The sequence below is a fragment of the Podarcis muralis genome, chromosome 18, assembly GCF_964188315.1.
Source record: "Podarcis muralis chromosome 18, rPodMur119.hap1.1, whole genome shotgun sequence".
NCBI classification, from domain to species: domain Eukaryota; kingdom Metazoa; phylum Chordata; class Lepidosauria; order Squamata; family Lacertidae; genus Podarcis; species Podarcis muralis.
In genome coordinates this window covers 782,951-1,036,527 of record NC_135672.1, presented here as the reverse complement: position 1 = coordinate 1,036,527, position 253,577 = coordinate 782,951, and the positions used below count along the sequence as shown (strand labels likewise).

Here is a 253,577-nt window from a genome sequence, read left to right as displayed (position 1 = left end):
GCCCACAAATTTCCCACAGAACAAAGGAATCTACTTCCCCAGCTCTGATTCCCTCCTACCCTGCTGACCTAGAGCAACAATTTTTTATTTTAAAAAAATTAAATTTGTATACCGCTCTTCATCCGCAGACCTCAGGGCGGTTTGCCACATAAAAATATTTCCACAGGAAAAGCACAAAACCCATTGTTGTTATCCTTGTTCACTGAACACACACAGTTGCAAAGAGTGACTCCAAATACAAATGTCCACTTTGGGCACCTTTTCCCTGTAGCTGCTTTGGAGTACAATTCCCATCAGCGTCCAGGCTCATGGAGAGCAGTGTGGTGTAGTGGTTAGGGTGTCAGACCTGAGAGACCGGGGTTTGAATCCCCAAAGCCACCTCAAAGCCCACTGGGTGACCTTCAGCCAGCCACTCCCTCTCACTGGCCTTCCGGCCTTCCTCCCCGCCCCCTCGAGTGATGCATCCTGACACAGCAGCTCAGTGGTGCTTCCAAGCAGCCCCTCGGGCGACCCAGAGTGCCTCATCCCTTCCAGGAACCTCTCCTGAGTCAGCCACACAACCGGCCAGATGCCCAGATGGCCCTCAGCCAGAGTCCCGGAGGAGTCAGCTGCCCGGAAGGCCCCTGGAGCCAGCCCAGAATTGCCTCCGGCTCCTGCTCTGAGCAAAGAGGAGAGAAGGGGACGGGGTGCCTGCTTCTTTTGCCCATTTAAGGCTCCAGCCAAATCAGCCTGAACCTGCACAGAATGAGGAAGCCTCTGGATCGGGGCCAGCAGGAGAGGAGGAAGAGCCAGAAGGCAGGCCTGGGCATCCAGCCAACACCAGGATTCAAGAGCCTCTGCTTTCCTTTAGGAGAAGAAAACAAGGTTCTAGACCTCATGGCTGCAGAGAATTTTGAAGTGGCTGCATTTGCTATTGCATGAGGCAAAGAAACGACACAACATCAGAGTCAGCCTGCAGCAGAATGGAAGTCCCTGGGATCCCCAAGTGGGGATAGTTGCTGTGGCTCGCAGGTCCTGCTTCCAAGCGGAGTCTCAGATTGGCCACTGGGAGGACTTGAGGCTGGCAGTGTTAAAAATCGCCCAGGCATCAGGTGTGCTTTGCAACTGGCGAGGGTCCAATGGTGACCACATGGAGATCTCTGGGCACCAGGTTGGAGACTCACATCTCCATCTGGCTAGTCCCTCCAGCTTCCTTAAGCAGGTCAGCAGAAAAGCTCATTTACTGCATTTATATCCCACTTTGGAGAAAAGAGTCCATGGTTCACCCTCTCCTCAGTTAATCCCTACAATGACCCTGCGAGGTAGGCTAGGAAGCTGGGACCGACTCAAAGGAACCCGTGAGCTTCATGATAAAGTGGGAATTTGAACCCTGATCTCCCAGATCCTAGTCTGACATTCTCAACACTACGCCACACTGCCTTCCTAGAGCACTTCTGCTATGGGGCAGCTCTATAAATTAAGCAGGTAAAAAAATATGAAGAAAGCAGAATGTCACCTAGGGAAGGATGTGAAATATTTTCCTTGAAGCTTGAATTTGTTTTGTTGTGGATTGTTTTATTTGATGGTCTAATGTGTTGTCAACCACTTTGAGATTATTTCTTTAAAATATAAAGCCATACAGAAATTAAATGAATAACAAGAATAATAATCCCCATCGCAAAAAAGGCGCTCAGGCATTCCATTGTGGCGACTGCAACTGAGGTTAATTTGGCAATTAACATATATCTAAGTTTCTCGCACTGCACTCTGGTCCTGCTTCCCATTGGGGGGGGTCTCTGGTTGTCCACTGGGGGGGGGGGACAGGAGGCTGTCTGCATGGGCTCCCTTTGGTCTGACCCTGCTGCACCCAGGTTCTTCTTACGTCCACATAGCTCTGAATTCAGAAAGACAGCCTTCACCAACACATTCTTCAGAGCAGAATTGAGCTGGGCACAACCCTGGCAAATGGAATGTTTCTCTCCATGGCCAGAGCTTCTCGGGGACCCCATCCCTGCGTGCGACCTGATGCGGAGCCTCTGAGGCAAGCAGCGCCTTTCGCCCCAGCAGCCAGCTGTGTCCCCAACAGGTGTGCTTGGCTCCCACCTCACAATGCACCTTGCGGAAGAGGCTGGGCCACACCCTTGAACAAAACGCAGGCCCTGCAGGTATGGCGAGGCAGAGCAGGAGCAATTAAGAGCAATTAGCTCTCAGAGGGCAATTAGGAGGAGAAGGGATTCTGCCAGGATCCTTCAAATGGCACTTGCCTCGCTGCCTGGGTTTCACTTGCCAACTGGAGCTCTGCCCCCCTGAACCCCAGGGCACAGCGACGCAGCCTCCATCGCAAAGACTCGAGTGACTCCAGTGACAAAGGCATGACACTTCTTCGGCTGGAACCCTCCAGCTGGGGGTGGGGGCTGATGGTCTTTTGGGGCAAAGGGGCAACATTCTGAATTTTTAGCTACTTACAAGGGCGGCACTGGTCCCAGAACCACTGCAGCCTCACACAACAGAGAGTGTGCAGTCGCAGTGAAGCTTTCCTCATCACTGGGTCATTGGTAGGAGGAATGGTGCCTAGATCCTCTGTGGCACCCTAATCTAGGTTTAAGGTGCCGTATGCTCCAGAGCAGAGGAAGAAGGCCAAACAGAGATAGGGAAGGCTCGCTCTGCCTTCTGGGCCAGGGGGTGGCCCGGAGGTCTGGTGCTTTTGAAGGGGGTGCCGCACACCCGGAACACCGATTTTAGAGCCATGTTCTCGTCCGTCCTCACTCTGCCACCTTCCCCACAGCTGACCACCCATTCCTGAACAGGCCTGACTCCCCGCAAGAGCCCTCCCCAGACCAAGCCACCCCACATGCTTCAGGTTCCTCTCCCCATTTCGCCCCCGCTCCTTCGCTCTCTTCCTGGCTCCCTCAACCAAGCCACAAATCAGCCCTGCTCCCTTTGCAAACACACACAGCTTCTTAGCCCCAAAAGTGCTATTTCTTAGGAGCCAAATATACACTCCTTTTTTTAAAAAAAGAGAAAACTGACAAAAGCTGCGCTCTCTCTCTCTCTCTCTCTGGGTTTTAACGCTCCTACAAAGCCCTCTGAGGTATTTAAATGCAAGCACAACTCATGCTCAAACATCTGTATGTTCTCCTTGCTGCATGGAATGAGCCCTGAATGGAAAGTGCTCAAATCAAAGGCTTTCAAAATGGAAGAAGCATCAACAGGGAGCAACATAACATTCACATGTGGCTGCGCACTCACATCTTATTTTTACTTGGAAGCAAGCTCTGCCAATCCCGAAGGGACCTACTCTCAAGCGTGAACACAAGAGGACAACCTTATTTTTTTACATGGGCAATATGGAAGAAGGCTCTTGAAAAACCAACAAGATGATACGGAAATTGTGGTAAGCCTGGATGGACAATTGCCTTCCTACATGAAATTACAGTGGTACCTCGGGTTACATACACTTCAGGTTACATACGCTTCAGGTTACAGACTCCGCTAACCCAGAAATAGTACCTCGGGTTAAGAACTTTGCTTCAGGATGAGAACAGAAATCGTGCTCTGGCGGTGTGGCGGCAGCAGGAGGTCCCATTAGCTAAAGTGGTGCTTCAGGTTAACAACAGTTTCAGGTTAAGAAGAGACCTCCAGAACGAATTAAGTACTTAACCTGAGGTACCACTGTATTTTAATTTTAAAACAAAAACACACACAACTTGCCAGTCTAGCCTGGCAAATCCCACATTCTGACAGCATATGATGAGTATACAATTAATTTCATTTTTGATTGCTGCAAGCCTCTTGCTTGGGAAAACTTTGCTACCTAACGTGAATTGGGGAGGAGGAGGTTGTTTTGTAAGCAAATAAAAATCCATCTCAAACAGAGAGAAAGAGGGAGAGCTTATGCACAAGACATAATAAAAATCTGAATAGAACGGCCTCCCGCTGCTCTTCTGTTTTATGTTTTCATCTTATCTTGCTTGTAGGTTTATAAAGGCAGAGCTCAGTAGCAGAGAGACTGCCTTGGAAGCAGGAGGGCCCACATTCAAGCCCCAGCGGCATCTGCAGGAATGGATGAGAAAGATCCCTGCCTGAATCCCTGGAGATCCAATGCTGCCAGTCAGTGCAGGCATTACTAATTTATGTGGACTAAGGGTATGACCAGAGAAATCAGCTCCCCATCTTCCTATATCTAGCCCTTTCTCCCTCCAAGGAGTGCAAGGTAATGGATATAGTTCTCACCCTACCCCTTTCACCCACACAACAACCCTGTGAGGTAGGTCAGGGTGAGAGATGGGGTGTCTGGGCCAAGGTCATCGTTTCAGGCTGAACAGATATTTGAACTGTGGTCTCCACATCCTGGTCCAGCACTCTGAAGTTACCACAGCCAGCAATGTTATAAACTCAGATATATAAACTAACCTCCAAAGGGCACCTGAAACAGAGGTTGCGGTTGCCGCAAGAGAATGCCCTAGGCACCATCTTTTTGCAATGGCAAAAATGGAAGGTCAGGGATCAAATCCCCACTCCATCCTGAAGCTCCCTGGGGGACCCTGGGTGGGTCACAGCCTCTTCACCTACCTAGAGGGTCGTTGTGGGGATTAATGGAGGAGGTATATGAACCATGCACTCCTTGCAGAAAAAGGTGGGAGACCAATGCAGTAGATAAGTTTTTCTGCTGACCTGCTTAAGAAAGCTGAAGCTGCCAGTCAGATTAAGAGGCCAGGATACAAATTCAATAAATACTTAACCAAACACTAAGTTGCATCCAACAAATCAGTCCTACTCAAATGGGCCAAGTCAGTGGCCTCCATTCTTCCCAGTGGGCCTCCTCTTCTCCCTCCTTCTCCCTGTATGGCTAACTTTAGATATACAACCCTTAATGTCAAAACGTTTCCAATGAGCGAGTGTCAGTGTTACGCTGAGAGGAGCGAGAATCATACTGGTATTATGATGGTCCAATATTGCTTTGCTTCCTGTATGTGCATATACTTCCCGAGACAGAAAATGTGCATTTGTAGAATACTATACCTATATACGTAGACCCCTATACACACACACACACACACACACACACACACACATAAATGCAAATACTACTAAACACACAAGTTGGGATACATAGCAGGAGGGAGACCCAGTTATCTGATGGGAAAAGGCGGGACACATATCGCCCCCCCCCCCTTGGCTTAGGGGAGAGACCCCCCTGCCGGCCCCCCCCCTCACCGTCTCGCACGGCCCTCAGGACCGCCGCGCGGAGCCCGCCTCGTCCGCCGCCGGCGCCGAAGACGACCACGAGGGAGAAGCGGGCCTCGGCGGGGGCCGCCAGGGGGGCTCCCCCTTCTCCTCCAACGGCCGCTGCTCCCGCCGCCATCTTGTGAGGCGCCCGCTGGCCCCGCCCCCCGACGCCCCACCCTCGGAGGCGCCTCCCGCGCACCAGCGCCCGCCAATGAGGGGAGCGCAGGGGCGGGGCCTGGAGGGAGGGGCGGGGCCGGCGGGGCATGCGCGGAAGGGTCACAGCTGCGCTGCGTGTGGGAAGGAGGGGCGCCTCCTGAGCATGGGCAGAGTGCTTTCTGAATGGCAAACGAGTGTTTTCTTTTTTCAAAGAAGGGGCCCTTGCGTAAAATGACATTGGTCATACTCCGAGTACAACCACTGAACTCAGCAGCTGACTCACTTCAATCCACTAATTTCTGACTGCAGCCCCCCGAGGAAGCCTGTTCTCCTAACGGCGTGCAGAGAACGGGCGCCCCTCAGCATGTGCAGAGGCCCCAACAATGGAGCATACGCAAAGTAGACCGAAGGAAAACTTCCCCGCCGGGCTGCGTGCGCCGCAGGATCAGGCCCTTTCTCCCGGCAGGAGACCCACCCAGACTCCCTCTCCAATCAGATTCCTCCTCGGGCTATTAAAATCCTCCCTCGGGACTAGCAGCCGAGAGGAGCATTTGGTTGTGTGTGAAGTCCCTCGGAAAATGCCTTTTTGGGCGCTGCTCCTCCTTTTGGGGGGGACCCTGGTCGGTCCCTCGGACGCCGCGGGGTCTTTTTGGGAAGTCACTTTGCCCACCTGCGACGAGCACAGCCTCGCTTTCCTCCTGCTGCCCCAACCGAAGGTCTCCTCATCTCTTATAAGGCTGCTGGGTGAGTAAAGGGGCGGGAATTCAGCTTTTTTTCAAAGAAAGAAGAATTTTAAACCCACTTTTGCAAGAATCCCACAAACTGGGGGCAGGGGCCTGGTTGGTCTGAGCTTCTTGCAAGGTCTGGACAACAGCAATGGTGTAAAAATGTATCTATTATTATATATTAATAGTTATAGAGCAGTGGCTCCCGAACCTTCTTGGAGACCCTCTGTCCCCTTAGTCCCCTAAACTTGCCCCCAGGGCCCTCCGCCCTTTGAAAAAGCATTATTCCAATAGTACTATGCGCCACAAAGTGCAAAACAGTGACCATTAACTCATAAATCCAACTGAAACTGCTTAGTCTAATTCACCAAAAATTAGGCCCTTAGCTGCGATTTCTGCGCTGCAGGAGGTTGGGATGGATGACCCTTGGGGTCATGGCTCTCCAACAATGTAATTTGGCACTGTGCCCTTTGCTTTTCCATCCTGCAAGGCTTTTGAAAGCCTCCTTAGGGACTAGCTCCAGAAATGAGTATTTGGGTGAGCAGCTTCACTGCAACTGGGGACAGACGGAGGCAATATTTGGCTTACTCAGAGGAGCCTCACTGGAACCAATGGTCCTAAATTGGTTGTGGCCGTTTTCAAAAGGGTCTACTACTACAAATATTTGAGGTCCTCTGTTCATTTGCATGCAGGAACGAATGTCTGTTAATTCCAGTGGGGTTACTCTTGAGTAGGGCTTGCTTTGCAGAGCAGCTGGGGGGGGGGGGGATAACTTGAATGTAATAAATAACAGCAATGCAGATAAAACACCAGGAGGGAAAGAGTCCCAGGTGTCTACTCAGAAGTAAATACTGCTAAGCTTAGTGGTGCTTACTTCCAAGTAAACTGGGTTTGCATCCTGACCATGAGAACCAGGACCCAGGAACCTATTTAATAGAAAAACAACTGCCCATTTGAACCTCCACTGAAGCATTTATTCTCTAAAGTAAATTATTTCTCATATTTAATTAATATGATGTCTATTAATGAGCGGACCACTCTCTTCCTCGCCAAGTGGGAGGGTCTGTATTTCTCCAGGGACGCCCCACCCCAAGAAATACAGACACACTCCCCCCACTCTGGGCAACAAAGCAAAGGAAGCACACACCCCCATTGGCTGCTAGGAAATCCCAAAATCCACTGATTTGTTATTCCCTATATTGGGGTATCTTAAAATAAGCTAGCAAGCTTCGGGGTTCTGCAGAGTTCATCAGGCTCGATTGTAAAGCAAACCTCTAGATTGTGGGCTGGGGTAATAATTTGTGGAACGACAACCTGTTTGGCAAAAGCTTCTTCTCTCCTCCCCCAAATAAGATCCCAAAGGTAACCCCCATCTTCTGAAGAACGACTCTACCTGTGGGACTTCTGCCTTCCCCAATCCGGATGGCTCTGTAGTGGTGAGGGTGGCCTTTGATGGGTGTTACACCAGAGCGCAGGTAAGGTCTCGGCTTGCACACCTGCCCCTGCCCCACCCTCCAACTAGTAACATATACATAACTCTCCCCCCCCCAACAACCCTGCGAAGTAGGACCACAAGTGTTGTGGTTGTCCTGTGAGCTTCGTGGCTGGGCAGGAGGAGTGCTTGATTAAGTAACCCTACGCCACTTAAAGCACATTCATCCCCCCCCCCCCTAAAATACTGGGAACTGTAGTTTGAGGGCACTGGGAACCGTAACTCTCCAGGGGTAAACTAAAGTTCCCAGGGCTCTTTTGGGCTGGAAAACAATACAGCCTGGTTCTTCCGCTTGAAGGTTGGTAAAGCGTGAGACTCTTAATCTCAGGGTTGTGGGTCCAAGGCCCACGTTGGGCAAGAGGTTCCTGGATGACCCTCCGGGGACCCCTTCGAGCTCTGATTCTAGAAAGCTAGAAAAATGAAATAATGACGCCAACATCCTCTCCCCACTAGGATTCCCGCTACCGGACGACCGTCCACATTGAAGGCCTGGCGGCGGATGGACGGATGACCTCCTACAAAGAGGAGCTGAGCTGCCCCGAACCTCTCCTAGGTACCCCGTGGAAGGGCTTTCCTTGGGGGTTTCTGGGGGCAGAGGCTTCCTGACCCTGCTGGGGTCACTCCCCTGCCTTCAGGCGCCACGCCCAGAAGAGCGTGCCACGGGTGTAAAGTATCACAGTGACCCCCAAAGAATCCTGGGAACTGTAGTTCAAGGGTGCTGAACATGGCCAGGACCTCTTCCCCACCCTGAGGGCTTCAGCAGTCAGGCCCTCTGTGCGGGGAGCTCTGGGAATGGTAGTTCTAGGAGGAGGCGAGAGGGCTCCTAACCAATCTCAGCGCCCTGAAGGAACTACAGCTCCCAGGATTATTTCAGGGAAGCCATTCCTGGCGACTATTCAGACAGGCCTGTGCCCCATGATTTTGGGGGGTATTTTGCTGGTGCTTCTGCTACTGCTTCTGTTGTCTTGTGTACACAACACAAAGTGCCACACTCTAATATTCAAAATAACCCACACAACCCTCACTCTGTTCTTCTCAAAGTGCAGCTTTCAAATATCCAGACAAACCAAATGGCTGGCTCCCCTTCCCCCTCAACCCTCTGGATGCTGTGCTACAACTCCCAGCACCCGCCCCCTGCCCCGGCTGTGGCTCCTCAGGCTCCTCCTCCGCCAAGCCCACCGTCCAGTCTACTGCGCCGCCAGTGGCCGATGGGCTTTGTAGTCCGCTGCCTCTGCAGTCTGCTGCCTGAGGCTGGGCTGAGCTCCTGTGGGGCAGGTGAGCTCATAAAGGGGGCCGGGGTTGCCGTGGGAGAAGCCTGCCCTGATTGGGGGCCAGGGGTGACTTGCCAGAGGAAAAGCCCCCGGCCCCATTTCTCCCTCGGGGTCTTGGCCAGGATGTTCCTCCTGGACCTCTTGGCGACTGTCCTGCTGGCCCAGGGGCCTTGCGGGGCTCTGGCCTTTGCTCCGAAGGTGGGCGACGTGGGCAAGCGGGGAAGTCTGGCTGACCCCCAGGTGCTGCTTTGGGGTAAGGCTTTACTCGCCAGGTGGCTCCCCGCAGAAACGCCCGGCTGCCAGATTGGCAAAAGCCGCCCATTGAAAAACTAGCTGGGGAGTTTTCAAGTTTCTAGTCCTTTGTGAGTGCAGGAGTGCCGCCACTTGCCTTGAAGGCGCCCCAAAAGAGCTGGAGAGAGGGACTTTGGGTTTGGCATGGGGTTGCCCCAAAAGCAACAAACCTCTCTCCTTGAAACGAGGCTCTGAATCTCCAGGTCACGGGTTCGAGTTGGGTGAAAGATTCCTGCATTGCAGGGGGTTGAATTGGATCACCCTCAGGGTCCCATCCAGCTCTACAATTCTGTAACAATGGGATAGTGCTGTAAATAGACCATCCTGTGCACCACCATAGCTTGGAGTTTAACTCCTTTTTGCTAATTATTTTTTATTGATTTTCCATAATTTTAAACAAATTATCACCAGATTAGTAAAAATTTAATACAAATTTAAGAGCTGACTGCTCCCCAGTTTTTTATTCTTTTCCCCTCCCTCTGTTGCTGCTCCAGATCCAATAGCTTTTCCAACTTCCATTTCAAAATCCACTCATCCCTTCTCCCTGCACATCGCCTGTAATGTGCCAGTTTTATCCATTATTATATCCTGGCCCTCAAAATAGTTGAGTAGAGTCAATCCTCTTTTATCTATCTGTAATAGTCATCAGGGGACGTGGGTGGCGCTGTGGGTAAAAGCCTCAGCACCTAGGGCTTGCCGATCGAAAGGTCGGCGGTTCGAATCCCCGTGGCGGGGTGCGCTCCCGTTGTTCGGTCCCAGCGCCTGCCAACCTAGCAGTTCGAAAGCACCCCCGGGTGCAAGTAGATAAATAGGGACCGCTTACTAGCGGGAAGGTAAATGGCGTTCCGTGTGCTGCTCTGGCTTGCCAGAGCAGCGATGTCACGCTGGCCACGTGACCCGGAAGTGTCTCCGGACAGCGCTGGCCCCCGGCCTCTTGAGTGAGATGGGCGCACAACCCTAGAGTCTGTCAAGACTGGCCCGTACGGGCAGGGGTACCTTTACCTTTAATAGTCATCAAGTCCATCTTAAATCATTTGCCTCCCAGACCTCTGTCAGGGGCAGCACTGCCTGAGAAAGACAGATCCTTCGGAGTTTAATGAAATATATCGAGTTTTGTGTTTTAGGTTCTGCCAAATGCATCCAGTAGGCTGGAGTGGGGGTGGAGGTGGGTCTTTCTCATTTTATTTTACTTTTTGCAAGAGAGACTCTGTGGGTCTTTGTGGATGCAATTGTAAGAGACAAATTCTGTTCGTCTCGCTGGCTTTGAGCTGCAAGACGCCCCGAGCTGGTGAAACCCAAACGGCTGCCAATTGCCGCTGGATCCTTGTGAAATGAGCAAGCTTTTTGAAAAGGGCGCCCAAGATCCAGGAAACGTAGCGTGGCTGCAGCGCCTGGTTAAGCCACCAGCCCCATGGGTAGGGGGCACACATTCTCCTCAAATGCCCTTTCAAAATATGTTGTCGAGGGGGGATTGTGCATTTGGTTCTTATCTTTTATTTATTATTAATCAATTAATTGAATTAGTATCGCACCCTGTACCTGCAGGTCTCCTTTTATGCATTTTACGCTTTTATCTTGTGATTTTATCTTATGAACCACCCGAGACCTGCAGGGATAGAGTAGTGTACAAATTTAATTAACAACAAGAACCAAACTAATCTTAAAAATAAAATAAACCTGGAAGGTTGACCTTTCACCTTAATGCCACCTGCCTCGACTTAGCTCCCTCTCTCCTTCCAGCTCTGGATACCCCGAGCGCCAGCCACTGCTCGTCTGTCCCGGCCCCCGACAGGCTCCCTTGCGGCCCCCACCAAGTGCAGCAGGCGGAGTGTGTGGGCCTGGGCTGCTGCTACAACCCGACAGAGAGGGGGGTGCCTTGCTATTACGCCAAAAAAGGTGCGTTGGGTTTGGGGGTCCTGCTGAGCCGGGAAAGATTTCCCCCCTCTCTTGCAACACTTGAACTTGCAGCTGTGCAACGAAGAGGAATTTCCTGGTGGCCATTGCGGCCTCCTGTGGCAGGGAGTTCCACAGTTCAACTGTGCTGCTTGAAGAAGTCCTTTCTTTTTCCTGTCCCAAATCTTCCTTGGATATCTCTGAACTCCACTCTTTGCTCCAAGGCCTTTCCCTCCTCCAGCAATTTCTCCAGCTGCTGGGGAGGGGAGAGTGCTGCTCTTACACGCTGCTCCTTCTTGCCCATTTTTCATCGGGGCATCAGGCTGACCCCTGTGGGGGCAGGAGGCAACACTAGATGGGCCCCCGTGGGCCTGATCCAGCAGGCTCTTCTGCTCTTGAGCTTGGCGACTATCGTTTCCTCCTGTGGCAGGGAGTTCCACAGTTTGCGTTGCTTGAAGAAGACCTTTGAATCTTCCAGCATCCGGCTTCCTTGTCTGGCCACGAGTTCTAGTGTTGCAAGAGAGAGGGGGGAAATCTATTCTCTGTCTGCTGCATAATTGTACTGTATAATGTTTTGTCCTTGTATAATCTTTGGAGTGGGCAGGGTATAAATAATGAAAATTGTATTGTTTATTATAATCCCTTTGCCTTTTCTCTCCACAAAGAAGCCCACAATGCTGCAACTGTTCCTCCATCGCGAAGAACCGAGCTTTTTGCAGGGATTAACTGGTGACGTCTCTTGTGATATGAGCCAGAGAGGACACCAGGGGTCATCTATCCCAACCCCCTGCCGTGCCATAATCTTGGGGATCTGTTCTGAATTTTAAAAAAGCAACCAAATTATCATTATCAATTTTACAAATTTGCACAATATTTTACCAAATACAAACCTTACCTTCATTATCAACTTCCCTTCCCCTTCCATTGATCATTTGACTAACCTTTTACCGCTGCATATTCTAATTATTCCATATTCTCTCTCTGTGTGTGTTTTACAACTGAAACAACTACCAGACTTTCAGAAGACATCTGAAGGCAGCCCTGTTTAGGGAAGCTTTTAATGTTTAATAGACTATTGTATTTTAATATTCTGTTGGAAGCCACCCAGAGTGGCTGGGGAAACCCAGCCAGATGGGCGGGGTATAAATAATATTATATTATTATTATTATTATTATTATTATTATTATTATTATTATTATTATTATCATCATCATCATCATCATCATTTATTTCTTTATAGCTTATAGTGCTGAATTTATCCTAATCCTTTTAACGTTTTAATATGTCTACAATGATTTTTCAAATATTCTGCATGACATTTCCAGTCTTCCTTGAGAATTCTTTCCTTGTATTCTACTAGCCACTTCTATATATTCTGTCAATTCCATCTGCTATTCCTCCTTTGTCGGTGTTGTGCCCTCCATTTATTCACGGGCACCATTTGTGCTGCCGTGGTTGCGTGCAGAAAGAGATTGATTCTGCTTGATTCTGAAGGTTACCTTCCTCTCTTCCCGCTCTGCCCGCCAGTGACTGCCCGCTGCACCCCGGACGGCCACTTCTCCATTGCGCTCTCCCGCCACGCCACGCGCCCCCCCCTCCGCTTGGGCTCTGTGCGCCTGGCCAGCGGTCAGGGGGAGCGCTGCGCCCCGGCCTCCAGGAACAATGGCTTCGTCTTCTTCCAGTTCCCGCTGTCCGCCTGCGGGACCACCTTCAAGGTAACGGGTGGGGAGACAGAATGACACTGCGCTTCTTGCTCTCTTCCGCTTCTCTCTGTGGGCAAAGATGCTTTGGGGAGCAGAGGCGGCCGGGTCTTTTTTGGCGGCTGGGGAAAGGGCTGTGTTTATATGGAGTCCCTCCCCTGCAGGGAGGGTTCCCCCCACCAATGGCCTTCCTTTCTCTGCCCAGGAATCCGGCAGCCGACACGTGTATGAGAATGAGCTGGTGGCAGACAGGCAGGTCTTGGCATCCCCGTCGGGCTCCATCACCCGCGACAGCGACTTCAGGTAGGAAGTGGGGAAGCCGGTGCGGCAGAACAATCGGGAGCCGAGGGCCGGAGCGCCTGCTTGGCATGCAGAAGGCTTGGTGCTCCTTATTCCTGCGTCCTCCCCTTGGAACAAGAAGGACTAGACTCTTCAATAATAATAATAATAATAATAATAATAATAATAATAATAATAATAAATAAAAATACAAAACCCCCAATGATTTCCTTGCTCTCTGGCAGGCTGACCGTCCGCTGCAGCTACTCTGCAGAGGATTCTCTCCCGGTCGGCGTCCAGATTGCCACTCCGCCTCCGCCAGCCGGGGTCGCCGAGCAAGGACCCCTAACGCTGGAGATGAGGCTGGCTCGAGGTGAGGGGCTGGTTTTGGGGGGCTGGAGTGGGGAGCCCCAATAAAGCACCATTGGCTCTCGTGGGGTCTCTGCTGCCCCTGTGCTGGGAGAGGGTCTTGGCTCAGGGATGTAGTGGCAAACTCAAAAGTTTTCCTCTTCCCTCCCTCTCCCTCTTTCCTTGTGTGCTGCACTTTGGGGGGGGGGGGAGATCATAAGCTTGCAAGTAGGGACTATCTTGATCTTATGGCATACCTGTTTCTATTTCTATGCCACCTTTCCACAGTTCAAACCATTCTCCAGGTGGCTTAGAATGTGAGACAAATAACTGCAGCAAAACAAAAGTAGTCATAATTGATAAATGCAGCATCAAATCATGCACAACCAAGCTGAACAATTTCTAGCAGCTCTGGGAGGCTTTTTGGCTGAAGAAGGAGGGGTGGATCCTTGAAATAAATATATTCAAAAGGGTCTTGCTTCCAAAAATGCACCACCTTCTAAGATTATACCAGATTCTTATAATTATGGAATCATCCAGCCAGTTTTTAAAGCCTCCAAACAGATACGCCCAATGCAATCTCAGATAAAATCTGTGAACTTTAAAATCAATTTCTCAAACCCAGGGGTCTCCCCCTGGTTGGCTGGGGAGCAGAGGGCCCTATCTGCCCCCTGCTGGTGGGACAGGATCCTTCCTCCCGGTCTTGAACGTAAACTGCACGTAAGAAGAGCTGGATCAGGCCCAAGGGGGCCCATCCTGTTCTCACAGGGGCCAAGTGCCCCAGAGAACTTGGGAGTTCTAGATAGACTGTCTCTGGAGCTGAAGGTTCCATTAGGGCATTGGAAGACCCTTGCAGCTGGGTTGGGCAAAGCGGGGCCCGTCTGGCCCGGCATCCTCTGCTCAAGCAGCCAATCAGATGCCCCAGTCAGAAGCCTGCAAGCAGGATCTGAGTGCGAGAGCAGCTCTCTCCTCTTGTAGTTCCCAGTAAATGGTATTCGGAAAAATGGAGGCCTCCAACTGCGAAGGCAGAGTAAGCCATCCTTGCTAGTAACCATCCATAGCCGCCGCCGCCTCCTCCATGAATCCACATTTTAAAACCATCCAGGTCATCCCTATCGTCTGTGGCAGGGAGTTCCACAGCTTAACTAAGAAGTCCTTCCTTTTATCTGTCCTGATAGCTTTCAGCTCCACTGGCTTGTCCACGAGTTCTAGTCTTGCAAGAGAGGGAGGGAAGCTTTCCTCGATCCACTTTCTGTGCCAAGCAGAATCATAGGATCGTGGAGACGGGCGGGACCCCGAGGCTCAAACCCACAACCCTGAGAGTCTCCTGCTCTCCCGACTGAACCATCACCACCTCCTGTGGCAGGGAGTTCCAAACTCTGCGCTGCAGGAAGGAGGACTTCCTGAAACTCCCAGCTTCCCTGGATGCCCATGAGTTCGGGTCTCTCCAGAGGTGGAGAAGGAAACCTTGTCTCCATCCAGTAATTTTTCCAACTTCTTTCCCTCCCCAGGTGCCACGTATTCCTCCTATTACTCCGGCCTGGACTACCCCGTGGTGAAGGTCCTGCGAGCCCCGGTCCATGTCGAAGTGCGTCTCCTTGCCAGGACGGATCCAGCCCTAGTCCTGGTCTTGCATGACTGCTGGGCCACCCCCAGCACAAACCCCTTGCAGAAACCACAGTGGCTGCTGCTGGAGGATGGGTCAGTGCTGGCTGGGCACAGGGGCGGAGACTTACCGGGTAACGAAAACGGGCGCATGGGTGTTTGTGGCGAGCCGGCTCGGTTTTCCAGAAAGACTCCAGCTTCTAGTTAAATAATAACATTTTATTATTTATACTCCTCCCATCCATCTGGGTTTCCCCAGCCACTCTGGGCAGCTCCCAAAAGATTAAAAACAGAATAAAACATCAAAACACTAAAAACCTCCCTAAACAGGGCTGCCTTCAGATGTCTTCTAAAAGTCAGATACTTCCTTATTTCCTTGACATCTGATGGGAGGGCGTTCCACAGGGCGGGCGCCACCACCGAGAAGGCCCTCTGCCTGGTTCCCTGCGACCTCATTTCTTGCAGTGAGGGAATCAGACGAAGACCCTCAGAGGAGGACCTCGGTGTCTGGGCTGAACAAAGGGGGTGGAGACGCTCCTTTTTAGAGCAAGCATAGGCAAACTCGGCCCTCCAGATGTTTTGGGACTACAACTCCCATCATCCCTGACCACTGGTCCTGTTAGCTAGGGATGCTGGGAGTTGTAGTCCCAAAACACCTGGAGGGCCGAGTTTGCCTCTGCCTGGGTTAGGGCTTTAAAGGTCATCACTAACACTAGTACTAGCTGCTCGGCTTCCTTTCCATGAAACCTCAGGCCAAAAGGGTCTCGGGTGGCTTTCTGGCTGCGCTGACTACCCAACCCTCTTGCTAAGTATAATTTTTATACTTACCCTTTTATTTTAGAATTGTTTGATTCCCACTGAAATGGAGAATGGCCGGTTGTGTGTTGCTGGAGGCTTTAACGTGGGGATTTTCCATGGGGCAATATTAAGGTCTCTGAGCTCCTAAGTGGGTTGATAATCAGCTTTGGTTGTTCTCTGCAGGCTAATCTGTGAGTCTTCAACCTTAGATCACAGGGGGGCTGTGGATCAGCGTTAGAAACTCAGATATATAAGCTAATCACCACACGGCACCTGAAACACAAGTTGTGGTCACCACAGCGGAATGTCTAGGCACCTTTTTTCCTGTGGAATTTATTATTATTTAGAAAACTTACTATTTATCTCTTTGCCCAGTTTTCTAGTCTTCTGGTGGTAGCGCCATATAGTGATGGCCTAGTTGTTCATACTGAATCCTCATATTACGTCTCCAGAACCCATTGTAGTGGATTACACAAGTTTGTAATCTATTATTCTTAATCCTGTTTTATATTTTAAAGAAGAAGAAATCTCAAAGCGATTTGCAGCACATTAGATCATCATATAAAACTATCCAGAATGAAACAAATTCAGGCTTCAAGGAAAGAATTTCAGATCCTTCTCTCAGGGATATTTTGCTTTCCCTATATTTATTTACTGGCTTAATTTATAGAACTTCCCCCTAGCAGAAGGACTCTAGGAAGCCAGTGGGGTGTAGTGGTTAGAGTGTTGGATGAGGACTTGGGAGATCAGGGTTCAAATCCCCACTCCGTCATGAAGCTTGCTGGGGGAACCTGGCGTCAGTCGCGGCCTCTTCACCTACCTCACAGGGTCGTTGTGGGGATTAACTGAGGAAGGGAGTGAACCATGGACTCTCTGGAGGGAAAAAGTGGGATATAAATGCAGTCAGTGAGCTCTTCTGTTGACCTGCTTAAGGAAGCCGGAGAGGCCAGTTGCCAACCTGGCGCCCAGAGATCTCCACAGGGTCGCAATTGGACCCACATCAGTTGCAAAACGCGCCTGGCACCTGGCGGATTTCTAGCACTGCTGGAAGGGCGGAGCCTGGAATCTCTCTCCCCCCCCCCCCGGCTGCAGCGAAGGTGAGACAAAGTTTTGACCTCAGTCCTGTTGAAATGCTGAGCCGATGTCTGGCGGAACTACAGTATTGCTAGGCACCTTTGGGGTTTCTGCTCAAAGTTTTGGGCGATGTCTGATGGGCCTTGATGCGAAAGGAGTCCGTTCTGATGTGCCCAATCTCAAGACTGCCAATCCCTCTTGCTCTGCCTCAGGTGCCCCTACAAGGGAGACAACTACCGGACGCAGCTGGTGCCCATCGGGGCCGACTCTGGGCTGCCCTTTCCAACGCACTACCAGCGCTTTGTGGTCAGCACTTTCACATTTGTGGATGGCGCTTCCCAGCAGGTGCTCTCTGGGCAGGTAAAGTCTTCTGCAGTGGCGCTGGGTTGCGGGGGTGGAGCTGACCGTCCCTGCAAGGAGAGATCTAGGGTTTGGGGGGGTGCGTGTGTGTGTGCGTCCACACACACACACACACACACACACACACACACACACGAGAAATCTGAGGCAATTTGCACTTAAAGCCCAGCCTGCTGACAGAATGCACCAGCCCAAACGTGGAGCCCTTCTGTTGAACTTTGGATCTCTGCAGATCCTGCAATGCACTTCTCTGGCCAAAGATGCCAAATTGGAAAAAGTAGGGGTAATGTGTGTTACCCCCAAATGGTTTCTCAAAGGGTGTGGAGGGCCCCCCTGGTGTGGCAGGAGAAGATGGCCAGTGCGGTGGGGAAAGGAGGAGGATAATACAGTGGTGCCTCGCAAGACGAAATTAATTCGTTCCGCGAGTTTTGTCGTCTTGCGATTTTTTCGTCTTGCGAAGCACGGTGTCGGGAAAGTTTTGGAAAAGCTTCAAAAACCTCAAAAAGCTTTAAAAACCTCAAAAAAGGCTACCACACCGCGTTCTATGAGTTGCTCCTCGAAGTCAAGTCGCAACTGTATTAACGGTGTTAAGAAAAAGGAAACAAACTTGCAAGACGTTTCCGTCTTGCGAAGCAAGCCCATAGGGAAAATCGTCTTGCGAAGCAGCTCAAAAAACCAAAAACCCTTTCGTCTTGCGAGTTTTTTGTCTTGCGAGGCATTCGTCTTGCCAGGTACCACTGTAATGGATTTCCTTTTCATTTTTATTCCGCCCACCTGACAGCTGCCCCAGCCACTCTGGGCAGCTCCCAACAATACATCAAAAAACACAGAGAAGCATTAAATAATTTAAGTATAATATCAAAAAATAAATGTATTTGCACAATATGAATAGATATCTTTTTGAAATGATGACAAGAGCAATCGAGATACCGAGAGCAATCCTGGCTGTGTTTCCTAATGCATTTCTTGTCGGCAAAAATAATGTGTAAATTTTTATTCTTAAAGAGTCGTCAGAGGAAAAACATTTGGGAACCGCTGCATTAAGGGGAAGCAGTTTGGCAAACCGGCGTCCATTAGGAGAATTTTTGCTTTATAAAATACTGTGTTTTAAGTTGTTGAAAGCTGCCCAAAATTATCATTATTAATATGCCCCAAAATGGAAATTTATTTTCCTATTGCTGGGGTGGGGGGGCTGCCCCTGCACCTCAGTGCTGAAGTGCTCAACAGAAAGCTTATTAGGCTTCTAAAAATGGGTGTGGGTCACACTTGGAGTGCACTTGCAGTTGCCCCATTTGCCAATGCAGCGCCTCCACAAAGAGGGTCTGTGGGGCAGAGGTGTGGGGTCTGCAGTGTTTTTGCAGGAGTCCTTCAGCTCTGCACACAACCTTCTGACCCCAACCAGGGGGCTGGGAGACTCGCTTTGAACTTGCCTCGGTTTCCCCCTGCGGCTGCTCCTAAACCATCACTCTCTCTGACCTAACCTGGGGAGAAAACAGCAAAGACCTGATGAAGAGAGCACAGCAGAGGTTATATTGTCTGAGAATCCTCTGGAAAAATAATCTCTCAAAGGACCTCTTGATGGCATTTTACCATTGTACCGTTGAGAGTGTATTAACTTGTGGTCTGTGTGTGTGGTTTGGGAGCAGCAGGATCAGGGAAAGAACAATGTTGTCCAGGGTTGTAAAGACTGCAGAGAGAGTAATTGGGTGCACTCTTCCCACCTTGGATCAAATCTATGTTTCCAGGTGCCATAAGAAAGCTGCAGAGATAGCGCAGGATAGTGCGCACCCCGGAAATGATCTTTTTCAGCTTCTGCTTTCTGGAAGAAGGTCCAGGGTTATAAAGACGAGGACTAGCCGCCTGAGAAACAGTTTCTATCCAAATGCGATTTTGGTTTTAAACACAGTCTAAGGAGTCTTTATTGGAGTGTATTGTATTTTGAAATTTGGGGTATCAGAGTTTTTAGGGGGCTATCCAGGTTGGGATAGCAGACTTGTTGGTTTTGAATGTCTGATGTAGATTTTTTCAATTTCATTGTTCTGCATGGGACAATGACAATAAAGACTATCATATCGTATCTCTCTCTCTCTGCCCCGCTTCACCAATCCAGGTCTACTTCCACTGCAGCGCTTCGGCCTGCGCCCCATCCGCCCTGGAGAGCTGCCGCATTTCCTGCAACACAAATCCTCTTGGCAGGAGTGAGTCCCCGTTTATTTCTGCAGCTGTGGGGGGATTTGGGGGCAGGGCCAGGCCAAGTAGTGGGGGATCGTTGCACGGCTGTCGTCCAGGTGTTTCCCCCCACCCTGAAACCCCCCCAATGTGTTTCTCCCACCTCCAGGTCGCAGAGCATCGTCTGGGCAGCGCCGTCTCCCTGAGAAGTGGCTGACCCTGGTGACATCCGACGGCCCTGTGAACTTCTTTCACAAGGACGCAGACACGGTCGTTCACGAAGGTAACGCGGGAGGCAGAATTTTGGGGGGAGCTTTGCACGTGCTCAGGAATTAAGTGGCATCCTCTTTGGGGCTAGATGCCCGATTCAGCCAGAAGAACAGGGCGTCTATCTGGAGATCTTCTATTTCTTTGTTATTAACTTTTTGACATGCTGCTTTTTATTATGAGTGTGTTTGGATTTTAGTGCTCAATATGTTAAAAAACCTCCAATAAACTTTTTATAGAGAAAGAGAGAAATCATTTGCTCAACGCATGAATCGAACCCACAACCCTGGGATTAAGAGCCTTGCATGCTACTACCAACTGAAGTTTTTAAGCTGCTGAATGTGTCTGCAGCCCGAATCTCTCTCTTAACCCTGCCTCTTTGGGGTTACTGTTAATTCTACATTTCTCTCTGTTTCTCTTAGTGTCCCCCAAATCCCTCTACCCTTCGACCTTGATGCAGTGGGACAACATCCTCTTCCTGGTGGCCGGCCTGGTGGCCGTTCTGGCCGTGGGGATGTTCTCAGTCGTCGCCCTGAAGAAGCACCAGGCGGCTGTGGGAGGCCAAAGCCTTCCTTATGCGTGAGAGGAAATAAAATTGAGAGAGAAAAGGCTTGGCTCCTGTCTTCCCTGGGCCGGCCAGCCTCCCTGCCTGTCCCACTTGACCCCACGGCGTCTGGGCAGGCTGTCCGCCTCTTCACCCTTTTTCCTCGGCTGGGAATACAGGCTATTTTGTCATAAGAATCATAGAGTTGGAAGGGACCCTCAGGGATCATCTAGTCCAACCCCCTGCAATGCAGGAATCTCAGCTGAAGTATCCCTGACAGGTGGCCGTCCAACCTCTGCTTCAAAGGAGAGTCCACAAGCTTTGTTTTTTGGCAGAACTCTCTCTGGCCTTTATAACTCTCACACCTTTAGATATCAGTCCTTTTTTGCCTTCCTCAAATGGGGACCCCCAAATTGTCTGCTCCCCCACCCCACCGACACAGACACAAATAAACCAGCACTGCCTGAAACTCTTTTTTTATTATTTTCTCGGGCTATTAAAAAACAACACCCCATTTTTGCCCTAAACTCAGCAGGTCACAATTGTGTTTGGAGGATGGGAAAATCTTTGGCTGCTCCCTGCTGGGGGGATTGGAGATGCTCCCCAAAATTTCCACCCCTTTGCCGGGGGGGGGGGGGAGCTTTTAATGCAGATAAATTGCTTTATCCCTGGAAGGGATGCATAAGGAGTCGGCCTCGTTTTTGCTGCCCTCTCTTGTTCGCATCTGAATCCGCAGCAGACTCTTCTTTCTGTGGCTCTGAGAGCAGAAGATTTTCAGGGGGAGCTGATCCCGGCAATTAGAAGTATTCCTAATTGGGACATTTGCTCATGGGGTTCAGTGTTGCCTGCACTGGCTGGCAGCAGCTCTCTGGTGTTGCAGGCAGGGGGGGCGGTCTTTTCCTGCCCTGCCTGGAGATGCTGCTCTTGGGCATTGAAGCTGGAAACCTTCTGCATGCAGAGCAGCTGTTCTTGCTCCTCAAATAAGTGAAATGGGATTCTAGTCCTCATGACGACAAAGGGATGATCTAAACAGGAGCTGAGGAAATGGCCTTATGGGCTGGATGACCCCTTCCAGCTCTGTGATTCTATTTAAGTGGCCCACCCTTCAGGGATGTTGTTGCTGTCTCTTCCTGCATGGAGCTTTATTTTTGAGGGAAAGGTTTCAGTCCAGCAGTCTTGCCTGCAGAAGGTCCCGGGTTCAACTCTCTACACTACAGCATCATCAGGTTAGACTCGCAGCACCCCTGAGGCTGAAACCCTGGAGAGCTGCTGCTGGTGTTGCTGCCAGTCAGTGTGGACAATAGCTAAATGGACTCCCCCAACGGCCTGTCTGTGTAATGAACCTTTCTGGCTTTGCAGGCTCCATTCCTGGGTCACATCAAGACTCGGGTGCTGCAGTTGCCCCAGCTGCTGGTTTGGCTTATGGGGTGGGGGCGGGGAGCAAAGGCTTCCTTTTGTCCAAAAACTTGTCGTCCCCCCCCCCCATCCGGTCCATTTCCTCTTCGTCACAAGCACTTCAGGATGTGCAGGTTGCACGATGTCCCCCAAGGGCAGCTGCACAGCCGGCCAATGCGCGCCCCTTTCCGGACGGCACAGGACTCCCCGGCATCACACTGCAAAGTGGGAGAGATACGATCGTCTTTATTGTCATTGTCCCATACACAACAATGAAATTGAAAAAATCTACATCAGACATTCAGAAACCAACAAGTCTGCTATCCCAGCCTGGTTAGCCCCCTAAAAACTCTGATATCCCATAATTAAATACAATATACTCCCACATAGACTACCTTACATTGCCTTTAAAACCAGAATCGCATTTGGATAGAAACTGTTTCTCAGGCAGCTAGTCCTAGTCTTTATAACCTTGTACCTTCTTCCAGAAGGCAGAAGCTGAAAGAGATCATTTCCGGGGTGCGCACTATCCTGCGCTATCTCTGCAGCTTTCTTATGGCACCTGGAAGCGTAGATTTGATCCAAGGTGGGAAGAGTGCACCCAATTACTCTCTCTGCAGTCTTTACAACCCTGGACAGCATTGTTTTTTCCCTGACCGTGCAGCTCCCAAACCACACACACAGACCATACGTTAATACACTCTCAACGGTACAATGGTAAAATGCCATCAACAGGTCCTTTGAGAGATTATTTTTCCAGAGGATTCTCAGACAATATAACCTCTGCTGTGCTCTCTTCATCAGGTCTTTGCTGTTTTCTCCCCAGGTTAGGTCATCTCTCAACTCCATTCCCAGAAATCGAAACACAGAGACCTGTTCCACACACTTCCTCTCAATAATAAGTGACTGAATTCAAGAGACGGAATCAGAGTTGCAAGGGATCCTGAGGTCCTCTAGTCCAACCCCCTGCAATGCAGGGATGTGCAGCTGTTCCTGGGAAAGTCTGGTGATGTTGGGGGGTAGGGTGGGGGTTGAGGCAAGAGGGGTGTCCCCCACCCGCTGCATCAGAGGCAGGTGGTCAACAGGGCTGGGGAATATCTGGTTTATTCTGGCATTGCAGGGGTTGGACTAGGTGACCTGCCAGCTCCCTTCCAACATCATCGTATATCACTGGCTGGTGGTGGCCCCGCAGAAAGGCTATTGGGAAATGATTTATAATGAGTTTTTTTAAATGTTTAAAGTGAAACCTGAGGCTTTTTTTGTTAGACCAGAGCTTCCAAAGGAATTATTTAATCTGTTTATGTATGTTACGATGGATACATGCAAAAATGGAAAGAAGAGGCAGTCCCAGTGAAAGAAAATTGGCTTATGAAGATGATGGACTAATCTCAGATGGCTAGACTAACTCTGAGAATTAAAGAATGAGGAAAAATTCCTTGAAGAATGGAAATATTTTGTAGAATATTTGGAAAAATCTGGTTATGTTAAAACATATGCAGGATTTAAAGTCTAGCAACAGATGAGAATTGGTAGTTAAATGATTTAGAATTAATGCATTTAAGGGGTAAAATAGAAGTACTGTAGTAAAGGAGCATAGAGCTTCTAAATTACATTTCACCCATCATATACCTTATAGAAAAGAGCACCATGGAGGGCTGGATGGGAGTCAGTGGACATGAGCACTATGTTCTGATGGCTGTTTAAAAGAATTAACAGAAACAACTCGGCTCAGTATTGCAATGTAGAAATCTATCACGGTGTCTGAAAGAAGCACTGGCTGGCTTCAGTTTTTCCCACTTGTGATTTTTACATAGCACATGGCACGTGATTCACAATATATTGCCAGGTCAAAAATTATGAAACCAATATCACAATATGGATTTGAAACCGGTTTTGGACGTTCTATCGCCCAGCCCTAATCAGTCAATGGAGAGCTGGGTGGAATTTGCCTGCTTGCACCCAGGGCCTTTCTGTAGAGTTGCCGTATTTCAAACAGTGAAAATTTGGACAGAAAAATTGTGGAGTTTTTCTTAGTTTTTATGGGAAAACGGCACTGCTGACATGGATTGCCATACATCCGTATTTTCCCGACATTTTTTCTGGTTTCTGCCTGAACACTGCTGCCGACCTCAGTATTCCATGTATGTCCGGGAAAATCCAAGTGTCTGGCAATTATCTATCCATTTCACCATTTTACCAATTCTCTAGCTGGCACATTCTCAGACTGTAGTTTGTGTGTGAAGAAATAATAATGACTGACAGATGCCAACAACATGCCAGCTCTGCCCTGTTCTGTCCAGTTCCTAGCCCAACTTTAGAGCAGGCCCATGGCAGTTACTGGGTGTCCCCTAATTCAACTAAAGCATCTACAGAGCAGAACTGGCATGTTGTTGGCATCTGTCAGTCATTCTCTCTCTCTCTCTCTCTCTCTCTCTCTCTCTCTCACACACACACACACACACACACACACACCTCTGCTCCTCAGACTGTTTGAGAATGTGTGAGCTAAAGAATTAGTAAAATAGTTAAATGGATAAATAAATGGTTAATTAGAGAGAGAGAGAGAGAGAGAGAGAGAGAGAGAGAGAGAGATCTCCATCTGTCTTGAGAGACAATGGAGTGTGCCTCTCAAGGGGTGAAGTCAAACCACTGTGTTAGCCCTGATGTGTCCTCCCCGTGCCAGGAGGAGGCGTGGAGGTGCCATCCAGCCGCCTTAGGGACTCCACTCTGGATTTGTGGAGGGTTCACTCCTGAGCCTTTTCTTCTCCCAAAGGCGTCCAGCAGGGCAGTGGAGGCATAATAATTCAGAACAATTCATAATGCAGGGGAAAGTATGCAAGTCTGAGAATACTTACGGAGGGCACCCAGCCCAGCTTTTTCTCAATGGACGGCAGCTGGTGGTTCTTCAGCTTTTCCAGAACCTCTTTCAGGGCTCCAATCTGCAGAGCAAAAGGGGGGCAGCATTGCTCAGAGAAGTGTAAAACAGGCCCCCAAGGAGCTGAAGGGGTGCAGAGGAGCTGAAGATTTGGACATCCAAAAATTGCAGAGTTGGAAGGGACTTTGAAGGATCATCCAGCCCAGCCCCCTGCCAGAATATTTTGCCTGACACGGGACTGGAACCCGCGACCCTGAGATTCAGAGTCTCTTGCTCTCCCAACTGATCCCCCTGCCCTGAGCAACTTGCTTACCCTCCCTCTTCCGCCCCACCAGCAAGGATCCTTTCCCAGCTTACCATCTCCTTTTCCTCCTGGCTCTCCTGGGCACCCACACCGGCCCCCCGGAGTCCCACCACCTCTTCTCTGGCCCCCAAAAGCAAGAGGACACACCCTATGCAGAGGATGGGGAGCTTGGAGCTGGCCATAGTGCTGAACCAGGACCCGACTGCCTTCTCCTCCTGGCCAGCAGAGAAGGTTTTATAACCCCGACTGAGATTTCCATCCCTCTTGCAAAAAAACCCATTGGCGTGTCTGGTTTTCTATCTCCCCCCCCCCCCATTTTTTAGGGGGGCTTGTCTTGGGAAGAGGTGTGGGTGGACCTTGCATTTTGGAGACAGACCTCAACGCCAACCCCATGTCACCCAATTTGCACCCGCAGGAGAATTGCCCCTTTGGGTGCCATGAATTTTTCAAGAAGCCGTGTTGACACAAAGGAGATAATTACAAAAGTTTCCCCCAGGAAGTTGGCAGGATGTAATTGAATGCCCAGAGGCCCCCTCTTCCTCCACCCCCAAAACACGCACACAATGGGGTCATTTCGAAGGGTTTCCAACTGCGTCACGGCCGGGTCACCCAATATTCTAAAGTAAATAAATGTCCCTCAAGGGGAATTAGAGTCCACAGAGAAATGGGATTGTGGCGAGGTTTTTTCCTCCACCCACCCCAAATGCAATAAATTAGATCATGCTGAGAGTTTGAAGGAGACCTAAACACCTCCAGCCTCACTCAGGGGCCAATCGATTTTAATTGCTCCAGCTATTTGTCCGCCACGGGACCACTGGGGCCTCTGGAGCAGGGCAGGAGAAACCCAACAGAGAAGTGTTAAAACTATAAAATCAGGAAGCACCATATAAATGTGCTAAAATTGTAAAATCAGGGAGCACCCTAGAATCATGGAATTGCAGAGTTGGAAGGAACCCCAAGAATCATCCAGCCCAACCCCCCGCAATGCAGGAATTGCAGCGGAAAAACCCCTGGCGGGTGGCCACCCAACCGCTGTAGAAAGATCTCCCTTGAAGGAGAGCCCAGCACCTTCTGGCTGCGTTCAGAGGCTCAGAACCCCCACCTACCTGACCTCTGAACCTTTGGAGGGTCTCTTTCAGTTGGCATCAGGGCAGGGCACTTTGCAGCTGCTGAAGGACATTTGTCAACATCCTTCTTAAACTGGGGTGCCCAGAACTGGACACTGTATTCCAGGTGTGGCCTCACCAGGGCAGAAGAGAGCGGCACTGTGACTTCTCTTGACCTGGACTTCTGTTCTGGGGTGTCTTTGGAAACAAAAAGGGCCAAACACAGGTGCTGGGTGTCTTTTTGCCAGGGGGGCAGTGTGACAGCCTCTGGGTTGCACAGAGCACTTCGAATGGCATTTTAAAGGCTCCCTCGAAAAACTGGAACTCGCAGCTATCCAGTGATGCAGACAGATAAGAGGAAGGATTTCTTCACCTAGTGCAGAGCTGAACTGTGGAACTCTCTCCCACAAGAGGCAGCAATGGCCACCAACCTGGATGGCTTTGGAAGAGGAGAGAGCTATCGAGGGCTCCTAGCCAGGATGGCTCCTCAGACAGAGGCACTGATGCTTCTGAATCCCAGTGTCTGGGAGTGTTGCTCTCGTGCTTTGGGGCATCTGCCTGGCCACGGAGAGAACAGGAAGACTGGCCTGATCCAAAAGCCAGGCTCTTCTCATGGAGCCTCCAGGTCCAGAGGCAGTCCACCTGGATTCCTAGGCCCTGGGAATCTTGATCCTTGGCCCCTGTGAGGACAGGGTGCTGGGCTAGAGGGGCCCCTCTTCTAAAACTGAAAAGCAGGCATGGATTGGGGCATTGCTGGCCAAGAGAGAGCATCTGCGGAGGCGGGTTCAATGTAAAAAGTTTTTAATGTGTGAGAAGTTTTTAATGTGTGACAGTTTAATGTATTTTTGATCTTTGTTGGAAGCCGCCCAGAGTGGCTGGGCAAGCCCAGCCAGATGGGTGGGCTACAAATAAATTTATCATCATCATCATCATCATCATCATCATCATTATTTATTTTTTAAAAAGTTTGTATGCAATCCTTCCTCAGTTGTGGGGGGAGGCAGGGACACTTGCTGAGTCCAAAATTTATGGGACTCACAACCGCATACCCTCCAACATTTCCCTGATGGAAATGGGGACATCCTATTCCACAACAATGATAATGTAATAATGTTCTTATTTATACCCTGCCCATCTGACTGGGTTTCCCCATCCACTCTGGGTGGCTTCCAACATATATAAAAACATAATAAAACATCAAACATTAAAAAACTTCCCTTTGCATAACTCCAGACCCTCCAATATTTCTCCAATGAAAATAGGGACGTCAGCCGCACGCTCTTGAATCCCAGGAATTGCAGGGGGTGGGATTAATGCCTCCTGAGCAGGTTATACCTTGAAGGGGCGGCTGAGAGTCTGAGCAGCCGGAAAGGAGGGAGGAGGAACAGTCACAGATTGCCTGGGCTTCGTGTTGCTTTTCTCCCTAAAGCGCCCTGGTCTTTGGAGATGCCTCGTGGGCCCAGGAGGCTGGGGGAGTGGGTCAGAAGCTGGATTTCTCTCCATTCGGAAGGCTTCATAGAATCACAAAATTGTAGAGTTGGAAGGGACCTCAAGGGTCATCCAGTCCAACCCCTTGCAATGCAGGAATCTCAGCTAAAGCATTCAGGGCAGATGGTCACCCAAGCTCTGCTTAAAAACCTCCAGGTAAGAAGAGCCCAGAACCTCCCTTCATCCTGGCTCAGGTTGTCGGGGCAGCGGCAGGATGGATGGCTGCCCACAGTGGTGTGTGCGAGTCCAGACTGAGGGCATGAGGCAAAAGGAAGGGCAGGCAGGTGACCGGTAGAGGGGGTGCTGCATGTATGAACATGAGCAGGGCTTGCTGGATCAGGTCCAAGGGGACCCATCTGGCCCAGCCGCCTGTTCTCACAGGGACCAAATGCCCCAAAGGACCAAGGAGTGTGGATAGATTGCCTCTGGACCTGGAGGCTCCATAAGGGCCTGGCTGCTGGCAGTGTGATGCTGCAGCAAAAAAGGTGAATACTGTGTGTCCAATTATGGCTGCCACAATTGAAGAAGGATGTTGGCAACCTGGAACATGTGAAGAGGAGGGTGACCTAGATGATCAAGGGTCTGGAAACCAGGCCTAAGAGGAACGGTTGAAGGAGCTGAGGAGAATGAAAGGTGGTACGGTAGCCATCTTCCAATATCTCAAAGGCTGCCACATGGAAGAGGAAGCAAGCTTGTTTTATCCTGCTCTGAAGGGTAGGACTCGAACCCATGGCTTCAAGGACAAGAAAGGAGATTCTGACATTCGAAAAAACTTTCTGAATTTATGAGCTGTTTGACAGTGGAATGGGCCCCTCGGGAGGCTGTGGGTTCTCCTTCCTTTCCTTGGAGGTTTCTGAGCAGAGGTTGGATAGACATCTGTCATGGATGCTTGAGCTGAGATTCCTGCATTGCAGGGGGTTGGACTGGATGACCCTCAGGGTCCCTTCTAGCTCTTCGATTCTACGGAAAACAGGACACTGAGATGGTGCATGCATGCACACACTGCACAGTCAAAGCAGACGCCGCCTCCCAAGAATCCCAGCAACTTATTACCACACCACAACCTTCTGCAAAGTCCCTGGAAATCTAGAGCCATAATATGCGCTCACCAAGACTTATGTCCACCTGAAGCCCAGTGTGGCAGAGAGAGGGTGATGGAGACTTGCTTTGATTTAAATTTTATGTTGATTTTTTATGGGGTGATGTCTCTCACGAAGACATGGATTCACTGTCGCCTTATTGCTAGACCAATAGATATATTTCCAGAAATAGGTGCAATTCCTGCATTGCATGGGGTTGGACTAGATGGCCCTTGGAGATCCCTTCCAACTCTACAATCCTAAGATTCTATGTTTTTTCAAATATGGATTTTTTTAAAAGCCATTGATGTCTTTACTCTGAAGTCACTTCAAGAGATCACACAGGAAGCAATTCACAAATGGAATCAGATTAACAGCGCTTCTTTTTTTTAAGAACGGCAACTTAAGCAATTTAAACTGATTTATTAATGAACAAACATGGGCTGTTCAAGGCTCATGCCTTACGTGAAAACACACCAGGCATATATTGTACATTTAAAATGGTTTGGCTGAAAGAGGCTAAGAGAGCAGGGTCGGGCCTCCCTTATTCAAATGCCAAGCGCAAACACTTTGCCAAGACATTTGTTTGGTTCTGTTTGAAGGAACTGACATCCTGCTTCTCGCAGAGAAAATCCTCAGAATTTCCCCTTTCCATATATATATGTGTGTGTAAAAACATTAACTCAAGGCAGTTACAGGTGCTGCTTTTTATTAAACTACAGCGATACAGCTGCATCTTCAGAGGGCACAGGACCTGGATCCTCCCCACGCCACAGGTGAGGATGCTGGGGCCGTTGCTGTGGCAACCAGCATCTTCACTCCACAGGGGAGCCTTGCCCTGTCTCTGGTTGCCATAGCAACCAGGGAGATGAGCATCATCTGAGCCATAACAGTGGCAGTGAAGGACAGAGAGGGCAACCGTTGCTTCTCTTTCTGGGAGGCGCCAGTAGCACTAGATCACAGTCTGTTCACAAGGGCAACCCAGGCCAGGAGCGGGGAAAGGGCTTTTGCGCTCAGATCCTGTTAGTGGCTTTCCCTGTGGGGCATCTGGGGCAGTGGCGTAGCGTGGGGGGTGCAGGGGGGGCCGGCCGCACCGGGCGCAACATCTGGGGTTAGGGCAAATCCACAGGTTAGGGGGCGCAAATCCACGGGTTAGGGGGCGCAAATTACTTGCCTTGTCCCGGGTGCTGACAACCCACGCTACGCCACTGATCTGGGGATCCTGGCCTGATGCAGCAGCCGAGCTCTTTCTTGTGTTCTTATGGAACCTCCAGGTCCAGAGGCAGTCTATCTGGACACCCTTGGTTTTCATTGATCTATGGGGGGGGGGGTTCTCTGTTTGGCTGGTTGGTTCTTTGGATTGCCCTGGCCAAGAGAAAGAAACTAGCTGGTTCAATTAACAACAACAACAACCACAGCAACTGCCTGGCTTTAATAATTATTTTGACTGTGTGTTGTATTTTATTCTGTCTCCTGCATTTCGTTTTTTCATAGAATCATAGAACGAGTTGGAAGGGACCCTGGTGGTCATCTAGTCCAACCCCCTGAAATGCAGGAACCTCAACTAAAGCATCCACTTGCACTCATGTTCGTTTGTATATCAAGTAGATTCTGTTTGAAATACATTGCAGGTTGCAAATGGGGCCACTATTATAGATGCATGTTAAATCTTGCTCCATCGGAGGAAACCGTTTGCTGCTAGAGAATCTCGTGAGCTTGTAATGCCAATTTTAGACAGCAAGGGGGCAGCAGCCGGCTATTTTTCCAGCCTTTGGGCACTTGGGAAGAATCTTCCCATGGAGATCTTGAAGGTTCCCTCAGTTCCCCAGTAATCAACCTTCAGCAAATCCGAGCATAAGGACGCACAAAGAACCTGGAGCAGCTGGGTCAGGTCAAGGGGGGTCCAGCTCCCTCTTCTCACAGGGGCCGGCAAATGCCAGAATGGCATCCAGAATTGCAGGCCGGACTGCTGTCTTGCCTCACAGACTGGATGAGAGCCAACAAACTGAAGCTCAATCCAGATAAGATGGAGGCGCTGTTAGTGCGGGGTTCCCTAGACCAGATGGGCAGGAGATTGCCTGCTCTGGATGGGGTTACACTTCCTCTGAAGGAGCAGGTTCGTAGCTTGGGGGTCCTCCTAGATCCTTTGCTGTCACTCGAGGCTCAGGTGGCCTCAGTGGCCCACAGTGCCTTCCATCAGCTTCGACTGGTGGCCCAGCTACACCCCTCTCTGGACAGAGAGAGCCTGCTGTTGTCTATTGTAATCAACGTAAATCTGCCCTTATTCCCTTATGGGGGACACAAGAGCCCTTATAGAGTCCTTTGTACGTTCTCCATCAGTCAGAGAAAATAACAGAGGCCAGCCAGAGAATACTGAGAAGCAAAGCAGCTTGTAAGCCTGATCTTTATGGAACTGTTGCAACAGGAAAGGAGGAGGACCCAGAACCAAGGTGTGCCCACCCTTATATAGACATTTTAAATTGCCCGCCTTGGAGTCCAAGACCACCCCCAGATACATCATACCTACGGTCTACAACAGTCTACAACAGAAATCTGAGTGCGTTGTTTACCTCCTGTCTGGCAGGTTACCTGTTAATGCTCACTTGATTGGATACCCTGGCCAGTCTTTTGTAATGACAAATACTTAGTTCCTGAGCAGGTCACAGGCTCACCCTAGTCATACACAGACATACTCTTCAGACAGGATTTGTGAATGAAAAGACAATGGGGAGGCTTTTCCATTTTCCTTGACCTTGCAGAGAAATCATTTGGTCAGTTTGTGTTTTTTTAAAAAAAATATTTTTATTGCTTTTTTCCAGATAGAGTATACAGTCAGCATAGAAAAATAACAGTAATAGAAAAAGAAAGAAGAAAAATAAAGAAAAACAAAAGAAAACCATCTTTCCAGAATGTTTTCTCATAACCAACTGGACTTCCCCACATCTCCCTCACCCTGCATTCTTTACAATAAAGATATCAGCAAATTATTACCTTGTTTCATGCATTCCTTTGTACTTTCAAATAGTTATACTTTATGTTTAAGATACTTATCTGATTACTTTATCTTAAAATAAATATGATGTTACTTTAAACATTAGTCCTTTCATAATTATAACTTAGTTTCCATATCACCGAATCTTGTTGCTGAAGCTAAATTTTCTAAATCATGCAAACTCTTAACATTCATATAACTTATAATATTTTTGTAGATAGTCTTTAAATTTTTTCCAATCCTCTTCAATTGTTTCTTCTCCCAAATCTCGGATTCTGCCAGTCATTTCGGCCAATTCCATGTAGTCCATCAACTGCGTCTGCCACTCTTCCAGTGTGGGCAAATCTTGTGTCTTCCAATATTTTGCAATTAGTATTCTTGCTGTTGTTGTTGCATACATATAAAAAGTTCTGTCCTTCTTTAGCACCTTCTGGCCGACAATGCCCAGGAGAAAGGCCTCTGGTTTCTTAGGAAAGGTGTATTTAAACACCTTTTTTAACTCATTGTGAATCATTTCCCAGAAGACCTTCACATTTGGGCAAGTCCACCAGAGGTGAAAGAATGTCCCTTCAGCCCCCTTACATTTCCAACATTTATTATCAGACAAATGATATATCTTAGCAAGTTTGACTGGGGTCATGTACCACCTGTATATCATTTTCATAATATTCTCTTTCAAGGCATTACATGCCGTGAATTTCATACCAGTGGTCCATAACCTTTCCCAGTCTTCAAACATAATGTTGTACCCAATGTCCTGAGCCCATTTTATCATTGCTGATTTGACTGTCTCATCCTGAGTGTTCCATTTAAGCAGCAAGTTATACATTCTCGAAAGTACTTTAGTCTTTGGTTCTAACAATTCTGTCTCTAGTTTCGATTTTTCCACCTGGAAGCCTGTTTTTTTATCCAACTTAAAAACCTCTTGTATTTGAGCATAATGGAACCAATTTTGCACCTTGTTCTTAAATTTTTCATAACTCTGCAGCCTCCAATTTTCTCCAACTTTTTCTATGATTTCCCCATATTTCGGCCAACCAACCTCCATATTGGGTTTTTTCCAGGCCTTGGCCTCTGCTGGTGAAAGCCACCTCGGGGTCTTACCTTCTAATAAGTCTTTGTATTTTGTCCAGACCATAAATATTGCTTTTCTGACAATATGGTTTTTGAACATTTTATGAACCTTTGCCTTGTCGTACCACAGATATGCATGCCAACCAAAAGCATTGTCAAACCCTTCCAGATCTAGGACATCAGTGTTCTCAAGGAGTAACCAATCCTTCATCCAGCAGAAGGCCGCAGCTTCATAATATAATCTCAGGTCCGGCAGGGCAAACCCCCCTCTTTCTTTCGAATCAGTTAGTATTTTAAACTTTATCCGGGGCTTTTTGCCCTGCCAAACAAACTTGGATATATCCTTCTGCCACTTTCCAAAACATTCCACTCTGTCCACAATCTGTAGGGCTTGAAACAGGAATAACATTTTTGGCAATACATTCATTTTTATAGCTGCAATTCGACCCAACAAGGAAAGTTTCAATCTTGACCAAATTTCCAAATCTTTTTTGATTTCCGACCAACATTTTTCATAATTGTCTTTAAATAAATTCAAATTTTTAGCAGACAAATGAACCCCAAGGTATTTCACTTTTTTTACCACACTTAGTTCTGTCTCCTTCTGAAACTCATCTGTTTCTGAAGATGTCAAGTTTTTTCCCAAAACCTTGGTTTTTTGCTTGTTCAACTTAAATCCCGCCACCCGACCAAACTCATGAATCAGTTCTAAAACTCTTTTTGTACTAGATTCTGGCTCTTGTAATGTTAAAACCAAGTCATCTGCAAAAGCTTTCAGTTTATATTGTTTCACTCCGACCTGTATTCCTTGTACCAACCGGTCCTCCCTAATCATGTTCAAAAGCACCTCCAGGACTGAGATAAATAAAAGAGGGGATAGGGGGCACCCCTGTCGTGTTCCTTTTTCAATTTTAAACTCTTCTGTCACCACATTGTTCACTATCAATTTAGCTTTTTGCTCTGAATAAATTGCTTCTATACCATTTTCAAACCCCCGTCCCACTCCCATCCCTTCCAAATTTTTCTTCATAAACTTCCAGGAAATATTGTCAAAGGCCTTCTCCGCATCAATGAAAATTAACACTGCTTTAGTTAGTATTAATGTTAGTTTGCAAAAGTTCCAAAATATCAATAATGTTCCTGGTATTATCAAACAAATGTCTACCTGGGAGAAAGCCTGCCTGGTCCTTGTGAATTACTTCGTTTAGCACTTTTTTAAATCTATTTGCCAAAATGTCTGCAAAGATTTTGTAATCCACATTTAGGAGTGAATCATTTGGTCAGTTTGGAAGTGAAAATAGTTTTAGGGAGGTCCTCCTGTGCTGCTCCAGACATGTGGTCCACACATCTATGTATGCGCTTGGTTGGTACGTTTATGAACATTTATTCTCATATATACACACACACACACACACACACACACACACACACACATATATATATACACACCTTACTTTTTTTATTTCAATATGCTCTGGCAACCTCAAGGTTAGACTACTGCAGTGCATTATACGTAGGGCTTCCTCTGAAGACGGTTCAGAAACTTCAGCTGGTGCAGAATTCAGCAGCCAGGTTGCTGACTGGAGCAAGATGGTTTGAGCATCTTACACCGATCCTGGTCTGACTGCACTGGCTGCAAATTAGTTTCCAGGCCCAGTTCAAAGTGTTGGTTTTGACCTCTGAAGCCTTAAAAGGTTCAAGAGCACAATACCTGAAGGACCATCTTTCCCTGTATAAACCGACGCAGACACTGAGATCATCTTCTGAGGCCCTTCTTCATGTGCCTCCTCCATGAGAGGTCCAGAGGGTGGCACATGAAAATGGGGCCTTTTCTATGGTGGCTCCCTGTTCGTGGAACACTCTCCCCAAGGCACCAGCTGAAATGATTCCTCCTCTTCCAGTTCTTTTGCTGATTAACATCCAGTGCCTTTTTAAAATGTGTAGGGGGGGGGAGGATTATTGGTTGTTCTTGTTTTTATTGTTTTTGTAGTTATTTTTTTTATCTTGTATTTTCATGTTGTGAGCCACCCTGAGATCTGCAGAGGGTGGTATACAAATTTAATAAATAATTATAATAATAGGTAAAGGTAAAGGACGCCTGACAGTTAAGTCCAGTCAGAAACGACTCTGGGGATGCACGCTCATCTCGCTCTATAGGCCATTTGTTCGCAGACAGCTTCCAGGTCATGTGGCTAGCATGACTAAGCCGCTTCTGGCGAACCAGAGCAGCGCACGGAAATACCGTTTACCTTCCTGCCGGAGCGGTACCTATTTATCTACTTGCACTTGACGTGCTTTTGAACTGCTAGGTTGGCAGGAGCTGAGACCGAGCAACAAGAGCTCACCCCGTCACGGGGATTCGAACCGCTGACCTTCTGATCGGCAATCCCTAGGCTCTGTGGTTTAACCCACATTGCCACCCGCGTCCCACAATTATATTATATATAATTATAATTTTATTATATATTGTGGCACAATTCCTGGCAGGAACCCAGCCTGGTCAGCATATAGCAGCTGCACTCAGAGATATGCACTGCTTGCCAATTTGCCAAGTTCAAGGCACGGTTAGTAACACCATAACAGTTGGTGACCCATCTGGCCATTAATTCAGTTCAGATTATTATTGTTATTAATATATGCATTTAGTTGTCTCAAATCAGATTGCAACTAGAAGTTTAAGAGAATAAAACATTATTTACTAAATGTGCTCATTATGCAGCATTATAACAAGGACAAAAGGCTTCCCCAAGCCTGGGAATCTCAAGCGTTCTCAAGAGACTAGTCCTTATTGACTAGGGAAGCCAAGATGATCCAGGGTCTGGAAACCAAGCCCTATGAGGAACAGTTGAAGGAGTTGTTTAGCCTGGAAAAGAGGAGACTGAGAGCCATCTTCCAACATCTCAAGGGCTGCCACGTGGAAAAGGGAACAAGCTTGTTCTCTCATGCTCTGGAGGGTAGGACTCGAACCCATGGCTTCAAGTGACAAGAAAGGAGATTCTGACTCAACATCAGGAAGTACTTTCTGACAGCAAGAGCTGATTGACAGTGGAATGGTCTCCCTGGGAAGGGTCAGGACTCTTCTTCCTTGGAGGTTTTTAAGCACAGGTTGGATGGCATCTGTCCTGGATGCTTTAGCTGAGATTCCTGCATCCCAGGAGGTGGGACTGGATGACCCACAATTCTCTCATTCTCTGCTGCTGGAAGAGGGTGGCAGAAGGAGGAATTATTAATTTGCCTCCTGGCAGTGGGTGCTGCTCCTGCACTTGGCCACCAGAGGGCGGGCTCGCTCCTCTGGCGTTTGCAGGGTGCTGGGTGCTTCCCTTCAGCCTAGGAGTGCACAGCAAAACTACCTTCTGGTCCCCATCATGTGCACGGCAAATTTGTTCAATTTAATATCATTTGCATGTCTAGTTAGCATCATTGCTGAGTCGGGGTTCCAACCACTTTGTCCTCCCAACCCCCCTGTGAGGAAGGTCAGGCGAGGAAATAATAACTGGTCATTCAATGAACAATGTGGCAGGAGGGATTTGAACCCAGAGCCCACTGCTAGGCTGTCACTCTAACCATACTGCTTCTCACTTGCCTTAATTTAATTTATTTTTAAGTTGCAATCTCAGATATGTAAATAGGTCATAAAATCTGTGAAAGAGATCAGAGAGATCAACTTCTCTATTTTGTGTGACCCTAGGACTTTGGGGGCGAGTTAGACAATCACGTGAAGCAGCAGCAGGTTGAAAGTGCACAATGTCTTTGGGCAGGCATAAATAATAACATTATCATTATTATTAATAATAAGCTGCCTACAACAAATGTATGGAACTCACTGCCACAAGATGTGTGGCTACCAGTCTTTAGGTGGCTTGACATCAGGGGGGCCTTAAGGCAAATTCATGGTGGGAGCGGGAGAATCCTGCCCCCAGGCTCAGGGAGAGTCAACAGAGCAGCGGCCTTTCAAAGGCTTGTGGGCTCCCTGGAGATGCCAGATGGTTCTTGGCCTGTTCTGTTCCTGGAGCAAGCCTTACTCTTTGAGCAATCCTCCAGCTCCAGGAGCAATCTACCTTGCCATGTTGACTGGAGAGGTTGTTTTCCTCTTGACCTTTGGAACTCCCTGCCTATTGACATCAGGCAGACTCATTCACGGGACTCTTTTTGGTGCCTGCTAAAAGCACCTTTGCCCACTGGTTCAGAAAGCTGATGCATGTTTTCCTCTTCTGTTGCTTTAACTTATAATTGCTGCCTTAATAAGTCTCTTTCCTTCAGTTTCTAGAATGGTAGTCGGAAGGGACCCTGACGGTCATCCAGTCCAACCCCCTGCAATGTGCAACATGAGGATCGAACCCCAAATCCTCAGACTGAGTCTCATGCTCTTTTGACTTTACTAATTCTTCTTATTAATAATTTTATGGTTTTGTCTTTCCTGTAAACTACTTTGAGGTATGTTTTTATTTTTTGCAGTGCATAAATTTCATGAAATAAAGAAATAGAGGTCTCTGGTGGGGGGGGGGTGTCGTCTGACCGTCCCCTGCTGGAGACAGGGAGGTGGGTTGGTTGGGTGGGTCTGATCCCGCCGGGTCCTGGTTCCTCCTTCTCCATCACATCTCCTCTTGCTCATAGACATAATTCACTCTCGAAAACAGCACTTTTTGTCCCCATCCGATCCGGGCTGGGTTTGCTGAGTCGGGGCTGAATCATCTCTCCTGCGCGGCGCGGTTGTAAAACCGGATCCTCTCTCTGGGTGCAAGCGGGGTCAAGCCGCGTGCCAGACCGATGGCTGACCCGTCACCCACTTCGGCAGGGGTCCGGCTCGCCGCGGACGGGCCCCGACCCTCCGCCAAACAAGGAGAGAAGAGCTCTGCGCCTTTATTTCCTGAGTCGGGGAGTTGCACAGATCCTGCGTCTCGCCAGCTCGGTCGGGCGCGCGTTTGCTCCGGAGCAAAACTGACACTGTGGGATTTTGCAATTAGTGAAACCAGTGAAATTAGTAGGGCGTTTGTCTGTTTTTAAGGGTGGTAGGGGAGGTCAGAGAGAGAGAGAGAGAGAGAATGGGGTTTTGAAGAAAAAGGTGCAATTTGCAAAGTGCAGGAATGGACTTCAGGCCTGGGGGGCGCGGGGTTGGGGGGGTTGTATTAGGGAGAGGTTTTTTGAGGGGTGGGTGGAGCTCGCAAGCTGCATGCGTGGCTTTTCTCCCCACACACCCGAGAAAAAATGTGCAAGCTCCAGCGAGTGAGTCAGAGGAGTGTGAAACCACGAGTGATATTTGCACAGCCCACGCCACGCGCCAACCCACGCCACGCGCCCGGCTGCTCCTCCTCCTCCTTGCATAGTGGGGGGGGGGGGCACAGCGCCCCAACTGCCCCACTACCCTCATCAAACCCCACTTTTATTTTCGCTCTCTGTTGCCTGCAAACGCCGTCTCTTTTATTTGAGCGCAACAGGCTTGCAATTTTCTTTTAAAAAATCCCAATGATTTTGAAGAAAGAAAAGCAACCCGAACGGTTTCGTAGGGAAAGCCTATCCGTGCATGCTGATCCAACCGCCTTGCGTAATTTATTTTTGCAATTACTATAAATTTGGCGCTGTGTGTTGCACTGCCTTGCATTGCTTCTTTTTACGCGATTGCTGCTGTTCTTATTAATTCCTATTTCGCCCTGGCTCCCTCCGATTGCAACGTTTCGGGGAAATTCTGCAAAACAGGGGCGCGCAGCCAGAAAGTGTGTAACCATTGTGCCCGGCCCTGTTTTCTGTGGAAATCTCCTAAGCAGGAACTGCTGCTGCTGGGAAAAATAAACCGAAACTCGCTTCTTCTTTTTTAAGGGGGGGGTGGAAAAGAAAAAACAGACACGCAATTCTTTGAAGCAGCAAAAAACAGCCGCGCGCGAGAGCACAAAGCGCCTCCGTCGGACTTTTCCGAGTTGCAACATTTCTCCTCCCCCACGTGGTGGCTCCTGCGCGCCTCCGCCAATCCGGGGGCTCCCGGAGCCGACCTTTGTGGCTCGAGGGCCAATCAGAAGGAGGAAAGGACCAATTCGAGCCCCGCCCCTGCTGGGGAGGTTATAAAAAGCGCCGTCAGCTGCTCCGGCCGAGTCAGAATCCGATCCGTCGCCGAAGCAGCGTCTGTGCTGGACTGGATCGTCATTTCTCTCTTTGTGCCTTGTTATTTTTCCTCCACCACTTTGGAAATCGCCTTGTCCTTCCGCTGGGATTTATTCGCAGGAACATCTGGATTTTCTGGCTTGTGGGGAAACGTCGCTTTGCTGGGAGGAACGAAGGAAAGGAAGAAAAAACCCACCAATTTTTCTGGCATTACCTGGACTGGTTTTCCCCCCCCTTTTGCGCCACTGTGGATTATAATTGCAACATGACTCTGGAAGAGCTGGTGTCTTGCGATAACACAGAAAACAAGTAAGTTTGTGTCTGGGGGAAAAAAGTGAAGTGGAAGTTTCTGCTCTGGGTTTTTTTGCTCCTGGTGCCAAAATCTCATTTCTTCTCTCCCTTCTTCTCCCCCAAAAGGATGAAGTCAGTAAGTGAAGCTGTGGAGCAGCTCCTTGTGGCCGCCCAGAGGCAGGGGGCCTTGACAGTTGGGGTCTACGAGTCTGCCAAACTCATGAATGTGTAAGTCATTTTTTTATTGCATTTTTTCTGGCTCCAGTAAGTGACTCTTGTGGTTTGTGTGTGTGTTTCAAAAGCAAGGCTTTGTCTGTGCCGCCAGTTTAGTTCAAATTCACAGGGCATGCGAATCATTGCTTTTTGAAACATACAAGCAACTATATTCATTTATTTTCAGAAACGGATAAATGACGTTGGAAGGGGGGGGGGAGGCAACTTTGATTTGCATCTAGGAAAACCAAACCTTGCAACAATAAAAAAGTAAAAAACAGAAAACAAAGTAACTTACTTACAATATGTAACTATAAAAATAGATGGAAACAGATAACTTTTAGTATATACACTTTTGTAACTAAAAATAAAGCATGTAGCTTTTTAATGGGCAACTAAAATGCACATCTTCTTAATAGGTAGCTAAGATCGTGTAGCTTTTTAATAAGTAGCTAAAATAAAATATGTAACATTTTAATATGTAGATAAAATAGAGTGTGTAAGTTTTTAATAGGGGGCTAAAATGAAGCCAGTGGGCTCAAGGGAGCGGTGGAAGCAGGGAACGGCCCTGGTTTGGGGCTTGGGCTGGAAGGAGCCGCCCTTAACTCTCCTGCCCCTTCCTCTCCCCAGGGACCCGGACAGCGTGGTCCTCTGCTTGCTCGCCATCGATGAAGAAGACGAGGATGACATTGCCCTGCAGATCCACTTCACGCTCATCCAGGCCTTTTGCTGTGACAACGACATCAACATCCTGCGCGTGTCCGGCATGGAGCGGCTGGCGGCCGTGCTGGGAGACGGCTCCCAGGACACCGCGGAGCCACAGGACCTGCATTGCATCCTGGTGACGGTGAGTTGAGCTGGCAGCGCCCACGTGGCCCTGGCATGCCCGAGGTTTCCTGGGACGGTGCCAGGAGAGGAGCCTCACCAGCTGCACATGGGGGACTCGCCTGGTCGGGAAATGGGGAGGGTGCAGGCCGGCCGGGCGCAAGGAGCATCGGGATCAATGGAGTGCCCCTCCGGGGGTGAAGCCAAACTGCTGTGTTAGCACCACCAAAGTGACCCTCTGGGGCACAAGCCTGGGCAGTGTTTCTGGGGGTCCACAAGTAGGGGGGAAATGCCCAGCCTGCAGGCCTTAGCCTTGCTTCAGCAGGGGAGAGATGGGTGCTTTCACGCTGCATCCTGCAGTTTAATAGTGTTTTGTTTCTTAAAAAGAGAAGTTCTGGAGGTGGACAAATGTGGGGGGCAGCTTTTGGGGAGGTCGGCCGTCATGTATGGCCCTTGGGAGGCCCTTCCTACTATGGGAAGGGGGCGCATCACCCCAACATGTCTCGGGGGGAAGGGAATAGTCTGTTGTCTCAGCGCCATTTGGGAAACTGACAAGCTCCCCTGACTGGCCCAGATCGGAATGTTCTTCCTCCTCCAGGGAGGGGAGGAATTCCTGAAATGTCATTTTTGCTCCTGTGTGTGTGTGTGTGTGTGTGTGTGTGTGTGAGAGAGAGAGAGAGAGAGAGAGAGAGAGGGAGAGAGCGCACATGCACAGTTTAGCCCAGCCAGATGTGAGCTGTGTAAACAGCACTTCCTGAGCTGCCTTCTGGATTGCAAGATGGGGGCAGAATGCTTTTCTGATTATCTATTTGCCATGTTTATATGCCCTCCAAGAAGATACAGGCCCCTCAAGGTGTCATATGCAGTTCTCCTCCACTCCCTCGCTCAGTCCCCACAACACCCCTGCGAGGTAGGCTAGGCAGAGAGGTTCATGGCCAAATGCAGGGATTTGAACCCTGGTCTCTCCTGGGTCCTTGTATTCTGACATTCTGGAAAGGATCTTGTTTTTGCAACTGGAGGTTTCATGTGTCTTCCCTCCCCCTCTCTCCCACAGAACCCGCACACGGATTCCTGGAAGACCCAGGGCCTGGCAGAGGTTGCCAGCTACTGCGAAGAGAGCCGCTGCAACAACGAGTGGGTGCCCTATGTCACCCTCCAGGCACGCTGAGCCGCCCCACGATGCCACCTTGCCAACTGGGAAAAATAAACCGAGAAGGGAAGAGAAAGCGTTCTCTTTTGTTGTTGTTGTTAAGAAAAAAACTAACCGAAACCACGACTGGCCGCCCCAGCAGAAGCAGAGTGGTGGGTGGTGAGTCAGAGAGACGAGGCGATGGAGATGATCTCTGAGGAGGAGGAGGAGGAGGAGGAGGAGGAGGAGGCTGCCTGGTGACCTGCTGACTTGCAAGCTCCTGCGTCAGCTGACTGCTCAGCAGGAAGAGGAAGAGGAGGGCCGCGCCTTCCTTTGTGCTGCCGGGAAAGGGATCTGCTGCCTTGGGGAGGATTGCACAGATGCCCTCTTGCCGAGAGAAAGGCAGACGGAAGCAGAATCCTTAGCGTCTGCGGGACAGCTTTACAAAAAAAAAGACAGTTTGCAAATGAACTCCTTTTTTAAAAAATTAAAAAATGAACTGGATGCAGAGAAGTTCTTATTTATCTATTTAAGAGAAAAAACACGCAAAATGACTTTTTTGCACTGAGAGAGAATCAAATACATCTATATATTCTTATATCTGATTTTAAAAGCTGCAATAAAAAATTTGTTACTTTCTGAAAGCGAATAATCATGACCTGTGTTTCTTGAATCTGCCATCTCGTTTGCCAACCTGGTGCTGTGCCCAGAGGCTTTGAGCTGCAGGGGGGGGGGTGTTTGCAGCCTTGGAGCACACCAGCTTTGCAAAGGCAGACTTTTTTCCATCGAGATGGGAGGGACCCCTGAGGGTCATCTTGCCCAACCCCCGGCAATGCAGTCCTCAACAGGGACGTGAGGTCATTGCCCTGCAAACAGCTGGTCACCTGAATTCTTTGTGGTTGAACAAAAGACTTCAAGGTAATTGATTGATTGATTGATTGATTGATGTTTGACTTATTATATTTTTTAATGCCACTTCTCATTCAAATGAGTTGCAGAGTGGCTTACGAACAATGAATAACAATGATAGAACATAATAGGAATACAGCATAAATCAAATGGAATCATATAGAATAATTAACAAATCTTCACTGAAACAATCACAATCTATAAAACATGGTTAACAAAGCAACAATGGAAAAATAAGCTATGCATCATAATTACTCATTTAGCATTGAGGAATAGACTCTGTAGGAACTGTCCAATTTCTCCAGCTGTTTATAGAAAGCCCTTTCTGGTGGGTTAAATACTTTGCAGCTCTAAAATGGTTTTGCCTGAGATCAAAACTTTTGACTCTTGGATCATACTTGATCTCACACCATTTGGAGGAATGTTATTTTTAAAATAGAAAATCTGGGAGTGATCTCTGCAAAACAAAATTCTAAGGATTGCTGGGCAAGGGAGTTGTAACCTGCTGAAGCAACTCACTTGTGTCAGGTGTTTGGAGTCGGTTAAAAATGGCCAAATAACGCAGCATCGCCTCTTCCTTAAAAAGATGGTAATACATGTTTCAGCTTCTTGCCTTAACCTGCCCCCAAATGCTGTGGTTTGCGGGGAGCAGAAGTCAAGAAGGGGAGCCCATGATGCCGGGAGAGCAAACTTATTAATAATTGCATTTATAGCCCAGCTTCTCTTTATTCCGGAGAGCTCATTTAATCCCACAACCCTGTGAAGGTAGGCCAGTCCAAGAGACAGTGAGCTGCCCCAAAGGTCAAGCTTCACAGCCAAACAGGAATTTGAACCCAAATCCTAGCCTGACCCTCTAACCACTACACGGCGCTGCCTTTCAAACTGCCTCACTGACTCCACCACAGTTGGTGCTTTCTGAAAAATCTGCCAGTGTCTCAATGGCCAAAGTCCAGGCTCATTCCTCGGTCACAAGTGTGCAAAATCCGCATTCTGAGCTGGTCACCCGGCCTGGGAGGGGGGTGACTGGACTTTATAAAAATTGCTCTGACTTCACAAGAGCCCTGTGACCATAATTCCTGTTTCACAGAAGAGCAACGGGGGTTTCCCAACCCTGTGACTTGCTGGTGGCAGGTGGTCTCTGACACCAAGTAACTGAGCAAAAATGCATAAATCTGAATCAGGTATCCACTGGAAATGGAAAGAAGTCAAAGGTACTTTTTACTATACGTGGTGGACATTTCGAGTGGCTAAGGGTTTGGGGGAGGTGGTTTACAGTGAGGTAAAGAAAATATTTAAGGCAACTCTTCAACAAAACCCCAGAAGTCCGTCCATTACGGATAACTGAGATGAATGTTCCAAAAAGGCGGACAAACTTATTTCTATGTGCAGCAACAGCAGTGAGGGCATTATGTATGCAAAAATGGCAAGAGGAGGCGACACCTTCCGAAGGAGAGGGGCAGATAAAATGGACAGAATATGGCGAACTATAAAAATTAGAGATCAAGAAGAGGCAGGTTTTAGGGAGGATTGGAAAGCTTTTGCTGAATATCTAAAGAATCATTGTAAACATGTAAAAACCCAAGTAGGATTTGAATGAAGGAACAGCAGTAAAATGTGTACAGTGGTACCTCAGGTTACATACGCTTCAGGTTACAGGCTCCGCTAACCCAGAAATAGTACCTCGGGTTAAGAACTTTGCTTCAGGATGAGAACAGAAATTGTGTGGCAGCAGTGGGAGGCCCCATTAGCTAAAGTGGTGCTTCAGGTTAACAACAGTTTCAGGTTAAGAACAGACCTCCAGAACGAATTAAGTTCTTAACCAGAGGTACTACTGTATTTGGGAACAATTGGAAAGGATAGGACATAGAATAATTATAATATGCAGCAATATTAGAAAAGAAGAGGAAACCATGGTGTCTTGCCGAATGCATGGCAATGAGATTAAGAAATAATACAGTCATACCTCGGGTTGAATATGCTTCATGTTGAGCGTGTTCGAGTTGCGCTCGTTACTTCTGGGTTTCGCTGCTTGCGCATGCGCAGACACGGCGAAAAGCGACACACACGTGTGCAGACGTGCCGTCACCGGTTACGTTTACTTCTGGATGCGAACGGGACTCCGGAACGGATCCCATTTGTATCCAGAGGTACCACTGTACAAAACACGAGTGAGAAGATTAAAGAGTTTATTCTAAACAGCAAGCAATATATAAATAGCCCATCAGCCTGCGCACGAGCTTCTCTAAAACTCTGCCCACAACCATCTGATTTATAGATAGCTAGCCTGTGTGGCTTGCCTCACTTTCTCAAAACAATGTCCAACATCGAAGAAGGTACCCAGCACTACCACATCCTTCCGATTAGGGCATTAAAGGTGTTCTGTCAAAGTCCTTAAGGAACAGAGGCAGGAAGAGTAACTAGGTCAGATCACTAACTCCTCAAAATACAATTTATCTTCCGGATAGATTGCCCAAATACACTGGGGGGAGGGGGAGTCAAATGGTGAATGAAAATCAATTGGAAAGTATTGTTTTGTATTAAATTTGTAAACTATTGAAATTTTTAAATATATATTTTTAAAGGACCTTGGCAAGAGAGATGGGGGCTGGAGGAGAACTCTCCATTGGCCTTGACCACTAGCCATGCTGGCTGCTGGGAGATTTGAGTTCAGGATGCTCTGGAAGGCCCTGGATATTCCCAGCCCCGGAGTTATAAAAAGGCAAGTGAGCAGCCAGGATTACAAGAACTGCAAGCTCAGAACCTTAGAATTGTATTTGATATTCTTTATTGAAAAATAAAAAGTACAAAAGTACAAGTGCACAGAGCAAGATAAGACACAGAAAAGAAGAAACTAGAGATAGTACCCATGAAGACAACTAAACAGAACAGAACAACAATATTGTGTACATTGCAAAAATAAAAAGCATTTTTATTGTAATTAACCAGACCTTAACCTAATATGGTATTTATAAAAATGATTGTCAAATTTGTCCATGACAAGTCTATGTTTGTGTCTGCAACTTGTTCATGTGTAGCAAGTTCGTACTACTACTACTACTACTACTATTACTACTACTACTACTAATTTTAATATTTATATGCTGCCCATCTGACTGGGTTGCCCAGGCAACTCTGGGAGGCTCCCAACAAAATATTAAAAGCACAATAAAACATCAACCATGAAAAACTTCCCTGAAGATATCCACTGCAGTTGTTAAAGGGAGTCGCGTTTGCCCTTACTGCAGCAAAAAGACAGATACTGATGACCTGGAAAAATAGAATCATAGACTTGTAGAGCTGAAAGGGACCCCCAAAGGTCATCTTGTCCAACCCCTGCAAGGCAGGAATGGCAGACACAGAATCCCTGCCGGATGCCCATTCCACCTCTGTTTAAAAACCTCCAGCGAAGGAGAGTCCACCCCCACCAGAAGGCTGTGTTTGCAACAAGATGCAGGAAACCTGCTTTGCAGGGGCTTTGGCAAGTTGACCCTCAGAGTCCCTTCCCACACTACAGTTCTGTGATTTTGTAACCCGTGAAATCCATGCCGGCCAGAGAACAGTCCTTATTGCTTTATGATGCTGCAAAGACTCTCTTGTTGCTGTTGCAGCAAAACATTTAACCAAGTGGTGGTGTTTTCCTTGTAAACTCTTTTCCACAAGCCACTAGCCCTCAAGAAGGAGAGGCCTGGCAGCATCTCAAGAGGCAGGAGTTCCCTCAAACCAGAGAGAAGTCTTAGCAATCAGCAAAGGCTTTTGCCCCTCCTTAAGAAACCACAGGAGAGAGGATTATGTAAAGAAGATGCACCCCAATATGCAAAAGAATGAAACATTTGCATACGTCTTCTTCCTCCATCCACTTCTCAGGCTCTCCTCTTTCAAGCTTGTCTCTGCAGACTCCAACACAGCAGAAAGTTTTTGCTGCAAGGTGGATTCCCCCCCCCCCCTTTTTCTGTCTTTCTCTTTCAAAACCCCCTTTTAAAAAATATATTCTATTAGATTATTTCAAATGCAAAGCAACAAAGTAAAATAACCCAGAAGCAATGCCAAATTTCCGAACCTTTCCTCAGGCTGTGAATTCTGGGGTGGGCTTGCTCAGTGTGCGCCCAAAAAAGGAGTCACCGAAACATGGGTCTTTCCAGACGCAGCACCCTTGGGTGCTCACCCAGGCCGGAGGGTGTTCCCGCTGATCACGCAGTTTCTGGCTTTTCAGCGTCAGTTGGGGGATTTCTTTTCCCCTTTGCAATGCTGTTGTAGGTGGAAAGAGAGCGATAAAAAGCCACCTTTCCTTTCCCCTGAGGTGTGACACACTCACAAACACACGCAGCCTCCTCAACCGCAGGCCCAGCTCTCTCTGGGGTGTTTTCCTGTAAGCTGCAGATGAGATCTGGGCCGGCAACCGACACGGCTCCCCACCCCCACCCCACTCACCACCCACTGGGCGCCCAGGGTGGGGAAGCCCCTGGTGCAGGGGGAGTTTCTGAACTTTGAAGTCTGTTTTTGTTTTGTTTTTACTTGTTCCACTACTTAGCAGAGAAAGCGCTGGCGCAAAAGGACAGGTGCAGTGGAGTGCTTGCTTAGCTCGCAAAAGAGGGTTGGGCTAGATGGTCCCTAGGGACCTCACTCAGCTCTACAATTCTAGGATGCAATGGGTTTTGGGGTTTGGGAGAGGGGAAGGGCAGGTTCTGGAGTGGATGGGGGGGGAATTAAGGGAAATGGTTGTCTAACTCTGCAAAAGGTGAACCTCAGTCAGGAAGGAGCCCCTGCAGAAAAGGCCCTTCCTCCTCAGATCAAGTTTACTCAGGAGTAAATCTCACTGGCTGAGGGTTGGGGGATCGTCTAGGCTGAAGCCAGCTTTTTGCAAAAGTTGGGAGCCTGTGAGCTGCTCCTGTTTGGCTCTGTACCACTAAGTGGTCCGACTTCACTGTCTGGTTGCTGTGTTAGAAGTGCAGGAGCACACAGGCTCCCTGGTCAGTAGGGAGCCTGCACTGCCTTGGGCAGCTCAAGTGACTTTGCATATTTCTCTCCCCCCCCCCCCCGCCCCCAGTTTCGGATTTTGCAAAGGGCTCCACCCAGAGACACACACACAGTTTCTACCCTTTGCAGAAAACTCAGAAGGCCACCTGGCTTCTGGTCCTGGCTGGCCTCCCTGCAGAAGTGGGAAACAGCCAGGGATTTCCCCCTGGAAGGAAGAGATTTCAAGCGCACAGAGGAAATAGGGCGAAGTTTAGAACATCAGAGAGGGAGAGGGAGCTATGCAAATACAGCCATCATGCCAAAAAAAGCAAAGCCCCGACCTTCAGAAAGGCTCCAGTTTCTGAGGAGGCTGTTTGTCATGGCCAGATGGAGCCTCCACACCCAAGGAAGTCTATCTCTAAATGCCAGGTGCCAGGGATGGAACACACACTTCTCAAATGTTTAGCTCCTGGCATGTCCTTGCTCTGTCTGTGCCTTTTGGGACTCAAAGTGAGAATACAATTAAAGCAGGGTGGCAGGTGAAAAACCCCTTCTCCTCCTCCTCCTCCTCCTTCCCCCTCTCTCTCTCTCTCTCTCTCTCTCTCTCTCTCTCTCTCTCTCTTTTTCTCTCACTCTCTCTCTTGTCTTAAATCTTCACTGTGTTACAGCTGGAAAGTTTACAATGCTTTGGACTTGCGAAATGAGCATGTGCTGCAGCTCAGCTCTTGCAAAGCACAGCTTAGACTCTCCACACTCAATTTCAGTTGTGTTCATAGGCAGACACTATGCAATATGAAAATGATCTCTAGGCAAGGCACCTTGGTCAATGGGAGCTCAGTTCTTGCACATCATGGCTTTGGCTTTGTGAGAGGGTGGTTTGATCCTTCCTAGTAATCTGTCCGTGGAAAATTATGCAATGCAAAGTTAACATGCAGTTTAGATGAGCTCTTGCAAAGCACCGGGTGGTGGGGGGTGGAGTGGCTCAGCTCTTGCAATGCATGACTTTGGCCAACATGTGTGTGTTTGCACACTCATTCTCAATTGTGTTAGAATCATAGAATTGTAGAGCTGGAAGGGACCACAAGGGTCATCTAGCCCAACCTCCGGCAATGCAGGAATCTTCTTGCCCAGTGTGGGGCTCGAACCCATGACCTTGAGATGATGATGGTTAACTAATTTTATTATTTATACACCAGCCATCTGACTGGGTTGCTCCAGCCACTCTGGGTGGTTCCCAACAAAATATTAAGAACACAATAAAACATTAAAAACTTCCCGCTACAGGGCTGTCTTCCAAAAATCAAAGAGTTGCTTATTTCCTGGACATCTGATGAGATGAAGAGTCTCATGCTCTCTCTAATAACATGCACCTGAGCTCTCAACTATGTTATAGCTGGAAAGTTTGCAACACTTTTTGACTTGCAAAATGAACATGGTCTGCAGCTCAGCTCTTGCAAAGCACGGCTTGGTGCAATGCACCAAGTGAAAGTGCCTGCACTTGGTCAATTTTAATTGTGCTGTGCAATACTGTATTAAAAATGCAGTGCGCCCCATATCTCTTGGCAACGAGCTTTGGTTGACGGGGAGCTCAGGTCTTCCACATCACGTAAGTAATAAATGGCTGTAAGTCACCACCAGTCTCCGTGGGGTGTGTGGAGTTTAACCTTAACATTAATCTGGCAGCAGTGCAAAATTAACAAGCACGGCACCCTGGTGCGATGGAGCAGCTCAGCTCTTGCACAGTGCAGCTTTGGCTGGGCTGAATCCCTAATCAGGCGCCCTCAGCGCCCCGTGCTGCCCTGACCTAGATGGCTCTTGCTCGGCGGCTCTGCCCTCCAGGAGGAAGACCAGCTTCTTCTCTCCTGGCCTCTTGACCAACCTCTCGCAAAGAGGCTGGTGACCTGGATCAGGTTTGCTCACACCCAGAGCTGGTTGCAATTACCTAAAGAGGCTTTTAGAGAAGAGGCAGCACCTCACCCTTTGATTGCTCGTGAGCTGCCTGCCATAGCGACTCCCCGCTTTTCCAGGGTGCTCCCCACTATCTTGAAAGGGGGTTGGACTAGATGGCCCTGGGGGGTCCCTTCCCATGTCACAATTATATGATTCTGCTTCTTTCCCCCTAAGAATCTTGGGAGCTGCAGTTTTTAAAGGTTCCGGGAACTGGAGCTCTCTGAGGGGCAAACTACAGTTCCCAGAATCCTTTGGAGGGAAGAATGTGCATTCAATGGCTTTAAATGTTTGGTGTGTCTCCTAGCAACAACAAAACCTGCTAGCACATTTTCAAAGCTCAGCAGGATCAGGTAGGGTCTCCAAATGGGTGGAAAACCAGAGGTTTTATTCCTGCATTGCAGGGGGTTGGACTAGATGACCCTCTGGGTTCCTTGCAACTCTGGGATTCTATAATTCCCTTTATCTGTACGCTGAATTTTCCTCTGGGGCCTCAGGAAGGTTTAGAACATAGGCTGTGTACATGCCATACATTTAAAGCACACAAACCTCCTCTGAAGATTCCTGGGAACTGCAGTTTGTCAAGGGTGCTGGGAACTGTGGTTCTGTGGTGAGCAAACTACAGTTCCCAGGGGTTTTTGGGGGGAAGCAATGCACTTTAATTGCATGTTGTGCACAGAACCTGTAATCAGCTTCCTTCCTTCCTCCTCAGCAGCTCATTATGTCTCCCTCACTTGAGGAACAATAATTTTGGGTGGCCTATGGCCACAGTCTACTCAAAAGTAGACCCACTGAAATTCAATGGGCCTGAGCTGGTTGTGCATGCTCATTTCAGCGGGATGTAGTCCATAATACTGTTATCGTGTGCAGCACAAGTAAGGTCTAGGAAAAAGTGTCTTTGCCCCAAGGTGCTTACAATCTAAAATTGGAGCGGGGACAGCAAGAGACAAGAGAGGAAGACAAGGGGGCATTTCCAGCTCTGTTCTACGCTTAACAGTTTTCTTTTCGTCTGGATAACTCGATCCAAAAACGTCTATGTGGCTCCATTTGTTTGTTTGTTTATCCTTTATTTATTTTCCAGAATAATATTTAGGTTCTAAATAACAAAAAGTCCAGGTATTTGTTGTTTTTGAGTCAGAAGCAGCGATTGCACAGCTCGACAAATGCAATGCCTCGAGCAACCATAGAACCAATAACTACGGACCCCCCGCATCGGTTTGGACGCTTTTAATTAAGATTTCCCGAGCGAGGACTGGTAGCCAATTAAAATAATCTTCATTGGGAACTGAGCTGGGGAAAAGCAAACAAGGACACTAATCAAAAGGAGGTTCATTCTTTGTCCATTTGAAGAGATAAGCTTGGCAAAAGTGAGATACGCTTGGCAGGAGGTCAGCTGCCAGGTGCTGGGCTTTGGAGAGAAGCCAGATGGCAAGCAGTTCTGGCTGCAAGGCAGGAATTATTTGTCCGCCTCTGAGTTCCTTCCAGCTCTACAATTCTATGGTCTTTTGTGCTGCCTTGGGGGAAACAGATAGATAGATAGACAGATACTGTTGATTTTTAAAAAAATACCTGGTTCATAAGAAGAGACTCCTTTCCCCTGTGGAACCTCCCGAGACTTGAGCTAGGGAAGCTGAAGTCTGCAGTGCTTCCTGTCTCCAGGATACCCCTGCCTCCTTCATCCCTGTTATTCAGCTCCATCGGGAGGCATGCAGGAAATCCAGTCTGGCTTCCGCTAACATACTTTCACCTCCATCCTCACAGCCTTGAGGACTGGCTCCTTGCTTTTGCATTATCCTTTTTAACAAGGCAATGAGTTTTGCCATGAGGGCCTCCAGTAGAGTCAAAGGTGGCCTTTTTTGCGTGGGGTGTGTGTATGTGTGTGTTATGTGTGTGTGTCAATGCAGAGACCTCCCATGACCCCTAAAAAAAGGGACCCCCCCCAGCCCCTGCACTCAGAGATGAAGCTACAAGATGCAACCATTCAGGGAGGGGGACCCCACAGATCTCCCAAGGAGATTCCAGACTCCCCTCCCAAAACTTTGACTTTTAAAAATAAAATATAAAAAGCTGTGTGTGTGTTCATAATTTTACAAGTGTCTGTCATTTCGCCTCTTCCTCGCCATTTAAAGCAGGGTTTATATGAGATCTGAATAGATCTGCCAAGGGGCAGCCCCACAGAAGGCGCATTGCAGTAGTCCAGCCTGGAAGACCCTGGAGTCCAGTATTAAGTGACATTATTCCCCTGCTGGATTTACAGGGTTTCTAACACACACACAGAGAGAGCCATAAGCCCATTATGGGTCAGGTATTCACTTCCAGAAATAGCCTATGCCTCTCCCCAGTGCAAGTGGGGCACAGCCCCATGACACACTCTTCGCACTCGGCTCCTGGCAACAACAGCAGCAAGCCTGCTTTAATGAGGCCCACTTCCTGGAGGGTGGAGGGAAAACTGAGGCAGGCAGGGAGAGCTGGATACCCCCCCCCCCCCCGCGCACGTGGCCAGCGCCAGGAGCAGGATCCTGGGAGAAGGAACCCAGGCGTCCTGCTGGAGCAGACACCTCCCTTTAATGAGCAGAGGTGAAAACAGAGCCTGCAAAACAGGAAAACAGGAAGAGCCTCTGGCAGTTGCAGAGGGAGGAGGTGGCAGGAGCAGAAAGGAGGAGGAGGGCAGGACAGCTGCTCTGCTTGCAGAAGTCACCCACAGTTGGGGGTTGCCCAGCTTCCAGAAGTCCTCAAGGTTTGCTGGCCGTCTCTGGGTTGGGAGGGACTGAATCTCCAGGAGGACAAGAGGCTGTTTATTCTGTATATGAAGAAGACTCTGCCTGCATCTTGCAAGAGTCAGCCTGGCAGAGGTTGGCTGCAAATTATTGCAGGGACTCTTCCCTTCTTCCAGCTTGCGATGTCGGCAGATGCCTCACTCCCAGTTCCATTTAGCTCAGTACTGAGTCCACTGTCTGGCAGCCACAGCTCTCCAGGGTCTCAGACTCAGGGCACTCTCCCAGGCCTACCTGGAGACACCCACATAACTTCTGTGCAAAGCAGGCGTTCTGCTGTGGAACTATAACCCACCCCTTTTAAATGAAGTTAAGAATCCAGTCCTCATGGTTCTGAATGGGAAATGCCTGCTGGGCACATTTATAGCACGTCCTTCCCCCCTGAAATAATCATTGCTGGGAACAGTAGCTCTGTTTCCCAGGACTCTTCGGTTGGGCAGGGAATGTGCTTTGGGTGCACTCAGGCCACATGAAGCTGTACCAGGAGCAGTGTTTTGAGGGACTGCGGATAAGCCATGAGGGCAGCCGAGGACACGGCCCACTTTGTCCCTCCATCATGTTCCTCCTTGCAGGCCTATTTATCAGCGTTGACTGTCTGGCCTCTTGGCAAGGCGCCTGACCTGCGCACGGTTCTTGGTGTTCCTGCCCTGGAACGGCCTCTCCTTCCTCCCCCCTCCCTGCAAAGGGACAATCCTCACCTTGTGCTCACCTGGGCCCTTGGGGAGAGGGCAGGTGAGGGGCAAAGGGGTGGTGCATTTGGGGGGACATGTAGCACACAGCAGGGACTAGCAACTTGCACCTTATCTGTGTCTTTAAATAAATGACCATTTATTTAACCTCTTTCCTTCCTCTTTCCCCAGACTGGCATTTTTTCCTCTCTCAGCTGCAAGAAGAGTCACATGAGCAATTCCTAGGAAAAGTTTGTTCTGTACAGCCGAGGAGGAGAAAGCAAAGTCACTCTTGGGCTTTTCCAAAACAAGTCCAGCTTGGATTGGGGCCAGGCTCCGAAAGATGTTGAAAGAGCAGCTCTGGGAAAACATGAGCAGCTCTTCGAGCTTCTAAACCAGAAACCTCAAATGTCAGGCAGTTCAGCGCTTGTTTTATTCCTGGTGCATTTAGGGAAGGCAGAATCCTGTTTTTCGGTGATTTTGGATGGTTGCATCCTGCTCAGAGTAGGTCCACTGAAACTGATGGATCTCAGTGAGTTATCTGCAGTCCTTCCAGCATGTCTACTCTGAGTAGGGCTAAGATTGGATGCAGCCCCTCTTTGCTCCCATTAAGGTTTGCAAGAGGAGGAGGATCCTCTGAGCAGTTTTTGTTTTGCAGGTCTCTGGCTGCCTCTCCTTCCAGGTATCCTCTGGCAGGACATAAGAGCTCAACCCTGTTTTGCTCCAATTAATGGGGCCAAATCTTTGCACAGGCAGGAGGTCTGGGTGGATGGGTCCCTCGTTGGCCTGGCTTAACAGCCACCTCCTTCTTCTGTCCTTGCAGACCCTCCAGCTCCAGGGGCAGTCTATCTCGATTCCTGGCTTCTCAGGGCAGTTTGGCCACTGTGAGAGCAGGCTAGATGGGTCTTTGGGGGGCCTGATCCAGCTGCAAGGCCACCCTGATGCCCTGGAAGTGACAGGCTCACCCCACACCTCCTGACCTGGCAGGTGGCAGGACCTTGGAAACTGATGGAATTGGTGGAATATGCCGAATTGGCAAGTTTAGCAAATAAAATCAGAAACCAAGATGAGGCAGGAGTCAAGGAGGATTGGAAAGTATTTGTAAATTATTTTTCAAAAACATTGTAACTTCAATGTTCATTGTAAATTCAAGTAACATTGTGGAAAAAGTATAGATAGAATGACTATAATATGCAGCACTAATTGGAAAATTGGGGAAAGCATGGAGGGATGGGGGGGTAGCCCAAGGTTAATTGATTGTAAACCAGAAAATGTTGTAAATTCTTTGAAAAATTTTATTATTATTATTATTATTATTATTATTATTATTATTATTATTATTATTTTAAAGGAATGTTTTGCTGACTTCCTGTAAGCCTGTCAAGAGATGCAGAGAGGAAGCTTGCTGCCGGGAGTCAGGTGTGCCTGCAGGTGAGCTGAGGATGAGCAGGTGGGGCAGGAAACACAAGTGAAGCCACACCACCTTCCTGGCCTGGGCACGGGCGGGTCTGGAGTGGCGGAAGACAGAGTCACCTGGAGTTGTTTTGCATCTGAACCTGCGTTGCAAACTATCACCTGCATTCACCTGCCCAGAGATGACCTCCAACTCCCAAGGATCCGGGGATCATAGAACCACAGAATTGGAAGGGTCCCCCAGGGGCCCTCCAGCCCAACCCCCTCTGCAATATTATCTCAGAAAACCAAATTGAAATAATAATGTGCAATGGTGCACCTGTGCATGCACAGAGTGCATTTTTCGCTTGCAACAAATGGTCTAAAATGCTTCCATTTCTGAGAGAGCGAGGGGAAATCCCACCCTGTGTCTAAATATAGCCCAAAGCATTTGAGGATATTTCCCTGGTTCCCCACCCCTCCTCTCTCTCCATCCTGCTCCTAAAGGAAGGCCTTTTTCTCCAGGCAGACTCCAAATCAACAAAGATTGACAGGCCCTAAAAGCCCCAGAGGCTCTTGGCGACTGTCTGGGGAGCAGCAAGATAAACCCCAAAAGGGCACAAATGTGGGGCCTCCGCAGCCACCAGGAATGTGCTCTGCAGGCCTTATCGCTGCCCTTCCAGGAAGTCCTTTTAGGCTCTTGAACAGGGCTAGTCTCTGCTTGATAGGGGGAAGGAGAATCTTCGCTGCAAAAACGAACATGCAAAAATTGCACCCGCCCTGTTCATGTGAATTTCGTGCCATTTGGTGGTGGGGGTAGTAATTATGAGGCTGAGACTTCAGCAGTTTCCAGTCCATTCCTGGTGGTCCCAATTCCAGGTGCTCACATGAGGGCTCAAAACCCAAAGTGACCCCCGCAGACCCCCTGGGTGTTAAGACGGGCAGAAGGGGTTCTGCAATGCAGGAATGGCGGCTCAAGAATCCTCAACAGGTGGCCACCCAACCTCTGCTTAAAAGCCTCTGATGAATCATAGATTTGTAGAATTGGATGGGACCCCCAAGGGTCATCCAGCCCAACCCCCTGCAATGCAGGAAAATTGCACTTCAAGAATCCCTGGCGGATGGCCAGCCTCTAGACCAGGCATCCCCAACCTGTGGCCCTCCAGATGTTTTGGCCTACAACTCCCATGATCCCTAGCTAACAGGACCAGTGGTCAGGGATGATGGGAATTGTAGACCAAAACATCTGGAGGGCCAAAGGTTGGGGATGCCTGCTCTAGACCCCCAGCAAGGCTTTCCTTATCATCTTTTTAAGAAGAGCTTCGCCAAACTCACAAAAGAGGAGAAGCCTTCTTGGCCATGACCACTAAAAATGGAGCCTCCACCTCAAAGAGCAGTCTACCTCTGAGCTATGGTTTCCCAGGTTGGGCAACTGGTTAACCAGCCCTGGAAACAGGATGTTATGCTGGACGGAGCCTTGCTGCCATGTGAATATATTTTTGCAAAGTATGCTCTCTCACACACCCCACAGCGTTAATTCATAATAATAATAACAACCTATTTCTGCTTGTGAAGGGAAAGTCTCTTCCTGAGATTCTTAGTCAGATGGGCAGCAGCAAAAACACCAGGCAGCTCCCATGCAAATGTCCCCAGAGGAAATTGGCACTGCGGCTCCGTCTCTCCACCCAGCACACATCCAGGATTTGTGCATGAGAGAGGGATCAGTTAGCTGGGAGGTTGTTGGTTCATTTGATCTGGACGGGTGCAAAGGAAGTTGTGTCCTTTGTGAGCAATTGTGGTCCACCAAGACCCCGAGATCCTTTTCACATGTCCTGCTAGTGAGCCAGGTGTTCCACGTCCTATATCTGGTTATTCCTGCCTAAGTGCAGGAACCTTACATTTGTTCCTATGGAAATTCATTTTGTTAGCTTGTGCCCAGGTCTCCAACCTATTTAAGATCATTCGGGGCAACCTTTTCACATTCTGCATTTGGAGGAGGAGGAGGAGTTTGGATTTGATATCCCGCTTTATCACTACCCGAAGGAGTCTCAAAGCGGCTAACATTCTCCTTTCCCTTCCTCCCCCCACAACAAACACCCTGTGAGGTGAGTGGGGTTGAGAGACTTCACAGAAGTGAGACTGGCCCAAGGTCACCCAGCAGCTGCATGTGGAAGAGTGGAGGCGCGAACCCGGTTCCCCAGATTACGAGACTACCACTCTTAACCACTACACCACACTGGCTCTTTGACCCTTCAAAGCAACAGAAAAGGAACTTGCAAAAGTCAAGGAATCATTTAATGTGTCTTATAGCGGGGTGGGGGTGGGGAGGTTGTCCTGTGCAACACAGATTAGCACACCCCCCCCCCGCTCCCTACCTATAAAGCAAACTTTGCCAACTGTAATGGGAGTTGTAATTCAAATAATGTGTCTGTCTGTCTGTCTATCTATCTGTCTATCTATCTGTCTATCTATCTGTCTATCATCTATCTATCTATCTATCTATCTATCTATCTATCTATCTATCATCTATCTATCATCTATCTATCTATCTATCTATCTATCTATCTATCTATCTAATCACCACTCTACTTTTGACTTTCTCCTCGAGCAGTCACAGAAGCAGAGCCGCAATGCAGCTTTGGGAGAGTTGCTGGCTTCCAGTTCAAAACAGCCACTACAACCTAAGCTGCTAGCCCTCATGCCACAGAGACTTGGAAGCGTGCAGACGGAAACGTGCCGTGACAGATCAGGAGCCAGGAGGGCGGCTGAGTAAGCAAAAGGTTTCTCCTTGCCATGAGTAACAAAAGGCAGAGGGAATTATGCAGGCCATATGCAAACCTGTTTGACTTGCCTGATGCCTAGAGCTTGCCAAATTATTATCATTAATTTAATAGTGTGTGGGTGGGTGGGTTGTGTTTTTTTTTTGGGGGGGGGGTCACAGAAAAGAAAGGCAGCAACAAAACAGGAGACAGAGGGCCCCAAATAGTTCATTTCTAAATTTCATTTCATACCCTTAAGGAAGTGCTTCCTGTGATTGCAGTGCAGGGGTTGGGCTGGATGACCCTTGGGAGTCCCTGCAATTCTACGGATCTATGAAAAAGGCCAAGTTTTAAAAGAACCACCTTGCATTTGGCAATACAGTTTGTTTACATGGTGTGTTTTTTTTAAAGTACAGCTGTACTTGTTGTTTAGGAAAAAAGAAAACAATATACATATACAGATGTAGTCAGGCCTGAAATGTCTCATTCCAGCGTGCTATAAATAAATCCCATTTTGCAAGGCGTTGCTCTGGGTGTGACGCTGCTCCCTGGTTTCTTGCAACATTTCGGTTTGGGTAAGAAGGGCACGCTCCGAATATGTTTACTCCGCAACCTCTGGAGGAACTGGGCATCTCAAGTCCCAGGCAAGCCATTGAGAAAATGACAAATCTGATGGCAGTTCATAAACAAGGAAGATAGCAGATGGCTGCATGCTGAGTCAGCTAAGTGTTCTCGGCTCTGACTGGCAGCGTGAAGGCTCTCTGGGGTGTCAGACTCAGGGTGCTGGACCACCGAGCTACAGCGCTTCGTGTAAAAGCGAGCCAAGGCTCCAAACGTCATGCTTCTGCACAAAAGAGTGCCGTCAATAGTCGCCACAGTGAGTTAGATGCTTGGTCCATGTAGCTCAGGGCTGCTCCACACTGACTGGCAGCAACAGTTCTCCAATGTTTCAGACCCGGGAGCCTCTCTTAGCCCTGCCTGGTGATGCTGCCAGCGGGGATGGAGCATGCCAAGCAGGCACTCTGCCAAGGAGATCTGCTCCTGCACAAGGAACATTTCAAAGCAGAGGTTGGGCAGCCATCTCTCGTGGATGCTTGAATTGAGAATACTGCCTTGCAGGGGGTTGGAGTAGAAGACCCTCGGGGTCCCTTCCATATATAATTCTATGATTCCTGCAATGCAAGCCATGGGGGGGGGGGAGTGTAAGACAGAAGAAAATAACTTATTAAAACCAGGGCCATTCCCCGAGAGGCGAGGTTCTCTTGCGGAGGCACCCAGACGCCTCAAGAACACATCTCAGGCCTTCTCCCTTCGGAGAGGAGCGATGGCACTGCCAAACCCTCCTCTGGTGAAAGGGCTGTGTGTGGAAATGCTGGGATTGGGGCCAAGAGGCCTGCTCACCTTCCCCTGCCAAGCCGGTTGGGCAGCCTGGTTCTCTCGGTGAGGGGGGGCAACAGCGGCTCTGCCGCACGGTACCGGATTTCCGCTTGGGTGTCGGCAAGGGTGACTTGCCGGTAGACGCGTGAGGTGCAGGGTGGGGCCCCAGAAAAACAAGCACAGTTTGGCAGCCGCAGGGAGGACTGGGCTGGCCCTTTGCCTCGGCTTTCTCCCTTCGTCGGCTGAGCAAAGGGTCAGACATCCTCGGGGCAGAAGGACTCAGTGCATCTTGCTGCGCATTAATGAAAATGCAAAGCTTGGGCACATGATGGGGTCCACTCTTCTTCTTTCGCAGGAGCATGAGGTCTGGAACCTTATTTATCTGTTGCTGTCCAACAAATGTTTGCATCTCACAAAGCCGAATGCCAGAAGATTCCTGCACCGCAGGGTGTTGGACTACAGGACCCCCGGGTTCCCTTCCAAGTCTACAATTCTACAGCTCTATGAAAGAAAGCAATTCTTCACATGGCATGTGGTTAACCTGTGGAACTCCCTCCCCCAGGAGACAGTTGATGGCCACTGACTTGGAAGGCTCAGAAAGGGGGTGAGATAAATTGATGGAGCATTGTGAGGTGATTGATGGCCACTAGCCAGGATAGATCTTCTCTGCCTCCACAGCTGGAAGGGGCGATGCTTCTGTGTAGCTCAGCTGGTGAGAGCCTGGTGCTGATAACGCCAAGCTTGCAGGTTTGATCCCTCACTGGGGCAGCTGCCTGTTCCTGCATTGCAGGGGGTTGGACTAGATGACCCCCAGGGTCCCTTCCGACTCCACCATTCTAGGATTTTAGGATTACCAGTTCCTGGAAACTGCAGGAGGGGAGAGTTGCTCTTGTACTGAAACCCTGCATGTGGGATTCCCATAATAAGCATCTGATCAGCCACTGTGAGAACAGGATGCTACACTGGATGGGCTCCCCACTTTGGGTCTGATGTGAAGCCAGGCTCTTCCCATGTTCCTATGGAACCTCTAGGTTCAGAGGCAGTCTATCTCGATTCCTAGATCCTTAGGACTCTTTGGCCGCTGTGAGGCAGGATGGCCGGCAACATGGGCCACTGTTTTTGTATGTGCTGGAAGCCATCCAGTGTGGTGGGGAAACTCAGCCGGATGTGCGGGGTATTATTATTATTATTATTATTATTATTATTATTATTATTATTATTAATCAATCCAGGAGAATCTTTTTCAGGGGCAGGAGAGGGGGTTATGCAATTATTAAGGGAACTTAAAAGCATGCTTAGGAAGCACCCCCCCCCCCGGGGGAGGCTTCTGAGATGTCAGGAACTGAGGGTTAGGAAGAACCTCAAAGCAGTAATGCAGACAGAAAGAGAGACATGATTAGCACTGGGACCCCAAAGACTAGACAAAGTCCATGCCTGCTTTGAAGATTCAGCTCTTTCTTATCAGCAGAGTCACCTTATCAGCTCAGAAGGCAGCCTGCAAAGGAGCCTCCTACCCAAGGGAGGACTAGACTGGTGGGGTTTCCCCTGCTGCCCCTCCCCACCCTGGGGTGTATTTTCTGCAACATGCAGTTGTTGCAACAGTAAGTGCATCGGTGGTGGATTTGCACCAGACCTCCCAAACTCCATGCAAGCGCTTGGGACCCTCAAGTCTTGTGTGCAGAGACCCCCCCCCCCCCAGGACTCAGGTTCAGGCCCTGAAATCTTAGGGTTTGGGATGCTGCTGGAAGTGGTGAGTTCTGCCCCTTGGAAGCATTTAAGCAGAACCTGGGAGGCCACCCGTCAAGAAGTCTTTCACTGCAATCCTCGCATTTCATGGGGTTGGGCTGAATGACCCCTGGAGGTCCCGCCCAACCCTACAATTCTATGACATGAGGCGATGCTGGACTCTCCTTCATCGGAGGCTTTCAAACAGATGACCATCCTTCAGGTCCCTTCCAACTCTACGATTCCTGTATCACAGGGGGTTCAGCTGGATGACCCCTGGGTACCCCCAACCCTACAATTCCATGACCAGGCAACCCTGGTGCATATTGCCTGCAAAGCATGGCTGCCTATATGCATTCAGTGAACGGCCCTGAGATTCTCGGATGAAGGGCAGGATAAGTAAATGAAAGAAAGAGAAATAAATGACGCTGGTTGCAAAGGGTCCTTGTGCACCCTCAAAAAGACGCCCCCCCCCGAAACTCAGCCGGAGCTGGGCTCTTTCCTTGGCTGGAGGGGGCAGCACCTGGAACTCCTTCCCCTTGCTCTGGGAACCAACTCTCTCTCTTCCCCAATTTTCTTCCTCAAGGCTGGTGCTGAGTCAACGCTTCCCAGACACAGAGAAAACGCTGAGCAACGTCTCCAGGAAAGGGGAGAGAGCCGGGAGCAGGTTCCCGCGGAGCCAGGCCTGGTCGGCAGCCAAGCAGCCTCTGCCCTGGCATGGCCCACTGCCCCCGGGCCTGATCCTGGGCGCACTGCCTCTCCAGATGCTGCTTCTCCCCAGCACTAGACATTCAGAGTCCTAAATAAAATGAATAAGGTTGGATGGCCACCTGGGATTCCTGCCTTGCAGCGGGCTGGGCTAGATGATCCTTGGGGTTCCCTTCCAACTCTATGATTCCATGGTGTGTGGTTTTTTTTAAAAGTTTGATGTTTTATTGTGTTTTTAATATTCTATTGGGAGCCTCCCAGAGTGACTGGAGCAGCCCAGTCAGATGGGCAGGTTGTTATGGGAACTTAGCCCCTGGGAAGAAGGCTGCTTTGGGCCCTGATCCTGCAGCCAGGCTCTTCTATCTTCAACCCTGAGATCCCACAAGGTGTCATGAGGGCCACCAACTTGAGTGGTTTTAAAAGAGGACGAGAGGAATTCATGGAGGGAGGCAGAGCTGTCAGCGGCTACCAGCCTCCTACTAGAAACAAGGTGCTACTCCTCATGTTTTTATGGAACTGCCAAGCTCTGCAGTTAAATCTGGTTGCCCTCTCCCCATTCCAGGATTCAGGTGCCTTGGGGTGCTCTTTGGCTCTGCTGCGCTGCCACCCATCCCAGACAGAGGAGCCATCCTGACTGGCCAGGGTGCCTGTTTACTGGTGGGGTGGGTGGCGAATGTGAGATGCCTGGAGGGAGAGAGGGAGGGCAGGAAGGGTGGGGCGGCTCCCTCTGGCAGCCAGGAAGTGCTCCAGCTGTGAAGGAGGGGGGCATCAAGTGGCAATGAGTTCTGAGGCTCTGGCTTCCTGGGAGAGGATCTGTGCAGCCATCGGGGGGGGGGGGAGAGATGCACTCAGGCCGCATGTGCGGAAGCACCTGAGTCAGGGGTGACGGGTTCTGACACGCAGCTGCGCAGGTGTGTTGCGGAGAGGTAAACAAGGCACCAAACGCTCCCCTCTGGCAGGGGCTCCTGTGCTGCTCAGCAGGCAGAAATGCAAGAGGCTTCTCCTGCACACAGACACAGTGGCAGAAGCTGCACCTGTTGGTTTTCCGCCTGCCGCAAGGCAAATCCCAGGCTGGGGATGGTTGGGAAAGCAATTGGAAATAAAACCAACAGAATCATAATTACATGACACAAATTGTACTTAATATTCCAGGATGCAAAAGAGCACCAGACTCTGAGTCTCAGGATTGTGGGTTCGAGCCTCACCTTGTGCAAAAGATTCCTGCATTGCAGGGGGCTGGACTAGATGACCGTCGGGGTCCCTTCCAACTCTGCTATTCTATGGAAAGGCCTGGCACATTTGCAAATCCAACCTGATGCTAGATTGTGGGAAGGGCTGTAAAGCTCAGTGGGTGGAACACCGATTTGGCATGCAGAAAGCTCCCAGTTCAGTCTCCAGGTATGACCGGGACCACCTACACCTGCTGCTGCCAGTCAGTGCAAGCAATGCTGAGCGAGATGCACTCGCTCTAAAGCCATCCTATCTCCATTAATGTGTGACCCCAAAATTTTGGATCACCCCAAACTGATGCCAACATTTTGGGCAAGCTTTGTACCGTTTTGTGCCTCCCCCAAACTGAGCAATTGACATTCAAACTGGGGTCACAACCTGGTTTCATTGGCTCCAGACTCACCAATGACTCACCAAGCGCTGTGCTGGTTTTGTGCCATTTTGTGTTGTGAACCCCACTTTCTGCATCACACACAAAACTGAGTCATTGACACTCACACCAGGGGCCACAGGGACACCCCAAAACCCAACCTTGTCCAATTGACTGCAAAGGGGGGGCATGAAACATGGGCTTCACGGCACAAAACTAGCACTAAACTTTGGCACCAGTTTGGGGGGATCTGAAATTCCAGGTGACCCATTACTAATGCTCTCCATCCTTTGCTCAAAATAGTGAGGACTAGCATCTTGGTTTATTTTAAGAAAGACAGTGGGCAGAAACTCCCAGTCAGTGTGGACAACCCTGGGCTTAAATGGCCACGCACGAGTTCCGCTCTTCCTCGCGGGGGGGGGGGGGGCTGCCAGTGTGAAACCAGCTTCCCCAGGGAGCTGTCCTGCAAGGGGTGGGGGAAAGCTGGCACAAACCCCCAAGGGACGGGGGGGGCAGGTGACCCCCCCCCAGGCTGCAAATCCACATTCCCATGCAAACAGCGCAGGCTGACGTCAATCTCCAAGGAGAGCAGATCCCACGTCAGGGCCGGCCGGCAGCCTCTCTGTCATGTGGGGCGGTCACGTCAACGCTGCCCCCCTCTCTGGGTCCAGAGGAGGCCTACGCTGGCCGCTGCTCATCTGCAAGACCCCCCCCCCCTTTGCCAATTATTCTTATTAGCTTGCCAAATTATTACAAATCAAGCTGAATGAATTCAATTTAATACAATTTCCCAAAACGGTCCCCTGCTCTCCTTCCAAGACCCCTTTGCTTGGGGGTCAGGGCTCCCTCCAGGACCCAGCAGCCACCGGCTTCCTTTCCCAGGGGAAAACAATCCCCCCACCTGAGACCCCCAGGCTGACCCACAACACCCCCCCCCCCCAATTCTTACTGGCTGGCTGTGGCATAAACATTGGTAGGCTCCTCTAAACTGCCTTGGCTCCCTCCTAGGGAAATCAGAGAAATCACAGAAGTCCATCCTCCTGCAATGCAGGAACAGGAAGCTGCCCCATGCAGGGATCGAACCTGCAACCCTGGCGTTATCAGCACCAGGCTCTCACCAAGGAGGGAGCTAGAGAAGGAGGGGGAGAGAAAGTACAGCCCTGAGCTGAGCTCTCTTTGCTGCCAAGGCATGGAGATGTGGGGAAGGGCCTCACAGAACAGTGGAGTTGGCAGGGGACCCCCAAAGGCCATCCAGCCCAACCCCCTGCAATGCAGGGATATTTTGCCCAATGTTGGAATCGAACCCACAACCCAGAGATCACTGAGGTAGGAAGTGCCTCCTGATCAGGCCAAACGGAGCACATCCAGCCCAGACTCCTGCCCTCACAGTGGCCAACCAGATGCCGTTATTGAAATCCTGGAATAGTAGAGTTGGAAGAGATCCCAAGGGTCATCTAGCCTAACCCCCTGAGATTCCTGCGTTGCAGGGGTTAGACTAGATGACCCTCAGGGGTCCCTCCCAACAATTCTACCGTTCTGTGATTCCATCTCCTCATGTGTGCTTGTGAGTCACAGCTCGAGGCAGAGTCAGCTCTCTAGGTTCCCAGGCTCAGTGGCCAATTTTATAAATAGCAGCCGGGGATTCCTGGAAGGCACTCATGGGTTTAATTGGGGAGGCAGGTGCTTCTCCCAGGCCTGTGAGGAACCGGGTGGAAAGAGACCCCGGGGGAAGTTGGCAAGGCGCCCGTTTCTCCCCTCTGCGCAGCCCCTCCCCAGGACCCCTGAAGCCATTAGCAGAGCCTCCATGTTCAAGAGCTGCCAGCTTGCAGGGGGCAGAGGAAAGGCGGTCTTGCTCGTGGGCTTCCTGCTGCTTTGGATCAGCCCCCGATCTGTGAAATGGGTACGAAAGTGGGGCAGCCCCGTAGAACAACAACAACAAAAAACACACACAACAAATTATTATTATTATTAGCCAAATATTGCCATTCCCTGCCCCTCTCAGGGTTTGGGGCAAGGTGTTCTCCAAATCACTGCCCTGCAACATTTGCCTTTGAATCTCCGATGCTGCACAGAATGCAGAATTGAAACAGCCTCGTTCCAACAGTCCATGTAGAGCAGTGCTGTCTGCACTGGCTGGCAGCATCGGCTATCTAGGGTTTCCGAATGGGGACAAATCCCAGTCCTGCCTGCAGTCCTACCAGGGATTGAACCTGAGGCCTTCTGCATGCCAAGCAGCTGCTCTGCAATGCTCCAGACCTCATGCTCCCAAACCATTTTTGATTTAAACAGAAACGCAAGAAGCTCAGAACATCTCTACACTGGCGGGCAGCAGCTCTTTGGTATTTCTGCCTTGGGGCAATTCCAAGCCTTGCTAGGGACTGAAGCAAATACATTCTGCATGCCAAGCAGGTGCTCTCCCCACTGGACCATGTGACTGTCTCTGCCCCAAAGAAAAGACAATCTGCCACTGCAGTTCCCACCATGTTACAGAGCCCAGTCAGGTGATTCACCGCAAGGGATTCTTCCTCGCCTTCTTTAGGGATCCCGTGCCCAGGAGATCTGGGAGCCTCAGGCTCCCTCCACAAAGTACGTAAGGCCCCAAGCGCACACACGCAAGCGGGGTGACGAAAGCCAGCTGGCATGAGTCCTGCTGGTGACTTGCCACAGAAGCTCTCAGCCCTGCAGCAGCAGCAAGGAGGAGGAAGGGATCGTGGGAAACTAGATCCAGTGCAGATCCTGGCCGTCCTGGCAGGGTTGAGTCAGGGTATGATCGCACATGCTCTGGACAGATGCCAGGACAAGGCACAGGCTGAGGACACCTCATTCCTTTGGAGCATGTCCAAAGCGCATTCTTTCTTTCTCTGCAAAGAATCCTGTGCACTGAGTGAACATCAGCAACAGCAACAACTCTTAGCAGCCTGATCTCCAAGAGGCCTAGCCCCCTGCAAGGCAGGAATCTGCAATACAGATCAAGTGAAGTCAAGTCAAGTCCTCATGCTTCTGATAAAGGGTGGATTTAAATGCAGCCAGCTGCTCATTGCCCCTTGTAGAACCATAGAATCCAGCATTGGAAGGGACCCCCAAGGGACATCTAGTCCAACCTCCTTCAGTGCAGGAATCTCAGCCAAAGCATCCAGCTCAGCAATCTCCCACCTTCAGCATTCCTTCAGGGTTGCAGGTGGGGGGTTCTTCCAAGCCCTGCCAGGAGGCGCCCCAAGGGATCAAACCTTCTGCATGCCAAACAGCTGCTCTGCTCTCCTCCACTGCCAGAGGATCAGCCGCTGCAACAGAGCATTTCTTGTGCCTAAGCAGAACCAGATGTGTGTTTTCCTCTCCGCTGGTTTCTCGTGAGACGCTTGGCGGGGAGGCATGGCTGTCTGGGCCTCTCGCCCACTGACCGCACAGCCTCCCAGCTCAGCCGCAGGACAGAGAGGCCGCAGAGCCCACGCAGGGGTCTCCCGAATCCACTGCCCCACCACGCCCCTGCTGCCTGAGTCAGGGCGTCTAGCCGGATGGGGATGTCCAGGTCTAGCTGTGGTCAGAGGAACGGATTCCCTGGCATGATAAGCTCAGACAAGAGTCATCCCCGCTGGGTGACTTTCTCTCAACTTCAATCAAATGACCAAAGGAAGTCCTTCTTCATTTTGCACAGAGCTAAACCCTGGAACTCCCTCCCACAGGAGGCAGGGAAGACTGCCAGCCTGGGTGGAGGAGGAGAGGGCTATTAGCCATTGTTGTTGTTGATGATGATATACTGCCCTCCATCAAACAATCTCAGGGAGGTTCACAATGGCTATGCTGTCACCTCCACAGTCTGAATCCTGGTTGCTGGAAACCACAGGAGGGAAGAGCTGCTCTTGTGCTCGGATCCTGCTCACGTGTTTCCCATGATGCGCATCTGATTGGCCATGGTGAGAAGAAGTCCCCCAGGCCCAGAGGCAGTCTATCTGGAGTCCTGGGTTCTATGGGGTATTTGGCCCCTGTGAGCCCAGGAGGATGGACCAGATGGGTCCAGGCTTTTTCCAATGTTCTCCTGCTCTTGACCTTCCCTGGGGGTGAGGAGGCTTCCCTGCTTCCACCAGCGGAGCCTCTGGGCTCTGGCAAGTGACGCTGCTGGCTGCCTGGCTGGCTGGATGAGTCCTCTCTTTTCTTCTCCGCCACCCACCCAGTCTGGCTGCAGCCGAACCCCAGACATCTCCCAGGCCAGAGACTCTGAGCACCAAGCAAAACCCTCACGGTCGCCGCCTGCCAGGGTGTCTCCACTGCAGACAAGCCACTTCCTCTGGGGAGGCTGCAAAGAGAGCCCCCCCCCACAGCCAGGCCCCCTTTTGGGGCTCCTCCAGCTCCGCTCCAGACTTGGCATGCAGAGAGTGAGAGGGTGGGATCCAGACAGCTGTCTAGGAACAGGCTGCCTCATAAAATCCTTGGCTTGTCTGAGCTTTGGCAGCCGCTGGCTTCCAGCCGAGAAGACCCAAAGGCAGGCAGGCAGGCAGGCTTCTCACAGCGCAGGAGTGTGGGGTTTGGGGGGGGGAGTGCAATGGACACAATGCTGGGCCTGTGGGCAGCGCAGGGAACTGTGCCGAGTCTTCCATGCAACAAGCACAATGCTGAGATTCCTGCCCTGCAGGGGGCTGGACTAGAGGACCCTTGGGTACCCCCCCAACCATACAATTCTATGACCAGGCAGCCCTAGCACCTCCTTCTTCCCTCTTTCCGCTTGCATATTCTGCCCGTTTCTCCTCTTTATTCTGTGCAGGCCCCTTGTGCTCCCTCTCTGCTCTTCTTCCACATGTGCAGAGCATCAGAGCATTCCTTGGATCGAAGGCTGTCACTCAGAGTTCCTGGATGAACTGCAGGTGCTTCAGGTGGTTGAGTAATGCACCCAGTCTTCAAGAATGAGTAACAGCCAAGTGACTGCATTCAGGCGACGCAGATGGAATGCAGAACGTCTCACATCAGACCATCCGCTCAACTGCATCAGCATTGCCTGCACTGGCTGGCAGCAGCTCTTTGGGGTTTCAGACAGGGGATCACACTATTGCCAGCACTGCGGGGACCTCGGACCTCTCTTGACATGAGCCAACAGTGTGACGCGGCAGCTAAAAAAGCCAATGCAATTCTGGGCTGCATCAATAGGAGTATAGCATCTAGATCAAGGGAAGTAATAGTGCCACTGTATTCTGCTCTGGTCAGACCTCACCTGGAGTACTGTGTCCAGTTCTGGGCACCACAGTTCAAGAAGGACACTGACAAACTGGGCGTGTCCAGAGGAGGGCAACCAAAATGGTCAAAGGCCTGGAAACGATGCCTTATGAGGAACGGCTAAGGGAGCTGGGCATGTTTAGCCTGGAGAAGAGGAGGTTAAGGGGTGATATGATAGCCATGTTCAAATATATAAAAGGATGTCATATAGAGGAGGGAGAAAGGATGTTTTCTGCTGCTCCAGAGAAGCGGACACGGAGCAATGGATCCAAACTACAAGAAAGAAGATTCCACCTAAACATTAGGAAGAACTTCCTGACAGTAAGAGCTGTTCGACAGTGGAATTTGCTACCAAGGAGAGTGGTGGAGTCTCCTTCTTTGGAGGTCTTCAAGCAGAGGCTTGACAACCATATGTCAGGAGTGCTCTAATGGTGTTTCCTGCTTAGCAGGGGGTTGGACTCGATGGCCCTTGTGGTCTCTTCCAACTCTATGATTCTATGATTCTATCCCCCAGCTTCAGATTAAATCACAGTCCACAGCAGTGCAGGGAAAGGATGTCTTATCCCAAGCGGGTGGGTGTCCTGGCTTGAAGAATGCAGCTGCCTATGTTCTTATTCATTCTGAACAGTGAGGACTAGACTCTTTATGCCCTTGCTCAACGCTTTGCGCTGCATCGTATTGGAGGCAGCAGGAGTGAATTCTCCATTTGCATTCTTGCTTCACCCACAAGCCTCTGCAAATTAGGGAGAGCTTTCTGGCAGCAAGAGGGAGCGCCAAATCTTCCAGCTCTCACACTCCTGACATGAGGGGACTAAAAAGTTGTAATGTGACTTGGGGATTTCTAAGATATTTGGGTTAAATGAATAATTGAGAAATTCTGCAGGGCACAGTGGATGCCCTCTGGAGTTCGGCTGATCAAGACCTGGGCAAACTCTTGGGTCCCTCCTGGGATGCAGAATCTGCCCCATCACCTGGGATGAAGAGGAGGAGGAGGATGGCAAGCCTCTCTGCCGGCCTGCAGATCCTGCTGGGCCGAAACCAGGCAGCAGCCGGAGGACTGAGTCAGCAGTTGGCAGGGGCCCAGGCTGGGCAGGGAGGGACAGAGGAAGGAGGCAACTTCCTCTGCTCTCTGCTTTGGGCTCCAAAATCCAGGCAGATGGGAGGTTGTGGGTGAGGCTGGCCTGGGTGCAAGGTCCCCGGAAATGCAGGCGAATCCTGTGCACGACTGGCTTTGCCAGGCCCTCCCTGGCTATGGCAGGTCAGGAAAGGGCACCCCAAAAGACCGAGGGGAAGATGGAGAGGCGCCTTGAGAGGAACGGGGTGCAGTGTTAGGGGAACAGGAGAGAGAGAGGAGATGCCAGGCATGGAAAAGGTGGACAGGGAAAATGCTGGCCTCTGGGAGGACAGGATGTTAGATGGGACCCCTTTGAGCCATAGACACCTGGCATGGTATTTTTGGAAGCAATTTGCAGAACACGCCCACCCACCCTGATCTGCCCATCAAGTCCAGAGTCCGAAAGGGCCCATCTGCGCCACTGTGGGAACTCCTGGCAGAGGATCAGGGTGTGCAGAGAGGCAGCTGCCTGGCCTGTGTTTGCTGAGTGCTGGAGGGAAGAGCGTGTGCCCAGGAGGGAAGGGAGCGTCCCAGCCGACCTCTGCCTGGCCACCTGCGCCCACCCTGGCCCCTGGCCCCCCGCCACGGGGAGTGGGTGCTCCCGGGAGGGCAGGCCAGAGGAGGAGGAATCCTAGAGTCCTGGAGTTGGAAGGGATACCTGGGGGTCATCTAGTCCAACCCACTGCATGGAGGACCATCTGAGAAGGGGGAAGCACCCATAAATGTTAGGGGGCCCTTTGAGCAAAAGAAGGCAGGGGGCGGTGCCAGTTTGCATATGAGAATTTATAGGGATGGATGCATTGCTGTTTTTTGGGGGGGTGAGCGCATTTTGCAGAATGGGGACCCATCCTGTCCAGGACCCCGTCCTCACAGGACCAGACATCTCAAAGGGAAACCCGCCAGTGGCTTGTGAGAGCAGCAGCCTCCTCCTGCTCTTGTTCTCCAGAGTTGTAGGGTAGACCATCTCTGTCCAAGGAGGCTCTGTAGAGAAATCGCAAGAAACTAAGGAGAACCCAGAAGCAGAAGCAGCAGCAGCTGGATCAGGCCAAAGGGGACATGTCCAGTCTGGCATCCTGTCCTCCCAGTGGCCAAACACCCCTAAGGACCAAGGAATAGGGATAGATTGCCTCTGGGTCTGGAGGTTCCATAAGGACAGAAGAAGAGTCTGGCTGCTGGATGAGACCCAAAGGGAAACCCACAAGCAGGACGCAAGGGCACTTCTTCCCAAGGATTAATTATTTCAAAATGTGTTTTAAAATATATTTTTAATAATAATAATAATAATAATAATAATAGTAGTAGTAGTAGTAGTAGTAGTAGTAGTAGTAGTAGTAGTTATTATTCATACCCTGCCCATCTGGCTGGGTTTTTGTAGGCTGCAAATGACAGGTGGGAGAAACCCCCAGATTTGCAAGAAAGGTACATAAAAGAGCCATAAAGCTGTGCTTATTCCGATTAGCCCAAGTCTCATAGCGTGTGACAGAGAGTTTCCAAGTTCCTGCTCCCTGATCTTCCTGCCTTGCAGGGGGTTGGCCTTTTAGCAGTTCTCAGTGGTGAATTGGGGGCCTCTTCTCCCCCCTTTCTCTCTTTCATAGCCCAGTCTGGGGGGAAAGTGTCTAGTTTTTGTCTCCCTCCATGGAAGCAGACCTTGGGGGTCTGGCGTATGTCTTGGGGGACACAGGCTCAGAAACCAGATGAAGTCGTTTCAATACAATCCAGTGGGGCTTTCGATGCCCTTTGCCAAATCCTTCCAAAACAGCTTGCAATTCCTCTTTTTTACTATGATCCTATACTCATAGAATTGTAGAGTGAGAAGGGACCCTGAGGGTCATCTAGTCCAACCCCCTGCAGTGCAAGAATATGCAGCTGTCCCTTATGGGGATTGAACCTGCAATCTTGGTGTTATCAGCACCACGCTCTAACCAACGGAGCTATGGATTCACCGCTGCAGTTCCCTGTCCCTTTGTTGGCTATTTGCAGGTTAGTAGCGCTGCAGAGAGCTTGCTGGGGAGACCATGCATTAAAAAGGGACTCAAAAATAACTTTAACAAGGTTTTAATAACAAAAACAAAAACTCCTTTTACACTAAAGATAACAACAGACATGACCCACCCACCAACCCATCCCCCAGGGTAATGGGAGAGGAGCTAGGTGCTGCTCTTTATATACTAGACCCAATTGCTGACACAGCTTGATGAACACAACTCAGCAGCACCTGCTATGTTTCACAGCTGCAAGACTGGGTCCCGTTATTTGTCCTGGCCCTGGCCCTGAAAGACATACACAACTTGTGAAACAATAATGAACCTTTACATTTTACAGTGACCATTCAACAGAGAAAGCAGAGAGGGCAAAGGCTCTGCGTCACTCCCCAGAGAAGAGTGGGGCCAGCACTGAGGACAGCCTGCCTCTTGCATTGGGTTGGAGCTGCAAGCCCTCGACTTCTGTTCCATACAGGACTCCGCCCCAGTCACCCTTAGCAGCCTTGAACGGTTACCTCGCTGGCCTGACCTTTGGACAAATGTGTGCTCCAACTTAAAATAAGGCTGCTCAAGAGGCTGTGATGGTTTGGCATCATTCAGCTTTGATAAGACACTGAGCCAAGGTTTAGCCAGTGTTAGCCCTACTCTGGGGACGCGGGTGGCGCTGTGGGTAAAAGCCTCAGCGCCTAGGGCTTGCCGATCGAAAGGTCGGCAGTTCGAATCCCCGCGGCGGGGTGCGCTCCCGTTGTTCAGTCCCAGCGCCTGCCAACCTAGCAGTTCGAAAGCACCCTCAGGTGCAAGTAGATAAATAGGGACCGCTTACTAGCGGGAAGGTAAACGGCGTTTCCGTGTGCGGCTCTGGCTCGCCAGAGCAGCAATGTCACGCTGGCCACGTGACCTGGAAGTGTCTCCGGACAGCCCTGACCCCGGCCTCTTGAGTGAGATGGGCGCACAACCCTAGAGTCTGTCAAGACTGGCCTGTACGGGCAGGGGTACCTTTACCTTTACTAGCCCTACTCTGAGTAGACCCATTATTTGCCTTGGCCCTGGCCCTTAAAGACATACACAACTTGTGAAGCAATAATGAACCTTCACATTTTAAAGTGACCATTCAACACCCTTTTCCCCAGAGTGCACAGCTGGGCTTGCTTCCTCGAGTCGCCTGGGCCTTTGCAGCAGCCAGTGGGCAGCCGCTCTCACCTTTGACCCCAGGCTGGCCTTTGCAGCAGGTGACTTGGTCTGGTGACTCTTGGGCGACAACCAGCTTTGAGAGGATTTCGGGTGGGGTGAACTTCCTCCCTGGGTCTCTCCCATCTCCTGACTTCCCCTTCACATTCTTCTCCCCCCAAGTGACGTCCTGCCCAGCCCCACTCGCTGACAAACGGTGGAGGGGTGTGGGTCAGGCTGTTCCCTGCCAGTAGGTTTCCGAGGAAATGGCTCCCGCGAAGGGGTCCTGGGGGGTCCCCGACAGGGTGGTGTTGGGGGGAAGTGTGTGGCTTGGCCTCCCTGCCCAGGGGGGGAAAAGGCGAGGGCTCAGCTGCCCAGAGTGTGGAGGGGGCAACCCCCCAGGGACCGTCCATGGCTGGCTTCCAAGGCACATGCAGAGGTGAGCTGGGTTATGTTCCCGGTCTGAGTGCTCAGCCCAGGGGGAGAGGACATAACTTCAGTGTCGCCAAAGGGGCCTGTCTAGGCCTAGGAAGGACCTAGGAACCCAGATAGACTGCCTCTGGCCCTGGAGGATCCTTGAGAGCCTAAGGAGAGCATGCTGGATCAGGCCAAGGGGACCAGCCATCCTTCCTCACAGCGGCCAAGCAGACCCCCCAAAGGATTCGAGCACAAGAGCCACTCTCTTCACCTGCAGTTCCAGCAAGAGCAGCAGCCTCCTCCTGCTCTTGTTCTCTGACGTTCAAAGATAGACTGGCTCTGCCCATGGAAGCTCCATTTAGCCTACCTAACATTTAGCACAATCCCACCTGCACCCCTACTCAGAAGTAAGCCCCCTCCCAAACTCACTTCTTTTCCTAGGTGGGCGGGAAGTGTTTTGTCGGCTCCTCTTTTTTGCGTTTGTGATTCCTGAGTAGCAGGGGGTTGGGCTGGATGTCCCCTGGGGGTCCCTTCAAACTCTACAGCTCTGTGATTTATCTTAAATTAAAGCGGGGTGGGTGGGACTCCAAATCCACAGTTTTGCAATAGCTTTTGTTAGGAGTACGAACCCCAAATGTCACAAATGTTCTGAGAAGTTTTTGGCAGGTTGAGATCTGTTTTATAAATAGCCAGGAATTTGGCAGGACAGATTCTTCAAACTGCGTATAAAAACAGTTTTGAACTTTTAAGGGAAAACAGGACCAGCTGATTAGAAAAAACACAAGGTGGATCCAATAAATGGAGTCGTTTGTTTTTTATTTTAATTATTTTTTTAAAAAAGAAGCAATGAACGTGGAAAGGAAAAAGGAAAATCAAGTGCTGCCTATTATAGTGGATGGAATATTCTGCTTAATGGGAACTTCTTAATCCTATTTATAGAATGCATTGGGCTTTGGAGAAATGCAAGGCAAATTCTGAATCACTGTTCAAGCAGTGGGGGGGGTTAATTTATATTTGTGTTTTAATCAGTATTACTTTTGCAATACAGGGGAGTGGATAAAGAAATGAAGCTGTGAGGGTCGTGAGCCAAGATGCAGAACAAAAGTTTTCTCTCTTCCAGGAACATGAGGAGTTTTGGGGAAAATTTGGAGCAGCTGAGCTGGGAGGAAGACGGGGAATTTTCCCTCTGCATTCCTGGAATAATTCTAATAGTTTAAAGGATGCTTGTCTCTCTCCCCTTCCAATGCTGTCTGTGTTGAGGTTTTGATCTGGAAACATCAGGGGAAAGCCAGCATGTTTTGGCCCCAATAAGGCAAGGCATCGCCAGGCAGACCTGCCCTGAATCTTTGCAGAACTGCTGCCAGCCTGTGCAGGCAGTGCTGAGCTAAGTCAGGGTTCCCTGGGGGCAGTGGGATTCCCTAGCAGGAGCGCCAAGTGGCGAGGGGGAAGCAGAGGGGCAAATGGCTCTCAGACTTCGGAAAGCCTGGACCTTGCTCCTCCATTTTCATGGCATTGGGTGGGACCCCCAAGGGCCATCCAGCCTAACCCACAACTAAAGAACCCCTAATTTTGTCACATTAATTAAATAGTTCTAATTGGATGTATGAATAAATGTGCCATTTTGCATTTCGTGGCGTTCTCTTCCTTAGCAAGGGTGCAGAGGACGACCTTGATGACCAAGGGTCTGGAAATCAAGCCTGGCAAGGAACGGTTGCAGGAGCTGGGTTCAGAGAGGAGAGTCATCTCAAGGAACAAGGTTGTTTCCTCCTGCTCTGGAGGGCAGGACTCGAACCCATGGCTTCAAGTGACAAGAAAGGAGATTCTGACTCAACATCAGGAAGAACTTTCTGAAAGTAGGAGCTATTCAAGAGTGGAACAGTCTCCCTCGGGAGGTTCAGGACTCTCCTTCCGTGGAGGTTTTTAAGCAGAGGTTGGAGGCTGTCCAGGGTGCTTTGTTGAACGGCGGCAGCAGCAGCGGTGGGCGGGGGGTGAGCTGACCCTTGGGGCTGCCCTCCAACTCTACCATTCCATGACTTTTGCTCCCAGGAGCTCAAAGTGGTGCACACAGGTCTCCCGCTCTTCATTTAAACCCTACAACAACCCTGTGAGGTAGGTCAGCCTGAGAAACAGCGACTGGCCCCAAAGACATGCAGTGGGCTTTGTCGCTGAGCGGTGGGATTCAAACCCTTGTCATCTTCCCCAGGCCTCCTTTAATCCTCACAACAACAGCCCTGCAAAGTAGGCCAGGCTGAGAGAGGGGCTCTAATTCCACCGTCCTTCATGGATTCGAACCCAGGTCCCTCAGGGCCTGACACTCTCCCCCACTGCACTGCAGGACTCTGCTCCTCTCCCTGCGTGGAATTAGGCTGGGGGCATATGCAAGGGGGGGGGGGCTGCCTTAGAGAGCAGAGGCCTCATCCTGCCTGCGTTGCCTTGGGCGCCTGCCTTCTGCTGCCTCCCAGAGGGAGGAGCTGCTGGAGAAACCCAGTTCAGAGAGGCTCCTATAAATAGCCCTGCCGGGTTCCCGCCGGAGCTATTTTTGGCTCTTCTGGAGCTATAATTAACTTGCCTCCGCCGTCTGCCTGGCACCACAGCCAGCCGGGGGGAGAAGAGCGGGCCAGAGCCAGCGGCAGCCGCGCAGGGCTGGCGTTGCAAGGGGTAAGGGGAGCCTGCCAGCAGGGCCTCAGCTGACCCCGGGAGAGCGGGCAGCAGAATTGCAGGACCCTCGCCCAAGGATCTTAGACCCATAGGGATTTGGGAGGGACCCAAGGGGTCATCCAGCCCAACCCACTGCGGTGACAGAGTTGGTGGTGGCAAGAAGTGGATTTCTTGGGGTGGAAAAGAGGGGCCTCCTCCTTCCGCAGCAACTTCCTGCAGACCCTAAAAGGGGGAGGGCTTTTTCAATCCGGGGGGCGTCTGCCAGTCTGGGCAAAGGGGGACGGAGCGGCTCATGTGAGATGATAACTTTGTGCAGTTGGGTGTCTCCTCCCCCCGCGTTCTTCTCTGTCCTTCTCCCAGGGGCACAAAGAGGCACAAACAGAGTTCAGGGGCACATCTTCAGCCGGGCAAAGACCCCCAAGGAGGGCTTTAGGGTGCGGTTTGGGCAAATTCACAGAGGAGGAGGAGGAGGAGGAGGAGGGTGCTCTATTCAGGTTGCAAACCGGGGCCCCTCTGACCCCCTCAAGTGGTTCCCTCGAGGGCAGGCCTAAAGCAGAGCCAGGACTCCCCACCCTGGAAAACAAGCCCTCCCCAACGCTCTCCACAAAACCCCCATTTTACACAACCAGTTTGTTCCCCTAGGGGCCAAGGTTCAGGGTGGTCCTCACCCGGAGTTTCCGCTCCCCCTTCCCGGTTTTGCACCCTTTGCTAGATAGTGCTGCACATCAGAAACACCCGCAAGGTGGGGGTGTGGAAATGCAGCAAGGAGCCAATGGAAAGCAGGATGGAGCCTTTTTAAAGAGGAGCAGATGTCTTCTTGAGTTTTTTCTCCCAACTCTGGATTCAGCACGGATTTCCCCAGGGGAATAGAGGATGCACAGAGGATGGGGAGAGGGGAGGTGTGGACAGGCCCCCAAACTGTGCAATTCCCTAAATAGAAGTTTTCAGAGTTTCAGAGTCCCTCCCTCCCGTTGGAATAAGGGCAGAGACGAGATGCTCCAGCAAATGTGAGTTTTTAATTCGTTGTGTGATCAATATCCTTATTGTTTTAAACAGCAATTCCACAAAATATTAAACACTGTGCGAGGAAAGAAACTGGTCTATGGCACACGGGAAGAAAAGAACGACGAAGGGCTTGGCCAAAAGAGAAAGGAAGCCAAGGAGGAGAGAGATGATCAAGCCTACGTTATGGACACGGGTTTTCACTTCCCTAAAAATACAATCTTTACAAATCTCGATTTGCTTTTGGCAACAATATCAGGATTTGGCAAATAAGAACAAGGAATTGGAGAAAGAATTCAAAAGCACAAAACACCTGTGTGGCAGGCAATCTTTTTTCTTCTCAAAAAAGAAAAACCACCTCTGAAATCAATGCATTGTAAGCTTGTTCAATTAAAAAGAGAACCTCGGAAAGTACTTATTTCATCAGTTTGGCAAAAAGAGAGAAGGGGGCAAATTGGCACCTTTGGAGAGTCAGGGGGACGTAAGGCCTGGATCTCCGGAGAAGAGATGTGGGTTTTTAGGGGGGGTCCCCCTGCTTCGGAGTGGGGTGCCGGGACAGGACAGCCGTGCCCCCTCCCCCTTCAACTGGAGCAGCGCAGAAGGAAGAGCTTGCAAGCGAGGGGCAGGGAGGGGGTTGCCGAGGAGGAGGCGGCCCTGGGGCATCTCTCTCTTGCCCCCCAGCCCAGCTGCCCAAACCCCCTCTTTGGTGCAGCAATGGCCCTGGGCAAGCAGGTGGAGAGGGGCAGGGAGCAGACATTCTCTGGCTGGCAAGCAAGGGGTTAAAGTGCCCCCCAGGGGAGAGGAGGGTTGGCGCACCTGCCATGGCTTTTTCTGGGGCTCCCGGGGGCTCCCCTCTCTTGCTCCCTCCCAGTTTTGGGCAAGGGCTGGGAAGGGAGGGCCGGTGCTCCCCTAGGACTGTGCGGACCCCCTAGGAGGAGCAAGCCCCCCCTCACCAAAGAGATGCAGACAGCTACAAGCAGCAGCGCCCGTCTGCACTGGGATGCAGCCAGGAAAAAGCAACCACAAGTCACAGCCACCCACAAGAAGATTTCTTTTACTATTAAAGGGGGGTGTCCTTCTGGACTCCCATTGCCTCCCCCCAAACACAGAGGGCTCCCCCTCCCCACAGAGGTCAGAAGCGGGGAGCCCCAACCCCCCTGCCTCCTCCATGGGAAGCAGCTCCTCCTAGGGACCCTGGCAGGATGGGGCCATTGGATATGGCAGGGGTGCCCCCCCGCCCTTGAGCCACCATAGCTGTGGCACAGCCTGCCCCTCACTCTGTAGGTGAACCACACCCCTCCCTCACTCCCCATCCTGCTCTCAGGGTCTGGCCCCCCAGGACCCCTCCTGCTCCAACCATGTGGGTATGTGGGGGAGCTCCCACTCTGCCCTAGGCCTTGATCCAGGTTTGTGATGCTGGTTGGCTGTGGGGTGGGCAGAGAGAGGCAGCAGAGAGAAGGTGATTTTGGGGGGGGGGGGCTGCAGGACCTCACCAGGAGGAAGGCCACTTGAGGGTGGAGCCAGAGAAAAGAACAAGACTCCCCCAGGCCCAAAGGACAGCAGAAAGGGGCCACATTTGCTGCTTTTGTGGTGTGCATGCGCCTATGTCTTGCTCTGGGGACCGCCCCCCCCAAAAAAGGTCCAGAGAGGGTCTGGGCTTGAGAGCGCTGGGGTAGAAAGCAAAGGGGAAATGGCTGGGTTCAACTCTCAGGGGTCAGCAGCCCAGCAGGAGGAGGAAGAAATGCCCAGGGAAGGCTGAAAAAATCTGGGGTTGGGGGGCTGCTTGAGTCACAGCAAGGCCACCCCCCTGGCGAGGAAGGGAAGGAAGGAATGGGACAGAGCAGCAGGGGCACCCCTTTGGATCCCCCCCATCTGGCTCAATGTGTGACAAGGTGGAGAACGCAGACGCCACAGGGTTGGGGGGGCTTTGGGGGGTGTCCCTTTCCGCCGAACCTCCTTCTGCGGGAGACTCTCTGCAGAGGACACACCAACGCCACAGCCATGGGGGGGGGGCGTGTCAACCCGACTCCCCAAAAACCCCAGGAGGGAAAGGAGCAAAGCAGAGCTCCTTCTGCCCCCTCCCTTCCACTGTGGCCCCTCCATTTTTCTTTTCCAAGGACAGCAGGGACCGACTGCCAAATGAGGCCTCCTTCCCTTGGGGGCATCCGAGAGCAAACCTGCTGGCTTGGGTGGACCCCCCCCCCCCTTTTGGGCCTGACACAGCTGTAGAGATGCCTCTGGGGCCTGGATGCCAGGGCAGAGCGAGGGGCAAGGGGCTTTGGGACGGGGCCTTTCCAATCTCTCTCTCCCCCTCCCTCCTTCCCTTCAGGAACAGTTGCCTGGGCTGTGGGGTCCCATGGCCTGCCCCCCATCCCCATGAGACAGGCCACCTTCGGCCTCTTCCTGCAGGGCTCTCGTCCACAGAGTCCCCTCCGCTCTTCCCCCAAGGAGAGAACCTCCTTTCTCCCTTGCCAGGTGGGGGGCAGGAAGATGCCCACTTTCTGCTCCCCCCACATCGAGGAAGGAGCCTTTTGCTCTCTCCTTCGAGGGAGTTGTTTATGGGGGACTCATGCAGGGAGACGCAGCCCTAGCTGGGCGAGGGGCTCAGGTTAGGAGGGGTGCACAGGAGGGGGTCTGCTCCCCAAGGAAGGGAGACTCTCCTCCTCCGTGGGGACAGGAAGGCACCCCCTGGCCCCCCACCCAGCCCTGTCAGGGATTCTGCAGGGGGTCCGTGGCACTTCCAAGGCAGGAGACACCTTGGGGAATGGCGGGGGCCAGGTCATGGTTCCGGCCTTCTCCCCACTGCTCCTGTGAGGCTTTTGAACCAAGGACTGCAGGGTGGGTCATTTGCAAAGGGGCACAGTGCGCAGACGCACGTGCAGAGAGCCCATCTCCCACAGAGCCACACCTCTGGTCTCACCTGCCAAGGGCCAAAGTGGGGAACTTTGGCGTCCAGGCTGACCCCGGCCCACCGGACGGACATCAGGGTGGTTTCCAAAAGGGCATGCCCGCCTCCCCCAAGCACCCCCTGTGCTCCTCCACCTGGCCACCTTTGTTCCCGGGATTGGGCTCCCCCTGGGGGTCAGAATCGGACCTGGGCTTGCTGCAGTCTGCACCCTGATGGAGCCCCTCTCTGCCCCTGGCACGCCTCGGGTGTCCAATGCTGCCGAGAGACAGACCAGGCAGGAGCAGGCTATAGGATGGTGCAGGGCTTCTTATCCTTGAAGGGGTTCTCAGAGGCTGGGACGCCCACCAGCAGAGGGTCGTTCCTGGCCTGCTGCTCGCAGTAATTCATGAGCTCCGAGGAGGCTTTGGAGACCTGAGTGGGGAAGAAGGAGAGAGAGGAATGAGAGCAGCAGCAGCAGCAGGATCAGGTCCCCCTCTCAGCCTGTGCAGATGTGCCAGGGGAAGTCCGCAGGTGGGACTCTTGCGCAAGAGAGACTGCCTGCCTGCCGGCCACGGAAAAGCGTTGCTGCCTCTGACTTTGGAGGCAGAGCCCCCCCCCCCCCCGCTTGTAGGAAAGGGGCTGGCGATGGGGGGGGAAGGGTGCTTCAGATTACTGAAATACGAAGCACCTTACCATCATGGGCATAGCTGGGGGGGGGCAGGTGCCCGCCCAGTCAAGGAAATAAAGAAAAATACTTAACTAAAAGTCGATATTGTGGGAATATTTTGAGAGTTTTTTCTGAGCACTTGTGGTCAAAAGGAAGTAATTTGAAGCAACTGTTGTTGAGACATTTCGTTCCGAATCTGCTAGATGGAGCACAGGATGGGGATGGGGTGTCCCGTGCCCCTAGAACCTAAGTCCTGGCCACGCCCATGCCCCCCATTTATTTAAGGCAGGAACCGCGTCTGGACTAATCTCAGGAGAACCATGAGACAAGGATGGAAACACTGAAGGACAAGACGGGAGCTGTGTTTCAGCTCCATGCTTAGCAGGGGTCCCTCCATGCCCCCCGCCCCCCCTCTTCCTGTCCTCCTCGTCTTCCTTTGGAGACCTTGGAAGGTGCAGCAATGGGGTTTGGGAGCCAGAGTTTTATTTCTGTCCCAAGGTCTCTTCTGGGAGCCAGACCCCAAGAGAGGCTCCCCGAGACCCCGGACAAGAGGCGTGGGCAGATACACTCAGCCCCCCATTGCCAGAGTGATTGGCCAGAGAAGCTGTGGGGGGGCTCTTTGCTCTTGCATTAGGAGTGGGGTGGGTAGGTAGTTTGGACAGCCCAGGACGCCCCTGCCCCCGGGAGAGCTTTGCAGGACCCTGTGGGGTGTGCTGGGGGGGCGGCCCTCCTCTTTCCTGGCGCACCTTTATCCTCTCGATCCCGGCCTCGATCCGCAGCTGCTCCACCAGCTTCCGTGCCTGGGCGATGTTGTTAGTGGTCGACATGGTCTGCCATGGGCCCTGCGTCAGCCCCTGGAATGCTGCGAGGGGGAGAGGAGAGGAAGAGGATGTGGGGCTTCCTTCTTTCCTGGAGTGACCCACTCCCCTCCTGCTGCTGCTGCCTCTCAGGGCGCCCAGGTGAGCAAGAGCAGCTCAGGCATCTCCTGCTAATGTGTCTTTAAACTTAAATATTTACATTCCCTTTCTTAAAATACAGGCTATCAATCTGAAACAAATCTAGAAGGCACAATTTGCTTCAAAGGAGAATGCTATGCTATGTTTGTCATTTCTTAATCTTCCGACATGCTCTGCATTTTGTATACTTGTACTTCTCATGCTCTGTGTTTCTGTGTTTTGGATGTTTGCTATAAGCTGTTTTGAGCACAGCTCATTGTGGGAAAATGGCATAGAATTGTAGGGTTGGAAGGGACCCCAGGGGTCATCTAGCCCAACCCTCTGCAGCGCAGGAATCTTTTCACCCAATGTGGGGCTTGAACCCACAACCCTGAGATTAAGGGTCTCCTGCCCCAGCATGTAAGTGAACTCACTCACTCAATCAGTCAGTCAATCAATCAATCAATCAATCAATCAATCAATCAATCAATCGGAGGGAGGCCTCTTCCCTTTCCCCCTTTTTACGATAACATTATTGCCAACCCCACCCCTCCCTGAAGTACAGAGACAGTGCTAAGGAGCAGTCCATGGGAACCGAGACTCAAAGCGGTTCCGCCCAGCAGGAATAAATCAAGGGAAAGGGTGGCTCTGCAGTGTCCCAGGAGAAAGCCGTGTTTGAGAAGCTTGCACAGAGTCAAGCTGCACAGAAAGCAATGCTGCTTTCCCCCCAGGGTGTAAGAATTCTGCCCCAGACCTGCGACACCCCAGCCCCTGCTTGGATTCAGATTGCTCTCTCATTTCTGTTTCCGGGTTCCTGCGCCTTGAACAGCTTTCTGCACTGAGGGGATTTCAGCAGGGTATAAGCTCTATGGGAGAATTATGTTTTTTTAAAAAAAATTTTATTGAATGATTTTATGTTACAAAAAACAATACAGCCATACCACCATTAAATATAATTAAGAAATAAAAATTACATGCATCGATATTTAGTTTGTTATTTGTTATTTACTGTCTTATTTCCTCCCAAATATTGCACCCAACAACACACATATGTGCAGAGACCCACACACCCATACCCCCCCACACAAAATGATAATAATGAAAGTAAATATTTTTCCGCTTTTATCTTCCAAAATATTTTCTTCAACTTTGACTTCCTGTCAAGTCTCTTTGCATATGTTTTATCTTACATTTGAATGTACACAAAACAATAAACCTTTTTATATAATTTTTCTAATACATTCTGAGCTCTATGGGAGAAATTGGCTACCCAGTGCCTTAGCTAGGGGTGGGCCAGGGGGCTAGCCGGGGTTTTTGCCTCCAGAGGGGCACCATTGAGGTGCATGTACACAAATGTGCCAAACTGGGTCTTTGACCCAGGTGAAATAAAGTCTAGGTTCTTTAACCAGGCCTTTGGCTGACTGACATTCAATGAACTTTTAAAATGTGTTGCGGGGGGGGGGGGGGAGAGATTGGGTTGTTTTTGTTTTATGCAGACAGGTTCCAGGACAATTGGACGGTGCCTTGAAGGGCTGCACAGAGACGAGGTGGAAAAGGGCAGGAAAAGCTTCTGGCTTCTCCCCCAAAACAGGAGACCCCCCCTGCCCTGTTCAATCCCCTGTAGCAGAGCCTCCCTCCTGGGCTCCCTGGTGCAAGGGGGGTCAGGATCGGGGCCACAGGATTTGCAAGGGAGGAGTCCACCTGCAGCCCAGGTGTGACTCATCTGCAGCCCAGGCTCCCCCCTGCATAAAAGGGGCTTAGCAAGGGGCTTAGCTGAAAGAAGCTTTCAGGAGGGAAGGGGCGGAAGAGTTGGGCAGCTGATTGCATTGGAGGCGGCGTCAGCAGGTAGGTGCCCCAAGAGAGCCGAGTTCCTCCAGTTCAGACTGGGAGTGCTGGTTTTGGAGCTTTCTCCAGCGAAACCTGGAGGCTTCTCTCCCGGGAGGAGGGAGCACGTGGGGGGTGAAGGAGAGGATCTCTTAAGGCACCCAGAGAGAAAGCAGGGGGTTCTCAGCCCCCTGCCCTCCCAGGAGTCCTTGGAGGTGTTATTCCAAAGATGGTGTGTGGCAGTTTTGGAAGATTTTAGGGACTGCCCCGCCCCTTAGCCAAAGACCACCTAAAAGCACCACACCGAATTCTGAATCTGCAGCAGAAATCTGAGAGTGTGGCTTGTGAGGGTTTGTCAGAAGACCTGATAATGCTGGCAGATTGCCTTATCCTGGCCAGTCGGGGACATTTTTGAAATGGTTTCTGAAACCTGCCCTATTCACACACAAAATGTGCTCTTTTGACTGGATTGGAAGGATTTGTAAGTGAAAAGAACCTTTGGGAGAGGTGTTTCCAAGCTATTCTCTTTTGCAGAGAACAAATTTGGGGTCCTTAAGTGTGAAGATGACTTCTGGATTGCTCCCCTGTTCTATTTTAGAAATAAGAATAATTTTTTTATTATTTACAGTCAGCCCACCTGACTTGGTTATACTTATGTGTGTTTTACCTTGTGTACTTACAAACATTCGTTTTATTTCTGGCACCTTAGAATTCTTAAAACAGATGGAAGGCTTACATGTGATACGGAAGGAGGAGGGGGGGTACCCATCTTTCCCCCCACCGCTTCCTGAAGGGGCCCGAGGCGATGACCTCGACAGTGCCCAACTCTGCCTAGAACCCTCAGCCCCCACACCGTTACACAAGCACCACACTATACCCCTGCCTTATGAATAAAAGGCTCTCTTTCCTATCTTTATACGGGCGAAATAAGCCCCATCTTTCTTATGCCTTCCTCTCGCCCTATTTCTAACATGAGTAGACCGTATCATACTGTATCCCCATTCACTATACTGGGCCGCACTTTAGCCAATCACAGCCATGCATTTGCCCTGCAGAAGCTAGCTCCGGGAGCTACTGCACGCCTCATTTCACTCCTGACGGCCCCCCACTGCGAGAACAATGGATCCGAAACCAAGGACCTCGTAAAACGGTCAAATCTTGCTACAATCTTGCTACAATGTATCCATTCTTGTTACAATGTATCCATTCTGTTTCCGCTTTTGATCAACAATACGGAATGGGTTGGAAAGCGTTGAAACCTTTGGAAATTGATATAAAATCAACCGTAACTCCGATTTCTTCGCTCTTGATGTCATTCAACTCAGTTCCCTTTGGACTCCATGATGCTACCCCTACTTCCATAATCCCCGAAACGGCAGGTCACGTACACAGGAACTTCTTAATCCTGTCAGATCGTTTCGCCTAACCCTTCCTCCGGGCAATACCAGGTGGCAGACGATGCATATCTCTGGCCCATTGTCTTGCCACCACCGGTATTCAATAAATGTTTATCTATGTATATCTCTCGCAGGGCTCTTGCACTTGTGGCCCTGGGAGAACAGGAGGCTGTACTAGATGGGCTCTCTTTATGTTCCTATGCTGGAAAATGTGTGGTCTTTACTTCCTTTCTGGAACAAGAAATCCTGCACTGCTTTTGTACAGTGGAGGCAGTCCACCTCCACAACCCGATATTGTGTGAGGATGGGAGGGGGCAGGTCTGATCCAGCAGCCAGCTTCTTCAGAGGCCCTCATGGAGCCTCCAGGTCCAGAGGCAGTCTATCAGGGTCCTGAGGGGCATTTGTCTGCCGTGAGTACAGGAGGCTGAGCTGGACTTTGGGCCTGGTCTTGCAGCTGCAGGGCTCTTTTTCCAGGTCTTCCCTGAAGACGGCTGGGAACGCGGCGCCTGGCTGGTGGGTCGCAATCCTGCTTCAGGGCGCCTGAACTGGGTCAGCAGGTGGGTCTCCTGCCCTGAGGAGAGTCCAAAAGCAGCAGCAGCAGCAGCCGTGTTTCTGGGAGGAGCAAGGGCGGCAAACCAGGTCCAAGCCTGGCTCTCCTCCTGGATGGCCATCTCTCTCTCTCTCTCTCTCTCTCTCTCTCTCTCTCTCTCTCTCTCTCTCCTTGGCTCGGCCAGCCTTTCCGCTCTGGCCACAGACCCCTTGCTTAAGAGGCTGGGCCCCCACCCTGGGCTCCCCCTGCTCAGCTGGGACTTCTGGGGTGTTTTTGCTCCCTCTCCAGCAATCGCAGAAGGGGAGGAGGAGGAGGGTCCCAGCACAAGCACCAAGGCGAAAGCTAGCAAGTTAAGTCCTGGGTGTCATTATTGTTGTTGATTACTAGTGCACCACCCTTCACCTGCAGAACTCAGGGCGGTTTGTCTTCTTTGCTGGGGGCTGCCGCCCCACAGTGCTGAGCTCTGGCCTCTTCTTGCCACCAGCCAACCAGGCAGTGGGGCAGAAGGGGCCGGAGTGGGGGTCACTAATCCAGCTGAGAACGAGGAAGCCCTTTCTGTCTGGAATGGGTCCCTGAGAAGATGGGGGGCTCTCCTTCCTTGGAGGTTTCTAAGCAGAGCTTGGGCGGGCATCTGTCAGGGATGCTTTATCTGAGAGTCCTGCATTGCAGGGGGCTGGGCTGGATGACCTCTGGGGACCCCTCCCAACTCTGGTTCTCTAACAGCTGGACCTCAAAGCCTTAACTCTCTGCCTCCGCCCCTCCAAGCTGAACCTCTCTCTGCAAGCTCCTTCACACTTTCCTCCAGGGGCTTCCTCTGCCTCCCCTCTTATCTCTGATTGTTTTTCTTTGCCCTCCTCTGAATTTCTTCCAAATTTCTTCCAAAGAGCAGCATCCAGAACTGGCCTCAGGCCGCTGAGATGCTGCCATGGAGCCCCCCCCCCCCTGCACAGTCCAGGTCCCCTTTCAGTCAGAAGGCTTTCCGTCCCGGGGGCCGCACGCCCATCTGCACAACCTTCCAGGGGCCAGTGGTGGAGGCGAATGAGTGGCAAATGTCAGGGCTGCCTTTGGTTAGCAGGTGACGCACACTCACCCCTCCTTGAAATGAGAGGCAATTGTCCAAGAGCAAAAGCACTGCCAGAGCCTTTTGAGGGCCAGGCAGTAAGTCATGGAGACATGTTCATGTCACCCCATCCTCGGGGTTCAATCTCGCCTTGAACCTGTTGCGCAATAAACGTGGATCTTCTGCATCTTGCTCCCATCTCCGGCTGCACTCATTTTGCTCCGCAGGGACTTAGTCCGACGAGCTGGGTGGCAGAGCAGCCTCGCACCCAGCTTTTACCGTAACAGCTGCTTGTGCAAAATGGCTTCTCCGTGCATGGGGAGGCCTGACCCCCTCCCAATGGGGCCCTGATCCTATGGGTGTGGCAGTTTCTGTGGGGGGCTTTGGGTCTTCTTGTGCCTTTAGGGAACCTCCAGGCTCAGAGGCAGTCTATCTGGGCTCCCTGGTGCTAACTGTGTTTGGCGACTGTGAGAACAGGACCCTGGGCAGGGCAGCTCCATTCCTGAGAGTGTGGTGCTGACAACACCAAGGCTGCAGGCTCCGTTCCCATATTACTGCATCAGAGGGTTGAATGGGATGACACTTGGGGTTCCTTCTGATGATTCTATGATCTGAGCACAAGAGCAGCTCTTCCCTCCTTGTGGTTTCCAGCAGTGAGGATTCAACTGTGGAGGGGAGATCACATAGCTGAAGCGCTGGGTGACCCCTGAGGGTTGTCTAGCAAAAGCCCCTGCAAGGCAGGAATATGCAGTTGTCTCTTACCATGACTGAATCTGCAACCTTGGCCTTATCAGCACCCTTTTAACTAACTGAGCTATCCAGGCTGATATTCATCTGTTTGCAATCTCAGCCGCCTTGATGCAGAGTCAGGCCATTGCAGCTCAGTACTGCTGGCACTGACTGAGTGGCTCTCCGGGGTCTCGGGTTCACAGGGCATTCCCAGCCCGGGGGGGGGGGGATGCTGAACACAGGGAACCCTTTTGAATGCACCAGGAATGCCCCCCTCTCTGCCCGAGATGCAGCAAGTCTAGAGGGAGAAAAGGCTTAGCAGTTCCCTAAAAAGCATTTTTTTTGGGGGGGGGGGGGGGACGGAGCCTGGGCCAGAGATCTGGATTGTGGCAAGCGGCAAGCTTGCACCCTGGTTGGAGGGGCATGAGAATCCTGCCCTTTCCCCCTCCTGGCTCCCTGTTTCTGGCGCAGGAGGAGATTTGAGAGCCCTCCTACCGAGAACCCTGCCTGCTTTCCTCTCTCGTCTTTGTCCCCTGCAGAGATCATGGCTTCTAGCAGCACCAGGGAGGGTGCCTGTGATAGGCAGCGTGACTCACAGCCATCAAGAACACTCACAAGGAGAGAGAGAGGTGTATTCCCACATGCTTTGCTGTCAGAAAGGCAGACTCGGCACCCATGGGGTGAGTCAGCGCCCCAGGCCAAGCTGGGGGAATCACCCAGGCTGCCCCACCCACCCACCCACAAGGCCCTTAACTGGGGGGTGCGAGTGAGAGAACGCTCAGCATTGCCATGACTTCATTGCCAGCACCCTCCCATGGTGCAAATGCTCCCAAGGCACCAAAACTGCAGTTCCTGCATTGCAGGGGGTTGGACTGGACGACCCCTGGGGCCCCTCCCCACTCTGCCCTTCTAGGACTCTACAACAAGGAAGCGGCTGGAGGGGAAAGCCTGCCTCTCGCTTCTTTACTCTGCAAACCTTCCTCCTGCCTGGCAGGGCTGGAGCAGGGCCAAGTCCCTACGTGAGAGGAGGAGGGAGCAGCTGAGGGGGAGAGACTTTGCATGCAGAGGCCACAAGCAGTGGCAGAAGTTGATTTCTGAAGCCCTGTGCCTCCGTCCCCCGGCTCCCTTTCCTAGGTGAATGGGCAGCCGAGCCTGGAGACAGAGGCACTTTATGACCCATAAACGCTGGGTTTAAAAAATGCATGCAGCACAGATCTTTTCAGAGTTAGGCCTAAGTCAGCTTCTGCAGACATTGAGAGCTGCCTCTTCTCTCTGCCCCCTTCCCTGGTTCCAAGGGGCTGGAGGGAGGGTGTGATCCTGCTCCCATCTCCAACCACATGGGTGAAATCTGGAGGACTCTCCTTAGCTGCTGAAGCAGGGATAGAATATCAGAGTTGGAAGGGACCCCCAAGGGTCATCTAGTCCAACTCGCTGCAATGCAGGAATATTTTGCCCATGACCCTGAGATTAAGAGTATTTTTGCACTACCAGAAATTGCAAGGAGGGGGAAAGGAATTGCCTTGTTGTCTCCCACCATGCAGGCAGAGCAGAGCTAACATGGCCTGTAGCCACAGATGTGCCCATAGTCATCTCCATGAGTTAGTCATAGAATCAGGGAATCGTAGAATTGGAAGGGACCCTGAGGGTCATCTAGCCCAACCCCCTGCAATGCTGTAATAGGCAGGAATAAGCAGCCATGCCATATGGGAACTGAACCTGCAACCTTCTGGGAGGGAGTTCCACAGATTTCCAACCACTGGTATTCAGTAGCCACTGATGCAGCCTTAGCTTTGCCAGGTCCTGATTCTATGCTTGAGCATTCCTGCATTGCAGCGGGTTGGACTAGATGACCCTTGGGGGTCCCTTCCAACTCTACAATTCTAAGTTGGCCGCCATCCCTGCCTGCTGGGGGGCAGGTCTAGGACCCCTTTACTGCTGCTCCCACCCCCAGGAGGGTCTCGCATTAACCCTCTCCTTACCCCCATTGTTTTGCACCAAACACATTGGGTGAGTTCTTCCCCACCTAATTTTAAATGCAGAGAAAAGAACCAAATTGTTCATTCAGCGCCTAGGAGGACTCTGGCTGCAGGAAGTGTGGAAGCACAAATGGAGCCGTCTTTGTTCTCCCCAGACAAGCTGGGGGAGAGCAGCCCTCCGTTAGAGCAGCACACACAAAACAGCCTTTTTGTGTTCCTGCAAAGCATGAGGTCACCTTCTGAAAGGGCCACAGGAAAAGAGCCGGGGCCTCGCTGGCTCCTTCCTGGGGTGTTTCAGGAGAAGGGACAGAAGGAAAGTCAGAGGCGAGCAGGACTGGCTCCTGCCCCTTGTGTGGGGCTGGATGGGGCCACCAGAGATTCAAGTGTGGAAGAGACACTGTGCAGAACCAGCTGGAACCGTGGCTCATGAGTCTGCCCTGGGGATGGGGCCTGGGCCCTTCTGCATGCATCCCCTCTCCTCCCAATTCACATAGCAGCAGAAGCCCCGCCTGCGTGGGCTGGCAGGACTGTAGGCAACTCCTGAGCAACCTGGACTCTTCCTGAGCTCAGTGGGGCAGGGCACCTGCTCTGCATGCAAACGACCCCATGGCACTTCCAGGTTGAGCTGGGGCAGAGAGACCCCTGGCAGGCAACAGGCACAACGCGGTGTGAGGCGGTGAGCTGCGTTCTGCATGCCTGGCAGCCGCCCTTGCTGAGCAGCTGCCTTGGCTCCCTGTGGGGATAAGCAGCCCCCCCCCCCCGCCATTCTGAGCCCCCCCCCCCCGCTAAGCTGCCTCTCAAAGCAGAGCCGCTGGCCATGATGTAATGCGTGAGTGTCTCTCCCTCCCCAGCGAAACAGAGGCTCCTGTGTCTGCAGAAGGGGCTGCCCCCCACCCAGCACAATGGCAGGAAGCAGCGAAAGCTCAAGGTGACATCATCACCCCAAACAAAGGGGAAAGATAGCGCGGGAGGATGGGGATGGGGGGGGGGCTGGAGAGGCAGAGAGAAAGAAAAGAGCTGAGCACACCCCCCCCCCCGGCTGAGCACCCTTCTCTGCCAGGTAGGGCTGCCAACCTGAATAAAATATTGGGAAGGGGGAGGTAAGCCCCGCTCTGCATAATCGATCACAAGATGCCACATTTGAATGGAAATGCCCATCAACGGGGGTGGGGGGTGGAAAGCACCCTCAAATACTGTATTTGGGGGCAGCAAAGGGACCTTGGCCCCCAGGAGTCGGCTCCTATGCCCCCAGGCAGGTTTCAAATTGGTCAGAGACAGGATTACTTGAAGAGCTGCCCCACGCAAGATGGAGCAAGCTTGTTATAATAATAATAATAATAATAATAATAATAATAATAATAATAATAATAATATATTTTTATCCCGCCCTCCCCAGCCAAAGCTGGGCTCAGAGCGGCTAAAAACAGTAAAATAAGACATCTCCTGCTCCGGAGGGGAGTACCTGAACTGACAGGAGATTCTGACTAGACTTTAGGAAGACCTTCCTGAGGGGAAGGGTCTCCCTCAGAGGGTGGTGGGCTCTCCTTCACCTGAGGTTTTTCAGCAGAAGTTGGGTGGTCTTCATTGGGATTCCTCAGTTGCAAGGCCTGCATTTCAGAGGGTTGGGCTGGATGACCCTTGGGAGTCCCCTCCAACCCTCCAATGCTATTATTTTGATGTGAGTGGGGTGAAAACACCTGCATGCATGAGGGCCCCCGATCCCAAAATGATCACCCATTTGGACACACGCCTGCATGGGAAGAGAAATCCTGTGGTGGTGTAGAGGTTTGAGAGTCAGACTAGGACCTGGGAGACCGGGGTTCGAATCCCCCCACTCAGCCATGAAGCCCACTGGGCGTGACCTTGGGGGCCGGCTGATGACTCTCTCAGCCTGGCCTACCTCACAGGGCTGCTGTGGGGGTTCTGCGAGGAGCAGGGAGCCCCCCACTCACCCCCTTGGAGGAAAAAGGTGGGCTACAAATGCTACACAAACAAAGGCTGCCAGAATCCCCAAGGGAGGAGTTTGCAGCTGGAAGGCTGGCTACCTTCGTGCCCCCCTTGAGGCAAGGGTGAAACCAACACTGCCCCCCTCAAAAATGGAGGCCCACCTCCCCACTCACGACCCCATGGAAAGGCAGCACACATGCGCTGGCTGTGCCAAATGCATTTCAAGGCCCCCCCCCCCCCCAAATCTAAGCCTCCTGCCATGGAACAGATTTTCACTGATCTCACAGCATAAAACATGATGACTCAGTTACGCTCCATGACTAAGGATGAGAATATATATAAATCTGTGTTTGTGGCTTAATTTGGAATCATGAAGGAAGCCTTCACTTGCTTCCAGAGCTGCGTTTGGACGGCTGCTCAGAAACCGTTTTCATTCCGCTCATTTTATCAGTGCCTTGTTTTTATAGTGATTGTTCAGCTGCCTTAAAAGAGGGGGTTGCCATTTGGAAAGGGGCATGGAACTCCTTGAAATGAGAGGGAGCTGCTGTGATGGCGCTTAAAGATCTTACCCAGGGAGCCGAACTGCGGAACTCCCTCCTGCAGGAGGCAGAAGAGGATTTCCCTTGGTTGGTGACAAAATCATGGAGGAGGAGGGAGATGGCTATTAGTGGCCCCTGCCATTACTGCAGCTCGCCTCTGCCTCCACAGCTGGGAGGCAGCAATGCCAGTTGGGGAAGGGAGATAATGGTCTGGTGTTCGAATCCTGATTGTGGGTTTCCCATTGAGGCATCTGGCTGGCCACTGTGAGGATGGTGGACTGGGTGGGGCCCCCCTGACTTTTCTTATCCTCTCCGAAAGATGCGCAGGCACAGAACCCAGTGCCCACGGTTACCCTGAAAGTCTTGGTGTCCCTTGCAAAGCCGGCTGCTTGCACTGACTGCCATCGCTGGCTTTCCTGTTAACAGCCAGACGTGGCTCCGTGGGCTGGGGGGGGGGCTGGCAAACCCCAGAAGTGGCCCCTTGGAGTGGGATTTCTGAACCTGAGCTGCCAGTGAAACAGCCGGGCCTTCAAACTTTGCTCAAGTGTCACAGGTGAGCTGCTGCACTAGCTTCCGTCACAGGACAAGGGAGCAACCTTGGGGGGGGGCGGCAGGTAACCTGTCCTAGTTTGTGTCTGCAGAGGTGGCTCCAGAAAGCTGCCTGGGTTCACAGGGGTGTGTGAGATGAAAGGCAGGGTTGGGGATTTCAAAACATGCACACGAGCCGGGGGTTGCAGCAGTGGCAAGGTCCACAAAAGCACTCAGGAATTCCATGCCCCTTAATTCTGTATCTGGTCCTTGCAGCTATACCCATCTATGAGACAGGCTCTGGGAGAAAAGCCTGAGGAAGCATCTGCACCCGCTGCCTTGTGGACATCTTTGGGAGGGGGAAAGGATCAGGAGTAAACCCTGCATAAATCTGGAGCAAAGTCCCTAAGGCGGCTGGATGGCACCTTACACGCCTCCTTCCGGCAAATCCTGCAGCCCAGCGGATGCCCAACGTCTTGCTCTGCTTTCCTTTTTTACCCCATCAGTGAGGCCAGGGGGGGGGGTGTCTCATTGTCTGGGCAGCCCAGGACCCCCAGACACACGACCCAGGCCTGCGCCAAGGGGAGGTCACTTGGTTGCCACGAAAACAAGGTGGGAGGCAGCAGTTACGAGTTACCGGTCTTTGCAGCCACAGTGGGAGACTCCAGCAGTTGGTTTCACCCCCAGAGGCACATTCTATTGTCTCTTGAGACAGATGGATGCTAGCAAAAGAAGCTCACAGAATCACAGAATTCTAGGTCATCTAGTCCAACCGCCCACAATGCAGGAGTCTTACACCCAGGGGCAATTAAGGTTCTTATAAGAATTCTAAGGTCTCAAATGTAAATTAAATGTTATAAATGTACAAGGCAAACACATACATAAGTATATAAACCATGTGCCTGAAATAGTACAGGAGAGCAGACCTTGAAGCCATTTTTACTCTCGCAAATTGACCAAATATTTTTCTGAAGGAGAAAAGAAATGGGAAAGTATTTGCATTGTCTTTTGCTTACAAATCCTGTCTTAAGGGCATATTTGTATATGAATAGGGTGAGCCTGTGACCTGAATTCAGGAACCATCACAAATCATCGCAAAAAAATGGCCAGGCTGCCCAGATAAAGCAATCAGTGACCATTATCAGGTATCCTGGCAAACAGGATTTCTACTGTAGAGCGCCTCCTTCTGTGATGTATCTGTAAAGTTTCAGGGGGTGGTCTTGGGCTACAGGGTAGGCTACTTCAAATGTCTATATAAGGGTATGCACACCATTGTTCTGAGTTCTCTCCTCGCTCCTGTGTGTGGGGAGTGGGGATCCTGTTGCAACAGTACTTAGCCGCTTTGCTTCTCAATATACTCTGGTTGGCCTCTGTTATTTTCTCCTACCAAAAGGGAACCCACTATATACAGGCTATGGATACCCCGTAAAGGAAAAGGAGCAGGGTTTTTTTTCCTTATAAAGGTTAAACAGGAATTAAGATTGAAAGGGCAATTAAGTGAAAAAGGCCACAGCGTTAAGCGAAGCGGCCCTCATCCTTCCCTCTCTGGGTGCCTATGGAAAGGAGCAGGCTGGTGTGTTGGCCCGGGAAAGAAGCAAAAACCAGCCCTGTGGAGGAGGCCTGTGCAGCAGCGCAGGAGGGAGGAGCTGTTGGCCTCTTCGCAAGCTGCACCATTTATTCTGCTTTGAGGGCTGGAAAAGGTTCCCCAATAAATTGGAAAGCAGATTCTTTTCACATTTCAAGTGCTGCCTTTTTCATACAGTCGGTTGCAAGAAATGCGGCAGAGTCACAGCACTTGCCTACTCAAGAGTTGTGTTCTGTGTGGCTGATTCTCACAGTACATGACTGAAGCCTTGTGCAGGAAAAAGAAGAGGCCTCCGACCATTGGTCCAATTAGCTCAGTACTGACCACACTGACTGGCAGGGGCAGCACCCCCGGGGGGGGGGGGGAGGAATCCTGACCAGCTCCAGTTGGAGATGCAGGGGACTATCAGTGCTGCAACCGAGTTACGACTGACTAGAACCTGCAAACTCTCCTGACTCAAGTGCAAGCAATTTCCAATTCAGTGTGATCTCCTCCCTGGAAAACCGTCCAGCGTAACAGGATTAACTTAGCAAAGTTTCGTTCACACTGCAATGAGCACAGATGGTCTGGCAGAAATTCTCTTAAGAACCTGCAAGAAGCACAGCTTTGCTGCTAAATATATATTTTAACACAGTGTACTCTGAGTTTCTGCTCAGTGACTGTTGTGAAAACGTAAGTGCTGAGCCACCCATCCCTCTCTTGCTGGCCACCTAAGCACAGGCCTGGCACGCTCGGATTCAGAAAAGGTGAAAAGGTGACCCCCCCCGACTTGTGGCAGGTTTTTATGGTTCTCCAGACCCAGCTAAAGAAGTGCAAGGAGTTGGGTGTTCAGGGCAGAGCCCAGCTCACATGAACGCCTGCCCCCCTTTTGGGCCGGGACTGTCCCTTGCAGAGAACTGGCAGCTGTCTCTCCAACTTCCCTTTGGCGGGCAGTGGGAAAGCAGGAGGGGACCTATGGGAAATGTGCATCTAAAGGTCAGATAGTTCTTTATGTCCTATCACCCTCTGACAGGAGGGGGTTCTACAGGGTGGGCGCCACAGCTGAGAAGGCCCCCTGCATAGCTCCCTGTAGCTTCACTTAATCACAGTGAGGGGAGATAACCAGAGGATGGACCATTCTGGGTTCTGCCCCAATAAGCTGGCCAGTTTAAAATAGGTGTTGGCCAGGAAGATGCTGTCGAAAAACCAAGAAACAGGAATGATGGACTCCTCCAGAATTTGTTCTCAGGAAAGCAGCAACTGTCCCGTATGGACAGTGCTCCATCCTGCGCCACATGGCACAGCATTTCCCAGGGGGAGGGGTACTGCCTGCAAAAGCTCCTTTGTGAGCAGGAAACCTGCCAACCTGCCTCTCAGGTGCCGCAGCATTTTATGGATCCTGCCCCCAAGAGGTTGCCTGTGTGTCTCTCTCTGTCACCCACCCACCCACCCACCGCTGCTGCAGCCCCTCGAAAGCCACCAACCCTCTGCACCACCCATGAAAGCTTGGCAGGAGACCAGATGTTTCGCTGGTGGAGAAATGCTTTGAGCCGCTGCTGCTGAAGAAGAAAAAGGAGGAGAAGGAGGAGTGTGGAAAGGGAATGGTCCCAATGCCTAAAGAAGCTTGTGGGGAGCAGAGCAGGAGGCCGAAGAGGCTCTATTTTAGGCAACTGGCAAAGCAGGAGGACTCTAAAGGGCTGTTCCCTTACCCACAGTTGGCAGAGGTGGATTTTCAAATTTATTTATTTTTAAATCCACTACCTCCATAATTGTGGTTTTGCATCCCTTGAAAATGAGATGAACACACCACCGTGGCAACTGGGCAATGGCTTGGGGAAAGACAGTGGGCAGCGAAAAGCTTATACTGTATATGTGTGTGTTTGTTTACTTTTTTAAAAGAAGAACTTCATTTATAAAACAAGTGACAAAAAGAAAAAGAAAGATAAAAGAGAACGAGAATGAAAAAGACAAAAGTGCTCCCGTCGGAGATGGACCTCTGAGGGTCTCCCCAGAGTCAGAATCCGCTGGAGCAAACCAGCTCCTCTGCTCTTCCACCAGCACTGGGAAGTTTGTGCAGAAATTGCTCCTGGATTTGCTCTTCTCAGTGCACAGAGGATTCTGCACTGCTCCAGTCTGTGCTTCTCCCTCATTCAGGGCAAATTCAAATTCTACAGAAAGCACTCAGCTGCCACTGCAGCTCAACTTATCTCGGCTGGCAGCTGTGAACTCTCCCCCAGTAAGCAAGAGTTCCCAGGAAGAGGCCAAGGAGAGCCGCTTTCCAGTAAGTGCTCAGCTCCTGCCCCACCCTGGCTTCCCAGCCGGGGGAGGCTCTTCCGCCAAGGAGGAAGATTTATGACATGCTACCAGGATCTCAGCGCTGATGCACAAGCCCCGCAGAACATGCTTGGCATGGCCAAAGTGCAAGTCCTTCTTTCCCCCTTGATCTCCTTGCAGCAGCAGCTGACGTCATCCCTGGACACAGATCTCACACCAAGTAGGAGAATCCTCCAGGGTTTGCTGGTTTGGGCCAAAAGATTCCCGCGTTGCAGGGGTTGGCTAGACAACCCTTATGGTCCCTTCCAACTCAGCAATTCTGTTGCTCACCCCCAAGCAGTGAGAAAGCCAGATATATCAGCTAGGCGCCAAATGGCTCCTTAAACCAGGGTTACAGTCGTCAAAATGAAATGCCTAGTTGCCATTTTGGGGACAGATGGCTTGAAAGTTGTATTTTTCATTAGGCCTTTTTGGTTCCTGAAATCCATTCAGGTTGTGCAGATGGAATATAATGGATAGAATTCCACAGGATGTGTTGCTAGTGTGTGAAGACAGGCAAGATACAAGGACCCCCAGGTGTGGAGAGGTCAGCATCTTCACTCGGTTGCAAGTGGTTGATAGCCAGAAGTGGACGCTGCCCCCAGGCCACCGGCCTGCAGAGATTTAGTTTCTCGAAAGAAGGGATGGTGGGGCGGCCGGGAGAGAGAAAAGGCCACCATGCAGAAATATCATGCAAACTCTGCTCCACCTTCCCAGCCCTCTCTGGCGGAGGAAGAGGAGGGCGGGGGGAGCACACTGTCCCCGGCAGCGCGATCCCGGCAGGGTGCCATCGCGGCTGCCCCCCTCGCCTGCGCTGGGCACCCGCCCCTGCAGGTGGCACGCCCCGCCCCCAGGATGCGTGCCAGCCCTGCCCCCGCCTGCTCCCCGCCCCCCCGCCCCCCCCGCCCGGTGCTGGAGCATGAAGCTCCGCCATTGCCAGCCCTGGAATCTTTTTTGCATCCTGCATGTCATCCTGCGCAGGTGAGGAGGAAGCAGGGAGAGGGATGCAAGGCGACAGGGAGAAGATGCCTGTCAGAGCAGCAAGGCAGGTTCTTCTTCTGTTCTTATGGAACCTCCAGAGACATCTGGCCAGCTGGGCTAAATGGGCCAGCCTTGGTCTGACCCAGCAGACGGGCTGCCCTGACTCGCTTTCCGACACAGCCGTGGAAGAGGTTTAAATACATATGCCAGGTTCATCGAGGCTGCTGACTCAGAGGGATTCATTTCAGCAAAGGTGGGGGGCGGGGGCCGTGACGGCCACCGAGGAGATGACCTCCTCACCCAATTCCCTGACCTTTCCCCCTAAGTCTCTGCCCGCTGGAAGGTCAGGTAGCCTCTGTGAGAGCAGCAGCGGAGGCTGCAGGTGACTCAGCCCTTGAAAGAGGTCTCCGAGCCCAACCTCCCGAAAACGGGGGAGGAAGCTCTGCTTCTAGCGGCTGCAGGTGGGATTCTGCAAGGAGGGTGCCAAGTGCGAGCCACGTGTGGTTGGCACACGGGAAGTGGGTCCCTTGCATCACCCTCTGCAGCGTGGAAAGGAACTGAAAAGAATCGCCTTTGTGTCGGCCACATTTCCTGCCTGAGTGCAGGAAATCATCACACTCTTGAGGCTGGATATTCCAGGCAAGAGCCCAACGTCTCCCCCTGTCTGCGCCCAGCAAGGTTCAGGCGGCGGGATTTCTAACCCCACCACCATTAAGTGGCAGCAGAGAGGTGGATCTCTAACCCTGTGCTTCAGGAGCATTCCTGGGATAGCTCAGCCATTAGATAGCTCAGCGGCTCTTGAACTCAGGGTTGTGGGTTCGAGGGGTTGGGCTAGATGACCCTCAGGGTCCTTTCCAATAATTCTGTGGAAAGCCTGCTGGATCCAGTCCAGCCTCCTCTTCTCACAGTGAGTGGCCAGGTACCTCTTGCAGGAAAGCCACAAGCAGGATCCAAGCGCAAGTGCAATTCACCCCACCTGCCGTCTCAGAAGCACCATGCAGGCAGAGCAGAGCACAAGGAAGTTTCTGATGTTTTATTGTTTTCATCTTTCACGGGAAGCCGCCCAGAGTGTCTGGAGCAATCCAGGCAGGTGGGTGGCAAATACATAATAATTTTATTAATGCATGAAGAAGAACTTTCTTTTGCTTGTCCTGAATCTCAGAACATTCAGCTGCCTTTGGCTTTTGCTGGCTCCCTGCCCCATGCTCAAAGAACGATGGCAAACCCCTTTTGCAAAATGAAGCCAGGCACAAATGCTGCCAGCTGAGTCTTCCTGCAGGAGGAGGAACTCAGCTCTTGCCGCTCGGCTGCGAAGGATCAGGCAGGCCTCTGGGTTTCCCTGACCTTTCCCTGGAGAGTCACCCATGTCACATGAGGCCAGCAACATGACGGCACCTTCTTGATGACCGGGCGTCCTGGACAAAGACTGCCGGCGTGTGCAGGGTGGCCTTGTGACTGCTCTCCCACCGCTCTACGATGTGAGAAGCTCTTGTTTGGGGAATGAAGTGCAGCACCCACGACTGGCTCAAAATAGACACAGGAGCCCACGAGGCGGGTGTTGCAATCTGGAGGATGGAAGCAGCACCCCAAGGGTTTATTCTGCAAAGAGATGAGGGAGTGCTTCATTTCCCTGTGAGCCTTGAGCCAATCGTGACACGGGGCTTTTCGGTAAAGGCCAATGACCGAGGCATCATGTGAGGCATGGGGGGGGGGCACTGAGCCTGCCGGGAAGGGGGGGCGGATGGAGGGGAGAGGCTTCCTTTGTCGCCCGCCCTCCAGTCACGCTGGCCTGGCAGAGACTCAGGAGCTGAGCTCACCCCTGGGAAAGAGCGGGGAGAGAAGCATCTCTGCAGGCGGGAGCAGGAAGCTGGAGAAGGGGAGCCTTCTGCCAGGAGGGGTGAGGTCAGAGAGGGAAGGCGAGCCAGGGACTCCCACATGCCCCTGGTCCTCCTTCTGAGACAAACTGCACACTCTCCCTTTCTCTCTGTCGTTGTGGTGCCCATTAGGGCTGGGCAACATCATCCATAGCTGGTTTGAAGTCCACATGGTGGTAACGGTTTCATAATATGCATTGAATCGCAGAATTGCAGAGTTGGAAGGGACTCCAAGGATCATCTAGTCCAATCCCCTGCATGCAGGAATACGCAGCTGGCCCAGTTGGGGATCGAAGCTGCAACCTTGGCGTTATCAGCTCAAAACAACTAAGCTTCCCAGGCTGATTGATGTGGCCATACATCGCAAATTGCATTACGTGTGCTGTGTAAAAAACCGTGATGTGGGGAAAACTGTGAAGCTGATCATTGCTTCTCTCATGGATCTGTTGCTCTGTACTATAAAATGACCATTGCAAAGTAAAAAAAAATAAAATGTCTGTTTCAGACCCCTAAAGTAGTAGCAGCTGCCGGGACATTGCCCTGTTCGCCTCTACCTCGCTCCATTCGTATTTCAGACACTGTGATCGGTCAGTACATTGCAATGTTTCTCTGGGGATAGAGCACAATATTGAAAGCCAGGCGTCACCCAGTCCCAGGGCCCATCTTCAAACACAGCCTGGAAAGTCGCCCTGAGCCTGTGGCCGGAAGTTCTTCCCAGCCCCAAAGAGCCTCACAAAGATGTCTGCCAACGTGGCATGAAGGCTGGCAACATTGATCCCGCCATGTGGGAATCCCTTGCTGAAGACCATGGTGCCTGGAGAAAGGCAGTCAGGTGACCAGGGGAGGAATGGCCACTGGGAGGAGCGCAGAGAGAAGAAACGCCCTGGCACTTCTGCAGCAGCAAAACCGGAGGCCTTCCTCTGCCCCGGCTGCAACAAAACACGTCTCTCCCACATCAGTCTCTGCAACCACAGCAGACACTGCAACCGTTCAAGGGCTTGACCTCAACCCCCTCAGGAACTCCTCCATTGTCTCTCGAGACAGACGGAGGCCAACAACTTATTTTCACCACAGAGATGCTAAGTGAGAGAGGAGAGAGCAGCAGCCTCACTTTCCACCCATGTTTCTCCCTCTGCCGCAAGAAATTGGCTCAGGGACGCAGGATGTTGCAGTACCTGTGCATGTGCAGAGTGCTTGCGAAGAGAAGGGAGGGTTTTGGGGCTCCCTGGGCACGGCTTTTAGGCACTGCTCAGTCAAAGAAATGCACATGGTGGAGAATTAAATATTTATTGTCACATGAAACACTCGCAGTCACTTCTCCAGCTCCAGATACCTACGCCACTGTGATAGGAATTTTATGGTCTTAGATATATGGTAATGTTCATAAGGGACGCGGGTGGCGCTGTGGGTAAAACATCAGCGCCTAGGACTTGCCGATCGCATGGTCGGCGGTTCGAATCCCCGCGGCGGGGTGCGCTCCCATCGTTTGGTCCCAGCGCCTGCCAACCTAGCAGTTCGAAAGCACCTTCAGGTGCAAGTAGATAAATGTTGTTGTTGTTGTTGTTTAGTCGTTTAGTCGTGTCCGACTCTTCGTGACCCCATGGACCAGAGCACGCCAGGCACCTCTGTCCTCCACTACCTCCCGCAGTTTGGTCAACCTCATGCTGGTAACCTCAAAAACACTATCCAACCATCTCGTCCTCTGTCGCCCCCTTCTCCTTGTGCCCTCCATCTTTCCCAGCATCAGTGTCTTTTCCAGGGAGTCTTCTCTTGTCTTTTCCAGGGAGTAGATAAATAGGGACCGCTTACTGGCGGGAAGGTAAACGGTGTTTCCGTGTGCTGCACTGGCTCGCCTGATGCAGCTTCGTCACGCTGGCCATGTGACCCGGAAGTGTCTGCGGACAGCGCTGGCCCCTGGCCTCTTAAGTGAGATGAACGCACAACCCTAGAGTCTGGCAAGACTGGCCCGTACGGGCAGGGGTACCTTTACCTTTACCTTAATGTTCATAAGTGTACCAACCAAGCACATACATAGATCAGCACAGGAAGACCAACCTGGAACCATTTTGATTCCTAAACTGACCAAATGTTTTCTCTGCAAGGTCAAACTTAAAAAGCCTCCCCATTGTCTTTTCCTTCACAAATCCTGTCTTATGGGGGGGTTTGAATAGGGTATGAGCCTGTGACATGGCCCAGGAACTAAATATTTATCACTATTTATCACTACAAAAGACTGGCCAGGCTCCGCAGGCAATCCAATCAAGTAACCTGCCAGACAAGAGATAAACAAGGAGATATTCAAATTTCTGTTTAGACTGCCTTTTTCTGTGATGTATGTATGATGTTTCTGGGGGTGGTCTTCATCTACAGGGTGGAATTTCAAAAGTCTTTATAAGGGTATGCACACTATTTTTCTGGGTCCTCCTCCTTTCCTGCATGTGAGGGGAGCACCCTGTTGCAACAGATCAATAAAGATCAAGCTTACTAGCTGCTTTGCTTCTCAATATTCTCTGCTTGGCCTCTGTTCTTATCTCTGACCGATGGAGAACCTATGTAAGGACTCTATATGGGCTCTTGGATACCCCATAAGGGAAAAGGGCATATTTTTAATTACAACAGATGGCGACCACGCTCGGACTTTTGGTTACCCGGATTCTGGAAGCAAGGAAGGACTGGTTATCCAGCGCGCACCAGGCAGTTTCCCAGGAGGAATAACCAGTCCTCCATCGATCCCAGGGTCTGGAAATAACTGGAGGTTCAGCGGGGTTAACCAGAGGAAGCAACGCTTGATCAGGCCGGCCTTAAACAACCAGTCAAGAGATCGCGGGATCACCAGGAACAGCGCATGCGGAAGTGAGTATAAGTAGGAAACACAGGTAGTGGGTTGGGTTCTCTAAACCACAGCAACCAAAATTCTTTAACTCTTCCTTTCCCCTTCAAATCTAAACTTTCATAAATATTATAAGCAACTGTATAAAAAAGCAAAAGAAGATCTAGGGGAAATGGAGCAATTTATAAAGAACAACGGACTACAACGGATTCCGAAGGATAAAAAGAATCTACTAAATGGCGTAATTACAAGTCAGGAAGTGGAACATGCAATAAATTCAATGCAACTTGGCAAGACACCAGGACCTGATGGTCTATCAGCGAAATATTATAAGACATTGAAAGATTGGCTTATACAACCTCTGGTAGAAATATCTATTTCAATTTTACCGGGGGGGGGGGGGGGAAGCACCTGAAACCTGGAAACAAGCTTACATTACTCTGATTCCTAAACAGGGTCAGGATAGATCCAACGTTAAAAACTACAGACCAATTTCCCTACTTAATGTGGATTATAAAATTTTTGCAAATATACTGGCTAATAAGCTAAAAAAGGTTTTATCTGAGTATATTCATAAAGACCAGGCAGGATTTCTGCCTCGAAGACATATGAAAGACAATATTAGAAATGTTGTGGATATTTCGGAAAAGTTAGCAGCAAGAAAGAGTTGTAAAGCAATGTTAATGTTTATCGATGCTGAGAAAGCCTTTGACAATGTTTCTTGGAGTTTTATGTTACATAACTTAGAGAGTATGGGGAGAGGTCATGATTTTATAAATGGTATTAGTGCAAACACAGATAGAGAGCACGTGGTGTAAATTCCATAGTTTCCTTTATTCCCTACAAAGTCGGCGCCCTGGATTGCCTTTTTACCTAATGGGAGATATGAATGCCAGAATAGGCTCAAATGATGATAGCCTGGAAATAAAATTCCCAATATTAAGAGATCTAAAGGAAAATAGCGCCCTCTTTCTAAACCCACCCTCACGTAGACATTCGAAAGATTGCCAAATCAACTATGCCGGATTCTGCCTGGCTTTTTTACAAATAAGTCTTGATCTGATCATTGCTAATGGGGCATTCCCCGGGGACAGAGAAAGCGAGTACACATTCATAAATACAAATGGAGCCAGCACAGTAGACCACTGTCTCACTAACAGAGAGGCCTTCGAATCAATTAAAAAATTCACCATAGATAATAGGACTGAAAGCGACCACCTACCTCTAATCATCTCCACTACTGGCCAAAATTCAATTCAGTGCTCTCACATAGAACATGAGGTCATAGATAAAGCAAATTATCCAGCATTGCGTAGGAAAAAATGGACACCTGAGATAGCAATTGCAGTTGAGAATAGACTGAATTCACAAACTGCAATTAAGTTAAGATCAATTATAATAAACAATCTATCAATAGACTCCTCTCTGACGGCTTACGAAAAATCTCATTGAGTCCCTGCAGGATGTGGTCTCTGTCAACATAAACTCAGCCGGCAAGCCACGCACTGCAAAAGGGTGCGGTTGGTTTGACCAAGAGTGCCGCACAAAGAAGGAAGCCTTAAGGAACGCTTATTTGGCCTATAGAAACGCTGGATTAAATTACTTACCTCCATCTTATCTCAAAATCAAAAAAGAGTATAAAGCCCTTTTGGCCTCAAAAAAAAGGCAGTTCGAACAAAATTCCTGGTCCCTACTATTGAATGCCTCACTAAACAATGAAACTAAACTCTTTTGGCAACTGGTCTCCGACTCAATGAAAAATAGTTCTTCAGCCCCCAGCTGTGTCATTCCAGCTCAGGTTTGGGAGAATCACTTTAGAAATATATTTATGGAAAATCCAAACCTCCCTTCCAGCTTACAGGAGGATGACAGGGCAGAATTGTCACTGCTCCCTAATTGGAGGCCGGTTACTGTGGAGGAAGTCCATACATTAATTGGGAATCTGAAGAGTGGAAAGGCTCCGGGGAAAGACTTTATCCCAGCAGAGTTGATTACATCAAACCAGCACTGGTGGGCTCCGCTCCTGGCAGCACTCTTTACGGTAGTAAATAACTCGGGTAAGGTACCATATAGCTGGAAACATGCTATAGTAGTTCCAATCTTTAAGAGAGGCCACCCAAATGTACCTTCCAATTATAGGCCAATTAGCCTGCTCTCAATAATTGGGAAGCTGTATGCCCGTTTCCTCAGTAGCAAACTGACAACTTTTCTAAATGAACATAATATACTATCTGAAGCCCAGGCAGCTTTTCGTGAGAACCATTCAACATCAGACCACTGCCTAATGCTGTCCTTCCTAGCCGAGAAGTATACCAGGCCTCTACAGGGTAAACTCTTTGTGGCCTTCATAGATCTGAAATCAGCATTTGACTCCATCCCCAGATCCCAGCTATGGTCCAAATTAAGTCTGATTTTGCAGGACAAACGACTTCTCTTTCTCATAAAAGCCCTGTACAATGGAACCAAACTGCAGGTCCGATGCGGTCGACAGGGACAGCTATTGAACAGCATCAAGATGACTAGGGGGGTGAGACAGGGTTGTATTTTGGCCCCCACATTGTTTTGTCTATTCTTAAATGACCTAGAAGAGAACTTAATGGACCCAGATGGACACATTCCAAAAATAGAAATGAGAAGGACCCCTTTGTTGTTATATGCTGATGTCGCGGCCATCATTTCACGTTCCAGACTGGGTTTGAATTATCTGTTGAGGAAATTTTCTGATTACTGTCCTGGAAATGGTTTATCCATTAATTATGAAAAATCTAAAATTTTAGCCTTTGAAAGAAGATTATCCCAGTCTAAATGGGTGCTGGATGGCCATAACCTTGAACAGGTAAAATACTTCAGTTACCTAGGGCTCACATTCCATCATTCAGGATCTTGGAAGCACCATTGGCAAACCTCCCTTCAAAAGGCGGAGATTACAAAGCTAGCCATACATAGATTCTTCTTCACAAAGAGCGGCAACTATGTTCCAGCAGCCTTAAGGGTTTTCAATGCAAAGCCCGTTTCACAACTCCTGTATGCAGCAAATGTCTGGCATAATGGGGACCTGCCAAAGCTAGATGGCTTTCAGGCAAAATTTCTACGATCTCTGCTGCAGGTACCCAACTGCGTCCCCAACTCCGTACTTCTGTTAGAAGCTGGTGAATGCCCAATTTCAACTAAAGTGTGGTGGGCTGCCCTAAAACATTGGCTCAGGATTTCAGTGTTTAACCTAGGGAAGGGTTTGTACCAACACCTGACCAATGAGGAATTTGTCAGCAAATGGCAGAAAACCACGGCTAAAAAAGCCACCTCTATTGGTCTGTCTCCCCCCAACTGTATTACCTTGGTTATGAAGGCGCCCAAAAGGTTTTAAAGCAAAGATTATGGGACAATGCACACAGTGACTTGCGATCTCAATCACACGCAGTCTGTAGTCCGCTGGCAGTAGGAGTTCAATATGGGTATGTCTTTAAGTTAACATCTTACATCAAAAACCTGACAGTACCTAACTACCGAAGGCTTTTCACCAAAGCCAGACTAAATGTCTTCCCCTCTGCAGTGTTGGATGGTAGGTTGAGAGGAATTCCCTACCAGGACAGACTTTGCTCGTGTGCTCAAGACATCGATTCCATAAATCATATTTTGTTGCACTGTGCAAAATATGAGCAGGCCAGGGCTGAACTGATACTACCCTTGCTGGTACCTTTCCCGGGAAAATCAGAGGCTCACTATGTCAGGTTCCTACTGGAAGACCGGACAAAAGCTAGAACGTTGGCAGTGGCAAAGTTTTTATCGGTGGTTGCAAGAACAAATGAGCCCTATATTCAAAACAAAATGCTTGATTAACCTGGAGGTAGACTGTATGAATTGTGTATTGATTTGTAATGATTTGTTTGGTTCTGACATTACAAGATCCAGACTCCAGTGCAGTTAAAGCCCTGGAGCTAATACGTGAGTTTGGTCTGGTAGCAGGATTTAAATTAAACAAGAGCAAGACCAAAGTAATAGAGAAAAATCTGGATAATGAAAAAAGGAAAATATTACAAGAAAAAAACGGGCCTAGATTTTGTGAAAAAAGTTAAATATTTGGGGGTGAACCTGTCTGGAAAAAATTTGAATCTGTATAAGGATAACTATGAGAAAATATGGAATGAAATTAAGAGATTTAGAGGTATGGTCTAACTTAAAATTGTCTTTAATGGGCCAGATTTCTGTGATTAAGATGAATGTGCTGCCAAAGATGCTTTTTTTGTTTCAAGCCCTCCCAATTGTAGACAATGTGAAATGTTTTAAAGAATGGCAAAAAGCTCTTTCTAGATTTATCTGGCAGGGGAGGAAACCCAGAATTAAATACAAATTACCGGTACTTACGGATTCTAAAGAAAGAGGGGGATTCTCTCTGCCAGACTTAAAAATCTATTTTGAAGCTGCCGCACTTTGTTGGATTAAAGAATGGATGAAATTAGAAGATACAGATTTACTAGATTTGGGGGGATTTGATAATGTGTTTGGTTGGCATGCATATTTGTGGTATGATAAAGTAAAAGCATTTAAAAATCATATAATTAGGAAATTGTTGTATAATGTTTGGATAAAATACAAAGACCTTTTAGAAAGAAAGACGCCCAGATGGCTTTCACCAATGGAGGCAAAGGCCCAGAAAAAGTTAAATATGGATACCAAATGGTTGAGATATTATGACTAATTAATAGAGGAAGAGGAAGGTTATAAATTAAGACCATTTGAAGAAATTAAAGATAAGCTAAATTGGCTACATTACCACCAGATTAACAAATTGTATAAACTGGATAAGAAAAATGGTTTTGCCTTGGAAAAATCTAAGTTGGAGACAGAGTTGTTAGATACTGAAGGTAAAAACTTATCTAAAATGTACAAGCTTTTGCTGGAGTGGCATACGAAAGATGAACAGGTTAAATCGGTGATGATTGGGCAAGAGATTTAGGACATAATATAATGTTTGAGGACTGGGAAAGATTGTGGAAGAAAGGAGTGAAGTTCACCGCATGTACTTTGTTAAAGGAAAATATTATGAAGATTATGTATAGATGGAATTTGACTCCTGTAAAATTAGCAAGGAGCAGCCAAGCATACTAGGACTCAATTTCTCGACTTTAAGAAAGCCGACTTCAGAAAGCTTAGGGAAGTGCTGGGTGAGATCCCATGGACAGTAATACTAAAAGGAAAGGGAGTTCAAGATGGCTGGGAGTTTGTTAAGAGGGAGATAGTAAAAGCACAACTTCAGGCAATACCAATGAGACGGAAACATGGAAGGTGCCTAAAGAAGCCAGGGTGGCTATCTAAAGAACTTTTAACTGAGTTAAGATTAAAAAAGGATGTGTACAAAAAATGGAAAAGGGGGGAAACCACCAAAGAGGAATTCAAACAAATAGCCAGCACGTGTAGACACAAAGTCAGAAAAGCTAAAGCACAAAATGAACTCAGGCTTGCTAGAGAGGTTAAAAGCAACAAAAAAGGCTTTTATGGGTATGTCCGTAGCAAAAGGAAGAACAAAGAAACCGTGGGGTCACTCAGAGGAGAAGATGGTGAAATGCAAACAGGGGACACAGAAAGGGCTGAACTCCTCAATGCCTTCTTTGCCTCAGTCTTCTCCGATAAAGAAAACAATGCCCGACCTGAAGAATTTGGAGCAAATGATTCAGCAGAGGAAACACAGCCCAGAATAACTAAGGAGATAGTACAAGAATACTTGGCTAGTCTAGATGTATTCAAGTCTCCAGGGCCAGATGAACTGCATCCAAGAGTATTAAAAGAACTGGCAGATGTGATTTCAGAACCACTGGCAGTCATCTTTGAGAATTCCTGGAGAACAGGCGAAGTCCCGGCAGACTGGAGGAGGGCAAATGTTGTCCCTATTTTCAAAAAGGGGAAAAGAGAGGACCCAAATAATTACCGCCCAGTCAGTCTGACATCAATACCAGGGAAGATTCTGGAGCAGATCATTAAGCAAACAGTCTGTGAGCACCTAGAAAGGAATGCTGTGATCACCAATAGTCAGCATGGATTTCTGAAAAATAAGTCATGTCAGACTAACCTGATCTCGTTTTTTGACAGAATTACAAGCCTGGTAGATGAAGGGAACGCAGTGGATGTAGTCTACCTTGATTTCAGCAAGGCATTTGACAAGGTGCCCCATGATATTCTTGTAAAGAAGCTGGTAAAATGCGGTCTTGACTATGCTACCACTCAGTGGATTTGTAACTGGCTGACTGACCGAACCCAAAGGGTGCTCATCAATGGTTCCTCTTCATCCTGGAGAAGAGTGACTAGTGGGGTGCCACAGGGTTCTGTCTTGGGCCCGGTCTTATTCAACATCTTTATCAACGACTTGGATGATGGACTCAAGGGCATCCTGATCAAATTTGCAGATGACACCAAACTGGGAGGGGTGGCTAACACCCCAGAGGACAGGATCACACTTCAAAACGACCTTGACAGATTAGAGAACTGGGCCAAAACAAACAAGATGAATTTTAACAGGGAGAAATGTAAAGTATTGCACTTGGGCAAAAAAAATGAGAGGCACAAATACAAGATGGGGGACACCTGGCTTGAGAGCAGTACATGTGAAAAGGATCTAGGAGTCTTGGTTGACCACAAACTTGACATGAGCCAACAATGTGACGTGGCAGCTAAAAAAGCCAATGCAATTCTGGGCCTCATCAATAGGAGTATAGCATCTAGATCAAGGGAAGTAATAGTGCCACTGTATTCTGCTCTGGTCAGACCTCACCTGGAGTACTGTGTCCAGTTCTGGGCACCACAGTTCAAGAAGGACACTGACAAACTGGAACGTGTCCAGAGGAGGGCAACCAAAATGGTCAAAGGCCTGGAAATGATGCCTTATGAGGAACGGCTAAGGGAGCTGGGCATGTTTAGCCTGGAGAAGAGGAGGTTAAGGGGTGATATGATAGCCATGTACAAATATATAAAAGGATGTCACATAGAGGAGGGAGAAAGGCTGTTTTCTGCTGCTCTAGAGAAGCGGACACGGAGCAATGGATCCAAACTACAAGAAAGAAGATTCCACCTAAACATTAGGAAGAACTTCCTGACAGTAAGAGCTGTTGGACAGTGGAATTTGCTGCCAAGGAGTGTGGTGGAGTCTCCTTCTTTGGAGGTCTTTAAGCAGAGGCTTGACAACCATATGTCAGGAGTGCTCTGATGGTGTTTCCTGCTTGGCAGGGGGTTGGACTCGATGGCCCTTGTGGTCTCTTCCAACTCTATGATTCTATGATTCTATGATTCTAGCAAAGATGTATCATAATTGTGATAATACATGTTGGAAATGTAAAGAAAAAGAAGGAACATTCTTTCATATGTGGTGGACCTGCCCCAAGGTGAAAGACTTCTGGGAAAAGATTTATAATGAAGTGAAAAAAATGTTGAAATATACATTTATAAAGAAACCAGAGGCCTTTCTTCTTGGAATAACAGGTTCGGAATTGCCGAAGAAAGACGTTAATTTATTTTTGTATGCCACAACTGCGGCTCGTATTTTGTTAGCTAAAAAGTGGAAAACTCAAGAATTACCAACAGTAGAAGAATGGCAGATAAAGATGATGGATTTTATGGAGCTAGCCGATCTAACCGGAAGAGTCCGCGACCAGAAGGAGGAGGAACACCACGAAGAATGGAAGAAATTTAATGATTTAGCTAAATTTGTTAACCTAAAATAATTGGAAATAGCTTCCAGCTGCTTGCTCTTCTGTGATGGCCTGGGATTCCGAGTCTGAGAGCGAACCGGAGGAATCCCAGCCGGCACAGGAGTCCCCGCCTCCAGGGCCGGCTGAACTGGGGCAAGGCCTAGATGCTGAGGAGCCTGCACCTGTGCCAGATCCTCAAGAGCAGGCACCAGGTGAAATCATTCAGGCCCCAGAGGTGCTGGAAGACTCAGTGGCTACAGGTGAGCCTCCCCCGGGGCCCAGTAACCCTTCGGCCTCTCCTGATCTGCAGAGGCTTAGGGCAGAGAGGCGAAGGGAACTGGTGTCTCCCAGGAGGAGTGCTCGCCTTAAGGCCAAGAGAGGCGGGGCTTCTGGGGGCCGGGACCGCCCCCGGCCTTAGAAGAAGATAAAGGTCAGGCAGCCCGGTCCCAGGTTGCGGGAGCAACGTCGTTGTGGAGTACCTGCTTTACCCAGTCCTAGATCTGCACTCCCAGTGTGCCTGTTCCTCGCCCGGCTTCCTGTTTCTGACTCACCAGTGTTCCTGTTCCCCGCCTGGCTTCCTGCTTCTGCCCTACCAGCGTTCCTGTTTCCCCGCCCGGCTCCCTGTCTCGGACCTCGCGTCTCATCTAGTGATCGTTTACCCTGCTAGAGACTCTGGACTGAACTTGGGCTACGGTAATAGTACCTTTCCCCCTCTGGGACCAGCACATCTTCTTTCAAAGGACTCAAGAAGAGCTTCTGAGATCAGAGGCAGCTCACGAGTAGGTACTCGCCTTCAGAGCCTGTTTAAACTCCCAGCACGGAAACATCAAATGGATGCACGAAGAATGCTTGCCAAACAGAAGTTGGCCGCATACAAAAATGGGCATTTCTCTGTCCCAGCAACTCCTCTAAGGACAACAATAGTTTCAAGGCAGAGACCAGAATGGGTTTTAAGGAAAGATAATATAAAAGAGATTGTTGATCCTCTGCAAGCAATTCAGATGGTATTGGATACACTTGGAATTCCTTATTACTAAAGAATGACTTTTAAAATGATATTAAAAAAAGCATTGTCAGGATCAGCTTTCATATTATGTAGAGTGTCATATAAATCTATATCCAGGAATAAAATTGAGAATGTATTGAAGAAAAAGAATCTTGATGTAATTTGTTTACAGGAAACGCAAGCGGCCAAAAAACATAAACATATTTTGACAAATAAAAGGTTAGGGGTTGAGTTTATTAACTCAAACGTGAACAAAAAAAGAGGGGTAGTGATCTATGTTAAGGAAAAATGGGAACCCAAACTAATCTGATTATCGGCCAAGTATTATAAAATTTTAGAAGATCAATTAACTCCGGTGTTATGCGAGGTCATGAACAGCATTTTGCGAGGAGGGAAGATACCAGACACTTGGAAGGAGGCACATATCATGATGATTCCCAAACCCGACACTGATAGATTGAATATAAAAAATTACAGACCCATATCACTACTAAACAATGATTACAAAATTTTTGCAGATGTATTGGCAAATAGACTTAAAAAATAAATAAAGGGCAGAAAATTTTGTCTGCAAATGGTAAGGGTGAAATGACTGAGAATGTTAAAGATCCTATAAATTCTGACTCTGGCCATTTCCCCCCATATATAAGGGCGTGGCTGATTGTTCCATGAATGACCAGAGGGAAATCACACAAAATGATAGCCCACATTTTTTAATAAACACCTGCTCTCAAATCCCTGTAAATAAAGGAAGCGCTCCCTTTGCTTGGGCTGCAGGAAAACAATATTGGCCAGATGAGAAGGAAACATGATCCCTTCGAACTGAGTTAACAGAATTTAATTTGACCAACTTCTATTGCTAGCTTTGGTGAATACTTGAATTGCTGAGGACTTCCGGGTTGGTGCCTCCGGCAATGGCGGAGTTCCTCTGATCGGGAGGAACTTGCCCCGTGGGAATTTGGGTCTGTACCGCCACGGCGAAGGCGGAGACCCGTAAAAATCACAGGCGGGAGAAGCCTGTGAACGTGGGATTCAGCGGGCACCTTTTGCGCCTCCCCTACTCGCAGGGAAACCCGGTTTCAGGGATCCGGAGTGACGTGGGGTGAGCGGTGCGGTGCTTCGAATCGTCTGCTTTTTCCACGGAGCGAAGCCGCGTAGCTGTTGCCGGAGAGCGCTGACTTTTTCTTGTGGACAATTGGACTCTAAAGTAATTACCAGTGAGTAGAACTGAAGTGGGAGAATTGGATTTTTAAACGTTTAATTTGGCATTGAAGCGGGGAGGTTCAACACAGGAAGTCCGCCTCCCCCTTTTGTAAATAAATTAAAGCAATGAGTCTGCAAGCTGAAGTCTTGGAAACCCCTTTGTAAAAAGACTAAAATTTCCATCGGCAAAGAACTAACCCCCCCCCCCTTTTTGGAGACAGGAGAAGAGGGGGGGAAGTGGTGGTCTGAACATGCCTGTACCAGGAGAGAGTTAAGAGAGTTAAAATACCGCCGCTCAGACCCTGGAAACGGGCTGCCAGTAGGATTGATGGCTTTTGGAATGTTCATTGACAGCGTTTAGAATGTTCATTGACAGGTAGCAAAATAAGAGAATACATTGTTTCTACTGTTCCCGGCTGCTTTTAAAGAGGAGTAAAAAGTAACTGAAAACTTTGGATTATTGGAACATTGTTTGAAAGAGGACAGTACTGATTAATACAAATAGAAACTGTTTCCCCTAGTGGAAGTTTTTGAAATTGGTTGTTCCATAGGAGCTGGGCTAGGGGAATTTCCAGCTGCAAGATAAGAAGTGTGAGACTCTGGGATTGACCTTGAGTCTCTTAAGAGTTATGGCAAATGGAAAGGAAAAAATAGACGAAATGTCAACAGAAGAGGCCTTAGTAGTCGCATTATTGAAAATAAACGATTCGCTGGAACAGCTTCACAAGAAAACAGATTTGATGAATGTGAAAGTAAATGCTGCAAATATTAAAATAGACTTAATGGTAGAAAGTTTAAATAACCTGGGACAAAAGGTGAATACCAATACAGAAACCATCCAGAAATTGATACAGGAATCTACTCTGATACGGCAAACTGCGGATGAAGTTAAGGAGAAAACCCTTGCTGCTGAATTTAAAGCAATTCAACTGGAGGGAGAGAGAGTTCCATCCATACAAGGACAACTTGATGAACATAACCTGACATTTGTTATGATTGAACTTAAAGAAAAACAGATGAATTTGAGGATCAGAGCCCTACTTGAGGAAAAGGAAAGTTTGACTGAGTTCCAGAAGGAGGCAGGACTAACATCGATGGAGAAAGAGAGGTTTTTGGGGGTTAGTATGACCGCCAGAAATGTGAGTTTATTCAAGGACAACTGTGAAGGACGTTGGATTGAAGAGAAGGGGGATTTGGAAATATGGCTAAATCTGAAGCTGTTATTGTTGGGCCGAGTTGCTGTGGTGGGAATGAGGGTTGCTGTGTTCTCGGGGATGTTGCTTTTGTTTCAAACATTGCAAGCTTTGGATGGGATGGATTGTTCCAGGAGGTGGCAGAGGGACGTCTCTAGATTTGTTTGGCAGGGCAGGAAGCCACGTGTAAAATTTAAGATATTGACGGATGCCAAAGAAGGAGGTGGACCTGCCCTGCCAGACCCCTAAACTTTGTTGTGAACCATCTGCTTTTTGCTGGCTGAGAGAATGGTTGCTGCTTGAAAGCACTGAAGGGTTGGATAATGGCAGATGAAGTTGATGGACTATATGGAATCGGCGGAAATGACTGGCAAGATCCGAGACCAGGGAGAAGAGTTGGGGGAAGAAGAATGGAAAAAGTTTAAAGACTATTTATAGAAATATGGTAAAATTAATGAATGTTAGAAGAATGTTGGAATGAAGTTATATGGCTTTAGTAGAAATGCTATAAGGAATTAAGTAAAAATAGATTAATAGAAAATTAAAGGAAAAAATAAGGCAAGAATGTGTTAAGATAATTAAAGGATAGAAAACAGAGGAAGATGGAAAGGAATTGCTGAAACAATAAATAGAAGTGGAATACAAAAAGGGAGGTGTGAGGAGGTCGTTGGAAATAAGCGAATGAAAGATAGGATGTTGAAAATGTTTGAGGTGTTTTTAAATTGTTTTTGTATGTTTTTGTTTTGTTTTGTATGTAGTGTTTTTGTATTGTATTTGTATTGTTCTTTTTTTCTTTTTTTCTTTTTTCTTGTAGTGTGTTGAAGTTGTTTGAAAAGTAATAAATATCATTTAAAAAAAAAGAATTGCTGAGTTTCTTATTTTTTTAAAAAAATCTAACCCTATTTTTAAAATCTACTCCTTACCCTTCCCTTCCTTTATTCAAATGGTAATTTAGCCAAAAGATGCAACATTTTAAATGGTATAAAAGATTTGCTGAGACATGAACTCTGCACATGCACAGAGGTTAGGTCAGCTTAAAAAAATACACTAAATACATCAACAACAAACCAGACCCAACCACCAACCCATCCCCCAGGGTAACGGGAGAGGAGCTAGGTGCTGCTCCTTATATGCTAGACCCAATTGCTGACACAGCTTGATGAACACAACTCAGCAGCACCTGCTATGTTTCACAGCGGTAAAGCTGGGTCTCGTTATTTTGCTCTGGCCCCTTAAAGACATACACATTGGTTCCAGTTACAGATAGGTAGCCGTGTTGGTCTGCCATAGTCAAAACAAAACAAAATCCTTCCAGTAGCACCTTAAAGACCAACTAAGTTAGTGTATCTAAGTTAGTGTACACAGTGTATCTGAAGAAGTGTGCATGCACACGAAAGCTCATACCAAGAACTAACTTAGTTGGTCTTTAAGGTGCTACTGGAAGGAATTTTTTTTGTTTTGACATACACATTGGGTGGAACAATGATGAACCTTTACATTTCAAGAAACCATTCAACACACTCTCCGTCCACCAGTTTGTGTCTCTCTCCCTGAGAGACTGCGCATACACAGCTGGAGACTGCGCCTGCATGGAAACGTCCTCTGCTCCTCCCTTGTCAGTCCCCTCCTGGTTCTGGGAGACAAGTGGTGCAGGAGAGGGTGTCCCTTCCCTTGCCTAGTCTGCCTGCTGCTCCTCTTCCTCCAGCTCTGAAGCTTCTCTTGCCTCTGACTCTTGCCTCCTGGCTGCTACAGGTCTCCACAAATCGCTGCTCCCCTCTCCCGAGTCAGACCCCAGACTCCTTTCCCCTGATGCAAAACCATCCGTGTCTGCCCAGTCCCTGGATCCCCTTCACGGCCAGAGATCAGTCCATTAGGCACAGGCAAGAGAAAAAGGTCAATGTCACCAACCGCCACCTCCAACAAACCAGAGAGAAGGCAGCCCAGGAATAAGATCCCAATCCAAACCCCATTACAGAAGCCGCTCCACAGCCACCTGCAAACATACCTTTTCTTCCAACGTCCTTGGAACACACCTGAGAGGGAGACAGAGAAAGAGAGAGGAAAGGTTACATTTTTTATTTTATTTTCTGAATGGGGATAAATATCAATCTGACACAGAGCTTGAGGGGGGGGGGAGAGACAGGAGGTTGCCCAAATGCCAGCAGGGGAGGGGGGGTCCCAAATTCTTTTTCACACACTGGGGTGTGTGTGTGAGTTTGTATGATCAATCGAGCCTCAAAACAACCGTGAGGTGGGTTAGGCTGAGAGAGGCAGAGCCTGTGCTCAAGGGAGTTGAACCCAGTCTCCCAGGCCCAGCCTCTCCCTCTAAACACTTCCCCACTGGCACATTGGGGGAAGGAGACGTGATCTCCAGCTCCACTTGGAGGGCAGGGTGTGGGGCAGCAGGGCCTTTTTGGTAGCAGGCCCCAAACCAGAGAATTCCCTTCCCTGGGATAGTGGTTGGCACATGCTAATCTGTCACATGCTTTCAATGCTCTGATATGGGTGGCTGTCATTTATATACGCATATCAGAGTGCATGTATGTGCTGTTCTTTGTGTATGTGTTTTTGGCATGTGTCTTATCTCGAGAAACAATGGAGTGTTTCTCCAGGGATGAAGCCACATGGGCAGAAACCACCTCCTTGACCATTGAACCCCCCTCTTGGTCTCGTCCCCTCCGTCCTCAGGAGCCTGTCTTTGCATGCAGGAGAAGCCCCTAACTCATCGAGAGTCTGAGACCCCTTGGCTCCCCTCACCTGGTTCAGCTGGCCAGTCAAAGCTGTTTCCTGGGACTGTGGCCACTGTCACCTGCTGAGAGCTGAGTGCCGGGGGGTGGGGGTGGGGAGGACCCAAGGTGGACAAACCACCCCAGAAGGAGGACATGGCCCCCACCCTACCCTAACACCTCATACATCCCATAGACAGACAGACAGACAGACAGACTTCTATAATTGGGTCCATTAAGCTCAGCCTGGCCGTGGCTGCTTGACCAACACCACCTCGAAGCATCAGGTGACTTCTGCAGAGCGGCTGCAAAGCACAAATTTTGCAGAGCCAAGAGGGGGGAGGGGGGAGCTGTTTCAGAGCAACTGACTGCCGAGCCAGGTGACTGCTTGGCAATGCTGTCCAGACAGGGCTCCCTGGAGCATGAGACTCTCCACATAACAGCCTCTTGCTATCTTTTCAGCAACCCTGCGAAGTAGAGCAGCATGGTAGCATCCGTCCCCGTCCCCCCGCTTCCCTCACATTTCAGGTCCCTGGGCCCCTGGGCGGCAGAGAGAGAAGAGAGGCTCAGGAACCGCCTGGCGAGATGACAGGCCCTTTGCAGGTTGCTCAGCCTCTCTCTGCCCCACTGGTCTGAGTCTTGACTCAGGAGCAGCTCCTGAGAGGCAAGAGGGGAAAACCCAGGCATGCTGTGCAGGAAGCTGTGAGGCAATGGCAGTATGGGCAGTGGCGGAGAGACCCAGTGTGCTTTGGGTCCCCCCCCCAAACCCCACCCCACCCCCTGGCCCCACAGAGCAGACATTCTCCTCGTGCCTGAAATTCCTTTGCCAGGCGTCACTGGAAGGACATTACTCCAGGGATGCAAACGCTTCACAACAAAAGGGATGACTCACAGGCAGGGGGTGGAGTTCAGAAGTGTGCCTGGCCTGCCTTGTAGGGAAGTCACTCTCTTTCTCCTTTGCAAGGCAAGGAGGGCGGGCAGGCAGGCAGGCAGCGGAAGCGCTTTCCTCTCCTCTGCGAACAAGCAGGGTGAAGCCCAAAGCAGGAAAGCCAACAACGCCCCTGCCCTGGTGCCTGGGGAAAAGAGCTGGACGGAGCTGGGAGCGATAGCCCAGCTTTCCAGCAACAAGCCACGGCTTAAGGTGGTCCGCGCATGTGGCTTGTTAGGGAGAGACGGACTGGGATTTGGCTGTGACAGGGAGCCAAGACTTTCTGGCTTCCCCTTCCTCACCACCAGAGATGCCCACCAGAACACGTCTCCTTCATGGGAATCCAGAAACTCCAGCTGAGGGGTCCCCCCACCTTCTTTGGGTGGGGGCAATGGGCCCATTTGCCATCCTGAGGAAGTGCCGTGGGCACCCACCACAAAATGGCTGTTGATGTGGCAAGGCAGAAAACGGCTGCCACGTTTTCTAAGAAGGAAAAGAGACAGGCCACAAAATGGGCCTGCCCAGCCTACCCACCCCAAATGGAGCCAGATCAAGGGGCAGCAACCTTCTTCAGCCGTGGGCCGGTCCACCTTCCCTCAGACCATGTGGGGGGCCGGACTATATTTTGGGGGGGGGGGGAACAAATTCCTATGCCCCACAAATAACCCAGAGATGCATTTGAAATAAAAGAACACATTCTACTCATGTAAAAACACGCTGATTCCTGGACCGTCCGTGGGCCAGACTGCGAAGGCGATTGGGCCGGATCCAGTCCCCGGGCCTTAGGTTGCCTACCACTGAGCCAGATGCTCCATCTGCTGTGCACAGGTGGGAAATCAGGCTCCCAATCCTGGCACCCAATTCAAGGCGGCCTGTTTAGGGAGCAGGTGAGCTGCAGGCAAGGCTGAGACAGCGCAACCACCAGGAACGGAGCCGCTGCTTGATTGCTGAATGCGAGTGCAACCCGAGGCCCTGTGGCTGTGAAAGCTGGAGAGGAGAAGCTCAGGTCTGGCATGGGCTCACCTGGAGCAACCTGATGCCACCCCAGGCCACGTCTTCCCCTAGCCTTGGGCCACTGCCGCCGCCACCACCTCCTCCTCCTCTGCCCTGATTGGCCCCTCCAGCTCTGGGGCTGCTGCCATGAGACACTCAGGAACCCAGTGCAGGATGGCTCACGGTTCTGGGTAGAGCCTGGGGCTGTTTTGGCTGCTGTGCTGCCCTTTCAGGAGCCAGACGGAAAACCCCTCAGGGGACACTGCAGCGTTCCACATGCCTGCGCCCAATCATTTTTGCTCCTCACAAAGTTACAGGGCAGGGCAGGATATAGAGATTGCAAAGGCATGTGAATATTGGAAAAACACAGAGGAGTCTCTGGGGTTGGGGGGCAACAGGCAGCCCTGGAAAATGGTGGCCCCTGACCCACCTGGCACAGAGCAAAGGCCTTTGAGGACTGCCTATTTGGTTGCCCCAGGCGTGTCAAGGGAGGAGGGAGCGCAGCAGTGCCAGATGTTTTCCGATAAGCTGGAACAGAGCAGACCTGGGAGGAGGGGGGGGGGTCAGCCTGGGCAACATATGGAATTTTACTGCCCCAACACCCTGAACTATTCCACACGGAAAGAGAGGAGGGATGCTGTGTTATTGCCGCCTGACCGATGGGAAAACAGATTCTGCAGCAGGAACCGTGAACCTCACCTGTGATGAATCCACCCCCCCCCCCCGCCAAGAACAGCAAAGGGGTTGGGCCAGCTCCTTGCCCTTCCCCAAAGGATCATTTAAGGCAGATTCAGGAACAAAAATGAAGCAATGCTCTTCCTCCTTGCTTGCCCTGCCTGCAAAATGTGCTTCAGCCCCTTTCTCTCCACTGCATGCTTGCGAGACAGGAATGAGAGGGCCAGACCCCAAGCAGGCCCACCAAGCCAAGGATCCTGCCTCCAAGGGTGGGCAGCCCTGGCTCATCGCAAGCAGAGCATCAGAATCCCCCCCCCCCCAATAGTGGTTGGAGGATGGGGAGAATGTCCGAGAAAACACACCTCACATCCTTTCTGAAGCTTGCTTTTGGGTTGAACGCACTTGTCAACTATATGCTAAAAACAATATGCAACACAAATTACTGCAAGGCCTCTGAAGACAGATTGGAAACTTCAGCTGCTGCAGAATTCAGCGGCCAGGCTTCTCACCGGGGCAAGAAAGTTGGAGCATTTTGCACTGATCTGACTGCACTGGCTACCAATTAGTTTTCTAATTCAAAGTGCTTCTTTTGACCTGTAAAGCCCTAAACGGCTCAGGGCTGCAATACCTCAAGGACTGCCTCTCCCCATATGAAATCATCTTCTGAGGCCCTTCTTCATGTGCCACCTCCAGGTGAGGTCCGGAGGGTGGCAACATGAGAACAGGTCTTTTCTGCAGTGGCTCCCCATTTGTGGAATGCTTTCCCCAGAGAGGTTTGCCTGGCACCTTCATTATATATTTTTATGTGCTAGGAAAAAACATTCCTCTTCTCCCAGACCTTTGGCTGATTAATATTCTACGGCTTTTACATGTTTTTGGGCAGGGAGGGGGTATTGTTTTGTTTTGGCTTTAACTATTTCTTTTGTGCTTTTATCCTGTATTTGTATTTTGTGAGACCTCAGATCTTCAGATGAAGGGTGGTATTTAAAGTGAATAAATAATAATAATAATAATAATAATAATAATAATAATAATAATAATAATAATAATAGCCTTCCACTAAGCGGCAGAGTGGCCTGAGTGTTGCTGCACCAAGGTAAACCCCAGACTCTGGGCAGAACCACCGGATTCTCCACTGGCTGCAGGTATGGTGCAAATCTACGTTGCTCCTGCCGGGATGGATGCAGGACACTGCCTTGAACCAAGTAAGACCACTGGAGTCCACCCAGCAACGGCTCTCTGGGGTTTCAGAGTACGGCAGCCTCTGCCAGCCTTACCTGGAGGTGCTGAGGATTGAACTGGCATGCTGAGCAAGTGCTGCACTACCGACCTGCAGCTCATAAAACAAGGTTCTAGTCATGTTTCTGGGTGAAAGGCTGATTTAAATACTGCAGGAAGCACAGCCTTATAGCAAGTTGGACAATGGGTCTGTCTAGCTTGGTGCTGTCTGCAGCAGATTCTCTTCCCAGTCCTGCCTGGAGACACCAGAGGCCTTCTGCATGCAGCTGACCAACAGATCTGGGGCCAGGCAGAGCTAAGCTGAGCCCCTCAAAAATTCGTTTGGGGCTGCCCATCACCTCCGCAGTCTCCTGGGCCAGTGCCTTGCTTAAAAACACCCTCCACAAACCATGCTCTCATTTCTTGCAAGCTGAATTCCGTGCCCTATGCCCCCTTCCACCTTGCCACCCCCTTTCAACTGAATATACCGTACTTATGCAGGATCACTGGCTGCCTGCAAATGCAGCCCCATCTTCTGCAGCCAAGAGAGTAAGTCAAAACGTAGAGAAGCAAGGATTAAAAACACCACCACCACCACTGCTGGTGCCAGGCGATTGCTAATCCAAGGGCACCCTCCTTTTTTAAAGCTGTTGAGATCTGTATCACTGATACTTGCTGATTAAGAAAAGAAGAAGAGAGAAAGCAAGCAGAAAGGAGAGAAGATATACAGACAGTCCAGCATTTTCTCACGAGCTCTGGAAACGTAATTACAGCCTTGGTGCAGCATGTGCTGAACAGACAGAGAGGAGCAGCAAGAGCGGAGGGGAGTAAAGCGCCGAGAGCCAGCCAAGGAGACGGGAGAGGAAGGTGCTGTCTGTCTCCAGCCACAATATCTGAGGGCAACCTCTGCTTTCTGCTATCAGAGGAGAAGAAGCAGCAAAGAGAAGGTTCCTCCGAGCAGCTGGCAGTGGAAGCAGAGTGCAAGTTCTGGGCGGGCATCCTGCAGGAGGCGCAGCAGCAGGCATCCCATAGTACACAGGCCCCATGCTGAGCGCTGCCCAAAGGGGCTCCATTGAGCACAGCCTCCTGGGTCCCCCACCGTGGTGTCCAGCCAGACGCCAACCCAGGGGAAGCCAGCAAATGGGGCATGAGGGCAGCAGCAGCAGCAGCACACGGCCCACTTGGACATCAGAGGCAGAGCACCTCCAAAGCAGAACATGGTGAGGCACGGGGAACTCTGCCACAGGATCGGGCCAAGGGGAGCTCCATCGAATCCGGCACCCTGCTTTTCTCAAGGTGTCCGGTCAGACGCAGCAACATGACAGAAGTTTGTAAGGTCATACATGGAGTGGAGGAAGCAGAGAGAGAAAAGTTTTCTTGTAATGCTGCAACTTGGCGACACCCTAAACATCAGAAGATTCAGGGCGGATAAACTTCTTTGCACAGCACAGTTAAACTGTGGAACTCCCTGCCACAGGAGGCAGCGAAGGCCACCACTGGGATGGCTTTAAAAGAGGATTAGTCAAACTTATGGAGAAAAAGGCTATCAGTGGCTCCGAGTCAGGATGTGCTCTGCCTCCACAGTTCTGAGAATGGCTCTCAGCCTCATGTCCATTTTGCTGGTTTCCTGCAGGGCTGGGAGAGCGAAGGCACTGCTGTCAGCCAGAGTAGGCCATGCTGAGCAAGAGGGACACATTGACCTGCCTGTGTTTCCATGATCCATGACAGAGCTCAGTGAGGTGGCTGGCATCCGCCTGTCTCAAGAGACAAAGGAGTGTGCCTCCAGCGGTGAAGCCAAATCGCTGTGCGAGCAGCACCAAAGTGACCTCCTTGGGGCACCAGCCTGGGCCGTGTGACTGGGCTGCTCAGACGACAAGACCCCCCTCTCAGCCTTGGCACCCGCCCGGCTGCAGGAATTGCCTTGAGTGATCAGTGGCGAGAGAAGGAATGGGGCAGTTGCTCTTCTGGGCAGAGACACCCTGTAGGGTCCTGGGGGCTCTTGCTCCCTGCTCCACACATCTCAAAAATCCCATAGCAAGGGAAGACACAGAAATCACTGGAGACAATAGCCCCTTTCTTTCTTTCCCCCCATCTCTCCCCCCGCCACAAAGAAAGCAAAAGAAAGAGGGATTTGCGCAGGGCACAGCTGCCCAAGAGCATTTCTGTCCTTTCTGCAGCTTTGTACGAGAACATTCAAGAAGGTTGGGGGGGGTGCAGTGGGGAGGCCATGGTGGCCGTGTGATGACGCAGGAGAGAAAACCACGTCACCCACCTGCACCCGCTAAGCTGGGGAGCCCTGGGATGCCCACGCAGCCAACGCAGCTTGGCAAGGGGATCCCCATAGCGACAGCATCACCATCGTGGAAAAGGACAGGCGTGAGTCACACAAGATGCGATCACTCTCGCACACACTCGGTGCCTCTCACACATTCCACAGGGCCCTGCCGCTTTCATCCACCCTGCAAGCGGAGCAGCCCCTTCCTCTGTACTGGGGTGAAGGGTCCCCAGCAGCCCCCAGACCCTGCAGAGGGCCAAAGGAGCCCACAAGCGCCAGGCCAAAGGAGCCAGCCCTCATGGCTGCTGGGAGTCAGAGGCAGCGAATGCCTCCGAATGAGACCGGCTGCTGGGGACTGCAAGGGGGGGGGGAGGAGCTGCTGCTTTTGCGCTCAAGTCGTGCTTGGGGGATTCTTCTGGTTGGCCAGTGTGGCTCTCCTTAGGGCTCTGGGGCTCCTCCTGCCTGACCTTAGCAACTCACGATCATCCAGGTCTCTTTGGACCATGCAGAGTGAACAGGCAGCCACTGGTTGCCTCCGTTTCCTCAGCCCAGGCCAGATCCAGTGGTCCACCTGGCTGCTCCAGGCCAGCTCCTCCCCACCAACCTTTTGGGGGAGTTGAGGTGACCAGAGGCTACTGGATGGGAAAAAAGGGTGCAATTATTTAGATCTAGCAGAATCAGAAGTAGCCTCAGTTCTGGGCACCACAGTTCAAGAAGGACACTGACAAACTGGAACGTGTCCAGAGGAGGGCAACCAAAATGGTCAAAGGCCTGGAAATGATGCCTTATGAGGAACAGCTAAGGGAGCTGGGCATGTTTAGCCTGGAGAAGAGGAGGTTAAGGGGTGATATGATAGCCATGTTCAAATATATAAAAGGATGTCATATAGAGGAGGGAGAAAGGTTGTTTTCTGCTGCTCTAGAGAAGCGGACACGGAGCAATGGATCCAAACTACAAGAAAGAAGATTCCACCTAAACATTAGGAAGAACTTCCTGACAGTAAGAGCTGTTCGACAGTGGAATTTACTGCCAAGGAGTGTGGTGGAGTCTCCTTCTTTGGAGGTCTTTAAGCAGAGGCTTGACAACCATATGTCAGGAGTGCTCTGATGGTGTTTCCTGCTTGGCAGGGGGTTGGACTCGATGGCCCTTGTGGTCTCTTCCAACTCTATGATTCTATGATTCTATGACTCACACTTGGCACTCAGGAGGAGCCTCCATCCGTGATGACACACCAGCGCACCTCCAAAAGGATGGGAGGAAGGCACAGGGCTGCACTTTGCTCCTCATATGCAAATTTATGCAAATGCAGCCAATTAACTTTGGAGTAAGCTTGTGTCAATCAGTTGGAAACCTTCTTGTTCATCCCCCCTCCCTTAGGAGGTTGAGGGCTCTCCTTCCTTGGAGGTTTTTAAGCAGAATTCGGGTGCTCATCGGTCTTGGATGCTTCAGCTGAGATTCCTGCCTTGCAGGGGGTTGGACTGAATGACCCTCAGGGTCCCTTCCAACTCTACCATTCTATGATCTTCTCTGCCAGGAGAAATGCAGGCCCCGTCACCACCTTCAAAGGAAATAATTGCATTTTTATCCCTCCTTTTTCCTCCAAGGGGCTTGAGGTGGAGTGTGTGGTTCTCCCCATCCTCATTTAATCCTCACAACAGCCCTGCGAGGTAGGTTAGGCTGAGAGGCAGGGACTAACCCCCCCCCCCCGGCAGTCCAGAACAGCAGTGGGAAAAACACACACAAAAAGGTCTCTCTTGGGAGATCGTGGCCTCTCCTTCCTTGGAGGTTTTTAAGCAGAAGTTGGGTGGCCACCTGTCATGGATGCTTTAGCTGAGATTCCTGCATTGCAGGGGGTTGGACTAGATGACCCTCGGGGTGCCTTCCAACTCTGTGATTCTATATATTGGTATGCCAGGAATGCAAGAGAGTGCTGCAAGAGAGAGACAGACAGAGAGAGACAGACACGCCTTCCCTGTTCAGGAAAAGTGAAACTCACCTTTACAGGAAAGTTCACTAATGATTCAACTGAACTGCCACATTGAGAACTAATTGTGACCAAGAGAGAAAGAAAGAGAAACTCCATCCTGGAGCAACTGGAAAAGAATGCAGCCCTCCTTTCTGGAGATTCAATAAACACACAAGACGTTTGAAAAAATAAGATATACTATTCATGTTATTGAATTGTAGATTTCAACAGAAGTAGCTCATAAAGTTCAACGAAAAAAGTAGAAGAACCAGTGGATCAGTTCATTCTCTAATCTGTTTATGCATAAGGTCCATATATGTGAAAGTGTCTATTCCACCTGTCTGTCCATAGAGTCCAACAATCCACATGCAAGGTTGTTACAGATCCACAGAATCCTTTCATCAGTAGTACAAACTCATATATGATATCACAGGACAGTGGATCGAATGATTCTGAAGCACCTTAACCTTAACTTAACAGAAAGCAGAGCAGATAGATTTCCGCACTGACTGATGTTTTAAATTAATCACATTCTTTCATTTTATGTAACTGGCAGATGGAAAATTGGAAGTTTGTCTTCTGTAATTCTCACTAACAGTTTGCTTTTCTCTCTCTTTTCTCTCCTCACATGAATTGCTCCTTGTTCTTTCCCTCTTCTGTTTCTTTTCTTTGTTTTGCATCTTTGGTAGCTGAAATGTTATTGTCTCATGGGGAATTCTCAATTAAAATATCTTATTTGTGGGGAAAGAGTGCCTCCTGGTTTGGCCAAGCAGGAGAGCAAGAAACAGACCCTAACCCAAAAAGGAATCCCTTCCGGCGCTTGGCACAACTAGCCAGGAGAGCAGAGGAGAGGCTGAGTCACTCAGGAGACAAAGCAGACGCATGGATGGCACATGGCAGGCACAGCTCCACCCCGCACCCCCACCCCATCTCCGCTCATGGCAAAGTAAGCCCCTGCAGAGAGACATGAGGGAGATTGCAAAGGAAGGATCTGGCCAGAGGGAGGCTCCCTGCTGCCCAAGCAGGCAGCAAGTGGAAGAGGGCTTGTGCGCAAGGGCCCTACTCACCTGGCTAGCTGCTTAGGGACATGCTGGCCCTTGCCTGGTTGGCCAGATACTCTCAGTGAGGAGGGGGCCTCCTGCCTTTAAATGCAACCCAACAGGGAGGACACGCAGAGACAGAGACTCCCGCTCACCTGCAAAAGGTCATGCATCTCCTTCACTGGAGGTTTTTAAGCCACCTGCCAAGGAGTCTTCTGTTGTGACTCCTGCACTGCAGGGGTTTGGACCAGAGGACCCTTGGGGGCACCATAATTGTAGAGTGGGAAGGGACCACGAGGGCCATCTAGTCCAACTCTGTGATGCAAAACTCTTTTGCTCAAAGCACAGCCTTGGGATTTAGAGTCTCGGCTTATATATAGGTGGGGCGGAACAACCTTTTCACAAAGGAAAGGTGAGAGAGACAGAGGCAAACACAATCCGACATCTAAGGGCTCATCCAGACCTCCTTTTGCAGGCACAGGTCCGCACTGCCAATCGCCATGTCTGAGTGGTGCTCTTGTTTTTGTTTTTTCGTTAATGGGAACATGCCTATTTTGCCACTGAACCGGAGCAAACAGCAGCCCGTGTTGAATCTGATTGCCGTTTGCTCTGATTCAGTGGCAAAAGTCTGAATGAGCCCTAAGGCGGGTGCTTGCATGGAAGAGGCCCTGGGTTCAATTCCCGCCAGAGTCTCCCCTGGCTGAACCAAGAAGGCTGGGACCTTGCTTTCTCTTTAGGGGAATCAGAGGAAGAGCTTTGCCTGCAAGTTCCGTCCCCAGAGGCATCTCCAGGGCAGGCTGGGAAACTGCCCTGCCCGGAAACCCACCAGTGTTTCTCAACCTCGGCTCCCCACGTGTGGTTAGACTACAATTCCCAACACCCCTGCTAGCTAGGGATGATGGGAATTGCAGTCCAGCAACACCTGGGGACGCGGGTGGCGCTGTGGGTTAAAGCCTCAGCGCCTAGGACTTGCCGATCGCATGGTCGGTGGTTCGAATCCCCGCGGCGGGGTGCGCTCCCGTCGTTCGGTCCCAGCGCCTGCCAACCTAGCAGTTCGAAAGCACTCCCGGGTGCAAGTAGATAAATAGGGACCGCTTACCAGCGGGAAGGTAAACGGCGTTCCGTGTGCTGCGCTGGCTCGCCAGATGCAGCTTGTCACGCTGGCCACGTGACCCAGAAGTGTCTGCGGACAGCGCTGGCTCCCGGCCTATAGAGTGAGATGAGCGCACAACCCTAGAGTCTGGCAAGACTGGCCCGTATGGGCAGGGGTACCTTTACCTTTTAACACCTGGGGACCCACGGTTGAGAAACACTGAGGGTGGGGGGCAGTACAGTGCTAGATGGCCCACTGCCTTACTCGGCATATGTTCCTATTTAAAGCAAGGCGTTAATTGGAACCTAGCCATTGCTGCCGGTCAGTGCACACATACCTGAGAAAGGAGGTCTGACACCAGAGACGTGCAGCATTCAGACATCTTGCTTTTAGGCACAGATTGTGTATGAATAAATACAATGACATTTGGAAAGCATTTATAAAAAGCACAAAAACTTGCTAATAAGTTTATACACATCAGAATAATTGCACTACTTCTGTCTATACCCATGCTTTGTATTGCAGTTTCAAGCACTTTTTCTGGGGGGTTTCCCACCTCCTTCACGTTTCTCCAGTGAACATTTTCAATAAAATATAAATATTGTGATGGCCAATCCCCCAAAGGATTGCCGCTGTCGTGGATCTGAAAGGGAGAGAGCCGTGGCTGCCAGTCAGCGCAGACAAAACTGAGCAAGAAGGTCTGAAACCAGAGACATAATGCAGCTTCTGCCTTGTCCAACAGCCGGTAGCTACCGAATCAGAATTGCTAGGCAAACGGGACCAAACGTAACTCTGGACACTCCTTTTGATCGTGCCCAGGTCAAAGGACAAACAAGGAGAGCAGCCTTGCAGTGCTGACAAGGCAGGCTGCATCCTGCAAACATGCAGCAGAGCAGAGGAGGACCCAGGAGAGAGTAGGAGAAGCTGGCACCGGGCCTGCAAACAGAGCCGTCTGCCGAGCACAGCCTGAGGCATCAGCCTGAGGCTGAGACCAGAACCTCAGGCAGCATCGTCGCCAAAAAAATATTGATTTTGCTTCTTTGGAGGGGAGAGCAGTGCAGAATGGAGGCAGCGAGAAGCAAACTGGCAAAAGAGCCATTGAAGGAAAAAGCAGAGAGGGGTGCCAGCACCAGCCACAGGCGAAGAGGCAGCGAGAGAGCAGGAGGCATGTTGCACAGGCAGAGACAGCATTCCTGGGCAGGCAGGTCTATCTCCTCAGGGACTCTGCCAGGCCGTGCCCAGTGCCAAGAGCGGAGGATTGCAGCTGCCTTGTAAAGGGCTGTTCCATCCGCAATGCTGCCTAGCTCCTGGGAAGAGGCAGGCGCCAATAGAAGCGTTCCAGCCTGTCCTCCATGCACCCAGCATTCCTTTGAAAATTGCAAAGAAAAAAGCAAAAAAAAGGTTATTTGCCTCCTGAGAGTCAGCCAGGAAAAGGGGGCCTTGCAAAATATCTGGCGGAGAGAAATACTCCTCGGGGGTCTCTCCCAACCTTGGCGTCTTCTGCATGCTGAGCAAGTGCTATGCAGTTTCCCCCTCCTCTCCCAGATGCAGATGTGAAGAGCTGGGAAGGGAGAGTCCCCTGCTCAGAAAGGCCCTTGTCACCTCTTCTCAGGGACCTCCTGGGCCACAGATGGCAGCTGATAGAGCCAAGTCTGCAGAGCAGCAGAGGCAGCTGGGGAGAAGCAAATGTCCCTTCCTCTTATCAAGCCCTTAATCAGCTCTGCCAACAAAGCGCCTGGAAAATGTCAACCGAAGAGGAGGGGAGGAAGTGGCAGCAAAGCTTTGCCCTGTCCCTTGTGGCATCGAGCAGGATGCTGGCAGGAGCTCTCCGGAGAGTCCCCCCAGGCCCCACCTAGGGACCCCCGTGCACGCAGAGGTGCTCTGCGTCCAAGCTCAAGGCTCAGAGAGACCACTGACCAGACTAGCTCCACAGTTACCATCAAAATTATTCAATCCCCATTGCAAATTTGGTTTATTATCAACATTTACAGTACAGACTTTCAGCAGCTTGCAATGAGCAAATCAAAGAAAAGCAATTGAACTAGCTCAATGCAATGGATGCTTCTAGTGGTTCCCCCAAATTCAGCTGAAAATATAACTGTGTAAGCCTGTAAATGTTGATAATAAACCCAATTTGCAATGGGAGTTGCATAAGTTTGATTGTAACTGTATATTGCGTCTGCGCTGTTGGGCAGCAGCTGTCCATAGGCAGCAGGTTTGATTCCTGGTGCCTCCGAGTAGTAATAATCATGACCATAAACATTTTATTATTTATACCCCACCCATCTGGCTGGATTTTCCAGGTAGGGGTCAGGGAGGAAAGCCTCCCTCCAGAGTCCCTGGGGATGCACAAGCTGCCAGTCGGGGGTGGAAGGAGCACTGCGCCGTGCAGAAGAGCTTGCCTTTCTCACAGGCTGCACTTGGCTTGCTGGATGGCGACAAAAGGGAGGAAAGGCACCAGCAAGGCGGGGAGAGGTGGAGATCAAAGAGCTTCTCTTGGGAGCCAGGAGCAGGAGCTCTCTCTCACACGCAGGCAGCTGAGCTGCTCAGCACCGACCGTACAGACACACGGCATGTGTGCGGTTTGCTTGGCCTGGAAAGAATGAGATTAGTGCAGCCCAGCCCCTGGGGGGGGGGGGACAGAGGTGGGAGCGTGAGCACCAAGACCGGCAGAGATCAAGCGACATCAAGACATTTGCTGGAGACTGGCAGGCGTGTCCTGGGGAGGAGGAGAGCAGCCTTCCCCAACCGGGGGCCCTCCGGATGTTTCTGAGAAGAGCTCCTTTGCCACAAGGGGCTTTCCCTCCTTGCCGAAAGCTGCATGGGGGAGGCGTGGGCAGCCGAGGGCGGGCGATAAGGAGGCCCCCCAGCGCCTTTGCACACAAGGCAGGAGAGAAGCCAGGCTCTGCGGAGGCGCCAGACACACACAGGCTGCTTCTGTCCCAAGAGATGCCCAGGCCACACAAAACCCTAGAACCCTAGAATTGTAGAGTAGGAAGGAACCCCAAGAGTCATCTAGTCCAACCCCCTGCAAGGCACAAATCCCTGAGAGATGGCCACCCAAGCTCTGCTTAAAAGCCTCCAAGGAAGGAGAGTCTTCCACCTCTGGAGGGAAGTTCTTCCTGAGGGTGAGTCGGAACCTCCTTTCTTGTGACACATGGGTTCAAGTCCTACCCTCCTGAGCAAGAGAAAACAAGCTTGCTCTCTCTTCTATGGGACAGCCCTTGAGATATTTGAAGATGGCATTCGGATCTCCTCTCAGTCTTCTCTTGAGGCACCAGTCTGCTTGCGCAGCAGCCCGTGAGGCAGCCAGCACCCTGCACTGTTCTGGTCGTGGAGACTGGGAACGAGGAGAATCCCCCGCCCATCCCCGCCCCAGACGATGTCAGGATCAGGCCTCAAGTGTGGCTGCAAGCGCCCCTGTGAGACTATCAAGCAGGCGCAGTCTCCAGAGACACTCCTCTTGGAGCGAGCCTCGCAAGGGAGGGCTCCTCCCTCCTTCCATTAGTCCTGCGGTTTCCAGGCATGGGCAATAGAGGTTCTTCCGTCCCCAGGAAAGCCTGCCGTCTGCTGCCAAATTAGAACAAGTGTCGATGTGCAGAAAACCCGTTGGATGTGTGCTGGGCAAAAGATGCCTGCATTGCAGGGGGCTGGACTAGATGACCCTCAGAGCCCCTTCCAACTCCATGATTCTACGTTCTGATTCAGCAGTGAACGGTGGGTTTTCCCAGAGGGGAAAAACCTCATGAGACAAAGAGAGGTGTGGGTGAGCCCTAAGGACCTAGGCATCCAAACAGACTGGCCCTACACATGGATGCAAGAAGAGCCTGGCTGCTGGGTGAGGCTGTCCTCACAGCGGCCAACCAGGTCCCCATGATGAGAAACCAGAAAGCAGAATCTGTGCACAAGGACAACTCTCGCCTCCTGTGGTTTCCAGCAACGGGCATTCAGAAGCGTGGCTGCCTCTGACTTTGGAAGCAGAGTACAGCCATCCTGGCCAGGAGCCATCGATAGCCCTGCCCCCCATGAACCCCTCTTTTAAAGTCATCCAAGCTGGCGGCCATCACTGCCTCCTGTGGCCGGGAGTTCCACAGTTAAACTCTGCGCTGCATGAACAAGGGCACTCTGTCCTGATTCTCCCAGCACTCAGCTCCATTGGGTGCCGATGAATTCTAGCACTGGGAGGGGGGTGTGCTTTTCTCCACCCGCTTTCCCCATGCTGTGCGTAACTTGAAAGACTTCTGCTGTGTTTCCTCTTACTGGCCTGTGCTCTGACCTTGAAAGCCCCAGGCATTGCCGGTTCAAGCGTATGTTATACGTGCAAGCGTTCTGAACTGCTTTTACGCATTTTTATGACATTGCAAACCGCTTTGGGAGGCCTCGTGGGAAGCACTTCACAAATGCCGCCGACAAATGGCCTGAAGGTGGCTTGGTCGGTTAGAGGTGGAGCTGATGATGCCAAGGTTGCAGGTTCGAGCCCCATGCAGGAAAGCTGCATAGTCCTGCACTGCAGGGGTTGGGCTGGATGGCCCTCGGGGTCCCTTCTAACTCTACCATTCTGTGATTCTTGTGCAGCTCCACTTTTGCAGAGGGAGCCTCAGCCTTGCCTCTGCACTGCTGCAGGCCTGGCTGGATGCTTGAGGTTTTCTAAGAAATGTTCCCTTCCAGCTTGTTGGCTGCAGGATTGTGGGAGGGTGGGCAGCAAAAGCTCAAAGGTGGCAGCTGGGGAAGCCTTCAAGGAAAGCTGAGGGAACGGGATGTCCTGGAATAGCTCCGGAGAAGAAAGCTGCTTCTTCTGAACTTACGTGACCTCAGGGAAGCTACAGCAAGGCTGGCACAGAGAAAGGGAGGAGGTCAGCAAGGAACAGCCAGGAAGCCACTGCTGGAAGTGGGGGGGGGGAGCAGCTTTGGGGGCTCCCCCACCCTACCCTTGTCCCCAGCTGACTGTTCCTGCCCTGGAGGAACAGGCCAAAGGGTTCCTCTAGATCAGAACTGGCACAGCAGGAGCGGCCGCTGGGAAGGGACTGCTCCACGCACATGGAAGAAGGCAAGTTCAGAAAACACCACGGAGACGATTCCCAAAAGGCCAAAAAGGTACCAAGGCCTCCACAACGAGGCACAAGGAGTACAGGGGGGTCTTCCACCAGCTCCCCTCCTCCTGGCTGAAGAGAATGAAACAACACTTTGTCCAAAGAGCAGAACTCCCAACGCTCCAACCACGGGCTCTGAATCAGACGGTATTTTGGGCTTCCAAGTCAAACCCACACCCAAAAAGGAGCCATGGCAACGGGCTTAGGGAAGGGTGTGTGTGACTCCCTTATTAGCAAAAAGGGATGATGAGGCATCGTTGGCGCTGGCAGGGGTGGGGGGCTGCATGGAACAGACGGAAGAGGGGAGCAGATGGGGATTTTCAAACCATTTCTGGAAGGTATTTTTAAAGAAAGTGCATGCACAGAATGCAGTTTTTGGAAGCAGGAATAGATGTCCCTCTCCAGCGAGGGTGGAGAAGAACGGCGCCCTTTTCCAGGGCAGGGGCAAGAGGAACCCTTGCCGGGAATCTCCCCTGGAAAACCTCTTCCCCAGGGGAATGGGAGAAAGACATCCAAGCAGCGCCTGGGGAACTGGTGTCTCCAGCCTCCTTGGGTCAAACGGGAACTGGGAGGGCATCCTCTCAAGGCAGTTGAAAGGCCAGACCCACGGATCGTCAATGACACTGCAAAAGGGGTGGGCGAACTCTGCCCCTGCTCTGCTCTTCCTCCCTGGCTCTGGGTCCCCCTTGATGTTTTAGCGCCCAGGCAAGTTAGGGCTCTTCTTTCTCCCCAAACTGGCGAAGGCCAAGCCTGGCATGGCTGGAAAAAAGAGCTGCAGCTGCTCCTCACCACTTTTTGTTTTTGGGGATGCACATTAAAAGAACCTGCTCCACTTCCCTCTGCCAAGGGAAAGCGGAGGAGGCTGGTTGGCAGCAGCAGCCGGAGGACGGACTCAGCCCCCAGTGCTGCCACTCACCCCCTCGCCTTGGCCCTGCAGGGCACGCAGCAGGCACCATCCGCCGCCACCCCCTGCAAAGGGGGATGAGGCCCCTGCTAGAAGGGGGGGGGAGCGAGGGGCTCCTGAGGCCCTTGCAGTTGCTGGGAGCCAGGGGGGGCAGAGGGGGCTTGGGGTCAGGATCACCTTGACCACTAGTGGGGGGGCAACCATGCCATCTATCCTGGCTGCCAATGAGTTTCTGGGCCCCATTCAAAGCACTGGTGCTGACCTATAACGCCTTGCGTAGGACCACAATCCCTCCAGCTGCTGTGGTGTTGTCAGGATTGTGCTCCTCTTTGGGGCCAGCAGGTCAGCCTCGTCCTCCCAGATATCAACGGCCGGCCTGGCAAACGACATGCTCAGAGGCACTCTTTACACAGGCCAAGGGCGAAAACAACAAAGCGCTGTGCAGGGCCAAAGTCAAGGAAGGGCAAGACCCGCCACATAGTGAGCAGAGCTGCTTTTCAGGCCCCGTCTCCTTAATTCTCAGTGGCCCACCTAGTCCAGCATCCTGTTCTCTCGGAGGCCAAATACCCCTAAGGACTAGGGGTCCACATAGACTGCCTCTGGAGCTGGAGGTTCCTTAAGAGCATAGGAAGAGGCTCCCACCCAGTCCAGCCTCCTGTTCTCACAGCAGCCAACCAGATGCCTCTTTTGGGAACCCCCGAAGAATGATTTGAGCCCAAGAGCAACTCTCCCCTCCTGGGGTTTTGGGCAACTGGGATTCGGAAGAATTGCTGACTCTGACCACGGAAGGAAGAGCATTGCCTTTGTGGCCTAATCCTCTTTTGAAGCCATCCAGGTTGGCGGCCATCAATTGCCTCTTGTGGCAGGGAGTTCCAGAGTTCAAATATGCACTGCCCAGATGAAGGTGAAGAGAAAGATGAGCACTGTGAAAGATGGGCTCCACCTTGAAGGATATGAAACAAAGAGGAGTGGTCCCAGCCCTGCTAAGAAGGCTCCACTGATCTGATCAGGGGTCAACAGCCAAGTCTCCCAAGGGGAGAAGCTAGGAACTCCTGTGCGTGTGGCAATGCCCATGTCAGAAGGAAGGGAGGGAGGGAGGGAGGGAGGGAGGGTTTTTCGATCCACAGAGGCTGGCTGCTGCGCCACCTCCTCAGAGCTACACCCCGCCAGCTTTTTTCAAAACCCTACCAGGGTGCCCATCTTGCCCATGCACTCTGCATCCTGCCAGGGCACCAGGCTGCTCCCCATTCCTGAGGGAGCCACAGGCCTAATGAGCAGCTGCAAAGATTGTTGACAGGAAGTCCCCCAGCCGGAAGACGCTGGCAGGAATTGGAAATTGCACCTGGCCAAGGAGGAGGAAGAGAAGGGGGGAAAGCAGTGGCTGAGGCTGGCACAGCTAGAGGAGGAAGGGAGGGAGGAGGAAGGGCAGGGAGCCTCTATTGGCACCTGGGGCCCCCCCAGCTGCTGCAGCAGAGGGAGCACCTGGGAAGAAGGTGCGTCTGCTGAGCATCACCCGCCTATGGGAGCACACCCTCCTCCCCAGACAGAAAAGGTGGGCAAGCAAAGAAGGTCTGGGTGCTTCAGCGGCTCTCTTGCTGGTGCATTTTGTAGGGGTGTGTGAGCTTTGGAATGGGCCCCACGTAACAAGCGGGGGCACAACACCCCACGCTGCCAAAGCTCGGCATAAACCAAGCATGCCAAGCCCATTTTCGTTATCAGGAGTCAATCAGTCTTGGAAAACATCCCAATAGTTTTTCACATGAGCCCGCTGGTGGAATGTGCCCCCTCACCTCTCCCTGCCCTTCCCAGAGTATGGAAGTGGTCGGCTAAATTGCATCCCATGTGCAGGGCCACAACCCAGGCTGGCAAGAGCACGCAATGACCCCATTGCACCATGCAACATACGCATAGCTAAGCTCAGTGCTAGAAATCCCCCAGGCGCCAGGCACATTTTGTGACTGGTGCAGGTCCAGTTGTCACCACACCAGGTGCCTGGTCAGCGACTCACGTCTCCCTCTGGCTGCCCCTCCAGCTTTCTTAAGCAGGTCAACAGAAGAGCTCACTGATTGCATTTTTTCTCCAGGGAGTCCATGGTTCACATCCTTCCGCAGTTAATCCCTACAAGGACCCTGTGAGATAGGTGAAGAGGCTGCGACTTACTCCAAGGTCACCCAGTGAGCATCAGGATGGAGGGGTGATTCGACCTCTGATCTCCCAGGTCCTCGTCCAACGTTCTCACCATTACACCACACTGCCTTCCTAGAGCACTTCTGCTATGGGCAAACTCTATAAATTAAGCTGGTGAATAAATAGGGGGGAAGCCAAATGTCCCTGAGAGAAGGATCTGAAATATTTCCCTTGAAGCTTGAATTTGTTTTATTCTGGGTTGTTTTATTTAATGTCTTAATGTGTCGCAAACCGCTTTGAGACTGTTTTCTTGAAAATATAAAGCCGTATAGAAATGAAAATACTGCTACTAACAATAATAATCCTCACTGCCGCCCAAAAATGGAAACGGGAGCAACTTCCAACGCTTGAAGAATGGAGAATGAAGCTGATGGACTATGCAGAACTGGAGAAATTAAGAGGGAAGATTAGAGACCACAAGTTCATCGAGGACTGGGGAAAATTTGTAGATTATCTGGAATGTATATGTGATGAGCGAATAACGCTAGTGGGATTTCAAGAAGCTCTGTGAATGTTTAAGGAAAATTGTAAAAAAGAAAATAAGAGTGAGAGGGTATATAAAATGCAATATTAAAATTAGGAAATGCATAATTTAAAAAATTGGAGATGAATGATTGTCAGAGAGGCTGAAGGAAGTCTAAAAGAGAAAATATGTGACAAATTTTGATGTGATATTACAAATGTATGTTGGAAAATTAATAAAAATTATTTTTAAAAAAATAATCCTCACTGCCAAAAAAAAAAAAAAAATCACCTAGACCTTCCGTTGTGGTGACTGCAACCTCGGTTTAAGGTGCCATTTAGCAATTAGCTCATATATCTGAGTTTCTAACACTGGCTAATATGTCTGATATGTTGGCAAATCCCGTTTTGGGGGAGGGTTTTTTGTGTTTTTTAAAGGTGCCCACAGCTGAGACTCTGCCTGGCAGGTGTCTACATCCCGCTTACCTAAGCATGGAGGAATTAACTCTGCCAGGCAGTCTAGACTGCGGTGATGAGGCTGCCTGAGCGTGGAATCTGCCAGCCAGAAATAACAGGATGGAAAATTTACCACCGGTGGATGGGAGGCAAAGGCCACCACTGCCACCTTGTGGCCAGCACCTGCCACTGCAAGCCACCTGGGAGGAAGCCTGAGCACATCAGCTCCAAGGAGGCTCCTCTGGTTTAAAGCAGCACAGCCCCGCTGCTGCTCCAAAGTCCCCCCTTAACACGGGAGTGAAGCTCGCCTCCTCCTGAGACAGGGCCTCTGCGGCGGAAGCTCCTCCGAAGTGCCTGTCCAGGGGGCTGCCCACCCCTTGCCCTCTTTTACAGGACGGCCAGCCACTTGGATGGCTTTGAAAGAGGGCTGGGCAAACCCAGGGAGGAAGCGGAGAGGGCTATCAATGGCTCCAAGCCAGGGTGCCTCTGCCCTGCCCCCCCAGCCGGAGGCAGAGATGGGTCCCAGCTGGGGGCCCCCGCAGGAGGAGAGCTGCTTGCGGGCTTCCCCTAATGAGCACCTGGTTGGCCCCATCCCAGCCTCGTCCAGCAGCCAGGCTCTTCTTGCATCCGTATGGAACCTCCAGGCCCGGTGATAGTCTATCTGGAACCAGAGCTCCTTAGGGGTGTTTGGCATAGCTGTCAAGTGTCCCTTATTTGAAGGGACAGTCCCTTATTCCAGCGCCATGTCCCACTGCTGTCCCTTATTGATGGATGTCCCTCAAATGATGTCCCTTAAATTTCAAAGGAAGCAGCTCCTCTCCCTCCCTCCCTGCCGGCCAGGGAGGAGGGAGGCTCCAACTGTGTTGCTTGGCTGTGTTGCTCACCCAATAAGAAGTCTAAGAACGACTGGGGGGGGTGGAGCTTGCATGCCTTGTGTGTGGCTAGTTAATGCAAGCGGAGGGGGTTTTTGAATGCTGGACGCCATTTTGTTGCACGTGCTGCTGCAAACTTTGCAGTGCAAAGCCAGGCCGGGGAGCCATCTTAAGTTGAGGCTGCATAGGCCTTGTGGTGCATGTGATTCAGATTCTATTCAGTTGAACCTCTGGTTACAAAGTTGGTTGGACAGTGTTCTCGAAGCTACCGGCATGAGTTTGACCAGACTGCAGGAGGACAGGAAGACTGGAGTGTCTGGGACAGGTGAGGCTGCAGGTCCCTTATTTTGGCTGCTGGTCCCTTATTTTCAAGGCTGCTGGTCCCTTATTTTCAAATCTGTAAGTTGACAGGTATGGTGTTTGGCCACGGTGAGAAGAGGAGGCTGGGCTGGATGGGCCCCCTGTGGGCCTGACGTTCCCTGGCAACTCTTCTGCTAGTGTTGCTGGCCATTTCTCTGCCCACGAAAATCAGCTCTGCTCACCTCCTCATCCACCTCCCCTACCACTGCCTTGATGGTGAAGGCAAACAGATCCCCTCCCACCAGCTCAAGCCCTCTGGATTCCCAAAGCCCCTAGAAATGCAATCCATTGTTTGGCGAGAGCCAGTGTGGTGTAGTGGTTAAGAGCGGTGGACTCGTAATCTGGTGAACCGGGTTCGTTTCCCCTCTCCTCCACATGCAGCTGCTGGGTGACCTTGGGCTAGTCACACTTCTTTGAAGTCTCTCAGCCTCACTCACCTCACAGAGTGTTTGTTGTGGGGGAGGAAGGGAAAGGAGAATGTTAGCCGCTTTGAGACTCCTTAGGGTAGTGAGAAAGCGGGATATCAAATCCAAACTCTTCTTCTTCTGCTGCTGTTTGCAAGAGAACAGCAAAGAAATGACCCAGCCCAGTGTAACTGAGGACACTGTGAGGCAGGGTTAGGCCAAGAGTGAGCAAGTGGCTCCAAGGTCGCCCAGCGAGCCCATGGCTGAGTGGGGAATTGAACCTGGGTCTCCAGCTCTGACTCTGCCCTAGAGTTCTGCTTACTAAGGGCACACATCTGAACTAAAACTAAGGAGAGATGCACCACAAGCTGCCTGAACGAGGCTGGATGAGCCCAGGTGGTCCATGGGCCAGTCTGGGAAGCCCCCACACCTTGGCCTGGCTGATTTTTAGACAAGGAAAGTCAAGAGCCAAGGCAGATCCTGCAGTTACATAACGATCCTCACCATCAAACTGCAGGCCACAGAGGAGTCAGCCGCCCTGGCCTTGTTACATAAGGCCTGGCGGTGGGGCTGATGATGGCACTGATCACAGGGCTGGCAATCTGTCCGTCCAGGTCGTGACGGAAGAGAGATGCCACCTCTGAGTCAGCCAGGGAAGATGCATGGCAGCTGCGCACTGGCAGGCTTGGCCTGGCACAGGCACTGCCTCCAAACCAGCTCTGGGGCGCTCTGTCTCCCAGGCGCCTGGCACAAGCTGCAGCTGGCAGGAGGAAGCGGGTGCCCTGCATCTCCACCTGGGGAAAAGCCTCCCCCAGGACCAGCAGCGGGAGGCTTACCTGGCATCAAAGGGGAGGGAGAGCCCGGGCTGTGTTGGCACACGTGCCCAGATTGCAAAGCACCCTGGAAATCATGAATGGCGGGAGGAGAGAGACACACTCTAAGAGCATATAAGGCACACAAGCTGCAAGGCCCCACAAGTTGGGGTTGCTTTGGTTGTACAAAGCAGCAAGTAGGGCCGGCCAATATCTGGTTTTCAACAATGTGATATATCACCACCTAAATATCACGACAGCCTGATAGATCACGATGTCTGAAATAAGGATGGAGCTACAGAGAGGCACTAGCTGGCTTCACGGTTTTTCCTGCATTGTGATTTTTGCATAGCACCCCCCCACACACACACACATATCATGATTTGTGATAAATTGCCAGGTCAACCATTATGAAAAGGATATCACGAGATGGACTTCAAACTGCCCTAGAAGCAAGCAGCATAACCAGAGGCGCCCAACCATTGCCGTATTTGCAGGCAAGGAAGCGAGAAAACCAGCAGAGCAGGATCCAGGGGACCCCCTCGCCCCCACTGGAATGTGCAACATCCAAATGTGCTTCCCCGTGAAGCTGCCCCCCTCGATCCAGCGGCACCCACAGCAGAAAGCGTCGGAAGGCGAGCCCCCAATGGACTCTGGGTGCAGTGGGGGAGAGGAGAGGAGAGGCTGCATGACTGCCAGTCCCTGGATCACAGCCAAATTTTGCTCCCCACCCCAGAAGCAGGGCTGCTGGATAATGAGCAGACGCAGGCGAGTAGAAAGCTCTTTGGCGTGCTTCCTCTTCTTCCAAAGAGCCACTTCCTCCCTTCCAGGAAGCCCTCTGGTTAGGCTCTTGTGGGGTGGGGGCAAAGCTGAGAAGCCCTGTGCAGGTCCATTGCAAGAAGGCAGTGGAGCTGGGATTCAAGCCAGCTCTCTCTGCCCCTCCTCTCCCCCCGCATGCACTCCACACAAAAACCAACCCCGTATGACCACACACAGCCACAGCTTTGGGCTCACCTAGCTCAGTGGTGCCTACACTGACTTCTGCAGGCAGAGCAGGTGCTGTGCCCCTCCCCACCTCGCACTGGAGGGCCACAGCAAGCGCCTGGCCTCAGCCCAGGCCCTTCTGGCTCTCTCCCAGCCCAGCTCAGATCCTTTCAGTGCAATCTGACACCCAGTGAGGTGCAGTCCTTTGGCTCCCCCCCTGAAGGCACCCGATGGCTTTCCGAGTTAACTCAGGGGTGGCAAAAGCTGCACTCCCAACAGCGGCCCCCGCCAGCACCTTGCAGGCGACACCTGGAGCTCCAAGCCAGAGGTTCCTCCCCAGCTGCAGCTACTCCTCAGTTCTTGCATTTTGCAGGCCCAGGAGAGGCTCCACCCGCCAGGCTTGCCCCGCAGCTCCCCTCTCCTGACAGCCCTTCTCAGTCCCTCCAGTTGTGCCACATCTAAGGGACAGAATCACAGGATCATAGAGTTGGAAGGAAGGGACCCCCAGAGTCATCTAGTCCAACCTCCTGAAATGCAGGAACCTTTTGCCAAACATGGGGCTCAAAGCCACAAGCCTGAGAGTTCCATGCGCTACCGACTGAGCTATCTCAGCTGTGCCCTTCCTCGCCATGGCCGAGTCAGGGGTGCAATTCTGCGGGGGCTCCCGTTTCACAAGCCCTTGGTGTCAACTGCATGGCAGTCACTTCTGCTTCCCAGAGCAAGCCAGGCGGTGCGCAGATGATACAGAGAGAAGTCCCTTTTTCTTGGGAAGCAGAGAGAGAGAGATTGCAGGCAACTCTGCACACTGCTTAGAAAATAATAAACCCCCCTGCACATGCAGATGGGCATTTCAGGCTCGAACGTGGTCACACAACTCGCTTGAGGCAAGGTTCCTCCTGGGACTCATCCCTGGCAAGGCTCCCTCTACCTTCCCATGGTATCAGGAACCAGGCTGGGCTTGGTATGGGGAGGGCGACACTTTGGGCAAAAAAGGGTCCCCAAAACACACAGGCACACCCCCCTGGCCATTCCACCACAAAAGCCAACTGCGGGCCTGAGTCATGCATGAGCCATTTTCCACAAAAGGAGGGCAAAAGAGCAAGCAGGATGACCTGGAGACGCCTCAGTGACCTGCCTTTTGACATAGCCAGAAATCAGAATCCTAGAATGGTAGAGCTGGAAGGGACCCCCAAGGGTCATCTAGTCCAACCCGCTGCAATGCAGGAACCTCAACTAAAGCATCCATGACGGATGACCATCTATGAACCCCTTTTGTTTACAGTGAGCAGCTGGAGAGAGGATGCTGCTCCCGACCAGAGGCAGAAAACAGGACTGTCAGAGTCCTCCCTTCTCCCTGCCCCCTTTGGGCAAAGCTGAAAGCAGAATAACACCACCCCGTGATTCCTGTTTTCTTCCTCTCGCCATCGCAGCGAAGGTGAAGTCCAAGCGGGTGACTCAGGAGACCAGGCCAGGGAAGAGGCTCAGAGCCTCTGTTTCCCAGATGCAGAGAAGACTCTCTGCCAAAGAGACAGAGGACAAGGAACAGTCTCACACGCCTTCGCAGGATCCTGCCACAAGCCCTCATCTTCCAAGGATGACCCCAGTGACCCTCCTGGGGAATCCTCCGCCGCCAGCGCCATCCCAGCCACTCACAAGTAAACAGCAACTTGATCCAGATGCTGTCCTCCCCATGGGCCAGGGCACCCTGAGGAGCACCCATCCTGCAGGGTGTCGGGAGGGGGGTGAGGCACTTGGGGGGGGGGTGCAGGGCCCTTGCCGCAGCCCACAGCAGTGGCGTTTCTGCCAGGGAAAGGCCCTGCCCATCTCCACACAGGCTCACCTGTATCCTGACACAGGAGGAGCTGCACTTGTTTGGGCCCTCTCCTGCCCCACTCGATAAACAGCCAAATTCTACATAACTGGGCCAGGCGTGCGGCTTTTAAAATGGGTTTGTGGGAGGGGGGAATTGGTTCCCTTCTGTTTCTGTTTTATTATGCTTTTTGTATTCTCACCTTGCATTTCTCTTTCACGAACTGCCCTGGGGTTTTTGGAGGAAGGACAGCCTAGTTCTCGAATGTTTTGGTTCCCGAACACCATCCGACCCAGGGCTTCCGCGGCTTCCGATTGGCTGCAGGAGCTTCCTGCAGAATCAGAAGCTGCACTTTGGTTTCTGAAAGTTTTGGAAGTCGAGCAGACTTCCAGAACGGATTCCATTCAACTTCCAAGGTACGACTGTACATTGTATTGTTGGCATCTGTCTGTCTCCAGAGACAACGGAGTGCGCCTCCAGGGGTGAAGCCAAGCTGCTGCATGAGCAGCACCCAAGTTCCTCCCTGGGACGCAAGATTGTCCATGTGTCTGTGGGTTCTGGGCTGCCCAGACCACAAGAGCCCCCTCTCACCCTGGCTGAGGGGATCCAAAGGAAAGCAGAGCAAGACGTTTGGCACCAGCTGGGCTGCAGGAGTTGCTTAGGGGCTCCGCTCCACACAGCAGCAGGTATAGATTCTTCCTCTGGCTTTACTCCCAAAGCCTTTCTCATAAATTAATATAGCCACAAGGCAGTGGAGGTTTAGGATCAGAGTTTTCCTTCCTTCCCAGGTGGACAAGCCCCATCTGCCCCTAAGGGAGGTATACAAATGTACCGGTAATCCTAATAAGTCTGGAGAAGGCAGGTGCAAACCACCCCACACCCAAACACACACCTCGGCATGCACCTCCGACAGTAAATGGCTGGGTCCTGGGGCTTCCTGAGAAAGGGCCCACGAGCTCCCATGGGGGCAGCGTCTTCTTGGTGCTGCTGGCCTGAGTCTCCAGAGTGTCAACCCCCAGCAACTGCCCCCTTGCTGGTGAGCGTCAGGTTCCCCCCCCCCCCGAAGGCAACCGATGGATGAGTTATGCAACACAGCTGTGCCCCCGCCCTCCCGCCGCCCCTCAGCATCCCCGAGCGATGGATGTGCCCACAGGAGCTGGGCTGATGCGACACTCATGCACACGGCAGGCTCATCCCGCAGGAACGCGCCCGGCACATTGTTGCATGCTGTTCCCATGAAGGCTAATTGCCAGAGGCCTCATTAGCTGAGTCAGGCAGGGACAGGTAGCAGCGCCTGACGGGATTCGCAAGGGAAACGCTGTGCATTACGCAAGGTGGCCATGCACCAGGGAGTGCGTGTCAGGGTGGCTCACCAGCGGCCTGACTTCTGGGCCACAAGGTCATGGGCTCAGCTGGGAGAGGGACGCAGAGAGTGACCCAACCTTGATGTAACAGGAGGAGTGTCACTGCTGGAAGGAAGAGGGATAGGTTGGCACTGCCCCCCTACACCAACCCACTGTGGGGCCCCCAGCTGCAGAGGCCACCTCACTCGCCCAGCACACCTCGAGGACCTGGAATAGCTCACTGCAGGGGGTTGGGCTGGATGACCCTCAGGGCCCCTTCCAACTCTACATGTGACAGCCCATCTTCAGATATTTGAAGATGACCACCATATCTCAGCCTCCTTTTTTCCAGGCGAAACATCCCCAGCTCCTTCAACCGTTCCTCATCAGGCTTAGTTTCCAGACCCTCCACCATCTCAGCTACCCTCCTCTGCTCACTTTCCAGCTTAGAATCATAGAATGGTAGAGCTGGAGGTCCAACCCCCAGCAGCACAGGAATCATTCGCCAAACGCTGGGATCAAACCCACAGCCCTGAGATTCAGAGTTCTATGCGCCCCTTTGCAGTGACGCACAATCAGGGACAGATTTCTCTGAAACGGCAGGGGACCCCCAGTCACAGCCCTCCCTCCGGGGACAGAGGGAGCCCCGGTGTCCCAGCCAGCCCCTCCAAAGATTCATGGTGGCAGAGTGTGACCTGCAGGCCTATTTTTAGCCCTCTGCCATCATCGTCTCTCTGCAATGACAGAGAGAACAATTTCTACCCAAAAAACCCCAGTGGGCAATGAGATCCCATTAGCGAGCGCTCACCCTAATTAGAGGGATGAAGATGAACGAGAGCAGCAGGCCAGCACCCGCTCCCTGTTGCAAAGAGGTGGGTGGGAGGAGGAGCGAAGAGCGGGGGGGGGGTTAGTGTTAGGGCAGATTGCCAGGCAAAACTTTGGCCCCACATCCCTCTGTACAAAGTGCTGTGGAAGATCTCACAAAGCCCTTGCAGAGGTCATTCTGGACAGTGAATAGCGCAAAACAGATTTGGGCTCTATCATATCCCACCCTGCAGGCCAAAGGTCCCAGATTCAACCCCTGAAGGCCTTTGGCTAATTAAACAATTTATGGCCTTTTAAACTGAGGGGGGGGTATTGTTTCAGTTTGTTACTAGAATCATGGAATCATAGAGTTGGAAGAGACCACAAGGGCCATCGAGTCCAACCCCCTGCCAAGCAGGAAACACCATCAGAGCACTCCTGACATATGGTTGTCAAGCCTCTGCTTAAAGACCTCCAAAGACGGAGACTTTGGAGCCACCCCTCCCAGTTTGGTGTCATCTGCAAATTTGATCAGGATGCCCTTGAGTCCATCATCCAAGTCGTTGATAAAGATGTTGAATAAGACCGGGCCCAAGACAGAACCCTGTGGCACCCCACTAGTCACTCTTCTCCAGGATGAAGAGGAACCATTGATGAGCACCCAGTTACTACACTATGTACTTTTGTGTTTTTTGTACTATAAACGTATAGCTCAGTCAGTAGAGCATGGGACTCTTAATCTCAGGGTTGTGGGTTCAAGCCCCACATGGGGGGGAAAGTTCCTACATTGCAAGGGGTTGGACTGGATGACCCTCAGGGGTCCCTTCCAACTCTAGGATTCTATGACTGTCTGTCTATAGAAATTTGATAAATAACAATGAGGATTAAATAATCTTCCGGTAGGGCTGGGAGAGACACCCCCTGCCTGAAAGCCTGGACAGCCAATGACTGTCAAGGCAGACAATGCTCAGCCAGGAAGACCAATAGTCTGGCTTGGGACACGGCAGCTTCAGATGCTTCTATGACCCTTGTACCTATGTGTAATGAGTATGGGGTTGCTCGTGCGTAAGCTGCCGCCTCTCCAGGCCAAATTGCCTTGTTAAACCTTTCTGACTGGACAGCCCTTCTCTTCGTGGCTGCCTCAGTCGCTAGCAGAATCCGTCAGTGGGCGTTTCTTAAACCTTTTCCAACATAAAAGTTGTTTGACGCCCAGTCTCCTCCTACTCTCACTGCGTGGAAGTCTTCTGCGCAGGGAGGGCGTGGGTAGCGGAGGACCTGTGCTCTCCCCGCTGGTGTCCAGTGAAGAGTCCTGGAGCCCTCTCGCCGATTCCCCCATCTGCCCCCCTTTATCCCTGGTGTTGCGCTGATTTGCTTCCCCCTCTGCTGAGGTGCCTCTCTCCCTGCTGGGCTCTTCTCCAGCATCATCTGAGAGCCTTCCCTCCGCCTCTAGCTCCGGTGTCAGTTCCCTGACACTATGGGACCGCCTCTCCCAGTATGCCCTGCGGAGGACCTTAAGGCCCATAAATAGCAACACCCTAGAGGTCCCGGGTCCTAAGGAAGTCAGATTAGCCTCAACCAGAGCCAGGGCCTTTTCAACACTGGCTCCGGCCTGGTGGGACGCTCTGTCTCCTGAGACCAGGGCCCTGTGGGATCTGATTTCTTTCCGCAGGGCCTGTAAGACAGAGTTGTTCTGCCTGGCCTTTGGCTTGGAATCAACTTGATCCCCTTCCCCTTTTTCCTTTCTCCTGTGATGGAACAAGTCTGGATATTTGGCCTTGGTGAAGATCTGACGTTTTCATCCCCAAAATGTTTTTGATTTGAGTTTCTACTGAAATGAGGCTGCATTTTAATGTTGTATTTTAATCTTGTTTTTAAGTTGTATTTTAATCCATTGTTTATATACCTGGTGTTAGCTGCCCTGAGCCCAGTCTTCGCTGGGGAGGGCGGGGTATAAATAAAATATTATTGTTATTGTTGTTATATTTAAATCAGTCTGTTCCCCCCCAGAGATCCATGAGGGCCATGGTCCTATTTTCTCCCCACCCCCCTTTACTGAAAATCTTAAAAACAATTCCCAAACACAAAGTGTGGTCTTCCAAGGCAAATGCATCCTGCTTTATATCGTGTATATAATATTATATCTGTAGCAGCTTCCACATGCGCCGAGTCAGGATTGTGGCCGTCCCATGGCAGGCAGAGTCTCCAGTAACAACTCCTCTCCCAACAACGTCCAGCTAGCCTGGTCGTGTCCACAGAACGGAGGGCGGCAGAATCGCCAAGGACATGCTCTGCAGGGAGCTGGCTTCCAGCTCCAGGCCTGGTGGCAGAACAAAGGTGCCTGCCAGTGGGGCCTGAAGGCTGGCAGCGCCAACCCTGCCAGGTGGGAATCCCTTGCGGGCGACCGCAGGGCCTGGAGACAGACGGTCAGGTCATGCAGCCACAGCAGTGACCAGAGGAGGAATGACCGCTAAGAGAAGAGACACCATGGTGCATCGGCAGAGGTTGGACGGCCATCTGTCAGAGATGCTTTACTTGAGATTCCTGCCTTGGCGGAGGTTGGACTGGATGACCCTTGGGGGTCCCTCCAAACTCGCTTCCATTCTAAGATTCCTTTTCATCCCAACTTCGGGGAGAGAACCGAGAGGGCGAGAGGCCACCCAGCAAGGCGAGCATTGCACTGGGGTTTGAGAACACCAACAAACACACCCTGGATCCAGTTGAATGGTGTAGCCTCACCTTTGTGAAATATTGCAATAAAACCCTCAGGGCTGCCATGTGCCTGCTGGTGGCTGCAGGCTTGCCCAGGGCTCTTGTTTGCGGAGACAGGGAGAGAAAGCCCCCCCCCCCCAACTGAAGCAGGGGAAGCTCTTCTGGTCAGGAGCATCTTCCTTCATGCACTGCGTGGGCGTCTGCTGCCCTCTTGTGGGCGCTCTGCACTGCTGCTGCTGCCTGGGCAAGAACCACAACTAGGGCACTTTGGTAGTGGCCGACTGAGACCCAAATACTAATTAGGTCTCCCTTAAAAATAGCCTACCCCTGAGCCAGCAGGCACCAGCCCCATCTTACGCTCAGATGCACCCAGGACAAGCTCAGAGGCATCCTCAGGATCAGCTCAGGAGAAGCCGGGATCTCCTCTCGAGGAAGAAGCCGTGCTCAGCAAGGTATGCTCCATTGCTCCCCTTTATGGCGCAGCTTCCTGGTACCAAGCAAAGTGGACCACCAGTGGACCACCTGCTGGGGGGGGCTGCCTGGTCCACCCCACCCCCCGTGACACTACCAGATAACGTACCCCTGGCCTGCCACCTTGGCATTGTAGCAAAGCTTCAGCTAGGTGGGTGAAGGGTCTGACCCAGAAGCTTCCGACACAGGCTCCCGGGTCTGGAGGGGTGCAGAATATGCAGGAAGATGTTTTGCTGGATCAGACCCAGGGAAATCAGCAGGCAAGCCTAGCTTGGGTAGATTTTATTTCAATGGGTTTGCTCAGCATGAAACATAGCTAGGATACAAGCTGCCATCTTTACAGGTCAAAAGGGACTCAGGGAAGGATAGCCTGGGGGGCTCCGCTGGAGCCCACAATCTCCCACATGCTAGAGATTGGAGTGCCCTGTGTTTTCAGTGTTCCCGAATGCTTAGCTTTATTTACGTCTTTGAGGTGTGTTCTGGTTTAACAAAGGGGTTTGTAAGAGGAATAGCTCTGCAGCGTAAAGTGGGCTCCTCCCTACTCTGCTGGAGACAGGGACACCACTGCATGTGGTCCATTCAAACTCTATGATTCTATATGGACACACACACACCCCGACCACTACACCACTGGAGGAGGCAATGGTAGGCTCTGTACACCATTCTCCCAATGACAAGAGCTTGCTCTGCCCCCCACCTAGAACTGGAAGACCAAGAAAGGGCTCCCCCCAGGACAAAAACTCCACCAAGTGATTCCACTCCGTGCTGATGCAAAATAAAGGAGCGCAACAGTCATGGGGCAGCCCTGTTCCTGGGCCCAAAATGCTTCCCAGGAAAGCTCTCTTGAAGGTGGGACTCACTCACTAAAAGAAAAGCACTTAGAAGTGCTGCCTTTTATTCCCAAGCTCCACTCCCCTGTCAGGAAAAAGAAGGCAAGTCAGAAACAAACTGCAGACATTTGGTCAATAAAAAGCGGCTTTGGTGACCCCCTCCCCCTCCCTCCTCCCAACTTAATAATCACGTATGGCAGGATTTGGGACTCTCTACTCCTTGATGGAGCAACAAATGCAATCAGTTGCAAAGGAACTCTCAAATCCCAAAACTGATATCATGCAATGTCTTCCTTAGATGAAAACGCTTCCTTTAGACTCTTTTTGTTTAGTACTGGAGTACAGGCAGCTCCCTATTTACGCGCACTTGAGGCATGGGCGCATTGCCACAAACCGGGAAGCGGCACAAAAAGGAGCAAACACCGCCCTCACAAGAGCACGCAAACGGCAAAACAGTGCAAAAACAGCACCTAGTCATCCCACAAGCCTTTGCACTGAATTTTGAGGGGGCTTGGGGGGAGGGATTGTAGTGGATTTGACGAGTGCTGCTAGTTTTTTAAAGGCATTTTCAAGGGTTCCCAGAGATTTAGAGGGTCTTTGCAGGATTTCCCAATGCCGTTTGCAATGCAATATACAGTGGTACCTCGGGTTAAGTACCGTAATTTTCGCTCCAAAACACGCACTTTTTTGCTCCTAGAAAGTAAGGGAAAATGCCTGTGCGTGTTAAGGAGCGAATGCACTCGACTGGATCCATGGCTGCCGTCAGTCAAGCAAAGCAAGCTTTGCTTGCTTTACAGCCAGGAGGAGGGGGAGGAGCCGAGGAGGGAGGGAGGGAAGGAGAGCCATGGCAGCAAAGCGGGCAGCAGCCGCTTACACGCGAGGAGGAACAGACGGGAGCCATAGGGAGCCGGAAAAGCGCCGCGTAGCCAGCAACAGCTGCTGCAGCCTCAGCGAGCAACGCTCTCTAAACGGAGCAATGAGGCTGCAGAGGGACGGCGGGGCACAGGAGGGCTCTGAGCCACGAGCGCAGTGAAAACCAGTAAAAAAGTTTTTAAAAAGGCTGCTGGGGACAGGAGGGCACGGGATGAGGGAGAGAGGGAAATTACGATTCTCCCAGCGTCTCAGCTGATCCACTGAGCAGGACTTGGGTTGCAGGGGATTCGCCATTAGCTGCGTAAAGCAGCAAAGAGGGAGAGAAGGAGCAAAGTGGGAGAGGAAAGGAGCTGCTTACACTGCTGTAAGTGGCTGCTGTCTGGTTGGCTCCTTTAAAGCAACAGTGCTCTTTCCCTCCCCCCTCCCCTCTCAGCTCGCCGAAAAGCTCCTTTTCCACACACCCCACTCGAGCTCCTTCTCCGCTTAAATCCCTCTCCTGCATCATTAGCCACATCCTTTTCCACACACCCCAAGCGTGTTCCTTCTCCCCTTAAATCCCTCTCCTGCATCATTAGCCACATCCTTCTCCACCCACCCCACGCGTGTTCCTTCTCCCCTTTAACCGCTCGCCTGCATCATTAGCCACATCCTTCTCTACACACCCCACGCGTGTTCCTTCTCCCCTTAAATCCCTCTCCTGCATCATTAGCCACATCCTTCTCTACACACCCCACGCGTGTTCCTTCTCCCCTTAAATCCCTCTCCTGCATCATTAGCCACATCCTTCTCTACACACCCCACGCGTGTTCCTTCTCCCCTTAAATCCCTCTCCTGCATCATTAGCCACATCCTTCTCTACACACCCCATGCGTGTTCCTTCTCCCCTTAAATCCCTCTCCTGCATCATTAGCCACATCCTTCTCTACACACCCCATGCGTGTTCCTTCTCCCCTTAAATCCCTCTCCTGCATCATTAGCCACATCCTTCTCTACACACCCCACGCGTGTTCCTTCTCCCCTTTAACCGCTTGCCTGCATCATTAGCCACATCCTTCTCTACACACCCCACGCATGCTCCTTGTCCCTTGAATGCTTTTCCTTCCCTCCCTACTTAAAACGTGGTTACAAAGCACGGATCCACATGGATCCTCAGGATTTTTGCACTGGGTCACCCCAGGTTCACCATCAGATCACATAAAATGTCCATGGCTACAGCCTGCACCAAAAAAATCACGCACCCACTGTTTCATGGGGCTGCAATGGCGCAAAAACGTGGTTACAAAGCATGGATCCACATGGATCCACAGGATTTTTGCATTGGGCTACCCCAAACTCACCGTCAGATCACGTTTGTGGCCACAGCATGAACCACAAAAATCATACATCCACTGTTTTGTTTAGAATATTTTTTTCTTGCTTTCCTCCTCTAAAAACTACGTGCGTGTTATGGTCAGGTGCGTGTTATAGAGCGAAAAATACGGTACTTAATTCGTTCCGGAGGTCTGTTCTTAACCTGAAACTGTTCTTAACCTGAAGCACCACTTTAGCTAATGGGGCCTCCTGCTGCTGCCGTGCCTCCGGAGCATGATTTCTGTTCTCATCCTGAAGCAAAGTTCTTAACCCAAGGTACTATTTTGGGGTTAGCGGAGTCTGTAACCTGAAGCGTATGTAACCCGAGGTACCACTGTACACAATTTCACTTAAACACACAGTGCCTTGGAACATAACTCCCATGTAAATGGGGAGTTGCCTGTATATCTTTTTTTAAAAAAAGAAAAAGAAGTCTAATCTGTCTTTTTTGCAGAATCTTTTTTTGTTGTGGTCTGTTGCTCTTCAGGTGACTGGTTCCATCTTTATTTTTTGCTGTTATATTCATGTGCAATTGGCATCTCAGGCAACTTGTTTGCTGAGCAGCCATCCTGATTTGCTGGCTCTGCGTTTCCCCCATTAGGCTGTTAGCTGCAAAAAGCCTTTCATTACTGCTGTGGAGCGAGGATTTATTGTGCAAGAGCCAACTCACTTAACTTGAGCAAACCTAAAGTGTGCACTTTTACTTAATTCATTTATTTGATTTCTATACCTTTACCAGAAGATCCCAACATTAAAAACACATTTTATGGAGCACAGTAATACAAAAGTAATAAAAAGCAGAGTAATAAACAGCATGATAATAAAATAATCATAGTAACAGCTTTGACAGGTCACAGAAGATTTAACAGCCAAAGGAAAGCCTCTCTGGGGAGAGCATCCCACAATCAGGGAGCCACCACCGAAAAGGCCTGTTCTTGTGTTGCCACCTTTTGGGGAGCTGGACTTGCTTTCCGAGGCTCTCCTCACGTCCCTTTGCAGGCGGCGGAAATGCAGGCAGCGGAGGCAAGAGAAAGGCCCTTTCCGGTGGTGGAGCCCAAGCTACGGCACAGCTGCTCATTGTGGCCTCGCCAGGACTTACCTGTGAAGCAGACAGCAAAAGGGCCTCCTGGCAGTCCCAGGGCTCTTGCTCCCTTAGATGAGGCTGGGGCTGAGGCCTGGCTTCCTGAAACAGAAGCAGCAAAAAGCCCAATAAGACAACAGGAGCCAACACTACAGCACAGGCATACCTTGGAATGCAGCCCCTGTGTAAATTGGGAGCTGCTGGGACGGTAAGTCTGCAAAATTATGCCTGGCATGGAGAAAGAGGACAGAGAAGAGTTTCCCTCCCTCTCTCGTCACACTGGAACTCGAGGGCAGTGGGAGATTCGGGGCAGATAAAAGGAAGGGCCTTCTTCATGCAGTACAGACTTAAGCTGCAGAAAGCACTCCCACAGGAAGCAGCAACAGCCACGAACCTGGATGGTTTTAAAAGAGGACAGGACCAATTCATGGAGGAGGAAATGGCGACCCAGGACTCCTAGCCAGGCTGGCTCTGCTCTGCCTCTACGGTCGGAGGCAGCAAGGCGTTCGAAACCCGGTTGCTGGGAACTGCAGGAGGGGAGAAGGCTCTCGTGAGCAGGAGTTTCCCCAAAGAGCTTTCCTCAAAGAGGGGCTTGATCCAGCAGCTCGGCTCCTCCGATGTTCGTAACAGCCTCTGCCAACGCGAGGGGCACCAGTGGCTGGGCAAGGCAATCAACTGACCTCTCCAGAGCGGGAGGGGAGGCAGATCAGTTTCAGAGGACAGGTGCATCCACTGCCCAGCAACCACCCTGATGCGCCCTCCGGACGCTGCCTGCAGGGGCAAGAGCAGCTCCGCTCCAAAACCTCTGGAGGGCACCAGTTTGGGGAAAGCTGGGGGGCGGAAAGACTCCCAGCACCATTGGCTCTACTCCTTTGTTTGCTGGAGATATTTTTATCCTGCTCTTCAGCCAACAAAGCCTCTCCCAGAGCAGCTTACATAAAAGCAAATCAATAAAGCCATTGCAACAATTAATAACATCATAAAGCCAGCAAACAATTGCCAGGGGGGAGAGCAGCATGGCAGCCAAGTTCTAAAAGGACACGGTAGGACACCTGCTTGGAATGCAGATGGAAGGGGGGTCTCCCCAGCATTGCACTGGGACCTTCTGCACACCAAGCAGCTGTTCTGCCCCTTTCCGGATCTCTAGTGGACTCTCTATCCTTTTTAAGCAGATGGCTATCTGCCATGGATGCTTTAGCTGAGATTCCTGCATTGCAGGAGGTTGGGCTAGATGTCCCCTGGGGTCCCTTCCAGCTCTGTAAGTCTATAATTCTATCACAGCCAAGCCAGCTTCAGCAGAGATCCATGAGAGCAGGTGGAGGAAGAGGAGGCAGCAGCAGCAGCAGCAGCAGAGGCAGCTGAAGGCTGAGGGGCTGCCTACCAGGCAGAGGGAGAGAAGCACTGCCCGAGTTCTGATCCTGCTCTTCTCGCAGAGCGCAGTTGCTGAGCAACGACTTGCATCTCCCATCTGATCAACCTGAACCAACCCATGCTGGGGAAACGGAACATGCTCCCTTTGGCAATGCTACAGGGGGAAATTCCAGAAAATGCAGAGAGACGATGGCCCTGTGGAGAGCTCCACAGGTGAGAGTGTGGTGCTGATAACGCCAAGGTTCCCTGTAAGGAACAGGTGCATATTCCTGCATTGCTGGGAGTTAGACTGGATGGTCCTCAGGGTCCCTTCCAACTCCACCATTTGATGATCTATGTTCTTTTGCGCTGCCCCTGCAATCAGACAATTCGATCCAAGTTCATTCATCAGCCGGTTGTTAGCAGGGAGTGGCATTCGGACAAAGGCAAGGTGGCTTTCCTTATCAGGACAGAGATGGCATGGAAAGAGTAGCCAGGTTTCCGCAACACACAACGAGGATTTGTGAATGCTACGTGCAACGCTGACTTTGGCGGTAGATGGAGGTTTTGCTGAGAGGTGTTACTGCAATCCAGCATATGTGCCAAGAGAAGAGAGAGAGTGCAGTTGCTGAGTGCCCCCACCAGACGTCTCCCTTGCTGCAGCCCTCCCCAAGAGACACACACAGAAGGCAGGCTGGCGGCTAGCACTCCATGGCCCTGATGCAAGCCCAGGCCCCCCCCCCCCTGGCCAGGCTGCAGCAAAGGCGCCTTTGCAGGAAGGAAGGAGCCCTGAGCAAAGAGTGCCCAAGGCAGGGCAAGATCCTGTTCCTTCATGCTTCCCCCCCAACCCAACACACCCGTTAACAGTGACTGTTCTCAAGCCGAAGACTCCTTCCCCAACATCAGACTCCTTCTCCAGGCAGGCAGAAGCCATATAAGCAAAACCACACAAGAGCTAAACCATACTGAAAAGGCACATGTGGGTACAGAATTGAAATGAGGAGGGAGGTTTTGGCTCAGGGGGTTGGGAGCAGTGTTCGAAAGCTGCCAGGTGCGTTTCACGGCATCTCTGGCGCCAGGTTGGCAACTGATGTCTCTGGCTGGCTGGCCCCTCCGGCTTTCTTAGGCGGTTCAGCAGAAGAGCTCATTTCTATCCCAAGGAGTCCATGGTTCACCCCCCTCGTCCGTTAATCCCTACAATGACCCTGCAAAGGAGGCAAAGAGGTTGTGACTGACTCCAAGGTCACCCAGCGAGCTTCATGACGGAGTGGGGATTTGAACCCTCATCTCCCAGGTCCTCATCCGACTCTCTAACCACTACACCCCACTGCCTTCTGAGAGTTCTTCAGCTATGGGGCAGCTCTATAAATTAAGTGGGTAAGTAAATATGGGGAAAGTAAAATGTCACTTAGAGAAGGGTCTGAAATACTTTCCCGGAAGCTTGGATTTGTTTTATTCTGGAGTGTTTTATTTGATGTTTTCAAGTGTTGTAAATCACTTTCAGATTGTGTCTTTAAAATATAAAGCAGAATGGAAATGAAATGAATGATGATGATTAATAATAATAATAATCCCACCATAAAAAGGCACCTGGACATTCTGTTGTGGTGATCGCAACCAAGGTTTAAAGTGCCTTTTGGCAAATAATGTATATACCTGAGTTTCTAACATTGATGTAAAAAAATAAATAAATTATTGGGAATAGCCATGGTTCCCCCCCCCCAACACACTGCAGGTCTGAGTCTAAGCAACGACCCCCCCCCCCGCCAGCAAACAGCCCATCCATAAAACAGCCCTTTGCGTAATGAGCTGTAAGAGAATTCGTCTAACATTTCATTTATTTATATTTTACTTCGGCAAGTTGGGATGCAGCTTCCCACAGTCCTCAGGATCCTTCCCCATCCAGAGGCTTGGCCAGCCTAGTCGCCTGATTGGGGGGGGGGGGGGCAGCTGCTGTCTGAATCCTCCAGAGGCAGCCACTTGGGCAAGGCTGCTCCCTGCCTTTTCACTGTGCAGCAGGGCCACAGCCCTCCCCCCACTGGCACTTCCAAGGCATGGGACCCGCTGAGGTCTCCCCAAGGGGGTGCAGCACTGCTGGGGCTTGGACTAGATGACCCTCAAGGTCCCTTCCAACTCAGCAGTGTTCAGGGATTCTAGGATTCTAAGCACTGGGGGGGAGGGAGCCTGCCCAGTCCTGAAAGCTCAGCCCAGCTCAATAATCTCGGGGAGCTTTGCCAGCAGGGTGAGGGGGAGCCCCAGCCCATGAAAAAAACCCTGCGCTTGGCACAGAGCCTCCGATGGACGCAGTTCAACAGGACTTTTATTTATGGCTCTGCTGCCAGCCCCGTCTTCATGGCAACTGCTGGGGGGGGGGGCATATACACAGATGCTGCGAGAGGAAGGAAGGAAGGAAGGAAGGAAGGAAGGAAGGAAGGAAGGAAGGAAGGAAGGAAGGACCCCAGGGCTGGAAGGGAGGGGAGGGGAGAGAGACAATGAGAAGAGAAGAGAAGAGAAGAGAAGAGAAGAGAAGAGAAGAGAAGAGAAGAGAAACGTGATCAGGAAGAGCAATGGCTGCTGCAGCTACAGAGAGAACAGGATGTTTGCTGCCTTTCCTGCTAGGGCTCTCCTCCACTGCAAGGACAGCGCGGTGGGAGAGGGAGACTTTCCCTGCAAGGGAGATCAGAAGGAGCTAAGGACTGAGAAGAATGAGCCAGAGGGTGGCTCTGTGCTTCAGGGACCCACAGGCGAAGAGGGACAGGGCAGAGTCTGCCCATGGCACCCCAGTCACTCCTATCCTGCCCAGGACCCACCCAGCGTCACCCTGGACCACTTCTGCGCATTTCTCTGCCTGTGGGCAACCAGCATTTCAACCTCCCTCCGTCCCCACGCAACAAGGGCCTAGTTCTCAGTGTGGATTATAGAATTGTAGAGTTGGAAGGGACCCCCAATGGTCATCTAGTCCAACCCCCTGCAAGGCAGGAATCTCAACTTAAGCCCCCCCCCCAATCCAATCTGAAACCAGACCAGACCCTGCCTGGGTTTGCAAATGTGCTAGCATTTTTATTTGCAGCACCATTAGAAGGATATGTCAGCAATATAATTTCAAACTGCAGTTTATTATGATGATTATTACCATTATTTACTACCTGCCCTTCAAGAATCAAAACACAATATTAAAAACAGTTTAAAACAACCTCCCATCAACAGGAATAAGGTGGGTCCCAAAATTATGCACCGCTAGTGGCGAAATCCAGGGTTTGCTTTCAAAATGATTTATCTATTACTACATTTATTAATGGCTTACTGCAGAAAAGTTCTCAAGGTGACTTGTAATTCTCAGTTGGTCCTTTCATAAGCCGCTTTGAGATTTTTGCTTATTTTACAATCAAGTAGCGTATAAATCTTATGAAATAACTCATGATCGTAAAACGCACAAGAGTTCAAGAGCAAGCCAGAAGAGCAGCATTACCGTATTTGCTAAATGCGCTCATCTTGCGATGACAGGAAAAGAGGAAGACCCCCACAGGGGTCATCATACCACATGATCCCAGTTAGGAAAGAAATGCCTGCAGGGTGAAAGCTCATTCTTACATAGAGAATGCTAGAAAGATCAATTCCCCACACAGAAAAAGCCAGCCTGCCAGGGAGAAGGCTAGGCCAGAGCCCTCCTCCTCCTGCTCCCTGACCAGCTGCCTTTCTAGGTGCAGGGAACCCTCACAGCCAATGCAACGGAGCCTGCAGAACTGTGAGTCTGCTTCAGGGTGGGTGGAATGAAAGCTTTAGTTGAGATTCCTGCACTGCAGGAGGTGTAGGTTCCCTTCCAACTCTCCAATTCTCAGCCCTGCTCTGAGATCAGCAATGGCTCCCTGCTTGTGAAAAACTCTCCCCAGGAAGATTCGGCTGGTGCCTTCATTATATATCTTTGGGCACCAGGGGAAAACAATAATGTCCTTTTAAATGTGTTAAGGAAGGGGGCATTACTGGGTGTCTTTGTTCTTCTTCTTATTATGTATTTTGTGTTTCTTATACAGTGGTACCTCGGTTTATGAACTTAATCCGTTCCGGAAGTCCATTCTTAAACAGAAGCCATTCTTAAACCGAGGCGCGCCTTCCCTAATGAGGCCTCCCACTGCCAGTGCCCTTCCATCGTTCAGTTTCCATTTGTAGACCGAGGTAAAGTTCGCAAACCGGGACACTACTTACAGTTTTGCGGAGTTCGTAAACCAAATTGTTCGAAAACAGAACTGTTCTTAAAGGTACCACTGTATTAAAATTGCCCTGAGATCCATCCTTCAGCCTATCCTTCAGCTTTAAAGGAAGGAAAATGAAAATAAAATCAGTAGATGATAAAATAAAGTTTCTGTCTAAATACGAAGAAGATTTGCAGAAGGGAATTGGAAAGGAGCCAGCAGCACTGGACAGAAGATCACCAGATAGAGGATCAGAGCTAAGAGCCTTGGAGAAAAGGTCACCAACGTTGGACATATCAACATTATCTTTTGGATTGGACCCCCCAGCGAAAGTCCCAACAGAAGAGGGGCAAGCATTGGGTGCAGTTGGGGGGACACCCAAGTAATCATACGATGGCGCTGCAGGTCTTGAGTTGGAATGTTAATGGACTGAACTCCCCTGAAAGGAGGCGGAGAGTATTTCATTTATTGAAAAAAGAACATTTGGACTTGATTTGTTTACAAGAAACACATGTGATAAGGCTACACAGGAAGTTATTGATTAATAAAAGATTAGGCCAAGAATTTATTTCATCGGATAAAGTTAAAAAAAGAGGAGTGGTCATTTACGCAAAGGAGAGCCTATCACCAAAATTTATATTTAAAGATGATCAAGGAAGATTTGTTGCAATTGAAATCCAAACGCAAGGAGAAAATTTTTTGATAGTAGGTATCTATGCACCAAATGAAGGAAAATCGGAATTTTTCAAGAAGTTACATGAGACTCTGATGGACTATTTGAATTACAATATGATTTTGATGGGAGATATGAATGGTGTGGTGTCTACAAATATGGACAAGGCAGAGAGACAGGTAGTCACCAAGGATGGAAGACTACCAAAAACTTTCTTTGATATGACAGAAAATATGGATTTAGTTGATATTTGGAGAACAAAGAACCCCTTGGGAAGAGAGGGAACCTTCTTCTCTGAGGCTAAAATGACATGGACAAGAATTGACCAAATCTGGGTAACGAGACTGGCTCCGAAGACTAGCAAAGTGGAAATTTGCCCCAAAACCTGCTCCGATCATAATGCCGTGAAGATGGAAATGAAATTGACGCCAATTGGTTCTTTTAGATGGAAGATGAATGATACTCTGTTTAGGAGTGAAGAATTTACGAAGAAGGCCCAAAAAACTTTGAGAGACTATTTTGAGATAAATATGAACACTACTGTGGAAAAAAGAGTAATCTGGGATGCAAGTAAAGCGGTCATGAGAGGATTTTTGATACAACAGAATGCAATTAAGAAGAGAACGCAAAATGAGAAAAAAGACAAAATTCTGGAAAAAAATAAAGGAAGGAGAGAAGAAATTGAGAGTGAAACCAAAGTCACAGGAGATTTTGAAAGAGATAAAATTATATCAAGTACAATATATGAAAATGATGAATCGGGAAATAGAATGGAAGATTAAACAGATGAGACAAAAGACATTTGAATCGGCAAATAAGTGTGGGAAATTGTTGGCATGGCAAATGAAAAAAAGACAAAAACTTAACACCGTCACGAATTTGGAAGTGGAAGGAAAGATTATACAGAATCCAGTGGAAATTAGAAAGTGCTTCCAGAGGTACTTTAAACAACTATATACACAGGAGAAACAGAAAGAAATGGACATTGACAAATTTTTGAAAAGGAATGGATTACAACAAATTTCCCAAGAAAATAAGCTAATGTTGAATTATAAAATAACGGAACAGGAAGTAGAAGGGGCTATTCAGAATATGCAATTGGGTAAATCTCCAGGGCCGGATGGACTGACTTCAAGATATTATAGATCTTTGAAAGAATGGTTAATACAACCTTTAAAGGAAGTCTGCAATGAAATATTGGAAGGGAAAAGGGCACCAGAGTCGTGGAAGGAAGCTTACATCACACTTATACCGAAAACAGAGACTGAAAAGACACAGCTTAAGAACTACCGCCCCATATCATTGCTTAATGTAGATTATAAAATTTTCGCAGATATTTTGGCTAAAAGATTAAAAAAGGTGTTAGCAGAAGAAATTCATAAACCAAGCGGGCTTTCTCCCGGGCAGACACTTGTCTGATAACACGAGGAATATAATTAACATTTTAGAAAAATTACAAGTGAAGATTAATACTAAAGCAGTTTTAATATTTAATATTGTGGACGCGGAGAAAGCCTTTAACAACATTTCTTGGAGTTTTATGAAGAAGAATTTATTGGGGATGGGGGTCGGTCAAGGTTTTGGGAACGGTATAGGTGCAATTTATTCAGAACAGAAGGCTAAACTAATTGTAAATAATGTGGTGACGGAAGAATTTAAGATTGAGAAAGGAACACGACAAGGTTGCCCAATCTCTCCATTACTTTTTATATCGGTCCTGGAGGTTTTGTTAAATATGAATAGAAGGGACCAATTGGTAAAAGGTATATGTCAGGGAACTGCCATCGGAGCTAGAGGCGGAGGGAAGGCTCCAGAGGGATGCTGGAGAGAGTCCCAGTAGGGAGAGAGGCAGCCCATCTGCTGGGGAAGGAAATCAGCGTAGCACCAGTGGAGAAGGGGGGCAGATGGGGGAATCGGAGAGGAGGCTACAGGACTCCTTGCCGGAGACCAGCGGAGAGAGTACAGGTACTCCGCTGCCCATACCCTCCCTGCGCAGAAGACTTCCGCGCAGGGAGAGTAGGAGGAGACTTGGCGTCAAACAGCTTTTATGCTGGAAAAGGTTCAAGAAACGCCCACTGACGGATTCTGCCAGCGACTGAGACAGTCACGATGCTGGAGGCTGTTCAGTCAGAAAGGGTTCAGCCAGGCAACCTAGCCAGGAGTGGCGCCAACTTACGCACGAGCAACCTCTAAACCCATTACAGTATACAAGTGGGAGCTAAACAGTACAAATTGAAAGCATTTGCAGATTATCTGGTATTGACTTTACAGGAGCCAGAATCTAGCACCAAAAGATTATTAGAACTGATTCAAGAATTTGGTCAGGTTGCAGGTTTCAAGTTGAATAAGACGAAAACTAAGGTTCTAGAGAAGAATCTAACTGAGATTGAGAGAGATAAGTTTCAGAAAGAGACAGGATTGACACTGGTTAAGAAGGTGAAATATTTAGGGGTTAACATGACTGCTAAGAATGTGAATTTATTTAAGGATAACTGAAAAATGTTGGACTGAAGTGAAAAAGGATTTAGAAATATGGTCAAGTTTGAAGTTATCGTCGCTAGGCTGAATCGCTGTGATAAAAATGAATGTATTGCCAAGAATGCTGTTTTTGTTTCAAACATTGCAAATTTTGGACAAAATGGACTGTTTCAAGAAGTGGCAGAGAGATATCTCCAGATTTGTCTGGCAGGGCAAGAAGCCTCGTATAAAATTTAAGATATTAACTGATGCTAAAGAAAGAGGTGGATTTGCCCTGCCAGACCTTAAACTTTATTATGAATCAGCCGCTTTTTGTTGACTGAGAGAATGGATGCTTCTTGAAAATACTGACGTGTTAGATTTGGAAGGTTTTAACAATTTATTTGGTTGGCATGCATATCTGTGGTATGACAAGGTTAAAGCACATAAAGCGTTTAAAAACCATATTGTCAGGAAAGCACTGTTTAATGTCTGGATAAGATACAAAGATCTGTTAGAAAATAAAACCCTGAGATGGCTGTCACCAATGGAAGCAAAGGCTCAGAAAAAACTCAATATGGAGGCCAAATGGCCGAAGTATTGGGAAATTCTGGAGCAAGAGGGAGATAGACTAAAACTGCAGAGTTTTGAAAAATTAAAAAATAGAGTGCGAGACTGGCTTCATTATTATCAAATAATGGAGGCATATAATTTGGACAAAAAACTAGGCTTCCAGGTGGAAAAATCAAAATTGGAAACAGAATTGTTAGATCCCAAAGTTAAGAACTTGTCAAAAATGTATAACTTGCTGTTGAAATGGAATACTCAGGATGAAACGGTGAAATCTGCTATGATTAAATGGGCACAAGATGTTGGACATAACATTATGATGGCTGACTGGGAACAGTTATGGACCACAGGTATGAAGTTTACGGCATGTAATGCCTTAAGAGAGAATTTAATGAAAATGATCTATAGGTGGTACATAACACCAGTCAAGCTTGCAAAAATTTACTATTTGCCTGATAACAAATGTTGGAAATGTAAGGAGACTGAAGGTACATTCTTTCACCTTTGGTGGACATGCCCAAGGATTAAGAACTTCTGGGAGATGATTTATAATGAAATGAAAAAGGTATTTAAATATACCTTCCTGAAGAAACCAGAGGCCTTTCTCCTGGGCATGGTCGGCCAATTGGTGCCAAAGAAGGATAGAACTTTTTTTATGTATGCTACAACGGCAGCAAGAATACTCATCGCAAAGCACTGGAAGACACAAGATTTACCCACCCGGGAAGAATGGCAGATGAAGCTGATCGACTACATGGAATTGGCGGAAATGACTAGCAGAATCCGAGACCAGGGAGAAGAGTCGGTGGAAGAAGATTGGAAAAAATTCAAAGTATATTTACAGAAATACTGTAAAATTAATGAATGTTAGAAAGATGCTGGAATGAAGTTTTAGCAGAAATGTTATAAAGAACTAAGTAAAAATAGATTGTCAATGGGCCAAAGTGTAAAATTTAAGGTCAGATTGGGTTAAGGTAAATTATAGAACAAAAATTGAGAAAGATGGAAAGGATTTGCTGAAATAGCTAATTGAACTAGAATACAAAAAAGGGAGGTGTAAGGAGGTCGATGAAACAAGTAAATGAAAGGTAAAGATACGGAAATATTGGATGTGTTTTTAAGTGTTTTTGTTTTTCTTATTGTTTTGCTGTATTGTTTTTTGTTTTTGTTTTTACTTTTGATGTATTGTAATTTTTTGTTGTCTTTCTTTTTTTTGTAACTATTAAACTTCTAATAAATATCATTTAAAAAATAAAAAATAAAATTGCCCTGAGATCTACTGGTACAGTGGTACCTCAGGTTACATACGCTTCAGGTTACAGACTCCGCTAACCCAGAAATAGTACCTCGGGTTAAGAATTTTGCTTCAGGATGAGAACAGAAATCGTGCAGCAGCGGCGCAGCGGCAGCAGCAGGAGGCCCCATTAGCTAAAGTGGTGCTTAAGGTTAAGAACAGTTTCAGGTTAAGAACGGACCTCCGGAACGAATTAAGTTCTTAAGCTGAGGTACCACTGTATAGAGTGGTATGCCAATGTATGCAAACAATATTTGTACAAATAATAAGAATAATAAATAAATAATGTGAGATCTGGCAGGCAGGCTTTTTCAGGGCTACCTGGGGCCTCTCGTGAGGATAAACAAGGTAGTAAAACCGGATTAAGCTTCCTGAAGAGGAGGAGGGAGAAGCCACACAGACAGATGCTCGCACACCCGTTAATAAGATAAAACCAGCAAGGCCAGATTATGGACTGAGGAGGCTAATATTCCTTCAGAAAAAAGGATTAGTAGGGGATCTCTGCAAATCTAATTTTGCAAGGTGGGGGGAACCACCAAGAAGTCCGGCAGTGAGAGCAAAAGTCGCAGATCGCCAGCTACCCGTCCTCCTTCCAGGAGCTTTTCCTCATAAACAACCAACAGCAGCTCAACAAGCCGAGCTGAGAAGAAGCAGACTGGTCATCCCTAGAGGAGGAGGAGGAGAAGAGAAGGCCTTCATCTTTGGACTCATCTATCCATCCTCCAGCCCAACCCAGTGGGGAACCTTCCCTAGGGAGAAGGCCCTGGGGTAAGAAACGTCCCAAGAGCAGGGTCTCAGGAGGAAGAGCTGGGCCCTGGGGTGGGGAGTGGGCTTGAATGAATGAATGAATAAATTTATTACGGTCATAGACCAGAAGAAAAGAAAAAACATAAAAGGCAACAGTAGTTTACGAGGGAATGATGGTGTCAATTAAAAGTTGTAAAATTATACATAAAAACAATACACATATGCACACACACCCACACACACCCACATATATACTCATATATGCACTACAGTATATGTATAGACTTAAAAAAAGGGGGGGGGCTTGTCCAGGGGTCAGATCTTTTACTTTTTTACAACTAATGCCCTCCGCTTGATCGTGGCCGCAGAAAACTTGGCCACTTTCAGTGTTACTTCTGGGTTTTTATCTCCTAGTAGGATTTTCAGCCGCTGAGATTCAGATCGACCTGGAAATTTCTGAACGATAGGGGAGATACAGTGACCTGATATCCCCGTAAAGGTCGCAGTGTAACAACACATGTAAAGCCGTTTCCACCTCCTTCAGACCACATGGGCAAACTCGTTCAGCATAGGGTGTGCCCTCGTATCTGCCCTTTAATAAGGCAGATGGCAGTACATCAAATCTGGTAAGGGTAAACGCCCGCCTATATTTTGCGATTTGTAGATCCAGCAAATATGGGGTTAGATTAAACCCTTTTCCATAATCTTGGATAGCTGGGTATTTATCTATCTTGCTCATATGGTCCTGAAGCTCTACATCTCCTATTCGCTGGCTCACCATCATTTTAGCCTTTTCAAAACCTGAGGCTATAAGTTCTTGTGGGGAAAGCCCCAGGCCCTTCAATTTTTCATAAAGCGACAATCTCCATTTAGACTGGAACGGGTCTAGTAGAGTCAATGGAGCCACTCCCACTGGGAAAAATATGAGTTTTAGCCAGAAGTGAATCTTCAGGATCCATATCCTGGCATTAATAGGGAGTTGACCTACCTCCAGCCTAATGGCAGTGTTGGAGACACAGGTAGGTAACCCTAGTAGGGAGCGGTAAAATTTAGTTTGTACAGATTCCAGGGACTTGAGTTTTTGAGAATTAAATATCTGGGTGCCATACATCAATTGTGGAAGTATTTTTGCAACAAAGACCTGGGAGGCAGCAGGAACATATTGACCTCCTTTTCTGTAAAAGAATCTTATGATAGCTCTGAAAGATCTTTGCGCATTTACAATGGAATTCTTAATCTGATGGCACCAAAATCCCTTCTCATCGAAAATTATTCCAAGATATCTAAAAGATGTTACTTGCTCAATAGGTTGGTTATTAATTTTCCATTTATGTCGGAGTTTTCTCTTGGAGAACACCATAATTTTTGATTTAGTGTAATTTATTATTAGGTGTTCAGCTTCGCAATACTCTGCAAGAGCTCGTAAAAGTTTTCTTAGACCCACACAAGAGAAGGAAATAAGTGCCGCATCATCTGCGTACAAAAGGACTGGGATTGGTGTATTGTTTAAGTTTGGGGAATGAGTACTTGCTTCCTCCATCTTTCCGACCAAGGAGTTTATATAGTAGTTAAATAGAATAGGGGCAAGAACACAGCCTTGCTTGACACCATGGAAACTTTGGATTTCCTTTGATAGGTTCCCATAACGGTCGCATCTAACACGGATCCGAGTATTTTCATGTAGTCTACGGATAAGAAGCAAAAGACGTCTATCGATGTTTGTGGCATTTAATTTTTCCCAAAGTCTGTGCCGGGGTATCAAATCGAAAGCTGATTTGAAATCTATAAAGGCTACATAGAGAGAGCCTCCTTTCTTTGAGGTGTATTTCTCCACTAGATGTTGCAATACCAGTCCTTGGTCTAGAGTTGATCTATGTGCCCTGAAACCAGCCTGGGCTTCCTTTAGGATGTGCTCCTGTTCCAGCCAGTCCGCAAACTTTTCACGTAAGTGAGTTGCATAAAGTTTGCTAATGATGCTTAAGAGACTGATTGGTCTGTAATTGGCTGGATCAAGTTTACAGCCTTTCTTGAATATGGGAACGATGATTGCCAATCCCCAGTCCTCTGGTATTATTGCTGTTTGATCTATGCTGGTGAAAAGGGTGGCAAGGACTGGGGCCCACCAGTCAATATTGGCTTTGAGAAGCTCAGGAGAGATATTATCTGCTCCCGGGGCTTTTCTGTGTTTGAGTGCCTGAATAAGCCTCCTAATCTCCGCAACCGACACCGGAGGCCACACATCACCTGCCGCACACTGTATTAGTGGCTGTGTCAAAGGCAGAGCTGAATATGAAGATTGGAAAAATGCCTCCCAAGTCCCTGCAGGTATAGTATACTCCACTTCTGAGGAAGTAGATCGCACTCCATTTGCTACCAGTCTCCAGAAGGTGGCTGAATCTCTCTCTCTGGATGCATCTATTAGGCATTTCCATTCTCTTTTCTGTGCCAGGAGTTTTTTGTTTTTGATCAAAATTTTATAATTTTGTTTATCTTCAAACCAGCCCGTGGGGAGTTGGGGTAAATTGGCAGATCTATAATTCTTGTATTTTTTCAGTAAGTTTAGCTTCATGTCCTGACATTCTTGATCAAACCAGGGTTTGGAGTTTTTATATACTGAGGATTGCCTACTTGGCCTGTTCCTTTTTTCCTTCAGGGAATCTTGAAGGAGTGAAATTAACTCCTGAAATAAATTTATCTTTAATTCATGGCTTGAGGAAGTTATAAGGTTTTCTCTCTTAGTGAGGAGTTCCTTTGAGCATAGCCTACTTGAAATTTCCTTATGCAGTTCATCTGTCCATCTGATACGCGAATATCTGAGCTCCAAAGCTGTAGGGCTCGAATGCTCGATTTTCTCAGCGCAGGATAAATCCTTTCCCGCAGCTACGAGTGCACTTAATGGCAGATGGTCACTGTCTAAGCGCTCCTCCACTTTGCATTCCAGAACTTTGTTTTGAAGATCATACGACACGATTATATAGTCAATTGTGGAGGCGCCATTGTTAGATATAAATGTGAATTCTCCGACCTTCTCCCCCTCTGTACGGCCATTTAGTATAACCAAGTCCAACTTGTTGACCAAGTGTAATAGGCATAAACCTGCAATATTCCAAGTTAGCAAGGCAAGGTTGCACGTTGTCTTGCCAAAAATTGATCTTAGTCAATTTGCCTTTGAAAGATTTTTTGGGCCTATCTTTTTATCTGTTGGTTGGATTTCATTCATTTTGGCAATGTCCATAGATGTATTATCGCCCAGGTACTCAATGGAATCAGTTGAAGGGTGCAGCGTGCTAACATTAGTGATCAGTACTCCTTTTTTGGCGAATCTACCTTGCGGTGTTCTATTTGACTGATACCAAGTTCATCCTCATCCAGGTATCTCATGCTGGTCCAAGAGCGCGTTGTGGTTGTCATAGGGATGGTTTCCTTCTTAGATGGTAGATTGTTGCTGTCCCTTACGCACTGTGTTAGATCTGTTGCTGTCAGGTTTATCTCTGCAGCTGCAGAGGTATTATAAGGGTAGTCTTTCATGGTTGCCATAAGGATGGTTTCCTTCTTAGATGGTAGTTTATCCCTTGCGCACTGTGTTAGATCTGTTGTTAACAGGTTTATCTCTGCAATTGCAGAGGTATTATAAGAGTGATCTTTCATGGGGTCTGTCTTGGCTTTTTCAGAGAGGTTCTCTTTCTTTAATTGGTCCGTTGCCGGTTCTTTCTCTCTTACTTTTTCCTGAGCATTCATCTCTGTTAGCTTATTTCTAAGGGTCTCCAATCTTCTCAAGATCTCAGATTGGGCAAGGAAAGGCAACAATCCAAACTGATTTATTAATGCCTTTTCTTCTGGATAGAAGTTATCCGTCCCCTCATTAGGCAGTCTCATCTCCTGTCTTAGTTTCAAGGACCCTTGCTCAGTATGTTCCAGTTTGTCTTTTGAGTGTCCTCTCTCCTCCTTTGGTTTACAAGTAAATCTTATCTCAGCTGTCGTAAGCTCATCAGGAAACAATTTCAAACATGTGCTGTTTTCAAAAAATCTTGTTACCGTTATCCTTTTCTTTAACAGCAAATGTCTTGATCTATATATATATTTAGCCAAGTTTTGATCTTTGAAGGAGGCAATCACTCGCAGAGAGTATCCATTGTAGAATATGAAATCTACTGAGGTAATGTCATTTAATTTTATTTTGCCTGGCAGCATATCATCTAAAGTATTCACAAAATGCACCGAGCGTTCTTCCTGTGTAAGGAAGCCCTTTGGCTTCGGGTAGTTAAGAAAAGCTAACTTCCTATCTGCCAACATCAGTTTCCATCCTTTATCCTGGGGCAAGTCTTGCCCTGCTACTGGCTCATCTTGAGATCTGCCATAATCAATGGTATGGGGTGAGTCTTCTTTAATATTTATGGATCCTTGGGGTTTCAGCATAGAGCACCCGGGTAGTGATTCCGTTTCCTCACTTGTTTTGTTAGGCAGCAATGATGTTTCTTTCAAAGACTTCAGCTGGATCTTTTTTCCTGGATCCACACTGTTGTTCTCTCTGCTGCCATGTATAGCAGGTTTGTTAGAGTTTGTTTTTGATTTTGTTGGAATCAGCTTATATAGTCTTTTCCAGCATACTTTACATGCACGTCGGTTTGTAACAGATTTCCTTGCAGTTTTTATGTTCTTACTTTTCTTTTTAGTTTCAGCTTTCTTCTTATGGGATCTCTTACTGATGCCTCGCTTCTTTTGATTTACTTCGATAGGAAATTCAGTTTTAGGGACAGATACATACAACCCTATGTCCTTTCCTTGGTGTAAATGATTTTCCGCTGCTGATCCTTGTGTGCACTTGCTGGTTGCTGGTTGCTTTGTATATTCTGGCTCTTGAGGGGTGGTTGGTGGATCAACACCATGAAATTCTGAGCCTTTAGCTTGGGGGGGATAATTTTCCACTAATGTCAGGAGCAGCCCATTTGTTATTGTTAAGTATTTTTTCATAGCTGCCAGATCCAGATTTATAGAGAGCAGCCAGTCCTGAGGATAGCAGTCATTGTTTTCCGTCTGGGAGCCCATAGATGAAGTCTGGGATTTCTGGGAGTTTCGGGTTTCTTCCTGTAGCTCTGAAGATAATATCTCAGCCAAGGCTATTTCATGGGCCAGGCTCATTGTATTTCTATTTTGGTTGTTATTCTCCGTGTCCTGTATTCCTCTAGAGAAGGTTGAGTGATCTTGAGCAGCAGAGGGAAAAAGAAGAGCCTCATCCTGCTTCAACTCAACCATCTCAGCCATCTTTTGCTCATTTCCATTTCCATTTCCATTCTCGTTGTCCCTTGTATGTAAAAAGTATTGCGTGATTTTACTCTGTTTCTCGTAACACTCCTGGAACAATGGGCTTGTCACTATCCCCAGGTCCCTACGTTTCTTTCTAGTAAGTACCATTTGTAAATCTTTGTTACCAATCAGGGTTATTCTTCCTATTTCAAAAACTATGTCTCTTAGGAAGTCGGAAGCTCCACCCAGCTATAGGCTAAGGTCCAAATTGAGGCAAGATTTGGGATAGCTGTTTGTAATTTGTAATTTGATAGCTTATAGTTCAGAGCGTAACACGGAGTTGGCAATAAATCAGCTGTCACCCGTTTTCCTTATTGTCGGTCAGACTTGAGGAGCGTGGCAGCGCGGGGAGCAAACCCTCCGGACATCAAGATAACAAGGTAACAAAAGAGCTCTTTAGCAACAAGCTAAAAGGACTATTAAACTACTTAAAAACTCTGGAGGAGTTAAAATATATTATAAAAGGGGTTTCAAAGGTTGGCTCGGTGTCGAGCCTGTTTAAAAAGCAGATTTAAGAACTTGCCTCAGATAACCTCCAGAACTCTGCAGCTAGTTCGGCGGCCATCTTCATTCTGCAGATGCCCACGCTGTTGCGAAGGGTGGGAGACATGTAAGCAGGATGGCAGGTGGGCCCAGGGAGCCTGACCACTCGGAGAGTCTGGAAGACCCTTCTGCAGGAAACCAGGGCAGAGGGGGATGCATGTGTGAATATTGTGGCATGGGAGGGAGGGAGGGAGAGCGTTGCACCCACAAATACATCTCCTTGAGAAAGCATGCCTGGTGCCCCTCCAGGGAGAGAGGCACACTGTGCCCATCAAAACAGAAGGCTGGGCTTGCATTCATTTGCTGATACACCAGACCTGGGATGGTTGGGGAGGGCAGATCTGTGGAGAAACCCTCTCTTTGTCCCCCAGGGTTAGAATTGCCAAATGGCACCTTAAACCTAAGTTACAGTTGCCACAATGGAATGTCTAGGCACCTTTTTCCAATGGGGTATTATATTGTTGTTGTTGTTCTTTTCTATACTGCTTTATATTTTAAAGAAAACAACCCCAAAGCGGTTCACAACACATAAAACAATCCAGAATAAAATAACCAAATAAAACAATCCAGAATAAAACAAATTCAAGCATCAAGGAGAGTATTTCAGGTCCTTCTCTAAGTGACATTTGGCTTTCTCCATATTTATTTACCTACTTAATTTATAGAGCTGCCCCATAGCAGAAGAACTCTAGGGAGCCAGTGGGTGTAGTGGTTAGAGTGTTGGACGAGGACCTGGGAGATCAGGGTTCGAATCCCCACTCCGTCATGAAGCTCACTTGGTGACCTTGGAGTCAGTGATGGCCTCTTCACCTACCTCAGAGGGCCGTTGTAGGAATTAATGGGGGGGGTGAACCATGCACTCCTTGTGATATAAATGCAAGGTACAAGCTCTTCTGCGCATCTGCTTAAGAAAGCCAGAGGGGCAGTCAGAGGGAGATGCCAGTTGCCAACCTGGCAGCCAGAGATCTTCACAGGGTTGCAATTGGACCCACACCAGGTGCAAAACACACATTTCTAGCTCTGCCTCAATGTAAAATGCACAAGCAGGATTCGAGCATGAGAGCTGTCTACCCCCGGTCCCCGCTGGTCTCCAGAAGCACTGCTCCCTCCAACCTGCTGTTTCTGCCTCCAGGTGCAAATGTCTTACCTGGATTTGGAAGGGAGCCTACAGGTACAAAGAGACACAACCTCTGGCATGCGCACCGCCCAGGAAGCCTCTGCCTGCCCCTCCGGGAGCGAAGGGTGGCTGTGCATCTTGCACAACAGGTGAGCCTGGCAGGACTCCCAGTTCACCTGCTCAGGAATTCTGGAACAGGAGGGCCGCTGGAGCCACCTTCGGAAACACCTCCTGCTCAATCTGAACTTGCAAAGGGTTTGTGGGCAGGAGAAAGAATGCAACAAGAACCTGTTGAAGTGTACACAACTCACAACAGCTCTGAGGCAGAGGGGGTCAGGTTTCTGAACCGCCACAACCACAAGCGAGGATCCAGGTCGCTATTTGAGGAGTAGGTGGGGGCACCAGGTTGTAGAAGGAATGGCCTATTAATCCTCAAAGAATTCTCCACGCAATGGGCACAATAGAGGAAAACTACTTCCAAACACTATGGTTTCATTAACATCAAAAATCACTCCTGCTATACTCACAGGCTAAATATCTGATTTAATATGATCTCTTCTTAAATATGCTCCTGCCACAGTGTCAATCAAGATGGTCCAGTGATTTCATTTAACTCTGTGACCTTCAGGGGACGGAATATCACACATTTTTTCAGAGACTGAAGGTGGCATGAAAAAGACCTAGCATTTAGTCACTGTTTTATTCACAGGGTTTCCTTACTGTCCTGTAAAGAAGTTCTTGGGGCAGCTCAGCAAACAAACAAAACTATGGGGGAAACAACACAAAACACAAAAATCAAGAAATAAAATCAAAAGCAGCATAGACTTTCAGCCGTCTGGCCCCAAAATGGCAGCTGGGCATTCCACTTTGGTGACTGTAACATGGAGATTTTGGAAGCAGCCTGCCATGTTTTGAGAGAGGGGATTCCTCCAGGGAGCAGGAAAACTCTTGCATGGTGGTAGGGCAGAGTGGGTTGGATTACTGCAGAACTTTATACATGGGGCTGCCTCTGGAGACAGTTTGGAAACTTCTGCTAGTGCAGAATTCAGCGGCCAGGCTGCTCACCAGGGCAAGGCAGTTTTGCACTGATCCTTGCCTGACTGCCCTGGCTGCCCACTAGTTGCCAGGCCCAATTCAAAGTGCTGGTGTTGACCTATAAAGCCTTCAATGGCTCAAGGCCCCAATATCTTAAGGGTGACAAAATGAAAACAGGGCCTTTTCCGCAGTGGCATCTTGTCTGTGGGATGCTCTCCCCTGGGAGGTTGGCCTCGTATCTTCATTATGCACCTTTAGGTGCCAGGCAAAAAAGGTTCCTCTTTAACCAGGCCTTTGGCTGATTGACACCCAATGCCCTCTTAAAATGTGTTGGGGAGGCAGGGGGTTATTGGGTTGTTGTTTTATTTTTATTATGCCTTTTGTGTTTTTATATTGTGGTTTTATGCTGCAAAGCGCCCTGAGACCAGCTGTATAAAATTCAAAAAAGGGGGGGGGCAGGAGGCACCATGGGAAGAAGCATCATTAAACAGATGTGGAGGAGCTTCCTAGCGAACTTCTGTGAAGTTTTGTTTTAAATGCAGGAGGAGAAGTCTTAGCAGAAGATGCAAGGGAAGAAGCCCCCTCAACCCAAAGAAAAGAGCTAAGCCTCTGTAATGGACAGAATGCCCCCAAGGCTCCACCAGCCTCCTGAAATGGACATCAGATGCTGAGCAGGAAGGAAGATGTGCCAGAGCAGAAACGGGCTTTTGTTCCCCCATAATGGGGCAGGGAGGAGATTTGGACTCCCCCCTCCGCATCCCCACCCCTTTCTCTCTCTGCTGCCCTCAGGAAGACCAGAGCAAGCTGGGTAACAACAAAGAATTTATTTCCACTGTCATTAAGCGTCAGTCGTATCGCCAGGACAATTTTGCTTCAGGAGGGAAGGAGGGAGGAAGAAAGAAGTCGCAGAGGACAAGAAAGGAGGAAATGTTTTGGCCGCCCCAGTTCCAAACCATTCCTCCTCATCGGTTACATAAATGGGAGATAACCCTAAACTGGGGGCCTGAGCTGCAATTTTTTGTGTGCAGGAAATTTTTAGTACAAAAAAAAGTGGGGAGAACCAAGATTGCGTTCCTGCCCCCCCCCCACAAAAAATCCCCTCCCATAAACATAATCAAGCAGTATATAGATGTTCATCTGTCATGGATGCTTTAGTTGAGATTCCTGCATTGCAGGGGGTTGGACTAGATGACCCTTGAGATACCTTCCAACTCTACGATTTTATGATTCTGTAAATTTTATGAAATAAACAACCTCATAATAATTAAATTCATTGAAAAAGAAATGACACCTAGGCATTCTGTTTGGTGTTAGAAACTCATGTATAAAATCTGTATCTCGTTAAACCTAAGTTACAGTTGCCACGATAGAATGCCTAGGCACCATTTTTTACACTTTGAAGATGATGAGGACAATTCATTTCATTTCTATACCGCTCTGTATTTCAAAGAACAATTCTCAAGGTGGAAAGAAAGAAAGACGACTCCAACTTCCTGGCAGTTTTTCTCGCCCAGAACTACATAGAAAAATAATTCATGGCAGCTGAGGAGAGGTTTCTTGTGGAAATTGTGCCCAGAAGACCCTCCCCGGGGCTGTTTGATGCCCCTCAGCTGGGCCCCACCTCCAAGGACCCTGTCTCCACCCTTGAGTCAAAGCGACTGAACCCTGCAGGAGAGAGGACTTCTTTTTTCCAGCACTTCCAAGAACATATCTGAAGGGTGAAGTCATGGTTTTAAGCTGCTCCATTGATAATGAAAACAAGGCAGACTGATCTGGGTGGGAGACAGGGGCATTGATGCAGGATGCAGACAACAACAACAATTAACAACAACAACAACAACAACAACAATTATTTATACCCCGCCCATCTGGCTGGGTTTCCCCAGCCACTCTGGGTGGCTCCCAACAGAATTAAAAGCACTTCCCTCAACAGGGCTACCTTCAGATGCCTCTGGGAAAAGCTTGCGCCCCTTTCAACCACTCAGCCCAGCTGACAGAAAGGCTTTCTCTGTGCTCACTGAGGGCGGCTCCTGGCCTGGCCTGCTGATTCCAAGAATGAGTATGCAGGGGTCGGCTTTATCCCCAGTTACGACTGCCCTCCTCTCTCGTTCTCCCACATTTCTTCGCTGAAAATAGGGACGTCCCGTTCCACAATGATAATGTTGCTACTTATACCACACACATCTTACTGGGCTGCCCCAGCACTCTGGGCAGGCAGCTTTGAATATATATAAAAACATAATAAAACATTAATATTTAAAAAACTTCCCTATACAGAATTGCCTTCAGACAGCTCGGGGGTCAGATTACTCCATACCTTCCAACATTTCTCCAATGAAAACAGGGACATTCTAAGGAAAAGTGGGATGTTCCAGGATCAAATCAGAAACCAGGATGGCTTCTCTAAATCAGGGACATTTGAAGGGTCTGCTCTCTCCCCCTGCAACCTGTGTCCATGTTTGCTCTGCAAATAATAAATGGCATCTCTGCAGAGCCCTCCCAGGCCAGGGCGACCTCTGTGTTGATGCCATGGCTTTGGAATATTATTTATTATTAATCTTATTTGTTTACTTACTGAATTTCTATACCTTCCTTCATCAGAGCATGACGGGGCAGTTTACAATATAAAGACACAAAAATAGATACCATAGTAACAGACAAAAACAATACCACCCCCTTATATATGTGTGTGACACACAGAGAGAGAGAGAGAGAGAGAGAGAGAGAGTGTTAGAGTTTAAAAGACCGTAAATGGTCCCATGAGCCAAAGGCTTGGGAAAAGAGAAATGTTTTTGGCGGGCGCCTAAGGATATGTAATGAAGGCACCAGGAGAGCCTCCTTGGGGAGAGCATACCACAAACAAATGCCCCGTTCTCATGTGCCACCCTCTGGACCTCTCATGGAGGCACATGAAGAAGGGCCTCAGAAGATTATCTCAGTGTCTGTGTCGGTTTATACAGGGAGAGACGGTAATGCCGTCTTGAGCCTTTTAAGGCTTCAGAGGTCAAAAACAGCACTTTGAATTGGGCAGCCAGTGCAGTTGGAGCAGGATCAGTGTAATATGCTCAAACAGTCTTGTCCCGGTCAGCAACCTGGCTGCTGAATTCTGCAATGGCTGAAGTCTCCAAACTGTCTTCGGAGGTAGCCCTACGTATAACACATTGCAATAATCAAACCTTGAGGTTGCTAGGGCATAGACAGTAGACTATCCCAGTCCAGACAGGGGTGTAGCTGGGCCACCAGCCAAAGCTGAAGGTTTTAGGCACTCCGGGCCACCTGAGCCTCAAGCGACAGCAATGGATCCAGGAGGACCCCCCAAGCAGTGCACTTGCAGAAAGGCTTCACTGGCCTCCAAGTGAGTCATGTGGCCCCCTTCCACCTAACTTCTCTCCCTCAATGCCAATGGTGGAAGCTGCCTTCAGAGGTGGCATTCACTGGGAACCTCATCCAAACAGCCCCACATCACTCCCTGAATGACTTCCCAGGGCTGTCATGAAAACACAGGAAAGATGTGGCACTTGGTACAGAAATGTGCCAACTCTTTGCGTTGTCCTTCTGCACAAGGGCAAATTGAAAGGCTGGCCTCTAGCCTGTTCTTGCTCCCTTGGAAGCTCCTGTCCTCCTCCTTTTAACCCCAAGACAAACTCTGCAAATCTGCACAAGGCCCAGGCGACTGACTTCCAGCAGCCCCCTTAACTAGCAAGTCTATTTGGACCATTTAACTTTTTAAAAAGAGAACTCCTACCATGTGCCAAAGGGGGTGTCATTTCTTGCATCCCGAGAACAAGATCCTGGTTTCAAAACAAACCCCACTTCCTTAAAGCTGACTGTAAGGACACCTTCCCTTCCTCTTGTTACATCACAGAGGCAATATTTCAGAAAACGTTTTGGAGCAGAAGGGCTCAACACCTCCTGAAAGGACAAACAGCGGATGTTACAAAAGGCAAGCGCTAAATTTAGGCCAACTTCCTTCTAAGAAACGAGTAACACTTGGAAATCACTGAAGTGATGCAGCCCCAGGCGGGCAGGGTGGCATTTCACCAACCTGGGAACCTGAAAGTAGTATAAAAGTAATTTAGGAAAGTAATCATAGGGGGGAAATAGTATAAAAGTAATTTATATGTAATCAGATAGAAATCCACTCTGGCGGTGCATTTCAGAGTCCCCCAGAAAGAGAACGAGAGGCAAAGGCGTGCAGATTTCCAACAAGTTGGGCGGTGCGAGACTGCAAGTGTGCAGAGCTCTTTCCCAAACCTGGGGGACTGTTGGCTGCAACAATATCCAGACAGCACCAGGCCAGGGAAGGCTGCATCCGGATGCTTTCAACCCCATGGATCCATCAGTGCCCTACTGTCGCTGCCGAGAGATGTTGCTGGTGACTGAAGCTGTGGTGAAACACAAACTCCTTTATTGCACGCACACATCTCCTCATCGAGATCTTGTTGCCTGCCATGAGGCCCAATCTCTGTTGACACAACTGTGAGCGCACAAACCACGCAGATCCTGGAACCAAGTCTGAACAAGAGGAAAGATTTCTTTCTCCAACAACCATCCGATGCAGATAATGCCTTCCACAGAAGCAGATGTAAAGAGGTGTTTTTTTTCTTAAAGAGCAAGTGTTGCCCACACAACTGGGCTAGGCTCTGCTCTCCATCCTATTCAGCACACTCCATTCAGACAGAAGTTTCAACTGGCCTCCAATTTTCATGTTTCTCACCTCTGAAAGAGTAGAACTTTCTTTCTGTGCTACTGAGTCTTCCTCTGCTTCAGACTCCCTACGAATTCTCCATCCGCAGCAAAAAGAATAAGCCCGAATTTTCTAAAGGCCAGATATGGCACCGTTGCCTGAGCCACGGCATCCCATGCACATGCAACACATATGCCATATCGTGGGATGTAGCAGATGAAGCATGCCTAGGCTGCCCCTTAAAATTAAATTACACCAACAGTACAGTCATGGAAACAGGGAGATGAGAAGAATATAAAGTTATCAATTTTTAAAGCATTATATTGCACTGTAAACTGCTTCAAGTGACCAAGGGAGAAAAGCAAAGTATAAATCTTCTATGGAGATTTGACACAGAATAAACCAGTGGATGCAGTGACCTTAGAATTTACAGTTTCCTTCTGCATCAGACAAGCCAAACACCTGCATGTCTATTTATTGTTGCTTACTGAATTTATATCCTGCCCTTCCTCCCCAGGGCAGCAGACAGATCCACAACTTGGAAAAGCAGCAATGATGTCCTGAAACAGATCAAAACGTTCCAAAACCAAACGCAACTAATAACATTCTGAAAGCAGTTGAGAGAGAAAAAGCACTTGGCACACGGCAAGGCATGCTCCTTGCTGCTTTGCAGAAATTTAACCAAAATACAACTTTTGCCAGGCAGGTAAAATGCAGCTTTTTGCAGCAGCTTTCAGGTCTGGGAGTAGCCAAATCGACCTTGCCTCCCCATGGGACTCCAGCACCCATTTCCCATCCTCATGGCGCCCATCCAGGAAGAGGAGAACAGACCCCAGCATCAGCCCCTCAGCTCAGGAACGACAGCTCCAGCCCCCCTCCCTCTCCAAGCCCCACACAACCCCTCTGGCTCCATCATATCCCTTGCAAGCAAGCCAAGTCACGAGCAGACTGAACCCAGTGGCAATGAGTTGTTTGTCCAAATACTGTACTGGGCTCATGGGGAGTGTTTCCCCCCGGCATTAATTAATGCGCCTAAGATTTCAGATTAAAACTGCAAAGTGAAAGGAAATGAGGACCTTTCCTGCCTTCCCCCTTCTAGCTACTCCCTGAAGACTGGAGAAGAGTCCCTCTTAAGAATAATAGGGGGTGGGCAGGGGAAGGACTACACCATGTGAAAAATGAACATAATATTTTAGCTACAGTTCATTGATTTTCAGCTTTGTATTCTTGTTATCAAAAAAGCGTGCCTAGAAATTCCGTTGTTGCACCCATAACGGAGGTTTAAGGTGCCCTTTAGCTCTTAGCTTTCATATCTCAGTTTCTAATGCTGGCAACGTGTGTTAACAGCAGCCCCACTCTGCCAAACAGCCTTTCTCCACTTGGGATGTATCCCCAGCTAAACACTCCAGTGTACTTACAGGCCTAGTAAATCCAATGAACCCATGATTCAGTGCTAGAAATCTCCCAGGTGCCAGGCGCGTTTTGCTCCTGGCACAGGTTCAGTTGCGACCATGCAGAAATCTCTGGATGCCAGACTGGCAACTGACATCTCCACCTGGCTGGTCCCTCCAGCTTTCTTAAGCAGCTCAGCAGAAGAGCTTGTTCACTTTATATCCCACCTTTTTCTCCAAGGAGTCCATGGGTGACCCCCACCCCCCGTTAATTCCTACAATGACCCTGTGAGGTAGATTAAGAGGCCATGACTGATGCCAAGGTCCCCCAGTGAGCTTCAGGACAGAGCTGGAATTTGAACCCTGATCTCCCAGGTCCTAGCTGACACTACTTCTGCTATGGGGCAGCTCTATAAATTAAGTAGGTAAAATAAAAGTGGGAAAAGCAAAATGCTACTTAGAGAAGGATCTGGAATATTCCCCTTGAAGCTTTGTTGGATTCTGGATTGTTTTATTTGATGTACTAATGTGTTGTAAACTGCTTTTGAGTTTTTTTCTTTAAAATATAAAGTGCTATAGAAATGAAATAAATAATAACAAAAAATAAATTTCACTGTAAAAAAAGAGGAGCCTAGACATTCTGTTATGGCGATGGTAACCTAGGTTTAAGGTGCCATTTGGCAATTAGCTTATACAGTCAAACCTCGATTGTCAAATTTAATCCATTCCAGAAGACCATTCGACTTCTGAAACATTTGACAACCGAGGCACTGCTTCTTGCACTCAAGCGGAAGCCACTTCAGATGTTCGGGTTCCAAAAAGCATTTGGAAACCGGAGCCTTTACTTTCGGGTTTTTAGCGTTCGGGAGTTGAAACGTTAGAAAACGGAGCCGTCCGAGAACCGAGGTTTGACTGTATATGTGAGTTTCTAACACTGCCAGAATGACTGGGGCCAAAAAGTGGTATATGAATAAATGAGACACAATAATAGAATCATGGAATTGTAGAGTTGGAAGTGGCCCTGAGAGCCATCTAGTCCCTGCAATGCATAGCTATCCCATACATGGATCGAACCTGCAACCTTGGCGTTATCAGCACCACACTCTAAGCAACTGAGCTAGACGGGTGTTGTTGGACTACAACTCCATCATCCCTGACCACAGGCTAGAGATGATGGGAGTAGGAGTCCAACAACGCCTGGGGACCCAAAGTGGAGACAGGCTGCTGTAGAGTCCAGAAGCTGGCCGGAATTCCTCAGTGACCCTCACCCATCAAGGCGCTCTGTGCATGCACAGGAACCACTGGCCCTTCTCAAGCACCTTCTGCAATGACTACTTACGTGTTCCAAGCCCCAACAGTCCCCCGCCCTCCCTGCAAGGTGCTTCCAGTCTGCTATCTAAATGGCAAGATACTCTTCCCCACGCTGCCCCGCTGGGTCCCTTCTCACCAGAAGCGAGAAGCCAGATACCACAACGAAAGCGCAACAACTCCCCACCGGCCCAGGCCCTGTTCTTCACCTCAGTGGCCAGGCAGGCGGAGCTCCAGCTACAGATCCTCACCCTGCCAGTGAAACCTGCCCCTTCCCCCCAAAAAAGCTGTCCACCTCACGTCTTGTGGCGGGGAGTTCCAGAAGCTCATGCTGACACCACATGAACACCCTTGCCACCCTTTTGGGATCAGCATGGAAGCCCCTCAATCAACATGCAAGCCCCGCCCACTGAACTGTACAGAAGCCCCTCCTTCATTTGATAGGCCCCTCCCACTTTGACCAGCACAGAAGCAGCTCCTCCCTTGGAAAGGCCTCCCTCCTCTTAAGGCCCCTCCCACTTCCTATGGTCCCCGCCCCTCTCAGCTCCTCCCCCTCAATTACCGTGCAAGCCCCTCCCACCTGCCATTGTCTCCTCCCCCTTTTCCCCTCCACGCCCCTCCTCGGTGGCCCCGCCCGCTCGCATGACAGGGCGGTGCCACGTAAGCCCCGCCCCTGAAGACCCCACCGCAAGGGGCGTTTCCTTCCTCGGCCCCGCCCCTCGCAGGTGCCCACGTGACCTCCCCCTCCGCGTCACCCTGAGGGCGGCGGTGGCGCCTCTTACCCTCTTGCCCCGCTCGCCTTTTTCTCTGCCTTCCTTCTCGGCCGCTCCGCCTCGCCGCTTCCCCCGCTGCTGCCGAAGCCGCCGCCGCCTCCTCCCTCGCCCTGCCGCGCAACCCAACCTGCTGCCAAGTCCCGAAGGCGGGCAGGGCAGCCCCCCCGCCGTCCGCTCCCGTCCTCCGTCAAAGGGGCGATGACCGACGGCGCCACTCGGCCAATACGCGCGGCGCGTCCCCAGCGCGGAGGCGGGACGAGCGCTCAGCTGCGCCGTTAGGTTGTCCCCGCGGGCGAGGGCGGGGGGAGAGAGCGAGCGAGCGCGGAAGCGGCCAATCCGGGCCCGCGAGGACGGGCGGCGGCGCGGGGGGAGGGAGCGGGGCCTCGGCTCGTATGCAGATTGCGGAGGTGGGCCAGACTGCGCATGTTCCCTCTGTGCATTATTCATGAGTGGAAAAGGCGGGAAGGGAGAGGGGCGGGGCGAGGCGGAAGGACGACGGAGAGAAGAGCAGAGCCAGAAATGCAGAACTAGGATCAGTGTCGATTGTCCGTGTCTATTTATGGACAGTGGCACCTCGGGTTAAGAACTTAATTCGTTCCAGAGGTCCGTTCTTAACCTGAAGCACCACTTTAGCTAATGGGGCCTCCCGCGGCCGCCGCCACGCAATTCCTGTTCTCATCCTGAAGCAAAGTTCTTAACCCGAGGTACTATTTCTGGGTTAGTGGAGTCTGTAACATGAAGCGTCTGTAACCCGAGGTACCACTGTATTCAGTTTCCATAATAAAGCCTTTAAAAAATATTAATAATTTAACTATTATTGTTTAAAAACATCAGTACCTCAAAAATGAGAAAATAATACCAATTATTATTAAACTTTAACAAATAATAATCATAAAATCATTACTGCATTTGCCTCCCACCTTTCTCCCAATTTGGCAGTGGCATTTGAAGAATGACAACTGACTGAAAAAAACGCCAAATAATGTTACAGTATTTATTTTTATTTTATTAAATCTTCATGGGCGGTTTGCAATGAAATCATGATAGGAAAAACACAAAATACATTCTACAAATAAGAACGAAAACAACCCAATAATCGCCAGAGAAGTAAAAACCGGAAGGCAACCCTTGAAACGCAGACTGAGAAGCTGAGGCCCAATATATATATATATATAAATTCCAGTATTTGGACAGCAACCAATATGTGCAAATTTGGGAGGATAGTGAATCCAAACAGGAAGAAAAACCTGAGATTCATTAGGCAAACAAAGCAAACAATCAGCTTCAGTGGTGCATAAATTTAATGCATAAAAGGTTCTTTTCACTTTTTAAGAAAAGCCCTTCCACAAAGCAATAACAATAATAACAATAATAATAACAATAATTTTATTGTTTGTACATCTCCCATCTGTCTTGCCAAATGCAAGGTGGTTCTTTAAAATGAGAGTCAGAACACTCTGGGTGACTTCTAGCACATATAAAAACGAAATAAAACGCCAAACATTAAAAACTTCCAGATTAAAAAAATGCCCTTAAACTTCAGGTAAAAGAGGAAGGGAGGATAGAGCCGTTTGCGGCCATTTTGTGGATCCCTCAAAGCCTGAAGCCCTGGAGAAATCTCTCAATCTCCAATCCCCCAACGAAATCTCTTAGATCGGGGTGGGCAGCCTAAGGTCTGTGGGCCGGATCCGGCCCAATCGCCTTCTCAATCCGGCCCACAGACAGACCGGGAATCAGCTTCTTTTTACATGAGTAGAATGTGTCCTTTTATTTAAAATGCATCTCTGGGTTATTTGTGGGGCATAGGAATTTATTCATACCATTTTTCAAAATATAGTCCGGCCCCCCACATGATCTGAGGGATGGTGGACCGGCCCACGGCTGAAAAAGGTTGCTGCCCCCTGTCCTAAAGGTAAAGGTACCCTTGCCCGTACGGGCCAGTCGTGTCCGACTCTAGGGTTGCGCGCTCATCTTGCTCAAGAGGCCGGGAGCCGGCGCCGTCCGAAGACACTTCCGGGTCACGTGGCCAGCGTGACGAAGCTGCAGCTGGCGAGCCAAGAAATCTCTTAGATCGGGGTGGGCCCGTACGGGCAGGGGTACCTTTACCTTTACCTATTAAGGCAGAAACATGCTTTGCAGGGAGAGAATGCATCAGGAGAAATTGAATGATCCATTATCAGAACCATTTTAAAGTGGAACGAAGCTGGACTCTGGCTGTGGCTGGAGCAAGTTAGTTCCTTGGAGGTTTTTAAGCATAGCTTGGATGTCCATCTGCCAGGGATGCTTTGGCTGAGATTCCTGCATTGCTGGATGACCGCTGGGGGTCCCTTCCAACTCTACAGTTCTATGAAAGTGTACACTCAGCTCGGTGAGGGAACCAGTTGCTTCTTCTTGGAGAGAAAGCAACGTTTATCTCTTAATTTTGGGCAGAGGCAGCTCATGCCGAAGTCATGAGGCCTCAACAGGGACAGCCAGCCCTGCGAGGAAGGCCAGGGGGAGAGAGAGAGCAGCTGCCACAAAGGCTGCCTTTGGGTAGGGATGGGCTGCCCACTGTCGGACGCAGGAGGCCAGACTAGGCCTGCCCACCTGGGCCTGATCCAGGCGCTGATCGGGGGGGGGGAGCACCCTGGTCCGTTAGGGCCCCACCCCAGAGCGCCCTCTGGGCAAGTCACCCTCAACCCCCAACTCCCAATTCTTCCAGGCAAAGGAGCAAAGCCAGTTTCGCTTTTGGGTGCAGGGTGCCCCCTGGTGGCCAAGGGCAGGTGGTGCATTGGTGGAGAGTCACCCATCGATGGGGAGCCTGTGTCACCCGAAACAGGGCATGAAATGGGTGCCATTCCAGACCTTGCAGGTGCAGCAACCTTGCAAGCTTCCAAGTCAACACTGGCCTCTCCTTTTTACAATGTGTGCTTATAAATTTATTGAGCTTATTACAGTAAATTAAAGGAAATAAGAAAGGGGAGAAATAGAAAAAAGGAAGAGAATACATAAAAAAAACTTAAAGCATTTTAAATAACAAAAGAACCATAAAATATAACTATATAGTATCTATGTAGATGAATAAACTCATTGTTTCCCTCAAATATTTGATTAACTATGTGGTTTTGACAAATACATTCCAAATATCATTAAATTTGATTGTGCGTAATCTTTGTCCGTTCATTAGTTGCAAGAATTGTCATGTCCTCTATCCATTGATCGAAGGGGGACATATTTTTGCCCTTCCAATGTATAAATATAAATCTTTTTGCAGATGTGTGGGCCCAGAGACTCTATTTTGCTGACCATCTGTCAAGCCCCATAGGTTAGGTATATGAATGATATCTTCTGAAATTTTTAGCTCTTTCCCCACAACAGCATTTATACATCCTAATTTCCCCACATACACACACACACACACACACAGACGCAAATTCACCAATAATAGACACTGTAAAAAACATAAGTTTAAAAGAAGCGTTTTCCTTTTTGCATCTCCAACAGCAGGCTGTCATCAACGGATGTTTATGCCATCGTGTGATGGAGTCCAATAAACTCAAAATAAGATCTTTTCTTGCATGAGACATAGTTTATAATCTCGTGACACATTAGAAACAGAGCTAACACAGAGCTTTCCTGAAGGCCGGTGGCAGGAGGAGAAAGCAAACGCCTCTGTCAGGTCCTCCGAGGGCCCTGCTTTTCCAGGGATAGTCCCAGAATTACAGAAGACGTCCTGGTTCCTGATTTGATCCCGGAATGTCCCGCTTTCCTTTTTCCCTCCCAATCTTGGAGAATAATTAAAAGTGGTGTGTGCAGGGGCTAAAACGGAGTCCTGTTTATACTGAAAATAAAATTCCTGCACCAAATGGAGGAAGTGTCCTATAATTCTGAAGGAAAGGGTCACCCATCCACTTTAAAGTCTTTCATTGCAAGTCATTCTGCAGCCTGCCATTTCTTAGGAAGCACGGAGAAGGTTTATTCCTTTATTGTAAATGGAGCCTCACTCTGCCTACTCAGAAGTAAGTCCCACTGTAGTCAATGGAGCTTACAACCAAGTAATTGGGTATAAAGATTGTGCAGCTTTACACTGCAACCTGAAGTATTTTTACTTGGAACTAAGTCCCACTGAGTTCAATAGCAATAGCATTTACTCTCTGGTAGGATCATTCTGTTTCCAGTATTATTATTTCCTGCCTCCCCCCCCTCCCCAGGGACTCAGGGCTGCTTACAGCTGAAATATTGTTTCATTCCATTTATCTGTAGAAGATTTTGCACACCGTTCCTTCCCTCGCACCTTTTTCCTTTACAACAAACCTGTGAGGTCAGTTCAGCAGAGGCTGCCCTTGGTTGAAGGTGGCTGAGGTTGAAGCGCATAAGGCATCTCTGTGTGCAGTGAGCTCAAATGTGGGAGAAGCTTCCTGGTGGAGAAGAGGACGTCCCTATTTCCATCGGAGAAAGGGGGCTCAGGGAGAGGCATGGGGGTGCCCCCCTTTTCCAAGGGGGCTGCAGCTCTCCCCTCCCTTTCCCCGTCTCCTCCGCTCCCAAACGCCAGCAGAGAGCCAACGGTTTCCACAGCAACCCTGTGAATGACGCATTTCGGGATTTGCCATGCAGGGCCTAAGGGGGACTTGCCATTTCTGATTGTGAGGGGGGCAGAGACACTGTGAGATCCACACACCGATGCACCACAGAAGCGCCACACACCCGGGGAGCAAGGCTGGCAGGTGTCCCATAACGGGGGTCTGGCTGGCCCCTGTGAGGACAGCATGCTGGACCCAGCAGCCCGGCTCTTCTTGTGTCCCTATGCAACCTCCAGGCCCAGCAGCAGTCTATCCTGATTAGTTGAGGACAGGCTCTGATCCAGCAGCCAGGCTCTTCTGGTGACCTTCATGCGCAGACGCACCTTTGTGCAAACGCAGGCCTCAAATGCAGGACCCTCCAGCACAGCAAGCGAAGGAAGGGAGAGGCATGGCACTTTTGCTTTTTCAAGAGTGGTGCATGGAGACAAAGCTTAGCTGCGCAGCACACACGGATGACGCAGCCTTTCACGCATTTGCACACGCACCCACCCTCTGCAAACACCCCTCAGAGTCCCGAGCGATGCAGCCTGTTTGGTGCAGGAGATGCTTGCCATGTCCCTCCCTCTCCATCTGGAATCATCGGCATGGGCATGGCTCGCAGCGCAGTGCCCGTGGCTCAGGCAGAATCTCAAGGAGCATTGAATCCCCCTTTGGGAAAAAGAGACGGATGCATCGCTGGTGTCGCCCCCCACCGGGGCAGATCTCCCATGAAACAAATGAAGGTGATGTTTCAATCCCCAGAAGCAACTTCAGTCCGCACTGCTTAAAAATCTGGGTTCTCATAGACGCCAACTGAGTTGCCCAGCTCAAATGCATTAATTTTTTGTTGTATGTATTTCAACAACCCCAAAGTATGAGAGTCCATTACACAAGGGTTGCCAGGGCAGAGTGATCTGTTGTAGGACAGCCCCATTGAAGAAGAGGCCTGGTTGCTGGTTGCGAAGGGGCCCCCATGACCAAGCTTCAGGGCTAACAACAACCCCCCATCGGGCTACGTTTCTGGGTGGCATCCAGCACACAAAAAACATAATGGAATGTCAAACATTAAAAACTTCTCATTATGTAGGTCTTCCATTGCTCCAAGTGCCCTGTTCCACCAACTTTATTTCCCCCACCTTCATCTTCTGTGTCTGGGTCAAGCAGGCAGATCAACCCCCCCTTTTAGGCCCCCACATTGCCCCACACCAAGCATCACTCGGGGCTGCTGCAGTGAGAAGAGAGACGGAGGTGCCCAGTTCTGCCCCCACAGATGACCTCCACCCCTATGCCCTCCAGGGTGGCTTAAGGGGTGGCATGACCCTCAACCCTAGAAATTAAGAAATGCAAGGATTTTGATTACTTGGGGGATGAAGGGAGAAGAGAAGCTGCTGAGGAATTTCTGGGGAGTCTCTGCAAATGGAGGTGGCCAAGTTGGGGCCATTAAGAAACAATAGAGGGCAATTAAAGGCCATTGGCAAGTCCAGAAAACTGTCCTCCCCCCTTGCCCTGAGGTGTGAACAGAGACTGGGGGTTTGCCAGGGTAAGAGAGCTTTTTGGCAAGGTGTTCTGGGAAGGAGGAGGAGGAAGAAAGACGGATCCCCCTTGGGCAGCCCCTCTTGAAATGACCACGCTGTAAGATCTGGACTCTCTCTATGAAGACAGAAGGTGTAAATATTGAAATAAACCATATTTCTTAAAGCTGCAACCGTCTCTGGCGTCTCTCAATTCTCCAAAGGACCACAGACCCTGGGTGAGCACTTGGAACCCCCCGGGATCTTGCAGAGAGTGGGGTAGCACACAACTTTTCTAACACTACTCATTTGTTTTTTTAGTTCTCCGAGTGCGTAAATCTTAAATTTGCATAAGTTACGAGTTACACATATCCTTTTTGAGGCGAGGTGACACAGGACTGCAAATACAGTTGCCCCATAGATTTGTATAATGGCATTTATAATCCTGGCAGTTTTGCTTCCATTTCCTTCTCTGATGATCCAAAGCCTTTTCCATGGCTGCCCATTGCTCCCAGTATGGCTGGGGATGGTGGCAATGGGAGCTGCCGCTGGGTGGAGGGCAGGGAAGTTTGCTCCCCCCCCCCGTCACCCCTGGATAGGATCGGATCCCCTCACCTCCCTGCAGGGTCCCGACTTGACCAAAGAACAACACCAGGCGAGGGGAGCGGGGAAGGAATGGGATACAATAAATCCATTTTTATTCGTTCATTCAAGGAAGACTATTTCTAGGATAAAAGCTACATATTGTACCATCGGTTTTGTTGGATTACATTATTATAATATGGTCGTCTTTTATTTTCCCTTTTTGCTATCTTTTTTCTCTGGAAAAAGCCAGTTATGCACAGTAGCTGATGTTGTCATGCTGCCATCGTCAAGAGGGAACGTGGGGTGAGAGGGATTGTTTTTCAATTTATTTACAATGCAAAGGACTGACTCCGTTCGAAATTTTAAAGAAGCACCATTCATGATCCAAGACAAGACATCCCAGCTGGCAAAGATGGAGAGGAGGCAGTGGGTGAGGGAGATGAGACCCCCTTCGCTGTTCTGGGCCCAGCAGACAAGAGAGCGGATTGTGCAATTCCTGGGCCAGCAAAGAAGATGGGGCAGATTCACACACACACACACAGGGGGTGGGGAGACCAAAGGGAGCCAGAGGAGCACCAGCTTCCAAGCAACGAACACATCCAACTCAAATTAAAATTCACCCCCTTGATGATGGATCCGAGCGACCCACAACCAGGGAGAAAGCGGAGCAGCTGCCCGGACCCCCAAGGCTTGTGCTGGTCCTGAGCGCGCCGCCACTGCCCGAAGGAGCTTCTGAAGGCGGCCTTGTGCAGGTCTATGGCTGGCAGCGGCACAGGGGCAAACAGGCACACGTACAGCGCAGGGACCGGGCACTGCACGCCCTATGCTGGGATCGCGGAATTGTGCTGCTGAGTCGGACCCCTGGTGCTTTTCAAATAACCAATAGAAATTGTGCCAACGCAGCAGAGAAAGTCGCTCCACTGCTTCTGTTTCTGCCAGTGAGGAGAGAAGGAGCTGCCTGGCTACAAGAACCCTTGGCAAATGCAGAAACACCAGTTTTTCCCCCAGGCCCACCCCGGAAAAGCCAGCATCCCTGGGCAGCAGCAAAGACTGCAGGCTTTGACCCAGGGCCATTGGGGGTGAGAACATAAGACCACTGGAAGAGGAGGTCTGACTAGCCTAGTTTCCTCTTCTCACACTGGCCAAATGCTCCTCCGAACCTGGGGATCCAGATAGACTGCCTCTGGACATGGAGGTTCCACGAGGACAGCAGAAGAGCCTGGCTGCCGAATCAGGCCACAGGGGGCCCATGGCCTCACAGGGGCCAAGCAGATGCCTCCAAGCAGGACCTGACAGACTGCGCAGCTTCTCCTTGTGCAGAATCCTCCCTTTACATTTCCAAAATAGGGACTAGAGACTTGGTGGTGGTTGTTTAAAAGAATGGAAACTGACACTGATGGCACTGGGAGAGCGTAAGCCCTGCAGGATCAGGCCAGGTCAACCTGGCAGTCGCCTGTGGCCACAATGGTCACTTTGGGGAAACCTACAAACAGGACCTGAGCACAAGAGCAGCTCTCCCCCCTGCGGTTTCCAGCAACTAGGATTCAGAGGTTTCCTCCTGCTGGGTGTGTGTGTGTGTGTGTGTGTGTGTGTGTGTGAGAGAGAGAGAGAGAGAGAGAGAGAGAGAGAGAGAGGTTACTGAGCTCAGTGGATAAGAGCACGAGACTCTCAATCTCAGGGCCATTGGTTTGAGCCCATGTTGGGCAAGAGATTCCTGCCTTGGACTAGATGACCCTCGGGGTCCCTGTCAGCTCTACAATTCTACAATCAATTAAAATTCACAGGACTAAGATTTTGGTGAGGATATTGTTTAAAAATACAGATATCTTAGACCTATTATTATTATTATTATTATTATTAAGATTTCTATACCACCCTTATCTCAAGGGGGTTCACAGAACAAAATACAGGACAGAAACAAGTAAATAATTAAAAAACGAAACAGAAAAATAATTTATAGATCCCCTGGACACCACAACAAACCCCTTTTGAAAACACCCGTTTCTTACTGCAATTATTTATATAGTTATAGATCTAGGAATGTGTATATTTCAAAATGCACTTTCAAAAAAAGGGACGGAAGGGCCGCTGAAAAGGGGCGGGAGAAGGGCAAACGGGTGCTGTTCCCTAGGCAGGGCAGGAGCCCGCCCAGGCCCAGGAGCCCCCTTCGCCCACAACCCTGGCGCTGCACCCCGCCAACGCCGTTCCTTGAGCTCGTCCTCCCCCGCCCCGCTCCAGGGCACCCCAGAAGGTCATGATAGCAGGTATGGGGGGCAGGCATAGCTATGGTATGAAAACAACAAAAGGACATAAGCGATTACTGAACCACCTGGTAAGAAAATCAATTTATGAGGTATGGGAGAAGTATAAAAATCTATTAGAGCGGAAGACACCATGGTGGCTCTCTCTGTTAGAAGCAATATCTGTTAAAAAATTAAACATGAGAGGTGACTGGGCAATCTAAATAGAGCTGTTAGCAGAAGTGGAAGATCAATTAAAATGGAAAAAGTTTGAAGACATTAGAGAGCTACTAACAGATTGGTTACAGTACCATCAATTAAATGATGTCTTCAAACTGGATAAAAAAAGTTTTGGTACAGAGATGTCAAGGTTTGAAAAAGATTTGTTGGAAAATAATGTGAAATTACTTTCAAAAATGAATAAATTACTTTTAGAAAGGCTCACTGAAGATGAAGACGTTAAATCAATAATGATACACTGGGCAAGAGATTTTGGTTATAATATACAGTTTTTATCGTGGGAAAAGTTATGGAAGGAGGATCTGAAGTTTACAGCCTGCTGCTCGTTGAAAGAAAATTACATGAAAATGATGTACAGAACAGCACTTGCCATTGATCGGCTTCTCAAATATAAACACTTTTCTTACATTCTGGCAGCTTTAAAAGACTTGGAGGTTGTTACCCGACTGTCACCCGTTTGCTGTGAAAGTATGGTCCAGAATGAAGCAGTATCCACTATTTTTACTTTGATACGGAGTTGTAATCGCAGTGTCCCTAGCATGGATGTCATACGTTATTCTGTCCAGGTCCTGCTTAATTTGTCAAAGTATGAAAAGACAACTGAAGCTGTTGATACTTTACTGGACCTACTTCAGATGTACAGAGAGAGAGCTGGCGACAAAGTTTCAGAGAAAGGTGGAAGCATTTTTACCAAGACGTGCTGCCTGCTTGCTCTTCTTTCAAAGGACTCAAGAAGAGCTTCTGAGATCCGAGGCAGCTCACGAGTAGGTACTCGCCTTCAGAGCCTGTTTAAACTCCCAGCACGGAAACATCAAATGGATGCACGAAGAATGCTTGCCAAACAGAAGTTGGCCGCATACAAAAATGGGCATTTCTCTGTCCCAGCAACTCCTCTAAGGACAACAATAGTTTCAAGGCAGAGACCAGAATGGGTTTTAAGGAAAGGTAATATAAAAGAGATTGTTGATCCTCTGCAAGCAATTCAGATGGTATTGGATACACTTGGAATTCCTTATTACTAAAGAATGACTTTTAAAATAATATTTAAAAAAGCATTCTCAGGATCAGCTTTCATATTATGTAGAGTGTCATATAACTCTATATCCAATTTTATCAGTATATAGTTGTGATACCTCAGTTTTATTGCACATTTTTGTATGTCAGCTTGTAATTGGTATTGTCTTTATTAATTACTTGGATATGATTTGTAAGTAACAAACTAAACTATTTATTTTTTTTAAAGGCTGAGATTTTGTATAAATAAAAAAAGGGGGGCTGCTAGGGGCGCATTGGAAGATGGCCAACAATACCATCTCTCCGGCTCACGCGAGGTAATTAAGAGGCTGGTATGGGAGTATGCAGCCTCCCTTGTTGCCCCAAGGGAATGGGGAACACTGCCTTGCCTGCTGTGACCATAAATCACCCCTGGATTCGAAATAAGGGGGTGAGGGCACTAGGCACAAAGCCCTTGTGTGGGTCTGGCTCTCCCGGACGCTGTCTCTGATCGCGCACTGGCTGCAGCAGCTCGAAATAAACAATTAGAAAGAAGCAAATGCACATATTTCAAGTGAAGAACGAGAGTGAAGACTGCTAATTAAAGAGATCTCTGGGATGTGGAGCGACGGGCTGGACTCAACAATAAATCAAGAAGATGATTCATCAAAGGATCGGTATGTCGGAGCGAGACTGAAAAGGGGGGGACTTTTCTTTTTTTGTCTTATGTGAGTACCCAATAACCCTCCCCCCTAAGAAAGAATCATTGCAATTACTGATCACAAGCAGGAGGATTTGCTCCGGTTGGCTGGACTCCTTCCTTTATTCCGCATTGACCCGCGGGCTCTGCCCGACGAGCTGGGTGACTGAGCAGCCTCGCACCTAGATTTTTTTCCCTAACATTGTGATACCTCAGTTTTATTGCACATTTTTGTATGTCAGCTTGTGATTGATATTGTCTTTATTAATTACTTAGATATAATTTGTAAGTAACAAACTAAACTATGGTTTTTTTAAAGGCTGAGATTTTGTATAAATAAATAAAAAAGGGGGCGCTAGGGGCGCATTGGAAGATGGCCAACAATACCATCTCTCCGGCTCACACGAGGTAATTAAGAGGCTGATATGGGAGTATGCAGCCTCCCTTGTTGCCCCAAGGGAATGGGGAACACTGCCTTGCCTGCTGTGGCCATAAATCACCCCTGGATTCGAAAGAAGGGGATGAGGGCACTAGGCACAAAGCCCTTGTGTGGGTCTGGCTCTCCCGGACGCTGTCTCTGATCGCGCACTGGCTGCAGCAGCTCGAAATAAACAATTAGAAAGAAGCAAATGCACATACTTTGAGTGAAGAACGGGAGTAAAGACTGCTAATTAAAGGGATCTCTGGGATGTGGAGCGACAGGCTGGATTCAACAATAAATCAAGAAGAAGATTCATCAAAGGATCGGTATGTCGGAGCGAGACTGAAAAGGGGGGGGGGGACTTTTCTTTTTTTGTCTTATGTGAGTACCCAATAACCCTCCCCCCTAAGAAAGAATCGTTACAATTACTGATCACAAGCAGGAGGATTGGGAACTGTGTGGAAATTGATTACTAATCAAGGACATGGCTTGTGGAAACATCGGGAAAGGAAAGGGAGTTCTTTGTGACGCAGTCATAAAAAGTGTGTGTTATGGCAGGCCTGCCCGCAGGAGGACCGAGGGGGAGGAGGACTATGGCCGTTACTGTATTCCAATACAGTAGAGATCGGCCTGGCAGGGCCCCCTGAGAAAATTGAGGAGAGCGGCAGGCCTGTGGAAACCAGGACAGGCTGTGGGAAACGTTTTGTACGGAGGTGTTGAAATGATGTCTGTCTATTTTCATATGGCTCTTGGATGAGTGTAAAATCCACACAGGATATAACAACGTTTGTTTTCAACCCGGTTGTGGAAACCATCAGAGATCACAAAGAAAGGAATATATGATAACAACAAGAAGATGAGGAAAACAACAAAGAGAAGATTGATTAGAACTGTGAATACTATTTGGACAGAACTATGTATATTAAAGCAGCAGCAAGAGAGATGTTTGGATCCCTTTCAGAACTCGAAGCATGGGTACCCCCAACAAAAAATTTAAAATTTGGCTGTGTAATTTGGAATTAATGTGATTTGGAATTATTGTGATTTGATTGGCCTGTTAATAAAAATTATTTAAAAAATAAAATAAAAATGATGTACCATTGGTATCTGACAACCAGTAAAATTGCGAAAATGTATAGAAGCAGTTCAAGTGTGTGCTAGAAATGTAAAAGGAAAGAGGGTACTTTTTATCATATGTGGTGGTCATGTGGGGTGGTAAAAGCTTTCTGGGAAATGATATACAACGAGCTGAAAAAAGCCAGAGTTTTTGCTAGGTATTATAGGTGCAGAACTACCAAAAGAAAACAAAAGACTGTTTCTGTATGCAACGACGGCAGCAAGGATGCCTGTAGCCCAGAGATGGAAAGAAGGAGATCAGAGAAGAGTGGCAGACCAAGATGATGGAACATGCTGAAATGGCAAGACTGACGGGAAAGATCAGAAATCAGGAAGACCAAGTATTCTTAAAAGACTGGAATAACTTTCTAACATATTTGAGAGACCACTGTAAACAGCTGAAATCATTGGCAGGAACACATTGACGCTTGTAGAGTAACATGAACTTTGGATACCTTGATTATATAATAGATAGATTACAGTAAAAGATACAGGAATAAAATTTAGAAATGGAACCCACGGAGGGAGGGAAGGAGGTTGAAGGTTCGAAAGAACCTCTTTTTTATTTTTGGAATGGTCATGTTTGTTGTGTACAATCTTTATGTAAAACCAATAAAAAACTTATATATAAAAAAGATTTTGGTGAGGGTGGCTCCCCTCAGGGTCTGCACTGGGGAGGGTTTTTGAGGGGACGGCCACGCCTCCCTTGCACCCCATCTGGACTACCGCAACGCATTCCACGTGGGGCTGCCTTTGAAAAGGGCTCAGGAACAAAATCTCCCCAGGCACATTTTAGCTAGGTGACGTTGCTGAGGGCCGATCCCTGTCCAGACCCCTCCAGAAGACGTCTTCAGGATCTCGCTCGCAGGCTTCTTCTCTTAGTCGGGCATAGCTTTGACGGCACAGCATGCATTGCCAGCGCCCAGGGCAAGGCCTCCTTGTGGGGGTCGTGAGGAGGCAACAGGTGGACATGGCTCACTGTGCCCCGTGGCTCCTGCACCTGGCGGAGGTCGCCTGCCAGGGGCCGTGTTGGCCCTCTCAGCTCGGTGGGAGCAGCGGCTGGCGCTCCTTCGAGGGCCTGGGAGAAGGCGGAAGAGGGCAGGCCGAGGGGCCAAGCGCAGCCCTTCCCTGGACATGCAACACATGGGCAGGCACCGGCAGGTGCCAGGCAAGCGGGCAACTCTGCTCTGCTTGCCCCTTGGAACCCCTTGCCCAAGGACACCCGCCAGGAGGGAGGTCCTGGGGAAGTACCAGTATGGGCCAGGAAAAGTCCCGGCTCCGGCTGCCCCGCGGCCTCAGCAAAGGAGCCTGACATGCCTGGGGCCACGGCCCCCTCGCCCCCCACAACACGCCACTGCCTCTGGGACAAAAACACTGCCACACATTTCCTGGGAACCATTTCCAAAGTCTGCACAGAGTTGCAGAACAGAGCCAAAGCCAAGGATCTCCTCCTGACAAGAGTCGCTTTTCAATGACCGCTCCTGATATTTCCTGCTCTCTAGAATAAAGGCCGGCGCGGCACCATCGGAGGAATTCTCAATGCTGTAAAACGCAAAGCTTGTCTGTAGCTACCTAAAGCAACTTCTTTGTACAGGAGGGACTTTGCCCCCAATTTCATCTCATGAACTGCCCAGAGATCTTTGGGATTAATCTAAGAAAGAAAATAAATGAATTATTATTAAGCAGCCAGATTGCTGACTGGGAGGGGACTTCCGGGGAGGCGCCTCCGACAATGGCTGGATTCCTCTGATCGGGAGGAATCAGCTCCGTGGAAATCTGGGTCTGGCAGCCACGGCGAAGGCGGAGACCCGTTAAAAATCATAGGCGGGAGAAGCCTGTGAGCGTGGGATTCGGCGGGCACCTTTTGCGCCTCCCCCACTCGCGGGGAAACCCTGTTTCGCGGATCCGGAGCGACATGGGGTGAGCGGCGCGGTGCCTCGAATCATCTGCTTCTTCCACGGAGTGAAGCCACATAGCTGTTGTCGGAGAGCGCTGACTTTTTCCTGTGGACAATTTGACTCTAAAGTAACTACCCGTGAGTAGAGCTTAATCGGGAAAATTGGATTTTTAAAACGTTTAATTTGGCATCGAAACGGGGAAGGTTCAATACAGGAAGTCCGCCTTCCCCTTTTGTAAACAGTCTGAAGCAATGGAGGCTGCAAGCTGAAGTCTTGGAAAGCTTTTTGTAAAAGACTAAATTTTCATAAGTAAAGAATACAATCCCCCCCTTGGAGGCAGGAGAAGAGGGCGGGGGGAGTTGTGGACTGAGTTTGCCTGCGGAAGAGACCAAGAGAGGTAAAATACCGCCGCTCGGACCCTGGGAATGGGCTGCTAGTAGGTCCGACGTTTGGTGGGACGTTTATTGACAGTGTTTGGATCGTTCATTGCCAGCTAGCACAAGAGAAGATACATTGTTTCTACTGTCTCCAGCAGTGAAAGTAACTGAAAATTGAAACTAGTTTTGGGTTGTTTGAACTGTGCTTATAAGAGGATATTATTTATCAATACAAATAGAAACTGTTTCCCTCTAGTGGAAGTTCTTGAAACTGGCGGCTATATAAGATCTGGGCTGGGAAATTTCCAGCTGCAAGATAAAAATCGTGAGACTGTGAGTCTGACCTTGAATCTATTGAGTGTTATGGCAGATGGGGAAGACGGAATGTCGCCAGAAGAGGCCTTAGCGGTTGTATTAGTGAAAATAAGTGACTCGCTGGAACAGCTTCATAAGAAAATAGATGTGATAAATATGAAAGTGGATGCTCTAAATATGAAAAATGACTTGATGACAGAAAGTTTAAATAACTTGGGACAAAAGGTGAACATCAATACAGAAAGCACCCAGAAATTGATACAAGAATCTAGCCTGATACGGCAAACTGCGGATGAAGTTAAGGAGGAAACCCTTGCTGTTGAAGTTAAAGCAATTCAACTGGAGAGTCTCTCATCCATACAAGGACAACTTGAGGAATACAAGCTGACACCTGTTATGACTGAACTTAAAGAGAAACAGATGAAATTGAGGATCAGAGCCTTACCTGAGGAAAAGAAAAGCTTGATAGAGTTTCAGGAGGAGATAGGACTAACTTTGGTTGAGAAAGAGAAGTACTTGGGGGTTAGTATGATTGCCAGAAATGTGAATCTATTCAAGGGCAACTGTGAAGGACGTTGGCTTGAAGAGAAGGGGGATTTGGATATAGGGTCAAATTGGAAGTTGTTATTGCTGGGCCGAGTTGCTGTGGTGGTGGTGGTGGGGACGAGGGTTGCTGTGATGTTGGGGATGTCGCTTTTGTTTCAAACATTGCAAGCTTTGGATGGGAGGGATTGTCTCAGGAGGTGGCAGAGGGACACCTCTAGATTTGGTTGGCAGGGCAGGAAGCTTCGAGTAAAATTTAAGATATTAACGGATGCTAAAGAAGGAGATGGACTTGCCCTGCCAGACCCCTAAATTTTGTTGTGAACCATCTGCTTTTTGCTGGCTGAGAGAATCGGCAGAATCCGAGACCAGGGAGAAGAGCTGGTGGGAAAAGACTGGAAGTTTAAAGACTACTTATAGAAATATTGCAAAATTAATGAATGTTAGAACAAAGTTGGAATGAAGTTATATGGCTTTAGCAGAAATGTTATAAGGAATTAAGTATAAATAGATTCATAGAGCATTAAAGGGAACAAAATAAGGTTAGAATGTGTTAAGATAATTATAGGATAGGAAACAGAGGAGGATGGAAAGGAATTGCTGAAATAATTAATTGATGTGGAATACAAAAAGGGAGGTGTGAGGAAGTCGTGGAAATAAGCGAACGAAAAGATATGACATGGAAATTGTTTAATGTGTTGTAAATGGTCTTTGTTTTGTTTTATTTGTCTTATGTCTTAGTGTTTCGTAGTGTTTTTGTATTGTGTGTTTTTTGTTTGTTTTGTTTTTTTGTTTTTGCTTTTTTGTTTGTAGTGTTTAAATTCTTGGAAACTCAATAAATATTATTTTTTTTAAAAAAAAGAGATTGCTGACTGGGGCTGGTTAGAGAGAGCAGGCGAGCCCTTGTTGCATCAGATGTCAAGGAAATCAACGGCCACCTGACTTTTAGACAACATCTGAATGCAAGCCTGTATAGGAAGGGTCATAGAATCACATAATTGCAGTTGGAAGGGACCCCAAGGAACATCTAGTCCACCCCCTGCAATGCAGGAATCTGAGCGAAAGAATCCAGGACTGATGGCCCTCCAACCTCTGCTGAAAAACCTCCCAGGAAGGGAGACCGTTCCACTCTTGAATAGCTCTTACTTTCAGAAGTTTAAAATGTTCTGATGTTGGATGTTTTGCTGTGTTGGATGTTTTTAATTTGTTGGAAGTCATCCATAGTGGCAGGGGCAGCCCGGTCAGATTGGTGGCAAAGAAATAATAAATAGTAATAATAATTAGTATTATTAATAGCCCCACCGACCAGCGGTCAGTTTCCAGGCCCAACTCTGATTATGCCTTCTTCTAAAGCCCTACAGAGCAGAGGTCCATGCTGTCTAGACAGCCATATTTGCCCCAAACAAAGCTGCCCAGGTTTTGAGATCTTCTCTCCTGCCACCCTCCTAGGATCGCTTGTTGGGGAAGCAGGACAGGGCTTTCTCGGTGGTGGCTCCTTCTAAGCAACAGCAGTGGATTGGGGGGCTTTTAAATGTTCAGCAGCGCCCCACGACACCAGCACCTGGCTCCTTCCTGCCTTTCCTTGCATGCAGGGCCGTTGACTCGCACTCCCCTCAATCTGCCCCTGCAGGCAACTTTGGAACTCCCTGCCTAGGGAAAGCAGCCTAGCTCCCTCCTTGCTTCTCCTTTGCAGCTGTGGACATCCTTGTTCCTAGAGGCCTTGGGGAAAGAGATTTCAAATGGGCCAGTGCAGTTTTTACTGCTTGTATTTTTTCCCTGCTGCTCTAATTCCATCAAAGCTTCAATTACTCCTTATCAGTTATATTTTGTGTGTTTCTGGATTTTATCTGCACTGTTTTAACTGGCATCAGCCGCCTTGATTCCCAATTTGGGGTGGGTGAGGTGGGATACTATTAATGATTATTATAATCATCATCATCATCATCATCTAATAATAATAATAACCCAGCTGCAGATCAGACTTCTCCCATAGCGCCTCCTCCTGGGGGAGACACAGCCATACTGACAGGCGCTGAAGTTAAAAAGAAAAAAACACTGAGAGGCAGTGATTGTGCAATGGTTAGAGCACCAGACTGGGACCTGGGAGAGACTAGGGTTCAAATTACAGTAAATAATCTATGGCCTTTTAAAGCTTGGGGAAGGGGCTGTTATTGCCTGATTATTTGATTACTATGCTGTCTGCTATTGGACTTTTTATTACATTTTTATTATTGGTGCTCTGCAATGTGCGTTTAATGTTGGAGAGTGCCCCGGGATCTTTTGATAAAGGGCAGTCCATAAACTGAATAAATGAAAATAAATAAAACAGATCCCTTTCACTCGGCCAGGAAGCTTGCTGGGTGACCTTGGGGGACACTCGCTGCCTCTTAGCCTAGCCCACCTTGCAGGGTCACTGCGGGGATTGGAATCGCAGAATTGCCAAGTCAGAAGGGACTCCCAGGGGTCATCTAGCCCAACCCCCTGCAAGCTCCTTGGAGAGAGAGAAAAGGTGCAAGAAAATGAACGGGCAAGGAAGCGCCTGGCGAGAACCAGGTTTGGGGAGTCCAGCTTAAGGCCGGGCTGGCGCCTCCACTGCCCCTTCTCAAACCCAACCCCAGCCCCCTCTCCCTTCCTCACTCCCCTCCGTACTCACCTCACTGGCAGAAATGTTCTGTTGTGCCTTATGGTTTTATGCAGCTTTTAAAAATCAAGCCCATTCCCCCCCCTCGCCCACCCTGAAAATAAAAAATAAATGACATGTTCAAAAGTTCACGGGGATGTTTGCCACGTTCAGTGTTTGGCATGTTGAGAAGGGCGCTTCGTTGGGGAAGGGGGAGCTGCTCTGTGTGCCCCCAGAAACGTCAGTTTCTCCTCTGTGGCCTTGCTGGGCGCCGGTTGGCCAGGCCTCTGGGCTGCAGGAGAGGCCAGAAGGCGCCCCTTGCCTTGACGCTCCCCCTGCGCCTCCACAAGCCCACAAAGGAGACCCGCGATGTCCCTGTGAGGAGGGCCCTGGAGCAGCAGTCATCTCCACCGGGGGTTTCCTTCGAAGCAGGTAGGGCAGGGAAACCCAGCGGCATGGCAGTCCCCTGGCTGCCCCCAACATCTTCGCAGGCCAAAGTCTGGAGGGTGAGCGGGGGGGGGGGCAATAAATGCGGGATGGGGAGGTCACAGAAGATCCTCTTTTCTTCGCCCCCCTCCAGAGTCCAGCAAGGAGATTCGGGACTCAAAATGGGTGAGTCTGGGGGGCAACCTCCTTGGTCCTGCTGGCCCCCCAGTTTGCTGCAGCAGCCCCGCCTTGGTTGCAAAAGCCCTCCCGAGTGGCAGCACCAAGGGACCCCCACCCCGAAAAGTCCTTGTGTTCAAGGGGAACAAGTGGGAGGTGGGGCGGGGAAGCGGAGCGAGTCTCGTCTCCCACTTGTGGGGAGCCAGTGGGTTGGAGGGGCAGCTCCCGTAGCTGCTAAGGTGTCCTGCAGTTCCCAGTGCCTTGTCGAGAGGCAGTGCGGCGCCCATAGTGCTGACAGGACATAGCACAGTTCCCATGGTGCTGTCGAGAGGCCCCCGGTGCCCGCTGCGTTGCCGGGACGTCGTACAGCTCCCCAAGCCCTGCTGAGATGCAGTGCCACGTCCGCAGGGCTGCTAAGATGTAGGACGGCTCCCCCTGCGCTGCTGAGAGGCCCTACAGCGCCCATAGCGCCACGAGGAGGCAGCACAGTTCTATATTGTTGCCAAGATGTTGTACAGCTCCCATAGCCCTGCAGAGAGGCAGTGCAGCGCCCACAGCGCAGCTCAGACGTAGCAGATTGTGCTGTTAAGAGGCTCTACAGCGCCCACAGCACCACTAGGATGCAGCGCAGCTCCCATAGCACTGCCGGGATGTAGCACAGTCCCCATGGTGCTAGGAAGAGGTGGTGCAGTGCCCATAGTGCTGCTGGGATATAGTCCAGCTCCCCAAGCGCCACCGAGACGCAGAGCAGCACCTGGACGCGGCACAGGTCCCATAGCACCGCCAGGACGCCGCCAAGGAGGAGGAGCAGGGAAGGCGGAGCCAAGCGGAGGGGCGGGTGGGGTGGGGCTTGTGGGTGGGCGTGGCCTCCTCACATCAGGCTGCACTTGCCCTTGATTTTGTCTGTCCTCTTCTGCTTGGAGGAGCGCTTGCCGTCGATGTTGAGACTCATGTTGCGCTTCTTCTCCAGGTTGAGCAGCTCCTGGAAGAGCTCCTTGACATTGTAGTTCATCTTGGCAGAGGTCTCCATGAAGGCGCACTTCCACTCCTTGGCGGTGGCCTCTCCCTCCTGTGTGGGCACCTCGCGCTGCGTCTCGTCGCACTTGTTGCCCACCAGCATGATGGGGATGCTCTCCACGCTGCCCTTGATGTGCACGATCTGCTGGTAGATGGGGCGCAGCTCCTCCAGCGACTGGCGCGACGTGATGGAGAAGACCAGCACAAAGGCGTGGCCCTTGGAGATGGAGAGGCGCTGCATGGCCGGGAACTGGTGGCTGCCCGTCGTGTCGGTGATCTGCAGCGTGCACACGCTCTTGTCGCAGCTGATCACCTGCCGGTACGTGTCCTCAATGGTGGGGATGTACGTGTCGCGAAAGGTGCCCTTCACGAAGCGCAGCACCAGAGAGCTCTTGCCCACGCCCCCCGCACCAAACACCACCACCCGGTAGTCGTTACTCTGCTCGGGCATCTTGGCAGCACCTGCGCCAGGAGAGAGGAGGAGGGCAGGCAAGGTCAGCTTATTTAATGGGGTAAATAAGGCTCAGGATATGCTCCCCCCGCAACCCCAGCAAAGATTCAAGGCAGGTCAAAGTGAAAGAGCCCCCTCCTCTTCCAAATTCATTGGGCAAATTCACAGCCACCGGCCCCCCCCCCCATCTAAGTCCAATGCATCACATTTCTGCATTTCAAGTGTGTAATCTTCTAATAGGTGCATTTTGGGGTAAGCATTCCCCCGAACAGAATACTGCAATTTCTCACGGGTAGCTGCATGGAGTCAGGGGTTTGGCCAGGACGGATCCTGCCCTACGGAGCAGACCTCTCCTGCTGGCACCATTGCAGGGGGGCGGGGAGAGAAAGAGCCAGCAGCTTGTCTGCCAGAAAAAACCCCAACCTCCCCACAAAAGCCCCACTGACTAATCTCTGGGAGGCGTTTGCAAAAAGAGGGGGGACTTGCCTTCTTGGCAGCTGCTCCTCTTGAAATGGGGAAGAGGAAAAGGCAGGAAGCAGACACAGAGACTGCATTTCCCATTCATTGTTCGCCCATTGTTTCCCCATTCATTCCTGCCCCCCCCCATTTTTTTCTGCCCCCCACCCAAAACTGGGTCGTTCTCTGGGGTTGACAATGGAGGAGAAGGTGGGGAAGAGTGGAGGGTGGTTCATCATTCCGAGGGAGAAAACCCGCAGTGCAGAATTGGGGGGGGGGGCAGATAGAGAGAGGTGGCTTCTGCCCTCTGGAGGCACAAGAAGCCCTGATGGGTGTGGGGGGGTGTGTCCCGACCCTGGGAGACACAGTGGGCAGGGGAACTCACCGCCACAGGAGGAGGCAGGGAGTGTCAGAAAAAGTCTCTTCCTGAATCATGGAGTTGGAAGGAAGCCTGCGGGTCATCTAGCCCAACCCCCTGCAATGCAGGAATATGCAGCTGTAGAATGCCACAGGTCCCAGCCTTGGTATGAGGATGTCAGCTGGATTGGGCTATAGAGGCCAAATGCCCCCTGAGAGCCTCGAAGTTGAGATAGACTGCCTCTGGACCTTGGGGCTCTCCCAAGGGAGCCCGCCTAGCCTCTCGCAGGGACTTGAGGGCGGCAGTACTTCTCTCCCCACTTGCAGCTGCCAGCGACCGGCTTTTGGGGATAGACTGCCGCTGGGCATGGAGGCTCTGCTGCCACAGCACATCTCTGCAGGGGAGGGTCCGTCACCCGCACCGGGCCAAAGGGACCAGCCCCCTCTTCTCATAGCGGCCCAGCATGGGAAACCCAAAAGCAGGATCCGGGTACGAGAGCCATATCCTGCCTCCGACGGCAGAGGGCAGAGCATAGCAGCTGCCAAAAGCCTTGTCCTCTCTAGTTCCGGTCAAGGAAATGGGTGGATGGTGGAGAAAAGAAGGGGAAATGTAAAGGGGAAATGGATTCTCAAACGTTCAGTGGGATTGTAAAAAAGCAGCTGGCAGAGACTCTTTAGGAAGGATAGGCTGTTTTGCAAAGGGAGTCAAATGCCAGAAACACATCTCCCTGCCCAGGCACTGGCGGGTTTAGTAATAGTAATAATAATAATAATAATAATAATAATAATAATAATAATAATGAGGAGGAGGAGGAGGAGGAGGAGGAGGAGGGATGTGGGTGGCACTGTGGGTTAAACCACAGAGCCTAGGACTTGCCGATCAGAAGGTCGGTGGTTCAAATCCCTGTGACGGGATGAGCTCCCGTTGCTCGGTCCCTGCTCCTGCCAACCTAGCAGTTCGAAAGCACGTCAAAGTGCAAGTAGATAAATAGGTACCACTCCGGCGGGAAGGTAAACAGTGTTTCCGTGCACTGCTCTGGTTCGCCAGAAGCGGCTTAGTCATTCTGGCCACATGACCCGGAAGCTGTACACTGGCTCCCTTGGTCAGTAAAGCGAGATGAGCGCCGCAACCCCAGAGTCGGCCACGACTGGACCTAATGGTCAGGGGTCCCTTTACCTTATTCTTCAAGGGGTGGACGTGGGTGGCACTGTGGTCTAAACCACAGAGTCTAGGGCTTGCTGATTGGAAGGTCGGCGGTTCAAATCCCCGTGACGGGTTGAGCTCCCGTTGCTCGGTCCCTGCTCCTGCCAACCTAGCAATTCAAAAGCACATCAAAGTGCAAGTAGATAAATAGGTACCGCTCTGGTGGGAAGGTAAACGGTGTTTCCGTGCGCTGCTCTGGTTCGCCAGAAGTGGCTTAGTCATGCTGGCCACATGAGCCAGAAGCTGGACGCCGGCTCCCTCGGCCAATAAAGCGAGATGAGCGCCGCAACCCCAGAGTTGGCCACGACTGGACCTAATGGTCAGGGGTCCCTTTACCCCAATAATAATAATAATAATAATAATAATAATGTTGCTGTTATCATGACCATTATTATGCGTATACCACCCGTCATCCACAGATCTCTGGGAGGGTCACAATGGATAGCTCAGTCCGTAGAGCATGAGACTCTTCATCACAGGGTTGTGGGTTCAAGTCCCATGTTGGGCAAATGATTACTGCACTGCAGGGGGTTGAACTAGATGACCCTGGGGATCCCTTCAAACGCTACGATTCTATAAAAACCTGGCGCAAGCAGCTCCCAACCAGCACTCCTGTCTCCCACGCCTGCACGGCTATTGTAGGGGCACGGGTGCAAAACCCGTCTAGGCTAACCAGTGCCCTCCACCAGCCTGGATAGTTCAGTTGATTACAGCATGGTGCTGATAATGCCAAGGTTGCGGGTTTGATCCCCATATGAGGCAGCTGCATATTCCTGCCTTGGACTGGATGACCCTCAACATCATTCTTGCCCTACCCTTCCCACTAGGCCACACTCTCTCCTTTTTCTCCTCTGGTGCTTCAAGCAGAGGCTTGGGTTCGATTCCTGGTGTGAGTGCTCCTCCTCCAAAACAGTTCCCAGGTGGTGTCTCCAGGTGGGGGACGTCTCCTTGAGCCTGAAACCCCGAGAGCTGCTGCTGGCCTGTGTGGGCATCACTGGGCTTCCTGGACCAAGAGCCTGCCTGTGCCAAAGGCAAGCTGTCCTCTCCCGCTCTCAAAATCTGGGCTGCTTTCTCTCCCCATGCCCAGCTGAGCCCTCGGACACCGGATGCCAGCTGTCCTTGGTTGCAGGATCAGGCCTTGGCGGAGGCCAAGCGCAGACTCAGCTTGGCTGCCCCAGGTGGACATCCCATAATAGGATCAGCATACCGTGCTATTTCTGGACAGAGCTGCCGGGCGGCCATATGGCACCCTGGACACACCAGCAAGAGCAATTGAGCAGAGCTGGTCTTTTGCAATCCTGGTGCCTGAGTGGCTTGCCGCTGTTTGGGGGACCTCTGGGAATTGGGGGCTCAGCTACCCCGCCCCAACCCCCCCTAACTCAAAGCGCCCCCCCTCTTGTCTGCGGCTGAATGCCAGGTTGGCTTGGACTAAGACCCCCTCGTTCCTGATCTGACTGTGGCCCATCTGGCCTGGGCATTGGTCTCACCCCACTGTGCCCACCTGGGTCTTGTGTGCAGCATCTGGCAAGACCTGGGGGTCAGGGAGGGGAATTGGCCATAGCCTAGAGGAATTCTCTCCATGTGTGAGAGTGTCCAGTTTGGGGGAGATCTAGAGGGGGTGTTCCTGGGGCTGGACAGATTTGGGATTGTGCTGCTTTACCGCCCGCCAGTCTCCCTGTCTGAGCTGGCAGAGTCTTGGAGGGGGGTGTGGAGGACCCCAAACTTGACCATCCATGCTGAGGCAACCAGCTCTGGGGGGCTCAGGACTCTGTGGCTGCCATGGGGCTGTGACAACATGTCCCGAGCCCAACACATGTGTCAGGCCACACGCTGCTCCTTGCTCTCTTGACTAGACAGGGTGATCTGAAAATGGAGGGTGTTCGTGCCAGTCCCTCGTCATGGCCAGATCACTTCGTGGAATCATAGAATCATAGAACCATAAAGGTGGAAGGGACCCCTGAGGGTCATCCAGCCGAACCCCCTGCAATGCAGGAAACTCAGCTAAAGCCTCCAGGACAGATGGCCATCCAATCTCTGCTTAAAAACCTCCAAGGAAGGAGAGTCCACCACCTCCTTTCCATGGTAGAAAAGCTCCTCCTAAGAGAGAGTTCGTCCCGATGTTGAGTCAGAATCTCCCTTCCTGTAATGTGAAGCTATGGGTTCGAGTCCTACCTTCCAGAGCGGGGGGGGGGGGAAAGCTTGCTCCTGAGATACTTGCAGATGGTTTTCCTGTGAGATTTAGGCTGTCAGCACCTTTCCCCCTCCACAGAGGCAGGGGACCTATTAGGAAGTCCGCCCTCGGAGGCTGATGGATCCAGTGGGATTCCAAACAGCTCGGGGGGGGGGCATTTCCGGCTGATATGGCTGGTGCTCCTTTCGAAGCCCTGGCCGACCTCTGGAACACCTGAGTGGCTCAGGCTATTGACACGATCGCCCCTGAGCGCCCTCTCCTACTTTGTGGAGCCCGTTTGGTCCCCTTAGGGCAAGGAAACAAGCTGGGAGACGGCTTGAACGCAAGGGGAGGAAAGATGCGAATGAATACCACCGAACACTGGGAAGGGCTCCTTACTGAGCCTACCTAGTAGCAGTGAAGGCAGCAAAGAAGGCCGACTTTGCTGCTCTCATGGCATCCTCATCATGTCGTCTGGGAGAGCTCTTCCGGGTTGTACGGGGCCTTTTACAGGCTGGCCCAAAGGAGGTGTCAGAGCCAGTGGCAACTCGCGGTGACTTGGTTGCAAAGCATTTTGAGGATAAAATTGCTTGCCTCCACCAAGACCTTGACTGCTGTTATAGCAGATGAATCTCATGGGGGTCCAGAGCACAGTCTAGGCCTGTTGTGTTGCACGAGTTTCAGTTTGTAAGGCCTGAGGAGCTTGGATCAGTCAGGGCGACCACATGCGCTCTGGCCCCTGGCCCCTCTGGGCTGACAGAAACCAGTAGGGAGGGAACAGCTGGCTGGGCCAGGGAGGTGATCAAGGTCTCTTTAGGAGAGGGGATGGTCCCTGCCTGCTTGAAGGAGGCCGTGGTAAAACCACTTCTTAAGAAACCATCCCTGGATTCAGAAAACCTAACTAACTACCAGTCAGTTGCTCATCTCCCTTTCTTGGGCAAGGTTCTAGAGCAGGTGATCACAGACCAGATCCATGCACTCTTGGAGGAAACTGATTTTCTGGATCCATTTCCATTGGGGCTTAGGCCAGTTTTGGCACAGAAACTGCTTTGGTCACCCTAAAGGTTAAGGACCCCTGACAGTTAAATCCAGTCACAAATGACTCTGGGATTGCGGCGCTCATCTTGCTTTACTGGACGAGGGAGTCGACGTTTGTCCGCAGACAGTTTTTCCGGGTCATGTGACCAGCAGGACTAAGCTGCTTCTGGTGAAACCACAGCAGTGAACGGAAACACTGTTTACCTTCCCGCCGGAGTGGTACCTATTTATCTACTTGCACTTTGATGTGCTTTCGAACTGCTAGGTTGGCAGCAGCAGGGACCAAGCAATGGGAGCTCATCCCGCCGCAGGGATTCGAACCGCCGACCTTCGGAGCAGCAAGTCCTAGGCTCTGTGGTTTAGACCACAGTTTCACCCTGCATGATGACATTTCTCAGGAGACAGACGGGGAAATGTGTCCCTCTCAATTCTCCTCAACCTCTCAGAAGCTTTCGATTCCATCAACCAGGGTCTCCTTCTAGGATGGCTGTCCGAGTCTGGGGTGGGTGGGACTCCTCTGTGGTGGTTCCAGTCCTACTTGGGTGTTACTTGGGAAATGCTTTTCAGCTCTGTGGAACCTTCAATATGGGGTTTCACAGGGCTCAATCCTACCCCCCACGTTGTTTAACATCTACATGAAACTGCTGGGTGGGGTTATCTGGAGGTTTGGAGTATGTTGTCAGCAGGATGCTGAGGACACTCAGCTCTGTTTCCCCTCTACATCTGCAGGTGAGGCAATGGAAGTGCTGGACCAGTGTCTTGCCTCACAGACTGGATGAGAGCCAACAAACTGAAGCTCAATCCAGATAAGATGGAGGCGCTGTTAGTGTGGGGTTCCCTAGACCAGATGGGCAGGAGATTGCCTGCTCTGGATGGGGTTACACTTCCTCTGAAGGAGCAGGTTTGTAGCTTGGGGGTCCTCCTAGATCCTTTGCTGTCACTCGAGGCTCAGGTGGCCTCAGTGGCCCACAGTGCCTTCCATCAGCTTCGGCTGGTGGCCCAGGTACACCCCTCTCTGGACAGAGAGAGCCTGCTGTTGTCTATGCTCTGGCAACCTCAAGGTTAGACTACTGCAGTGCATTATACGTAGGGCTTCCTCTGAAGACGGTTCAGAAACTTCAGCTGGAGCAGAATTCAGCAGCCAGGTTGCTGACTGGAGCAAGATGGTTTGAGCATCTTACACCGATCCTGGTCTGACTGCACTGGCTGCAAATTAGTTTCCAGGCCCAGTTCAAAGTGTTGGTTTTGACCTATAAAGCCTTAAATGACTCAGGATCTCAATACCTCAAGGGTGCTTTAGCTCAGATTCCTGCATTGCACGGGGTTAGACTAGATGATCCTTGGGATCCCTTTCAACTCTACAATTCTATGATTCTATGGCTGCTTCTCTCCATATCAACCGACTGGGACCCTAAGATCATCCTCTCAGGCCCTTCTTCATGAGCCTCCTTCCACAAGAGGTCCAGAGAACGGGACCTTTTCTGCAGTGGCTCCCCGTTTGTGGGACACTCTCCCCAGCGAGGCTCAATTGGCATCTTCATTATAGATCTTTAGGCACTAGACAAAAACATTCCTCTTCTTCCAGGCCTTTGGCTGATTGACATCCAATGCCTTTTTAAATGTGTTGTGGGAGGGGGGATTATTGGTTCATTTTCGTTTTATTATGTATTTTGTGTTCTCATTTTGCATTTTTATGTTGTGAACCCCCCCCCCCCCCGTGATCTTCAGATGAAGCATGGCATGCAAACTTCATAAATAATAATAATCTGTGCTATTTTTTGTAGAAAAGCTGGTGCTGGAACTCTCCATGAATGCCTCCCTCTGAGCCTGGCAATGGCGCCCCCCTGAAAGTTCCAGCTGGAAAAAGCCGCCACCACCATCATCACAGCAGCCTCATTTTCCACCATGAATTTGCCCAATCCTGTGGGAAGGAGTTCCACAGATTAACTCTGTTCTGTGTCAAGATGGACTTCCTCTTATGTGTCCTTGAGGGGGACTCAAATGCACAACAGCCCTGAGAGGTGGGCACTCTCAGTGCATGAATGTGTGAGTCCAGTGACTTCCCTGCAGTGATATCACCACAGTCCAGCAAGGCAGCCAGATTGAATTTGGGAAGAGGGGGAGCCAGGGGTCTTGGGCTGAACCCCTTCCCTATCTGCCTGGAACACGGCCCAGAAATTTTGGCTGGGTAGCAACAGCTCTGAAAATCAGAATCGCAGAGTTAGAAGGGACCACCAGGGGTCATCCAGCCCAACCCCTTGCAACGCAGAGATCGCATTGCACCTGTCTGGCAGATGAATGAGCGTCTGCCACCTTCCAAAGAAATCCGTTGCAGAGTTTCAGGCTGACAGCCTCTTAGAGGGTGCAGGGAACGTCTGCCTGCGGAGCATCTGCTCTGCAACTAAGCAGAGGACCTTCCTGTAAAAATCAGCAATATTCTAGTCCTCTTCGTCCTGCCTAAGGGATGTAGGCAGTGACCAGGGCAGGCTAAGTGGCGTCTGGCTCAGCATTGCCCCAAAAGCTGTGCAGAGTCAGGATCCGAGTGGCGGATCCTGTCCCTTCCTCTACAGGAGGCTCCCGCAAGCAAGGGCTGGTCTACAGGTCCTCTGAGGGGCCCGGCACCAACTGCGCCCTCCAGGAGTGAGCTGGAATGAAGGTCCCAGAGTTAGTTCTGCAAGCCTTTCCGCCTCTGCTCACTAACTCTTGAGGGGTCCAGCAAGATGATGATGATGATGATGATGATACCACCTCATCCATTTGGCTAGCTTACCCAGCCACTCTTGGCATGCACTTTCCCACTGCACAAAAGGGGTGCTGAGATTTGCAGGCACCTCAGCAGCAGCAGCAGCAGCAGCGGATTGCACTGCAACGCAAGCAGAGGCACTGCAATGTTTCGGGCCAGATCTTGGACCCCGTTCAGCAGCAATTAATTACGGAGCAGGAGTTTCGCTCTCGGGTCTCGGGCGAGGGAGAGCTTTTGCGCTCTCAGAAGCCCCAGAGCTGCGAGAGAGGGAGGCCAGCCAAGGGATCGGCCTCCTGGAAGGGGAAAGGGGGTCTTCAGGCGCTCATTAACGCTCTCCCAACCCCCAAGTGGGGACTTGTTGATAACATTCAGTTCAGTCGCCGTCCCCCTCCCCTCCCCCGGATTAAAAAATCAAGAGTGATTTAAATGCTTCTTGCAGATCCGAAGGAGGACTTCTTCGCACGTGCTGTGGAACTCACTGCCACAAGATTTCATGACAGCCACCAGCTTGAGCAGCTGTGAAAGGGGATCAGGAAAAGTAATGCAGGAGAGGCAGTGGGGGGGGGGGTTAGAGCTATCAAGGGCTGTCAGTCACAAACTGGTATTGGAGGGTGTGGGAGGGAGAGGGCCATGGGGGGATCTCTAGGGGAGGGGCCTGTGGCGAAGAGGAGGCTGACCCAGCCCAGGGTGCCCTTCTTTGAACAGAACCAGCCAAGTTCACGGAGGAGAGAAAGGCTGTCTGTGGAGGCCCAGAAGCAGTCTGCCTCCAAGTCCCAGTTGGGACAGCATGTGGGAGGGGGGAGAGGCCTGCCGCCCCCCTGCCCTCCTGCTCCTATGTGCCTGTCAGGTGACCCTGAGCCAGTCAGAGCAGGGGCTGGGCTTGGTTTCCTTCCCAAATCATGAGGACCAGCATCTTACCTGATCTTTAGGAAGAGGTTCCTCAGCAGCACCTCTCTGTCAGAAAACCCACACAGCCGCTGCTGCCAGTCCGTGCTGGGACACTTGGCAATAAGGCAGCAGCTGCCTTTGTGGCCTCAGATAGCCCCTCTCCTGGCCCTGGCGGGGGCTGCTGTTTGTATCTCCAAGGGTCACCCCATGTCCTTCTCTTGCCCACTCGAAAGATGGAGGCACCCCAAGGGGAGAAGCCACACAACCAACACTGGCCGGCAGCCTCCAGGTCCAGGGCGGTTCGGGGGGGGCGGAGAGGGGGAGAGCTGTTGAGCCAGATGCGGCCAGGTCTCTCCAAAGAGAACCTCCATGAGCAGGAGCAGCAGCAGCATCTCACTGGGGGAAGAGGGAGCTGCTGCAGCTTCCGCCCCCTTTGCCCCCCACCCTGGGGGCAGCCGGCTGTTCCTCCTCAGTGGCAGGCAGCTGGGCTATGGGGTGCGGCGTCTTGTGTTTGGGGGTCCCCCCTTTCTGCAGTGCGCGGAGGGGACCCTTTCCTGCTGCCCCCAAATGGGAGATGTTGCGGCTGCTTCTGCTCCCCCCCAAAGAGTCCCCCGAATGAGGACATTCAATGGGGGGCAATGCAGGTGCCCGAGCCCCCTCCCCACCCTTTTCCTCCAACAGCGCCCCCCCCCCGTTGGCTTGCCTGCATCACTCGCGTCATCCCTCGCAGCCCCCCCAAAATGCATCCGGGGCGCGCAGGGGAGAATATTTTTACGCATCCCCGGGGAGGGGGTCGCTTGCATGCAGATGGGCGGGCGGCTGCGGAGAGGGCGACCCCAGAGGAACCCCCGACCTCCCCCAAATAAAGCCACCCCCAGGCCCCAGCCCAGGCCCCCGCTTTGCATCCCCCTTACCTGCCTGGCGGGGCTCAGCCTGGACCGGAGCAGCAGCAGCAGCAGCAGCAGCGCGGCCGCCCAGCAGCCATCCGGAGACGCCGCGGAGGAGGAGGAGGAGGAGGCGCGTCACGTGTGAACGTCGCCGATATGGGGCGGGAGGGGAGAAGGGGAGGGCCTCGCCTCACGCCCCGCCCCGCGCAGGGCCCCCACCTCGGGGCTTCCATCTCTTCCATCTGTCATGGCTAGTTAGCTCATTAGCTAATTGCGTTTCTCTCCCGCCGCATTGGACTCCGAAGGGGTATCCCTGCAACGACAGCCCTGCGAGGTAGGACAAGTGTGCCAACTTGAATAAAATACTGGGCAGGACCAGGTATGCCCCACCCTGCATAATCGATCACAAGACACTCCATCTGAATGTCAGTTATTTTATTGGGGGGACCAAAGGGACCTCGACCCCCAGGAATTGGCTCCTACGCCCAGGCTGAGAGGCAGCAGCTGGCTCCCAGCGCCACCCCCTCCGGTCCCCCATCTCCAGCACTAACCACTACACCACACTGCCTCTCAACCCCACTTTCGTGCAAAGTGTGGCAACTGTGGCTTAGGAGAGGCTTTCAGGGCTGCCTTCGGCTTCCCGTCTGGGCCATGCGCAAACTCTGCCCCATTGCTTGGCTCTTCTTCCCCACAACAGAGCTGCCAGGTGGGCCAGGGTGAGAGGCAGCAACCCGCACCCATGGTCGCAGCCAGGGAGTGTCGGGGCCGAGGAGATGCAGACCCATCCCACCCTTTCCCTCGAATCATAGCATTGTAGAGTTGGAAGGGACCCCCAAAGGTCATCGAGTCCAGGCCCTGCAAGGCAGGATGTTGCTGGACTAAAACTCCCATCCTTCCTAGACAGCACAGCCAGCAGTCAGGGATGGTGGGAGTTGTAGTTCAAGGGCGCCAGGGTTGAGAGAGGCGGCACCACCCTGCTCTTACTAAAACCCCACTTTTCTGCCAGAATTTGGACTCAGTGGGGCTAAAAAAACAACAACTAAAGCAAACACTGATAAAATGCAGAAAGCCAAAAACTTAGAACAGGTAAGAGTGAAGAAGGGATTGAGCAGCCACGGTAGAAAACCGTCTCCACCTCCCAGAAGGACAAGGAGGGATCCTGCCTGGTTTCCCTGGGCAAGGAGTTCCAAGGGTGCCTGGGAGCTAGGGAGTTGCTGCTGCCAGCCAGTGTGGGCACTTCTGGTGGCCATCTGTCATGGATGCTTTAGCTGAGATTCCTGCATTCAACAGGGTTGGACTAGATGACCCTGGGGGATCCCTTTCAAATTCTACAATTCTATGGTGCTTCTGCCAGACTCTCAGCCCAACCAAACCCCCGAATTCTGGGCTTAAAAGATGCCACTGTGATGTACAAGGCCAGGCCTTCTGCCCTACTCCCCTTCCCCCCCTTGCAGTAACCATTGGGCGGCAATGCCTTCCCAAACTGGAGAGGCGGAAGCCAGACTCTCGGGATGCACGGTACCTCTTTGCAGAATTCCTCCCAGAGCGCCGGGTGACTCATGCAGCCAATTAATTAATATCTGGGATTGTTATTAATATAGCAGCCAGCTGCGGGGAGCAACGGGGAGCCCCTCCCCGCAAGAGGCAGAGGACAAGGCGGCCCACTGGTCTGAGCAAAGCCCCCTGCGGGACACCTGTGTTGCTCAGCAGCTTCGCACTGGCGGGGTGTGTGTGTCAACAGCTCTGGAAGCCAAGCAGGGAGTGGGCAAAGAGCCAGACTTGTGTGTGCGCAAGGAACACCTGCAACCTTCCAGCTGTCGGGCTGTGCTGCCTCCATTGCCCCTGACTGTGCCGTCTGCTGGGGATGGAGGCAGATGGGGGTGGGCCCTGCAATCTCTGGGTGCCCCTGCTTCCTGCTGCCTCGCAGGGTTGTTGTTCACAGCTCCACCAAAAAGGTTATCGGGATGAAGGTTTGCTTCAGAGAAAGTATCCCTGGTGGGAACCGGCTCCAGCTGATGAACGAAGATTTGACAGAGGCTCTTCCTATGCTCTTATGGAGCTTCAGGCCCAAAGGCAGTCCATCTGGATTCCCGAGTTCTTGGGGAGCCGGATGAGACTCCAGAGCCCCCCTCAAGAAAAAAGGAAGGGGTGCAGCTCTGTCCGATAGTCACTTCCATAGGGGCGGCTCAGAATTCACAACCCCCCACAAAAACTGCAGGACCCCATAAATTTAGGATAAATTTCGCTTTCTTTGTGCTCAGGATGGTGTTGTGGTGCCTCTAAACAACCCCCACTTTTTATGCATTTTGTGGTATAAATTTAACACTTTTTGAAATCTCTTTGCACATGCAAAGTTGTTGGGGAGCTCGGTAACTTCCAGGTGAAACCCGGTAGCTTTTCAACCAGGCCGCAAATGCTCCTGTTTATTTTTCTGGCCCCACTTTTTTGCTGCAGAACTGGACCATTTAAGCCCATACAATAATGATTGGGGGGGGGGAGCATTGCAGAAAAACGAATAAAGCAGGTTGGAGTCTGGACAGTCCAGTGTAAATCCACCGCTGGTGCACTTATTCCTGCCCCAACATCATCTTGCAGGAAATCGCGCTGCAAAGAAGAACCCAAACATCTCCAGAGGAATTTTGGTTTGGGAGTTTTATACTTGCAAAAATTGGCCTGGAACAGAGTACAGCTCCCCTCCCCCCAATAAACAGAGCCAGAGAAAAGTGGCGAAATTTGAAAGGTGTTTTATTTAAAGAGCGGCTGAATAAAAGCCCGGTGACTGTTATTATCATTTTTTAGCACAGTGGAGATTACGCTGAATTATTAAAATAAAATAAAAACCCTGTCCCCAGAGCAGAATGCAAAAATATCACATGTGCACAATTTCCTCTGTGCTAAATTCAAAGTTCTGGTGGGGGAAGAGGATGTGGATTTAAATGGAAAAGCAGCGTCAACGTGTTCTGCTCACAAGCAGGTAACTTTTCCCAGCATTGAAGCCCCAGAGTCCAAGGCTCCCTCTCTCACCACACCCAAGGAACGCCAGGGAGGCACTTGGATCCCCTTCAAAACGTGGGCCTGGGCAGCATATCCTCTGCAGAAAGTGCACAGCCAAGCTAAGTCAACACAGGATACCTGCAGACTTGGCTGGGGGGCGATGGAACCCTAATCCCAGACCCCTAAGAAAAAGAGAGAGATCCGCCAGAGATATGGCCGCTCTTTCATTTGGTGGGGCCAAAGGACAGTGCAAGCTTCCGGGTCACACCAGCCTCTTTCGTCAGGTGGCAAAAAGCCCCAGCGCAATGTTGTTTTGACAAGACAGCTCTGCCGGATCCTTTTGGGTCAGCAAGAAGGGGGCTGGCAGCTGAGGACAGCTCCCTTTCCCACTGCAGAAACTGAAGGGTGGGCACAGGAGAAGAGTGAGGCCTCGGCACATGCCAGCTGCTACTTCTGAGCCTCGTGTTCGAGTCTCTCTCCCAGCATGAATCAAAGCCAAAACTCTGGTGCCAGAGCTGGGGGTGGGAAGCAGTGGCAGGAAGACTGAGACCCCCCCTCGCCCCCTGCATGTCCTTCCACCCTGAAAGTGGTGCAGGAAAGAGTCTGCATGCCACCTCCTCTTTGTGCTCCAGGGATCCGTTAGCCCATCCAAGCCTCTGGACTCAGCAGCCGAGAGCCCCCCCCCCTGGCTTCAGACCCCAGATGAACAAATAAATGAAAGGAACAGCAATGGCAACTTTCCTCCTTGCAGCCCACAAGTGTCCCAGCAAACCGGCTTTCCACCTTTTTGGGGTACAGCCCTGCTCCACCACCCCTTCCCCTTCAAGGAAAGCGTTAGAAATACAAGGAGGCAGAGAATTTGGGGGCCAGGAGGAGATTTCTGTCTGTGCTGCAAATCCCCGGCTGCTGGAGAGATTAGGAAAGTGCATGGCACCCCGTTAGCAGCAGGTCCCCTCGACTGGGAAGAAGGAAGGAGAGGCTCAGGTGTCACCTGCGCACTCAGGTGCAAAGAGGGAGAGGAGAAGAAGCCAGAAGGAGAAAGCAGGAGGCGCTCAAAGTGGGGACGAGGGGGGTTGACTTTGGCCAGGTGGGAATCAAAGGAAAATGAAAAAGGAGAGACAGAGACTGTGGATTTGGGCTCCCTGGCAAATCTGCTCACAGCAAGAGAGAAGGAAAAAATGAGCCTTTTGGAGAGAGGGGAAAGTGAACCTTTTGCAGGGAGAGAGACTGTGAATTTTGGCTTCCTGGCAGCCAGTGAGCTTTGGCTGGGCCAGACCACTAGCCAACCGTTGGCAAAAGCCCACAAGGGGATCTCCTCCCTGCGCCCCCTAAGAAACCCAACGAACGTCCCAGCAGGATTTTGCGTCCACAAGAGCAAACTCTGTGGGGAAACTGCACAGGCCTGGAGGGAAACTCTGCGCAGCCAGGTCTCCCCTCTTGCCACCACAATCCTCACCTCCAGGAAAAGAAGGGGGGAGCCAGAGGGGGAAAAGACGCCCTTTCTGCGTCCTTGACCTTGAAGAGGCGCCACAGATTAGCCGGCTGCCAAGAGCTTTGCCAGGAGGGCAGAAAAAGGAGCGGGAACTAATCAGGCCCAGGTCCTGTTGTGGCTCTCCTTGCTCCTGACTGGTTCATGCCTTGCAGGAGAGGGGTTGCCCAGGATCTGGGGAGGAGAAAGGCATGAGTGCCAAGCTGCCTCAGGGACTCGGGTCTCCCTGAGAGCGAGGGGAGCTGAGCAAGGCAGTGCCATGTCCCATCTTGGTCCCCCTGGTCCGGAGTGTGTGTGTCTAAGGGGGCAGCGGGAAGCGTCTCGTTCCTACAACCGGCCTTGAGGCCACGGAGCCTACGCCACATCACGCAGTGCAATCTGTGCGCGGCCCTCTGGACTCTTTGGCGTGGCTTGGGGCGTGGCTGAGGGTGGCAGCGGTGGGGAAGAGCTTCCCCGCCTGGAGGCCACGGCGTCACCACTTGAAGAAGACAAGGGTGGCCATGACGGCGTAGCCCAGGACGAGGAAGAGCACCTTGAGGAGGCGGCTGCTCTTGTCCTCCAGCTCCTTGGCCAGGATCTCAAAGAAGGTGACAAAGACGAAGGTGCCGCTGGCAATGCCCTGCAGGAGCACCGAGGCCACGCTGGAGGCCACGCTGTGGTGGCTCTCGATGCCCATCCCGATGACGATGCCCAGCGGGATCATGAGGCTGACGGGGCCCGCCAGCTTGGCCGCCTCGCGCAGGGTGAGGCCCGTCTTGGTCATGGTGATGCCCAGCGCCACAGCCACCAGTGTTTCGTGGATGGCCACGCCCAGGAAGAGATTCATGACCTTGTGCCCCTCCTCCTGCAGGCCCAGCGCCAGCCCCTCGAAGATGGAGTGGGCTGAGAGGGCAAAGACCAGGCTGAAGAGGCGCAGCGGAGTCGAGCGCGAGAGTTCGTGGACGTTGAGGCCGCACTGGCTGGAGCTGTGGCTGGTCGAGCTGCCCTGGTGGTAGTGGTGGCGCTTGGAGGGCGGCTCCAGGAAGGGGCTCTCGAACTCAGAGTCGCTGCCTGCGTCCGAGCCGGCATTGAAGGTCTCCAGGTCAATGAAGGACGGCTGCTCCTTGCGCACCGTCAGCACCAGCTGCTCCACAAAGACCGTCATGAAGAAGCCCAGAAGCATGATGGTCTCAGCCAGAGGGTAGTCGGTCACCACGTTGCCCACCTTGAGCACCTCCGCCAGCTGCGGAGGGGAGAGAAGAGGCTGTGAAGCAGCGGAACTCCCTGCCACAAGGGGGAGGCAGCATAGAATTGTAGAGTTGGAAGGGTCATCCAGCCCAACCCCCTGCAAGGCAAGGATCTTTTGCCCAACATGGGACTCAAACCCACAACCCTGAGATTAAGAGTCTCATGGTCTGCAGACTCAGCCAATTGTCTGCTGTCTCCCCAAATATCCCCTCTGCCCAGCTCAGTGGAGATCAGCTTGGCTGGATCAGGCCAATGGCACCTGAGACCTGGGGGTCACCCACGAGGGTCTGGGGAGCCTGCAAAGGAAAGCCCCTCCCTCTCCTTTGCCCACCCCAGCCAAGCATTATGGAAAGGTCAAGTGTCTCTTGGCTGCAGGGAAACTCGCATCCTGGTCTCCCAGGAGGAGTTTCTCAGACCCGCTAACAAGGTGGGAACCGTTATAGGAACAAACCCCCAGGATCACCCCTCGGCATCCTCAGCGGGGACTGGCGCCTTCCTTCCCAGCCAGGAGAGGGGAGGAGGGTCTCAGGGCCGCCTTGGTGGCAGCAGCACAAATGGCCACCAAATGCGATGGCTTTAAAAGAAGATTGGCCAAGCCCTGTCCACTCCAAGGCCCCCAGAAGGCTGCATAGAAGGGGAGGCGGCCCTTGGGAACCCCCCTCACACACACGTTCGCAGCAGTGGCTGCTGGGTTGTGTTGATCCTGCCCTCCACAAACGGACAGGGAGGGAAGCCCAGATTGAGTAAAGTTATTTATTCAAAGCTAGAGTGCCTCTGAATAGGGGGGCTCCACTCCATGGCCATACAGATCCGGGATGGGGAAACCTCAGGCCCCGGGAGGCTCAATGTGGCCCTCAAGGTCCTCTCCACATGGCATCGCCCCCCCCCCCCCCCGATTTGCACCCCACCTTTTCTCGCACAGCCGGCAGCAGGGCGTTGAAGCAGGTGCCCAGGAAGACGCCGCCTCCGAAGGAGTTGCAGACGGAGATGATGCGCTGGGAGCGCTCTGCCTTCTCGCCGTCGGTGGCAATGAAGCGGACAGGCAGCAAGGACCCCCCCAGCATCAGCACAAAGACCCCCACCAGGGACAGCACCTTGGTCACCAGGAGATTCATGGTGGCGTGGTGCCCGGGGGCATCTGTTAGGAGGGTGCCAGGGGCTCCGGGCGGCAGGCGTAGGGGGCGGCCGCCAAACCCATGGAGCTCTGCAAGGGGGGGATGAGAGAAAAACAGATGGGATTGAAACAACTTGGCAGTGAGACTGTGGAACTGACTGCCACAGGAGGGCCACCTTCCTGGATGGCTTTAAAAGAAAACGGGACACATTCCTTTGTTAATGCTGGAGGGTTTCAAATTTTACTATTCTGTTGCTGGGGCAACACAGTCAGATGGGTGGCATGAAATCATCATCATCATCATCATCATCATCATATAAAACGGAGGAGAGGGCTCTGGAGGGCTCCTAGCCAGGATGTTGATGACCTGCACCCACAGTCAGAGGCACCAATGCTTCTGAATCAGAGTTGCTGGAAACTGCAGGAGGGGAGAGTTGCTCTTGTGTTCGAATCCTGCTTGTGTGTTTCCCTTTTTGGAGAGGGATAATTCTGCGGTTTAATTTTCACTGTGGTTTATACCTTGTTAGCAGCTCTGAGAAACTCCTTTTTCTGGAGAGAAGGAACCAGGATGCAGGTTTTCCTGCAGCAACAAAACAGATCCTTTCTATAAATAGACAAATGATTACTCATGACTATTACAGCGGTACCTCAGTCTTTGAACGTATGTTGTTCCGGAAGACCATTCCGAGTTCTGAAATGTTCGAAAACCGAAAACTCAATAGCCAATAGCTAGGCCTCAGGATCTTGCACTCAGTGGAAGCCGCTTGTCATGTTCAACTTCCAAGGTGTGTTCGAAAACCAAAGCATTTACAGTTATACCTTGGGTTGCGAATGTGATCCATGTGGGAGGCACGTTCGCAACCCGCACACGCACACGCGTGACGCGATTCGGCGCTTCTGCACATGCGTGTGACGTCATTTTGTGCTTCTGCGCACCCGCAAGCGCCGAACCTGGAAGTAACCCGTTCCGGTACTTCCAGGTTCGGTGCAGTCCGCAACCAAAAATGCACAGCCTGCCGTGTTCGTAACCTGAGGTATGACTGTACTTCCGGGTTTACGGCATTCAAAAACCGAAATGTTCATCAACGGAGATGTTTGAAAACCGAGATACCACTGGATTATTATTATTATTATTATTATTAAAATTTGTACACCTCCCTAGATCCAGTTCACAACATCACATTTCAGTATAAGAAACACAAAAGACAATAAAAATAAGAAGAAAAACAACCTAATAGCCCCCATACTACTACTAAACTCTTGTTTATGTAAAATGCTTTAAAGCAGACTTTTGGGGCTGCTGCCCTCAAGACACAGGAAAAACACACCGGCAGTGAAATATTTGCCAAGGTTCAATTCAGCTCAATGCGCCAGTTGGAACAGTAAGAACTCAATCAGCTAGTATGGCAGCACCTAGACTTTAGAACTCCCTGCCTCTTGATATCAGGCAGGCATCTTCCCATTTAGTCCAACCTGTTCGGATGCTTGGAAAGGGGGGGGGGATTTGAATCTGTTTTAGTACTTGAAACAAAGTTTTGCTTCATTTAAAGCTTGCGTATTTTTCTTGATTTTACGGCGTTATTATTTTCTAAACTGCTTTGAGGTTTGTTTGTTTTTAACTATCAAGATGTGTATAAATTTGACTAAATAAATAAGCAATTTCATAAAAAGAATGTATCAGTAATAACTAGTTATTATGATGACTGTTTCATTAATAGGCTTCCTGTCAGTATTCTTATTATTATGTTTTTATCCTTGATGTTCTGTAATGTGTTTTTAATGTGGAACACCACCTGGGATCTTCTGATAAAGGGCAGTATATAAACTGAAATTATTATTATTATTATTAATATGACATCTTCAAGGCCAACCCCACAAAGAATAGATCGCGATACTCTATCCAGGGTGTATGGGACGCGGGTGGCGCTGTGGGTAAAAGCCTCAGCGCCTAGGGCTTGCCGATCGAAAGGTCGGCGGTTCGAATCCCCGCGGCGGGGTGCGCTCCCGTTGCTCGGTCCCAGCGCCTGCCAACCTAGCAGTTCGAAAGCACTCCCGGGTGCAAGTAGATAAATAGGGACCGCTTACTAGCGGGAAGGTAAACGGCGTTTCCGTGTGCGGCTCTGGCTCGCCAGAGCAGCGATGTCACGCTGGCCACGTGACCCGGAAGTGTCTCCGGACAGTGCTGGCCCCCGGCCTATAGAGTGAGATGAGCGCACAACCCTAGAGTATGTCAAGACTGGCCCGTACGGGCAGGGGTACCTTTACCTTTTTATCCAGGGTGTAATGCAAGAGAGCACCAATAATACTAATATTTAGAAAAGCAGAGAATCACTTGGCGCTCTAAGAAGACTTAAGAGCAGAGTCACATACTTTAAAGCACATTCACATGGCTTCCCCCTTGCAGAAGTATCCTGGGAATTGTAGTTAGTTTGTTAAGGGTGCTAGGAAATGCAGCTCTGCGAAGAGACACTACAGCTCCCAAGAATCTTTGGCAAGGGGGATTTCATGCTTTGAAGGCACGGAGCGGATCTATGCTCACAAATGCATTTCATTGTTATTCCTGGGTTTCTCCTTCCTTGGAGGTCTTGAATAATAATAATAATAATATTATTATTATTTATACCCTGCCCACCCCAGCCAGAGCCGGGCTCAGGGTGGCTAACACTAGTAAAATTACAGTAAAAACATAAAAGGAAAAAAAACTAATTTAAAATACAGGTTAAAATGCAATTTAAAATGTAGCCTCATTTTAAAAGTAACTCATAGATCAAAACCATAAGGGGAGGGAAAAATAAGGGTCAGACTGAGTCCAAACCAAAGGCCAGGCTGAACAGCTCTGTCTTGCAGGCCCTGCAGGGCCCTGGTCTCATGAGGCAGTGCATTCCACCAGATCGGGGCCAGTACTGAAAAGGCCCTGGCCCTAGTTGAGACCAATCTAAATTTAAACAGTTTGGGCAGCCCAGTCAGGGATCCTTGATCTGTGATCCCTGCCTTGCAGGCAGCTGGACTTGGATGCCTTTTGGCTGACCCTCCCAACCCTACAATTCTATGATTCATTGGAGGTTTTTTAACAGAATTTGGATGGACCTCTGTTGGGAATACTTTAGCCATGTGATTCCTGCATTGCATGACCCTTGGGGGAGCCTGTTGCAGGAATTTATGTATAGGTTGGGGGGGGGGTTGCCCCTCCAGCAGATATCACACACATGCAGCCCACTACCAAAATCAGCACAATCACTTTTGTGACTTTTGTGATTTGTCCCCACAAAACACTTTATCACAATTTCTTCCTATCTATTCAAAGGGCCTTTGCTGTGTGATACCAAATGTAACAATTCACTGATAAATGTATCTATGTACTGGCTCACTGGGAAAACTTTAGAAATTCATACAGACATGTGAGCTCAGCTCCTCAGCAGCCCCTCTGCCTGAGTGATAATCCCTGGCCTCCTGATACCTGAGTGCCAGACAGGTGGCCATCCCAGAAATAAGAAACCCAGATGAAGACAAAAGGGTGTGATTAACTTGGCAGAGAAACAGAGAAATGTAAATATCTCTTTTGTTTCACTTGATGGGTGTTTGGTGGAGGGCAAGGGAAACCATGGGGCAGGGTCCAGGATACTCAGATTACTGCCCCCAGACCTCCCCTTTCATGATGTAACCGTGATGTAGTTGGGGGGGGGTGTAACATGGGGATTAGCAGCTAATAAAAGTTTGGGTGCTCTTTTGTTTGGGGCTTCCATCTTGTTCCACCTGGTGGCAGGTGGGAGTCCTGTCGCGAGGGTCTTCAATAAAGACCAAGCCTTCTGGCTCCTGTTTTGCTCTGCTATTCCTGGCTGGTGTCCTTGTTTTTTTGTCCAAGGGAGCCCTCAGATTTCTCCGTTAACAGTCCAAATCTAGGATCCTACAATTCACTGGCAGTTTTTAAGCAGAGTTGGGATGGCCACATGTTGGGGATCCCTGTTTTGCAGGGGTCAGACTGGGTGCCATTATTATTATTATTATTATTATTATTATTATTATTATTATTAAGTTACGCCCTGGATAGAGTACCACAACCTGCTCTTCATGTCCTTGAGACAGTTCAAAGATGATGATGATGATGAAGTTCTGACCCCTCCAAACCACACAAGCTGGCAAGCTCTCTCCCTCTCCTTTGTTGGAGGCTGTTCAGCAGAGGTCCGTCTGCTGGCAATCCTGCAGCCCTGCGACTGCTTTGTGCCCAAGTGGGGGCTGGACTGGATGGCCCCTGGCGGCCCCTTCGATTGCACAACCCTATGCAATAGCCTGCTATTATGACGATTATCACTGCTGTTCTTCTTCCTCCTCCTCCTCCTCCTCCTCTCATGCCCCACACCCCGACGGCGCATCCCTGGCCGCAGTTGGGCAAAGCCATTTGCAGACCCAAGCGGCTAGTCCTCATGGAGGCGGCGACGGGGAGGAGCCCCGCCCCCTGGCGCCCAGGCCCCGCCCCCTCCGGCAGTCCTGGGCGCCGGGCCCCCGGGGGGTGCGGGAGCCCCCTCTCCTCTTCCTCCCCGCCCCCTCCTCACCTGCGCGGCCGCTTCCCGTCCTTCCGCCTTCCGCCCCTTTCCCACCTCGCCCGCCTGCCTTGGCAACCGCGGCGAAGCGACGCCTATTGGCTGCCACTGACGTCATGGCGGCGCCCGTTGGCTGAGCAACCCGCCCGTCCGCTATGGACCCCGCCCCTTAGGCGGGCCTTTCCCTCCCTCTCGCCCCGCCCTCCCACAGTCGCCTTTCTGCTGTGCAGCAAGTAAGGGTGTCCTCCAACCTTCAGGGAAGTGGCTGTGCCTGCCGAAGGGCGGCCGGCGCGAATCAGCGGCCGCGACATGCCTGGTTCCGGCGACTTTTGCGTGTGCTGGGAGAAACCCGCCCGCCCGTTGGCTGAGCAGCCCTGTTCGGTAACGCTGATTGGCTGAAGCGGCGGCCGATTGGCCTCGGGTTCAGGAAAGTGGTCTACCCATTAACGGAATACAGCGAAGAAGGGTTTTACGGTCAACTCACGAGAAATATATAGGAGAGCTGTCCAATTAGCGCTTCCTTCTTTACGGAAGGCTTTTAGGGGATGCCCCTCTGAAAGGGGAAGGCGGGAGGGGGGCGTGTGGTGCTTGTGTAATACTTTACAATGAAGGGGGGGGCTTCCTGCTACACTAAGATTCCTAGGAATATCTATTTGTTTGTTTGAATATATATGTTTTATATTAATTTATAGTCTGTTCTGACCAGGAGCCATGAGATAAATAAAACCTCCAGGTCAATAGGCAGTCTACCTCGGAATAATTTGAACAGATAAGAAATCAAGATGAGTCAGATACTTGGCAAATATTTAAAGAAATACAACAATCAGAGAAGCTTCCAAGTGGGGTTAGATATAGGAGCAGCAGTTAAAAATAAGCAGAAGAGGGATGGTAATTAAGGAGATGCAGCTAAATAAGGACTAAGTTAGAACCCACCCACCCCTGAGGGATGTGTGTGGAAGCCAAAGAGTGTAAGATAAACAATGACAATTGTATAACGGATGTATTAAGATGTGTAAAATGCATTTAAAATCACACACCCACACAGAAGTGGACAGGTTGGTGCTCCATGGCAGTGGGGGGAGAGACTCCATCAGGCAAGGCCTTCTTCCACCTGCCTTGCCCCACCCCCCAGTCTCTGCTTCTCATTTTGTATTGTATTATGTTGTGCACTGTGGTTTGCTGCTGTTTATTGATTGGAGTTTAGAAATTACTTATTGTAACTGTTGAGTGGATTTCTGTTTAATTCTGAAATGCTGATATTTAATAATATTCTATATTGTTTTAATGAATGTTGAATGTTATTTTATTTGCATATTGTATATTGCATTATGCATATTGCCTTATTTATATGTTAGCCACTCTGAGCCTGGCTTTGGCTGGGGAGAGCGGGATACAAATAAAATATATTATTAAAAAATATATTATTGGCATCCAGAAGGTTCCAGGTTCAATCCCAGGCAGCGTCTCCTGGCAGGGCTGCAAATCCCCTTTGCCTGACGCCCTGGAGAGCCACTGCTGCTGCCAGCCAGTGCTGACGACACCAAGCTGGATGGCTCAAGGGCCTCACTCTGTCCCAAAGAGCACCCTGTGTTAGGGGGGCAGGGATGCAGCTCAGCAGGATCCGCACAAAGCTTATAGCTTTTCTACAACCTCCTATTCCTGGAGCCAGTTTAGAGAAAAGTTTGCCTAAAGCAAAGGAATGAACGGTCATTTCCAAATATTTTGGAAAAAGGTCACCCCAAAAGCAATAAAGCGATTTTTGCCTAGGGAACTGCATAATGTATTATGTCATATGCATAGCATGCATACAGGAAAAAACAGAGATTGCAGATTTTCTAATACTAGTACAACATTTTCTACGTTGCACAACCCACTTTACTGCTTACAATCAAGCGAAGTTGCAGCTGGTCTTTGTTTCTGCTGCAGGAAGCAAAATGTTCCCATACCACTTTGCTTGCGCCTTATGCGCACCAATCCCTTCTTGGGATCTGGAGGACGGATAGCTCCTGAGAGCCAGTGTGGTGTAGTGGTTAAGAGTGGTGAACTCCTAATCTGGGGAACCGGGTTCGCGTCTCCGCTCCTCCACCTGCAGCTGCTGGGTGACCTTGGGCCAGTCTCACTTCTCTGAAGTCTCTCAGCCTCACTCACCTCACAGAGTGTTTGTTGTGGGGGAGGAAGGGAAAGGAGCATATGAGCCGCTTTGAGACTCCTTCTGGTAGTGATAAAGCGGGATATCAAATCCAAACTCTTCTTCTTCCTGCTTCCAGGGATTCTCCCAAATCCGCAAGGCTTTTTTGCAAGGTTTCAACATTTCTGACAAGTTCTTGAAATGATTTTCATGGAGTAGTGATGTTACATAGTACAGTGATTCCAACTGTTCCTTTTGGGGTCCATTTTCAGTGCCTTTCAGAGAAAAGTTCTGATACAGGTTTGGTTTTTTTACAGGAGTAAAAGAAGTTATAACCCTAATCCACATACCCTGCTTGCAAAAAGGGTTGTGTCCTGGCAGCTTCCCCAAATGGGGCTGGGAAGAGGCAAGGCAAGGCTCTCCTCCGATCCCTGCTTAATCCCCACCCCAAGACATCACCACCAAACAAAACCCCCATGAGGACTGGCACCTTTCTTTTCATTTAACGCAGGAATAGAGCCCAGGGCCCATCTGCAGCTTCCCCATGAAGGGAAGAGAGTGCCCAGGGGGCCACTGCCAGTCAGAGCAGGCAGCATCAGACAAGTTGGGGAGAAAGAAGCATTGATTGGGAGGTGGCCTGGGTTTGGACTAGATGACCCCGGGGTCCCTTCCAGCTCTACAGAATGGTCAGTTAAGAGCTCCCAGTTTAGGGGCAGTCTATCTTGAAGCACCGGTTCCTGGGAAGCAGCAGCTCCTTCCTGCCCTCTCTCCAAACTGGGCTGTTCCCAGTTGAAACCAGGATGCGGAGCGAGGTGGAGCCGCCTCTGGCTCTGAGCCAGGTGTTCGCTGGATTTTTAAAAAGGGCCGGGTCAGAAGGGATTCCAAGAACCACCTAGTCCAACTTTTCTGTGGCTAAGAAAAGGACGATCCTTCCTCCCAGAAGGAAACGTGGTTGCTCCTTTTCATGGATGCTGACTCGCCTCCTGCAACTTGCAGAGGGCTGGGCTGGAGGACCTCTGGGGTTCCCTCCCAACTCTGCAGCTGTCAGTTGCTGCTCATTCTTTTCCTTGTGACTTTTCTCTGCAACCTCCCCCCACACTGTCCCCTGCACCAAGTTGTGCTTTTAATATTTCATTGGGAGCTGCCCAGTCTGGACACAGGAAGGCCAACTTGGAATTAATTGTTCACGTGTTCAGCAGATTACTTTTAATTATGCTCATGTGCGTTTACCAGATGGCTGGTTTTTCATGTGTAATCAAAGAAGTTATAACTTTGTTGTTGTTGTTTAGTCGTTTAGTCGTGTCCGACTCTTCGTGACCCCATGGACCAGAGCACGCCAGGCACCTCTGTCCTCCACTACCTCCCGCAGTTTGGTCAAACTCATGCTGGTAACCTCAAAAACACTATCCAACCATCTCGTCCTCTGTCGCCCCCTTCTCCTTGTGCCCTCCATCTTTCCCAGCATCAGTGTCTTCTCCAGGGAGTCTTCTCTTCTCATGAGGTGGCCAAAGTACTGGAGCCTCAGCTTCACGATCTGTCCTTCCAGTGAGCACTCAGGGCTGATTTCCTTAAGAATGGATGCGTTTGATCTTCTTGCCGTCCATGGGACTCTCAAGAGTCTTCTCCAGCACCATAATTCAAAAGCATCAATTCTTCGGCGATCAGCCTTCTTTATGGTCCAGCTCTCACTTCCATACATCACTACTGGGAAGACCATGGCTTTAACTATACGGACCTTTGTTGGCAAGGTGACATCTCTACTTCTCAAGATGCTGTCTAGGCCTGTCATTGCCCTTCTCCCAAGAAGCAGGCGTCTTTTAATTTCGTGGCTGCTGTCACCATCTGCAGTGATCATGGCGCCCAAGAAAGTAAAATGTCTCACTGCCTCCATTTCTTCCCCTTCTATTTGCCAGGAGGTGATGGGACCAGTGGCCATGATCTTCGTTTTTTTGATGTTGAGCTTCAGACCATATTTTGCGCTCTCCTCTTTCACCCTCATTAAAAGGTTCTTTAATTCCTCCTCACTTTCTGCCATCAAGGTTGTGTCATCTGCATATCTGAGGTTGTTGATATTTCTTCCGGCAATCTTAATTCCAGCTTGGGATTCATCCAGCCCAGCCTTTCGCATGATGTATTCTGCATATAAATTAAATAAGCAGGGAGACAAAATACAGCCTTGTCGTCCTCCTTTCCCCTTCATGGATCACTGCCTTGCCGTGGCGAAGGGGCTTGAAGAACTCAGAGAAGCTATGAACTATGCCGAGCAGGGCACACAAGATGAACAGGTCATAGTGGAGAGTTTTGACCAAACGTGATCCACCTGGAGGAGGAACCGGCAAGCCACTCCAGTATCCTTGCCAAGAAAACTCCATGGACAAAGTTATAACTACATTCCCGCAAATTTATCTGATGCTCAATGCTGCCTCAAGAGACTGACATGAGTCCAGCCTAGTTGCTCAGTTTTAGAAAAGAATAGGCAAAGGTTATTACGCTCACTTCAGGAATGTCTGCTAGAGATCTTTCTGTGATATAAGAAGACATACATGAACTACGCTCACTTCAGGAATGTCTGCTAGAGATCTTTATGTGATATAAGAACACATACATGAACTACGCTCACTTCAGGAATGTCTGCTAGAGATCTTTATGTGATACAGAAACACATGCAGGCAGATTATGAGGACACAATGCCTCTCCTCTCTTATGTATTCCTGTACATAAATAAATAAATAAGGGTGAGACGTAGGGATCAGATGGGATTACCATGAGGAATTATAAAATATACATCAAGCCATCGTGTCCACGATGAAAGCATTGTGTTGACTGGGTTTGATATATTGACGATAATTTCTGATTAAATCCCATAAGATTCTACATTCATGCCCTTTTGACTCTACTGCCCATTTTTCTCTCCTCACATGTATCCTGGGCCATAAAGACAGTGGGCAAGTTTCTTTGATGCAGGATGTTAATCTTAGGGCCTGGAAATAGTTTCACAGGAAGGTGATAAAGATGCCTACCTCCTTGCCATCCTTCCATCCTCTCTTCTTTACTCCTCTTTGTGATCTCCGGAGTTTATCTAGTCCTCTTTTATTTACTCTCAGATTATGTATGCATGCTCAGAGTAGCAGTCTTTGTAGTTAAAAGAATTTCTTTTGATCTAACTTTTCCCCCAGGTGGGTTTGTTTAAATGCTCAGAGGAAATCTGATTGGTTCTTACGAACACTCTGTAAAAAGTTCTTTTGTGAATAAAACGGCCTGGGCTGCGGGGATCTGACGGACAAGCACAGAGAGACACGATTATACGCACCCTTCCCAGAGTCTTGCTGGTTCAAGCCTCTGTGTGTATTCTAATTAATCAGGGTTCAATCCTTCCTTTGCGAACGCAACAAGAACAGTTTCAGGTTAAGTACGGACCTCCGGAACGAATTAAGTACTTAACCCGAGGTACCACTGTAATTAATTATCATAATTATTAATAATAATAATTCCCTGTTTTAGGTTAGACGGGGGCGAATTGAGAGGGGGACAACAGCAAGCAACAGTGTCCAAAGGATTTTATTTTCTACGTTAAAAAAAGGAAAACGGAAACAGTGCCAATTTCTTTAATAATAATAGTAATTTAAAAAAAAAAACATTTTGAAGGAATCCAAAGAAAAGCTCTTAGGGGGTGGCGGAGGGAGGTCTCTGAACACCTTTCCCCCTTTTAACCCCCCAGGGATCATTTATTCCCAACAAGGCATCTCAAAAATTGTCAATGCCCCCTTTTTTGAGCACCCCCTTCTCCAGATGTGGGGTACCAAGGAGGTGGGATAGAACGGCAAGTTTCTGAGTGCCCATTTGCCCCCACCCCTAATCCTGAAGAGGGTCTGCGGAAGGCGGGTTGCAGGCTGGGCAAACCAGGAGCAGAAAAGTGGGGTTGGGGGTATCGCTAGAGACCCCCAACTGTAAGAGGAAGCCCTGACCTGGCCTTGCAGCAGGGAGAGGAAGAGAGGGTCCTCTTTTCCGCTGAGCCACTCATCTTTAGAAATCAGACCCTGTTTCTAGAAATGCAGCTTGGGGGTGCGCATTTATTCGAATTGGGGGTGGGAGGCAGGAAGCTTGTCTGTCCATCTATCCCAGAGACCTTGTAAAATATCGAGGGCAACCCCCCCCCCTTGCAAAGCAACTTTCTTGGCACCGGATTCATGGCGACCCTCCGTGGGGCAGGTGGGGGTGCTCAAGGGCGACGCCCCGGGGGCATTCACACACCCTTTCCTACACTAAAGCCAACTCAGCCCCCCCAAGACAAATTTCCTTTTGCTAAGCTCACAAACATGCAAGAATCCCCCCAAATCCCCCCTCCTAATATTTGAATTAAAAACCTTCTGGAAGCCAAAAGGGGGGCGAGACGTTGCTAACCTGTGCTCCCTCCACAAAGAGATCTACGCATATCGCCATGATCTTTTAAGAAAGAGAGGAAACTAAGAATATCCTATTTTTCACCTTAGCTGCAACTTCCCAAAGTCATGGCCCCCCACCCTGCAAAACACACATGATCCCATGCAAAAATCCCTCTCCCCCCCCCCCCCGGTTTTTGCCCTGCGCTAGAGATCCCAGACGAAGGCACCAGAGAGGAGCCTGGCAAAGGGAGAAAGAAACAGAGACAACAACCCAGGGAGGTGGACACAGAAATCCTTTTTTTTGGGGGGGGGGGTTGGTTTTTTTTTGCAAAAATAAAGAAAGAGAGAGGGTTTGCTGCCCCCCCCCCCGCCCCCAGAGAAGGCCGTGGTTCTGGAGTGAGGCTTCTTCACTGGAAACGTTGCATCTCCCCGGGAGAAAATGGGATTTAAAAACTGCCGCACCAGTCGTGGATCCTCCCGGGGGTCTCAAGGGGGGCAGGAGGAAGAAGAGGAGGAGCAGGAGGAGGAAGGGGAGACTACTGGGGTGGGAGGGGCTGCCTCTCTAACATGCAGGTTCGGGGGTCCCCCACAACCCCCCCATTCCTGCTCCCCTCCCCTCCCCCCCGCACTCCATGATGAGCAGGAGAAACAGCAACACAAACATGGCTTTTCCAGTTTCAAATCTTCTTTCCTGTCCAGCCGAGGAAGGAGGTCATCTTCTGACAAAGGGCACCCCTGGAAGGAAAGCAGGTGGTTTTGTTCTTTAAAAAGGGACATGCCCCATAGAACCGAAGAATCCGGATAGACTGCCTCTGGAGCTGGAGGCTCCACATGTACAGGAACGGAGCCCAGACTGTTGGCTGAGGCCCCAAGGGGATCCATCCAGCCCAGCTTCCTGTTCTTGGAGTGGCCAGGCTTCCCAGCCTTTGGATCAGGCCAAAAGGGGCTCATCTGGCCAGGCCTCCTGTCCTTGCAGGAGTCTGGATAGACTGCCCCTGCACCTGGAGGCTCCACAGTAAGAACCTGGGTGCCGCATCAGGTGCAAGGGGGCGCATCCAGCCCAGCTTCCTGTCCCCACACTGGGCAAGCGCTCCATAGGACCTAGGAGCCCAGGTAGACTGCCTCTGGAGCTGGAGCCTCCACAAGAAGCCCAGCGGCTGCTGCCACATCAGGCTGTCTGCTCCTGCGCCTGATCATTTTCCGGGAACACCAGAGACCATCTCACCCTGCGACAGCTAGCACGTCAGCCCCCCCCCACCCCCCCGGAGCCCCGCACAAGGTCCCCAGCACACACCTTCCGACCCGCCTCATTCCTGCTGCTCCTCGTTGCTGGCGCTGGGCGTCCGGCTGCGGATCTGGCTGCGCAACTGCTCAATGAGTTCCGGGTTCTGCTGCTGCATCTGCTGCGCAAATTGCTGGCCCCTGCAGAGGGAGAGAGGCACGTCAGGGAGGGCCCCTGGTCAGGATGCCGGGCATTTTCCCGCTGCAAAATGCGCCAGAATATCCAGGCAATCTGTTCAATTTAATAAATTCATAGCCGGCCACCTGCCCCGGGGTCTTCGAAAGATTTAATAACCTCAATAAATCCATAGCCAGGAGACTCTGCGCAACTTGAATTCCCTACTGAAGGGTAAAGAGTTCATACCACAAATGCAGGCAGAGACTCTGCAATATTGTGGCTTGAATTCGGGGACACCACCTGCCAAAATATTTGAATGGCAAGCATGTATTTGTGGTCAAATTATTAAAAGGTTCATCTGATAAAAATAGATTTAAAAATAAAAGGGGAGAACGGAGCAGCAGTTCTCCAAGAGTGGCAGGAAGGTTCAGGGGCAAACCAAGAAACATTTTTTTATTTTATTTTATTGATTTATATACCACCCTTCGTCATAAGATCTCAAAGCATTTCCCATTCAAACATTTCAGTCCAGGGAACTACCAAAATCATGTTTTCATTTGCAGAATATGGATGGATATCTTTTCAAAATTAAGACTATCTTCACTGTTTTACCCAATGCATATCTTACCAATAAAAAAGACTGGTTGGTGCAAGCAAGTTTTTGTTCTGCAAATGCGGCCCGGAGAAAAAAGTTTGGGCGTGGGACTGGGACCTGGGAGAGACCAGGGTTCAGATCCCGCCCACTTGGACTCGGGGGCCAGCCGCTACCTCTCAGCCTAGCCAACCTCGCAGGGTTGCTGTGAGGGGGATTAAATGAGGAGGGGGGGGAGAACCAGCTGGAGATCCTTGAGAGGAAAAGCAGGGAGGCAGGTGCAAGGCTGCTGTTGCTCAGAGCCAGGAGGGGAGAGGACCCCCCCCCAGGCCTTTCTACTCACGCTTGGATAAGGCTGGCGAGGTCATTGGGGGACGCGCTCGCTCCTGGCGCTGCCATGGGGTTGGTGCCACCCGAGATCATCCCAGACATCCTTCCAGCAAAGAGGGCAGGAGAAAAGAAAAGAGGTCATTGTCACAGGTTGCGAGAGTCGGAAGGGTTCCCCCAAAGGTCATCCAGCCCAACCCCCGGCAAGGCAGGGAGCGCAGCAATCCTCGGAGACTCTTCTGAATGGCAAGTTGGCTCTCCTTCCAGCAATTCTGAAATCTGCAGGGACCCTGCCATTCGGGGGTGTCAGAAGAAGCTTTAGAAAAAGACCCCCCCACCCCTTCCCTAAAAATCAGGTGTTTCCCATACTTACAATTGCTGTACCTGTGGATTGTTCATCAGGTTTGATGCCTGTTTTAATATATTTTTAAAAGAGAAAAGTGGAGGGGAGAGAAAGAGAGAGTGGTTGGGGAGTCTTCTTTTTACTATTAAATTTTTATTATGAATTCTGTCTTTTTTCTATTGCAGTTTTATGTTTTGAAGTGCCCTGAGATCTATGGTTAGAGGGCAGCATACAAATTTTAACAACAACAACAACAAGCTCCTTATTCCTCCAATAAATCAAAACACCAGCTCAGGAAGCAGGGCTAGACTCACCATGCTCATGAACCCGGGGTTGTTGAGCAAGCCGGCTAAGTCGAAGCCTCCAGCACCTCCTGTCTGAAAGGCAAACAGAACCGTAGAGTCAGAAGGGACTGCCAAGGCTCATCTAGTCCAGCCCCCCGCAAAGCAGGAACCTTTTGCTCAGTGTAAGAGCAAAAGGAGGATTTACACACCACTGTTTCCTCCTAGGAGCTGAAGGTGGTGTGCAAAGTTCTCCCCCTCCGTTGACATCCTTGCCATGACCCCGCAAGGCAGGTGAGTCTGAGAGGTGGCGATTTGCACCCTGGCCTCTCCCCGTTTAATCCTCACAGCCACCCTGCAAGGGAGGCCAGACCAAGAGAGGCAGCGGCTGGCCCCCTAGGTCACCTGGAGGCTCTATGGAAGAGGGTGGGGGGGTGAACACCAGTCCCTCGTGGGTCCTGGCCCAGGTGCTCTAACCACTGCACCACTGCTGCCTCTCCTTCTCACCGGGCTTGGAGCCTCCTTCATTTTCTGCTCCGTGACTTTGAGGTTGGACTTGTATGTCTCGTTATCTGGGTCAAGCTCCAGAGCTTTTCTGTAGTAGACAACGGCATCCGAGAGTTTGTTCAGGCTCGACAGGGCTAAGCTGGGAGCAGGAGGCAGAGAGAGAGAGAGAGAGAGAGAGAGAGAAGGTTGCCTGACAGAGAAGGAGCACCCTGAGGTCCAAAAGCCGTTCCCTGGCTTCTCCCTTACAGGCCACATCCTGGGTCCCCCACTTAGGCTGGAGGGGCCAGTGGGGAGGGGGAATTACCTCTCCCACCCCACCTTCCGCCCCCCAAGATGCTCACCCCATCCTGCCATAGGCCTTGCTGTATTTGGGGTCGATGTGGATGGCTTGCTCGCAGTCCCGGACGGCCCCGGTGTAGTTCCCCAGCTTGCTGTAAGCGGCAGCCCTGCGGAGGAGAGAAAGAAAGATGCTCAGCGCTCACACAAATGGCACCCTAGAATCATGGCATTGGAGGGGACCTTGAGGGCCATCTAGCCCAACTCCCTGCTGTCCCATGTGGAAATCGAACCCGCAACCCTGGCATTCTCAGCACCACACTCTAAGCAATGGAGCCCTCCAGGCTGACAGGAAGGGGGAATATAGAGAGAAACAAACATACAGAGAACATTACACACACACACACACCCCTACAAAAGTGGAGAAAGAAAGATCTGCCCATCCCCCACCAGCTCACCGATTGCAATAGTAAACTGCATTGGACGAATTCAACTCAATGGCTTTCCCATAGAAGGAGACGGCACTTTCAAAGTTTTCCGCCTTCATCTGCTCATTTCCTATTGAGAACAAGAAAATCCTAGAGTTGGAAGGGACCCCGAGGGTCATCCAGCCTAACCCCCTGCAAGGCAGGAATCTCCGCTAAAGCATTCAGAGCACCACTATCGATGCTTTTTTTTCTAGAAAAAGAGGTGCTGGAGCTCACGATGAAGTAGTTTCAGTAAGTGCCACACTTTTTAACCAAAAGAAAGAGGTGCAGTACTGCAGATCCTTGAGAACCGCCTGGAAAAAAGCACTGAGGATGAGGGTGATGATCCCTGGCAGGCCCTCAGCTGCGGGGCTCCCTCCCCATGGAGACGGGCCTGGCCCCCTCACTGTGCGGCAGCCTGGCTGGAGCTGGCATGGAATGCCCGGAGGGAGGGTCTCACCTTCGGCCTTCAGCCTTTCTGCCTCTGCGGCCTCTTCTTCTGAGGGGGTGACCGGCTCTGAGGGGGGTGGGCTTGGCTGTGGCTCCTGAGGCACACCAGGGCAGAAAGAGAGAAGAAAGTCAGAGCTCAGGAGGTGCCTGCCCAAAGGACCCTTCTTGGGGCAGGCAGGATCACCAGGAGGGTCCCCCAGCGCTCATCCAATCCAACCCAGTCATGCTGCCACTACAGACTACCTGCTCCCCCCACCCAGTCTCCCCCCACCCAGCCAGCAACACCGCCTGCAAAGACACCCCCTTCTCCCCTCCTCTTGCTCCCACAAACACCTACCTTTGCTGCAGCAGCTTCGAAAATCTCCGGCAGGGTCTGGGACAAGGCGAGGCTGCGGTCGTCTGTGGAGACACCAAACGCTGTCTCGAGGCACTGGATGGCGACTGCAGGAGAGACAAAGGGCCCCGTTAACCCTGCTCCCCTCATTTACGGCTCCACAGGGAGGCGGGGGTCGGTGGCAGGACACGTTTCTGGCATGCAGAAAGTCCCAGGGTGGCAGAGACACTCAGCTTCCACTCTTAAACGCCTGTGCCCACTCAGCAAAGACAAGCCTGGATGGGCAGGGTATAAATAATAAAATTATGATGACGGTTATTATTAATCAAATTTGCATCCCGCCCTGCAAAACAGTCCACTTTTAAGGAAGCAGCGGTGCCGCGTTGTGTGTTTTAATGGATTAGATCGATCGATCGACAGCTACATAGATGTAGTTTCAATTTCAACGATGTTTGATCACTTTTTAATTTGTTAATTTGTTGGAAGCTGCCCAGGGTGGCTGGGGTAACTGAGTCAGATGGGTGGCATATAAATAATAAATTTGTTGTTGTTGTTTTCCTTTGTTTTTAGCAGTTTCTGTTTTATCTGCAAGCTGCCTTGTGTCCTGTCGTGGCAAAAGGCAGGATATAAATTATTATTATTATTTTTAAGAGTCAAATGTTGGGCGAGAAGGTTGGGCCAAAGGGGCCCCGAGGCCTACACAGGAAAACATAGAATCAAACTGAGCTTTTTCCAGCTCCCATTTGCCCATCCTCCCCCCCACCTTCCAGGCTCTCCTGGGCATCGGGTGAGAGTCCGCCATGATGCAGCTGGTCCAGGAGGAACTGGATGATGGAGAAAGCCAGGCGCCTCTTCTCGGCCATGCTGGGGCTCCAGGGAACTCCTCTCGGCGGCTGGAAAAGAACAGCAGCACACAAAGGGTTAACGGTCAGCATTCAAAATCTGCCAGGTCCAACTGGGGCCACAGGGAGATCTCTGGGCACCAGGTTGGCGATGGGCATCTCCGTCTGGCTGGCCCCTAAGCGGTTCAGCAGAAGAGCTCATTTCTATCCCCATGGTTCACCCCCTCCTCCATTAATCCCTACAACGACCCTGCGAAGGAGGCGAAGAGGTTGTGACTGACTCCAAGGTCACCCAGCGAGCTTCATGACGGAGTAGGGATTTGAACCCTCATCTCCCAGGTCCCCGTCCGACATTCTCACCATTACACCCTCACTGGCTTGCAAGTAAATAAATACAGTGGTACCTCAGGTTACCTCACTTCTGCAAGTAAATAAATACAGTGGTACCTCAGGTTACAGACTCCACTAACCCAGAAATAGTACCTCAGGTTAAGAACTTTGCTTCAGGATGAGAACAGAAATTGTGTGGCAGCAGCGGGAGGCCCCATTAGCTAAAGTGGTACCTCAGGTTAAGAACAGTTTCTGGTTAAGAAGAGACCTCCAGAACGAATTATGTTCTTAACCCTAGGTTAGAGGAGTTTGTGACCCAAAGTACCACTGTATGGGGAAAGCCAAATGTCTTCCTTTCTCGCAGATATGGTCACGCTGTAGAACTGACGGAAGGTTTGTCTGTTCGCATTGGGATGCCTCTTTGGAAATCATCTCCAGATTCTGCAGGGCAGCTCCCCAAATCAAGGAGCAAGTTGTACCTCTGGGGTTGGATCCTGTCAGGTGACATTTTGGATCAAGACTCGGGACTGCACCACTCTAATACACACTGATTTCAACCCCTGATTTCAAAACAGTGCTGATTTTTAACCGCTGGTGCAAAGACTGAGCTGATTTTAAGCCACTGATTCCAAAACTGCACTTATTTTAAAGCCCACTGATTTTGAGTACTGATTCCAGAACCATGCTGCTTTTAATAACAATAATAATAATAATAATTCATTTTTTTTACCATGCCCATCTGGCTGGGCTTCCCCAGCCACTCTGCGGAAATCAATTTCAAAGTGCACTAATTTTAACCACTGACTCCAAAACCACCACACTTTTTAAAAACTGATTCCAAAGTGCACTGATTTCACCACCGATTTCAAAACTGCCCTGATTTTTGCTTGTTTGTTTCTCAGAATTGCTGAGGCCATATCATCTATCCTGCTCCCCGCTCCAGTCTAGGGAGAGGGTCTTGCCTGGAGCGTCTCCCCCACCCCAAGCCCCCTCCAGCCCATGGGCGGTGCTGCATCAATAAAAGCAGCCATGCTGCCTCACCGCTCCCCAGAAGCCAGGGAGACCCTCCTCACAAGGGAAGGGGTCTGCACAGGGGTCCCTCCAACACCTCGACCTTCTCGGATGGGCACCCAGAAAGGCAGGCTTTGCAGCCCCCCTGTCTCATGGGATTTGGGGGGCTTTTGTTGAAGGAAGGAACATAGCATAAAGTGAAACAGTGAAAACTGGGACCTCATGGTTTCTCACAGGGGGTTTGGCTGGACAGGCATGCATCCAACAGGCACGTCCTTCTCTCCCCCCCCCCATGTACCACGTGGAGATGCAGGCATGGGAAAGGGCTGCACCTGCTGGACTTCTGCCTGTTCTGCCCCCCCCTCCATTATGTTCTGGGGAAGGGGAAAGGATGCCCCCCTCCGCGCCCCAACTCTTTCTCCGGGGAGAGGGAGGACCTCAACAGGTACAGCCCGGGACACAGAGAGAGAGAGACCCCCGCCTCCCCCTCTCAAGGACCCGGCTGCCTCCAGGGCGGAGGAGGAGGAGGAGGAGGAGGAGGAAGGGGCAGCTCCCCACTTGCTTCGAGGCAGAAACCCAACCGGTACAGCACCCTGGCCACCAACCCCCCCCCCCCAAGCCTCAGGGCGGCCCCTTCCCCCTGGGAACAAAGGGGGCCCTTCCCCGGGACCCCCCCCCCACTCACCAGCCCTCCGTCGCCCCCCAGCAGCGCAGGAGCCAGCGAGTCCGCCTCCCCCGGGTGCGCATGCGCGGATGGGTCCCCTTCCCTTGTTCTCCGGCCTCCCGGCCCAACTGCGCAGGCGTGGCTGAGAAAGGACTGCGCCTGCGCTCTGGAGCAGTTTCCGCCAGTCGCCGACGCCCAACTCTCAGTTCCGCCGGGCAAAGCGCTCATGAAAGCGCATGCGCAAAGAGGCCCCTCGCTGCGCTCAGGAAGGCGCGCGCGAGAGTGACGTAACAGACTCTATCATCTCCAGCGCATTGCATTCCAGAGATAGATGAGAACAACTAGAGTGACACAACTCCTTGTCTGCATAGGGCGTTTTCGGGTTCACAGTGAAGAAATTCTCCTCCTCCTCCGAAGAGGGTACTCGGAGTTATAGCTCGGTGAGGGGCGAACTACGGTTCCCATGATTCTTTGGGGCGTGTACTTTAAATGCATGCTGTATGTATACACCGGTCTTGCTAGCTAGGGATGATGGGAGTTGTAGTCCCAAAACATCTGGAGACCCAAGTTTGTTAAGTTTGGGAAAGTGTATCAAAGTCCCGCTGAACACTTTCTTCAGACTGGGCACACCTCGGACTGCAGTTTTGTGGTTTTTAAGGGTTATTATATTTTTTAGAAAACATCCCAGGGCATCCCAGCAGCTCAAGCTGTGAGTTACAAGAGACTTGCTACGTTGTCCAATGTTTGCGGAAGACCAGGCAAGATGAAAACGAACTTGACACAAAGACATCAGATTCAGAAAAAAAAATTATTATTAAATAATACAAAGATTTTATCAAAACCACAGATTACTACTGGACTAAAAAAATGGGAAAACAATGGAAAAAGGCTTCAAATTCAGCATGTGCTATCTGATAAGTAGAACTTGATGAAAATGACTTTCAACATGTGATGGACATGTCCCCAAAGTAAAACACACACACACACACACACACACACACACACACACACAATGACCTATGAGGAACCAAAAATAATTAAATGCTAAGACACACATTTTTTTTTAAAAAAAACAACCTGAAGTAACCTGAAGTAATCTGTTTTGGCATTCTAACAACCCAATGAAAAACTGATTAATAAATGAAAACAGATTATTTGTAACCTAAAAAAATGTCAAAGATAGAGGAAAATCAACTAATATAGCAGGGATTCAGACTTGTTTTGCTGAACAGAAAGAAAGTGACTGTTTGGCTTTAAGGGAAGAAAGACAAAAGAAATACAAATGCAATTACTTTTTATAGAGTATTTAAATCACTGTTTGCATCCCCTCATTATCATTTGTGCTGTGGGAGAAAAGAAGGGACAAACACTTTGTTAATGGGGTTCACATATCCTGTAAAAAGGGGAAATTATTTCATGTGAGAAGTCTGTCAGGAAATGCTGTTCCTAAAATGCATAGGCATACACACACACACACACACACACACACACACAAAAACTGTTATAAAATTTAAATCCCATTGGGGAGGCAAACTACTCAAGAGAGGAACTCACAGTGGGAGTGCTTTGATATTTACCTGTGAAAAGAAATCGGCATGTCAAGACCTGAAACCTGGCAACCTCTTGACCCTTGATGGTCCAGTACCCAACCCCTTTGTCTTAATTAGCCCCTGGAGCAAAAGACTCATCAAGGATGATCTCCCCCAATGGTTCCAAGTTCCACACAAGGAAATTTGAATAGGTTTCTCCCCGCAGCACACTCTCCAAACCTCCTCTTCCCCCTCCTTCCTCTCTCTCTCTCTCTCTCTCTCTCTCTCTTTTAAGCTGATCTAGCCTCTGTGCATGTGCAGAGTTCATACTATTGAAAATGTTGCATCTTTTGGCTAAATTAGAATTTGAATAAGGGAAGGGAAGGGTAAGGAGTAGATTTTAAAAATAGGGTTAGATTTTAAAACAAAAAAGGAGAAACTCAGCAATTCAAGTATTCACCAAAGCTAGCAATTGCAGCCCAAGCAAAGGACTGCTTCCTTTATGTACAGGAAAGGGCTAATATCCCTCTGGCTATTCGCGGAACAATGCCACGCCCTTATATATGGGGAAAATAGCCAGAGAGTCAGAATTCATAGGATTTATTATTATTATTATTATTATTATTATTATTATTATTATTATTAAAATATTCTCAGTCATTCAGCCTCACCATTTGCAGACAAATTTTTCTGTCCTTTATTTACAGGATGGATGATTAAGGCTCATTCTACTTGACTATATGAATTTTTATGTGCTTAAACTTTGAATAGACTTTTAAGTTTGATTTTTGTAAATAATAGACAAAATGATAAATACTGTAATCACTCAAATGCTTGATATCACCAGTTGTGCTTCAAAAACATCACGGCTTTCACCCCTCACCTTTTAAAAACAAAGAGCAAATCTGGGCTGAATTTCAACTCATCAGCCACAAATTGGGAGAGTTGAAAGGGACCCTGGGGTCATCTAGTCCAACCCTAAAATACAGGGTTCATAGCAAGATTTGTACTACCAGAGAGACACACACATACTTATGTACACAGACACAACTGGGGAAGAGACCACAAGCCATACACCTATCACAAGCCATGCGCATATCATGTACTAATGAAGAGGAAAATAAAAGTACCCAACTTTATACAGAACCCTTTTAGCAGATCTTGAAGCTAGTTTGAGTGAGAGTTTACTTCCTTAGACTAAAGAGTGCAAGTTCCTAGAGAAATTATCTTTAAAGGAAGATTGAAGTGAACATTTTCCTAAGATAGGGAGAGGATCTCTTATAAATCATAGTTAAAACAGCCATAGATTTGATTTGAAAGGAATACAAAAGTGACAATTTTTCCTGAACTTGCAGAGGAATAGTAAGCCTAATCTATGCACCCCCCTGCAGTTTCCTTTAAAGGAAGCTTACTCTGGAGTAAATTTACTTGGCACAGAAGTAAGAAGGAGAAGAAAAGGGGGGGGGGGACCTGAAAGAGACAGAATGAAACAAGGGGGGGCATTTTCTAAGAAAAGAGTCCAGGAAGTCTTATAGAGACTGATATCTGGACTGGACTCATAGAATTTTGCTGGCCATGGAAGCCTCTACATTTAATAACAATTTTCTTAGAAAGAACACCATACTTTCATAGGCATATACTTAATGAAGTACATACAAGGAGAAAGACTCTTTTGAGCCTCTCTCAAATAACAAACATTTACACACTTCATTCTCATTTTTGTCTTAAGATTGATAAGGCCCAACATGGCTTTCTTAGATTTAAAATTTGGAACAAGCTTGGAGTTTAAACTATGCGCACTTAAGACAGGCAGTCTGTCAGAGACAGAAGGAACAGACAACACACATAACAGATGACATGTAAACATACATATTCTCATATGTATTAACAGACAATACACATAACAGACAACATGTAAACATATATATTCTCATCTTTTAGTTGGTTATTGCAAGGAGTTGGACTGCTCCCTTTGGCTTCATTAAGTGAAATTAGTAGGAAGGTCCCACATGGTTTTATGAGCCTCCTTGCCTCTTCAAACACACCACCAGTTAATCAAACTGGCAGGGCTCACAACGCTTGGTTGACGGGGTACCCCTTTATATATGCATGCGTTGCTGTTGTTGCCTTTTTTTGTTTTTTTGTTTGTTTGTTTGTTTTATCTTAAGGGGGAACGAGAAGGGTTGATTAGGATTTGGGTAACTCGTAGTGCAGGGATATACAGTGGTGCCCCGCAAGACGAAATTAATTCGTTCCGCAAGTTTTGTCGTCTAGCGAATATTTCGTCTTGCGAATTATTATTTAGACAAAGGAAACAAAGTCGCGAGACGTTTTCGTCTTGCGAAGCAAGCCCATAGGGAAATTCGTCTTGCGAGGCAACTCGCAAACGGAAAAACCTTTCGTCTAGCGAGTTTTTTGTCTTGCGAGGCATTCGTCTTGCGAGGTACCACTGTATAGTAAAGAAAGAGAAGGGGCCTCTAGTTGCTTGGCAACTTCCTTAGTGGGTTTTTTAGAGAGCTCTAGCTTGTTCCTTGTGTTCCTTTTCCTATTTCCTTAGTCAATAACCTGGGGTGCTTTTCCACTCTGCCGATCCCGCCCAATTCCTCATGGGCTATCCCTCCTGGCAACCTCCTACCTATCGTCACAATCTCAGGAAAAGGGGCCCTACTGGACGCCCGTGCCGTGCGGTGCCAGATCGGGTGATCCCTGGATAGAATTTCGAACTGAAAATCCCCCTTGCTTTTGGAAGCGGGCTCACGCACGATACACGTGTTACGTGGCACCGACCAGTGCGGCTGGGATTGGGATAGAAAGCCAGACCACTTCCTGCCCCCTAGAAAGGACGCTCGGGAAGTTCGGAAAGAGAGCTCCAACCCCTTGCTTTCAACTGGGATGCCCGTTGCGGAGAGTCGGCTATCTTTCAAGTCGGGTCTCTCCGTCTTACTTTCGGGCTCCCAATTGGTGCGGCTGGCTGGAGGGTTTTTTAAGAGAAAGAGATAGAGCTCAGAACCCCCCTTTCGGGTTGAGCAGCGGTCCACGGTCTCTCTCACCACTTGGACCAAGAGACAGGCGAGAAGGAGCGATAGAGAGGAGGGCATAGAATTCAGTTGCCAGGAGACTTCCACCCCCTTCCCACCAGTGCACTGGATTTTTCCTTTTCCTTATACTCACGCGTCTTCTATGATGATCCCGGGATCGATGAATAAGCCGGCTGGATCCCTCTTTGCTCCCCGGCTGAACTCCTAGGGCTTTCGATTACCGCCCGGGAGATGGCTGGGGGTCCAAAAGGATCTTCCCAGGCAAAATGGCCCGGAGCCGGCTGAAGATTTCGGGGCCCCCAGTCAGCAGCTCGGGAGAACCGCAAGCCCCACGTTGGGCGCCAACTGTTACGGCTAAAATCTGGGTGCGGGGCTATTCTGCCACCCAGCTCGTCGGACTAAGTGTCCGCGCGTCCCTGCGGAAGAAAATGAGCTCAGCCGGACAGGAGCAAACTGCAGAAGATCCAAGTTTATTGCGCAACAGGTTCAAGACGAGATTGAACAGCGAGAAAGGGGTGGCATGAACTTTTGAAACTCCCTCCATGTCCCAGAATACAGTGCAAAATACATCCCAGTTACATCATGAATACATTAAGGAAAGGTTGGGTTACACAGATTACATCATGAATACATTAAGGAGAGGTTGGGTTACACTGGATTAACATATGGAGGAGGGAGGGGGGAATATGCAGAGAGCTGGAGATATGGAGGAGGGAGGGGGGAATATGCAGAGCTGGAGATATGCGCAGATAAGCACATCCTGAGAAGACAATGGTCCATGTATGCGTAGTCTGTCACCTGGCATTGCCCGGAGGAAAGGTTTGGCAGAGTGATTTTGACACAGTTGAGAGATTATGGAGGACAGGGGAGGGGTGATGGAGTCCTAGAGAAATTGAGCAAATATTTGTAGTGAAGAAGACATGCCCCCCCCTTCCGTAACACAACCAACTCTGAAAATCTTTTATTTCCTTATACTCTTTTAGCTTCCATTTTCCTTCTTGGTCCTTTAGTAAGTCACTGTATGTAAGCCACTTTCCTTTTTTACCAAGTGGCTTGAACAGCAAAGCTTCAAGTGGTGAAAGCCACCAGAGTGTCTTCTGTTCTATCTTTATATCTCTCCCAAACCCTCATTAATGATTTCCTAATTATATGATAATAAAATCCTTTATGTACTTTTCCTTTCCCATACCATAGATATGCATGCCATCAGAATCTATTGTCATGACCTTCCAAATCCAATGCTTCTTGATTTTCCAGTTTTATCCAGTCCCTAATCCATACCAAACATGCAGCCTCATAATACAATTTAGTTTGGAAGGGCAAAACTGCCTCTTTCTTTTATATCTGTAAGTAACTTATGCTTTATCCTTGGCCTTTTGCCCCCTCCCAGATAAACTTTGAAATTTCCTTCTGCCATTTTTTAAGGCAATCATCTTCCACCATTATTGGGAGTGATTGGAAAAGAAATAGCATTTTTTGCAAAACATTCATTTTTACTGCTGCTATTTTTCCTAGCAGGGAAAGGTTCATTCTGCTCCGTATTTCTAAATTTCTTTTTATCTCTGTAGCAGGAACCCCCCACCCCAATCATTCAGTTTGTACAAACTTCACACACACTCACACTCACACACTACATACACCACGCTTCTGTTATAAATTCATAGAAAAATCAACCATACATCGGATTTGCACTGTTTCACTTTTATTTGACTCCATGAAGGAAGGACTACAAAATGGGGAAGGTTTGATACAAGCCAGCCATAATCCCTTCACCATCCCAGCACATCCACAGGAGCCCTGCCCAGTTGCTATGCCAACCCTGATGGTCCTAGACAGAAGGCCATCAAGATCACAAAGAACTTGCATATGGGAGTGGATTCAGCATGGACTGGAACAAAGGACAATGATCAGATCTTCCCTCAGGGGGCAGGAAACTGCCAACTCCCCTTTGTCTCCTGGAAGTGAAAGGGGGAAAGGGGGAACCAGCCAGGTGACAGGACATTCAGGTTACCACCACAACTCCTCCCTCAACCCCTCCTTTCTGTAATGTATGCATGATGTTTCTGGGGGTGGGAATTTCAAAAGTTTTTATAAGGTCTTGCACAACATCTTTCTGGGTCTTTCCTCTCTCTTGCAAGTGAGAGGAACACCCTGTTGCAACAGTTCAATAAAGGCCAAGCCTACAGGCTGCTGATTTGCTCCAAGTTATCCTGGTTGGTGTCTTTATTTTGTCCAAGGGAGCCCTCGGATTTTTCCGGTAACATCTCGAGCCACACTTTTTCATAATTGTCTTTGTAGATATTTATGTTTCTTGATGTCAACCATATCCCTAAATATTTGACCTTTTTATGAACGTCTATCATGATACTTCTATCATGATATCATGATACTATCATGATAAGGGACGCAGGTGACGCTGTGGGTAAAAGCCTCAGCACCTAGGACTTGCCGATCGAAAGGTCGGCGGTTCGAATCCCCGTGGCGGGGTGCGCTCCCGTCGCTCGGTCCCAGCGCCTGCCCACCTAGCAGTTCAAAAGCACCCTTAAGTGCAAGTAGATAAATAGGGACCGCTTACTGGCGGGAAGGTAAACAGCGTTTCCGTGTGCTGTGCTGGCTCGCCAGATGCAGCTTTGTCACGCTGGCCACGTGACCCGGAAGTGTCTGCGGACAGCGCTGGCTCCCGGCCTATAGAGTGAGATGAGCGCACAACCCCAGAGTCTGGCAAGACTGGCCCGAACGGGCAGGGGTACCTTTACCTTTTATCATGATACTTTGGTCCAACTCTTTTTTTCTCTTCTTCCTTCAGATTTTTAACTAATAATTTAGTTTTTTCCCTATTTAATTTAAATCCTGCCACTTCCCCAAATTTCTGAATCTTTTCTATGACTCTAGCGAGAGAACTGTTGATGGAATATTTTCAGGAGTTGGAGATGGCGTTTATAAGTGGTCCATGTTACTATGAAAGGCTTGGAGATGGAGCGGATTTCCAGCCAACCTTCCAATCACGAAACGCTCCCAGTTCAGTGAGCAGCAAAGGACGCCTTCCTTAAATTGCGCCCCCCCCAAAAAAAAATCACTCGGCACGTTTGACCTTTCTTATCCAACAACGAAACGTTCTCTCTTTCCGTTTCGTAGGTCTATGCTCCCTTTCCAGCAACTGAGGGCGGAAAGCAGGCGAGTCGCTGCTATGGGAGAGCGGTGGATTGTGGGAGCGGGAGGTGGAGCCTGCGCAAAGGCGGAGAAGTTGCTCCTGGCCCAAAGGGGATGCGGGAATCGAGTCTCTACAAGACGACTTCCGGCTCTCCATTGAAGGAAAGAGGCTTGCGGGCCCCTGAAGGTGCGGCCAGGGAGAGAAGCAGGGCCCCTTCAGCCTGCCACCTTCCTTAAAAAAGAAGAGGTTGCTTGTCCTCATGCTTCTCGAGGAAGGACGCGCGCATATTCCTGCATTGCAGCGGGTTGGACTGGATGACCCTCAGGGTCCCTTCCAATTCTATACGAGATTTTCTCCTTGTGGGGTTTGCAATGGGGGAAATCTGCGCATGCAAAGCAGGCGACAACCCCCCGCCCTCTGAGTTCGAAGTGGGCGGGGCCGCCTTCCTTGGCCCCGCCCCATCCCATAATCCCCCTGGCTCTCCGCTCCCCCCCCCCCCGCCTGCCTTTGCTCTGGAAACCTCCATGTGCTGAGCAGGAGCAGCAGGACTCGACCAAAGCGGATGGCTCCTCCGACAGGTGATTTTGGGGGTGCAAAGGGGGCGCGCCGGGGCGGCAGCTGCCCTGAGGTCGGAGCTGCAGTAGGAAGGCCGGGAAGGGGGGTCTGGGACGGGGGGGGGGTCAGAGCCAGGAAGGCTGGCGTCCCCCCCCCCCATATCTTCCCGTTTGGACTTGCCCGGGGGGATTTCAGCCTTACCTGCCAACAAGCTTCCTTCCTTCCACCCCGCTCTCTGTCTTTCCACAATTCGTGCCCAAAAACTTGACCGCTTGGATACCTGTCTGCTATGCTTGAGGTGCGCAGGGCCTTCCCTTTCCCGTCAGGTCGCTCGTTGGCACCCCGTCCTGGGTTGGCTGGCACCATCCCTGCCGCCCTGGGAGTTGGCAGAGGAAGAGAGGGAGGGGGAGGGGAGCAGCCCAGGACCGGCAGGGGCTGCTCTGGGCTTATGCCCGGCACCGCTGAGCCCTGGATGCCAGAACCGTGTAGCCCAGGTTCCTTTTCTCCCAGGGCCAAGCAGATGCCCCCAAAGGGGAACTCAGCCAGCAGGATTTGAACACACGAGCGACTTCCCCCTTCCTTGTGTGGTTTCCAGCAACTGGGATTCAGAAGCAACTGGGGAGGCCAGAGCAGAGATATTGTGGCTAAGAGCCATTGACAGGGCATGAATTTGTCCAGTCCTCTTTTAAAGCAGTCTAGTTTGCTGGCTGCTGCTGCTTCCTTTAGCAGGGAGTTCCGCAGATCCCCGGCCACTGGCACTCGGAAGCATTGCTGCCTCCAACTGTGGAGGCGCGGCAGAGCTATCCTGGCATTGTCCTCTCCATGAATTTGTCTGACCCTGTTTCTAAGCTGTCTAGGCTGGTGGCTGCCTCCTGTGGCGGAGAGTTTGGCAGATTCCCAGCCACTGATATTCAGGATCCTACTAGCCTTGGCCCTTTATTTTCCCATTCATGCTTGCTTGATGCCCCCTCTCTGCCCCCTTTTTTTCAATTTTTTTTTGTTTTCCAAATTTATAATAAACACAAAAGAAAAACAATACAATAGACAAACAAACATATATCTCAACTGTCAAAATCCCAATTTAAATAACATTGTTAAGTGACTTCCTCAGATCCCCCCTGTGTTTCCATAATACTCATTTTAGCAGTTTTCCAATATCCACTTTCAAATAGAATTAACTTATTCCATTAATATCTTTCTTTCTTTTCATAATGTTCTCAATCCATAATGTTATACAATCAATCTATTTTACTCCTAGGCCAATTTGGTACTTACAAGTAGTTCTACCTAAATTATGTTAGAATATCTATCCAAATTTATTCCATTCTTCTTGATGCTCCTCCTCCTGATTCTTCCAGTCAGGTCAGCCAGCTCCAAAAAGTCCACCAACTTCATCTGCCATTCCTCCACTGTTGGCATTTCTTGTAGCTTCCAATTTTTGGCTAACAAAATTCTTGCTGCAGTTGTGGCATACAAAAAGCCCCCTCTCTGCCCCTTCCCTACCCAGACAGCGCCATGGAGGCTGCAGCCCCCCCGTGCCCGGCCAGCCACCTCCGCTGGGACCTGACGGCCGCACAGATCCAGGACGCTACGGCCAAGCTGATCGAGAAGACCAAGCGGGTGTACGACACGGTGGGTGCCCTGGCACAGGGCGACATCTCCTATGAGAACACGCTGGGCGCCCTGGGCGCCGTGGAGGTGGAGTACACGGGTAAGTCCAGAAGAAGGCGCATCATTTCCACACAATAGGAATCCTGGAAGCTGTAGTTTGCTGGGAGTGCTGGGAACTTCAGCACTGGGAGAAGCTGCGGTTACTGGGATTCTTTGTGTGGATCTGCCTTATCCAATGCAATTCTTAAGGAGCCAAACCGATGCTAAGGATACAATAACCTTTCAAAAGTGTTTGTGGGAAGGGGTGGGGGGAAGGAAGATTCTTAATAATAATAATAATAGTTAAATTTGTATACTATTCATCTGTAGATCTCAGGGCAGTTAGGATACATAATTATGTATTGATTTGTGTGTTTTTGCTCTACTTTTTAGTATGTGTATTGTGTTTCTATCTTGTATTTTTATGGTGCAAGCCTCCTGGAGGTAGAATCACAGGGGAATATTGTTGGAAGGGACCCTAGGGGTCATCCAGTCCAACCCCCTGCAATGGAGGAAACCTTTTTTTTTTTTTTGGAGGAAACCTTTTGCCCAAGCTGGGGCTCGAACCCATGACCCTGAGCTGAAAAGTCTCTTGCTGTATCCTCCGTTTGCTCTATCGATGGAGGACGGGAGACAAGAATGAAATGAAATGCACTAGGTTCCAGGGGGCTGGAGCCGTGATACTAAAAGCCCCATTGTTAGTCAAAGTGAGCGTAGCTCTGGGGCACAGGGTGCTCTCTGCATGGGTGGGTAGGAGGCCGAGAGGTTTGCCTGACATCCACCTTTCCTTCTTCCCCTCCCAGTTCAGCGGAACATGCTAGACTTCCCGCAACACGTGTCTCCCTGCAAGGAGGTTCGTGCGGCCAGCACTGAGGCTGACAAGAAGCTCTCCGAGTTTGACGTGGAGATGAGCATGCGGCGGGACGTTTACCAGCGCATCATCTGGCTGCAGGTCAGGATGCAGGCGGCGCCCCAAAGTGGGGCGGGGAGGGGGTGGGACCGGTTCTAGAACTCCCCCAGGTGCCAGGCGCTTGCCCAATTGCAACCATGCAGAGTTCTCTGGGCACCAGTTTGGCGACTGACATCTCCCTCTGGCTGGCCTCTCCAGGTTTCTTTTTTTATTTTTATTTTTTATTGAATGTTAGTTTTTTCATCATCAGAATCATTATTTCAGAAACAAAATACATTACAAATCCTCAACACGCCCCCCCCCCCCCCCCCGGTGACTTCCCTCAACTTCCTTTTCTGGTTTTTTGGCATATTATATCTCCCTGCTTATTGGTTATTCTTTAAAAATTTTAAAGTAATTATTATTCTCATCATTTTAACATCCTATTTCTATTTCACATTTCTTATGTTGATTGCAAGTGTTTAATCAAACCTTGCAAGTGAGTCCATTTCTTTACATTGATTCTGTAAAGTTTATATAAATGGTTCCCAGTCTTTCTTAAAATCTCTATTGTCTTTGTCTTTCCATTAGTTTTGCCATTTCAGCGTATTCCGCCAGTTTCCATTCTTCTTTAGCTGGTATTTCAGCACTTTTCCTTCTTTGTCAGGCTTCCTCAATCTCAGCCCTCCAGATGTTTTTGGCCTACAACTCCCATGATCCCTAGCTAGCGGGACCAGTGGTCAGGGATGATGGAAATTGTAGTCTCAAAACATATGGAGGGCTGAGGTTGAGGAAGCCTGATCTTTGTGCTAGCAACATCCTAGCCGTAGTTGTAGCATACATGAAAAGTTTTTTCTTCTCTTTCAGCAAATCTTGACCTGAAATGCCTAACAAAAAGGCTTCTGGGTTTTTCACACAAGTTAGCGTAAACATTTTCTTCAATTCATTATAAATCATTTCCCAATATTTTAAAATTAGTTTACAATTCAACCACATATGAAAGAACGTACCCTCTTTTTCTTCACATTTCCAACACTTATTGGGGGAAATAATTAATTGCCTAGCACTTGCAGTTATTGATCTCTAATATAACTGCAAGTCCTAGGCAATTATTTCCATGCAACTTTACACACATCTAACTTTCTAAGTAAAACTAAATTGTATTAATTTAACCAACTCATTTTTGTGCTGTCAGGCCTCACAGATGCCTGTTTTGGTATTCAGGCATCTGTATCCTAGAATCCTAGAAGGGACCCCCAGGGGTCATCCAGCCCAACCCCTCACAATGCAGGAATCTCAGCCAAAGCATCCCTGACAGAAGCCACCCAAGCTCTGCTTAGAAACCTCCAAGGAAGGAGAGTCCACCACTCAATCAATTTTTATTAAACTGATTTATATTTGGCCATTAGCCTAAAATATCGGAGTTGCACAAGTCAGGCGTCTTGGGTTTTTCTGCTTTCCAAAAATGAGGGATGCTAAAAAATTGTAACATGAATTGGGAAATTGAAAGATATTTTTATTTTCCCTTTTCAGAAGGTAAAAAGGAAATTCTTTGGTTTCCCGAAAGATGTTTTGGTGCTTCTTCATCTAACCTAGAGTTGCCTAGCTAAATGTTGTCCAATACATAGAAATCGTTAAAAATGACTGCTGAGTCTGGGAGTTATATGGTAGATTATTTAAATTATTTATTATTAGAATTACTTGGTTTTACCTGACATTTTTAGAAGGCAAAGAGGATACTTGGTTTTGCTTAGGAAGTAAAATTTCTCTAAAAATGATTGCTGTATATTTGCAGTTATTATGTTTGTTTGTTGTTTTGCGCTCCATAAACTTTTCAGATGGTAAAATGGATGTTCTTTGGTTTTCCAGAAGCAGTTTTGGTGTTTCTTGGTCAACCACAAAAATACAAGCAGATTTGCTCACACCCCAAACCCTGTTCTTTAAAGACCCCTCCCTGAAGAAATTTGCAAAAATTAAGTTTAAATCAGCTTTTCATATGGAAGCATGAGGACTAGAGTCTTGCTTTATTGGTAGGCTTCAGGCTGCAGCTCCGTTTACAGAAATTAAGTTTTGTCCTACCATGAGCTTTAAAATCTGCAGGTGCATCAAGTGAACTGGGTGTAGGTGTTGCTCTCAGCCCTCGGGGCAGAGCTGGTGTGTGGCAGCAGTGCAGAACATGGGCTGTGAACCTGGAAAATCCAGTTTGCAAAGCAGCTCTCCTCTGAAGATCCATCTTCGCCCTTTGGCTGGGTAGGCTCAGAGCTCCTGACCAACTTTTCTCAACCTTATGGAGATGAAATAATAATAATAATAATTAATAATAATAGCTGTTATTACCATTGTTGTAAGTCCTGGCCTATTTTCTGAACTGCTTTAAGTGGTTTAGAGGTGAAATAACAACAACAGCAACAATTATTAGTAGTAATACAGTGGTACCTTGGTTCTCAAACTTAATCCGTTCCAGAAGTCCGTTCCAAAACCAAAACGTTCCAAAACCAAGGCATGCTTTCCCATAGAAATTAATGCAAAACAAATTAATCCCTTAAAAACAACCCCTAAAACAGCAATTTAACATGAATTTTACTATCTAACGAGACCATTGATCCATAAAATGAAAGCAATAATCAATGTACTGTACTATAAAATAAATAAGACAGTATTGTAGATGATAAAAATGAAAATTAATTTTTTTCTTACCTGCACTGATGACAGTCATTGTTTGGAAGGGGGGCTTTTATCCATTTCTGCAGAGACACAATCGATCAGGAGCTGAAATGGGTTCCACACAGTCACCAAAACAAATGAACCCAAAAAGCCTCAAAAACAAAAATGCAAAATAAATAGCAAAAACAAAAGTGCCAAACTTAATCCGTTTGTGAAGTCTGTTTGACTTCTGAAATGTTCGGAAACCAAGGCACGGCTTCTGATTGGCGCAGGAGCCCCAGAAACAATAGCCAACAGTTGTATCGCATGTTCAGCTTCCAGAAAATGTTCGAAAACCAGAACACTTCCTTCCGGGTTTTTGGAGTTTGAGAACCAAGGTACCATTGTAATTATTTGATTTGTTGCTTCCTTGCAGGAGAAGCTGGAGAACACCTCCCTGAAGCCGGAAGCGAAGCGATACCTTGAGCGCCTGATCAAGCTGGGCCGGCGGAGTGGCCTCCATCTCCCCGAGGAGACGCAGGAGGTGGGAGACATTTGCCTGGGGGGGGGCTGAGGGTCACCCGGCCTACCAGGGGCACAGCTGGACTCAAGAGGCAAATCCGTGGCTCCTCTTGGGGAGGCTTGGAAGCGAAGGGAACGGAGCTGGCCGAACGCTGCAATTCCTGCCTTGCAGTGGGTTGGACTGGATGACCCTTGGGGTCCCTTCCAGCCCCGCATTCTCTCATCCCAGCGGGGCTGGAGGGATGCCCCTGCCAGGTTGAAAGAGGCCTGGGAAGATGATGCGCAGCCTGAGACGAGGGACCCCTTCTTCCTCTCGTGGATTCACGGGAGGCCTTTTAGCGAGTAAACTGCCCTGCGTGGATCGTGGGAATACGTGGGATCGGGAACCAGGGGTGAGGGCGGGGGGGGGGGAGTTGTTGGGGGGAAGCCAACTCGGTTCGGGGCCTTTTGCTGCCTCCAACCCCATTTCCCCCTTTCGCCCAGAAAATCAAAGAGATAAAAAAAAGGCTGAGCGTCCTCTGCATCGACTTCAACAAGAACCTCAACGAGGACACGACCGTCCTGCCCTTCTCCCGGGAAGAGCTGGGTAAGGGTGGGGCAACGGGTGTCCCTTGGGTGCCATTGGGGGCAAAGCGGGTTGGACTAGATGACCCTTGGGGTTCCCTTCCAACTCTACCTTTCCATGATTCTTCATATCTGGGATAGCTCATTCGGTAGAGCAGGAGACTCTTAATCTTGGGGTTGTGGGTTCAAAACCCACCTTAGGCAAGGTTCCTGCCTTGCAGGGGGCTGGGCTGGATGGCCCTCAGGGGTCCCTTCCAACTCTCAGCCAAGCCCAATAATTTTCTCAACCGTTCCTCCCAGGTCTGCATAGAAATAATTTAAAATACTTGTTGTTAGATTACAGATTAATGTTATTTTGCTTAGAAAGGGTAAATGATTGCCAAGTACTCACTATTATATTACAGTTTCATTTTGTCATTTATTATTATTATTCCTGACCTTTTCAGAGGATACAATCTCCAGAAGCAGATTAAGTGTATAAAAGCATCAGTGCATAGCGTAATAATGAAATAATCCCAGTAACCCAATAATGGACGCCAGGCACCATGAAGCCTGCAGTCCTCACATGAAACTTGTAGAGTTAAAGCGCCTAGTCCTCTGTGAGGCTCACCCCCTGGGCCCCTTTGCCCGCCACCCATGGGTGCCCTTGTCCTTCCTTGCAGGGGGTCTCCCTGAGGACTTCCTGAGTTCCCTGGAGAAGACTGAGGAGGGGAACCTGAAGGTGACCCTGAAGTACCCCCACTATTTCCCCCTGATGAAGAAGTGCCACGTTCCAGAGACGCGGAGGCTGGTGGAGAAGCAGTTCAACTCCCGCTGCCAGGAGGTAGAAGGCAGCACAAACCAAACAAATAAACGCCTTTTCTGCTTTCTGCTCGGAGAACGGCTCCCTTTCTCCCTGCATATCTCTGCTGTCACATGAAAACTCGGCAGGGACACATTTCAGCAAACTTGCAATCCAAATTTTGTCCCTCGCTCTTTAAAAGCCGTCTGAGTTGGTGTCCTGTGGCAGTGAGTTCCGCAGATGGACCCTGTGCCGTTTCGCCCGCCCTGACCCTCCTGGCATTCCGCTTCCTTGCATGTCACGAGTTCGAGTTTACGATACAGGGAGGAAAACCTCCCTGCACGATTCCATTTTCTTTGTTGAGGGTTTTGCTGCAGCCTCGTGTTTCCTTACATTTCTCAGAATGTCTGTTTCTCCATGTAGTTGATGATAAAGGCCTTTTCTGAAAGGGGGGGGGAATAAAAGGGGCTCCTTTGCGGTCTCCCCCACTGGCTGCCTCACCTCCTCCCCCCCTCCCTCCGGTTGCCACAGGAGAACTGCCTGATCCTGAAGGAACTGGTGGATCTGCGGGCGAAGAAGGCGGCTCTGCTGGGATTTGAGACGCACGCCGACTTCGTCCTGGAGATGAACATGGCCAAGGACTGCCAGACGGTGGCCTCTTTCCTGGGTATGGCGTTTCTGCAGATGGCGAGCACATGGCTTCAGCCCCAAAGAAAGCGGGACGGTTGAAGGGTCTCCTAGGACCGCAGAGGTGGAAGGGACCCCAGGGGGTCATCTATCCCAACCCCCTGCAAGGCAGGAATCTCCGCTAAAGAATCTGTTAAAAACCTCCAAGGAAGGAGAGGCCTTCCAATAGGTGCAAGGAAGTCTCTCCATTGTTTGTGTTTCTTATTTGCGTGTTTAGAAAACCTTTGACTAAAATTCTTTATTAACAATAGTTATTTTTGAAAGCCAGAGGAGGTTCACAGACCCCTGCCTGGAGCTTCTTTTCTGCTCCAGAGGGCAGGACCCAAACCAACGGATTCAGAAGGTGGTGGACTCTGCTTTGGAGGATTTTAAGCAGCTGTCCATCAGGGATTCTTTTGCTGAGATTCTTGCCTCGCAGGGGGTGGGTCTAGGTGTCCCCTGGGGGCCCCCAACCTTCCATTCTGGGGTTCTGTGGACCCTGGGGTGTCTGTGGTTCTTCGGCCGAGCTTCCTGCCCAGCTCAGGGTTGGTCTGGATGACCCCCAGGGGACCCTGCAACCCTCCCACACTCTTCAATGGAGGCTACTATGAGGCCTGGGATTCCTACTGTGGAGGGGCGAGGGAGGTATGGCGGTGGGGGCAGATGTTATAGGCGAAGGGGATCGAGATATGGATACGCTCGTACCCCTTCCAATCTGCGCCCCATCCCGAGGGACGAGGGTAGGGTGAGCAAGGATTACTCACCTCCGTCACTGGTGCTGTGCAATGCCAGGTCTATAGGCAATAAAACCGCCACCCTGCGAGATTTCTTTATCTCGCAGGGGGTCGACCTGGCTTGTGTGACGGAGACCTGGGTGCGCGAAGGGGCAACAGTTACCTTACGAGAGATGGCGCCCCCGGGTTTCTCCGTCCTCCACCAGTCACGGACTGTGGGCCGGGGGGGGAGGGGTGGCATTATTAATCCGGGAAGATTGTCCTTTCAGGGCTCTACCACCGCCATCGATCCCCGGCATTGAATGTGTTGGCCTAGTGTGGGGCTCCGAGGAGAGCTTGGCTGTCTGGCTGGTGTACCGGCCACCTAGCGCACCAGCAGCCACCCTGTCAGGCCTATTGGAGGCGGTGGCCGGCTGGGCCTTGGAGTTCCCTAACCTATTGGTATTGGGGGACTTTAACATCCATGCTGATGCCACTCCCTCCTCACAGGCTCTGGACCTGGTGTCTTCCATGGCGACACTAGGGCTCTCCCAGTTTGTTTCGGGCCCCACACATCAAGCAGGCCACACGCTGGATTTGATCTTTGGCGTAGGTATAGATGTGATCATGTCTCCTCCAATGAAGGTGCCATGGTCTGATCACTACGCTCTGAAAGCCAGGATTGACTTGCCACCCCCACCCTGCTTAGGTGGCGAGCCGATTTGGGCTCGCCCGCAGAGGCTGATGGACCCTGATAGATTCCGCCAAGCCTTGCGGGACCTTTCTCCCCCTGGCGACTCATTGACTGAGCTTGTTGAGGGCTGGAATACCCAGCTCCTGGCAGCCATCGATGAGATCGCACCTAAGCGCCCTCTGCGACCCCGCAGAAACCGGGCTCCCTGGTTTACCGAGGAGCTCCGGAAAATGAAGCGGGACCTCAGACGGCTAGAGCGAGTATGGCGGGGTGCCCATGACGGATCCTCAAGAACATCTTATAGGGCTTTTATGAAAACCTACGAGATGGCGGTGAAGGCTGCTAAGAAGTCATACTTCTCGGCCTCCATTGCATCCGCTAGCTCTCGCCCAGCGCAATTATTTAGTATAATCAGGTCTTTAACGTCCCTTGAGGGACAGCCAAATTTAAATAACAATTTGACACATAGCTGTGAGGCATTTGCGAGCTTTTTTGCGGAGAAGGTCTTGTTGCTCCGCCATGACCTCCCTGCCAATTTGGATACAATAAAGGAACTGGAGGCCCCTCGACTGTCCTCGGGTCCAGTATTGGACCACTTTGACTGGATATCCCCAGCCGATGTGGACAGACTCCTCCGAGCTGGAAAGCCCACCACCTGTCCTCTTGACCCGTGCCCGTCTTGGCTGATTAGAGCGTGTCCAGACGAGGTGCGGGCCCTCCTGGGGGATATCATCAATTTGTCCCTTGGCACGGGGACATTCCCAGGGGAACTGAAGGAGGCAGTGGTGCGCCCGCTCTTAAAGAAAACATCATTAGATCCTTTAGATCTATCCAATTACCGCCCGGTTTCGAATCTTCCGTTCCTGGGTAAGGTGATTGAGAGAGCGGTTGCTGAACAGCTTGGTGGGTTTCTGGATGAAACATCAGCTCTGGATCCATTCCAGTCTGGCTTCCGCGCTGGTCATGGGACCGAGACGGCTCTGGTTGCCCTAACAGATGATCTTCGTAGACAGCTGGATCGAGGCGGGTTGGGGCTGCTGATTCTTCTAGATCTGTCAGCAGCTTTCAACATAGTCGATCATGAACTTCTGGACCACCGCCTTGCCGACGTGGGGATCCAGGGCACAGTCCTTCAATGGCTGCGCTCGTTTCTCTCTGGTCGGGGACAGAGGGTGGCGCTTGGGGGGGAATTGTCATCGCGCCACTCCGTGGTATGTGGAGTACCTCAGGGTGCGATACTCTCCCCGATGCTTTTCAACATCTTTATGCGCCCCCTCGCCCAGCTTGTTCGGCGTTTTGGGCTGGGTTGCCATCAGTATGCCGATGACACCCAACTCTATCTGTTGATGGATGGCCATCCTGACTCGGCCCTAGACACACTGACCAGATGTCTGGAAGCTGTGGCTGGATGGTTACGTGGGAGCCGGTTGAAGTTAAATCCTTTGAAGACAGAGGTCCTGTGGCTGGGACGGGGCGATATGGGATGGGGGGGGGGCAACTCCCATCTCTTGCGGGGGCGCAATTAGTGCCAGCACCATCCGTTAAGAGTTTGGGTGTAATCTTCGACACCTCCCTTTCCATGGAGGCGCAGATTGCAGCTATAACAAAGGCGGCATTTTTCCATCTCCGCCAAGCTAAGCAGTTGGCTCCTTACCTCTCTCACCCTGACCTAGCCACTGTGATCCACGCGACGGTCACCTCCAGACTGGATTATTGTAACTCGCTCTACGTGGGGCTGCCCTTGAGACTGACCCAGAAACTCCAGCGGGTGCAGAATGCTGCAGCGAGACTCCTTACGAGGTCTTCGCTGTGAGATCACATTCACCCGGTGCTATACCAGCTGCACTGGCTCCCGGTGGAGTACAGGATCAGGTTTAAGGTGCTGGTTTTAACCTTTAAAGCCCTATACGGCTTAGGACCCTCGTACCTACGGGACCGCCTCTCCTGGTATGCCCCACAGAGAAACTTACGGTCTTCAAATAAAAACATCTTGTAGGTCCCAGGCCACAGAGAAGTTAGGCTGGCTTCAACGAGAGCCAGGGCCTTTTCGGCTGTGGCTCCGATCTGGTGGAACACTCTGTCACAAGAGACAAGGGCCCTGCAGGACTTGACATCTTTCCGCAGGGCCTGCAAGACAGAGCTGTTCCACCAGGCCTTTGGCAAGGGCACAGCCTGACTCCCTCCTTCGGCAATCTTCGCGGAGCTCTGGCCCAATGGCTGCCAGTGGCTTGAATTAATCAATTTTAGAATGAATGATTTTAGAGTGTTGTTTATGTTGTACTTTTGTACTGTTTTATTGTTGTTAGCCTCCCTGAGCCCGGCTAAGGCTGGGGAGGGCGGGATATAAATAAAATTTATTATTATTATTATTATTATTATTATTATTATTATTATTATTATTATTATTCTCCCCCCCGTAGATGAGCTGGCGGCCAAGCTGCGCGTGCTGGGTGAGCAGGAGCGGGCCCTGATGCTGTCCCTGAAGCGCCAGGAGTGCGAGCAGCGCGGCCTGCCCTTTGACGGTTGCCTCCATGCCTGGGACCTGCGCTTCTACATGAACCGGGTTCAGGAGACGCTTTACCAGGTGGACCAGAACCTTCTCAAGGAGTTCTTCCCCATGGAGGTGGTGACGGCCGGCCTGCTGGGTATCTACCAGGAGTTGTTGGGGCTCACCTTCCGCCTGGAGGAGGGGGCCCCCGCCTGGCACCCCGACGTCCAGCTCTACGCCGTGCAGGATGCCCACTCCGGCCAGGCCATCGGGAAGTTCTACCTGGACCTCTACCCAAGGTGAGTCCCAGGGGGCGAAGGGTCAAAGAGCGTGCAGGGCTTCTAGTCTTCATGGGCCAGCAGCCCGTAGAGCCAAAGAATCTGGGTAGACTGCCTCTGCAGCTGGAGGCTCCATAGTAAGAACCCGGGGGCTGGATCAGCCCAGCAGCCCAACATCCTGACCTCACAGCAGCAAAATGCCCATAGAACCGAGGAATCCAGAGTTGCTGTCTCTGGAGCTGGAGGCTCCAGAAAAGAGCTTTGCTGCTGGACCAGACCTGAAGGGGGCCCAGCCGGCCTGGCCTCATAGTGGCCAGGTGCCCCCAAAGACCCAGGATTCCAGATCGACTGCCTCTGGAGCTGGAGGCTCCATCAAGGCATCTGAAGACTCCCGCCACTGGATCAGGCCCAGAGCACCCTGGTCCCAAAGTAGCCAACCAGATGCCCTCCAAGGGAAGAATTTTGGTTGCTCTGTTAATAGCTAAAAAGCAATTGTTTCACCAATGATTTGTAGTTGCTTCACTGATGATTAGTTACTTATTTTCTAAGATTTGTGCTGCATTTAGGATGTTATTTTACATGTTCACCAGTTAATGGTTGTAAAAGGTTAGGGATTCATCAGGATGGGAATTGGCAAAGAAATAAAATCTAGCAATCAGTCCAGAAGCCCGCAAGGGGTCCTGAGCACACCAGCCCTGCCCCAGCTGCTGTCCCCGCCTTCTGGTTCCCCAGGGCAGAGAGGTTCTGCCATCCCAGGAGGCCTCTCAAGGAAGAGAGGGCCAAAGTCCAGCCCTGCTTCCTGCCCTGGCTGGAGTCCAGATAGACTGTCCTTGGCCCTGGAGGCTCCAGCCCCAAGAGAGTATCAGAAGCACAGCGTGGGAAGGGACCCCCAGCCCAGCCGGCTGCTCTGCCACAGGCTCTCCTTTGTCCCCGGAGCAGGGAGGGGAAGTATGGCCACGCAGCCTGCTTTGGTCTGCAGCCCGGCTGCCTTCTCCCCGACGGCAGCCGCCAGATCTCGGTGGCAGCCATGGTGGCCAACTTCACGAAGCCCACGCAGGACGCGCCTTCGTTGCTGCAGCACGACGAGGTGGAGACCTACTTCCACGAGTTTGGGCACGTCATGCACCAGCTCTGCTCGCAGGTGAGAGGCCGACCCGGGAGCCCTTGGCCTCGGTCTTCTGGGCTGGAAAATGGGTCCGAGGTCAAGTTGCTGAATTTTCCAACCTTTGAAAATGAGGGGTGCTAGAAAGTGTTGAAGCAACCTGGGATTGGAAAGGTATTTGGGCTAAATTAGTGTGATTTAGTGTTGCCTGTTGGGTAAAACATGTGAAACAGTGTGTAGGAATCATTAAAAATGATTGCCAAGTATTGAATGGCAGAGTTGGAAGGGACACCACAAGGTCATCTAGTCCAACCCCATGCAGGTACACAAGTATCCATGGCAGGTGGCCCCCCCACGGCAGCGTCACATAGTGGTTAGAGTGTCGGACTAGGTCCTGGAAGTGACCAGAGCTCAAATCCCCCCCACACAGCCTTGAAGCCCACTGTGTGACCTCTCAGCCTAGCCTGCCTCACATGGTTGCAGGGATGAAAACAGGACAAAGACTTGGGAGAGACCTGGGTTCGAATTCCCCCACCTTGGTCATGAAGCTTAATGAGTAACCTTGGAGTTAGTCAGAGCCTCTCTCTCGGCCCCAACCTGCCTCACAGTGTTGTGGTGTCGATTAAATGAGGCCTGAGTGAGACCAGGGTTCAAATCCTTAGCCAGGAAGCTCACTGGGTAACTCTGAGGACAGTCCTGCCGCCCTTTGCTCAGCCCCTTCTTCTCTGCCCCCGGACAGGCGGACTTCGCCATCTTCAGTGGGACCCACGTGGAGAGGGACTTCGTAGAGGCTCCGTCGCAGATGCTGGAGAACTGGGTGTGGGAGAAGGAGCCCCTGCGGCGGATGTCCACGCACTACAAGAACGGCGTGCCCATCCCAGACCAGCTGCTGGAGAAGCTCATCAAGTCCCGACAGGCCAACACAGGTAGGCAGCGTCCCCAGGTGGCTGCACGGGAAGGGCGGGAAGGAGCAATAACACCTGCAAAAGCATGCCTGGAATCGTAGGATTGGAGGGGGCCCAGGGGGTCATCCATCCAACCCCCCTGCAAGGCAGGAATATTTTGCCCAACGCAAGATTCAAACCCACAACCCTGAGATTAAGAGTCTCAGGTTCTACTGACTGAGCTCTTGGATGCTGAACTATCCAGTAGCTTTCTTTCTCCATTTAAAACATTTGTATGTGTGTACTAATTCAAATTAAACCCTTTTGATGCATAATAGCAGCACCATACAGATAAGCAAGGAAATATCAACTTTAACCCAGAAGCCGGTGTTAAGGCAATACATGCAAGACTGATTAGTTTATTTTGTTTTATTTATTTATTTATTTATTTATTTATTAGTCAATCAGCTTCCGCATCCCAGACTCCTCTTCATAAAGAAGGCAACACACAGTTTCTGGGAACCAGGAAATTCCTAACACAAAGCGAGTCCTCTAGCCTTTGTTCTTAGCTTTTTGAACCTTCCTCTGGTT

At 50.1% G+C, this 253,577-nt stretch overlaps 9 protein-coding genes across 15 annotated transcripts in view; 3 read left to right on the top strand and 6 right to left on the bottom strand.

Annotated features, from left to right (window-relative positions):
- MAP1S (microtubule associated protein 1S) overlaps positions 1 to 5,365 on the bottom strand; it is a 21,030-nt gene extending 15,665 nt beyond the window's left edge. Inside the window, exon 1 of the mRNA XM_028713347.2 lies at positions 5,197 to 5,365. Coding sequence (XP_028569180.2) covers positions 5,197 to 5,344 — 148 coding nt within the window. The 5' untranslated portion in view covers positions 5,345 to 5,365. The remainder of the gene's footprint in view (positions 1 to 5,196) is intronic.
- Positions 5,366 to 5,475: 110 nt separating this feature from the next.
- LOC114588657 (zona pellucida sperm-binding protein 4-like) lies at positions 5,476 to 20,245 on the top strand. The gene is made up of 12 exons (XM_077921901.1): positions 5,476 to 6,108; positions 7,443 to 7,564; positions 8,035 to 8,134; positions 10,884 to 11,039; positions 12,565 to 12,752; positions 12,943 to 13,040; positions 13,262 to 13,389; positions 14,876 to 15,065; positions 17,054 to 17,201; positions 19,312 to 19,399; positions 19,540 to 19,653; positions 20,060 to 20,245. Exons 1-12 carry the CDS (start codon positions 5,748 to 5,750, stop codon positions 20,218 to 20,220), a joined length of 1,854 nt encoding a protein of 617 aa, XP_077778027.1. The 5' UTR covers positions 5,476 to 5,747; the 3' UTR covers positions 20,221 to 20,245.
- A 404-nt stretch (positions 20,246 to 20,649) lies between these two features.
- LOC144326068 (cocaine- and amphetamine-regulated transcript protein-like) lies at positions 20,650 to 25,007 on the bottom strand. The gene is made up of 3 exons (XM_077921883.1): positions 24,809 to 25,007; positions 24,432 to 24,515; positions 20,650 to 21,794 (listed from the first exon to the last, which is right to left on the bottom strand). The coding sequence occupies exons 1-3, from the start codon at positions 24,935 to 24,937 to the stop codon at positions 21,687 to 21,689; spliced, it is 321 nt and encodes a 106-aa protein (XP_077778009.1). The 5' UTR covers positions 24,938 to 25,007; the 3' UTR covers positions 20,650 to 21,686.
- A 13,582-nt stretch (positions 25,008 to 38,589) lies between these two features.
- On the top strand, positions 38,590 to 41,689 carry GADD45B (growth arrest and DNA damage inducible beta). Its single transcript, XM_028713936.2, has 4 exons — positions 38,590 to 38,896; positions 39,005 to 39,106; positions 39,722 to 39,938; positions 40,971 to 41,689. The coding sequence occupies exons 1-4, from the start codon at positions 38,853 to 38,855 to the stop codon at positions 41,082 to 41,084; spliced, it is 477 nt and encodes a 158-aa protein (XP_028569769.1). The 5' UTR covers positions 38,590 to 38,852; the 3' UTR covers positions 41,085 to 41,689.
- A 33,705-nt stretch (positions 41,690 to 75,394) lies between these two features.
- GNG7 (G protein subunit gamma 7) lies at positions 75,395 to 205,265 on the bottom strand. Of its 3 annotated transcripts, none has more exons than XM_028713502.2 (5): positions 205,172 to 205,265; positions 147,813 to 147,896; positions 113,084 to 113,111; positions 79,700 to 79,815; positions 75,395 to 78,718 (listed from the first exon to the last, which is right to left on the bottom strand). In XM_028713502.2, exons 4-5 carry the CDS (start codon positions 79,778 to 79,780, stop codon positions 78,593 to 78,595), a joined length of 207 nt encoding a protein of 68 aa, XP_028569335.1. In that variant the 5' UTR covers positions 79,781 to 79,815; positions 113,084 to 113,111; positions 147,813 to 147,896; positions 205,172 to 205,265; the 3' UTR covers positions 75,395 to 78,592. The 3 variants fall into 3 exon arrangements, with proteins under 3 accessions (XP_028569335.1, XP_028569332.1, XP_028569333.1); XM_028713499.2 differs by lacking the exon at positions 205,172 to 205,265 and adding an exon at positions 175,243 to 175,530; XM_028713500.2 differs by lacking the exons at positions 147,813 to 147,896; positions 205,172 to 205,265 and adding an exon at positions 175,243 to 175,538.
- Positions 181,959 to 205,276, bottom strand: DIRAS1 (DIRAS family GTPase 1). 3 transcript variants are annotated; one of them, XM_077921785.1, is made up of 3 exons: positions 205,172 to 205,241; positions 197,392 to 197,527; positions 181,959 to 195,412 (listed from the first exon to the last, which is right to left on the bottom strand). In XM_077921785.1, exon 3 carries the CDS (start codon positions 195,399 to 195,401, stop codon positions 194,805 to 194,807), a length of 597 nt encoding a protein of 198 aa, XP_077777911.1. In that variant the 5' UTR covers positions 195,402 to 195,412; positions 197,392 to 197,527; positions 205,172 to 205,241; the 3' UTR covers positions 181,959 to 194,804. The 3 variants fall into 3 exon arrangements, with proteins under 3 accessions (XP_077777911.1, XP_028569338.1, XP_028569337.1); XM_028713505.2 differs by lacking the exon at positions 197,392 to 197,527 and having other exon boundaries at positions 205,176 to 205,276; XM_028713504.2 differs by lacking the exon at positions 197,392 to 197,527 and having other exon boundaries at positions 205,172 to 205,270.
- Positions 205,277 to 207,872: 2,596 nt separating this feature from the next.
- Positions 207,873 to 216,594, bottom strand: SLC39A3 (solute carrier family 39 member 3). 2 transcript variants are annotated; one of them, XM_028713589.2, is made up of 4 exons: positions 216,519 to 216,578; positions 212,488 to 212,548; positions 211,763 to 212,058; positions 207,873 to 210,849 (listed from the first exon to the last, which is right to left on the bottom strand). In XM_028713589.2, exons 3-4 carry the CDS (start codon positions 211,967 to 211,969, stop codon positions 210,100 to 210,102), a joined length of 957 nt encoding a protein of 318 aa, XP_028569422.2. In that variant the 5' UTR covers positions 211,970 to 212,058; positions 212,488 to 212,548; positions 216,519 to 216,578; the 3' UTR covers positions 207,873 to 210,099. The 2 variants fall into 2 exon arrangements, with proteins under 2 accessions (XP_028569422.2, XP_028569421.2); XM_028713588.2 differs by lacking the exon at positions 212,488 to 212,548 and having other exon boundaries at positions 216,519 to 216,594.
- A 5,580-nt stretch (positions 216,595 to 222,174) lies between these two features.
- SGTA (small glutamine rich tetratricopeptide repeat co-chaperone alpha) lies at positions 222,175 to 230,996 on the bottom strand. The gene is made up of 12 exons (XM_028713635.2): positions 230,861 to 230,996; positions 228,756 to 228,885; positions 227,996 to 228,099; positions 227,669 to 227,753; positions 227,200 to 227,299; positions 226,807 to 226,911; positions 226,466 to 226,604; positions 225,992 to 226,054; positions 225,708 to 225,745; positions 225,351 to 225,440; positions 224,311 to 224,438; positions 222,175 to 223,751 (listed from the first exon to the last, which is right to left on the bottom strand). Exons 2-11 carry the CDS (start codon positions 228,853 to 228,855, stop codon positions 224,324 to 224,326), a joined length of 939 nt encoding a protein of 312 aa, XP_028569468.2. The 5' UTR covers positions 228,856 to 228,885; positions 230,861 to 230,996; the 3' UTR covers positions 222,175 to 223,751; positions 224,311 to 224,323.
- Positions 230,997 to 238,617: 7,621 nt separating this feature from the next.
- Positions 238,618 to 253,577, top strand: part of THOP1 (thimet oligopeptidase 1) — an 18,203-nt gene continuing 3,243 nt past the window's right edge. The window contains exons 1-10 of one of the 2 annotated variants that reach the window (XM_077921936.1): positions 238,618 to 238,743; positions 240,620 to 240,823; positions 241,566 to 241,714; positions 244,731 to 244,838; positions 245,300 to 245,402; positions 246,043 to 246,203; positions 246,693 to 246,828; positions 250,655 to 251,021; positions 251,940 to 252,141; positions 252,842 to 253,029. In XM_077921936.1, coding sequence (XP_077778062.1) covers positions 238,671 to 238,743; positions 240,620 to 240,823; positions 241,566 to 241,714; positions 244,731 to 244,838; positions 245,300 to 245,402; positions 246,043 to 246,203; positions 246,693 to 246,828; positions 250,655 to 251,021; positions 251,940 to 252,141; positions 252,842 to 253,029 — 1,691 coding nt within the window. In that variant the 5' untranslated portion in view covers positions 238,618 to 238,670. Of the gene's footprint in view, positions 238,744 to 238,779; positions 239,136 to 240,619; positions 240,824 to 241,565; positions 241,715 to 244,730; positions 244,839 to 245,299; positions 245,403 to 246,042; positions 246,204 to 246,692; positions 246,829 to 250,654; positions 251,022 to 251,939; positions 252,142 to 252,841; positions 253,387 to 253,577 lie in introns of those variants that run through there. The other variant, XM_077921935.1, reaches the window with a different exon arrangement.

What these genes read in the sequence shown, in the direction of transcription:
- LOC114588657 (XM_077921901.1), top strand. Translation starts at nt 5,748, where the DNA reads ATGGAGCATACGCAAAGTAGACCGAAGGAAAACTTCCCCGCCGGGCTG. An exon ending in ATCTCTTATAAGGCTGCTGG is followed by an intron (nt 6,109 to 7,442) that starts GTGAGTAAAGGG and finishes CCCCCAAATAAG; the next exon opens with ATCCCAAAGGTAACCCCCAT. An exon ending in CTGCCCCGAACCTCTCCTAG is followed by an intron (nt 8,135 to 10,883) that starts GTACCCCGTGGA and finishes CTCTCCTTCCAG; the next exon opens with CTCTGGATACCCCGAGCGCC.
- LOC144326068 (XM_077921883.1), bottom strand. Translation starts at nt 24,937, where the DNA reads ATGGCCAGCTCCAAGCTCCCCATCCTCTGCATAGGGTGTGTCCTCTTG. An exon ending in GCCAGGAGGAAAAGGAGATG is followed by an intron (nt 24,516 to 24,808) that starts GTAAGCTGGGAA and finishes TTTGCTCTGCAG; the next exon opens with ATTGGAGCCCTGAAAGAGGT. An exon ending in AGCTGGGCTGGGTGCCCTCC is followed by an intron (nt 21,795 to 24,431) that starts GTAAGTATTCTC and finishes CCCACTTTGCAG; the next exon opens with TGTGATGCCGGGGAGTCCTG.
- GADD45B (XM_028713936.2), top strand. Translation starts at nt 38,853, where the DNA reads ATGACTCTGGAAGAGCTGGTGTCTTGCGATAACACAGAAAACAA. An exon ending in TCTGCCAAACTCATGAATGT is followed by an intron (nt 39,107 to 39,721) that starts GTAAGTCATTTT and finishes TCCTCTCCCCAG; the next exon opens with GGACCCGGACAGCGTGGTCC. An exon ending in TGCATTGCATCCTGGTGACG is followed by an intron (nt 39,939 to 40,970) that starts GTGAGTTGAGCT and finishes TCTCTCCCACAG; the next exon opens with AACCCGCACACGGATTCCTG.
- GNG7 (XM_028713502.2), bottom strand. Translation starts at nt 79,780, where the DNA reads ATGTCGACCACTAACAACATCGCCCAGGCACGGAAGCTGGTGGAGCAG. An exon ending in CCGGGATCGAGAGGATAAAG is followed by an intron (nt 78,719 to 79,699) that starts GTGCGCCAGGAA and finishes TTCCCCACTCAG; the next exon opens with GTCTCCAAAGCCTCCTCGGA.
- DIRAS1 (XM_028713505.2), bottom strand. Translation starts at nt 195,401, where the DNA reads ATGCCCGAGCAGAGTAACGACTACCGGGTGGTGGTGTTTGGTGCGGGG.
- SLC39A3 (XM_028713588.2), bottom strand. Translation starts at nt 211,969, where the DNA reads ATGAATCTCCTGGTGACCAAGGTGCTGTCCCTGGTGGGGGTCTTTGTG. An exon ending in TGCCGGCTGTGCGAGAAAAG is followed by an intron (nt 210,850 to 211,762) that starts GTGGGGTGCAAA and finishes TCCCCTCCGCAG; the next exon opens with CTGGCGGAGGTGCTCAAGGT.
- SGTA (XM_028713635.2), bottom strand. Translation starts at nt 228,855, where the DNA reads ATGGCCGAGAAGAGGCGCCTGGCTTTCTCCATCATCCAGTTCCTCCTG. An exon ending in ACCCCGGGTTCATGAGCATG is followed by an intron (nt 225,746 to 225,991) that starts GTGAGTCTAGCC and finishes ATATTAAAACAG; the next exon opens with GCATCAAACCTGATGAACAA. An exon ending in CTCGCCAGCCTTATCCAAGC is followed by an intron (nt 224,439 to 225,350) that starts GTGAGTAGAAAG and finishes CTCCCTCTGCAG; the next exon opens with GGGCCAGCAATTTGCGCAGC.